Below are 288,358 nucleotides of genomic sequence, written 5' to 3'. Positions count from 1 at the left end.
TCTTGAGAGACCCTTGGACTGCAAGGAGATCCAACCAGTCCATCCTAAAGGAAATCAGTCCTGAATATTCATTGGAAGGACTGATGCTGAAGCTCCAATGCTTTGGCCACCTGATGCGAAGAACTGAGTCATTGGAAAAGACCCTGGTGTCGAGCAAGATTGAAGGCAGCACCAGTAGGGGGCAACAGAGGATGAGTAGGTTGGATGGAATCATCGACTCAATGGACATGAGTTTGAGCAAGTTCCTGGAATTGGTGATGGACAAGGAAGCCTGGCTTGCTGCAGTCCATGCAGTCGCAGATTCAGACATGACTGAGTGACTGAACTGAACTGAACTGATAACTTTAATGCACTTAATAATTTAATCGTCTGATATTACTTTACTAACACTAGACCCAAGACAATGAGATTGAGCTTTTGTGAATATAAGAAAATATATTCAAAATAAAAATGATTTGTATGAAGTGGTTCTTCTCACACCGTGTTTGCATGCTGCTAAGGAAGTTTAATCCATTGAAATTCATGAATACATCCCCAATAACAATACTGTGGCATGTTCCAGCATCACAGAAAAGGTCCCTTTTTCAATAAATTAATACGATAGACATCATTGTTTAAATATTTAAAATGTAAATAAAGAAGGGATTATTCATAAATAGAGAGAGGTGGAACAAGAAAAGGATGACTTGACTTAATATTCTTTTCTGGTTGCTTAATACTTCTACTCTATACTTGTGAGAAGAACAGAGGATTCCTGTGAATGGGGGAAGACTACTAACAGAACACAATCAACTTTAGAGATTCAATGAAAACGTTGAATATTTATGTTTAATAAATGTTAAATGTCATATAAGTTGTATATTATTTAAAATTATTATAATCATGAAATATATCATAAGTAAAACTATGCATAAATATCTTTTTGAAAGTTGAATTAGTATATCTTCAAAGGGATAACAGTAACATACAGCATATTACAAGATATGCTTCATGCTGAGGTAGAATTATTTTAGGTATTTTAAATTTAAAGTACCAGAAATTTAAAATATTCACTGGGCCTAGCAAACACCTCTTTCAACAACACAAGAGAAGACTCTACACATGGACATCACCAGATGGTCAACACCGAAATCAGATTGATTATATTCTTTGCAGCCAAAGATGGAGAAGCTCTATACAGTCAGCAAAAACAAGACCAGGAGCTGACTGTGGCTCAGATCATGAACTCCTTATTGCCAAATTCAGACTGAAATTGAAGAAAGTAGGGAAAACCACTAGACCATTCAGGTATGACCTAAATCAAATCCCTTATGATTATACAGTGAAAGTGAAAAATAGATTTAAAGGCCTAGATCTGATAGATAGAGTGCCTGATGAACTATGGAATGAGGTTCGTGACATTGTATATGAGACAGGGATCAAGACCATCCCCGTGGAAAAGAAATGCAAAAAAGCAAAATGGCTGTCTGGGGAGACCTTACAAATAGCTGTGAAAAGAAGAGAAGCAAAAAGCAAAGGAGAAAAGGAAAGATATAAGATTCTGAATGCAGAGTTCCAAAGAATAGCAAGAAGAGATAAGAAAGCCTTCTTCAGCAATCAATGCAAAGAAATAGAGGAAAACAACAGAATGGGAAAGACTAGAGATCTCTTTAAGAAAATAAGAGATACCAAGAGAACATTTCATGCAAAGATGAGCTCGATAAAGGAAAGAAATGGTATGGACCTAACAGAAGCAGAAGATATTAAGAAGAGATGGCAAGAATACACAGAAGAACTGAACAAAAAAGATATTCATGACCCAGATAATCACGATGGTGTGATCACTCACCTAGAGCCAGACATCCTGGAACGTGAAGTCAAGTGGGCCTTAGAAAGCATCACTACGAACAAAGCTAGTGGAGGTGATAGAATTCCAGTTGAGCTACTTCAAATCCTGAAAGATGATGCTATGAAAGAGCTGCACTCAAAATTCCAACAAATTTGGAAAACTCAGCAGTGGCCACAGGACTGGAAAAGGTCAGTTTTCATTCCAATCCCAAAGAAAGGCAATGACAAAGAATGCTCAAACTACCGCACAATTGCACTCATCTCACACGCTAGTAAAGTAATGCTCAAAATTGTCCAAGCCAGGTTTCAGCAATATGTGAACCGTGAACTTCCTGATGTTCAAGATGGTTTTAGAAAAGGCAAAGGAACCAGAGATCAAATTGCCAACATCTGCTGGATCATGGAAAAAGCAAGAGAGTTCCAGAAAAACATCTATTTCTGCTTTCTTGACTATGCCAAAGCCTTTGACTGTGTGGATCACAATAAACTGTGGAAAATTCTGAAAGAGATGGGAATACCAGACCACCGGATCTGCTTCTTGAGAAATTTGTATGCAGGTCAGGAAGCAACAGTTAGAACTGGACATGGAACAACAGACTGGTGCCAAATAGGAAAAGGAGTACATCAAGGTTGTATATTGTCACCCTGCTTCTTTAACTTATATGCAGAGTACATCATGAGAACCGCTGGACTGGAAGAAACACAAGCTGGAATCAAGATGCCGGGAGAAATATCAATAACCTCAGATATGCAGATGACACCACCCTTATGGCAGAAAGTGAAGAGGAACTAAAAAGCCTCTTGATGAACTTGAAAGAGGAGAGTGAAAAAGTTGGCTTAAAACTCAACATTCAGAAAACCAAGATCATGGCATCCAGTCCCATCACTTCATGGGAAATAGATGGGGAAACAGTGGAAACAGTGTCAGACTGTATTTTTGGGGGGCTCCAAAATCACTGCAGATGGTGACTGAAGTCATGAAATTAAAAAACACTTACTTCTTGGAAGGAAAGTTATGACCAACCTAGATAGCATATTCAAAAGCAGAGACATTACTTTGCCAACAAAGGTTCGTCTAGTCAAGGCTATGGTTTTTCCTGTGGTCATGTATGGATGTGAGAGTTGGACGGTGAAGAAGGCTGAGTACCGAAGAATTGATGCTTTTGAACTGTGGCGTTGGAGAAGACTCTTGAGAGTGCCTTGGACTGCACGATGATCCAACCAGTCCATGCTGAAGGAGATTGTCCCTGGGATTTCTTTGGAAGGAAGGATGCTAAAGCTGAAACTCCAGTGCTTTGGCCACCTCATGCGAAGAGTTGACTCATTGGAAAAGACTCTGATGCTGAGAGGGATTGGGGGCAGGAGCAGAAGGGGACGACAGAGGATGAGATGGCTGGATGGCATCACTGACTCGATGGACGTGAGTCTGAGTGAACTCTGGGAGTTGGTGATGGACAGGGAGGCCTGGTGTGCTGAGATTCACGGGGTTGCAGAGTCCAACACAACTAAGTGATGAACTGAACTGAACTGAAGTTATAATTAAAATAGTTTGTGGCAGTAGAATTTTTAAGAAGATTTGTTGTTTTTGTTCCATGCTAACCACAGTGTAACTACTGTGTGACAATTTTTCATTTTAAATACAAATATATTGAGTTAAGTTGAAATATTTTAAGGATACTTTTCTTTGAAATTATTAATTCTGCTTTTTATTTATCTAGTATGGAATTGCATAAATTAAGGAAAAAGAAACCTAATAGTATTGTCTAGGGATTCAAATTTCTTAACACATATACTCTAAATAAACATAATTAATTGATGATTAATAGTAGTGTAAATGTAAACAGCATTAATATAAATATTGCAATTTACTTCCAGTTATAGCTTAATAAGTTTCCACCAGAATCTTTATGCAAAATTTAGTTAGTTTTTAATGTACATTACATTATTTTTAAATTTGAAGTATATGCTAAGAATTAGTGTTATGTTTTACTATTTTTTTCATTTGCCCATTTCAAATGATATTTATTTGCCTATTAAATAATCAGGTCATTCTCCTATACCTATACCTTTTATTCTGATTAATTCATAAAGCTATCACCACTTGCTTATTTATATTGAAAAAATCTTACTGATATATATCTTTCTTAATATTATTTATTTATTCTCTATTTTAATCAACCATCCTTGACATTGATATCCACAAGGTTGACCTCTATGCTATTGCATTATCATGCCCTCTGGATTTAATATTTAATTATGCTCAGCTATTGGGAGATGAGGTTCCCAAGTGGCTCAGTGGTAAAGAACCCTCCTGCCAATGCAGGAGACATGGGTTCAATCTCTGGGTTGGGAAGATCCCTTGGAGAAGGAAATGGCAATATACTCCAGTATTCTTGCCTGAGAAATCACATAGCCAGAGGAGCCTGGCAGGCTACAGTCCATGAGGTTGCAAAAGAGTTGGACACAATTTAGGACTAAACAACAATAGGAGATAGGAAAAGAGAAATCAGAGAATGAAGTACCCTGGTTCCTCTCCTACCTGGGCCACCATTTGACAGCAGCTGCTCCCTATATCTAATGCTACAGTGATTGTTTTAGTTGTCTGCTAACCATTGTGGACAACTTCATTCTAACCTCTGTATTTCAGGCCTTAGGATGATAAGGACTTCCTTCATTTCTTCCTTTGTCCTTATTAGTCCTAATCCTATGTTTTCTTAACCTTCCCATATCTTATACAGAATGTTTTCATTAAACTGTCTTCATCTACCCCCTTCTGAATATGCCATCTGTTTCCTGCTTGGATGCTGACACTTTCAACTTATCTACTGATGGGAAACAGTTTCAAGTTATACAGTAATACTGTACCATCTAAAGTCGTCCTAGGTCAGTAAGAAATTAAGAAGTAAATATTACTTTGAAAATAATGATTAATGTCTGAAATACATTAAATATCATTAAAAGGTAAAAAAAAAAAACACCACATTTTGAACATACCAATAAAATCACATATAGGTAATCAAACATAGTCATTTCAAAATTAAAATAACCAAGAAATGCATATGTGTATGTCTTAGAACCACAGCTGAGTGAATAACACATTTGTTAGAAAGAAAAAGAAATTATGACCCTCAGGTATTTATTTATTTCCTTATCTCTGTTTCCATTCTCAAGTCAACTGTAAAATGGTTCCATTACACCTGTCATCTATAGATTTCCTACTGATGGTAAACAGTGATCATACAACTAAGAAATCCAAGCCTTTCTTCCATCTCTATCTTTTCTTTTCTGTTTCTATAGCTCAGTATTTCCATTTCCACTTTCTTGCTTTCTTTTAATAACAATGCAATCTATCTTCCACATTTGGACACTGATTTTTAGTCTATATTATTGGATCATATTCCTTTAGTGTTCTGCAGGTTTTCTTTTGTAAAACTTTTTTGCTGCTACAGGGGGACTCTTTTTTCTGCTTCACTGTCTCTTTCTTTTTCATACTGTCCCTGGATAATCTATTTTAGTGAATATCTCAAACTGAACTATGTTTTTTTCCAGTGATCTTTGGTGTGGTCGCCAGTTTATACAAAGTTAGTTTCCTCTGGCTCTTATATATAACAAAGCACCAAAAGCTGGGTGACTTAAAATAACAAATTTATTATCTCACAGTTCTGGAAGTTAGGAGCCCAAAATCAAGGTTTAAGAAGGGGACATTCTCTCTGATGGTTCTAGGGCAGAAGCTTTCTTACCTCTCTTAGCTCTTGGTGTTTGCCAGCAATCCTTGGGATTCCTGACTTGCAGATGCATTGCTCCAGTCACACGGCCATCTCCTTTCTGTGTCTTCATGTGGTCTTCCCTCTTTGCATGTCTATCTCTATGTTCAAATTTCCCCTCTTAATAATGCCAGTCTTACTGGATTAAGGCCTACCTTAATGATCTCATTTTAACTTTATTACAACTGTAAAGACAGTATTTTTAAATAAGGTCACATTTTGAGGTAAGAATTCAGTGTGTCTTTTGGGGAGACATAATTCAATCTGTAATGCAAAACTAAAACACAAACATAACATGTTTTCCAGAAGATTTGGGGAGTTGAAAGGCTGGGTTGACAGAGGGGTAGTATTTCAACTGTTTTAAGTAGTTTTGTCATATACATATACACTCAAAATAAGCTGAAACCCACTTAGTCAGGTAGGACAGTTTGTTTCTCATCCCCCATAAACATATGAAATAATGTATACAATGAAAAAGCATGGCTTCATATCCTATGTTTTCTTTTTTGAAATGAATTTTTCCTATAATGCCCATCATTTCATGATCCAACTGCCTAACTTATATTTTAGAAGTATAAAGTTTATCTGGGCTTTGGAGATTATTTCTATTTCCAAATTTGGAGATTAATTTTATTTCCAATCTCAGACATGACTAATAATAAAATGTAATTTAGAGTAAATAACTTTCAGGCTTTTACAGGATATCAAAAATCTATTTTTGATGATTTTTCAGTTTTTTTTAACATCAAATATTTGAGCATATGCTTCAAAATGTGCTTTCACTCCTGCAGATTATATACTTTAATTTTTACCACAGTGGGGACTCATCACAGGCATTCTAATTCTATCTCAGAATTTACTACTTGATGTTTTCTTTAGTTTTACTGAGTTTTAAAAGACTACTATATAATTATAGAACAACTACTACTTTAAAATAATTAGAAAAATGGAGTGGTTTTAGAGAAAAGTTTCTTCACTGTAAGTTACATAGTAACTTAAGTAGCCACACAAATATGCATAGCTTTCCCAGGAAATAGGTGATTCATTATCATACCTCAGGGTCTATCCTGGCACTCTGGTGCTTTAAGAGTTCATTTGGTGGTTTTCTAAATTCTCTTCTTAACAAGAAGATTAAAAGGCAGACACCAGAACTTCCATCTGTTATTTAGACATTTTTAACCCAATTTGGATATTTGAATGTTGAGAAACAAATATTAATACAGCTCCTGACAAATCTGTTTTTAAAAATATTTTAATCTTTATTTCTTAAAGGATTAAGATAATTATATGAAGGACTGCAATGGTTAAAAAAGTTGTAGATGACATTTCCTTTCCTGAAAGTTTTAAAACATGGATTTCTGAGATGATTTAAATATGTATTGTTAATGGGAAAAGAGGGGAAAGTAGATGACTTCTCAAGTCAATTTCCAGAAAAATAATTTCCTGTTATATGAGAGTGCTACATTTTGGTTATCTAACTAGTAAGCACATTTTCAAAAATATATTTACTTGTGAAAATGAAAGTAAAATAAGCCTCTACTCTAAAATCTAACTTTAAATTAAAATTCCATTAAAATGCTTACGATTGTATATTATTTTCTAAGTGTATTCAGTAATAGTATATGAGTATGGCACATGGCAGTGGGGGTGGGGCGTGGGGGTAGTGTGTAAGCATACTGAGCAATTTCAGACACATGGCGAGCAGGGAAACAAACCATGCGTTTAAAATATTCAGAACTTTCTGCAGTGTTCGTTCATCTGAGCAGCCACAGCTCTTGAACTCTAATGATGAAGCAGGTGACCAACTACTAGGAATACTAATCTTTAATCAACCCATATTTGAAACATGAAATTCTCACCCCAGGAAGGTGATTAGTTAATTTAATGGGAATAGGATTGTCAAGTAGGAAATATGTGTAGAAGAATAACTTAGAATATTGCTATCTGTTATGGCTCTTGCAACTTGAAGAGTAAAATGTCTCTTTATTTGGAACTTATATAATTATTTTTCAACAAAATAATTCCAAATGGATTGATTAGGAAATGTCTCTTTTGGTAATCTTTATAGAAGCAGAATGATTGTGACCCAATTGTCTTCATATTTTTCAGAATTTTAACCTTGATTTAGGACATTTGAAAAATATTACCTTACAATTAATGAAATGCAACAAAGCTGAGAAGACTTCCATTAAGTATATGATCTAATAAAGAATATATAATAACTAATATAATAACCCAACTATCAGTAAAAGACTGTCACTTTTTTTACAACCAATAGAAGACTGTCCTTAGGAAAAGTGCTGTAACAAGACTTATTCAAAATTTCTTTTAATGCTAAACATAAATCAACAGTTAAATTTGTAATATAACACTTTGAAAGTTAAATCACTCACTTACTGTCTCCATAGATTTTATGGTCTGGGAAATCTTTGATGTCTGATTTGATCCCACTTAAATATAAGATTTCTACATATTTTGTGCCTGTTGTATTTCACGAGAATTATGTTAATTGTCAGCATGGAAGAAATGGTATTAATACTTCACAGGCAAGTTTACAAAATATCCAAGCTGTGCGCCACTATTCCTGCTGCTGCTGCTGCTGACTAAGTCGGTTCAGTCGTGTCCAACTCTGTGTGACCCCAGAGACGGCAGCCCACCAGGCTCCCCTGTCCCTGGGATTCTCCAGGCAAGAACACTGGAGTGGGTTGCCATTTCCTTCTCCAATACATGAAAGTGAAAAGTGAAAGTGAAATCACTCAGTCGTGTCTGACTCTTAGCGACCCCATGGACTGCAGCCTACCAGGCTCATCTTTCCCTGGGATTTACCAGGCAAGAGTACTGGAGTGGGTTGCCATTTCACTATTCCTGAGACCAGGTCATTTTCTCTTCCAGAATTACAAGTATTATACAATGTTAAAAATTGGGGGACTTAACATTTAAATCTGGAGAAATTTTTATTCTATTATGAAATCTATGCAATTAATCCTATTCAGTTAAACTACAGAACTGTTTAAACAAAGTACATTATTCATATTCTTACAATTCTTTAATTTCTTTTTTTCATTTAATTACTTGAGTGTTGTTTTTCTTTGTTGTAGAAAATGATTCACTCATTAGAGTTCATAACTCTTATTTTTTACTATTTTACTTTGCTAATTAACAAAAAATTTAAACTTTAATTTCCTTTAATTTCATTCTCATTTCTTAAAATAACTTGATAGACTATTTATATAGCTGTAGAATATGTGACAGATTATATGTAGAGGATAGACTTGTTTTAAAATATTAAAGTGACATTACAGGTGTTTCTGTGAATCATTCCAACCTATTGCCATTAATTATACTTCATGAACATCAAACACTGACATTTCAATTCCCATTTTAATTTTTTTATTTATTTTTATTTTTTAACTTTACAATTTTGTATTGGTTTTGCCATATACCAAAATGAACACGCCACAGGTATACATGTGCTCCACATCCTGAACCCTCCTCCCTCCTCCATCCCCATACCATCCCTCTGGGTCGTCCCAGTGCACTAGCCCCAAGCATCCAGTATCATGCATCGAACCTGGACTGGCGACTCGTCTCATATATGATATTATACATGTTTCAATGCCATTCTCCCAAATCATCCCACCCTCTCCCTCTCCCTCAGAGTCCAAAAGACTGTTCTATACATCAGTGTCTCTTTTGCTGTCTCGTATACAAGGTTATTGTTACCATCTTTCTAAATTCCATATATATGCGTTAGTATACTGTATTGGTGTTTTTCTTTCTGGCTTACTTCACTTTGTATAATAGGCTCCAGTTTCATCCACCTCATTAGAACTAATTCAAATGTATTCTTTTTAATGACTGAGTAATACTCCATTGTGTATATGTACCACTGCTTTCTTATCCATTCATCTGCTGATGGACATCTAGGTTGCTTCCATGTCCTGGCTATTATAAACAGTGCTGTGATGAACATTGGGGTACAGGTGTCTCTCTCAATTCTGCTTTCCTCAGTGTGTATGCCCAGCAGTGGGATTGCTGGGTCATAAGGCAGTTCTATTTCCAGTTTTTTAAGGAATCTCCACACTGTTCTCCATAGTGGCTGTACTAGTTTGCATTCCCACCAACACTGTAAGAGGGTTCCCTTTTCTCCACACCCTCTCCAGCATTTATGCTTGTAGACTTTTGGATCGCAGCCATTCTGACTGGTGTGAAGTGGTACCTCACAGTGGTTTTGATTTGCATTTCTCTGATAATGAGTGATGTTGAGCATCTTTTCATGTGTTTGTTAGCCATCTGTATGTCTTCTGTGGAGAAATGTCTATTTAGTTCTTTGGCCCATTTTTTGATTGGGTCATTTATTTTTCTGGAGTTGAGCTGTAGGAGTTGCTTGTATATTTTTGAGATTAGTTGTTTGTCAGTTGCTTCATTTGCTATTATTTTCTCCCATTTTGAAGGCTGTCTTTCCACCTTGCTTATAGTTTCCTTTGTTGTGCAGAAGCTTTTAAATTTAATTATGTCCCATTTGTTTATTTTTGCTTTTATCTCCAATATTCTGGGAGGTGGGTCATAGAGGATCCTGCTGTGATGTATGTCAGAGAGTGTTTTGCCTATGTTCTCTAGGAGTTTTATAGTTTCTGGTCTTACATTGAAATCTTTAATCCATTTTGAGTTTATTTTTGTGTATGGTGTTAGAAAGTGTTCTAGTTTCATTCTTTTACAAGTGGTTGACCAGTTTTCCCAGCACCACTTGTTAAAGAGATTGTCTTTAATCCATTGTATATTCTTGCCTCCTTTGTCAAAGATAAGGTGTCCATATGTGCGTGGATTTATCTCTGGGCTTTCTATTTTGTTCCACTGATCTATATTTCTGTCTTTGTGCCAGTACCATACTGTCTTGATGACTGTGGCTTTGTAGTAGAGCCTGAAGGCAGGCAGGTTGACTCCTCCAATTCCATTTTTCTTTCTCAAGATTGCTTTGGCTATTCAATGTTTTTTGTATTTCCATACTTTTGAAATTATTTGTTCTAGCTCTGTGAAGACTACCATTGGTAGCTTGATAGGGATTGCATTGAGTCTATAAATTGCTTTGGGTAGTATACTCATTTTCACTATATTGATTCTTCCAATCCATGAACATGGTATATTTCTCCATCTATTAGTGTCCTCTTCGATTTCTTTCACCAGTGTTTTATAGTTTTCTATATATATGTCTTTAGTTTCTTTAGGTAGATATGTTCCTAAGTATTTTATTCTTTCCGTTGCAATGGTGAATGGAATTGTTTCCTTAATTTCTCTTTCTGTTTTCTCATTATTAATGTATAGGAATGCAAGGGATTTCTGTGTGTTGATTTTATATCCTGCAACTTTACTATGTTCATTGATTAGCTCTAATAATTTTCTGGTGGAGTCTTTAGGGTTTTCTATATAGAGGATCATGTCATGTGCAAACAGTGAGAGTTTTACTTCTTCTTTTCCAATCTGGATTCCTTTTATTTCTTTTTCTGCTCTGATTGCTGTGGCCAAAACTTCCAAAACTATGTTGAATAGTAATGGTGAAAGTGGGCACCCTTGTCTTGTTCCTGACTTTAGAGGAAATGCTTTCAATTTTTCACCATTGAGGATAATGTTTGCTGTGGGTTTGTCATATATAGCTTTTATTATGTTGAGGTATGTTCCTTCTATTCCTGCTTTCTGGAGAATTTTTATCTTAAGTGGAGGTTGAATTCTGTCAAAGGCTTTCTCTGCATCTATTGAGATAATCATATGGTTTTTATTTTTCAATTTGTTAATGTGGTGTATTACATCGATTGATTTGCGGATATTGAAGAATCCTGGCATCCCTGGGATAAAGCCCACTTGGTCATGGTGTATGATCTTTTTAATGTGTTGTTGGATTCTGATTGCTAGAATTTTGTTAAGGATTTTTGCATCTCTCTTCATCAGTGATATTGGCCTGTAGTTTTCTTTTTTTGTGGCATCTTTGTCAGGTTTTGGTATTAGGGTGATGGTGGCCTCATAGAATGAGTTTGGAAGTTTACCTTCCTCTGCAATTTTCTGGAAGAGTTTGAGTAGGATAGGTGTTAGCTCTTCTCTAAATTTTTGGTAGAATTCAGCTGTGAGGCCGTCTGGACCTGGACTTTTGTTTGCTGGAAGATTTCTGATTACAGTTTCAATTTCTGTGCTTGTGATGGGTCTGTTAAGATTTTCTATTTCTTCCTGGTCGAGTTTTGGAAAGTTGTACGTTTCTAAGAATTTGTCCATTTCTTCTACATTGTCCATTTTATTGGCATATAATTGCTGATAGTAGTCTCTTATGATTCTTTGTATTTCTGTGTTGTCTGTTGTGATCTCTCCATTTTCATTTCTAATTTTATTGATTTGATTTTTCTCCCTTTGTTTCTTGATGAGTCTGGCTAATGGTTTGTCAATTTTATTTACCCTTTCAAAGAACCATCTTTTGGCTTTGTTGATTTTTGCTATGGTCTCTTTTATTTCTTTTGCATTTATTTCTGCCCTAATTTTTAAGATTTCTTTTCTTCTACTAACCCTGGGGTTCTTCATTTCTTCCTTTTCTAGTTGCTTTAGGTGTAGAGTTAGGTTATTTATTTGACTTTTTTCCTCTTTCTTGAGGTATGCTTGTATTGCTATGAACTTTCCCCTTACTACTGCTTTTACAGTGTCCCACAGGTTTTGCGTTGTTGTGTTTTCATTTTCATTCATTTCTATGCAAATTTTGATTTCTTTTTTGATTTCTTCTGTGATTTGTTGGTTATTCAGCAGCGTGTTGTTCAGCCTCCATATGTTGGAATTTTTAATAGTTTTTCTTCTGTAATTGAGATCTAATCTTACTGCATTGTGGTCAGAAAAGATGCTTGTAATGATTTCAATTTTTCTGAAATTACCAAGGCTAGATTTATGGCCCAGGATGTGATCTACCCTGGAGAAGCTTCCGTGTGCACTTGAGAAAAAGGTGAAATTCATTGTTTTGGGATGAAATGTCCTATAGATATCAATTAGGTCTAACTGGTCTATTGTATTGTTTAAAGTTTGTGTTTCCTTGTTAATTTTCTGTTTAGTTGACCTACCCATAGGTTTGAGTGGGGTATTAAAGTCTCCCACTATTATTGTGTTATTGTTAATTTCCCCTTTCATACTTGTTAGCATTTGTCTTACATATTGCGGCGCTCCTATGTTGGGTGCATATATATTTATAATTGTTATATATTCTTGGAGTCATCCTTTGATCATTATGTAGTGACCGTCTTTGTCTCTTTTCACAGCCTTTGTTTTAAAGCCTATTTTATCTGATATGAATATTGCTACTCCTGCTTTCTTTAGGTCTCTATTTGCATGGAAAATCTTTTTCCAGCCCTTCACTTTCAGTCTGTATGTGTCCCCAGTTTTGAGGTGGGTCTCTTGTAGACAACATATGTAGGGGTCTTGTTTTTGTATCCATTCAGCCAATCTTTATCTTTTGGTTGGGGCATTCAACCCATTTACGTTTAAAGTAATTATTGATAAGTATGATCCCGTTGCCATTTACTTTATTGTTTTGGGTTCGAATTTATACACTGTTTTTGTGTTTCCTGTCTAGAGAATATCCTTTAGTATTTGTTAGAGAGCTGGTTTGGTGGTGCTGAATTCTCTCAGCTTTTTCTTGTCTGTAAAGCTTTTGATTTCTCCATCATATTTGAATGAGATCCTTGCTGGGTACAATAATTTGGGCTGTAGGTTATTTTCTTTCATCACTTTAAGAATGTCTTGCCATTCCCTCCTGGCTTGAAGAGTTTCTATTGAAAGATCAGCTATTATCCTTATGGGAATTCCCTTGTGTGTTATTTGTTGTTTTTCGCTTGCTGCTTTTAATATTTGTTCTTTGTGTTTGATCTTTGTTAATTTGATTAATATGTGTCTTGGGGTGTTTCGCCTTGGGTTCATCCTGTTTGGGACTCTCTGGGTTTCTTGGACTTGAGTGATTATTTCCTTCCCCATTTTAGGGAAGTTTTCAACTTTTATCTCCTCAAGTATTTTCTCATGGTCTTTCTTTTTGTCTTCTTCTTCTGGGACTCGTATGATTCAAATGTTGTAGTATTTAATATTGTCCTGGAGGTCTCTGAGATTGTCCTCATTTCTTTTAATTCGTTTTTCTTTTTTCCTCTCTGATTCATTTATTTCTACCATTCTATCTTCTAATTCACTAATCCTATCTTCTGTCTCTGTTATTCTACTATTTGTTGCCTCCAGAGTGTTTTTTATCTCATTTGAGAGTCCCAGAGATGGGGCAGCCTGCTGGGCTGCTGTCTATGGGGTCGCACAGAGTCGGACATGACTGAAGTGACTCAGCAGCAACATTGCATTATTCATTATATATTGACTCTTTTTTATTTCTTCTTTGTCCTTATTAAACCTTTCTTGCGTCTTCTCAATGCTTGTCTCCAGGCTATTTATTTGTGATTCCATTTTGATTTCAAGATTTTGGATCAATTTCACTATTATTATTCGGAATTCTTTATCAGGTAGATTCCCTATCTCTTCCTCTTTTGTTTGGTTTGGTGGGCATTTATCCTATTCATTTACCTGCTGCATATTCCTCTGTCTCTTCATCTTGTTTATATTGCTGAGTTTGGGGTGTCCTTTCTGTATTCTGGCAGTTTGTGGAGTTCTCTTTATTGTGGAGTTTCCTCATTGTATGTGGGTTTGTACAGGTGGCTTGTCAAGGTTTCTTGGTTATGGAAGCTTGTGTCGGTGTTCTGGTGGGTGGAGCTGGATTTCTTCTCTCTGCAGTGCAATGAAGTGTCCAGTAATAAGTTATGAGATGTCTATGGTTTTGTAGTAACTTTGGGCAGGCTGTATATTGGAGCTCAGGGCTGTGTTCCTGTGTTGCTGGAGAATTTGCTTGGTATGTCTTGCCCTGGAACTTGTTGGCGCTTGTGTGGTGCCTGGTTTCAGTGTATGTATTAAGTGTTTGATGAGGTCCTGTCAATTAATGTTCCCTGGAGTCAGGGTTTGGACTTAAGCCTCCTGCTTCCAGTTATCAGTCTTATTTTTACAGTAGTCTCAAAACTTCTCCTTCTATACAGCACCACTGATAAAACATCTAGGTTAAAGATGAAAAGTTTCTCCACTGTGAGGGTCACCCAGAGAGGTTCACACCATTACATGGAGAAGAGAAGAGGAAAGAGGGAGTTAGAAGTGACCCAAATGAGATGAGGTGGAATCAGTAGAGAAGAGAGCAGGCTAGCCAGTAATCACTTCCTTATGTGCACTCCACAACTGGACCACTCAGAGATGTTCACGGAGTTATACAGAGAAAAGAAGAGGGAGGAAGGAGACAGAGGTGGCCAGGAGGATAAAAGGGGGAATGAAAAGGAGAGAGACAGCTCCAGCCAGTAATCATTTCCCTAAGTGTTCTCCAACGTCTGGAACACACAGAAATTCACAGAGTTGTGTAGAGTAGAGAGGGGTTAGGGAGGAGACACAGGCGACCTGGTGGAGAAAAAGCAGAGTCCAAAGGGGGAGAGAGCAGTCAAGCCAGTAATCTTGCTCCCAAGTAAAAAATGGGTACTGAAGATTGGGTTCTTCAAGGTACAAAATTGGTAACAAATACCTAAAAGCAAAAATTAAAAATCTAGAGTAAAGTTTGGAATTTCAAAAATACTATGTTAAAGAAAAGAGGAAGGAAAAGAAAGAGAGAAAAAGAAAAAAAAAGTCACAAAAATTATAAAGAAAATATAAGTACAAAATTGATAACAAATACCAAAAAGCTAAAATTAAAAATCTAGAGTAGAGTTTGGAATTTCAAAAATACAATGTTAAAGAGAAGAATTAAAAAAAAAAAAGAGAGAGAAAAAAAAAACAAGGTCACAAAAATTATAAAAAAGATATATATGAAGTTTGCTTTAAAAAAAAATAGGGTCTTTTTTTTTTTTTTTTTTGCAAAGTAATAGTAGGTTATAAAAGTGAAAATTAAAGGAGTAATAGAGGACTTAAAATTTTTTTTAATTAAAAAAAAAAAGAAAGAAAGATCATAAAAATAGTAAAAATATATCTAGGACTTTCTCTGGTGTTGTTGTGGGTATTATGGGGTCAGTTTATTTTCGGCTACTTCCTTAGTCCGGCTTATATTTCTCAAGATCTATAGGCCCCTTCCTATGTAGTTGGTACTAATAACAGAGTTTTAATTTATTGCCTGTCGCTTCCAAGGCAGTTCCCTCTGTTATAGCTTCTTCTGTTTGCTGGTCTCTTCAGTGTCTGATTTCCGCCCTGATACCAAGCGGGCAGTGGTGAACACTTTTTTTTTTTTTAGGCTCACTTGTTCAGTCGCGCTGTGAGGAGGGATGGACACTGCAAACAAATAACACTGGTGTGTGCTCGCAGTGCCTCAGCCACACTGGGTCTGCCCCTGCTCATGGCGCGTGTAGCCTCCCTGCCCACACTGCTCAGGCTCTAGGTTGCTCTGCGGGAACCATCCAAGGCCGGCCCTGGGATGCTTGCACCTCCCAGGTCTAAGCTGCTCAGGTTCAGGCACTCAGGTAGTCCTCAGAGGTGCAGACTCAGTTGGGCCTGCGTTTTGTGCCCTTCCCAGGTACAAGCAGCTCAGGTGATGAGGTGTTTGGCGAGCGTGGTTGCTGCGACTTATCGCCTCCCCACCACTTGGTTTTCTGGGTGTACAACTGGCGCACCTTCTCAGGCGGATGTTGACCGTCCAGAACCCCAAGAAGTCTTAGTTAGCAAAGAAGCCTGCTTACAGTTTTGTAGATAATGTCTCTCTGGGGCTGCGATTGCCCCCTTCCAGGTCTGGCTGCCTGTCACCAGAGGGGGATGGTCTGCAGCTGGCTATCTCTGTTCAGTCCTTTGTTCCGTGCGTGGGCCTGGCGGTGTCTTAGGTTAGGGCTGGCTTTTTTCATGGTAGTTATCCTACAGTCTGGCTTGCTAGCCCAAATTAGTTTGCTCAGATAGCGCTCGGGGCATTCAGGCCAGAGCCTTACTCTCAGCGATGCAGCCCATGCCTCCCTGCCCAGCCCCCGCTTGCTAGTGGCCGGTGCAGGTATCTGTGCTGCTTCTCCGCTGGGGGAGTTACGTTGGGCTCGTAATCTGTGGGTTTTAATTGTTTATTTACTTTTGCTCCCTGTTATGTTGCTCTCTGTGCTTCCAAGGCTCAGCACAGACTTGGCAGTGAGAGTGTTTCCTGGTGTTTGGAAACTTCTCTCTTTTTAAGACTCCCTTCCCGGGACAGAGCTCTGTCCCTCCCTCTTTTGTCTCTTTTTTTGTCTTTTATAGTTTTTCCTACCTCCTTTCAAAGACAATGGATTGCTTTTCTGGGTGCCTGATGTCCTCTGCCAGCATTCAGAAGTTGTTTTGTGGAATTTACTCAGTGTTTAAATGTTCTTTTGATGAATTTGTGGGGGAGAAAGTGGTCTCTCTGTCCTATTCCTCCTCCATCTTAGCTTCTCCCCCCTTCAATTCCCATTTTAAAGGAGATTGATTGTTTATGAAAATTTTCAGGGGCTTTTGGACTTGTAAGAAAAAAAAATAATAACTAGGCTCCAAATACCAATTTTTAAATTAAAGTCAACAATTTACACTGCTGAGAAACAAATAGGAAGTCATTGGGAAAGGAAGAATAATAGCAAATTTGAATTTAGAAATGAGTCATGTTCCTATAACTATGTGTTCAAGAGGTAAATAACATATTTTGTTTTATAAATCACCTTTGAGTAATCAAAGTATGTAGCTTTATAAGAGTAAAATAGAAATTATGTTCCTGACATCCAGTGTGCTAATATTTAAAAAAAAAACCTGAGTTGCTTTTGTACTGTTTATATGATTAAAAAGTAAAACCAATTTACTTTCTTATAGGGATGACATGTAAAATATGAGTGAATTTAATCATGGTATGGTTTAACTTTTTTTGTGATTATTATAAATATCATATATAATTACGTATACTTTACCAAGCAAAGTCCGTGGAGTTGCAAAGTGTTAACCATGACTGAGCATGTGTGCAGAACACATACTGACTTTGATATTCATTTCTAGTATTGAGCAGACTTCTGAGAGATTTCATTTATGTTTACTTGAGTGGTTGTGTGTGTACGTGTGCCTGCGTCAGAGAAAGGTTGAGAGTATGTGAATATGTGTGTACTGTAGACGGCTGAATAACATAATCAAACTGAAAGGAAATAGGAGTTTTTTGAATGGGTAGGTGATTAATTAAAAAAAAAAATTATAAGAAGTAACCAAGAAACGAAGTTCCTATTCGCTATGGAATGTCCAGGTATTCTTTAGCTCCAAACTGAAGTTAAAGAAATCTATGTATCTTCTTTCAACATCATAAGAAAAGAAAAATAGGCTATATGCACCAAACTTCCAAAAACTTGGGAATCAATAAAGATCACTCTTTCTGAAGGTTCTGTAATTTTCAAATTTGTACTAAGAAAAAAATAAAAAACTCAGAAACAGAGAGATTATGGGGTCAATAAATATTAAAAATCTCAACTTGATCAAGTTGCCACCCCAGAAAAGGAAGTGTCATCAGCTGGCTTCTGTTACTTACCATAGATTCCTAGGATCAGAACTAATAAAGAAAAAACATGAGAGAGATTTGAAGCAACAGAATATGGTTACATCCTTGTTGTTGTTGCTGTTGTTCAGTCACTCATTCATGTCTGACTCTTTGCAACCCCACGGACTGCTGCATGCCATTATGTTCCTATATGAAGGAATTGATCACAAAGAAGGCCTGACAGCTCTGGTCCTGACAAGACCAAGAAATGGATTAAGGGATAGTTTGATGACCATGTTCATTTGCATCACCTGTTTTGACCCTAGAAGATTACTATCAAATTATTAAAAAAAAAAAAAAAAAGGAGCCAATAGAAAACTGAGGCATAATATCTGGGCACTGCTTGAGAACAGCCAACATGAGACACTGATAGTAATAAAAACAGGTAGGCTGTGCAGCCTGTGTAAATTATTTTCTAGAGAAGATCCTAAAGGAGTAACATTTCCAACTGTGATTCTTTCAAGATTTCAGTCCCCAACTGTTTTTCCCACCCATCTTATTAATTTAAAACTGACTCCAAGGAACCTGGTCTCACAGCCCCTACATCCTATTACATGACCATCACAATGAAAAATTCTTCATATCTTGCAAGAAAATGAATAATAAACAATTCATGAAACAAACTTCTGTGCACTAACTTTTCTCACTCTGTCTTATGAAATTTTCAGGGTTCTTATCTTTATCCTATCATATCACCTACTCATCTATGTCTATAATTGTTTGATCAAGCTTTTTCCATTTTCATGGTTGAGGTATTTAGAGTTTCACTAAGAATCTGGAATTCATCTGAGGTTGGGGATACATGGTGATTCAGGCCAGAACATGAAATCAGAGACTCTCCCTAAATTTTATTCCAAAAACACATATTGTAGTATAATATATGGCCTTGACTTTCCCTCACTCTACACTGAGACACAATCAGTTTATTTGTAAGTCCACAAAGAAAACATTATAGGATTTCTAGGAATAGAACAATATGAAATAAAGATAAGCTAAAACTGGACTTGATAAACGAGCATCAATCATGCTCATGGGGAGAGGGGAATGTTTGATGTTTCTGAGGTTTTCAACAGGGACCTGGATTAGTCTGCATTTAGTCAAGATTACCAGGGGATAGGAATGCAAAAGTATGGAGTAAAGAGATACTGGAATAACAGGTAAGTTTTGCCTTAGAGTACAAAATGAAGCAGGGCAAAGGTTACAAGAGTTTGCCAAGAGAACACATGGGTTATAGCAAACACCCTCTTCCAACAACACAAGAGACAACTCTACACATGGACATCACCAGATGGTCAATACCAAAATTAGATTGATGATATATTTTTGCAGCTGAAATAGAGATCTATTCAGTCAGAAAATCAAGTCTGGGAGCTGATTGTGGTTCATATCATGAGCTCCTTATTGTAAAATTCAGATTAAAATTGAAGAAAGTAGGGGAAAACATCGGACCATTCAGGTTTAACCTAAATCAAACCCCTTATGATTATACATACAGTTGAAGCAACATATAGATTCAAGGAATTTGATTGGATAGAGTACCTAAAGAACTATGGACAGAGATTTGTGACATTGTACATACAGAAGGCAGGGGTCAAGACCATCCTCAAGAAAAAGAAATGCAAAAAAGAAAGATGGTTGTCTAAGGAGGCCATGCAAATAACTGAAAAAAGAAGAGAAGCTAAAGGCAAAGAAGAAAAGGAAAGATATACCCATTTGAAGGCAGAACTCCAAAGAAAAGGAAGGAGATATAAGAAAGCCTTCCTCAGGGATCAATGAAAAGAAATAGAGGAAAACAGTAGAATAGGAAAGACTAGAGATTTCTTCAAGAAAATTAGAGATACCAAGGGAACATTCCCTGCAAAGATGAGCACAATAAAGGACAGAAACTGTATGAATCTAACAGAAGCAGAAGAGGTGGCAAGAACTATATATGGAAGAACTATACAAAAAAGATCTTCATGACCCAGATAACCACAATGGTGTGATCACTAACTTAGAGCCAGACATCCTGGAGTGCAAAGTCAAGTGGGCCTTAGGAAGCATCACTGTGAACACATGGACATCACCAGATGGTCAACACTGAAATCAGACTGATTATATTCTTTGCAGCCAAAGATGGAGAAGCTCTATACAGTCAGCAAAAACAAGACCAGGAGTTGGCTGTGGCTCAGATCATGAACTCCTTATTGCCAAATTCAGACTGAAATTGAAGAAAGTAGGGAAAACCACTAGATCATTCAGGTATGACCTAAATCAAATCCATTATGATTATACAGTGGAACTGAGAAATAGATTTAAAGGACTAGACTAGATCTGATAGACAGAGTGCCTGATGAACTATGGACAGAGGTTCATGACATTGTACAGGAGACAGGAATCAAGACCACCCCAAGAAAAAGAAACACCAAAAAGCAAAATGGCTGTCTGAGGAGGCCTTACAAATAGCTGTGAAAAGAAGAGAAGCAAAAAGCAAAGGAGAAAAGGAAAGATATAAGCATCTGAATGCAGAGTTCCAAAGAATAGCAAGAAGAGATAAGAAAGCCTTCCTCAGTGATCAATGCAAAGAAACAGAGGAAAACAACAGAATGGGAAAGACTAGAAATCTCTTCAAGAAAACTAGAGATACCAAGGGAAATTTTCATACAAAGATGGACTCAATAAAGGACAGAAATGATAGGGACAAAACAGAAGCAGAAGATATTAAGAGGTGGCAAGAATACACAGAAGAACTGTACAAAAAAGATCTTCATGACCAAAATAATCATGATGGTGTGATCACTCACACTTAACCAGAGCCAGACATCCTGGAATGCGAAGTTAAGTGGGTCTTAGAAAGCCTCAATATGTACAAAGCTAGTGGAGCTGATGGAATTCCAGCTGAGCTATTCCAAATCCTGAAAGATGATGCTGTGAAAGTGCTGCACTCAATATGCCAGCAAATTTGGAAAACGCAGCAGTGGCCACAGGACTGGAAAAGGTCAGTTTTCATTCCAATCTGAAAGAAAGGCAATGCCAAAGAATGTTCAAACTACCACACAATTGCACTCATCTCACACTCTAGTAAAGTAATGCTCACAATTCTCCAAGCCAGGCTTCAGCAATATGTGAATGGTAAATGTCCAGATGTTCAAACTGGTTTTAGAAAAGGCAGAGGAACCAGAGACCAAATTGCCAACATCTGCTGGATCATGGAAAAAGCAAGAGAATTTCAGAAAAACATCTACTTCTGCTTTATTGACTATGCCAAAGCCTTTGACTGTGTGGATCACAACAAACTGTGGAAAATTCTGAAAGAGATGGGAATACCAGACCACCTGACCTGCCTCTTGAGAAACCTGTATGCAGGTCAGGAAGCAACACTTAGAGCTGGACATGGAAGAACAGACTGGTTCCAAATAGGAAAAGGAGTTCGTCAAGGCTGTATATTGTCACCCTGCTTATTTAATTTATATGCAGAGTACATCATGAGAAATTCTGGGCTGGATGAAGCAAAAGCTGGAATCAAGATTTCTGGGAGAAATATCAATAAGCTCAGATTTGCAGATGACCCCACCCTTATGGCAGAAAACGAAGAAGAACTAAAGATTCTCCTGATGAAATAGAAAAAAGAGAGTGAAAAAGTTGGCTTAAAACTCAACATTTAAAAAACTAAGATCACAACATCCAGTCTAATCATTACATGGCAAATAGATGCAGAAACAATGGAAACAGTTACAGATTTTATTGCGGGGGTTGGGGGGGATTCAAAATCACTGCAAATGGTGACTGCAGCCACTAAATTAAAAAACACTTGCTTCTTGGAGGAAAAGTTATGACTAACCTAGACAGCATATTAAAAAGCAGAGACATGACTTTGCCAACAAAGCTCTGTCTAATCAAAGCTCTGGTTTTCCCAGTGGTTATGTATGGATGTGATAGTTGGACCATAAAGAAAGCTGAGCACTGAAGAATTGATGCTTTTCAGTTGTGGTGTTAAAGAAGACTCTTTAGAGTCCCTAGGACTGCAAGGAGATCCAACCTGTTCATCCTAAAGCAAATCAGTCCTGAATATTCATTGGAAGGACTGATGCTGAAGCTGAAGCTCCAATACTTTGCCTACCTGGTGCTAAGAACTGACTCATCAGAAAAGACCCTAATGCTGGGGAAAATTGAAGGCAAAAAGAGAAGAGGACAGCAGAGGATGAGATCATTGGATGACATCACTAACTCAAAAAACGTGAGTTTGAGTATGCTCCTGGAGTTGATGATTGACAGGGAAGCCTGGCATGTTGCAGTCCATGGGGTCGCAAACACGACTGAGTGACTGAACTGAACTGAATCGAGATTATGAATCAGTCTTGTTTTCCACCTCCCTTCATAATGACCCCAGAGTGATCTTGTCTGATGTTGGTGTCCTGTGAGATTATTTTTGAGAACACCATGTGTGACCGTGAATGCCAGGCTGGCTCCCTGCACTATCAAATCCTAGATGTTAGTGTTTAGAAGAGCTCATTTGTCAGGAGCTGCTATTCTCTTCCTCAGTATATACTTTCTTAGCATCAGATACACTGCAATATAGCAGCAATATCTATTTTTCATAACCAAATTAGAAAGTGTAATGACTTTTTGACAAATAAACCTTTAAAAATAATTAACAGGATAGTCAGTCAACTAAAAAGCAATCTGTGTGCAAAAGTGATCCAAACATGTACCCTTATATGTGTTAAAATGTACATAACTGTTTCACTTAATAGTTTCAATTAAATAAGGCAAGATAGACCTTGCCAGGTAGAGATAGTGGTAAAGAACCCACCTGCCAATGTAGGAGACATAAGAGATGCCAGTTTGATCCCTGGGTCAGGAAGATCCCCTGGAGAAAGGCGTGGCAACCCACTCCAATCTTCTTGCCTAAAGAATCCATGGACATAGGAGACTGGCGGGCTACTGTCCAGCAGGTCACAAAGAGTTGCACAGGACAGAAGTGGAAGCAATTTAGCAGAGCACAGGGGAAAGATAATCTACTTTGAATTCTTTTCAGTCAAACCTCCACACAATCTGACACTCCTAGTGTTGCTTCTTACAATGATCCCTCTTCCTTGCATTACTGTAGTTTTCATTATGTTCTCCATCTCTGGGTAAACAGTAGTCACTATACTTTCCAAATGAATATCTCTGATCATATTATATTCATCTCTGTAATTATACAAGATATTTTTCAAGACTTACAAATGGATTGTAAATTGACCCTCCCTCCCAGTATCTGAAATCAAAACTACCCTTCCTCTTAAATTCCTAAACCTTCACGTCTGTATGGACATAAAACCATTTGGAAATATGCTTCTACTTTCTAATCTCTACATTCTGCTATTTTTACTCTCTCCCTTGTCTATTCTCATGTTTTTTCTTCCCATCAATATATTACCTACAATTTCAAGTAAATCACAAGTTTCACATTTTATAGTTTTGAAGCAGTCTCATATCTTGCTTTTATTTATTTATTTCTTTTTTTTCTAATTTTATTTTATTTTTAAACTTTACATAATTGTATTAGTTTTGCCAAATATCAAAATGAATCCGCCACAGGTATACATGTGTTCCCCATCCCGAACCCTCCTCCCTCCTCCCTCCCCACACCATCCCTCTAATTTATTTCTTTATTTAAGGATAATTGCTCTACAGAACTGTGTTGGTTTCTGCCAATCATCAACATGAATCATCCATAGTCACATCTTGCTTTTAAACTGATAGAGCAGTTAGTGTCCCTAGTGGGACATTATGTTATGTGTGATGCACAGATCATCTATGTGCCTCTTATTTCTCAGTTAAATCACACATTTATTTTAGATAGGAACTGCTCACCATTCAAACATTCAAATCAAGTCTCTGGTAAAGTCTAGATACAAGTCTGCATTTTCATAGATTCTCAAAAAACCACCTTGAATGGAAATATAAACTCTATTGTTTTAATATGGAAAATGCTAAAGACTACATATTTCCATTTTGACACATAATTATGTCTTTTTGAACTTAAGATAGCTTATTTAATCCTCTCATGAGTATATTGCTACATATTAACGTGTCACATAAGAAGCAAAGAAGTTTGAAAGTTGCTGTCAGCAAAAGCTTGTTCAAGTTTTGATTATTATCTCATAGTTACTGATAAACATGCTAAATAACTAACTATTTGGTGGGAAAGACTGCATGCTAATTTCCCTTAACATGCTCTAAGAAAGCTTTCAATTTCAGAAGACAAAAGAGTAAATAAATTTTACAAATAAACTAAAAATACTGCCTAGAAATGAGACATTAATTTAACATTTTTGGATTAACATAGCATTCATGTTCATTTTTTAAAGTGACAGGATATTATATTTCTTTGTGTGTGTGTGTGTGTGTGAGTGTGTGTGTGTATGTGAGTGTGTGTGTGTGTGTATGGGAAATATGATGATCATGGATGTGTTCTGGGGTCATAAATAAACAAACCTTAATAACACAGGAGGTACAGGATGTTAGATATAAGGGAGACTGGAACAGCATGTATTGTCATAAACAGTCTAGAGGAAAGGTTTGAAATAGAAACCTGACTATTAGGAAATAGGAGCAATGCCCTGGAAAACAAGACCAGAGCCTTGTCCTGTACTAGTTAAAGGGAAATTTCAACATGAAAAGAGAACACAGAGAGTACAAGCCCAAAAGAGGGCATTGAATATCCACACACTTGAATCCTGTGAACTGTCAACAGACAGCATGTTCAAGAAAGTGAATTGCTTCTAAAGTAACTATGATGTTTGGGGAAAATGTGGTTAGATATAGTAACCTTATCCCTGAACTTAGCTATGGGTACAAAGAATCTTTTTTTTTTTTTCTAAATCATAACTCCATTGGGAAATGCCAATAATTCAATCACACTTTTCCTCTCTGAGCAAAATCTCATTATTGTTACAGAAGTCCAGTCCTCCTTCTGTTTCCATTCATTTCCCCTGAGCCCAAAGATTTTAAACTCTTTCACATTTTATGTTTTGTTTTCTTTTTAACCAATTCTGTATTTGCAACAGTTGATTTCTTCAACTGATGTCACATATTTCTTCTCTAGAAAATACTGCTGTGGGTTTATATAGATTGTGGTAAGGATTCACCATAAATAGACAAAGCATAACAAAATATCTTTTTTTTTTTTTTTGCTAATGTATAACACACCCTTTGTTCCAAAGCATTCTGAAAGATATCTCATGTGCCATGTTGGAAATGATGTGTGAAACATTATATTGTGCCATCCTCAAGTTCCCTGATCCAGAGATAGAAAAAACCAGTGACCCAGGAAGGGTTTCTGTTTCTATACTTGTTCCTACAGTTGATTTACCTCATACGGTTGGCTTGTGACACCCTAAGTTTAGTACATACAAATGTATACTTGTCAGTTTGCCTCTTTCTCTCCCACATGCAAATATATGGAAGTAACTTACTGGCCAGTTCTATGTACTGTTCATCATTTGATACCTAGTTTTCACATTTCTACTATGATAATTCTTTTTTTGGGCATATTTTTTACCTTGTTATAATATATAGTTTACATATCATCTTATTTAGTTCTTTACCAACTCTTTAGAAGATGTGCTTTACTATATAAGAAATTACTTATCTAAGTACATTATATAGTAATAAAACACACATAGTCAGCACACAACACTATATATATATATAAAATTATCCTTCAATCTAGCAAAGCTCTCATTATCTAATCTATAGAGAAACACATGAACTCTCCAGCAGATTAACACATATGGAAAGATAATGTGCATCTCAGGATTCCCTTATGAGATCCACTCCTCCTCACGATTTTGCTGAAGAATTCATTCCCAAATTGCTAGCACAATGCTATCTCTTTAACTGCTTACTCATTTAGATCATTATGGGCCTATATTGCCTATGTTGCCACGGTCAACCCAAGGATAGTTCTTTACTGCTATTGTCAGCATTTCAGTCTCAACTGAGATTATTCAGTTCAATCTCATATTTAACCCTCAACCTTTACTAAAAATGAGCTTCACAAGTAGCATCTAAAATGCTTTGCAGACACTTTGAAACAACCAGTCATTTACATACCATCACCCAAGTACAATCCAAAATTACAGCTATCAAGATGCAGTAGCTTAAAAACTTGGGGTGATGTTCCTTCTGAACCAGTTAGCTGAGTTTTCTAATGAAACAAAACAGTATTAAGACTCCAGAATATATACAATAAGGTATTTGATTAAAAAATCACGATTAAAATGAGTGAAGGAGAAGTCATTTGAAAACTGAATGTTAACTTCTTGATTCACATTATCATGACATTATGTGAAATAGCACAATAGTGATTTTATTTTTATACAAATCAATAGTTATATTCTATCTCTTTAAACATCAATATTTTATGCAAAATTTAATGTTTTGGATGTCTACCACAAAAGACATTGTTATTTCATAATGGATACTGAAGAAGCACTTTATCACATTAAACAATTTACTAATTGTTCCAAAGATAAAAGTAATGACTTTATGAGCTGAAAATATTATGCACTGTTACTAATGGGTTCATTTTTAAGACAATGATATTATTACTATAAACATTATAATCCATGTTAGAGATGGTTGATTAAAAGATTAAAAGTATGATCTGAATTATTCTCATTCTGCTTATGTTTAATCATTGAGTTAAAAGTAATAAGAAATTCATGTTGGTTTCAATAAACAAAAATAGGTCCCCAAACTTTATGTCTGTGTGCATGCTAAAGTCGCTTCAGTCATGGCTGATGCTTTGGGACTCTATGGACTGTAGCCCTCCATGTTCCTCTGTCCATGGTATCCTTCAGGCAAGAAGACTAGAATGGATTGCCATGTCCACCTCCAGGAGATCTTCCAAACCTACGGATCAAATCCTCATCTCTTATGTCTCCTGAATTGGCAGGCAGATTCTTTGCCATTAGCATCACTTAGGAAGCCCCCACATTTTATAGAGGACACTACACAGGTTCTAGGAGAAGGCAATGGCACCCCACTCCAGTACTCTTGCCTGGAAAATCCCATGGATGGAGGAGCCTGGTGGGCTGCAGTCCACGGGGTCGCTAAGAGTCGGACATGACTGAACGACTTCACTTTCACTTTTCACTTGCATGCATTGGAGAAGGAAATGGCAACCTACTCCATTGTTCTTGCCTGGAGAATCCCAGGGACGGGGGAGCCTGGTGGGCTACCATCTATGGGGTCGCGCAGAGTCGGACACGACTGAAGTGACTTAGCAGCACACAGGTTCTAATAGTATTCTCTATGAAAATATATTATTTCGATATTCCCTTATTCATCTACTAAAATATTAAATGTTTTACAAATATGTTTTTTCACTGATTCATTTCAGCCAACACTTAAAGAACACAAACCTAATCTTCCTTAGAACACTGATAGGAATCTGTCAGAAGACAGCTGGAGAAATAACTTGGTCCTCAGGGAACCATGTTAAAAAAAATAAATTTAATACAAGAATAGTTACCACATATTAGTCAAAGTTCACATATCTCTCATTCCTACTATATGTAACTTACATGTAATATATTATAATAAGTATGTAAATATGTAGTGCTGTAGTGTTCATGTACAAATTCCATAGTATTATTTCATTAGAAACACGGTGGTATTACTTGTTCTTTTAAGACATGCACGTATTTACAAAAAAAAATGAGTAAGATTAGACTATTTGTTAACTGCACAAATGCATTACTTTTCTTAGAGATTTTTAAAATCAATTAAAAAAACATATTAAATGACATTGGTAAATTTTTCCTAATTAAACCTATGTATATTCAAATTTTAATCACTTACTCCTAGGGGTTGGGACCAAATAGTTTCAAAACGATGTTCTAAGACAGCCCTTGGTAGTAGTTCTTAAACCGGATACTTCAACTGTTTTAAATTCACAGAAAAATTATAAACAGAGTACCTACAGAGTGTTCCAATATACTATATACATCATGTAATTTCCTGCTATTAACATCTTACATAGTACAGTACATTTGCTGCAGTGAAGAGAATAATCTTGATACATTATTATTACTGACTAAGCACTATACTGTCTTTCTAATCCAATGTCTTTTTATGTTAGAGAATTCCATTCAGGATATGACACTACATTTCACTGTCATGTCTCAGACTCCTCTGCTCTGTCACACTTTCTCAGACTTCTCTAGTTTTCATTGACTTTCAGTTTTTTGTTTGTTTGTTTGTTTTTATTTATTTATTTATTTGGAGGCTAATTACTTTACAATATTGTAAAGGTTTTGTCATACACTGACATGAATCCACCATGGGTGTACATGTGTTCCTCATTCTGAACCCCCTCCCACCTCCGTCCCCATCCCATCCCTCTGGGTCATCCCAGTGCACCAGCCCCAAGCACCATGTAGCATGCATCGAACCTCGACTGGCGATCCATTTCACATATGATACTATACATGTTTCAATGCCATTCTCCCAAACCATCCCACCCTCACCCTCTCCCACAGGGTCCAAAAGACTGTTCTATACATCTGTGCCTCTTTTGCTGTCTTGCATACAGGATTATCATTACCATCTTTCTAAAAATTCCATATATATGCATTTGTACGCTGTAGTGGTGTTTTTCTTTCTGGCTTACTTCACTCTGTATAATAATAGGCTCCAGTTTCATTCACCTCATTAGAACTGATTCAAACGTATCCTTTTTAATGACTGAGTAATATTCCATTGTGTATATGTACCACTGCTTTCTTATCCATTCATCTGCTGATGGGCATCTAGGTTGCTTCCATGTCCTGGCTATAATAAACAGTGCTGAGATGAACATTGGGGTACACGTGTCTCTTTCAATTCTGGTTTCCTCAGTGTGTATGCCCAGCAGTGGGATTATTGGGCACTATGGCAGCTCTATTTCCAGTTTCTTAAGGAATCTCCACACTATCCTCCATAGTGGCTGTACTAGTTTGCATTCCCACCAACAGTGTAAGAGGGTTCCCTTTTCTCCACAACCTCTTCAGCATTTATTGCTTGTAAACTTTTGGAAAGCAGCCATTCTGACTTGCGTGAAATGGTACCTTATTGTGGTTTTGATTTGCATTTCTCTGATAATGAGTGATGTTGAGCATTTTTTCATGTGTTTGTTAGTCATCTGTATGTCTTCTTTGGAGAAATGTCTATTTAGTTCTTTGGCCCATTTTTTGATTGGGTTGTTTATTTTTCTGGAGTTGAGCTGTAGGAGTTGCTTGTATATTTTTGAGATTAATTCTTTGTCCATTGCTTCGTTTGCTATTATTTTCTCCCATTCTGTAGGCTGTCTTTTCATTTTGCTTATAGTTTCCTATGTTGTGAAAAAGCTTTTAATTTTAATTAGGCCCCATTTATTTATTTTGCTTTTATTTCCAATATTCTGGGAGGTGGGTCATAGAGGATCCTGCTGTGATGTATGTCAGAGAGTGTTTTGCCTATGTTCTCCTCTAGGAGTTTTATAGTTTCTGGTCTTACATTTAGATCTTTAATCCATTTTGAGTTTATTTTTGTGTATGGTGTTAGAAAGTGTTCTAGTTTCATTTTTCTATTAGTTGTTGACCAGTTTTTCCAGCACCACTTGTTAAAGAGATTGTCTTTTCTCCATTGTATATTCTTGCCTCCTTTGTCAAAGATAAGCTGTCCATAGGTGAATGGATTTATCTCTGGGCTTTCTATTTTGTTCCATTGATCTATATTACTGTCTTTGTGCCAGTACAATACTGTCTTGATGACTGTGGCTTTGTAGTAGAGCCTGAAGTCTGGCAGGTTAATTCCTCAAGTTCCATTTTTCTTTCTCAAGATTGCTTTGGATATTCAAGGTTTTTTGTATTTCCATACAAATTGTGAAATTATTTGTTCTAGCTCTGTGAAAAATACAGTTGGTAGCTTGATAAGGATTGCATTGAATCTATAGATTGTTTAGGGTTCAGTTCAGTTCAGTTCAGTCGCTCAGTCATGTCCAACTCTTTGCAACCCCATGAATCGCAGCATACCAGGCCTCCCTGTCCATCACCAGTTCCCAGAGTTCACTCAGACTCACATCCATCGAGTCAGTGATGCCATCCAGCCATCTCATCCTCTGTCGTCCCCTTCTCCCCCTGCCCCCAAATCCCTCCCAGCATCAGAGACTTTTCCAGTGAGTCAACTCTTTACATGAGGTGGCCAAAGTACTGGAGTTTCAGCTTTAGCATCATTCCTTCCAAAGAAATCCTAGGGCTGATCTCCTTCAGAATGGACTGGTTGGATCTCCTTGCAGTCCAAGGGACTCTCAAGAGTCTTCTCCAACACCACAGTTCAAAAGCATCAATTCTTCGGTGCTCAGCCTTCTTCACAATCCAACTCTCACATCCATACATGACCACAGGAAAAAACATAGCCTTGAACAGATGGACCTTTGTTGGCAAAGTAATGTCTCTGCTTTTCAATATGCTATCTAAGTTGGTCATAACTTTCCTTCCAAGGAGTAAGCATCTTTTAATTTCATGGCTGTGGTCACCATCTTCAGTGATTTTGGAGCCCCCCAAAATAAAGTCTGACACTGTTTCCCCATCTATTTCCTATGAAGTGATGGGACCAGATGCCATGATCTTTGTTTTCTGAATGTTGAGCTTTAAGCCAACTTTTTCACTCTCCACTTTCACTTTCATCAAGAGGCTTCTTAGTTCCTCTTCACTTTCTGCCATAAAGGTGATGTCGTCTGCATACTGAGGTTATTGATATTTGTCCCAGCAATATTGATTCCAGCTTGTCTCCTTCCAGTCCAGCATTTCTCATGATGTACTCTGCATATAAGTTAAATAAGCAGGGTGACAATATACAGCCTTGACATACTCCTTTTCCTATTTGGAACCAGTCTGTTGTTCCATGTCCAGTTCTAACTGAACTAACCTGCATACAGATTTCTCAAGAGGCAGGTCAGGTGGTCTGGTATTCCCATCTCTTTCAGAATTTTCCACAGTTTATTGTGATCCACACAGTCAAAGGCTTTGGCATAGTCAATAGATTGTTTAGGGTAGTATACTCATTTTCACTATACTGATTCTTCTGATCCATGAACACAGTATATTTCTCTATCTATTTGTGTCCTCTTTGATTTCTTTTACCAGTGTTTTATAGTTTTCTATACATAGGTTTTTTGTTTCTTTAGGTAGATATATTGCTAAGTATTTTATTCTTTTCATTGCAATGGTGAATGGATTGTTTTCCTTAATTTCTCTGTTTTCTCATTGTTAGTATATAGGAGTGGAAGGGATTTCTGTGTGTTGATTTTATATCCTGCAACTTTACTATATTCATTGATTAGTTCTAATAATTTTCTGGTGGAGTCTTCAGGGTTTTCTATGTAGAGGATCATGTCACGACAAACAGTGAGAGTTTTACTTCTTTTCCAATCTGGATTCCTTTTATTTCTTTTTATGCTGATTGCTGTGGCCAAAACTATGTTGAACAATAGTGGTGAGAGTGGGCACCCTCATCTTATTCCTGACTTTAGGTGAAATGTTTTCAATTTTTCACCATTGAGGATAATGTTTGCTGTGGGTTTGTCATATATAGCTTTTATTATGTTGAGGTATGTTCCTTCTATTCCTGATTTCTGGAGCGTTGTTTTCTTTTTTATCATAAATGGATGTTGAATTTTGTCAAAGGCTTTCTCTGCATCTATTGAGATAATCACATGTTTTTTATTTTTCAATTTGTTAATGTGGTGTATTACACTGATTGATTTGTAGATATTGAAGAATCCTTGCATCCCTGGGATAAAGCCCACTTGGTCATGATGTATGATCTTTTTAATATGTGGTTGGATTCTGATTGCTAGAATTTTGTTAAGGATTTTTGCATCTCTCTTCATCAGTGATATTGGCCTGTAGTTTGTTTGTTTTTTTGTGGCATCTTTGTCAGGTTTTGGTATTAGGGTGATGGTGGCCTCATAGAATGAGTTTGGAAGTTTACCTTCCTCTGCAATTTTCTGGAAGAGTTTGAGTAGAATAGGTGTTAGCTCTTCTCTAAATTTTTGGTAGAATTCAGCTGTGAAGCTCTCTGGTCCTGGGCTTTTGTTTGCTGGAAGTTTTCTGATTACAGTTTCAATTTCCGTGCTTGTGATGGGTCTGTTAGGATTTTCCATTTCTTCATGGTTCACTTTTGGAAAGTTGTACTTTTCTAAGAATTTGTCCATTTTATTGGCATATAGTTGCTGATAATAATATCTTATAATCCTTTGTATTTCTGTGTTGTCTGTTGTGATCCCTCCAATTTTATTTCTAAATTGTTGATTGATTTTTCTCCCTTTGTTTCTTGATGAGTCTGGCTAATGGTTTGTCAATTTTATTTAACTTCTCAAAGAACCAGCTTTTGGCTGTGCTGATTTTTGCTATGGTCTTTTGTTTCTTTTGCACTTATTTCTGCCCTAATTTTTAAGATTTCTTTCCTTCTACTAACCCTGGGGTTCTTCATTTCTTCCCTTTCTAGTTGCTTTAGGTGTAGAGTTAGGTTATTTATTTGACTTTTTCTTGTTTCTTGAGGTAAGCCTGTATTGCTATAAACTTTCCCCTTAGGACTGCTTTTACAGTGTCCCACAGGTTTTGGGTTGTTGTGTTTTCATTTTCATTTTTTTCTATGCATATTTTGATTTCTTTTTTGATTTCTTCTGTGATTTGTTGGTTATTCAGCAGGGTGCTTTTCACAGTTTTAAAACATACTGGTAAGTTATTTTATAAAATGTTCCTCAGTTGGGATTGGTCTTGTCTCATAATCATGATTATAATGGGCTTATTTATTTAGGGAAGGATGTTCACAGGGGTAAATTGTCATTATCATTGTATCAGTTTTGTATAATTACTACAAAGATAAAGCACATATTTTACTTGTTTTACTCTGTTTCTATTTTCTGTATATTTCTTAGTTGTATAGAGTGATTCATTGATAATAATCTGTTAATGTTAATTTATGATTTTTTAAATTGCTTTATGAATTTATACAATTTAAAGCAATAACAAACTAATCATATTACCTAACAGATGATTGTAGTTGAAAAACTCCACAAAACTAAGAAATATAAGAAAACAAGAAATTCAGTAAAAAAAAGTAAAATATATAAAATTGATACAATGAAATTAAAAGATGCTTGCTCCTTGGAAGAAAAACTATGACAAATCTAGACAGCATATTAAAAAGCAGAGACAGTACTTTGCCAACAAAGGTCCATCTAGTCAAAGCTATGCTTTTTCCAGTAGTCATGTATGGATGTGAGAGTTGGACCATAAAGAACTCTGAGCATCGAGGAACTGATGTTTTGAACTATGGTGTTGGAGAAGACTCTTGAGAGTCCCTTGGACTGCAAGGAGATTGAACCAGTCCATCCTAAAGGAAATCAGTCCTGAATATTCATTGGAAGGACTAATGCTGAAGCTGAAGCTCCAATAGTTTGGCAAAGAACTGACTCACTGGAAAAGACCCTGACGTTGGGAAGATTGAAGGTAGGAGGAAAGGGGGATGACAGAGAATGAGATGGTTGAATGGCATTACTGACTCGATGGACATGAGCTTGAGCAAGCTCCTAGAGTTGGTGATGGACAGGAAAGCCTGGCTTGCTGCAGTCCATGAGGTCGCAGAATCGGACACGACTGAGCAACTGAACTGAACTGATACATTTGTACAGAATTAGAATATGAATTTAACTCTAAATACAACTTCAATGATACACATTATTGTCTTTTTATGCATTAATACTAATAATTAGTTATAGCTGTGGATTTAACTTTCTCAATCCACCAATTCTAATGTCAACATCTTCTAGAAACACCTTCACAGACACACTCAGAAATAATGTTTAACATCTGAAAAACCTATGATCTAGTTAAGCTGACACATAAAATTAGTCATCACATGTATTTATTTTCTACCTTATATCTTTAATGTCTATGTTCAACAGTGATTCCTGTTTTATGTGGGAACTCAGGTCCATCTTAGGTAGTTTCAAGTTCTTATCTCTTATTTCCTGCAAGGTTATGTCATTCTATAAGTATTGATAAAGTCCAAGGTTTTACTATTTGTTTAGCACCTTTCTTTCATATTTCTCTTGTTTCAGGATCTTTTTTTAAAAAACAGATATAAATTTAGTGTGTTATTATAATCTATTAACTCATTGTTTTTTGAAGTGAGAATTTTTTTCTATTTATATACACCAATATCATGGTTTATAGCTCAAAGATCATTAACTATTGCTATTGTTTAGCCACTAAGTACTGTCCAATTTATTGCAACCCCATGGACTGCAGCACAGCAGGCTCCTCTGTCCATCGAGTTTCCTAGGCAACGATACTGGGTGGGTTGCCATTCCCTTCTCCATCAGGATTTTCCTGATGCAGGGATCAAACCTGTGTCTCCTATAGTGGCAGGCAGATTCTTTAACACTGAGCCATCAGGGGAGCTTGATCATTATTAGCTATAGATCCAATTTATTTTAAAATAAATAACTTTATACATATTTGTATGACATATACATACAATGGCATTATATATTTTATTATTTATCACCATCTTTACCTGCTTATGTAGTATCTATTTGTATTTCCACCAAATATTTCTAGGCCAATCATTCTCAAACTGGAGAAATATTTTTTTTTTCAACGGGATTATTTGGAAAAGTCTGCATACATTTTTTGATTCTCAAGACTGAGGGGATGATATGGAGATCTAGCAGGTAGAGAACAGTGTGTTAGTTGCTCAGTCATGTCTGACTCTTTGAGACCCCATGGATGGTAGCCCCCCAGGTCCATGGGACTCTTCAGGCAAGAATACTGGAGTAGGTTGCCATTCCCTTCTCCAGGGGATCTTCCTGACCCATGAATTGAACCCAGGTCTCAAGCATTGTAAGCAGATTCTTTACCATCTGAGCCACCAGGGAAACCCAGATAGAGAACAGAGATGTGGCTAAATATTCTATAATGTGAAGAACATCTCCCATAAAATAATTATGTGGAGCAAATGCCAGAAGCCCTGTTCTAGGTACATGGAAATATGGGTCTTCTATCTCCTCTTCCTTTGGCAAATGATATATGAGAGCAAATGCCATGTGTCACAATTTGGTAAAGTGTTGACAGTTCATAATGTAACATGCTGCTATTTTCTTCCCATAAAGTCCAATGACCAGAGAGGGGTGCCCCTTTAGCTTGCATATTTAAGTGACAAAGATATGGAACAGAAATTTGGTTGTATTAGAAAGACATGCACTTGAAATAGACAAATACTGTGAGAAAGATGTTGTTATTTTAAAATATTGAGGTTTATATTTTTTCCTATAGTGTAATCTAGGTGGGGTTTTCCTGGCAGCTCAGCTAGTAAGAATCTTCCTAGATGCAAGAGACATGAGTTCAGTCCCAGAGTTGGGAAGCCTGGAGAAGGAATGGCAACCTGCTCCAGTATTCTAACCTGGAAAATGGACAGAGAAGCCTGGCAGGCCACAGTCCATGGGGTCGCAAAGAGTCAGACATGACTGAGTGAATGAACACACACACACACACACACACACACACACGCAATCTAGGCATTACCTCATATGATCATCTAAACTTTAATTAAAATTACATTAACAATTATTGTATCAGTTGTGCTAGCCATATTTAAAAATTGTATGCACTTAATATCAACCATATTGTGTCCAGATAGATAATTTCAATCATTACAGAGAGTTTCTTTTTTGAAAAACATTTATAGCCTATTCTCACAGATATGTCCCTCCTCTTTTCCCATTTCTGAAACTGTGCAAAACTCAAGTTCATATTAAAAATGTATATTAGTGCAGTCTCTGTGTTTAAAATGTGGTCATTTTATAAATTGATATGCATTTTGTTTTTCTCAATCAAAAGGATCTCATGATTTTAAAAAGAATTTCATTTTGATGCATTATAATGTTCATGATAAATGGTAGATTGATTATCAGTCCCTTTACCCATTTACTATGTTTTTAGGTTTGGCACTGTGTATTTTAGGTGTTTTAGGGGGAATTTGGCCACCACAGATATCAATGAAGCAAACATCCTTTTATATAAAGTTTAATATTTTGATTATTTCATTTGTACAGGAGACAGTGCCTGGAGTACTTTTTGGGCAAGAGCTATTTTTTTTTAATAAAATTTTTAGACTATCTTTCTTTTCCCAAAATGGTTACAGCAACTAATATTTCTACCAGTATCACAAAATAATTTTATTCACTGAATGTTATACTGCTCAAATCAGTCTAGATGGTATATAATATTTCATTTTTTTCTTTGCTTTTCTCTCTGTGTTTTCTAATGAATTTTGCCATTTTTGTCTTTTGGCATTTTAATATACTTGAGAATTCAACAGTCTGTATCTTCTTTCTGTTCTTACTTGCATATTTCTAAATGTTTGTAGGAACCTTCTATAGAGTAGTTCTTAATTCGTATCTGCATTTCTCTTATCTCCTTAAGTGCATGTCATCTAATCACCAATTATGATACATTTTTGCACATAAAGACTATATTTTTATATTATAAAATATATTTGTAAAGTAATTAGCCTCTAATTAAAATAAATAAATTTAAATTAAAAAATAAAAATATTTGTCTTTTATTTTATAATTCACAAAATTAATGTCTTCATTATTATATGTTTTTTGTTGTCAAATTCAATTATCTCACTTATACTTATCTTTAGGTTTGAGTGAATTATTTTTCAGTATATAATTAATTTAAATATTTTAAATTAAATTTAACATATGTTTTATTTTTAAGACTTTTATATTTCAAAATCTAGTAAGTTAAGTTTAGGGTTATCCACATAATAATTGTAGAATATTATGTGACCAGAATTCTTAAAATGTAACTAATGATTATACAAACTGTGTTTTGCTTGAGGTTATAACTTCAGATTTCTACTGTAGAATTTTTGTGTCTCCTTTCCAGTGACCATTATGCCTTGTCTTCCAAGTATACCTGAGTATACTTCTCCTGTCTTCAATGCCAACAAGCTCAGGACATGAGATGCTACTAGTGAAGATGATAGAATTGATCAGACCCATGACCTAAGCTTTGACATTCTTTTTCAATTTCATTTTGACAGATGCTAAAAATGTATTTAATGCACAATTGAACTTTTCATTACATAAATACTTAAATAAGCACATGATCAAAAGAAAGAAGTTTAAAAAATCACTACTCCTATTATTACTCCAGTGTGTGTGTTTGGATATTTTTAGTGTGACAGGCTCCAAAATCACTACAGATGGTGACTGCAGCCATGAAATTAAAAGACGCTTACTCCTTGGAAGGAAAGTTATGACCAACCTGGATAGCATATTCAAAAGCAGAGACATTACTTTGCCAACAAAGGTTCGTCTAGTCAAGGCTATGGTTTTTCCTGTGGTCATGTATGGATGTGAGAGTTGGACTGTGAAGAAGGCTGAGCACCGAAGAATTCATGCTTTTGAACTTTGGTGTTGGAGAAGACTCTTGAGAGTCCCTTGGACTGCAAGGAGATCCAACCAGTCCATTCTGAAGGAGATCAGCCCTGGGATTTCTTTGGAAGGAATGATGCTAAAGCTGAAACTCCAGTGCTTTGGCCACCTCATGCAAAGACTTGACTCATTGGAAAAGACTCTGATGCTGGGAGGGATTCGGGGCAAGAGGAGAAGGGGAAGACAGAGGATGAGATGGCAGAATGGCATTACTGACTCAATGGACGTGAGTCTGAGTGAGTCCTGGAGTTGGTGATGGACAGGGAGGCCTGGTATGCTGCGATTCATGGGGTCACAAAGAGTCGGACATGACTGAGCGACTGATCTGATCTGATCTGATCATTTTTATTCTTTAATGGTACATTTTAAAAACTTTTAATATATAATCTAATATTCCCATATAAAATAAATTTTAGTGTTTACCTAATATTCTACCTCATTTTTGCCAAAAAAATGTATCCAGTAACTTTTATTATTTACCTGTTTCCTGAGAAATCTGTATGCATGATAAGAAGCAACAGTTAGAACTGGACATGATACTCGTTCAAAAATCGGGAAAAAAGTATGTCAAAACAGTATATCGTCACCCTTTTTACTTAATTTATATGCAGAGTACATTATGGAAATCCCAGACTGGATGATTCAAAGGCTGGAATTAAGTTTTCTGGAAGAAATATCCACAGCCTCAGATATGCAGATGATACGACTTTAACAGCAGAAAGTGAAGAGGAACTAAAGAGCCTCTTGATGATGGTTAAAGAGGAGAGTGAAAAAGCTGGCTTAAAACTCAACATTCAGAAAACTAAGGTCATGGAATCCTGTCCCATCACTTCAAGGCAAACAGGGAAAAAGTGGAAACAGTGACAGATTTTATTTTCTTGGGTTTCCAAATCACTGTGGATGGTGACTGCAGCCATGAAATCAAAAACGCTTGCTCCTTGCAAGAAAAGCTATGACAAACCTAAACAGCATATTAAAAAGTAGAGAACATCACTTTACTGACAAAGGTTTGTATAGTCAAAGCTATGATTTTTCCAGTAGACGTGTATGGATGGGAGAGTTGGGCCTTGAAGAAGGCTGAGCACCAAAGAATTGATGCTTTCATCCTGTGGTGCTGGTGAAGACTATTGAGAGTCTCTTGGACAGTAAGGAGATCAAACCAGTCAATCATAAAGGAAATCAACAGAGAATATTCATTGGAAGAACTGATGCTGAAGCTGGTGCTCCAATACTTTGGCCACCTGATGTGATGATCTGACTAATTGGAAAAGACTCTAATGCTGGGAAAGATTGAGGGCAGAAGGAGAAAGGGACGACAGAGGATGAGATGGTTGGATGGTATCACTGACTGAATGGACATGAGTTTGAGTAAACTACAGTGAAGGACAGGGGAGCCTGGCATGCTGCAGTCCGTGGGGTTACAAGGAGTCAGACATGACTTAGTGACTGAACAACAACATGATATTTTATTCTTTTTGATAAAGATATAAATTATCCATCCATATACTTATTACCTTGAGATTAATCACTAGATTCTGATTCCACAATTATTTTTGTGACTTTAGACATGCATTGTTAAATTCCTTCTATAAATAACTGTGTTATATTGGCAACCTATGGTGGAAATAATTAAATGTTTTTGTCTACTTTATTTGGAACACCAGATTGGATATGTTAATAATAGTTCTTAAAAAGCAAATGTTATTGAAAGATTGTGAAAAGTAAATTCAGTTCAGTTCAGTTCAGTCACTCAGTCGTGTCTTCTAATCTTTTCCATTTCTTTCTCCCAAGAAATAAGAAATTTCTTAATATTTCTATACCTAATCTAGTACCTATTGCATTGCCTACCACAGACTATATGCTCAGTACATTTGGAATAAACTGATGTTTATGATTTTGGCCTCAAAATTTGAACTAAAAAGTAGTTCTACCTTTCTTTGAATACTGAGACTGTATTGCTTATTTGGAAATCCAATTTTTCCCCTAAAACTCACTTATGGACCTTTAACATTTTTTACAGAGGTTCACAGTTGTATATGGGAAATAGAAAATGAGATAGGCTCCTCATATCACACAGAAACAACTTTTTATAATTTTTTGATCTGTCTGATGATTACTGCAGGCTTCAAGACTAGTTCACTGACTTTTTTCAAAGCAGCCACCTGAGTGTGCTTCTGGTATGAGACATTTTGAAGAAATACCTCTATTAACCACTACTGCTAAAGCTTGTTCTCATCAGTCTCTGGCTTGAGACATAGTGCAATTGTCTGCTCATTTAGTCAAGCCATTATGGCTCTCAATCATAAAGGAGGTCACTCTTTCCTAAGCCACACATGGTGAAGATTGTCTCATATCAAAAAGTGCTTGGTCTCCAATCTTATCTACCAATGCATCCAATTTACAGAAGAGCACACATACCACAGAGATTCGTTCTATTCGCCCAACATGTGGTCAACAACTCTGTGAGTTATGCCAGGCCATTCTGTGACCAAATAATCATTCTTCAGTGTTCAGCTAACCGTGGTGATTTGTCCAGAGGACCCAATTCAGTCTCATTTCTATGGCGAATTATTTCTCAGGGACTGCACTGGCCCTTTCCTTGAAATCATTATGGTCAGGGTGACCCAATTCATCCAAAGAGTTTCCTTTTTCAACAAAATTTAATTACCAAGAGGCAGAATTGTGAAACCCTTGCCCTCCTAGACAAATTTGCATTACTATAGTCCTAAAACAGCCAATTCTTTGGTGGGGAGTATCATGACAGCATACACTTACAGAGTTCACAGCCATCAGAATGGCTGGGTATACAGTTCCTTGTGAAAATGGAACGACATTCTTGCTTTGCAACAGGGGGTATTCACATAGTTACATCCAGGGCAAAGAGATACTTATCCAAGATGAATTGATGTTTCCATGTTTAGATAGAAAACAATAATGTATTGCAAAAAAAAAGAAAAAAAAAACTTTTTTTGTTTAACCAATAAATAAATAAAAATCAGTTAAAAAATAAAACATATATATGGAGATTTTATATATATATATATAAATGTTTATATATATATATATATATATGTTTATGAGCATGCCTGCCTGAGGGTGCATGTGTTGTTCACTCATGTCTGACTCTTCATGACCCCATGGACTGTAGCCTGTCAGGCTCCTCTGTCCATGAAATGTTCCAGGCAAGAATCCTGGAGTGGGTTGCCATTTCCTACTCTGAAAGATCTTCCCTACACAGGGATCAAACCTGGGTATCTTGAGTCTCCTGCATTGGCAGGACGATTCTTTACCACTGTGCCACCTGGAAAGCCCATATATTTTTATTATATATATATTATATATATATATTATATATATAATATATATTGTGTATATAATCTTATTGTGTACTTGAAAAAGGAGTTTATTTGGTTGGTTGGAAGACAAAAGTATCACACTGAGTATTTCAGAAAATCATAATGGCTGATTTTTAAGACCATTTCTAGCTGTAGGTGACTAACCTTACTTAATGGAAAATTTTGTGGGTCTGTGCCCACAGTTCCTTTATGCCTGTTTTTTGTCCTTCACAGTACACAGAAGTATTTCACAGCGACTCTATAAACAGGCAGCTCATCTGTTAATGTCAGTGGAAAGTTTATTAATGTATAAGTTATATAGCCTACATCCACACATATGTCATAACATGTGACAAGCCACCGTTTGTTATACAACCTTCCATGCTCAGACATGTGTCGATTCATAGAGCAGAGGACGAATATATCAAAAATGAATTTTGTGAAAGGTTATTTTCTGATATAAGTAAATTGTTAAATTACTTAAATAAATATGTAAAGTAAGAGTGTTTACAAATTTCTTTGCCTCTCACGGTAAGCATTGGAATAATAGCTTAGTTATCATAAGTAAGGGTTTCACACTATGTTAAATTGAATATTTTTCATGATTACATTTAAATCAAAAAACATAGAAAGATAAACTAGATTTATAACTTTGGAAGCCAAGTGACACTGTAAACAAGGTCAGAAAAATAATATATTTCCATACTTGTAGAAGAAGAATTTTTGTTCTTTAGCTACCATGTCAGGATAGTAAATTGAAACTAGTACACTGCTTGCATAAAAGTTTAAGGACACACTTTTGATATATTATTTTTTACTCAGGTGGATATAAGAACGCAGTAAATTTTGTGCATAAATTTTGTGGTACCTGAGGAATATTAGTCTTTTACTCCCCCTGAAAAATAGCAGCATTCTATTCTATTACCTGTTTTTAATGAAATAAATACCTGTTTTTAATGGAACAAATCAATAAAAGAAGCAAAATAAAATTATGTGTTAAAAGTGTTAAATCTGAAGAAATTCTTAAAATATTTAATTTTGCTTTTCCTAAAAAATGCTCTTTAACAAGTCTAAATTAGTGTAGGTATGTAACAAATGCTACTGTTGTTGTTCAGTTGCTAAATTGGAGGTCTGACAAATGCTATTAAGACTTTATTATTTGGTTTCCTTCTTTCCTGTTTTGTTTTTGTTTTTGTTCAAGTCTTCCAACTTCCACGAAGACTATGAAGTACTTTAAAGTATATTGAATAAATGTAATTGAATATATGTCATGCGTAAAACACGGAGAGTAAAATTAAGTAACAAGTAAAAGAACATAACAATAAGTCTTTTCTAAGGAAAATCTATATTTTCTTATGATGAATTGCTATTAATTATTCATTTTGAATAGGTAGCTACAGTACTAGTCATAATAAGATTTACATTTAAAATTTTAGATTTAATATGTTTTCTAGACATATGTAGAAATCTCTTTTTTTAAATTTTCAAACAGGAAGCATGATTTAACATACATATCTGCTTTTTATTTTTCTTTGGAAAATATTATTTTGATGATAAGTGTTGTTTTCTTCTAAGTTAACACCTATACATTCACTCACTTGAGACTCCTCTAACAAGAAATAAATATGTTCTTCAGAATAACAGAGATTACTGGAATTTGATTCAATTAGTTATGGTAATACAGAATGGGGAAATATTCTACAATTTAATAGTAGCTCATACTGATATTTACATAGGAATATTTTCCTTAATATTTAATGGATCAAGTAATTAATTTTCTATTTGCATGGTATTTTTTATTTTATAAATCACAACTATCTCAAAAATCAAAGATGTTAAACAGTACTTTAAATGTTCCCTAGATATTATATATTTAAATTACTCACACATGCTAGTCTACATTTTATATTTCCTTTTATAGTACCTAGAAAAGTTAAACTTTTATGTGTTAATTTCATCATTTTTCTCACTCTCTTACCTAAAAGTTCATTCTTCTCACCTTGCCTAAGTCATGAAGGGAAAGAACTATTTATTGCTTACTTTCAGTCGCACCAAACATTATCACAAGTCTATAATTTTCTATGTCCTTCTAGACCTGAGTTCATTAATTACTGCATAAATGTATGAATTACTGCAAGACCAATGTAGACATATTTGTGAACAGTGTGTGGATTTTATACTTGTTAAGTTTTTTATATTTATATACGTGGACAAATTTCCAATTCATATATTCAGGTGGAAGGCAGATAGGTATGATTACTCCTAATCAGAAGTCTTAGGAGGTTCTCACTTAAAGCTGTTGAGATCATTTACTTTATACCATATCTATCCCTCACAGCTAGATCTGCAATATTCTGAACCAGTGAAGTATACGGTATCTATTTCTTGGCATGCATTTCTACTAAGGGTTTTCTTTTTCTAACTCTCAACAAATCTTGTTGTAGCTAGTAAATATTCTACAATATAACATCTGATTTCCACTTCTCCTATTTTCACCCTCAATCCATTAATTGTCTCATCGTTCAGTTAAAGTAACTGCTGCTCTTTGGAGAGGAGTGGGTAGTTGATCTTCATACAGAGTAAACCAACAAGACCATAATATGTAACTGCTTTTTGGAAGGCAATAATATTTTCAAAAATTTTGAACTTATATAAAACTGAACAAAGAGATCAACCTAAGGAGGATTCCCATATATAATATTGGAAAAATTGTGATATACAATTTTATATAAACATATGCACACAGACACATGAACTCACAGAGTCACCTAAAATGAGTTAGTGAATGTGGAGTTTGTGCAAATAAATAAAAATAAAATTGAACACTAAGCGTACCCAAATGAAGTACACAATACTTTTTACTAAGTGCACACAAATGCCTTTTGTGAAGTATACTACTATATTATCCAAATTATTTGTCATAAATATTAAATATAAATCAGTCTAAGTTATATATCTCCTATACTCAAGATTTGGTTGACTTCTAGTTTACTAGTACTTTGTTACAAATTTTAAATGATAAAGGACACTATTTAAGAAGAAATAGTGATTATATTTGGAAATTATTTTGTATAAGAGAATATAAACATGGAAGGATAGAGCAGTCTATTAAATTAGCTTTTTAAAACTTTGTAAAAACTACAATGCACAATGTTGACTTTTAAAATTAATTTTTTAATGATTTGGGCATCATGAATCTTGATACATATGTCTATAAAATTTGGAGATATATACCTCTTTATTTGAGTAGGTAGAAAGAGATATATATAGTAAATTTCATGCAGTCCAGATACTTCAAGAAACAGTAACATTCATATTAAAATAGGAAGAAAATAGCAGTAGTCAGACACCAAAGGCAGACATAAGGAAGTTTGAAGCCTGTTAGCCACCCTTAGGAGACTTTTGTGTGGATTTCATCCCCATTTTTCAGGTGATGAATCTTCTGGATTCCTATAATAGTTATAATGTAGTCATGAGTTCATCTTCATATAAGACAAGAGTTTAATTGACATGGGAAGAGGTCTGTGTAGTAGATCCACCACTGGAAAGCGTGGGAGAAGGGAGATATCAGAGCCTATACCTCTGTGTCATTCATAGAGGTGGAGTTCCTCGGTGCTTTTGAATTTTTATAGACATGGGCATTCAAATGACAATGAAGTGAATGCAGTTGCCTTTGGGCTTATTCAAATACAGATTGAATACAACCGCAATGACTGGAAAACAACAGCTGATAGAATCTGATTTTGTGCTGTATAGTTGAGGCTTTCTATAATCATAGAGCTGGGCTTCCAACTAATAACGAGGTGCAATTTGGAGGAAACATTATTATTTGCTCCCATTTATTTCATAATATATTTTGAAACAAATATATTCAGAATTTGATCTTTACCACCCCACTGACTCTATCTCGGAAGAATTTCTCAGTAAGTTCTTAATTATGAGCACACTGAGCTCATGAGATCCTTTTGCTTTATTCATTTCTCACTAATATTTCTATTATGAACTTTCCTTTTACTTATCATTGCCTCTGCCTTGGTTTTTGTAAAGCTACTCTCACTGGGCCTTCACACTTAATACATAAATGTTTTGGTCTTCTCACTCTATATGACAACTTATTCACAAATTCTTTATCCATTCTTTATTGGAAGTATTCTTTTCTGCACTCTAATAAAATGAATCCAACAGGAGTGACTCATAGATATCAGCAGTTTTTATATCCCATGTTTTACTCTCGCGGCAACCACAGAGCTCATTTTCATGCTCAATAGTCCTCATTAGAAGGAATATTATCTTCATCATCATCAGACAAAGAAGCCCCAAACTGGGATTCATCTGGGAAGAATAGACACTTCTCATTCTTATTTCACGTACATCAATATACTTACTTGTTTCCACACATTTACTTTTGTAATGTTTTTCAAAACTCAGTTCTGACTTCTATTTACTTCCTCTCACATGGATTTCTACAGTAGATATCTAATTGTCCCCTGGACTAAAAAATAAATTCTTTACTACATTACACCCCAAACACACCTCTAACACATCATTAAATAATTTTAAATACAGTGAATAGATAAATTCACTGATTTTCATACATAAACATTTTATCTACCTTTGTAAACACTGTAATGCATAATACACCAAAACTGTTCAGTCTGATTACTAAATTTAAATACACTGAATTCTTGAATGCTACAGTTGGTATCTAGACCCAGATATATTTATTTATACATGTGGCAGCCATGAAGAAGTGCCTCTCAATCTCTGTCTGCAGAGAGTATGGTTGACTGATGGCTCCCGCTGCTACATTCTGTAATTCATCACTGTTCACACTGAGGCCACACTTCCCACAAATTTCAGCCCATGACTCATCATGGCAGGATATTAAGTTAGCCCTGTTCTTAGGAGACATAGGACTCAACTGAGGAGTGATGTTGGCTCAGGAATGAACTTGCTGAACCCTTTTGGACCTGATTTGCCTTCTAAAATACTTTTACTCAACTTTCTTCCTTCTCTCTTGCCTTTTTCTGCAGTCAGATCAACAGGACAGACTAGTAGCTCTCCCAGTCTTTTTGGGATACATTTGTTTTTCCTTATTAGGCATTGTCCTTAATAAATTACACAAAAGCCTTCTTTAGTTTAGGTATCTGCTTCAGAGGCTCAACACTAAAACAGAAGTGTTCCAATAATACAGGTTGAAGATGGGGAATCTGGGACTGGCTTCACACCATGCATCAGAGGTTGGGTACGGTAGATAAGTGAGGTGCTGAGTGCCTGATAGAAGATGGTGACTCAGCTGCTAAATATTTCACTGATTGCTACCTTGGGAAATGTCCAGTGCTGGGGAATGCTGCAGCAGAGATGATGATTCAGGCACTCAGAAGTATAGGGCACAGTAAAAGATGAGAGGACAGTGCCTATGAAGAAAACAGAACTGGTTGGTTACTGCTAAGCTGTATGGATGCCATCAGAGGGATGTTAACAAACTGAAGACAAGAAGTTAATAGCTAAGAATAAGAGGCAGAAGGTCATTAAAAAGTCCCTTATCTCTAGGAGTGGAAGAACAGACTGAAGGTGAGAAGCAAGCTGTAGATCTGCTTATTTAAGTTGGAGATCTCCAAAATCATTTAGATGCTTAGTGCTCGCAGGCCTATTATATGAAAAATCCATATGTGGCAGGGGTATGCATACTGACATATCTGTGTATGTTGATTCTCTGGGCATCCAGAGTTTGTCTACCCTTCCTAATAAGAGCTAGCTAGCACTCTGTTCTGCAGGAAGTGGCTGCAGAAGGGAAGGTGCTGCCCCACAAGGCAAGAGGTTTCGTCCTCAGGAGTTACCCCATATCTTTTCCTGACTGCAAGGATAATGATAGCAATAAATCCCAGAAAAACCTGCCTTGGAATGCACTGAACCTAACATAGGTAAGACACCATACACCAAGAGTTGCAAGAAATAGTCATCATGTTCAGACCAGAGCCAGGAAGGTATTTTTAGGATTGATTCTTAGGGTTTTTGATCAAGGGGGCCAAAACATTCAGTGTAAGCAAGCAACTTTTTATTGATTTGGGGACTCTTTAGTAGGACATGGAGAAGAAAATGGCAACCTACTCCAGTATTCTTGCCTGGAGAATCCTGTGGATGGAGGAGCCTGGTGGGCTGCCATCTATGGGGTCACACAGAGTCAGACATGACTGAATGACTTAGCAGCAGCAGCAGCAATAGGACATAGTTATCCTGGACTTTCCTGGTGGCTCAGTGGTAAAGAATCTGCCTGGAATGCAGGAGAGCCTGCTTCGCTCCCTGAGTCAGGAAGATCCCCTGGAGGAGGACATGGTAACCCACTCCAGTACCCTTGCCTAGCTAATTCCATGGATAGAGCAACCTGGTAGGCTAGAGTCCATAGGGTCAGAAAGAGTCGGACACAACTAAAGTGACTAAGCAGCAGCAGCAGTTATTATCCTAGGAGAGACCTCAAAGTATTAGAAAAAAATGTTGCTATTGAGGCAGCCCTTAGAAACCTGGGAAAGGTAAATGACAAGCACTAAGTTCAGGGGGGATGTTTGCTTTGCCTTAGGAGATGGTATTGAAGAAGGAGGTTAAGAGAAGCAGGCATACTGGAATGGATATATTATATAAGGTCAAATATCCTTCAGATTTATATTCCATTAGAGAGTCCAGAACACTCACCATACATCAAGAATATGGGGTGAGAGGGCACCCAAAGTACTATGGAGTTCTCCTGTGCAGAACAGGACTGACATAGAAGGGGCAGCTGCAGAGTTGGATGCTAGGGCTCAATAGTAATAGAGGTCAGAAGTCAGCACTTAACCACCAGGAGGCTGCAATTACTGTTATGACTGGTAAGGTCAAAAGTAAAGATAAAGGATTTAACTGACAACATTTGTGAAGATGGTTAAAGTATGCCGCCCTGCTTGGGGCAAAATAGAGTGGTAGCCACCATGGATGATAAGTGATTTGTCACCAAGTGGCCTGCTGGTCTCCTTGAGCAATAGTGCATGCAGCATCCACAGATCAACACAGATTTCTGTTCTGACAGGTCGAACATTCACAGGCACAGTAGCTAGACTGGCCTTGGCATATGGCAGGTCTTACTGTTGGGCCAATATTTAGCTTGTCTTGGCCATCACCACTGTTTAGCATGTGTGTCAATAGTGTTGTTTTACTGTACTGATACACAGATGGGTTTTTAAAAATGCATGACTTTATATTGATATTTCAAATTCATATTTAGTACTATACAATGTTTACAAAATTTCTTTGATTTTTAAGCTTGAATTTCTTTGTTCTCTTGTACCAAAAATCTAATAAGTAAGCATAATTAATTTTTTGCTATATTTATCTATTGCTACACAAATTTTCATATACACAATTTAAAAGTAATAATGAGTATTACTTTGAACGGTAAGAAAGCAAAAAAAAATTTAAGATTTATTTGCAGTTTACTTAATTATAAAATATATTTGGCTAAGGATAAACTGTAGAATACAGTGTTCTGAAAACATTGGAAATGATTCCTTCTTCAGAGTGGATAAGTAAACAACTTGCTATATATAGTTAGATTTATATGTTTTGATTTTCTTTCAGTTTTTAGAAATTGTCTTTTTACTTATTGATTTGGTCCTGAATGAATTCATAAACTATAGTGACTACGATTCCATACCTGAAATTTCTCACATCTATTGACTTTTAATAAACTATTTGATCAAATTATAAGCATATATTATAAGACAATATATAGGTTATATGTATATCTCAAAACAATGGGAATTTATAATTATACAACCAACACCCAGGCTAAAAGCAAAAAAATACAATATTAGGAGTATCCCCAGAAATCCCTAGTGTACCTCCCTAATACCCCTGCATCCTTCCCAAACTTTATTATGATCACTACTTCTAACACCATAGAACCATAATTTTTTGCATATTTCTGATATTCAAACAGTAAATTTGAACACATAGTAAGACTCATCATGTTTCTGTTGCAAATATTTATGTTTTTAACTTACTTTGCTGATAGTGTTGTATTTTTTTTAATATTTCATTTTTTCTGTATATTTGTTTGTTAATGGATTATATCTAGTTTTTTGATGTTCATGTCTTTCAAATGCCTTTTGCTGCAAATATGTATGCATATATTCAAATTTAGAAGATAAATCTTAATATATTACTAAGTAATTCATACCAATTTACAGGTTCCCCAGCAAGATAGGAGGATTCTTATTTCTTCACTTTCTTGCCAACATTTTAGATTGGCAGTCTATTTTCAACTTTAGTATTTCTGCTTTATTTATGTTGTTACTATCTCATTGATGTTTTACTTTATATTCTCCTAGTGACTAAAGTAATGGAGATATTTCATATGTTCACTAGCAACTTGTACATTCCTCTTTTTGAAGTGTCTGTCTAATAAGTGTCTTGAAGTGTCTTTTTTCTAATAAGTTTTCTGTCTTTTCTGATTAATTTACAGATATTCTTTATACCATCTGGATTAGACATGTATGGCCTATTTGTGTTACAAATATATTCTGTACCCTATGATTCTGACAGTACACAACAGAAGTCCAGAAACAGATTTCCATAGACATGGTCCTGTGATTTATGACAAAGAACTATGAAAAAGAGTTGGATTTTCAATAAATAGTGCTTGATCCTTTGAATTGTGTAATGAAAAAAAGAGAGAAACTTAATGCTTATATCACTTCACAAACAAAAGTTAAATCCGGGTGTAAAAGTTAAAAAAAAAATTACATTTCCAAAAGATAACACAAGTGAATATCTGTATAACTTCGGACTAAGAATTGGTTATATAAGTGAGATGAAAAAAACACTATCATAAAGGGAAAGATCAATATATGTGACTATATTAAAATAAAAATGCCATTCACTATTTAAATGAAAGAAAGTGAAAATGAAGTTGCTCAGTTGTGTCCAAGTCTTTGCGATCCCATGGACTGTAGCCTGCCAGGCTCCTTCATCCATGAGATTTTCCAGGCAAGAATATTGGAGTGGGTTGCCATTTCCTTCTCCAGGGGATCTTCCCAACCCTGGGATCAAACCCGGGTCTCCAGCATTGCAGGCAGACTCTTTACCGTGTGAGCCACCAGGGAATCCTATTTAAATGAGTAAGAAACCAAATATTCACAAGGTTCAAATTTCAGTAGACATTTTATCCTCCTGTAATTATATTTCCTTTTCCCCCCCCCCCAACAAATGTATTTCTTGTTCAACATTTTTTTCAATCATTGTTCATGGTTTTTCTTTCTTCTCTTTTATTATATAAAATAAACATCTTATCACCTTTTGATATTTCTGTATTTTTTACATTCTTGTAGGGACTATGATCTCTTCATATATTTGCATTTGGAAAACCTTTAAAATGGTTCACTAACCCTTGATCACTATAAATTTTTTCAAAACTATATCTTAAGCAAGAAGTTAGTTTTCTCTGTCTATAACACAGAACAAATTCTATAAGAAAAGCATTGATTCCTTGTAAGTTACCAAGACCCTTAGTTTCCTAGGGGCTTCCCTGGTGGCTCAGATGGTAAAGCGTCTGCCTACAATGCAGGAGACCCGGGTTTGATCCCTGGGTGGGGAAAATCCCCTGGAGAAGGAAATGGCAACCCATTCCAGTACTCTTGCCTGGAAAATTCCATGGACAGAGGAGCCTTGTAGGCTACAGTCCATGGGGGTCACAAAGAGTCAGACGCAACTGAGCAACTTCATTTTAGTTTCCTCAGTTGTAAATTTTTAACCTGAATTCTTATATCTTACTTTTCCTCAGTCCCTAAGTTGTGTCCAATTCTTTACAACCCCAGGAAATGTAGTATGCCAGGCTCTTCTGTCCTCCATTCTCTCCAAGAATTTGCTCAAATTTATGTTCACTGAGTAGGTGATGCTATCTAATCATCTCATCCTCTGCCGCCCCTTTCTCCTTTCACCTTCAGTCTTTGCCAACATCAGGGCTTTGCCAATGAGTTGGCTGTTCGCATCAGGTGGCCAGAATACTGGAGATTCAGCATTAGTCCTTCCCATGAATATTCAGGGTTGTTTTCCTTTAGGATTGATTGGTTTGATCTCCTTGCAGTCCAAAGGACTCTTAAGAGTCTTCTCCAGCACCACAGTTGGAAAACATCAATTCTTTGGTGCTCAGTCTTCTTTATGGCCCAACTCTCATATCCATACATGGCTACTGGAGAAACCATAGCTTTGACCACATGGACCATTGTTGGCAAAGTGATACACTATTTAAGTTTGTCATAGCTTGCCTTCCAAGGAGCAAATGTCTTTAAATTTCATGACTGTAGTCATCTTCTGCAGTAATTTTGGAGCCCAAGAAAATAAAATCTGTTACTGCTTCCACTTTTCCCCCATCTATTTGCCATGAAATGATGGAACAGATACCAGATTTTCATTTTTTAAATGTTGAGTTTCAATTTTTCACTCTCTTCTTTCACTCTCAAGAGGCTCTTTAGTTCCTCTTCACTTTCTGCCATTAGAGTGGTGTCATCTGCATATCCTAGGTTGTTGATATTCCTCCTGGTAATATTGATTGCAGCTTGTGATTTATATTGCCCAATATTTCACATGATATCCTCTGCATAGAAGTTAAATAAGCAGGGTGACAATATACCACTTGATGTACTCCTTTCCCAATTTGGAACCAGTCCCTTGTTCCATGTCTGGTTCTAATTGTTGCTTCTTGACCCAAATATAGGTTCCTCAGGAGACAGGTAAGGTGGTCTGGTACTCCTATTTCTTTAATTTTCCACAGTTTGTTGTGATCCACAGAGTTAAAGGCTTTAGCACAATCAAAGCAGAAGTAGATGTTTTTCTGGAACTCCCTTGACTTCTCCATGATCCAACGAATGTTGGAGCTTCTACTTTAGAAAAGTGCATTTGAACTTTATACTCTTGGAGCATATGGATTAGGGTTTTCTTTCCATTTAGGAGGAGAAGGCAATGGCACCCCACTCCAGTACTCTTGCCTGGAAAATCCCATGGATGGAGGACCCTGGTAGGCTGCAGTCCATGGGGTCACTAAGAGTCGGACACGACTGAGAGATTTCACTTTAACTTTTCACTTTCATGCATTGGAGAAGGAAATGGCAACCCACACCAGTGTTCTTGCCTGGAGAATCCCAGAGACGGGGGAGCCTGGTGGGCTGTCGTCTATGGGGTCGCACAGAGTTGGACACGACTGAAGCGACTTAGCAGGAGCAGTAGCAGTTCCGTTTAGGAGAATCACCTCATCAAAGCAAAGTCTCACTACAGACAGTATATCAGTGTGCTAGGGCTGTCATGACATAAAACATATTGGGTATTCTAAACAATAGAAATTTATTTTCTTGGGGTTCTGGAGCTAGAGGTCAGTGTTTAAGGCACTGACAAGGATGGTTTATTCTGAGCCCTGTCTCCTTGACTTTCAGTCAATCACTTCATGCTCACATGATATTCTGTCTTATGTGTCCAAACTTCCTCTTCTTAGACAGACATCCATCATATTGGATTAGGGCCCATCCTAATGACCTCATTTTAACTTAATTGCTTTTTAAAGACTCTGTCTTCAAATATGGTCACTTTCTGAGGCATTAGATGATAATTCTTTAACATAATTTTTGTGTGTGTGTGTGAGGGGGCAAATGTCAGTCCAAGACAGATGGGATATTTCATTAATTTGAACATTCTTTTTACTGACACAGTCCTTCCAGGATCTCATATGTATTATGCATACAGGAATCAGATTCCTGTCATTGCCTTACACACCCAATAACTCATTGCCATTTGTGACATACATTACAATACTATCCTTAGTTCTAAGGGTATATATCTCTTCCTGAAATGCCTCACCTTGTGAGATAACTACTCTGGATTTAAGACTCTTTTTCATTTATGTCATTTGATTTTCACTTTATCTTGAGAAGGTTTCATACATTATGCAACAATTTGTATTTTCACTGTATAAGATGCATATCTGCTCATTTTAACATGTTGGTAGCTACAAAAGTGAGTACATAACTTGGAAACCATTTGGAAATATATGTCAACATGGTTGCTAACATATTAACTGAAAAAAGCTATTCCAAAATAATGTATTTAAGATTTATCTATATATCATATACCTACATATCTACTCAGATAAAGAGGGAGATTTTTAAAGGAATGATATAAAGATATTTTTATACTCTAAGGATTAATTATGGTTAAATTGGAGAGGCTACTGGATATAAAATTAAGGCAACATAAAATTTCTTCTGTGTGAATGACTCCATTGATCTTATTTTAACTCTTCATAGTAAACACCTGCAGCCTGAGTATACTTACACTGGACTTTTGTTTCTAAAATAAATTTGAATTATTATGTCAGAATTTGCAACATGTTACAAAAATGTTCATGAACCCAGTAATTCTGTGTCTAACAATATATCATGAGGTGCCAAAAGGAAAACTGTATAAACAAATTCACTCCAGCTGCAAAATGTGTGAAAAATCCAAGTATGTGACCAATAGATTACCTGTGAATAGTTTATATATAGTTGTATAAATGCTATATAATTGTTAAAACAGTGATTATTTGGAAATTTTAATAGTGTGGATATAAGATTATGTAAAAAAAATGAGGCCATTATAATATATATGTGTAAATGTTTATGTACATATATACATATATATCTTTGCACACACATATACCAACTAAAATTGTCCTTGCCATCTACCTCTACAAGGATTGGGTAACTAGCCACTGCAGTCACTGACCTTCAATATATCCTGAAAACAGTTTAGGGTAGAGATCAGGAATGAGGTACTTTGTGCTCTGGGAAAAACTGACAAAACAGAACTTTGGATAATTAGATATTTTCATGAGGAGGTTTTATGAGTTCAAATTCTTGCATCTTCTCATATCTACAATCACTAAAAATCAGTAATGGAGACATCTGCTCCTCATGCCTAGCAACAATCTTCTTGTGACCAGCAGCAAGATTCTGCCAAATGCGTGCTGGAGTGCATGTATCCCCCTTTGCCCAAATCACATAGAAACTGACCTCCCCTCAACCTTTTCCAAGCAGTTTCTCAGAGATGTCTGGGAGGCTGTCTCCGGGGCTATAGTCCTCATGTTGTCCCAAATAAAACTTAACTCACAGCTCTCACATTGTGCATTCTTTTCTGTTAACACATGATGGTAATGTATGAAAGTGCACAAGATAATATATCAAAATGTAGAGGACAACACACCAAAATCTTACAAATTATTTTTGGCAGTATAATTGTGTATACATCTTTTATGAACTCTAAATTTTCTAAAGGTGTTCGATAATAACTTGCAGTAGAAAAGCTGATATGCTTCAATTTGACATGACTGTTTATTCCTTTAAAATAAAATAGACAATCCATGTGTATTTTAAACTAAATGGAAGTTTGCCTTATCTGTTCAACAGGTATATTACAAATAGGTACATAGTTTTGGCAGCATGTCATAAAAATCTATTGAATTTCTGTTTTAAGCAAAGTTAAGTGAAGAGCTGACTCATTGGAAAAGACCCAGATGCTGGGAAAGATTGAAAGCAGGAGGAGAAGGGGATGATAGAGGACAAGATGACTGGATGGCATCACTGACTAAATGGACATGAATTTGAGCAAGCTATGGGAGATAGTGAAGGACAGGAAATCCTGGCTTGCTGCAGTCCTTGGGACGGCAAAGAGTCGGATACAACTGAGTGGCTGAAGAACAAGAACCATTTGGGCTTCCTGGTAGCTCAGATGGTAGACTCCACCTGCAATGTTAGGAGACCCGGCTTTGATCCCTAGGTCTGGAAGATCCCCTAGAGAAGGAAATGTCAACCCACTCCAGTATCCTTGCCAGGAGAATCCCATCAACAGAGGAATCACAAAGTGACTCCATGGGGTCACAAAGAGTCGTTCATGACTGAGTGATTAACACTAATAACAATTTATTTAAATAAGCCTAACTATACTATAGATATAGAACTAATCAGGCAAGGCAGAGGTATATGAAACATTTGACCTCTCTAATAAAATGGTCACAAATACCAGGGGAATTTGTCTTTATTGACAAAAACAATTTACATTTGTTATTTAAAATTATAAACTGCTGATTAGGACATCAGAATTACCACTGATGGAACCAATGTTTTATGCATTCTATTTTAAAACCATTGGTCAAAATAAATCTGAGCAGAATGTACAGTGGGGCATGGTGGAGGGTAAAAAAGCAGAGAAAAATGTTATAACTTGCTGCTTGAGACTTTTTTTCCCCTGAATTTTGTAGCCTCTTTGCTTCCGCTGTTTCATTCAGCAGAGAAGCCACTTTCCAAATATATTTAATAGTATTCTAAAATAACTCCTTTCTAGGAACCCAAAATGACCTTGACAGCAAGAGGTAACCAAACACATTCAGTTAGCTGAGATTCAATTTTAGATCTTCATGGAACATTATGACACAGTATTGAAGAAGAAAAAAAAAAAATATTTGCACAGTGCTAATATTCACTCAGCAAGCAAGACTACTTCCATACTGGTTTTAAAAATATTGAAATAATTCCACCCTTTTGTTAAGTAGGTACGCCTCCAGTTACCAAACCCATACATTCCGCCTGTGCCATCGTTACATTGATGATCTTGGATCCTCCATACCACCCCACAGTTCAAAAATTACATTATTAATGCTGGATAGAGAAAGGTCCTACTGGCCTACATTCCAGCACATTGCTGAATGTCTATCCTCATTTATCGATGACTATGTTGTGCTGGTGGTTGAATGGTTTGGATTCCATCCCTTTCTATATGTAGTTACATAAAAATTTAAAATGTTACTTATTACTTCATACTTCAAGGTTACTTAATACTGTTTATTTTCATTTATTTTAAAGTTTTTCAGTGTCTGTATCTGCTACAAGAGATTTTCACATTTGATTCCTATTCCCCCTATGAGTTCCCTTTCTGTAATGAACATATGTACAATCATAGTCCCATTTAACTGTCTATGATAAACATCTAGCAATTTCTGTGCTGCCATAACTTACTTGAAGCAAAAGGGTTCAGCATGGAGGATAGCAATTGACCCCTGGAGGGTAAAAACACATTCTGCTATTAACTGATTATGAACCACGGTAGCTGGATATTTGGATGTGACAGTTGGACCATAGAGAAGGCTGAGTGACGAATTCTTGATGCTTTTGAATTGTGGTGCTGGAGAAGACTTTAGAGTCCCTTGGACAGGAAGGAGATCAAACCAGTCAATCCTAAAGGAAATCAACCCTGAATATTCACTAGAAGGACTGATGCTGAAGCTGAAGCTCCAATACTTTCGCCACCTGATACAAAGAGTCGGCTTGTTGGAAAAGACCCTAATGCTGGGAAAGATGGAAGGAAACAACAAAAAAAGTAGCTGAAGGGTAAGCCCAGCTTCACAGAATTTCAGCACTAGGAACACTTTGACTTTCCTCCTGTAATATGGTACTTCTCCAGCCCACTTGTCTTCCTGGACAGCTTTTAGGCTCAGTCTTGTGAACCAGAAATCTGATTGTTCCTGAGGACTCTCCACCTTGATCTTTACTCACCAATATACAGCCTACTGAGGAGGGCATGGAAACCCACTCCACTTTTCTTGCCCGGAGAAGCCCCATGGACAGACGAGCCTGGTGGGCTATAGTCCATGGGGTCACAAAGAGTTGGATAAGACCGAGCAACTGAGCACATCACAGCGCAGCACATAGAGCCTACTTTTTATCTGATACTACCGGCACTGCTTTCCATTTCCTTGGACAATTATTTGTGTTGAATTATGCCCCATCTTAAAAAAATTAAGGTAGAAAATATGATTTTGATGGTCTTGAGATGAAAATTATTGATGGCATTTATGAACTGTGATTAATCTCTCCAGTTACATAGGGAAGTTTAAATATCCAAATAAAAGAAAAAGAGAAAAAGTAATTTTTGACAATGTGAATTTAGGCTTTCACAATATCTGAGAAATATTAATTATGGGAGAGGTGAAAAGAACATAGGTTTACATGCTTGCTATATGTGTTCTGAAAGGATGATTTAATTCATGAAATGGTGGATAACACGTGTTCATGTTAGATTGTTAAATGTGCTATAATTGCATAATATACCAGTGAAAACTATATTTAATATATCCTCATTGTACATTTCAGGGTTCTTCTGATGTGTAAAAATCCATCTCTGATTTTTAGATGAATGCTGGAAGGAAGATTGATTTGCTTACACATGCGTATGCCATAGCATATCTTTTTCCAAAGTCATGAGGTAGACTGCAGCTTAATGACCAGCAAAGAACACCCTGCTCTGCTTTTATTCAAACTGTTAAGATAGAACCTAATTTAAAAATATGCTATTATATAAAATATTGATTTGATACACGTAGCTCATGAAAGGAAACATTGAAAGCATAATTATCAGTAAGTATGCAAGAATTATGTGGAGAATGCAGAAATCCAAGGAAATTACATGATGTCATTACTGGAAATAATCCCATTTGAATCAAATATATTCCAATCTTTGCAGTATTTTGTTTTTAGTTTCTCTTGATAACATAACATTATGTTGGGTGACAGTGACAGATGAATATTCATATACCCTGGGCATTGGATAATATACGGTTAGGTAGAGAAAAAGACACTTTCAGTAATGTGCCTTGGTGTGATGTGATTAAAGCCCAGTATCATGGTATAATATGAGGAGCCCTTTACAGAAACACAGATTCAATCCAGGGTCAAGAAGATCCCTTGGAAAAGCAAATGGCAACCCACTCCTGTATTCTTGCCTGGAAAATTCCATGGACAGAAGAGCCTGGTGGAGTACAGGCCATGGGGTCACAAAGAATCAGAGATGACTTAGCCACTAAGCAACAAGAAGAAACATAGAAGAAACAAAATAAAAAAGCCTTCACTCCCCCTGAATATGTATAAATAGCTAAGAATTAATTGTAAAATGCTAGTGTAGAAGTTTGATACCACTTGGAGGAGACATTTTTGGAAAAGTAATGATGAATCAGAGTCATGAAACGAAATCCGCACGAGTCACTTTCTCTTCATTTCACCCACCTGATTCTCTGTGTCACCTGTGCAATCTGACCGAAAAGTGCATTTGAAATTCAAAGGGTGAATGAATATTTATTTCCGTATTTCAGGTACAATCAGTGTGGACATGAGGCCTGTCCTGAGTGTATATATTTGGATAAAGAAATATGCTTGCCTTAAGGCAAGTCTTACATAGGTCGCTGAGAGAAGGGAAAAGGGAATGGTGTCACATATAAAAGCCTTCAAATATTTAATGGCTTTAAAAATGCTTTCCACTAAGACTTTGGTCAAGTTTAAATATCTTGAATTTAGAAATCCAGATCTGACTCCTTCTTGAAGTCTGAGGATTAAAGAGGTTTAGCAGTAGGAGTATAGGGACAGTGGTTTAATGACAAATATTGTACAACAATTTCTGATTAGTTGATTGGTATCTGATGATTACAATTAGAAACAAAAGTTGTGACCAGATGATTAAGCATCATAACTTCTAGAACATGTAGTCGAATTTCAGCCTATTGGTAATAGAAAGTGACTGAAAGACTTTGAGAGAGGTTAAGTGATAAAAGCGGGTGATTTATAAAAATTAATCTAAGGAAAACTTGTTTGTTGAATTGGAGTGGGAAGATATTGAGGATGAAAAGGATATTCATCTTGAACTCTTAGGATTTTTTTAGCTCTTTTCTTTTTTTGAACTTAATGTATATATACATGCTGCTGCTGCTGCTAAGTTCCTTCAGTCGTGTCCAACTCTGTCCGACCCCATAGACAGCAGCCCACTAGACTCCTCTGTCCCTGAGGTTCTCCAGGCAAGAACACTGGAGTGGGCTGCCATTTCCTTCTCCAATGCATGAAAGTGAAAAGTCAAAGTGAAGTCACTCAGTCGTGTCCGACTCTTAGAGACCCCATGGTCTGCAGCCTACCAGGCTCCTCCATCCATGGGATTTTCCAGGCAAGAGTACTGGAGTGGGTTGCCACTGCCTTCTCCGGTATATATATATTTTTCCTTGTACCTGTGTCCCTTATCCAGAATTTTGTCTAATTTGTCTCATTATGTTATCTTGCCTTTCTATATAACTAAATAACTAACCTGTTTAATATTTATTTATCATCTTTAATCTTAATTATTCCCTGTCCTATTTAACAATGTCACAAATGTCTAAACAGTATATAAAATACCCCTTAATCTTTTGACTTATTCTCATATCATAAACATGTTTCCCTATTCTTTATCAAGCAAGCTGTCAATTTATATAGCAGACAGTAAATTAAAAGCTAAATAAAACTGACAAAGTAGTGGAAGAGTAGCCACTAGTAAGTTACTATAAGACTAAACCAGTCCAGGGGCTTCCCTGGTGGCCCAGCAATAAAGAATTCACTTGCCACTGCAGGAGATATGGGTTGGATCCCTGATCCAGGAAGAGTTCACGTTCTGCAGAATAGGTACGCCCATGAGTTCTTGTGTCCGACTGTGTGTGATCCTATGGACTTCAGCCTGCCAGGCTTCTCTGTCCATTGAATTCTCCAGGCAAGAATACTGGAATGGGTTGCCATGCCCTTCTCCAGGGAATCTTCTCGAGCCAGGGATTGAACCCGCATCTCTTATGTCTCCTGCATTGACAGGCAGGTTCTCTACCACTAGCGCAATCTGGGAAGACTCAGCTAAGCACTGTGCACCACAACTACTGACACTGTGCTCTAGAGCCAAGGAACCACAACTATTGAGTCTATGCGTTCTAGAGCCAGTGCTTGGCTGGCTCCAAAGAAACCACTGCAAAGAGAAGCCATCGTTTACCACGACTAGAGAAAAGCCTGAACAGCAATGAAGACCAGCACACCCAATAAATAAATAAAACTATTAAAAAATTTAAAATGACTAACTCAGTCCAGACTGAACTCTTAACAGTTCTTAGAGAAAACATTAAACATATTTGAATTTGTCATTCAAAAATATTCTGTAAATATGGCAACTTACTTAATAATAGACCTCAATTTATTTAATTTGTAAAAATTGTTGAGATTATTATAAAATAAGTAGAATATTCAACCAAGCCAAAAGAGAAGGCTATAAATTATACAGGGCCCACCAGCCAGATGTGGCTTGGTATTTTGTAGTATATCTTCATCTATGACTATATCTATGTCAAAATATGTTGATGTTGTCTAAAATGAGAAATATATGTATATACAATCAAAAAGCCAAATTCTACAAGCTTTTAAAATCCTTGAAATTAGTATGTAATAGATAATATCTGCAACACAAATTTCACATGTAATAAATATATGTCTGCAACATAAATTTTAGTTCCTGAAATTTTTATCCATATGAATCCCAGAAAACTTACTTATCTTTTAATATTAGGTGTTTACACTGTATTCAGAAATTCATTCCCAATGAGGTCCTCTTTAAAAATTGACTCCTCCCGGACTCAATGAGAAGATAGCTGAGATATATCCTAAGCTTCTTAAATAGGCTGCAGGACTTAGGTGCGAAGGCATGCAGTGTTTGACATGAAAATCAGGATCGGTGCATCAACACTCTCTTAATTATGGATGATGTCTTGATGTGACAAGCACCACAGCACATGACTGGAGATGCAGCAGCTTGTTCAGTCTCTTACCAGGAAGCAGAGAGTCCATGCAATGATGTCTGGAGCCTGCAGACATGTGCCAGTGTGTACCTTGAAAAGGATGAATATCCAGTGTCAAGGTGCTTTCAATTACGTGGTGCTTCATTTTTGTTAGCTGTTAAATGTTCACATGAAATTAAAACAGTCTGGTCTGAGTGCATGCTTTTCCCATGTCCTGGAAAATTTTTAATTAGAGTTCCACTAATAACCTTAGGAAAAAGTGACTTTTTTTGTTTGTTTGTTTTACTTTTTTGTTTAAGTATAGTTGACTTTCAATGTTGTGTTAGTTTCAAGTGAAGTGTTTTATATATATATATATATGAAAAATAAATATGTATATATTTATTTTTCTAATTCTTTTTCCATACAGGTTATTACAAAATACTGAGTACAGTTCCCTATGCCATACAGTAGGTCTTTGTTTATCTATTTTATATATAAAGTGACAGTTTTCTTAAACACCTGAGAAAGAGTGTTTTAGAAGTATGCTTATGCTTATCACTTCAGTTGTGTCCAAATCTATGCAGCCCTATGGACTGTAACCTGCCAGGCTCCTTCGTCCAGTGGGATTATCCAGGCAAGAATACTGGAGTGAGTTGCCATGCCCTTCTCTGGAAATCTTCTTGACTCAGGGATCAAACCTGTGACTCATATCTCCTGCATTGGCCGTTGGGTTCTTTACCATTAGCGCCACCTACCTATCCATTGATGGAGCTTCCCAGGTGCTCTTTGGTAAAGAACCCACCTGCCAATGCAGGAGACGGGCTCAACCTCTAGTGGGGAAGAGCCCCTGGAGAAGGAAATGGCACCCCACTCCAGTGTTCTTGCCTGGGACATCCCATGGACAGAGGAGCCTGGCAGGCTACCATTCATGGGGTTGCAAAAGGGTCAGCCACGATTTATTGACTAAATAACAATACTATATTCCTATATAATTATAAACTATAATAAATATGACATAGCCTTGTAGCAGAATCTTTACTCATATATTCAGTTGTTTGTTATTGCTAGATCCCTAGAAATAGATTTACTAAGTCAAAGAAAATGTGATATGTAAATATAGTTCCCCGAGTTGCCTATTGTCCATTTTATTTTGATGTTATTTTGCTTGGTATTTCCCTCCTCTTTTCCCCTGATGCTTATTCATCCTTTATCTCTCAAGTTGAAAGCTGCTTTAGCTAAAAGACCTTCCCTGAACATTTGATGAAGAGTATAGAAGAGTATATGGAGTTTGTTATGTTTATTATAGCAAACTTTTTTTTTTTTCACAATACTCCTCACATTGTGTAAATATACATTTATGTACTCTTAATTTGATTGATTAATTTCTCTAAATGTAACTATTTAGACAGTGGAAAGTCAGTTATCTTTAATTTTGCTGCTCAACAGCTAATCAGTGTAGGAAATATTTTAGGTCCTCAACAAGTATCTGTTGAATAACTTCATGGCTGACTTTAAGCAAGGAGGAGACCTGCCAAGAGATAACATTATTATAACCTCTGTACTGGAGTTCAGGAATAGGACACCAGATCCTTGGAGAGCTGTGTCTTAAAAAGAAAATGGGAGAACTTTACCTTAGGGACTCTAGGGGACTTTTAAATACAGCAAGTGCTTATTAATCTTCTTACATGAACTTTCTATTCCATTTGATAGTGCTGACTTTTCATTTCTTAAAAATCTTTCCTTCCTTGGCCTCCCTAATTCACTGTTTTATAATTTTTCCCTAAATTTTTCATCTTGGATGAACTTTTTCTTATTTAATATAACTATAAATGATTGCTAGATAGAAAAAAAGTGCCATTATTTAAGCTCACAGATTATATATATTTCAGCATAATCAAACACTGATGCAAAGGAAATAAAAAGGCACAATTAAAAGTCAATTGACCCAAAAAAAAAAAAAAAGTCAATTGAATAAAAGTCAGAACAAGTTTGTGCTAAAATAAATGTTTAAAATACTTAAATCTTAAAAAGGAATTTCTATTTAAAAAAAAGTGATGGTTTAAATATATGGAGTTGCCAGCAATATATGTAACATTAAAATAGCCTGAGCAGTGCAAGGATTTTTTTTTTTAGACTATTAATTTAAATTTTCCTTTAACTTTTCCTAGAGTGAAAAGTCTTTGAAATCTAAGAAATTGAAATCTAAGAAACTGAATCAATGTACTTATTTTAAGTTAATGACTTAAAGTCCAGTATACTAATAGTGGCTGCTGGAATGGTAGTATTGGGAAGAAGTTTGGGGCCATTTCTGACTTGAGCAGAAAGGAATGTTGCCTGAGAGTTTCCCTTGCCAGCTATTCACCTTGAAGGTAATTTATAACACCCTTTACCCAGCAGCACCCAATCAATTACAGGTGGGAGTTGGCTTATAAATACTCAACTCTCTCAGTCCTCAGGGAATCACTGAGTTGTGTATTCTACTGTAGCAGATTAAGATAAAGTCACACAAAATTGTATTTGTGATAACAGAACACAACTTTATAAAGTGCATTCTCTTGATGTCTCTTTTCCCTACTGCTCACATCAGATGTCTTACACCAACAAAATAACTGAATTTCATGGAGATCCTTACTTCAAGGTCTGCTTCTGAACTAACCTAAAAATAAAGATAAAATTTCCAGGAAAATTGGGATGGGAACATCCTAGCATGTGTTTATAATGTTTCTGTCATCCTCATTCCCCTTCTAAGAAAAAAGACCTGGAAATGAGTAACAATATTAGTTAATAACAATTCAGTAGTCCTAAGCTCTCTTTTCCAGTAGAACTATTTATTAGAATATATTATATGTTGAAATATTGAGTAATTTATAATTGATTACATTCTATATAAGGGAATGTTTTTTAAACAAAGAGCTTAGATTCCTTCTGTGCCCCCTATCTTTTGTTATTAGTTTCAGAGAATAAAATGTGCCCTTCGTGAAGTGTTCTTCAGTGACCCTAAAAAAGATAAGATACTAGGTAGCCAGACCATGTAACAGTTACTGAAAGTAGTGTTACTTATCATATTATGCACAGAAGCATTTAATTATAACTGTTGTCATAACCTAATTGAATTTTAACCTTACACATACATGTGGATGGACCTATACTTAAATATATGTTTTAGAATTTTTTTCAGAATCTCTGGAGTCACATTTGACAAACATAAAGAAAATGCATTATTTCTGATGGCTTACATTATGAGTAATACGTAAGAATTTAAACATACATATTTAAAATAAATTTGAATTTATTAATTAAAGATGAATTGATTGAATGTGTTAAATATTATCCATCTTCTAAAACTTTCATAAATATTCATACAGTGTATATTTTCAATTGGATTGAGCTAATAGAAAAGTAACAAATTAATAATGAAATTCTGAGGTCAGATTTTACACTGTCTATTTTATAATTTATGTTTAAAATATTTTAAAGTAAAAGGAACCTACAAAGATGATCTAATTGAGAATGCACTTATTCTAATTTTCAAAAGAGAATGAACTGATTGGAGTCACCTTTCTCATGACTGAAGAGCCCCTAACACCTAGGAGAGGAAACTTTATATTTTACACAGCAGAAATATTCCTCCTGGTGATCAGGACTATGGATTTCTATTTTTAGGTCCTGCCAAATAGAAGACCTTATGTGTTTTTAAATAAATATAAGAGGCACTTATTGTTAAAAACAGTAATTGAGGATTAGGTCCTTAATTACAATATGAGGATCCACAGTCCCAGAGTCAGAATATGGTACTTAATGTAAAATAAAAACTGCACCAGCCATGTGTTAAAAACAGCAAAGAAAACTTAATCAAGACTATTGCAATAGGGGGTCAACATTAGTTTTAAACATTTGTGAGCTAATGGAAAGGTACTGGAGGACAAGGTAGGGTATGTGAAAAGTGAAAGTGAAAGTCCCTCAGTTGTGTCCAACTCTTTGCAACCCCATGGACTAGTCCATGGGATTCTCCAGACCAGAATACTGGAGTGGATAGCCTTTCCCTTCTCTGGGGGATCTTCCCAACCCAGGCATCAAACACAGGTGTCTTGCATTGCAGGCAGATTCTTTATCATCTGAACCACCAGGGAAGTCCAAGAATACTGGAGTAAGTAGCCTATCCCTTCTCCAGAGGATCTTCCCGAACCAGGAATTGAACCAGGGTTTCTTACATTGCAGGCAGATTCTTCACCAGCTGAGGTACGAGGTGCGTATGATTAGGTTATCCTATTTGTGAAATGTAGCTTATCAAAATTTGGCTCCTACCATTCTTAGAGACCAGGAGGAGGAGTCATTGTCTTTCTTCTTGATGGTTAGAGACCAGGAGGAGGAGTCATTGTCTTTCTTCTTGATGGTATTTCAAAGGGATGATGTGCAGGGACAGAAGAAAGACATTTCTGGGTTGTAGGAGATCTACATCTTAAAAGGACAAAGACAAAATGTACAAAGACACGTTTTCTAAAGTTAACACTCTCAGGAAGGGGAGAGCAGGGGCAATGAATAAGACTTTGGAAGCCTGTGCAAAGTATAGTCCAGCTCAGGAAAACTATAAGTCATCTTGGTCATTCATTGTCTGATAGAATTACACATGATATCATTTTTCATTTTTGTGATTACACATATACATATTCTGTTGTTATCACAGAGATGATGATGTTGATTGAAATACTACTAAAGATATTATTATATCTATATTTGTGTTTGGGGTACCAATTATAAAATAAATTCATATTTATGTCAAAACAAACAAAAAATATAAAAATTCTTCTCTGCCCCTTGGCCACCCGTCCACTCCCACTGTGCATTGTGTATCTGCATTGTGCATCAACAAAAGCTCCCCCATCAGCAGGAATATTCACTCAACAATAAGCAGCAACATTCTCCTAGCACCAACAAGACAGCTCCTTAAAAGATAACATTTCTTTTCGAGCTTGTAAAAGGTCACATGATCCACCTGACGGCTGAATTATGTAAACTGTCAATAACACATCAATTAACGTATATCCCTCTCTCTCAAAAAAAAAGTATATATAAACTGAGTCTTGACATCTAACATATATAAACGGTTCTCAGAGTTTTCTTTTTTTTTTCATTTATGTTTAATTGAAGTATAATTGCTTTTCAATATTGTGTTGGTTTCTGCCAAACATCAGCCTCAGAGATGCTCTTCCTGGATCCTAATCTTCAAACTTGACTTGAATGAAATTTTCCAATTCTTTCTTAGATTGATTAATTATTTTATGAACAAATTAATCACCAAAACTAACCACACTAGATGCTTGTTTCAGTTTTTCACAAGTTAGGTACTCAAATGTATTTTCAGTAACAAGTGTTGTCAAATTTGCAAATTACTAGACTATTTCATCAGTTTAAAAATAAGAGGCTACTACCTATAAACTTCTTTAGAGTTCCAGATCTTCCCCTTTCCCATCCCACACTTAAATCTTGACTTATTACTATTTGTGCTTTAATAGCTATCCATGGCCAAGGAGTCCTCCATTGCCAAATTTTTATATTAAGCTATTTGACCAATGAATCCAGCTACCAAAGCTGTGTCCTTTTCAAGGCCACCATAAACAAAATTCTAACACAGAACACTTAAACACTGCAATATAGGCTGCTGCTAGAACCAATTATATACTCAGACAAAAAGCTGACAACATAATTAGCATGAAGAAAAAAACATTGCATTAATGTATACTTTCATTTTACCTAGTGTTATTAATGGTTCTATTAAAAGAAAAGAAAGGTTATAATATTTGTTATCAGGGTAACTCTCTCTAAATATATAAAGAAAGGCAATGATTAGTCATTTTTATTCATTTAATATTCAGCATGTTCACTTGCCAAAGCACAAAGGCCAGAAAAGGAATTAACCTTTGCTCTTGGTTTGATAAGAATTAAACTAAAATAAGAACCACCTAGCATTAATATTGTTAAATTGAAGCTGCTGAGAAGACAGATGAAGGCTTTAAAATAACCCCAGATGGTTACTGGTATATCCTGCTCAAAACAGAGATGCCAGCCTGTTTAGTTCAAAGATCATTAGTTCCCTTATTTGACAATTTGGGATTTTACATCTCATAATGTGAGAAATGCACTGTGTTATCTAACAGAGTGTACGACCCTGGGCTAATTAAAAGGCACACATGAGCAGGGCAGGGTGAAGCAAGGCTGCTTCATTACAAGTGGTGGTGGTTCCCTGGAGGCAGAAACATCAAAAGATTCCTGGAAGTGGTCCAAGGCATCAGTCAAAGGCAATGTGCTTCCCAGACAGCAAGGCCGCTGAGTGGGATTGCAGCACTCACTGGGAACTGTTTAATCTGAACGTGGCTTTTAGTTTATTTGTCAGATTGTTGAAATACAAGACCTCAGAGGGAATTGAACATGCCGACAGGAACTGAATGTGACCTTTGCAGCTGACAGACCAGACTTGCTGGGGGAGGGGGTGTTTTTTTTTATATCTGTGTGTATTGTCACCTTTTAAATTGTAGAGTGGCAGAGGAACAGGAGAGTATGGAGGCTTCCCTAATGCTGTTATTCTATTTCAAGGCCTCCTCACTTCCTGGACTTGTACTGTATTTCTGCCCTTATGTTATATTCTAACTAGAAGCCAACATTGAAGGAGAAGCAAGGTCACGAGTTGGACAAGACTGGGGCTATGAAGAATCACATAGGCAGTCTGAAACTCTTGTAATTCAAATTCTAGGAATTTCTAGAACAGAAGTAATTTACATATGCACAAATATTGATACTTGAGGATTATGGGGAAAGGGGAGCATTGTAAACTAACAAATTTATCAGTAGGAGAAAGCATGTTACATATATAACATCTATATAAAATAGTAATTATTAATTTATATACCATATATCGGAGAAGGCGATGGCACCCCACTCCAGTACTCTTGCCTGGAAAACCCCATGGATGGAGGAGCCTGGTAGGCTGCAGTCCATGGGGTCACAAAGAATAGCACACGACTGAGCGACTTCCCTTTCACTTTTCACTTTTCACTTTCATGCATTGGAGAAGGAAATGGCAACCCACTCCAGTGTTCTTGCCTGGAGAATCCCAGGGACAGGGGAGCCTGGTGGGCTGCCATCTATGGGGTCACACAGAGTCGGACACGACTGAAGCAACTTAGCAGCAGCAGCAGCATACCATATATAATTAATATATTGTATAGTATGTATTTATAATGATGTATAAATAATATAGATTATAATTGCTAAATATATTTATAGTAGGGACATTTATAAATTTGTTTTCTTTTAATAATTAACAGACTCGCTGGAAAAGCCCCTGGTGCTGGGAAAGTTTGAAGGCAAAAGGAAAAGGGGGCAGCAGAGGATGAGATGGTTAGATAGCATCACCAACTCAGTGGACATGAACACAAACAAACTCTGGAAGATGGTGAAGAACAGGGAAGCCTGGCACGCTGCAGTCCATGGGGTCACAAAGTCAGACATGACTTAGTGACTGAATGCATTACAAGTGAAAAGTGTTATTCACTCAGTCGTGTCTGGCTGGCTCTTTTCGACCCTTGGATTATAGCCTGCGAGGCTCTTCTGTCCATGGAATTCTCCAGACTACTGGAGCAAGTTGCGATTCCCATCTCCAGGGGATCTTCCCAACCCAGGGATCAAAGCCAAGTCTACTGAATTGCAGGCAGATTCTTTACTGTCTGAACCACCGGTGATATATACTACATTTTGTAATATAAATTACAAATAAGCATGCATACACACAAAGAAATATGCTACAACACAAATTGATATACTGAAAAAGGAGGAAAAGTGATATTGAGAAGGCTTGTATATTCATGCATGTAGCTACATTATAATCTTCTATAGAGATACATATGCATGGAAATGTAGTGATAAAGGCAGAAAGGTAGATATTTTATCTATAATTTAAATTTTCAAAGATTTAGATTATATTTGGAAGAAGGTACAAAAGGAAAAACCAAAACTATGAGAATTGAATTATAAAGAAAGCTGAGCACCGAAGAACTGATGCTTTTGAACTGTGGTGTTGGAGAAGATTCTTGAGAGTCCCTTGGACAGCAAGGAGATCAAACCAGTCAATCCTAAAGGAAATCAGTCTCAAATATTTGGAAGGACTGATGCTGAAGGTGAAACTCCAATACTTTGGCCACCTGATGTAAAGAACTGACTCACTGGAAAAAGACCCTGATGCTGGGAATGATTGAAGGTGGGAGCAGAAAGGGATGACAGAGGATGAGATGACTGGATGGCATCACTGACTCAATGGACCTGAGTCTGAGCAGGCTCCAGGAGTTGGTGATGGACAAGGAAGACTGACATGCTGCAATTTATGGGTTCACAAAGAGTAGGACATGACTGAGTGACTGAACTGAAGGTTTGCCTCCTCTGGAGAGCAAATACTTAAAGGTTCTCATCTTTTCCTAAATTTCCCAGTGAAATCTATATCTCCTCTCTCATTCATTCATTTCATTTTATTCTTTTTTTCAATTGAGTGATCTCCAGAATTGTCTTTGAATTACAGATTTTTATGAAGTATAGTTAGTCTCAGCTGACCTAAAGTCATTAAAACATTCTATTTAAATGCTTTTTTAAAGAAAAATAATTAGATGATACAATTAAAAGTTGGTATATTTCTAATAAAAAGATGCATATTTAATTTTTCTTATACATGTACACAAATATTCCATTCTTTTAATATTGGCCAGACTTTGAGCATCAGAGACCATACTCATTGGAGTTCCATTGTACATTCAAATTACTTTTTAGCAACCAATATTATTTTTTCAAAATAAGGAGAGAATTTTGGTACATTCAAAAGCTAATTTGGTCTCATATTCCTTCACAAGTTTCATAACTGTTTCCCTCAGTCACATCTTATATTTTTTAACACCATTTTGACAGTCATTATAAAGTAGCCTGGTGGGGTCGCAAAGAGTCAGACACGACTAAAGTGACTAAGCATAGCACAGCACATACTGACTTCTGGACTTCCCAGGTGGCATTAGTGGTAAAGAACTCACCTCCCAGTTCAGGAGACATAAGAGATGAGGGTTCGATCGCTAGGTCAGTGAGAGTCCCTGGACGAGGGCATGGCAGCCCACTCCAGTATTCTTGCCTGAAGAATCCCATGGACAAAGGAATCTGGCAGGTTACAGTCCATAGGGTTGCACAGCGTCGGACATGACTAAAATGACTTAGCACACACATGCTGATTTTTATTACTTTCAAAGAAGGCAATTTTCTTAGTAGAAACTCTTCTTATGAAACTGGAGCCTATTATACAGAGTGAAGTAAGCCAGAAAGAAAAACACAAATACAGTATACTAACGCATATATATGGAATATAGAAAGATGGTAACAATAACCCTGTATACAAGACAGCAAAAGGGACGGACTCTGTGGGAGAGGGAGAGGGTGGGATGATTTGGGAGAATGGCATTGAAACATGTACAATATCATATATAAAACGAGTCGCCAGTTCAGGTTCGATGCATGATACTGGATGCTTGGGGGTGGTGCACTGGGACGACCCAGAGGGAATGGTACGGGGAAGGAGGAAGGTTCAGGATGGGGAACACATGTATACCTGTGGCGGATTCATGTTGATATATGGCAAAACCAATACAATATTGAAAAGTTAAAAAATAAAATAAAATAATAAAAAAAAGAAAAAATAATTTTAGATGTTAACTTATTTAATTAAATCATACAATTAGAAATAGATGTGAACAGATTTGGGAACAAAACTAACTTCTTCTTGTTAAACATGTAAGTCACCATGGGAAGAACTATGTGGCTCAATAGAAACAGGAGCTTAGTGACTTAAGAGCATTTTGGACATTGGCCAGGATATGTTACAGAACAGTGGTTCTCAAATGAGGTTAATTTTCCTTCTCAAAGGACATTTGCCAAAGTTGGGAGACATTTTTGGTTGTCACAATTGTACAGAAAAAAGGATGCTATTGACATCTGTTGGATAGAGGCCAGGAATCTTGCTAAACATACTACAGTGCACACAAGATAGCCCCAAACAAAGAACTGTTTGTCGTCTGAGATATGCTGTTATAGCGGGGACAGACAACTGCTAAATGTGTGGGTCATGTAAGAAAAAAAGATGTGGTAGGTGTTATCAGTTAACATACTAGTATTTGTTTGCTTCCAGAAAGAAGTGGAGAAGTCATATTTCATACTGCATAGAAAACTAACTAGGTAGTATATAGAAAATGCTGAATAAATGCTTGCTCAGTGATACAGATACAGATTAGAAAATAATTTGTAACAAGACAAAGAGGAGGCATAGATAAACATCATGAGAATAAAAATGAAACATATGAAAACTTTAAGAAGGTAGAAAAAAGGCCTAAGTCTAGAATATGTTTCAAAAACACATCATGTAATCATTTGTGAACAAAAAGACTTTTCTATTACAAACTCTTTAAAACAATCTGAAAATACAAATTTCTATATAGTTTCTTTCAATAACAAGAAAGATTTTGAACATGTCATTTTAGTTTACAAGTGTGGGGGCAGATGCAAAATATAATTACTTGTGATTAACCAGAATTGCTGCTAAATTTAACCTTGCTTACACAGAACGCAAACTATGTAAGAAGGTTGATTTTTTAAAAGAGATTAATTATATTGAATATAATTTTATACTTATAGACATGAATAAAAATATGACATTTATTGAAAAAATTATACATTTTACATTTCTATATTTGGTAGACCTTTCTTTTACTGGGTTTAGAAGTAATTTTTTAAATTAAGCTCACTTATGATTTTAATACTCATGTTGAATTATAGATATATTTTTCATAATGCAAATAAAATGTTAGAAGCTTAACATTTGTACCCAGTTTGTTAACATTTGTACCTAATTTGGAAAAGTGACATATTAGCAAAATGTATACATTAAGTAATCTATTCACTGTTTGCAAAGCAATGGATATGGCAACTAAGAGAATCACTATATTGAAAGAGGGATTAAACAGTCATAGCAGAAGTGTAGATCATATTTGCTTTCATAATATTGGTAGCAAGATGATGTCTATGTGATACTTACTGATAGAGTTTAATTTCCTTCAGTTAAATTATACTCTGTTCTGAAGGAGAGTGATTTGGAGAAATTCTTACGCAAACATATAAGCTACACCAGCATGATGGGGAGTGCTAGTCAGAGATAAAAATAAATATTAGGAGAAATTTGAATGATTACATTTTGACACCTAATATTGGCTTTATGCCTGACTTTTTACATGTAACACATGCACTAGCAGAGGCTGGCATTCATGTTGGAAAGGGCAAAACAAAGTAAGACTCAAGAGCTTTCTGATCACCTCAACATTTAATATCAAGATGCTCTTATTTTTATTCTTATCTATAAACAACATTTTAGAGCATTGTTTAATGTTCAGTTTCATAATAAAAATTTTTTTTTCCTTTGATAGTTTTCACATTTCCCACCACCAGTCCCATCTTCACCCTGGAACCATGGACTGAGTCCTGGAAATTGCTTATTTGCATATGTTTTAGGGTCTTTATAGGTAGGTCACTGATCTAGTAAAGCATCAAAGCATCACAGCCTGATGTCAATGGGCTTGAAATGAAGACATAAAATTACCAATTTCTGAAAAGTATTCATACCCTTAAATGTCATTTAGTTGTAATATTTATACAGTTGTAAATGTCACATTTATTTTTAAATTTCCATTTTCTAGTATTTCTTTTTATTTATTTATTTTTCCTTTCAGAGAGTGGAATTGAGAGTTTTATGCTGAAGGAAGCAAGTCAGACAATGAACTGATGCATAAAAGTTTGAGAAGGCAAGAAAAAAAAAATGTCCTAGCATATGTAACAGAATGATTTGAAAAGTAAAAAAAAAAAGAAAAGATAAATGAAAAGCTATTGTACATAGGTAAATAAAGTTAGAGTAACCACCAGAGTCACACAAATCAAAAAGACCGTAAGCCATAACTACCAAATCAACTAAAAAGTAAGTCTTGTTAAAGTAATATTGCATAAAGGATGCTGTGAAAGGGAATGTACAGAAAAATAAAGAATGGCTAAAGAAAATCTTAGCTGATTTCAGTAAGCTATTACTTTTTTTCTGGGGGTTTCCAAAGGGTATGTTCCATATGTTCTGAATTATTTTGAATCACATACTAAAAATAGAGTCCACTGGTGAACTGTCTTGACTATAGGATATTTCTACTTACTCTTGAGAAAGGCCTAAGGCAAACTCCTAAGCAGTCTGAAAGGCCTTTTTCTTTCCTTTCTCTCTAAGGTAAAACCCAGTTTTTAATGTTGTCCCCTCTATCTATGAAGAATAGTGTGACATGGTAAGAACACCCACATGTTGCAGAAGAGATCATTGAAAATAGAAGTCCAAAGAAAGGTGAAATTGAGCAGGAGAAAAATCTAATCCATGTAAGAAAGGGAAAAATCTTCAGCATATATTATATTTTCTGAGGTGATGTAGAGAAGGCAATGGCAATCCACTTGCCTGGAAAATCCCATGGACGGAGGAGCCTGGTAGGCTGCAGTCCATGGGGTCGCTAAGAGTCGGACACGACTGAGCGACTTCACTTTCACTTTTCATTTTCATGCATTGGAGAAGGAAATGGCAACCCACTCCAGTGTTCTTGCCTGGAGAATCCCAGGGACAGGGGCGCCTGGTGGGCTGCTGTCTATGGGGTCGCACAGAGTCGGACACGACTGAAGTGACTTAGCCCCAGCAGCAGAGAAGGAAAGGGCTCCGCTGATGGCTCAGATGGTAAAGAATCTTCCTGCAATGTGGGAGACCTGGGTTCAATTCTTGGTTTGGGAAGATTCCCTGGAGAAGGGAATGGCTACCCATTCCAGTATTCTTGCCTGGAGAATTCCATGGACTTTACAATCCATAAGGACTCAAAGATTTGGACATGACTTAACAATACATTGTGTGTGTGTGTGCGTTTGTGTGTAAAGAGAAGAAAAACGGCCCTCAGGTAGGATAGATCATAGCACCTCTGAATAACTAAATATAACATAGCAAGAACATAGAGAATGAGGAAATGAGGCAGAGTATTCAGATGAATACCAAGAAGACAATATCTGACCTCCATCAATTGTTACAATTCTTAATAAAACCATTAAAAAAAAAGATGATATCTGAAAGTGCCTTTTAAGCTCTATTGAAGATTCCAGATGCAAAAATGGCAAAAAAAAAAAAAGAAAAATAATTAAATGATTAAGTGGAATAGTGACTTGACCATAAAATAAAGTTTTAAAATGTCTTTCTAGCCTGAAGTTCACAATAGCTTAGAACAAAGTGATGGTGATATAAGTTTGTTTGTTGGTTGGTTTTGCTTTTTGTGTGTGCGTGCTCAGACACGTCTGACTCTGTGACTCTATGGACTGTGTTGGCCAGGCTCCTCTATCCATGGAATTTTCCAGGCAAGAATACTGGAGTGGGTTGCCATCTCATAAGTTAACCTTAAAAATGAATTCCAATATATATTGCTGCTGCTGCTGCTGCTGCTAAGTCCCTTCAGTTGTATCCGACTCTGTGCGACCCCATGGAAGGCAGTCTACCAGGCTCCCCCATCCCTGGGATTCTCCAGGCAAGAACACTGGAGTGGGTTGCCATTTCCTTCTCCAATGTATGTAAGTGAAAAGTGAAAGTGAAGTCGCTCAGTCGTGTCCGACTCTTTTCGACCCGTAAACTGCAGCCTACCAGGCTCCTCTGCCCATGGGATTTTCCAGGCAAGAGTACTGGAGTGGGGTGCCATTGCCAATATACTTTAGGTGTAGCCACATACTGTATATTCTGGGGAGGCGGAGGTTGTGAAGGGGAATAAGGAGTTAGTGTTAAATAAAGAGAGAGTTTCACTTTAGGAAGGTGAAAAATTTGGAATATGGATGACAAGAGTTGTACAACAATGTACAATGTGTGTATATGTAGTGCCATTGAAGTGTACAGTTAAGTATGATTAACATAGTATGTTTTATGTGATGTTTAACAAAAAATTATAAAAAAATATAAATTTGGAGTTTGAAGTTTATTATCTTTTGGTAAAACATTTCATTTATTACCACTGAGACTTCCTTCATTTAAAATACACCATTATATATTTGTTGTTATTCACATTCTCCAAGCCAGGCTTCAGCAATATGTGAACCATGAACTTCCTGATGTTCAAGCTGGTTTTAGAAAAGGCAGAGGAACCAGAGATCAAATTGCCAACATCTGCTGGATCATGGTAAAAGCAAGAGAGTTCCAGAAAAAACATCTATTTCTGCTTTATTGACTATGCCAAAGCCTTTGACTGTGCAGATCACAATAAGCTGTGGAAAATTCTGAAAGAGATGGGAATACCAGACCACCTGACTTGCCTCTTGAGAAATTTGTATGTAGGTCAGGCAGCAACAGTTAGAACTGGACATGGAACAACATACTGGTTCCAAATAGGAAAAGGAGTATGTCAAGGTATCATGAGAAATGCCTATTATACAGACTGAAGTAAGCCAGAAAGAAAAACACCAATACAGTATTATAATGCATATATATGGAATTTAGAAAGATGGTAACAAGCTAGAATCAAGATTGCCGGGAGAAATATCAATAACCTCAGATATGCAGATGACACCACCCTTATGGCAGGAAGTGAAGAGGAACTCAAAAGCCTCTTGATTAAAGTGAAAGTGGAGAGTGAAAAAGTTGGCTTAAAGCTCAACATTCAGAAAACGAAGATCATGGCATCCGGTTCCATCACTTCATGGGAAATAGATGGGGAAACAGTGCAAACAGTGTCAGACTTTATTTTTTTGGTTCCAAAATCAGTGCAGATGGTGACTGCAGCCATGAAATTAAAAGACGCTTACTCCTTGGAAGGTAAGTTATCCCTAACCTAGATAGCATATTGAAAAAGCAGAGACACTACTTTGCCAACAAAGATTCGTCTAGTCAAGGCTATGGTTTATCCTCTGGTCATGTATGGATGTGAGAGTTGGACTGTGAAGAAGGTTGAGCACCGAAGAATTGATGCTTTTGAACTGTGGTGTTGGAGAAGACTCCTGAGAGTCCCTTGGACTGCAAGGAGATCCAACCAGTCCATTCTGAAGGTGATCAACCCTCGGATTTCTTTGGAAGGAATGATGCTAAAGCTGAAACTCCAGTACTTTGGCCACCTCATGCGAAGAGTTGACCTATTGGAAAAGACCCTGATGCTGGGAGGGATTGCGGGCAGGAGGAGAAGGGGATGACAGAGGATGAGATGGCTAGATGGCATCACTGACTCAATAGGCATGAGCCTGGGTGAACTCCGGGAGTTGGTGATGGACAGGGAGGCCTGGTGTGCTGTGATTCATGGGGTCGCAAAGAGTCAGACACGACTGAGTGACTGAACTGAACTGAACATATGTTAACTTATGTCATTAACATAAATAGTAGACTTGAAATTGATATATAAGTAGTCCTAGCTTTTCTTCCTTGAATTCTAATAAAGTTTCTTTGCTTTCTCACTATTGCCCAGTTCTAAAGAGTAGCAGTTAAGGGAGCATCTACTAGACTATTGTAGAGGACTGTCACATCAGGGAATAGAAAGAGGTTCTAAAGGAGAAACTGTATGGGGAGAGAAACTGCATAGGTCTATTTCACAGGCAGGTTATAGAGGGGACAGAGTGGGACAGGTAGGAGAGAAAAGCAGTTTTATGTGTTTTTAGTCAGTATAATTGTGTAGTAATTAGAGGATGTAAAGAAAGAAACTTAGACAGCATATTAAAAAGCAGAGACATCACTTTACAAAGGTCCATATAGTCAAAGCTATAGTTTTTCTGTGTAGTCATGTATGGATGTGAGAGTTGGACCATAAAGAAGGCTGAGCACTGAAGAAAATTGTGGTGCTGGAGAAGATTCTTGAGAGTCCGTTGGACAGCAAGAAGATCAAGCCAGACAATCCTAAAGGAAATCAACCTTGAATACTCATTGAAAGGACTGACACTGAAGCTGTTGCTCCAATATTTTGCCCACCTAATGTGAAGAATGGTTCAGATGGTAAAGTGTCTGCTACAATGTGGGAGACCTGGGTTTGATCCCTGGGTCAGGAAGACCCCCTGGAGAAGGAAATGGCAACCCACTCCAGTATTCTTGCCTGGAGAATCCCATGGACAGAGGAGTCTGGTGGGCAACAGTCCATGGGGGTCACAAAGAGTTGGACATGACTGAGTGACTTCATTTGTGATGTGAAGAGACGACTCATTGGAAAAGACCCTGGTACTAGGAAAGATTGAGGGAAGGAGGAGAAGGGGGTGACAGAGGATGAGATGGTTGGATGGCATCACAGACTCAATGGACATGAATTTGAGCAAACTCCATGAAACAGTGATGGCGAGGGAAAATTTGTTTACTGAAATTCATGGGGTCACAAAGAGTCGGACATGACTTAGCAACTAAAAAACTGTAAGGAAAGAGTAAATTAGCCAAGATGGCATGGTCAGGCCCTCTCACCCCCCCCGGCCTCTCACTCTTGCCCCATGTTTTGTAAATAGTGATTATGTAAAAGTTGAGATCACTTATAGCATGGCACATGTGTGTCATGAGGTACTCGCTTGGTTGCAGGCTACTACGTGTGGTACACCTGTATGAGCCTCACCATGAAAGCCCTGGCTGCTTCTGCATTGGGGATACATTGGAGCAACATCATGGTTATGCTATATGACATTATGTTATGGCTCTGTTATGGCTACTGATACTGCTGCTGCATCAGCCAGGAGAGAGGCTGTGTTATGGCTGCCATGACAGCCAGGAGAGAATAAATGTGCCTGCAGTTCCTAGAGTATCCTTTCAGGCTCTTAGCTCATGCCTTGCCTACTCTGGGTACAGCAAACAGTACAGACAGAATGAACAGTGAGACAATTTGGGCTGTGAACAGGATAAGCAATACAACAATAAGCCCAAAGAAGAAAAACTATTTTAAGAGAGTAGCACTGACATATATGCACTACTGTGTGCAAAATAGCTAGTGGGAAGTTGCTGTGAAAAACAGGGAGCTCAGCCTGGTTCTCTGTGATGACCTAGAGGCGTGAGCTGGGGCAGTGGGAGGGAGGTTCAAGAGGGAGAGGATATTTGTATACTTATGGCTGATTCACATTTTTGTGTGGCAGAAATAAACACAACATTGTAAACTAGTTATCCTCCAATTAAAAATATAACAAATAAAAATGTACAAAGAACTAAAAAAAAATTTTACTAGGCTATAAGCTAGATCACATATGTTTTTCATTAATTCTATGAATGCCTTAATCTTTACAGTCACACTTTGTTTAGATATAACTCAGTGCCTGTGCTCTCTGAAGCTTCATAAGGAAAGCATTAAACAAGCAGATCTCTAATCTTGGTCAAAGGAGACTCTAGTCTCAGTTCACTGTCATCATAGGACTGTTGAGGGGTCTAATCTACAAATGCACGAACTGCTAAATACTGTTACCCAGAAAAATGAATACATTTTACTTACCATTGTAGATTGTACCATAAGTCAACTCTGTTGATGCTGATGTAGACAATTTTCAAAACTACTACAATTTTAACAGTGTAAATGATTAAATAAAATGTAAATTATAATTATAAGCATGTTCTTGTTTCTTTCATAGCATTATGAGACAGACATCTGATACTTATTTAATCTGAAAAGTTACTGGAGAGTAGTATTGATATCTGTCAGTTCTGGGAAATTATGTTAGTTCCAAGAAATTATGCAATTAATTACATCATCATAACATAAATTGTTCTGTGAAGTTCCATTATGTATGCATCATGTCAGTGTACAGATTGATACTGGGTTTATTTTTATTCCTAAATATCAGATATACTGTCATATAATTTAAGAAAATACTTCAGTCTTCTGATCTTATTCATAAATATTTCATCCTACCTTAATAATGATTTTAAAGAGTTACATCAAATATCAGTCACTTTCTGACATAATAGGTTTGAATTTATCATTATGAAAACTAATATATATGAACATAAACATATGAAAATATATATGCTATATCTTTGAATGCATGGGTGTAATGCTGTAGGTATATATATAACGTATATTCATATGCATACATATATGTAGAAAAATTAGTTTTCTTTTTAATTCACTGAATCATCTCAATGTTTCCTAAGAGTCAAAATCTGCACTAACCATTGTTATGGGTCAAAATCTTGCTAAAGGAAATATTTTAATTCATTAAGAGCTACTATATATATTATTTATGGTTTGAAGCTATTACTCATCACTTGAACATTTATTGTTTCTTTGTTGTTCAAAAATAAATCACAGCTATTTTTTGTTTGCTTTTCTGTATGTTTTTCTAAGACATAATGGCAATGATATTGACATTTAAAAAGATGCATGTTTAACATAGATAAAAGGTTATATATCACAGTTTCCCAGATGACATTTCTGTGACACAGTGTCATCTTCTGATTGATTGACCGGTAGATTGTTTAATACAGGGATAGCTGAAAATATTTTTATCAAGAGACATCCTTCACTTTATTGAAACTCAGAAATATAAATTTCCAGCAGTGCTGTTGGTGTCTTTTAGTTCTCATTTCCACTAGCAAATTAGCCGCCACATTCTATGTAGGACATGGAAAAGTGTGAGTATAAAAAGGAGAAATGTAACATTTATCCAAAACATGCTAAAAGACACATAATGTGTAGTTGTTTAATTATCTATGTTACCAGAAAATCACTGATAATAAAAATATCAGTAAAGTTGTAATAATTGAAGTACAGATGAAAGTTTTAAAAGGTTAAGTGAACTTGACAAGAGTTAGATGGACTTTACACAAATAAATAAAGAGCTTGGGAGAGTTTACAACTAGTTCAAAGCAGGCAATTAAATGATTTTTGATGTATAGGCATTCAAAACATTTTCACTTGTACACACACCTAAGTCTCCCATAAAAGCAAGTAACAGGAAGTGTGAGCTATGAGAATTTGAGCTCTTATGTCACAAAGATTGACTCAGCATAATACTTTACATTATGGAGAAAAAGCAAAATATAATTATTTAGGAAAGTATCTCATGCAGTGATAGAATGAAGTTAATCAGATTGCCAATCAACATAATAACTACAGTATTATCTTTCAGCCTCAAAAGTCACAATTAAATTGGCATCCAATTTAAATAAGGTGAGAAGTGAGACAATGCTTCCAGGAGGGAATTAATTTGTTTTTAAGGGAAGAAAGGGTGTGAAAAATTTGTGAGTTCCTTCTACAGCTGAAGAGGAATATTTTTGACAGTGTTGAGATTGCTAAAACTTTAGTCCTTATAAAACTTTTCAGCTGTTTCCTGCAATCAAAAATGCCCTGGCCCTAACAAATTCTTAAAGTATGTTTCCTAATAATGACTTTTAATAATATCATTACTGACTCCTATAATTTAAAATTGTTGTTGTTGTTGATGATGCTTAGTCACTGAGTCATGTTTGATACTTTTGAGGCACCATGGACTATAGCCCCCTAGCTTCCACTGTCCATGGGATTTCCCAGGCAAGAATATTGGAGTCCGTTAACCATTTCCTTCCCCAGGGGATCTACTCCACCCAGGGATCAAATCCGTGTCTCCTATATTGGCAGGTGGATTGTTTTACTGCTGAGCCACCGGGGGAGCTCCATAACTTAAAATTACTAAACAAAACTTTTCACATTGCTTTAGAAAATGGTAATATTTTACTTTGCACATATCAACTTTGAATTAATAAATCAGTTGGCATTTTGGATAGTGTTTATTATCTGTGAGGTATCATAAAGATCAGTAGGGTTTTAAATAGTGACAAGCCATAGCCATAGGTCTCCAGGAGCTAAACATCCAATGAACAATTAATGTTTTGGCATCGTGCCACTATGTAATGGGCTTCCCAGGTAGCTCAGACTGTAAAGAATATGCCTGCTATGTGGGAGACCCAGGTTCACTTCCCGGGTCAGGAAGATCCCCTAGAGGAGGAAATGGAAACCCACTCCAGTATTCTTGCCTGGAGAATTCCATGGACAGAGGAACCTGGTGGGCTACAGTCCATGGGGTTACAAAGAGTCAGATATGACTGAGTGACTAACACACACACACACACACATACACAATGTAATAATTATATGTGACTTCTGAGTCAGAAACTTCTGTACATTTCCCTCTCTTCTTTGACATCTACAATGTCTTCATTTACAGATAATCTCACTGATGACAGAATAATATTCTATATTCAACAGTTTCTTATTTGTCCAGTGCTTTGCAATAAACACTTCATGTAATGTTTAGTACAAAATATATCATTCTCATATTTCAGTTAGGTGAATATTAATGTATTATCTGTGTCAACCTTGTTTTCTTTTTTCTGTTTTGCACATTTTCTCATAGCTTGTTTGACAGACACCCACTATGTGTGTACTAAGTTCTCAGTTGTAGAGCAAAATTTGGTGAGATAGATATGTTAACACTAATCTGACAAAAAAATAAAGATTTGGCCCATTAAAAATTTGGAATACATCTTTTAATGGACTCATCTTTCTAACTGCTCTGACATTCTAAAGGCAAAATATCTTGTAAGAGTTTCTAGTAACTACATTGCATCTTACCCATCATTAGTATTTTCCCCTCACCATTATGGAAACATCTATGTCTGTCAGTTGTAAATTGTTTCAATATTATGGACTTGGATATTCAGTAATGACTATCAAATCTTGAGTTGCCAACTACTCACTTCATTTTTATCTCCTACCTATAAGCTCCACTCTGTTTTTCTTACATGACTTAAACATTGTGCGAAAAATAAAAATTGGTCAGATAATAGTGAGAAGGATTAGGAAGCACCATGTATTTGGTATTCAAAGTTTTTAAAAGTTGTTTTCACCATCCTTTTTTCTTTTTCATTTAAAACCTAATGATAGACTTGTTTGTTCAGAGGTAACATATTCCTCTTTCATAATCTTTGGTGTACTGGTTACAGAAGTATTTTGTTTAAAATGTGATTGAAAGTTTTTTTTTCCTCTGCAAAGAATGAATAAAAATGAAAAATGCCTCTTGGAGTAAATGTTAACTACCTCAGCACAGCTTTTGTATTATTACATCAAATATATGATTTTGTTTTGGAGTTCAAAGATGTAGCAATTTTCTGAATAGATGTTCTCAAAATGAATTATTATTTGTTTCTCTGTGTTGCTGTATTATTATAATGGATATAAAGATATAAAACAGAGTTAATACTGAAGCAAGAAGACAAGAAATAGAAGTGTTAAATGAATTATGATATTAGAGTGCAATGCAAGGATAGATAATTTAAAAGGCTGGAATATTTTAATAACTGTAGGAAATACATTTAGATAAATTTTAGTAACAAATGCGGTTATACAAATAATAGAGAGTAGCACAGAAAAAGAACTAAAAAATGAAAAAAATGAGTATTGTGCTTGTGCTCTGTCGCTAAGTCTTGTCCGACTCTTTAGACCCCATGAACTATAGTCTGCCATGCTCCTCTGTCCATGGGATTTTCCAGGGAAGACTACTGGAATGGTTTGCTATTTCTTTCTCCACGTGATCTTCCCGGACCCAGGGATTGAACCTGGGTCTCCTGCATTGCAGGTGGATTCTTTACCACTGAGCCACCAAGGAAGCTCTAAAAAAAAAAATGGTCATATTTTACATTAATAAAAATGATCATATTTGTATAAGTATGGGTATACTTTCTGTATCAATAAAAAGATTAAGAACTACTAAAAGTAACCAAAATGGAAACATAATATATCTACAATCATGTAAGATTCATTGAAAACTATAGGAAGATTAGTCTTTCAAACATAAAATTTATATAATTAAAAGCTTTCTACTTGCTATTTATCTAATTATTATATTCAAATATCATCAAAATGTTTTTTTTTGAATTTATGTGGCTTTTATTATCTTTAAAAAAGACACTATTTACATACGAACTGAGTAATGTCTTATGGATTTTTTTTTTTTTTTTACTTTACAATATTGTATTGGTTTTGCCATACATCAACATGAATCCACCATGGGTGTACACATGTTCCCAATCCTGAACCCTGTTTTAAAGTGTAGTGTTGGTGCTTGAGACATAGGAATAAAAGTAGACTATGATTTATTTTTAAATTTGGTATATGAAATTAAAATAAACTATTCAAAATGTTCCTCTTTTTGCTCACCACTAAAATATAATAATGCTAATATGACAGGAAGTTCATGCACCTATTCATAGATCATGCAATTATTTTTTATTATACATGAGCCACAGTTAAAATTTAAAGTTAGTTAACTGTTTATGTGTGAGTGGGATATTTCTTTTCATACTGTTCATGGGGTTCTCAAGGCAAGAATACTGAAGTGGTTTGCCATTTCCTTCTCCAAATCAATATCCAGTTCAAACCATTCAATATCACAGTAATCCAAGTCTATGCCCTGACCAGTAATGCTGAAGAATCTGAAGTTGAATGGTTCTATGAAGACAAACAAGACCTTCTACAACTAACACCCCCAAAAGATGTCCTTTTCATTGTAGGGGACTGAAATGCAAAAGTAGGGAGTCAAGAAATACCTGGAATAACAGGCAAATTTGGCCTTGGAGTAAGAATGAAGCAGGGGAAAGGCTAACAGAGTTTTGCCAAGAGAATGCACTGGTCATAGCAAACACCCTCTTCCAAACATGCAAGAGAAGACTCTACACGTGGACATCACCAGATGGCCAACTTTGAAATCAGATTGATTATATTCTTTGCAACCAAAGATGGAGAAGCTCTATACAGTCAGCAAAAACAAGACCGGGAGCTGACTGTGGCTCAGATCATGAACTCCTTATTGCCAAATTCAGACTGAAATTGAAGAAAGTAGGGAAAACCATAAGACCATTCAGGTATAACCTAAATCAAATCCGTTATGATTATATACTGGAAGTGGGAAATAGATTCAAGGGATTAGATCTGATAGAGTGCCTGAAGAACTATGGATCGAGGTTTGTGATATTGTACAGGAGGCAGGGATCAAGATCATCCCTGAGAAAAAGAAATGCAAAAAGGCAAAATGGTTGTCTGAGGAGGGCTTACAAATAGCTGTGAATAGAAGAGAAGCAAAAGGCAAAGGATAAAAGGAAAAATATACCCATTGAAATGCAGAGTTCCAAAGAATAGCAAGGAGATTTTAAAAAGCCTTCCTGTAGTAATCAGTACAAAGAAATAGCAGAAAACAATAGAATGGGAAAGACTAGAGATCTCTTCAAGAAAATTATGAATACCAAGGGAATATTTCATACAAAGATGGGCACAATAAAGGACAGACATGGTATGGACATAACAGAAGCAGAAGATATTAAGAAGAGGTGGCAAAAATACACAGAAGAACTGTACAAAAAAAGATCTTCATGACCCAGATAATCACGATGGTGTGATTACTCACCTAGAGTCAGTCATCCTATAATATGAAGTCAAGTGGGCCTTAGGAAGCATTGGTATGAACAAAATTAGTGGAGGTGATGGAATTCCAGTTGAGCTATTTCAAATTCTAAAAGATGATGTTGTGAAAGTGCTGCACTCAACATGTCAACAAGTTTGGAAAACTCAGCAGTGGCCACAGGACTGGAAGAGGTCAGTTTTCATCCCAATCCAAAAGAAAGGCAATGCCAAAGAATGCTACAACTACCGCACAATTGCACTCGTCTCACACACTACTATGGAGAAGGAAATGGCAACCCACTCCAGTGTTCTTGCCTGGAGAATCCCAGGAATGGGAGAGCCTGGTGGGCTGATGTCTATGGGGTCGCAGAGAGTCAAACACGACTGAAGAGACTTAGCAGCAGCAGCAACACACGCTAGTAAAGTAATGCTCAAAATTCTCTAAGCCAGGCTTCAACAGTATGTGAACCATGAACTTCCAGATGTTCAATCTGGATTTAGAAAAGGCAGAGGAACAAGAGATCAAATTGCCAACGTCTGCTGGATCATTAAAAAACCAAGAGAGTTCCAGAAATACATCTACTTATGCTTTATTGACTATGCCAAAGCTTTGATTGTCTGGACCACAACAAAGTGTGGAAAATTCTTGAAGAGATGGGAATACCAGACCACCTGACCTGCCTCTTGAGAAATCTGTATGCAGGTCAGGAGGCAACAGTCAGAGCTAGACATGGAACGATAGCCTGATTCCAAATCGGGAAAGGAGTAGGCCAAGGTATATTGTCACCCTGCTTGTTTTACTTATATGCAGAGTACATCAAGAGAAATGACAGGCTGCATGAAGCACAAGCTGGGATCAAGATTGCCAGGAGAAATATCAATAACCTTAGATATGCAGATAACACCACCCTTATGGCAGATAGTGAAGAAGAACTAAAGAGCCTCTTGTTGAAAGTGAAAGAGGAGAGTGAAAAAGTTGGCTTAAAGCTCAACATTCCGAAAACTAAGATCATGGCATCTGGTCCCTCACTTCATGGCAAATAGATGGGGAAACAGTGGTAGACTTTATTTTCTTGGGCTCCAAAATCACTGCAGATGGTGACTGCAGGCATGAAATTAAAAGACACTTGCTCCTTTAAAGAAAAGTTACGACCAACCTAGACAGCATATTCAAAAGCAGAGACATTACTTTGCCAACAAAGGTCCATCTCATCAAGGCTATGATTTTTCCAGTAGCCATGTATGTGAGAGTTGGAACATAAAGAAAGTTGAGCACTTTACGTGTTTTGAACTGTGGTACTGGAGAAGACTCTTGAGAATCCCTTGGATAGCAAGGAGATCCAACCAGTCCAACCTAAAGGAAATTAGTCCTGAATATTTATTGGAAGGAATGATGCTGAAGCTGAAACTCTAATACTTTGGCCACCTGATGCAAAGAGCTGACTCATTTGAAAAGACCCTGATGCTGGGAAAGACTGGAGGTGGGAGGAGAATGGGTAGAAAGAGGATGAGATTGTTTCATGGCATCCCTGGCTCAATGGACATGATTTTGAGTAAACTCCAGGAGTTGGCGATAGACTGGGAGGCCTGCCGTGTTGCAGTCCATGGGGTCGCAAAAAGTCAGACACAACTGAGCAACTGAACTGAAAGCACTGGGATATTCCTGTAATTATCATACATTTCTTATGGAATTACGAAATGATTTAATAAATATTCCTGCCGTTCCTCTCTATCTTCTTATCTTTTGTTAAGATTCTACTATTTGCTTAGTTGTTAGATATTTTTATTACATATACAATTATTGTGGATTCCATAATTCTGAATTTAAAAATAATCAACTAACCATGACTTTACAAATAATAGATTGATATTTTCTCTGTTTTCCATGATCTATCACTTCAGTTGTGTCTGACTCTTTGTGACCTCATGGACTGTAGCCTGCCAGGCTCCTCTGTCCATGGAAACCTCCAGGCAAGAATACTGGAGTGGGCTGCCATTTCTTTTTCCAGGGGATTTTCCCAACCCAGGAAAGGAAGCTATGTCTCTTGCACCTCCTGCTTGGTAGGTTCTTTACTACTAGTGCCACCTGAAAAATCTTATACATATAATCTGTCTTATTCCTATTAAGATAAATTGTATTTATGAGCCATGTGCATTGATGTCATTATTCCTATTTCCTTAATGTATCTATTTTCCCAATCCTGTAATTTTTCACTGTATGAATAGACCACAATATATTTATCAAGTTAGTATGTAAAATATATTTTTAAAAAATATTTGCTTCCCACTTGAGTTTTTTTTAAGTTAACAATAGTGCTGTTATTGACATATTGATATTGTGTACCTACCCTGGTGTGTATGTGTGTATCCTGTGGTGTGTGTGTGTGTGTATCCCCTAGTGTGTATGTACCACCTGGTGTGAACATGCAAATTTGGAAAACTCGGCAATGGCCACAGGATTTGAAAATGTCAGTTTTCCTTTCAATCCCAAAGAAGGACAATGCTAAAGAATGTTCAAACTATTGTACCACTGCACTCATTTCACATGCTAGAAAGGTTAGGCACAAAGTCTTTCAAGTTAGGCTTCAGCAGTATGTGAGAAAAGAACTATAGGTTGTACAAGCTGGATTTAGAAAAGGCAGAGGGACCAGAGATTAATGGTCAACATTCCCTGGATCATAGAGAAAGCAAGGGGATTCCAGAAAAACATATACTTCTGCTTTATTGACTACACTAAAGCCTTTGACTGTGCAGATAACAAAAAACTGTGGAAAATTCTTAAAGAGATGGGAGTACCAGACCACCTTACTTGCTTCCTGAGAAACCTGTATACAGGTTAAGAAACAACAGTTAGAACCGTACATGGAACAATGAACGGGCTCAAAATTGGGAAAGGAGTACTACAGGCTGTATACTGTCATCTTGCTTATTTAACTTATATGCAGAATACATCATGCAAAATGCCAGACTGGATGAATCACAAGCTGGAATCAAGAAAGCTGGGAGAAATGTAAACAACCTCAGATATATAGATGATACCACTCTAATGGCAGAAATTGAAGTTCAGGTAAAGAGCGTTTTCATGAGAGTGAAAGAGGAGAGTGAAAAAGTGGGCTTAAAACTCAACATTCAGAAAACTAAAATCATGGCATCTAGTCCCATCATTTCATGGCAAATAGGCAAGGAAAAAGTGGAAACAGAGCCAGATTTTGTTTTCCTGGGCTACAACATCACTGTGGATGTTGACTGCAGCCTAGAAATTAAACGCAACTTGCTCCTTGGAAGGAAAGCTATGAAAAGCCTACACAGAGTATTAAAAAACAGAGACATCACTTTGCTGACAAAGGTCCATCTAGTCAAAGCTATGGTTTTCCAGTAGTCACGTAGGAATGTGAGAGACCATAAAGAAGTCTGAGCATTGAAGAATTGATGTTTTCAAATTGTGACACTGGAGAAGACTCTAGAGAGTCCCTTGGATGGTTAAAAGATTAAACCAGTCAATCCTAAGGGATATCAACCCTAAATATTCATTAGAAGGATTGATACTGAAGCTGCAATATTTTAGACACCTGATGCAAAGAGCTGACTCACTGGTAAAGGCTCTGATACTGGAAAAGACTGGAAGTAAAAGAAGCGGGTGGCAGAAGATTAGATTGTTAGATAGTACCACCAATTCAATGTATATGAATTTGAGCAAACTCTGGGAGATAGTGCAAGATAGGGGAGCCTGGTGTGCTGCAGTCTATGGGGTTGTAAAGAGTCAGACACAACTTGGTGATGAACAACAACAACATTCCCTGAGGGGTGTGTGTTTGTATAAATATGTGTGCATATTATACTTTATTTAGTAAAAAAAAAAAATTATGTTAAATGGTGAGGCATGACCTTCAACACATTAAAACTCCTGATGGAAGTTTTAATACATTTGAAAGCGACAGTTTCATAGATTCTATTATTCATGCTGTGAAGATTTGGGATAGATTGTGGAAATCCTTTTTCCCTGCTATGTTGCTTAGGATAGCATGGGATATGCTCATTCTGTTTCTGAATAACATCTTCAAATTGCCATCAAAAATAATTCACAAGTCTCAATACTATTACCAGTGCATTAAATTTTCCATTGCTTCAATAATTAGAATTTAAAATGACATATCACATTGATTTATGGAAATGTTCTTTGCAATTGTGCATCAGCGCATTGTCCAGGTGAGCCTCTTCCATAAAATATCTGATCATAGACTGGGTCCAAATTTGCTCAGATTTCAGTAGCCTCAGTTACCTGTTTTGTTTTTTTTTTTTTTTTTTGATCTTGAATGACCAGATCCTTTCAAATTCTGAATATTTTGTTAGTTGTATCTATTACTTCTAATTTTATCTGTTCACAGTGTATTTTACTATTCAAACATTTAATTTATTCAAAAGTGTTATTGTTTTCCTTCTTTGAATTTTTGTGTTTTAAGAAATCCTTCCTAATTAAAACTATTTTAAAATATTTTTTAACACATCACAAAATGTTTTCTTATATTTTGTAACCAAAAAGGCTGTAAGGTTTTATTATGCATAATGTGAACTTTGACCTATGTTTTTTTCTATCTGGTTATTCAATTGTCTCACAATTATTGATTTTTATTCAGCTGAAGTATTAGTTGCATAATTCATTACATTTTCATATGTGTTTAGTTGCTCAGTCATGTCAGACACTTTGCAACCCCATTGACTGTAGCCTGTCAGGCTCCTCTGTCCATGGAGTTCTCCAGGGAAGAATATTGGAGTAGGTTGCTATGCCCTCCTCCAGGGGATCTTTCCAACCCAGGGATTGAACCCAGGTCTCCCACACTGAAGGCGGATTCTTTACCACCTGAGCCACCAGGGAAGCCTATATTTCCTTATACATGGGGGCAATTTCAAATTGCCTTTTATTCCTACTCCAATTCTCTCTGCCTAATTAATGTTATTTTTTAACAAGTCTTTATGTCTATTTCAGTTCAGTTCAGTTCAGTCGCTCAGTCCTGTCAGACTTTTGCGACCCCATGAATTGCAGCATGCCAGGCCTCCCTGTCCATCACCATCTCCCGGAGTTCACTCAAACCCACGTCCATCGACTGAGTCGGTGATGCCATCCATCCATCTCATCCTCCGTTGTCCCTTTTTCCTCCTGCCCCCAATCCCTCCCAACATCAGAGTCTTTTCCAATGAGTCAACTCTTCGCATGAGGTGGCCAAAGTACTGGAGTTTCAGCTTCAGCATCATTCCTTCCAAAGAATACCCAGGGCTGATCTCCTTTAGAATGGACTGGTTGGATCTCCTTGCAGTCCAGGGGACTCTCAAGTCTTCTCCAACACCACCATTCAAAAGCATCAATTCTTCAGAGCTCAGCTTTCTTCACAGTCCAACTCTCATATCCATACATGACCACTGGAAAAACCATAGCCTTGACTAGACGGACCTTTGTTGGCAAAGTAATGTCTCTGCTTTTCAATATGTTGTCTGCTGCTGCTGCTGCTAAGTCGCTTCAGTTGTGACCGACTCTTAACGACCCCATGGACTTCAGCCCACCAGGCTCCTCAGTCCCTGGGATTTTCCAGGCAAGAACACTGGAATAGGTTGCCATTTCCTTCTCTGATGCATAAAAGTGAAAAGTGAAAGTGAAGTCATTCAGTCGTGTCCGACTCTTAGTGACCCCATGGACTGCAGCCTTCCAGGCTCCTCCGTCCATGGGATTCTCCAGGCAAGAGTACCGGAGTGGGGTGCCATCGCCTTCTCCGAATATGTTATCTAGGTTGGTCATAAATTTTCTTCCAAGGAGTAAGCATCTTTTAAAATCATGGCTGCAGTCATCATCTGCAGTGATTTTGGAGCCCCCCAAAAATAAAGTCTGCCACTGTTTCCACTGTTTCCCCATCTATTTCCCATGAAGTGATGGGACCAGATGCCATGATCTTCATTTTCTGAATGTTGAGCTTTAAGCCAACTTTTTCACTCTCCTCTTTCACTCTCCTCAAGAGGCTTTTTAGAATTCTACCCACCTAAGTCCCAGGACTACAAATTTGTTCAGTTATTTATAACATCTTAGTGATGGAAATCAAACTCACCAATTCTTCTTACCTCTTTAGCAAATATCTAGTTTAGTCCTTCTTTGTCATTTAAAGAAGACTTAGTAGAAATAAAATTAATATGAACAGAGGTAGTAAATATCGTTGCTGTTCTTGTTTTTCAGTCGCCAAGTTGTGTCTGACTCTTCATGACTTCATGGACTGCAGCATGCCAGGCTTCCCTATTCTTCACTATCTCCTGGCGTTTGCCCAAGTTCATGTCCATTGAAACGGTGATATAATCATATTCAAATAGAAATCTACAGGTTTCTTAATACTACAGATGGTGACTGCAGCCATGAAATTAAAAGACGCTTACTCCTTGGAAGGAAAGTTATCACAAACCTAGATAGCATATTCAAAAACAGAGACATTACTTTGCCAACAAAGGTTCATCTAGTCAAGGCTGTGGTTTTTCCTGTGGTCATGTATGGATGTGAGAGTTGGACTGTGAAGAAGGCTGAGTGCCGAAGAATTGATGCTTTTGAACTGTGGTGTTGGAGAAGACTCTTGAGAGTCCCTTGGACTGCAAGGAGATCCAACCAGTCCATTCTGAAGGAGATCAGCCCTGGGATTTCTTTGGAAGGAATGATGCTGAAGCTGAAACTCCAGTACTTTGGCCACCTCATGCGAAGAGTTGACTCATTGGAAAAGACTCTGATGCTGGGAGGGATTGAGGGCAGGAGGAGAAGGGGATGACAGAGAATGAGATGGCTGGATGGCATCACTGACTCGATGGACATGAGTCTGAGTGAACTCCGGGAGTTGGTGATGGACAGGGAGGCCTGGCGTGCTGCGATTCATGGGGTCGCAGAGTCGGACACGACTGAGCGACTGATCTGATCTGATCTGATCTGATTATAAACAACTTATTATGTCATGATATATCATTTTAAAATAATGTTTTTAGTGTAAAATAATATTAAATCATATGGTAATACAAGTAAATGTCTATTTTGGATATTTAAATTGTTAACTTATTATTTTAACTATTACTAAAGTTTTCATAGCAGAGCCATTATTATCTATTTAGCATATATTTATAAAAAATAAAATTGATGATTCAAAGAATTTGAATATTTTTCAATGTTTCTACTACACTGTAAGTTGGTGTTTAGGGCTTCCCTCATAGTTCAGTTGGTAAAGAATCCGCTTGCAATGCAGGAGACCCCAGTTTGATTTCTGGGTCAGGAAGATCCCCTGGAGAAAGTATAGGCTACCCACTCCAGTATTCTTGGGTTTCCCTTATAGGTCAACTGGTAAAGAATCTGCCTGCAATGCAGGAGACTGGGTTCAATCCCTGGATTGGGAAGATCCCCTGTAGAAGATGTTTTAAATTTACATCATCGGATGCGGAGGGAAAAAAAACATATAAAAAGAGGAGCCAAAGGGACAGGGGGGTTGTTCTCTCTCCCGCGCATGTTCCTTCTCTCTCTCTCCCCTGACACTCCCCACCCCACGTGCTCGTTCTCTCTCTCTCTTCTCTTTGCATCTTTTGGTTTGGCATGCCCTCACACCTTTAGGATATATTTTCCTTTATTTTCTCAATAAAATTGTTCTGCCCGAGAACTATAACATGGACTGTCCAAGATCTGTGAAGTGTGGAGGGCTTTAAGGTCCTTTGCTTCAAATCTTTGTGGTGATGAAACAGAACCGAGGAAATTACACTCCCTTAACATTATCAAAGCCTAACTGACCTGGGGGGAAATGGGGAAGGGAAATACTCACACACCATAGCCATCTTGTTCTGCCTAAAGGGAGAGAGGAAACAAAACTGAGGACCTCTTGTGAAGTTCACACTGCAGAGGCATCAGTTCAGTTCAGTTCAGTCACTCAGTCATGTCCAACTCTTTGCGACCCCATGGACTGCAGCACCCCAGGCCTCCCTTGTCCATCATCAACTCCTGGAGTTTACACAAACTCATGTCCATTGAGTCAGCAGAGAAATAGGCTCATTAGAAGACTGGGAAGTAATCATAGTACCATTTAAAGAGCCTTCTAAGGGCTTCCCCCATAGCTCAGTTGATAAAGAATCTGCCTGCAATGCAAGAGACCCCAGTTTGATTCCTGGGTCAGGACGATCTGCTAGAAAAGGGATAGGCTACCCACTCCAGTATTTGTGGGCTTCCCTCGTGACTCAGCTGGTAAAGAATTCACCTGAAATTCTGCCTGGGAGACCTGCCTGGGTTCCATACCTGAGTTGGGAGGATCCCCTGGAGAAGGGAAAGGCTACCCATCCCAGTATTCTGGCCCGGAGAATCCCCATGGATAGAGGAGCCTGGTGGGCTACAGCCCATTGGGGTCACAAAGAGTCGGACATGACTGGGCAACTTTCAGTCCCCCACAGCTGTATTACTAAAGGCCTTTTTATTGCAGTTCTTTTTACCCAGTATATCATGTTCTACTCTCAAGAGACAATTTTATTGTCTTTTGACAATAAAAAGGCAAACCAAAAGAAAAAAAAAATACAATGTAAGGAGAGAGCATATCAGAAGCAGACATGTCAGGGATGTTAGAATTATAAAAACAATTATGATTAATTTGGACATAAAACAGATGCACATGTAAGTAGACAGATGAGAATCCTAAAGAGGAAAAATTAAAAAAAAATGATAAAGATTAAAAAAAAACACACACATACACTATAATAGAAATGAAGAATGACTTGATGAACTTATTGGTAGATAGGATACTGCTGAGCAAAGAATCTCTTGAGAGATGTTGACTGAAAAAAATAATAACGTACAACCTAAAAGTTGAATTTAAAAGAAAATGTTTTATTTGGATGAATTTCTAAGGACTTCAAGCCTGGGAGACCGCATGTCAGATTGAAGAGTTAAAATTTTACATAACCTCCTTCTCCTTCTGCCTCTGTAACTCAGCTTGTACCTTCTAAAGTATAGATTGCATAGGTCACATAGTCTCAGAAAGTGGGGACTTGCAATACTAGGAATTGGAGTTTATCTCACTCCCCCTTGTCCTGCTCTTTGCAATTGCTTGGCCCCTGCAAACTTGCTTAATCATGCCTGTCTGTGTAAGGGTCAGGCATCCCCCTCCCCATCTTGACTGCTGTTCCGCATGCACACGAAACCCCTTAGTTTAAACCAGCCTATTAACAGCTAGTGTTGCCCACTATAGTCTGTCAATAAAAACTCTGTAATCCCTTTGTTTGGGGCTCAGAGCTTGGAGTGTTAATTCCTCTGGGTCCACCAGCGTAATAAATCTGAGTTCTCCTACTCTCCAAGTGTGGTGCTTGATTTCTCGATTACTGGTTTCTGCATCAAGACAGCACTGAGAACATGATTCCAAAGAGGCAAGTGTGTGAGGGGACTAAGGTATGTGGGAGTTTTTGCAACGAAAGACCAGGTGGTTGGAACATCTAAAGATTATTATTACTAAAAGAAAACCAGGTATCTCAAGTTAGGAAATGTAATGCTTTTTTTTTTTTTTTTTTTTGTCAGTGCTGTAGGACTCACAGAACCATTGCTTCCTGACCAGCACTCCTTGCAGTAGAAGCACATTGGTTTAACCACTGGATCAGCAGGGAATTCCCTAGTGCTTTTCTATGTATGGGAAGATCCAAGAATCTGTGATCACTGAGATCATTCCTCTGATATGCACCTGCACTATCTGGGGCAGGTATCCTGTGCTTTCTCAGTCTGAGTTTTCTCAGTGTGCTTCACTTGGGGTGACTGCAAAGCTGATTGCCAGGTGAGCCTGGCAATGGACAGCCTAGTTGTCTCCATCCTGAGTCGCCTGGGGGTTCACCATTCTGGTGACAATAATATATTAACAATGGTTTGATGGCTGCAGCATCCTTTGCTTACTGATATGGCAGTCAGTATTTTAATTCTCAGAGAGATTTTTTTTTTCCCCGAAAGTTGCTCAGCCCTGTCTGACTCTTTGTGACCCCATGGACTATACAGTCCATGGAATGAATTCTCCAGCCAGAATGGGTAGCCTTTCCCTTCTCCAGGGGATCTTCCCAAACCAGGGATCAAACAAGGGTCTCCTGCATTGAAGGCAGATTCTTTACCAACTGAGCTATCAGGGAGGCCCTTTCAGAGAGTATATCAAAATAATCCTGTAAAACTGAAAATCAAAGAGAATAAAGATTATCCTAGCCTTTGAATTATAGAATATCCAGAGGAGTTGGACAATGTGGTAGTGGGACCAACTCCCCAAAGCAATATTAAATTCTGTATTTCCAGTAACACCACACTCATTCATCATTCAATGGCTATCTTCATTCATGTGTTTTACATTTTAGGAGCTATAGTTATATTCTGCATAAACTAGATTGAATTTATTATTATTTTACATTTTTAGTTCTTTATTTTTATTTATTATTTATTTTTTCATCTTTGTTTTAAATTCATTTTTTATTGGAGAAAAGTTGCTTTACAATGTTGTCTTGGTTTTTGCCGTACAACAATGTGAATCATCCATAATTATACACATATCCCTTCCCTCTAGGCTCCCTCCCCTCCCCCATTCTACCCCTCTAGGTCATCACACAGTGCCAGGAGGTCAACATAGAGCACCAAGCTCAGACTGAATTTATTTAATTCTAAATCGTCCCTCATCTTATATTCCTTATTGCTTTTAATAGTTTCATAATCTTTCAAGACATCTAGGCTCTAAGTCCAACTTATCATTGTATATCTCATTCTGATCCAATCAATCATTTTCTAGCAATGTTGATTCTAGCTCTATAATATGTTTTTATTATATTTTTTCCTTTCTATTCCCAATACAAATTTTTTTTGGAGGACTTTTCTTATCTCAGAATCAATACTAACAGAGAAGATTTTTCTTTCTTTAATCTTTCCTCAAGAAAGTGCTATCAGTTTTCTTAGGAAAAAATATATTCAAAGGCACAGCAAAGTTAAAGACACAAATTTTCCACAACTTTAACCAGACAGTCAAGGTCACCAAAGACCTGATGCAACCTTTGTTTGCCTTAATCCATATATTTTTGGCAAATATATCGTGTTGATTTCCTGCACATTATGTTTCCACACAATTTGCTCCAATCCCATTTCTTTCCTTCCAACCTAAATTATTTCATATTACCTTTTTTTCCCCAAATGAAAAATTCATTTCAGTCCCTAGCAAATAAAACAGATAAAAGCCTCTGTAAATGGACTTTTTCAGATTAAAAACACCTTAATATTTACCCTATCACCATCATCATCACTTTCACCAATAAAATGAAATTACTTCTTCCTCTGAACTCATAAAATTAATTAGAATCTTTCTTGCAGTATTTGACTTTTCAAGCTAATAATAGAAATACCTGCTTACTTGTCTGGTTGTTCCATAATAGGAATAATATCTAACATATTTTACCTCCAGAAATACCTTGTACAAGGCCTTTCGAGATGAACTCAACTAATAATGGCAGAACAGAATCCTTTAGCTATGGAACAATAGATTTTGTTATAAGTACAATGAACTTCAGAAAGTAATAAAATAATTTGCATTTAATTTCTACTATATTTTTCCAAGGTCAGTCTCCCAGTACTTCTATCCTCCACTTTATTAGTATATTTATAAGTGGCCATAAACTCTAAAAAATTTTACTTCTCTAATCAATCCCATGTTCCTCTAAGTAATGACAGCCATAACTTTTCTGAAATGAAATATCCTACTAAAAAAACCTTCAAAACTTATCTCTTCCCAAATAAGACGAAAATTGTAAGCACAGCGCTATACACACTGCTTGGATGCCCTCTTATAGAATAAGAACACACTTCTACCAATAAATTTTCTTTGTAGCATTGAACTTTTATAAGCAGGCAAGATTCATGGGAGATTGAAAAATTATTTGTGTTGAGACTCTGAAGTTTTTAACAGGTCCAAGCTGACGCCTTAGTAGAGAAGAGGGCTCAGAATAGCGTGTCTGAGGAGCCTGAGGCATAAGACAATTACTATTTAAGTGTTTCTTTTTCTTAAGGGCAGGACAGTCCTTAAGAAGAAGGACTTAAGTGCATAGAGAATGTGATAATTTAAATATTATTTTTCTTTATTTAATTAATAATTAATCATTTAATATCATTTTAATATTTAAATTAGTATGTATTTAACACTACAGTCTAATAAAAATATTTAAATTTTGCTGTATTCCTCATATGACATGTTTTCCCAGGACATTCAGTTATGAATATCTCATTTAGAATTTCTGAAATTTGGCACTGTTTCAGAACTGCACATATTACTTTTTTCTGTATTGTGATGGTAATGTTAAGTGTCAACTTGACTGTACTAAGGGATGCCCAGATAGCTGGCAAAGAATTATTTCTGGATGTGTCTGTGAGGGTGATTCTGGAAGATATTAGGATGTGATTCAGTAGAGTAGTAATCTGCCCTCACCAATCCATGCAAACCTCATCCAGTCTCTTGGGAGTCCAAATGGTACAAAAAGATGAAAAGAAGGAAATTATCTTTCTTCTTAAGCCAGAACGTCTATCTTTTCCTGACTTTAGACCTTGGAGTCCTGGCTCTTGGGCCTTTGGACTCTGGGACTGAAACTAGCAGCCTTTTGGTTCTCAGGCCTCCAGGTTGGACTGGGAGTTACACCAGTGGCTCCCCATGTCCTTGGACATTTGTACTTAAAATTGAATTATACCACCAACTTCCCTGTGTCTCCAGCTGGCAGATGGCAGATGGTGGGACTTCTCACCCTCCGTAATGGCATGAACCAATGCCTATAATAAATCTCCTCCTATATATCTATATAAATCCTATTGATCCTGTTTCATTGGAAAACCATGATTACTATATACATTAGTTTAGAACTTTACATTTATAGTAAATTTTCAGCTTATTGATTTTGGACTTTAAACTTTATTATGTTTAAAATCTTTTTGAATTTTGTTTTTATCTTTCTTCTTCCACCTGTATTATCAATAAATATAGAGAATGTAAATTTTATATTTTAATAAACTATTTTGGTTAAAATATAATGTAGAATAGAACAAAAAAAGACACTTTGGCAAAAAGGTTAAAAAAATCAAGCAAATAACCAAAATAACTATAGCAGAATCAGTTGCTCTCTCTGCCCATATCTTTTGGATAATAACTATTATCACTTTTAGATATTTATCAGCACATTTATCTTAAATTGTTACTTGTTGATACTTAACATTAACCATCACAATCCAGTGTCCTATCCATTTCTGTGATTTCAGTTATATATATATATTAAATTGATTTATTCTTTCTCATACATTTTAATGCTATTTTCCCTCTGTATTTTTCATTATTTTTCTCTCTTTGCCCTAGTCTAGAAATCCATGCTTATTTGGCATCTAGTTCACAAACTCTCTTTTATGCTGTGGTTGCTGTTTCAGTTTCAGGATTTACATTTAGTCTTTTTTAATTTTTATTGTTCTGTGGTATAATTTCACATTCATCATCTACATTTAGGAACATATCATTTCCATTTATTTTTAAATCTATGTGTGATAACTCTTTTATGTTATTTATCTTGAATTTTGTCTCTAGCATTCAGTTTTATCTATTTATTTATTATCTTGCTTTTCTTTATCATATGCCTCTAATTTTTGTTTTAATCCTGAGTTTTATGGTATGATTTAGGGTACTCCAGAGAAAATAACCAATGGGGTTGGTCTATCTACAAGTCTATCATCTATCTGTTAAAAAAAAAGAAAAAAGGCACATGCAATTGTAGGTTATAAGAACCGGCAAGTCCAAAATCTTTAAAGAGTAGGCCTGCAGGCTGGAAATTCAGGAAAGAGTTGATGTTTCAGTCTTAATGAAGAATTTTCTATTCCAGAAAACTTCAGTAATTGCTCTTAATACATTTAAGTGATTTTATGAATTCCACCCAAATTCTTGAGGGAGATATGCTTCTTTTAAAGTCAACTAACTGTAAATGTTCATAATGATGCTTTCTAAGGCCCACTTAACTTCACATTCCAGGATGTCTGGCTCTAGGTGAGTGATCACACCATCGTGATTATCTGGGTCGTGAAGATCTTTTTTTGTACAGTTCTTCTGTGTATTCTTGCCACTTCTTCTTACTATCTTCTGCTTCTGTTAGGTCCATACCATTTCTGTCCTTTATCGAGCCCATCTTTGCATGAAATGTTCCTTTGGTATCTCTGATTTTCTTGAAGAGATCTCTAGTCTTTCCCATTCTGTTGTTTTCCTCTATTTCTTTGCATTGATCACTGAGGAAGGCTTTCTTATCTCTTCTTGCTATTCTTTGGAACTCTGCATTCAGATGCTTATATCTTCCCTTTTCTCTTTTGCTTTTCACTTCTCTTGTTTTCACAGCTGTTTGTAAGCCCTCTCCAGACAGCCATTTTGCTTTTTTGCATTTCTTTTCCATGGGGATGATCTTGATCCCTGTCTCCTGTACAATGTCACGAACTTCATTCCATAGTTCATCAGGCACTCTATCTATCAGATCTAGGCCCTTAAATCTATTTCTCACTTCCACTGTATAATCATAAGGGATTTGATTTAGGTCATACCTGAATGGTCTAGTGGAGGTGATGGAATTCCAGTTGAACTATTTCAAATCCTGAAAGATGATGCTGTGAAAGTGTTGCACTCAACATGCCAGCAAATTTGGAAAACTCAGCAGTGGCCACAGGACTGGAAAAGGTCAGTTTTCATTCCAATACCAAAAAAAAGCAATGCCAAAGAATTCTCAAACTACTGCACAATTGCACTCATCTCACACGCTAGTAAAGTAATGCTCAAAATTCTCCAACCCAGGCTTCAGCAATATGTGAACCGTGAACTTCCTGATGTTCAGCTGGTTTTAGAAAAGGCAGAGGAACCAGAGATCAAATTGCCAACATCTGCTGGATCATGGAAAAAGCAAGAGAGTTCCAGAAAAACATCTATTTCTGCTTTATTGACTATGCCAAAGCCTTTGACTGTGTGGATCACAATCAACTGTGGAAAATTCTGAAAGAGATGGGAATACCGGATCACCTGACCTGCCTCTTGAGAAATTTGTATGCAGGTCAGGAAGCAACAGTTAGAACTGGACATGGAAAAACAGATTGGTTCCAAATAGGAAAAGGAGTACGTCAAGGTTGTATATTGTCACCCTGCTTATTTAACTTATATGCAGAGTACATCATGAAAAATGCTGGGCTAGAAGAAACACAAGGTGAAATCAAGATTGCCGGGAGAAATATCAATAACCTCAGATATGTAGATGACACCACCCTTATGGCAGAAAGTGAAGAGGAACTGAAAAGCCTCTTGAAGAAAGTGAAAATAGAGAGTGAAAAAGTTGGCTTAAAGCTCAACATTCAGAAAATGAAGATCATGGCATCCGGTCCCATCACTTCATGGGAAATAGATGGGGAACCAGTGGAAACAGTGGCTGACTTTATTTTTCTGGGCTCCAAAATCACTGCAGATGGTGACTGCAGCCATGAAATTAAAAGATGCTTACTCTTTGGAAGGAAAGTTATAACCAACCTAGATAGCATATTGAAAAGCAGAGACATTACTTTGCCAACAAAGGTCCATCTAGTCAAGGCTATGGTTTTTCCTGTGGTAATGTATGGATGTGAGAGTTGGACTGTGAAGAAGGCTGAGTGCCGAAGAATTGATGCTTTTGAACTGTGGTGTTAGAGAAGACTCTTGAGAGTCCCTTGGACTGCAAGGAGATCCAACCAGTCCATTCTAAAGGAGATCAGCCCTGGGGTTTCTTTGGAAGAAATGATGCTAAAGCTGAAATTCCAGTACTTTGGCCACCTCATGTGAAGAGTTGATTCATTGGAAAAGACTCTGATGCTGGGAGGGATTGGGGGCAGGAGGAGAAGGGGACGACAGAGGATGGGATGGCTGGATGGCATCACTGACTCGATGGACGTGAGTCTGAGTGAACTCTGGGAGTTGGTGATGGACAGAGAGGCCTGGCGTGCTGCGATTCATGGTGTCGTAGAGTTAGACACGACTGAGCGACTGAACTGACTGAACTGAACTGTAAATGTTAATCTTATCTAAAAGATAACTTCACAGCAATGTCTATACTTGTGTTTGACCAAACAATTATAATGTTTTCATTGATGCTTATCAAGTTGGGTTTATTCCAGGAATGAAAGGATTCTTCCATATATACAGATCAATCAATGTGATACAACATATTAACAAATTGAAAGATGAAAACGATATGATCATCTCAATAGATGCAGAAAATCCTTTGACGAAAATCAGTACCCACTTATGATTTAAAATCTTCAAAAATGGGCATATAAGGAACTCACCTCTACATATTAAAGGCCATATATAATAAGCCTACAGCAAACATTTGGAGAAGGCAATGGCACCCTACTCCAGTACTCTTGCCTGGAAAATCCCATGGATGGAGGAGCCTGGAAGACTGCAGTCCAGGGGGTCACTGAGGGTCAGACATGACTGAAGTGCTTTACTCACTTCACTTTTATAATTCATAGTAAGTTAACCCTATAATCTTATAGGCAGTGAGATTAAAAGATCACAATATATTGACTAGTGGGAGGGTGATTATCTTTGAATGATTCTCTAGTATTAATATAATCATACTTGAGAATCCCATGGACAGAGGAGCCTGGTGGGCTGTAGTCCATAGGTTTGCACAGAGTCAGACACAACTGAAGTGACTTAGCAAGCATGCATGCACTTATATAAGAATAGCAGATATTATACTGTTTTTATAATTTGGTTTCTTCTCCTTGGCAACTAATGAACTCAAATTTTTATTCCCTTAGTACTGTGAAAATGGGAAAATAATAAGAAAAATCCTTCTGGCTTACTTCACTCTGTATAATAGGCTCCAGTTTCATCCACCTCATTAGAACTGATTCAAATGTATTCTTTTTAATGGCTGAGTAATACCCCATTGTGTATATGTACCACTGCTTTCTTATCCATTCATCTGCTGATGGACATCTAGGTTGCTTCCATGTCTTGGCTATTATAAACAGTGCTGCGATGAACATTGGGGTACACGTGTCTCTTTCCCTTCTGGTTTCCTCAGTGTGTATGCCCAGCAGTGGGGTTGCTGGATTATAAGGCAGTTCTATTTCCAGTTTTTTAAGGAATCTCCACACTGTTCTCCATAGTGGCTGTACTAGTTTGCATTCCCACCAACAGTGTAAGAGGGTTCCCTTTTCTCCACACCCTCTCCAGCATTTATTATTGGTAGACTTTTGGATCGCAGCCATTCTGACTGGTGTGAAATGGTATCTCATAGTGGTTTTGATTTGCATTTCTCTGATAATGAGTGATGTTGAGCATCTTTTCATGTGTTTGTTAGCCATCTGTATGTCTTTTTTGGAGAAATGTCTATTTAGTTCTTTGGCCCAGTATTCTAACGCATATATATGGAATTTAGAAAGATGGTAACAATAACCCGGTGTACGAGACAGCAAAAGAGACACTGATGTATAGAACAGTCTTATGGACTCTGTGGGAGAGGGAGAGGGTGGGAAGATTTGGGAGAATGGCAATGAAACATGTAAAATATCATGTAGGAAACGAGTTGCCAGTCCAGGTTCGATGCATGATGCTGGATGCTTGGGGCTGGTGCACTGGGAAGGCCCAGAGGGATGGTATGGGGAGGGAGGAGGGAGGAGGGTTCGGGATGGGGAACACATGTATACCTGTGGCGGATTCATTTTGATATTTGGCAAAACTAATACAATTATGTAAAGTTTAAAAATAAAATAAAATTGGAAGAATAAAAAAAAAAGTAGCATAGGGTTAGAAGAAGTGGTAAATATTCACATTATATTTAGAAAATGAAAAAAAATTTAAAAATTAAAAAAAAAAATCTTCCTTCAGATTTTTTTTTGGTATCAATATTTGACATCTTAACCTTCAACAACATAATAATTTTCCAAACCCTCAAAGAGAAAACTGACTATCCTGCTCATGTTTCTGTACCTTTCTTTACCCTGGGATTGTTTACCTCATAATACTTTGTTTATCTTAGTGGCCTCAAATACTAAAATTGTGTCTTCCCATCCCAGTGAAGACTGATGAAATTCCTTCCAACGTCTCTGCCTCTGGGCGTAGTTACCTAGATTTTCAGCTTCTCACTCCATATAAGGGATAGTTAATCTCCGAATAGTTAATCCCTAAGTAGAAAACTGGAACAAGTGAATACTGATTCATTTTTCTTTGGTTTCTTTCTTTTCAGAGCTTGTTTCATCAAATCCATATGGCCATATCAGCTTTCCAATAGAGTTATTATTCAATAAACTTCCCATCCTTTTTCTTCTTCTCCTCCTCCTCTTCTTTCTTCTTCTTTTATTTGGCTTTTCTGTATGTTCTGGATAGGACTTTTTATCTATTAAATTTACTCCATCATAGCTGGGATTAGAAATCTTTATTAAACTCTTTGTCACCCAGTTAAAACCAGAGACTATTTCAAGAAGAAGCAAATGGTCAGTAGCTTCAATGGAACCTGAAATGTTAACCAGGTGACCAAAATTAAACAATGTGTCACAGCAGTCATTGTCTTTAGCTAAAGGTTATAATGCCAAGTGTGGAGTGTTTTGAGATGAAGGCAATGTCAGAATGTGTTGCTGACTGTTACTCTAATAATGTATGGAATACATCATGCATTTTAGCTACAGAATGAAAGACAGCATATACTGAGAATGAAGGCGAGTATTGTGGGAATAAGAACACAAGTAACTTCTCTTTCTGTTCTTTATGTATTCCCCCCTAGGACTTCATGAGTAACTAAATCTGATAAATGAATCTGGAAGAAAAAGTAAGCATAAGCTAACAAATATATAGTAAATGTCAACTAACTACATTGATTGTAAGACAACAATGTACATGTATGTACCTCAGTTTTGGATAAGTTAAAATGTGAAGTGATGTGGGTATTGAGTCAATAAAATTAATTACACATGAGACTTCCCTCATTGTGAGCTCCATCAGGATTCAAAACCTTATTTAATCCTCCATTCCACTTACTCTTTGGTCTTCTTTTCCAATTGTTTCAGAACAAAGAAAGAGAAGTGGTGCTACTTATTTCCTTTCCTTCATATCTCAATAGCTATATTAAGAATTACATCCTTTCAACAAAACAGAGATGTGAGCCAATAAAAGATCAGATTTGTAAGTTCCTTCTGTCCTGGAGCAAGTGAAGAAATGAAAAAATAATAATAAAGAGTAACAGGATTCATATCCCCTTTAGAAGAATTGTTGATCTAAAGTGCTACATTCGTTTTGAAGATAATAAATTGGGCTGGTGAAATTGACTTGATTAGGAGTTACAGAAGGGAAGCAGTAAGCAGTATATTGTTTAGGATTTTATAAAGCACAAAGAGTATCTGAAATTATAAAACATGGCATTCTAAAATATTAGCATATGTGGCATATAAATTAAAAATCATTGCCCTTTTCTAACTCAGGTTTTGAAATTTACCAAAAGCAGTAGTTTATAAATCACAGAATGAATTCAAGAAACCTAACTTGTTTTGGGCATATTTTATAAGACCCTATTTTATCCTGTTACCCAAGAAACCACTGGCATCTATCATGCTATTCTGGACCTGTTTTCCTCTTTAAAGAATTCACATTTAGCCTTCTGTACCCTGAAACCTCATTATTACTACCTCAGGGACACGTTGCTTAGATTCTATGAATGCTCCCTATAAATTTTCCCTATAAGGACAATATTGTCTAAATAACAACAAATGCCAAAAGCACTTTGTAGCTTATGTTCAGTGTTTGGCCAGGTTCCTCAGGCTGTTGATACCACTCTACTGTAATCTATTCAACCAGAATGATCTTTTTGAATTTACAAGTCATCAAGGGACATGAATCATACTAAACTCTGGCTCATGCCTCATTTCTAAATGAGGTAGTCCTTGATCCTTATATGGCTCTGAACCAGTCTGCACTTACAAGCAAGGCGTTTTTACCCTTACTTTTCTCTCGGAAAATATTGACTTCATTGAACACCTGCCAAGCCTTCTTCCCTCTCACATCCATCATCTTCTTGGAATCTCTATCCACAGAGCATATAGAAAGATGTCTTGAATTATAAAAATGGCACAAAATTGAAAGGAAATAATAATGCAAGTTTTCTGCTTCATATTTAATAATTTTGATGCCTTACATAAAGACTTGCATATAGTAACTGTTTACTAAGCTTTAATAAATGAATAATTAAACAGTTTATTTCCAATAAAATATAGATGACCATAAAATGTTTTGCCTATTAATCATAACAAACAGGTGAAAATCCATAAATTAGTAGATGATGAACATGAGAGATGACAACATATGATATAATATGAAGTCTTCCCAATTTTTTCTTTAAAATGCGTATGTTAAAATGTATATTTTAAACTCTGTATTCCTGAGTCTGAATGCTTTATATTTCTGTACATTTAAACATAAGTTACTATTTGAAATGTAAAAGGGCTCTGATTTGGGGAAATTTATAAAATAAATTTGAAAACTTATTTTCAGTCTCGATGGTTTTATCATTGAGCATTGTACATGATTTATGTTTGAGATACATTTCATACTTATAAAGAGATATTCACAGTAGCAACGAATTATCTTAATTTTAAGTAATTAAGTTGAAGTGGGTTACCTGCAAATTTGTAGAAAAAATACTCTAAATATGGCTTTTAAGAATAGTGTTGCTTTCACTTCCCTCTGTGTTAAAGTATATGTCTCAGGTTTATCATAGCCATCCTCACACAGAGACTAGAAGTAGCAGGCCACCCATTTAATTTCAGCTTTTAACTAATGTGAACGAATAGACTACCCTGAAACATGTGCTCAATAAAAACATCTAAATAAACAGTGAAAAGGGGATCAGATGATTTACTGTACATGATTTGGTAGAGGAAGACTTTGGTCAATCAGAATTTCAGCTAGAGTTGTTTCAGGGCCTCTGATGAAAATTAAAAAAATAGGAGAAATAAATTGTCAAGGTAACTGATATAAATACTATCTAATGATCCAGAACAAAAAAATTAGCAATTCAGGAGAGACTCTAATGTGCATAGGCTGAAAGATCATTAACTCTGAAACAGGATTTTTCTTTTCATATGGCATGGAGATCATTACCATCTCACATTCTGAGGTGAGGCTGTCCAGTGAAGAATACACTTATCCTGAGTGCTTGAGCACTGAAGGGCTTCATTACTCCATTAGAGGGCATGCTTTATTCTGCTATTTGAATTAATCAAGAAAATGTACTGCTAGTTTATAACTTGCATAGCACTATTTATACCAAGTAAGAGCCTTTCCTTTTTCTAAAAGCAATATTTGTTTGTTTATGGCTTCTTTATTCATGGGATTTCACTTCCATTACCTCCTTGAATGTTTGTTTCTAAATCTATTGCCCAAACACTTAGCCTGCTTCTAATCCTTCGCATCACTAATAACTCAGCCTTTCTAAGTCAGTGGTTCACTAAATTGCATTTATTTTTCTTTCTGAATTAAAAAAATACAGTATATTACACATTCTCATCATTTATTGCTTGTTCATCCTTGCTTCAAATGTATATTAGCATAATTACATTTTTGAAAATCTTAACTTTTCTTTTCAAAGACAAAGACACAAGTCTGTGAAACTACATAGTACTTGGAAACTTTAAATAAAATGAATTAAGTGTCATAGACACAATCGTCATATTTAGTGTAAAGGGGAAAATTAACTATTACTGTAAACTATAAAAACTATTAAAAAACTATAGATTTTTATAAACTATAAAAAATTAACTATAACTATTCCAAAACTGCTTTGCTATTAAATTTGCAACTAGGTTTAAATCTGGTCTATGTTATAAGTCATTCTGTTTAGTGGTGCTCAGGAAGAACAATGATGTATGTCTAATTTTTATAAATAGTATATTTTCTAAAAAAAACTACATGAATTTAAATTTTTACATCCACTAGCAGTATATAATAAAAATATTTAATTTACACCCTCGTTTATTACTAAATGTTCTTAATAATTCAGCTTTTGTAAACTGATACATACATATAACAATATATTAAATTTAATATGTTTAATCTTAGTGTCATTCACAATATTTCTGGTCAGTTTGTCTTTATTTTCTGTTATTATTTGCTTATATCCCATTCTCATACATTTTTATAAGTTTGTAGAAACTCTGTTTAGGAACACAGATCTCTTATTATAAGAGATATTTTCTCTCAATCTTTCATTTGTACATCCTCTATGGGGTCTTCAAATATACATAGACAAACACAGACAAATTCATAGAGTAAAATCAGTCAATTTTTGTCTTCACATTTGGATCTTTGTACTAATTAAAAATTATTTTTAAAAATAAGCCACTGTAAATACACTCCACTTTCACATGCTTAATGGTTTTGTTAGGTAGTTAGAATAGGAAAAAGAAGTCCAGAATGGTGGTGGCTAAAAGACAAGGAAGGGAAAAACCCATGAAAATAGAACAAAGGAAGGTCCGAGGACCAGAGTGAGAACCTCAGGTAAAACAAATTAGCACTCCTGGCTAGCCTGATTTACAAAGGGCAGGCCCAGGGGGAGGAGAAAAAACATAAAAAGAGGAGCCAACATTGGGCCAGAGGTCTCTTTTCTCTTTGTGTCTTTTGGATTGGCATGCCCTCATGCCTCCAAGATGTATTTTCCTTTACTTTCTAAATAAAACTGAGCTGTAACAGGGAGTTGTAACACTGGTCCGTCTGTCGCTTCACATTTTTGTTGTGATGAGACAGAATGGAGGAAATTACAAACTCCCCTGACAGTTTTTTGAAGGTTTTTCTTTCTCTCTTTTTTTGAGTGTAGCTTTTTAATCCATCTGAAACGCATTTATGTTGGTTTGAGGTCAGAAAAAAGCTTCATCTTTCAGTATAGATAAAAAACTGTTTCAGAACTGTTTAATTACATGAAATGGAAAATTCTTCATTAATCATATGTCCATACACGCATATATCTATCTCTACATTGTAAATTCTGGTTTATCTATATCTTTGCTTCTTTTTAAATTTGTTTTACTGAGATTTTTAAAGTAATCTTATCCAGTGCTAAGGAAGTGTGGGGTTAAGTTCAATAATTTATTGATTTCTCTCTTTTAATTCCTTTCTTTCTTTAACTTGAAACATATTTATTGATGTGTTTACTGTAGGTCAGACATACCCAACAGGAAAAAAGGTAACACTAGAGAGAAAGGAAAGAGCAGTAATATAAACAGATAAACACAACTGAAAATTGTGGTAAGTACTATCAAATAATTTCCCTATCCATGAAGATTTTGTTGTAGAAAGATAGTTACTAACTTCTTTAGTAAAGTCACTCAGTCATGTCCAACTCTTTGTTACCCCATGGACTATAGCCCGTCAGGCTCCTCTGTCCATGGGATTTTCTAGGCAAGAATACTGGAGTGGGTTGTCATTTCCTTCTCCAGGGGATCTTCCCAACCCAGGGATCTAACACAGCTCTTCCGCATTGCAGGCAGATACTGTAAACTCTGAGCCACCAGGGAACCGAGTGACTAACTTCTTTAGTGGCATTAAATGCTTAACTTACTAATTGTAATTAAATTTATTTAAAAAATCTTTAAAAACACATATGATAAATCTTTTTTTTATGTTTACAATAATAGTTGTCTTGATAAGTAACTTCACACTTCCTTATTCTAATTTCACTACTTCAATTAATCATTTTGTGAACCATTTTTAAGTGCTTCAGTTCAGTTCAATCACTCAGTTGTGTCCGATTCCTTGTGACCCTATGAGTCGCAGCACACCAGGCCTCCCTGTCCATCACCAACTCCCGGAGTTCACTCAGACTCACATCCATCAAGTCAGTGATGCCATCCGGCCATCTTATCCTCTGTCATCCCCTTCTCCTCCTGCCCCCAATCCTCCCAGCATCAGGGTCTTTTCCAATGAGTCAACTCTTCACATGAGGTGGCCAAAGTACTGGAGTTTCAGCTTTAGCATCATTTCTTCCAAAGAAATCCCAGGGCTGATCTCCTTCAGAATGGACTGGTTAGATCTCCTTGCAGACCAAGGGACTCTCAAGAGTCTTCTCCAACACCACAGTTCAAAAGCATCAATTCTTCGGCACTCAGCTTTATTCACAGTCCAACTCTCACATTCATACATGACCACTGGAAAAACCATAGCCTTTGACTAGACGAACCTTTGTTGGCAAAGTAATGTCTCTGCTTTTGAATATGCTATCTAGGTTGGTCATAACTTTCCTTCCAAGGAGTAAGCATCTTTTAATTTCATGGCTTCAGTCACCATCTGCAGTGATTTTGGAGCCCCCAAAAATAAAGTCTGACACTGTTTCCACTGTTTCCCCATCTATTTCCCATGAAGTGATATAACCAGATGCCATGATCTTCGTTTTCTGAATGTTGAGTTTAAGCCAACTTTTTCACTCTCCTCTTTCACTTTCATCAAGCTAGACATGCTGGAACGTGAAGTCAATTGGGCCTTAGAAAGCATCACTAGGAACAAAGCTAGTGGAGGTAATGGAATTCCAGTTGAGCTATTTCAAATCCTGAAAGATGATGCTGTGAAAGTGCTGTGCTCAGTATGCCAGCAAATTTGGAAAACTCAGCAGTGGTCACAGGACTGGAAAAGCTCAGTTTTCATTTTGATCCCAAGGAAAGGCAATACAAAAGAATGCTCAAACTACCACACAATTGCACTCATCTCACATGCTAGTAAAGTAATGCTCAAAATTCTTCAAGCCAGGCTTCAGTAGTACTTGAATTGTGAACTTCCAGATGTTCAAGCTGGTTTGAGAAAAGGCAAAGGAACCAGAGATCAAATTGCCAAACTCCACTGGGTCATTGAAAAAGAAAGGGAGTTCCAGAAAAACATCTACTTCTCCTTTATTGACCATGCCAAAGGCCTTGACTGTGTAGATCACAATAAACTGTGGAAAATTCTGAAAGAGATGGGAATACCAGACCACCTGACCTGCCTCTTGAGAAACCTATATGCAGGTCAGGAAGCAACAGTTAGAACTGGACATGGAACAACGGACTGGTTCCAAATAGGAAAAGGAGTACGTCAAGGCTGTATATTGTCACCCTGCTTATTTAGCTTCTATGCAGAGTACATCATGAGAAACGCTGGGCTGGAAGAAGCACAAGCTGGAATCAAGATTTCTGGGAGAAATATCAATAACCTCAGATATGCAGATGACACCACCCTTATGGCAGAAAGTGAAGAGGAACTAAAAAGCCTCTTGATGAAAGTGAAAGAGGAAGTGGTCTTAAGGAATATTAAAATTGAACAAAAAATAATAGGGAAGAAACTGTGACTTGTGGGAAAGACAGAATCAATGCAGAGAGAAGTGATGCTCTGAGCACTGTAGAAAGTAAAACCTACCTTGAATCTAGAACTCTTCAGGGGCAGGATTATAGCTTTCCAGAGTAAACTCTGTGCAGATACCCATTTTCAACTTTCCAAAAACAGATGAAGGTTCTCTTCCCTATGAAATAACCAAGCTTACTACTTTTTGCTGAGGGTTTAAATCAACCCCACTATTTTGGCTGTCCTCCTTTAGTAACTCAGACATGAATCCTCACAACTGTTTTTTTTTGTTTGTTTTTATTTTTAAATTTATGCTGATAACTTTTCCCTCACTGTTAAAAATGTAGGAATATAATTGTTTAATGGAAAAATGTTATTGCAGAAGAAAATTTCTTGCAACAGCATGGAGTCAGTTGCTTTAAAATAGTGTAATATATTTATATTAATTCATTAATTAATATATGTATTTAATTCAAAAATAAACTTAAAAACCTGTGAGCTCATATTTAAATTTTAAAAGGTCTTGGACCTAAATAGAAAATAGTTTAAGAGGACAGATGTAAAAATTTCATTATTTTCATTTTGGCAAAGCATATAATGTTTTTTTTCTTTTTGGTACTGAGTTTACATTGATACTCCTGATTGTCATTTACATTTCCAAGTGCTTTAATCTTTTACAAATAAAAATTAATTTTATCTATATCAAAGTATATTTAGATCTTTCAACCTACACTGGAATTATACTTCATTTACTTTCATAACTCTCCAAATTTTCATTGAACAAGGCAAAATTTCTCTTAAACACACACCAAAAATAATCAATAATGCTGATAGGTTTTTTTAGTGATATATTACCTTGCTTTCCTGGAATAAACCTTGTTTGTCCGGATTCAATTTAAGTACTAGTGCATGGTTTGATTTTCTAATATTTTATTTACATTTTGGCATTTCTTCAAAATAAGATTTATCTATAGTGCTCTTTGTGCTGAGTTATGATAGCTCTGTAAGATGTTTGGATAAAACTTTTTATATTGTCTATGTTATGGAACATTTTAAATACAACTGAAATTGTTCTATAATCAATTTTGCTAATTTATGCTTCACTATAAAAACATCCATTTATCTAGCTTTTCAAATGCATTTGTCCAAAGTTGCATACCATGTTATTTTACATGATTTTATTATCTTTTATATCTGTGGCTATATGTTATCATTTTTATCCTTTTAATAATAGGCAAACATTGGTATCAAACATTAAAAACAAACATATATTAATATTTCATAAATATCAATTTCTGAGGTCATATTTTCATTGGTATATCAGTTTTATACATTTAAATATATTGAATATTTTAATATCCAAAAAGGGAAAAAAATCTAAATAAAAATGTAAAGTCCAAGTAAATACCACTTATCTAATACAAACAACAAATAGTGTATAAACAAAGCAAAGAAACCTAATTCTAGACTTAGATAATTGTGACCTTGAGTAATTTATTTAGTTTTCTATGTGGCTTACATAATGCTTGTCATTACAATTTGGATCTCAGTAATATCACTTGTAATATGAAAGTGTTCCCTGTGGAGGTGTGTGTGTGTGTGTGTGTGTGTGTGTGTGTGTGTCTGCATGCACATGTGCTAAATTACAAACTATTCAAAACAAATAATAACATAAAATGAGCAATTAGTTTTTTTATTTATGACAGCCACTGGTTTTGTCAAATTTATACCAAAATCCTTCAGAGGTGTGACACATTTTCCCCCCTTAATAAGAAGTTTTATACCCAAGTATCCAAATCTCATTAACTCTGTCAATATGATCATGGGTACATCCTCAGTGGGAGAACATTCCTACAATTTTCCCATTTGATTAACACCATATATTTTCTTATTTGATTAAATACTTTAAATTGAATGAAGGGCTCCAAGGAGCCCTTTTTTTGGAAAGAAAAAATATTTAACCCTGTTATGAGTGACAGATACCATTCTTTGTTAAGCTTTGAATTTAATTTCTCCAATAAAATTCTCTTTGAATGACACTGTACTTACGTAGTGTCCAAACCTTGCAAATTATAGATTAATGAAAATGATGTAATCTTATTCTTCAAATTCCTCAAATATAGGTAAAAATCAAATACAAATTTAAAATAAATGGATACAATTAAGAAATCTTACCTGTTTGTAATAGTCTAGGCATATTGTCTTCTATAGGACTAATGATACAGAGCTATTGATAATACCTCAATCACTGTTTATTACTGTGTAAAACAATCATTATTTGTTTCTGTCCAAATCAATCCTGATCTAGGTTTATAATAAATTAAAATAGGTCCAAGGCATGGTATTACAGTCAGCAGTCTGTGCATTTATTTAGAATTAGAAGGAATTAGCTTTGAATTCAGCTTTGTCAGTTTAGTCAGTCAGTCATTTCTGACTCTTTGAGACCCCATAGACTGTAGCCTGCCAGGCTGCTTTGTCTATTCCAGGCAAGGATACTGGAGCGGGTTGTTATTCCCTTCTCCAGGACAATTTCTAAGATTATGAGAAATACATTTCTTATCTACAACTATGACATAGGGTACAAGGCTCACAACACAGTCTCTGTCCTTACAGAGAATCTGCCTTGATATGTAATCTACAATGGTCCCTTAGTTATTTCATCTACAAATAAAAATACTTCCAAAAAACAGGAGCATTCAAAAGCTTTTTGGAAATAATTTATATACATAATAAACATGTGATGCCTAATAGGTATCCTTATGTTTTATGCTATTTATTATTATATTGAAAAGAATGAGCATGGTAAGAATGCTTATTGTTCAGTTTGAAATGATATAACACACTTTTTAAATATTTTTCTTTAACATATTAAAAAATAAAAGATTTTATTTTTTTGGCTGCATGGCATGTGGGATCTTAGTTCCCGGATAAGGAATGGAACCTGTGACTCCTGCAGTGGAAGCAGGGAATCTTAACCACGGGACCAAAAGGCAAGTCCCTAAAAGTAGAGTTTAATAGAATAATACCTATTCCTATTGATAGAAACAAACAAAAAAAAAACTCTGACTCTAAAAACTCTAAATTTTTAAGTTATCTTGAAAATAAACTTAAAAATTTAATCAGAGATTATTTCAGCTATTGTTTTTGTTCAGTTGCTTAAGTTGTGCCTGACTTTTTGTGACACCATGGATTGCAAAATGCCAGGCTTCCCTGTCCTTCATTATCTCCTGGAGTTTGCTCAAACTCATGTCCATTGAGTAGGTGATGCCATCCAACCATCTTCATCCTCTGTCATCCCATTCTCCTTGTGTCAAGAATAGGCATAACTGTGAGAAACTAAAAGTTTTAATCAACTATATAAAGATTTTGTTAGTTAAATAAATCATTATGTGGTTACTAAAAGTCATCATACTTCATAGACTTTTTATAAATGTTTTATTCAAAGAGAAACAATGTTTTATTGTATTCCATAAGCATAAATTCCCTGTCCATTACTCAAATGCAAGATTACCACACAATTTCCCCCCAGAAATACAGTTATGGATAAATATGTCCCTACCCTATGCTCATAAATCTTATTTTATTCATGCTAACCTTTATTTAAATATTAGATTTTAATATCATGATTAAGCATTTTTTATTTTAAAATAATAAATGTGATATTTTTTCAAATATATATACTCCTTTATCGATCAAACTTGGAGAAATTTATTTTCCTTTTCTTTTAAATTTTTCTACTTACGTGCACTTCTGTATCCAGTGGCATTAACATTTTATTTGTTCTGCTGCAATTTTCACTAAAATTAGCAGTCTACTAACTGTTAAAACAAGCTAAAAATTTAATCTGAAAGTGTAGTTGAATGTTCATTATTTGCAATTTAATAAAATTAACAATATATAAAGAGGGATAGTAATTATTTGCATGTTTTAGTATACATGGTTGTGTGTGTATAGTATTTGCTTGAGTTTCTGGGTATGAGTGTGTGTGTGTGCATGCACGCACATCTGTGTGTCTATGTGTGTGTGTGTGTGTGTGTGTGTAAGAGTGGAGAGGGAAGAAGGGATACTAAACACAATTTCATAATTGCTGAAATTAAGTTTCCTTTTAGACATTCAAGTGAATATATACCTTTGAAAGTAGTTTAGGTGGAAGTTATTTTTTGGGCACAATCTTATGTATTAATATATGGTAGCTGAAACAAACAAAGTGCTTGGAATACATCAGGGAAATTCTAAACAGTGAGTAAAATAATGTCTGGGGAACCTAGAAACTTTAGAGTCAGGCAAGAAACAGAAACATGCAAAGCATACTAGAAAGCAACAATTTAAAAACAAAATCAGAAGATAATATATAGTTTCTTAGAAAGAAATGGAAAAAAAAAGCTTAAAGAGTAAGTGGCATCTTAGTTAAATGTTCTTCACAAATTTTGGGTCTACATTTTGATGACTGAAAAGGAAAGTCTTTTCTTTTCAATCATCTTTCTTAGCTACTTCTTGAGGAAACTGAAGAGAATGGTCTGCTTGGGAATTCTGCTTCATGAATATAGACGTTTGGACCTCAGAAGTAAAACATTTAAGTTATTATTGCTTTATTCCAGGTGGCTCAGTCTATTGAAAATACAATTATTTCAAAATATTGTGAATTTATTAGCAATCAATTGAAATTGGCACTTTGGGTTTTTTTTTTTTTTTTTGCTTTTCTTTTTTTTATTTAAATTTATTTATTTTAATTGGAGGCTAATTACTTTACAATATTGTATTGGTTTTGCCATACATCAACATGAATCCACCACGGGTGTACACGTGTTTCCCATCTTGAACCCCCCTCCTACCTCCCTCCCTGTACCATCCTTCTGGGTCATCCCAGTACACCAGCCCCAAGCATCCTGTATCCTGCATCGAACTTGGACTGGCGATTAGTTTTATATGATATTATACATGTTTCAATGCCATTCTCCCAAATCATCCCACCCTCTCCCTCTCCCATTGACACTTTGTACACAATCATAATCCTGCCTGAGACATTGAGTGCTACAGATTTAATTATGATTATTTGAGATGTACCAGGTTCTGTAGGACAAAGCAAACCTTAGAAAGAACAAAGTAGGAGACATCAGACATCCTGGTTTCAAACTATATTGTAAAGCTATAGTAATCAAAATAGTATGATACTTGCATAAAAACAGTAATGTAGATCAATGGAACAGAATGGAAAATCCACAAATAAATTCCTGCTTATATAACCATCTAATATTTTACAAGAGAGTCAAGAACACTCAATGGTTAAAGTTTCTTTAACAAATGATATGATTAAGGGTGGATAATCAGATGCAAAAATAAAATAAAATAAAATTTGACTCCTATATTACTCCATTCACAAAAATTAACTCAACATAGATTAGAGAGTTAAACATAAGTCCTGTGACTATACTCCTGGGGTGGTGGTCAGGGGACACAGGGTAGAAGTTCCTTGACATTTTTATTTCCTGGCAATAATTTTTTGTGTATAACACCAAAAGCACAAATAAGAGAAGCAACAGTAAATAAGAGAGACTGCATCAAGCTTAAAAGCCTCCGAACAACAAAAGACAATCATCAAAATGAAAAGGCAACCAAGGGAATGGAAGAAAATATTCACAAATTATGTATCAGGAAAGGGATTGATATAAAAGTAGAACTCATACAACTAAATAGAAAAAAATATGATTAAAAAATGGACAGAGGAATTGAATAGACATTGTCTCTAAAGAAGACATCCAAATAATCAACAGGTATAGGAGAAGATGCTTAACATTACTAATTACCAGGGAAATGCAAATTAAAACTACAATGATATATCACTTCACACTTGACAGATGGTTATCATCAAAGAAAGAAGAAATAAGCGTTGGTAAGATGTGGAGAAAAGGGAATACTTGTGCACCATTGGTGAGAACATAAATTGTTTCAGCAAGTATAAAAAATAGTGTGAAAATTTCCTCAAAAAATAAAAGTTCCTCAAAACAAACAAAAAAAATAGAACTACCATATGATCCCAGCAATCACACTTCTGGTTGTATATCCAATGGAAATTGAATCAGGTTTTCTAAGAGATATCCACAGTCCCAACTTTACTGTTGTATTTTTCACAATATACAAGATATGGACAAAACCCAAGTGGTGTCTGTCAAGGATGAATGGATAATGAAGATACTATATATATATATATATATATATGTATTAGCTATGGTTTTTCCTGTGGTCATGTATGGATGTGAGAGTTGGACTGTGAAGAAGGCTGAGTGCCGAAGAATTGATGCTTTTGAACTGTGGTGTTGGAGAAGACTCTTGAGAGTCCCTTGGACTGCAAGGAGATCCATCCAGTCCATTCTAAAGGAGATCAGCCCTGGGATTTCTTTGGAAGGAATGATGCTAAAGCTGAAACTCCAGTACTTTGGCCACCTCATGCAAAGAGCTGACTCATTGGAAAAGACTCTGATGCTGGGAGGGATTGGGGGCAGGAGGACAAGGGGACGACAGAGGATGAGATGGCTGGATGGCATCACTGACTCGATGGACGTGAGTCTGAGTGAACTCCGGGAGTTGGTGATGGACAGGGAGGCCTGGCGTGCTGCGATTCATGGGGTCGCAAAGAGTAGGACACGACTGAGAGACTGATCTGATCTTGCTATTACTGTTCAGTCACTAAGTTGTATCTGATTTTTTGTGACCCCATGGACATGGCATGCCAGGCTTCCACGTCCTTCACAATCTCCTAGAGTTTGCTCATATTCATTTCCACTGAATCAGTGATGATATCTAACTATCTTATCCTCTGGCACCATGCTTTCCTTTAGCCTTCAACCTTTCCCAGCATTAAGGTCTTTTCCATTGAGTTGGCTCAAAGTATTGAAGTTTCAACTTCAGCATCAGACCTTCCAATGAATACTCAGGGGTGATTTCCTTTAGGATTGACTGGTTTGATCTCCTTGGAGTCCAAAGGACTCTCAAGAGTATTCTCCAGCACCACAGTTCAAAAGCATTAATTCTTTAGTGCTCAGCCTTCTTTAGGGTCAAATTCACATTTATTCATGACCACTGAAAAAACCGTATCTCTGACTATATGGACCTTCATTGGCAAAGTGATGTCTCTGCTTTTTTTAGTATGCTGTTTAGGTTTGTCATAGCTTTCCTTCCAAGGAGAATCTTTGAATTTCATGGCTGCAGTCACCATCTGCAGTAATTTTGGACCCCAAGAATCTAAAATCTGTCACTGTTTCCATGTTTTCCCCTTCTACTTACCATGAAGTGATGGAATCGGATGTCAAGATCTTAGTTTTATGAATGTTGAGTTTCGAGTCAGTTTTTTCATGCTCCTCTTTCACCCTCATCAAGAGGTTCTTAAGTTCTTCATTTTCTTCCATTTGAATAATATAATTTACATATCTGAGGTTATTGATGTTTTGCCCCAAAATCTTGACTCCAACCTGTGATTCCCCAGCCCAGCATTTTGCATGATGTATGCTGCTTATAAGTTAAGCAGGGTAACAATATTCGGCCTTGTTGAACTCCTTTCCCAGTTTGGAACCAGTTGGTTTTTCCATGTCCAGTTCTAACTGTTGCTTCTTGATCAGCATACAGGTTTCTCAGGAGACAGGTAAGGTGGTCTGCTATTCCCATCTCTTCAAGAATTTTTCCTACTTCGTTATGATTCATACAGTCAAAGGCTTTGGCATACTCAATAAAGCGGAAGTAGATATTTTTCTGGAGTTCCCTGCTTTCTCTTTGATCCAGTGCTGCTGCTGCAGCTAAGTTACTTAAGTCATGTCCGACTCTGTGTGACCCCATGATCCAGTAAATGTTGGCAATTTGATCTCTGTTTCCTCTGTTTTTCTAAACCCAGATTCAACATCTGGAAGTTCTTGGTTATACACGTGTGTGTGTGTGTGTGTGTGTGTGTGTGTGTGTGTGTATACATATGGGCTTCCCTGGTGGCTCAGATGGTAATGAATTCACCTGCATCAGGAGACCTGGGTTCAATCCCTGGGTGGGGAAGATCCCCCGAGGAGGGCATGGAAATTCACTTCAGTATTCTTGCCTGGAGAATCCCATGGACAGAGGAGCCTGGCATACTGCAGTCCATGGGTTCACAAGGAATCAGAATGACTGAGCGACTAAGCACACACACACATACACACACTTATATATACATGTATATGTATACACACACATATATATACCATATATATATACATATATGTGTATATATATATATATATGATTTCCCTTGTGGCTCAGCTGGTAAAGAATCCGCCTGCAATGTGGGAGACCCGGGTTCAATCCCTGGGTTGGGAAGATCCCCTGGAGAAGGGAAAGGCTACCCACTCCAGTATTCTGGCCTGGAGAATTCCATGGACTATATATTCCATGGGGTCGCAAAGAGTTGGACACTACTGAGTGACTTTCATCATCATCATCATCATCATATATATATAGAGAGAGAGAGAAAGAGAGAGAGAGAGAAAGAGAGAGAGGGAGGGAGAGAGACAGGGACAGAGACAGAGAAACAGAGATGACAGAGGGAAACAATGCCATTTGCTACAACATGAATAGATATCTTGGGTGTTAAATGAAATAATTCAGACAAAGAAAGACAAATATTTTATAATACCCCTTATAAGTGTAATCAAAAGAGCTGAACAGATAACAGGATAATTGTTACCAGAAGTTGAAGGTTAGAAAAATATGCAAGGTTGAAATTTGTAACTAATATATAAATAATTTCTGGATATCTAATGCAGAGTATACTGATTATAGTTGATAATACTGTATTAAAATATTCAAATGTGAAAGACTAGATCTTAATTATTCCCACCACAAAAAATGATAATTATGTGCTTAGAAAGAAGTGTTAACTAATATTGTGTTGGTAACTGAAACACATGAATGTATCAAATAAATATGTTGTGTACCTAAACTTATAAAATGTTATATGCTGATTATATCTCAATAATTTCAAAATTTGGATCAATCACTTTGAAAGTACTTTGCTCATAGCCCTTGCAGTAAGTAGCTTCTGAAATCATTATCGATGTACTCATCCTTTTGATTCTGTTGTATAATTTCTTTAACCTGAATACGACTTACATGCTTGCCGACTAACTCGCTACAGTTGTGTCTGACTCTTTGCAACCCTATGGACTGTAGGCCTCTAGGCTCCTCTGTCCATGGGATTCTCCATGCAAGAATACTGGAGTGGGTTTCCACACCCTACTCCAGGGTATCTTCCCCACCCAGGGATCGAACCTGTGTCTCCTCCATCTACTGCATTGGCAGGTAGGTTCTTTACCATTAGCAGCACCTGGAAAGCCCTGAACCTGAGTATGAACTGACTTAGTCCCTTGCTTCTAACATGTAGACTAGCAAGTTGATAGGATGTCACTTCAGAGATTGGATTGTGGAGGTCAGGATCTCTTCCATGCTCTACTTGATGAAGTCAGCTGATTGAGACTGGATTCCCATCAATAGCCAATGAGGAATCTGAGCTCTTAGTTCAACATGTGATATATTAGACCCTGCTAGCAACTGTGTGGATGAGTGTGACAGAAAATCCATTCTCAGTTGTACCTTGAGATGGCTGTGGCTTTGTCAGATACCTAAGGTAGCTGAGGATCCAACTCAGCCTTGTCTGGATTCCTCACCCACAGAAACTGTGAAAAAATTTGTTATTTATTCCTCCAAGTAGCTATGTTTAGAGAAATGAATAACACAGTGATTGATAACTAGTACAGCCATTAAATATGAATAATCTTGTCATACACTCAACAAATTCATTTTAGATATGTGCTGTAAAACTATTATGCCTCACGTGGACTGGGAAATTAAATAAATGGGCTATTCATAAAATGAACTTTAAAGAAAGTATAAACATAGATCAACCTGGAACCCAAAATTATGAGTAAAAACCAAGTTACAAAATTTACATGTATAGAAGATTTTTAAATTGTATATTACAACAGCAAAATATATATAATTATATGAATTATAGTAAAGATATAATATTAATCCATGGTTCAGATTTCGAGATCAGGATATTGCAAAATGCTATTAACTTTTATTATATTCTGGTAGAATATGCATAGCTATTTCTTATATTATACCTCTACTTTTCTTGCTTTAAATACTTCATAATTTTTGAAATAATATTTAATAAAGTGAAATTAAAGCATTATAAATGTGACACATTAAGATGAAATTGATAAAAGTGTTACTAATATTAAATATAATGGAGATAAAAGTATTTGAATTTGGTTCAGAAAATCTAAAAAAAGACCAAATTAGATATAGATCTTGTTTATTGTAGTACTCCAATGACAATAGGATCAACAACTATAATATATCAAATAATTTCCAAGATATTAAGCAAACAAGTCACTTATATAGAATAATGTAAACAAATCATTTATACATCTAATGCACACAGTATATCTTTAAACTATGCCTTAGAGACATCTAGTAAATAGTATGAAGTAGCATAAATCTATCATATTTTGTTATTGTTGGGAAAAAAACTTTAAAATTACATGTAATCCACTAAAAATGGAAAATATACTATTTAACTATGTAAATCTGACATCTAGAAATATTAATAGTATTATGGTAATTAGAGAGTAACATAATTATTCAAATTTTAGTCACTTGATATGCAGTATATTATAACAAAATGGACAGTCTTGGAGATTTTTTTATTGTCAATTTGTTGTGTGACATAAACTTTCCAGATTAAATATATTTTAACTAATATGTTTACTTTGACCTAGAAATTATTGACTGAGAATGTACATAGTACCAAAATATTCATTTGCTTTGTGTACATTTTGTCACTGTTACAAAAGCAATTAGGACAATTAAAATAATGTCTATTATTTTTATTACTTGTTTAATAAGTGGAACCATAAAATTAACTTCAAGTTATTATTTGTGGCTATTTTCAAATAAGACATAATTTGTCCACAACCAAGGGGAATAAAGCTAATTCCTAAACCCTTCATAACTTACTAGCTGATTCCTGAACATTTACTTTCATACATTTATATAAACACCTTTAATTATTAAAATGGAATTAACTCTGTGGAAAATAAAATGTAAACATTAGTGAATCATTTATTATTTTATTGAAAGTCACTCAGTTGTGTCTGAATCTTTGTAACTCATAGTCCATGGAATTCTCCAGGCGAGAATATTGGAGTGGGTAGCATTTCTCTTCTCCAGGGGATCTTCCCAACCCAGGGGTTGAACCCAGGTCTTCTGAATTGTAGGGGGATTCTTTACTAGCTGAGCCACGAGGGAAGCCCAGGAATACTGGAGTGGGTAGCCTATCCCTTCTCCAGCAGATCTTCCTAAACCAGGAATTGAGCCAGGGTCTCCTGCATTGCTGGTGGGCTCTTTACCAACTGAGCTGTCAGGGAAGTCTGAATTGTTTATACTTGAATATTTAAATACATTTTTTGATAACATATATAGAAAGAAAATGTTATTGAAAATCAAAAGCAGGTGCAAATGAGAAAAGACAGACTTTGGGAGACTCACTTGACATTATGTACAGACTTTGCTTAAATTTCATTAATGCCTCAATTTTTACCACTTTTATCCGTGCATTTTTCTGTGTAAGTTCTCAGTGCTCTTCCACTGTGGGTAATTTTAATTCTCTGCCCCTGGGCTTGGTTTGTGACTTGTTGGGATCAATACGACTTGACACTAGTAGTGTTTTGAAAAGCATTAGCAAGATTAGACTCACTAGCTCTTGAGCTACTGATGTCCTCATGATAAGAACATATGTCTGGTCGTCTGGAGAAAAGTATGAATGACAGCTGAAGCAGAGAAGCATCAGCTGAGATGCCCTAAGACAGTTCAGCTGAGAATACACCTCTGAGTAAATTTCAGATCCAGCCAACCACTGATAACTGAGCAAGTCCAAAATAAACTAGGCCCAAACTAGATTATCCCAGCCATGGGAAACTCAATTTATAATACAGGACTTTGATTTTTTTTTAACACAATGATAATTAAATTATGTGGGCCAATTATTTTATAGAGCATTTTATGAAATAGAATCCATATAATGCATATAATCCATATTGTGTAGCTACATAAATTCATAATAAATACTATTAAAAATTCATCTTAATGTTTTCTTCCTTCAGATAATAACATTTTGTCCGTTAAAGAACATTGTAATATATACAGCTATATGTTCATGGAAAAGGCCCTCCCAAGTTACATTATGACAGACATCAAAAATATATCATAAAAATATTAGGAAATTGAATCATTAATTTTGTAGACCTGAAGCTAACATATTGGGTTGGTGCAAAAGTAATTGCAGTTTTGCATTGTTGAAATTTGCTGTTTAATACTGGAATACGTTCTTAAATAGATGTGGTTATGTTATACATCGTTTTAATGCACACTTCTTGCTTTTTTTTTTTTTTTTGCTAATGACATTGCTTGCTGTGTATTTTATATTTATTTTAGACTATGGAAATAATGTCAGACAAAAAAAGTAAATTCAAGCCATTATTTTTATTCGAGTTCAAAGTGGATTGTAATGTAGTAGAGACAACTTCCAACATCAACAACACATTTGGCCCAGGAACTGCTAATGGATATAGTGCAGTGGTGATTCAAGAAATTTTGCAAAGAGGCAAGAGCCTTGAAAATGAGGAGGATATTGGTTGGCCATCAGAATTTGACCTCGAATAGCCAAAGCGATCTTGAGAAAGAAGAATGGAACTGGAGGAATCAACCTACCTGACTTCAGGCTCTACTACAAAGCCACAGTTATCAAGACAGTATGGTACTGGCACAAAGACAGAAATATAGATCAATGGAACAAAATAGAAAGCCCAGAGATAAATCCACGCACATATGGACACCTTATCTTTGACAAAGGAGGCAAGAATATACAGTGGATTAAAGACAATCTCTTTAACAAGTGGTGCTGGGAAATCTGGTCAACCACTTGTAAAAGAATGAAACTAGAACACTTTCTAACACCATATACAAAAATAAACTCAAAATGGATTAAAGATCTCAACGTAAGACCAGAAACTATAAAACTCCTAGAGGAGAACATAGGCAAAACACTCTCTGACATACATCACAGCAGGATCCTCTATGACCCACCTCCCAGAATATTGGAAATAAAAGCAAAAATAAACAAATGGGACCTAATTAAACTTAAAAGCTTCTGCACATCAAAGGAAACTATTAGCAAGGTGAAAAGACAGCCTTCAGAATGGGAGAAAATAATAGCAAATGAAGCAACTGACAAACAACTAATCTCAAAAATATACCAGCAACTCCTACAGCTCAACTCCAGAAAAATAAATGACCCAATCAAAAAATGGGCCAAAGATCTAAATAGACATTTCTCCAAAGAAGACATACAGATGGCTAACAAACACATGAAAAGATGCTCAACATCACTCATTATCAGAGAAATGCAAATCAAAACCACTATGAGGTACCATTTCACACCAGTCAGAATGGCTGCGATCCAAAAGTCTACAAATAATAAATGCTGGAGAGGGTGTGGAGAAAAGGGAACCCTCTTACACTGTTGGTGGGAATGCAAACTAGTACAGCCACTATGGAGAACAGTGTGGAGATTCCTTAAAAAACTGGAAATAGAACTGCCTTATGATCCAGCAATCCCACTGCTGGGCATACACACTGAGGAAACCAGAAGAGAAAGAGACACGTGTACCCCAATGTTCATTGCAGCACTGTTTATAATAGCCAGGACATGGAAGCAACCTAGATGTCCATCAGCAGATGAATGGATAAGAAAGCAGTGGTACATATACACAATGGAGTATTACTCAGCCATTAAAAAGAATACATTTGAATCAGTTCTAATGAGGTGGATGAAACTGGAGCCTATTATACAGAGTGAAGTAAGCCAGAAGGAAAAACATAAATACAGTATACTAACACATATATATGGAATTTAGAAAGATGGTAACGATAACCCTGTATACGAGACAGCAAGAGACACTGATGTATAGAACAGTCTTATGGACTCTGTGGGAGAGGAAGAGGGTGGGAAGATTTGGGAGAATGGCATTGAAACATGTGAAATGTCATGTGTGAAACGAGATGCCAGTCCAGGTTCAGTGCACGATGCTGGATGCTTGCGGCTGGTGCGCTGGGACGGCCCAGGGGAATGGTATGGGGAGGGGGGAGGGAGGAGGGTTCAGGATGGGGAGCACGTGTATACCTGAAATTAAAAAAAAAATTAAAAAATTAAAAAAAATTAAAAAAACAATTAAATTAAATTAAAAAAAAAAAAAAAGAATTTGACAATGACCAATTGAGAGAATTGTCAAAGCTGATCCTCTTGTAAGAATTTGCTGAAGAACTCAACTTGGACTATTCTATAGTCATTCAGTATTTGAAGCAAATTGTAAAGGTGAAAAAGCTGCACAAATGGGTCCTTCATGAACTCTGTGTGTGTGTGTTAGTCACTCAGCCATGTCCAACTCTTTGTGACCCTGGACTGCAGCCTGCCAGGCTCCTCTGTCCATGGGATTCTCCAGACAAGAATATTGGAGTGGGTTGCCATTTCTTCCTCCAGGGGAATCTTTCCAACCCAAGGATCGAATTGCAGCACATCAGGCCTCCCTGTCCATCACCAACTCCCGGAGTTCACCCAAACCCATGTCCATTGAGTTGGTGATGCCATCCAGCCATCTCATCCTCTGTTGTCCCCTTCTCCTCCTGCCCTCAATCCCTCCCAGCATCAGAGTCTTTTCCAATGAGTCAACTCTTCGCATGAGGTGGCCAAAGTACTGGAGTTTCAGCTTTAGCATCATTCCTTCCAAAGAAACCCCAGGACTGATCTCTTTTAGAATGGACTGGTTGGATCTCCTTGCAGTCCATAGGACTCTCAAGCATCTTCTCCAACACCACAGTCCAAAAGCATCAATTCTTCATTGCTCAGCTTTCTTCACAGTCCAACTCTCACATCCATACATGATTACTGGAAAAGCCATAGCCTTGACTAGCCGGACCTTTGTTGGCAAAGTAATGTCTCTGCTTTTGAATATGCCATCTAGGTTGGTCATAACTTAACTTGGAAGGAGTAAGCATCTTTTAATTTCATGGCTGCAGTCACCATCTGCAGTGATTTTGGAGCCCCAAAAATAAAATCTGACACTTTCCCCACTGTTTCAACACCTATTTCCCATGAAGTGATGGGACCAGATGTCATGGCCTTAGTTTTCTGAATGCTGAGGGCCATGAGCCAACCACAAATCAAAAAAATTGTTGTTTTGAAGTTTCATCTCCTCTTTTTCTATGCAACAACAATGAACCATTTCTCAACCCAATTGTGATGTGCAATGAAATGTGGATATTATATGACAACTGGTGATGACTAGGTTGGTGGTTGTACTGAGAAGAAACTCCCAATCACTTCCCAAAGCCAAACTTGCACCAAAAAGGTCATGGTCACTATTTGGCGGTCTCATCTACTACAGCTTTCTGAATCCCAATGAAACCATTACATCTGAGAAGTATGTTCAGCAAATTGATGAGATGCACTGAAACCTGCAGCACCTGTGGCCAGCACAGCTTCCTAGAAAGGGCCCAATTCTCCACAGAAACTCCTGACTGCACAGCACATAACCAGTTCTTCAAAAGTTGAACAAATTGGGCTAAAATGTTTTCCCTCATCTGCTATATACACCTGACCTCTTGCCAACTAACTACCACTTCTTCGAGCATCTCGACAATTTTTTTCAGGGAAAACGCTTCCACAACCCACAGCAGGTGGAAATGCTTTCCAAGAGTTCATTGAATTACAAGGTATGGAATTTTTATACTTCAGGAATAAATAAAATTAGTTCTCAATGGCAAAATTGTGCTGACTTCAATGGTTCATATTTTGATTAATAAAGATGTGTTTGAGCCTAGTTATGAAGATTTAAAATTCACAGTCCAAAACCACAAGTACATTTGCACCAATATAATATGTCAATTATACCTCAATAAAAAATAAAGAAACAAATTAGAAACTAAACACAAATATTAAGCATAGATTATTATAACCAGAGAACATGAAAAATGCAGGGGAGGAGATTAAAAATTAATTTCACTCTTTTATTCATTGATTCTGCATGTATGAGTGCTAAGTTGCTTCAGTTGTGTCCAACTCTGTGCAACCCTATGGACTGTAGCCCACCAGCATCCTCTGTCCATGGGATTCTCCAGGCAAGAATGCTGGAGTGGGTTGCCAGGCCCTCCTCCAGGGGATCTTCCTGACCCAGGGATCAAACCCATGTTTCCTCCATCTCCTGCATTCCAGGCAATATAGGTTGCTGCTGCTGCTGCTAAGTCACTTCAGTTGTGTCCGACTCTGTGCGACCCCAGAGATGGCAGCCCACCAGGCTCCCCCATCCCTGGGATTCTCCAGGTAAGAACACTGGAGTGGGTTGACATTTCCTTCTCCAATGCATGAAAGTGAAAAGTGAAAGTGAAGTCACTCAGTCGTGTCCAACTCTTAGCAACCCCATGGACTGCAGCCCACCAGGCTCCTCCTTCCATGGGACTCTCCAGGCAAGAGCACTTGAGTGGGGTGCCATTGTAAATCATAAAGTCTCACAAGATAAATTACCATTTCCTAATCATCTTTTTGTTGTTGTTGTTCATGTGGAAATTTGCTTTTACCTGAATATTTTAAGGTACATTTTTAAAAAGAATGTTTCTAAAATTTACCATTAAAAGACAAAGTAAACATTATACTTCTATTATATACTATTGGTGTCCTCAAGAATTTTTCAGTATTTTATCTTTTATGAATTCAGATGATAATTCCACTTGGTAATCTAAGATTTTATCTTAGGCAAAAACTTAAATGCCATTCTTCTCTGGTCAGCCTGTCTAAAATGTTAAGATCCTGTTTTACAGTTATTGCTATATGTAGGCATAAAACCACCACTTATTAAGCTCACAGATTCCCATGAGGGTGGGGGATTTGAATGGAGCAAGCTTAGATTGGTTTATCCACAGCTTGAAGTTTGTGGAATGAAACCATCTACAAGTATCTTTAATCACACACACACACACACACACAACCCTTTCAGTTAGCCCTCAGATCAGATTTTCAGTCAGAGGACCTGCAGGTCATTACCCACTTGCTCTGAACTTGCTCACAACATAGGGATAGTGATATAATCAGACTTCTTATAAAGAAGGCACAGAGTTAAAAAAGCTAGTGTCCTGATGGTCAAACGAAAATCCTTATTGTGGCTCTGATTGCAAAACCACATAATCTCATTTTTAAGGTATTATTTTGGTTAAACTAGTCTCAGACTCACCAGGATTCATGAGGATGTGGCCTACACATGCACCACCTTTCGAAGGCAAGGTGATAATATCATATTGTAAAACGGCATGTAGAATAAGTGAGATAGTTGTAGTTATAATTGGAAAACATCACTTGCCACAACTATATATTCTTCTGGCTAAAATGTCACATTGTCTCTTGCCACAAACATTCCATATATCCTACCTACTTATTTATTATATATCCTTCTATTAGAATCAATGCATGGAAGAACATTTGAAACAAGTAATCATTTAACAAATATTTGTTGGGTGAATAAATAACCAAATAGTTTAAAATTATTTTTAAAAGAGGAAAAAATGAAAAATAAACTTAATATGAATAAAATATGCACATACTGGCATAGATTAAATTCAAATAGTATGTTTTTAAAGCTACACATATTCCTATATGTTCAGCTTTACTTCTACATGTTAATGTTTGATGATTATAAAATTCTCTGGCCTCTTTTATTTCTAACATTTTTATATTGTGTCTTTTTCTAAGTCAGGTTAGCATATATTGTGTGCTTTATGTTCACTTCTATAAATCAATGAAATTATGAGTTTAAATTGAGATAAATTCATCTATTCATTTGCTATGAGAAGCTACATTGTTTCAAGGAATATTTAGATATTAATATATATGTTTTATAGACAGATTAGATGCATAAGTGAGTATAATAAACATGCAAATTTCATGTAAGATTGAGGGAAAGAATTGCAATGAGGTTAATAAAACTGATAATCATGTCCCTAAATATGCATCCTGGAATTAAGATGTTGACAAGAATTTATTAAATTTAGGAATGAAAACCTAGAGAAAGAGGAAAAGTGATGGGTATAAGAAATTAAAATGGTCATTGTTTTCCAGTTAGTGGTGACCATTCAGATAAGGGAAGCAGAACTACCATCTTTTTGAAAAATGTAAGGAAAAGAGAAGTCACTAGAACAGAGATTTTAGTTTAGGATGATTACAGAGTAAAAGCAGTGGATGTGGATGGTTGAAGTAGAATGAAAATACTGATTTATAAAGTAAAGTAGGTACAAAATGAAGAATATGACTATGTTAGTATTTAAGATCCTTTTTCATATGTTTCAAAAGTATAATATATTTTATAGATTAATTCACTCATCATATGCATGAATGTTGATATGGTGCTCTCACAAATATAATGTGAAAATTTTCCCCATGAATCATTTTCTTCAACTTTTACTGGGTGCTTAAGGCAATTCTAGGATGAAGAGACAGTAATTATATTTTCCTAGTCTATTTTCTCTATTCTGCCTTAAACAGCAATAAAGTATGAATTGTGCCCTTATTCTCAATTAGCCATGCTGCCCAGCTTTCACTGGATCAGAAACAAATGGAGAAGTAGTATTATTATAAACTCTCTCTTTCTCTCTTTGTGTGTCTCCTTCTTTCTCTGCCTTTCTCTCTTTGTATCTCTTCATTTTTCTCATATTTATATGTAATTAAATGGGGCTTCCCCAGTGGCTCAATGGTAAAGAATCCACCAGCAAGATAGAAGCCACAGGAGACTCTGGTTCAATCCCTGGGTCAGGTAGATCCCCTGAAGGAGGGCACAGCAACCCACTCCAATATTCTTGTCTAGAGAATCCCATGGACAGAGGAGCCACAGGAGCCAGAGGAGCAGGGCTACAGTACATAGGGTTGCAAAGAGTTGGAGTAGCTTAGCACACACACAGGCAGGAATGTAATTAAATAAATAAACACGTTTTAAGAGACCTCTTAAATTGCAATTCTTCACACATGTTTTTCTTGGCACCTATACAAAATTAAAATTAAAAGACATTTGCTCCTTGGAAGAAATCTATGACAGACCTAAACAGCACATTAAAAAGCAGAGACATTACTTTGCCAACAAAGGTCCATCTAGTCAAAGCTATGGTTTTTCCAGTACTCATGTATGGTTGTGAGAGTTGGATCATAAAGAAGGCTGAATGCCAAATAATTGATGCTTATGAATTGTTGTATGGAGAGGACTGTTGAGAGTCTCTTGGATGGCAAGGAGATCAAAGCAGTCAATCTTAAAGGAAGTCACATGTAAATATTCATTGGAAGGACTGATGTTGAAACTGAAGCTCCCATACTTTGGCCACCCGATGCCAAGAACTGACTCATTAGAAAAGACCCTGATGCTGGGAAAGATTGAAGACAGGAGGAGAAGAGATAACAGAGAAGGAAATTGTTGGATGGCATCACTGACTCAATGACATGAGTTTGAGCAAGCACTAGGAGGTGGTGAAGGACAGGGAAGCCTGGAGTACTCCAGTCCATGGGGTTGCAAAGAGTTGGACACGACTGAGTGACTAAACAATGATAAATGCAAAATCAGACTCATAGTTTATACTTCTCATAGCATCTTCTACTTCTCTTTTTTGAACTTGTGCTTTAGTCACTAGGTCGTGTAGGATTCTTGTGACACAATGCGCTCTAGCCAACCAGGCTCCTCTGTCCATAGGGTTTTCCAGGCAAGAATGCTGGAGCAGCTTGCCATTTCTTTATCCAGGGAATCTTCCACCTCAGGGGTAGAACCCACCTCTCCTGCATAGGCAGGCAGTCTCCTGCATTGCAACCAGATTCTTTACTGCTGAGCCACCAATATAATTTAAATTAAGGAAACATTTTGGAGATTGTTTATGTTGCTCCTTGAGGTTAGAACAGGTTAATTTTATTACCGCTATGCTTCTAACTTCATAGCAGTCTCTAGCAAAGTAGACAGAGAAGGTAATGGCACCCCACTCCAGTACTCTTGCCTGGAAAATCCCATGGGTGGAGGAGCCTGGTGGGCTGCAGTCCATGGGGTCGCACAGAGTCAGACACGACTGAAGTGACTTAGCAGCAGCAGCAGCAGCACAGTAGAACTCAAGAAATACATTTTGAATGAATAAAGTTACTTACATTCCTTGAGTTTCATACTCTTTAGTTTTAAACTGGAGTTATAATATTGACATAATATGCAAAACATCAAATGTTTCAAATCTTTTTTATTCTATTCACTTTTATAGGTGGTGTTAATTTTTATTTTCTCAGAACTGATTTTTCTTCCTTAGTGCTAACTACAAAAATCCCATTGCTTCACTTAGGTTTGAAGCTGCATGTTCCCTTGGCTATTTTCAAATAAATTTCAGGAAGATGAAAATGTTCATTTTTCCTTGCACTTGAAAAAGAGCAAATAATCATCTGCATTGTAGACCTGCTGGCATAACTTTGGCATATACGTTTTACCTTCTACTTTGATTAATAAAACATTGATTAGTTATTTAATATTGAAAGTGAAAGTGCTCAGTAATGTCCGACTCTTTGTGACCCTATGGACTATACAGAACATGGAATTCTTCAGGCCAGAATACTGGAGTGGGTAGCCTTTCCCTTCTCCAGGGGATCTTCCCAACCTAGGGATTGAACCCAGGTCTCCCATATTACAGGCTGATTCTTACCAGCTGAGCCACAAGGGAAGCCAAAAATTTAATATTTGTGACCCTTTAATGATATCTAATTTCCCATATTACCCATGAATGTTTATAACCTTCACTTACTGCCTTCGTCCTTTCCCTCTTCTCCCACATGCAGTCACTTGGAGCATAAGCAATGACATAAACAACTATACTAGCTTACCTACTAGACATGTTTGATTTCCTCTTTCAAAAAGGTTCAAATTTTGATCACTGATTTAAACTGATACTACCTTCTAGCTTTGGTGTGAGGATTGAATATAAATCAGTAGACAACGAGCAGGGTAACAAGCCATGAATTAAATGCTCAATTAAATATGGTGATGCTTCATAATGAAAAGTACTTCATTAGATGGACAGGTCATTAACATTTGGGGCAATTGTTAAGTCTGATTTTGCTTGTTCGTATATGGATATCAAAACACACAGTGTCACAGTGAAATGACAAACCTAATATGATTTTTTCCATGAATAATTTCCCTCCAGGTTAGAGAGAAAATTAATGTTGAATTTTCAAATAATTACTTTAATTAAAAACAGAAAGGGAAAACAATAAAAGGAAGTTTTCATATATAAAAGAAAAACTAACTAATCATTGGATAAATTTTCGGAGTAAACAATCTCCCCAAATACAAATTGGACCTCATATTCCCAGTTTGTTTCCAGTGCAAAGTCAAAGTGTCATATTATATTAGGTGAATAATAAGACTGCACAGCTCATTAAAGCATAAATTCATTTCTTTGCTTCTCTTGTGATATAATGTGTTTGCATTTTGCCCTGAGGACAGATACTAACATGAACATTTATCTGTAATTAAAGATTCACAGACCATTAACAGTATAGCAATTTCCATGCAGTTAAGGATGTTTTAAAAATTATTTCCTATTCCATGTAAAAGTTAGCTTCTCTTTTTTCAGTTTAGATTTTTTCCATTAGAGGAACCTATTCCTAGATTGGCTTTCTCCAAAGTTAATGTAGAAGTGTTCAGTAATCCACTACTTTCTTTTTCTTCTCAATTATCACATAAATTTTTTTTGTGATTCTGTCTTCTGTGAGGACTGCCTCAACTGATTAGAGAAATAAGTTTTAACTCTAACTTTGTCTTCAAAATAATCTGTATTTTGAAGGTGATCTGCTGTAGCAAAAGAAGGTGAAGATAAGGAAGCTTAATCCACAGATCCAAGGTTGAATAGCTAATTATCAAAAGGGGAATGGGGGAACACTATTGACATAAAACTAAATATCTACAAAATATTTTCCAAGTAATACAATATTGCAGCATTCCTGGGCAATGCCTTACTAGTGGAATTAAAATGCCAGCAAATGGAAACCAAAAATTAAGGGTTTATGTCAAATATCTGGGTAAAATCTGTTCTACATTCAGTTATTTAATAAAGATATAGAACAGATTATTATTCTGGGCAAATTTTATCTATTCTGCAGTCGTTCCTTTAAGAAACAGGCATTGGATATTTGCGTTAGATTGAAAGCATGAAAAATAGTACAGTGGAAAGGAGGACAGATTATGAAGATACATTTCATGGATTAAAATTCTTTTTTTGTCATTTTCTGTCTGATATTGAATAAGTGGTTAGCTAAGCTCTCTATTCCATGATTTGTTCTTAAACATGGGGTGCACAACAACTGCCAGGACTCATCGCTATCTAGGTTTTGTTTGTTCATAAATACAGAGTCCAAACATATCTCCATCTCATGTACATTTACGTCAGTTCAAGTGAATCTGCTCCAGTCAGTGAGTCAAGAGCAGAAGTGACTAAAACTATTCCAGCTTGGCCCATAAAACTTATTTGTGCAGAATTTTATCCTTTTCCCCTACCAATATGTAAAATATAAAGAACTCTGATGAGGTTCATGACCTCAGCCACAGAATGGAAATGGCAATGCTCCTGAATCACTGCTTGGGGAAGATGCTTTCCTACTCTACATACAATCTACTGTGATATAAGACAGAAGTATATTTTCATCATGTAAATCTATGAATATTTGAGATTTTAGATTTTTGACCCTTGCTCTGAGGTTGGGGCTCTATGACTGAACTAGACCCAATGGAATGTAGGCAGAATTGATGGAAGACAATTCTGTGATTTAAGACACCACCATGCCTAACTTTTAATGTATTCTATGTGTAAACCTCTAAATTACTCTTTCCTTGTCAAGGAGTTGTGAAGGCACATGATGAAGATGGTGTTATAAAAAATACAAGTTCAGAGTCGTGGGGCTTTCCTGGTGGCTCGGTGGTGAAGAATCTGCCTGCCAGTGCAGGAGGCATGCACTAGATCCCTGATATAGGAAGATCCCACATGCCACGAAGCAACTAAGTCTGTGCTTCACAGCTCTCAAGCCCTGCTCCACAGCCTGGAAGTTGCAACCTCAGAGCCCACATGCAGCAACTGCTGAAGCCGGCATCCCCTAGAGCCCATGTTCCCCTAGAGCCCATGTTCCACAAGAGAAGCCACAACGATGAGATTGCATTGCAGCTAGAGAGCAGCCCCAACTGGCCACAACTATAGAAAAGCCAGTGCAGCAATGAGGACCCAGCACAGCCAAAAATAAATAAAAAATAAACAGAAGTTCAAAGTCCTGAGTTACCATAGGACTCTGGTAAATCAGTCTTCACACTGGTTAGCACTGAGGTTTAGGGGTCCACTTCTATGCAGCAAAAGCTGTCCATCCCTGACAATGAAGATGAGGAGGAAGTTTGTCATAGATGAAAACATATGAAGCAGTTTCTGTGTTCTTGGAAAATTCACAACCTACTTAGGGAAATAAAAAACTGTATATTGTGTTGGACAAAAATTTTGTTTGGGTTTTCCTGTAACATTTTATGGAAAAATCTGAATGAACGTTTTGGTCAACTAATACACATTAGCTATTCGAAAGGTACAAGATATATGTGACAGCTACAGTATTATTTTTAGGAGTAATGAAATTTTGCAATATTTCACATAAGTTAAGGAGGGTGACATGTTTTTTATTTTTTGATGATGCTTCAGAGCAAGTATTTAAACTATGCAAGTACTGCTGCTGCTGCTGCTGCTGCTAAGTCGCTTCAGTCGTGTCCAACTCTGTGCGACCCCATAGATGGCAGCCCACCAGGCTCCTCCATCTCCGGGATTCTCCAGGCAAAAATACTGGAGTGGGTTGTCATTTCCTTCTCCAATGCATGCATGCATACTAAATTGCTGCAGTCGTGTCCAACTCTGTGTGACCCCATAGACAGCAGCACATACTTTATTTCAGTTATTTTAAAGTGAATTGTTTCCCATCAAAAAAATACTTACTGCCTATCAAAATATACAGTTCACATAAAAATCAAGTTCCCTAATAGAAAATAGAAAATTTCATTTCTTAAAAAGGTAAATTCTTTGAATTTTATTTTGTCAGCTTTTTATCAAGTAGCCTTTGAAATTCTAAATCAGCTGAGCTCCTGTTAACTCCATTAAGATTCTGTACCTTGATGGCTGCTGCTGCTGCTGAGTAGCTTCAGTAGTGTCCGACTCTGTGCGACCCCACAGACGGCAGCCCACCAGGCTCCCCCATCCCTGGGATTCTCCAGGCAAGAACACTGAAGCAGGTTGCCATTTCCTTCTCCAATGCATGAAAGTGAAAAGTGAAAGTGAAGTCGCTCAGTCGTGTCTGACCCTCATCGATCCCAGGGACTGCAGCCTACGAGGCTCCTCTGTCCATGGGATTTTCCAGGCAAGAGTACTGTGGAGTGGGTTGCCATTGCCTTCTCTGACCCTGATGACTATGATCCTTCAAATTTCCTCCTGGCCTTTTCATAATTTACAATAGATGATTGGGTTTTAATAACTTTTTTTTATTAGGTGTGCTCTACAAATTTGTTCTTTGAACAGGCAGCCTAGAGATGAATTTCTAGAATCTATAAAGTAAATAAAGTTAAAAACAATATTTTAACACAGAGAAAAATATTTCTTTCATCATATGCGATATCCTTAACAGTCATTTAAACAATAATTTCAGGTTTTCTTCTCCTATAGAATATTATAGGTAGGAATTACAGATTTCTCTCACCCTGGTTGGAAATGCTATTCTTCCAATTGATTTTTATCAATGGGAAAATAGTTTTGGAAACGTGAATAATTCTTATTTCAAGTCAGCATTGAAGAATGCATGACTATTGAAAGATAACATAAATATACTGTAGTTCTATCATACTCTGATGTCATATGTCAATCTTTGGACATTTTTGTTATTACACTTCATACAACATTTAACAGGTAATCAGCAATATAAGATTTTCTCTGAAAAAGTAATTTTCTAATAAAGAAAATAAGACTCTGAGATACAAATATCTTTATCTAATTAAACATTTCTCATAAGAGGTAGATTCACAGTTAAAAGAACCTATCTTGATTCTTTGTTTTTTAACCGTTGCTGCTGCTGCTGCTGCTAAGTCGCTTCAGTCGTGTCCGACTCTAGTGACCCCATGGACTTCAGCCCACCAGGCTCCTCCGTCCATGGGATTTTCTAGGCAAAATTACTGGAGTGGGAAAAAAAATTACTGGAGTGGGGTGCCATTGCCTTCTCCGGCCATTTGACCTATTAGAGGTTAATATCCATAATATATAAAAAGTCCATGGGCTTCCCTGGTGACTCAGTGGTAAAGAATCTTCTGCCAATGCAGCAGACACGAGTTTAATACCTGAGTTGGTAAGATCCCCTGGAGAAAGAAATGGCAACCCACTCCAGTATTCTTGCCTGGGAAATCCCAAGGACAGAGGAACCTGGTGGGCTATAATCCATGGGGTCATAAAAGAGAAAGTCAGACATGACTTAGCAACTAAACCACAACAAGAAACAGCTCATACAATTCAACATTGAAAAACAACATGATTAAAAACAAATTGAGACATTCAAACTTAGCTAGACATGCGATGAGAGGCCTCATGGATTTCATGCTCTCATATTTTTTAATTAAAATTTTTTTATAGTAGAGCATACTTGATTTACAATATTGTGCCAGTATCAGGTGTAAAGGAAAGTGATTTAGTTGTACATATACATAAATCTATTGTTTTTCAGATCCTTTTCCCACATAGGTTATTATATAGTATTGAGCACAATTCCTTGTTCTATATAGTAGGCCCTTGATGGTTATCTATTTTATATATAGCAGTGTCTATATGTTAAATGTAGTTCAGTGATAAAGAATCCACCTGCCAGTGCAGGAGATGCCAGAAACACTGAATAAATCCCTGGGTCGGGAAGGTCCAAACCTCCTAATTTATACCCCCCACCTTTTCCTTTGGTAACCATAAATCTGTTTTCAAAGTCTGGATTCTGCTTCTGTTTTGTAAATAAGTTCATTTGTATCACTTTTGAAATTTCCTACATAAGTGATATTATACTTGCCTTCCTCTGTCTTACTTAGTGTGATGATTTCTAAGTTTATCCATGTTGCTGTTAATGACATTATTTAATTATTTTATGACTGAGTAATATTCCATTTTATACATGTATCATGTCTTCTTATCCATTAATCAGCTGTATGCTCAATTAGGTTGCTTTCATGTCTCGGCTTTTGTAAATAGTGCTATAATGAACATTGGTGGTGTGTGTATCTTTTCAAAGGATGCTTTTCTCTGGATATATGCCTCAGAGTGAAATTGCAAGATTATATGATATTAATGATATGAATGAATTTTTATATTTTATATTTATATTTTATATGAATTCATATGATATGAATTTTTAGCTTTGTAAGGAATCTTCATACTGCTCTCAGAAATTGGCTGTACCAATTTACATGCCCAGCAACAAAACAGAAGTGTTCCTTTTTCTCTACATCCTATAAAGCATTTACTGTTTGCAGACTTTTGATGTTGGCCATTCTGACTGGTGTGAGATGGCACCTTTATTGTAGTTTTGATTTGCATTTCTCTAACAGCTAGCATTGTTGAGCATATTTTCATGTGCTTTTTGGCCATTTGTATGTTTTCTTTGGAGAATTGTCTGTTTAGATATTCTGCCCATTTTTATGGTTTTTATTTTTACTTTATTTTTTTAATGTTGAGCTCTGTGAGCTGTTTATATATTTTGGAGATTAATCCCCTGTCTGTTTTACAGTTTGAAAATATTTTCTCCCATTCTATGTTGTCATCTTGTCATTTTATGATTTGCTTTGAGGGTCAAAGATTTTAAGTTTAATTAGGTCCTATTTATTTACTTATTTTATTTCTATTGCTCTAGGTGGTACTCCAAAAAGATATTGTTGCAATTTATATTAAAAAAAGTGTTCTATGTTTTCCTCAAAAAATTTTATGGTATATGGTTTTATATTTAAGTCTTTAACTTTATTTAAGTTTATTTTTGTGTATGGTGTTAGAGAATGTTCTAATTTCCTTCTCTTACATGTGGCTGTCCAATTTTCCCAGCATCATTTATTGAAGAGACTTTTTCCATTGTATATTCTTGCCTCCTTTGTCATAGATTAATTGACTATAGTTATGTGGGTTTATATCTGAGAGTTCTATTCTGTTCCTTTGATGTTATAAGTCTGTCTTTGTTCTAGCACCATATTGTTTTGAGGACTCTAACTTTATAGTATACTTCAAAGTTAGGGAGCCTTATTTTTCCAGCTCCATTTTTCTTTGCCAAGATTGTTTTGGTTATTCAGAGACTTCTGTGTTTCCACACAAATCTAAAAATTCTATTTGTTCCAGATCTGCAAAAATGTTATTGATTATTTGATAGGAATTTCATTGAATCTGTAGGTTATCTTGGGTAATACAGTCATTTTGACAATATTGATATTTTCAATTCAAGAATATGGTGTACATTTTGATCTGTTTCTGTCACCTTGAATTTCTTTTATCAGCATCTTGCAGGTTGTGGAGCACAAGTCTTTTGCCTCCTCAGGTAGGATTATTCCTAGTATTTTATTATTTTCAATGAAATGGTATATGGGAGAGTTTCCTTAATTTATCTTTCTGATCTTTTATTGTCAATGTATAGGATTTCTGTGTATTAATTTTGCATTCTGCAACTTTATCAAAATCACTGATGAACTCTAGTAGTTTTCTGGCAGCATCTTTACTATGTATAGCAACCTGTCATCTGGAAACAATGACAGTTTTCTTTTTTTTTATTTCCCAATTTGAATTCTTTTTATTTATTTTTCTTCTCTGCTTGCTGTAGCTAGAACTTCCAAAACTATGTTGAATAAAAGTGGTGACAGTGGACAATCTTGTCTCCTTCTTGATCTTAGAAGTAATTTCAGCTTTTTTCCACTAAGTCTGTTAGATGTGGGTTTTCACATATGACCTTTATTATCTTGAGGTGTGTTCCCTCTATTCCCACTTTCAGGAGAAGTTTTATCCTAAATGGATGTAGAATTTTGTCAAAAGCATTTTTGGAATCTATTGAGATTAGTATATGGTTTTTATTCTTCAGTATATTAATGTGGTATTGATTTGTATATATTAGAGAAACCTTGCATCCTTGGCATAAATCTGACTTGATCATTATGTGTGTGTATGATGTGTATGATGCTTTTAATATGTTGTGTATTCAGTTTGCTGTTATTTTGTTGAGGATTTTTGTATCTATGTTCATCAGTGATATTGGCCTGTAATTTTCTTTTCTGTGGTATCTTTGTCTGGCTTTGGTATGAGGGTGATGGTGGCCTTGTATAAGGAGTTTGGAAAGCTCCTTCTTATGCAAATATTTTGAAGAGTTTCAGAAGAATAGTTTTTAAATTTTATCTAATTATTTGATAGGATTCTCTTGTGAAGCAGTCTGGTCCTGGATTTTGTTTGTTGGGAGTTGTTAAATCAGTTTCAATTTCAGTGTTTGTGGTTGGTCTGTTCATATTTTCTATTTCTCCTGGCTCAATTTTGGGACATTGTACCTTTCTAAGAATTTGTCCATTTCTTTTTTTAAGATGAGCATGGCTAAACGTTTACCACTTTTTTTTTTTCTTTTCAAAAAAAAATACAGCTTTTAGTTTCATTGAAGTTTTCTACAGTTTCCTTTGTTTTGATTTCTTCTTTCTGCTCTGATCTTTTATGATTTGTTTCCTATAGATAACTTTGAATGTTGTTTGCTCTTATTCTGGTTGCTTTAGGTGTTTGGGTTTTTTATTATTTCCTGAGGTAAGATTCGGAGAAGGCAATGGCAACCCACTCCAGTACTCTTGCCTGGAGAATCCCATGAAGGGAGGACCCTGGTAGGCTGCAGTCCATGGGGTCGCTAGGAGTCAGACATGACTGAGCGGCTTCACTTTCACTTTTCACTTTCATGCATTGGAGAAGGAAATGGCAACCCCCTCCAATATTCTTGTCTGGAGAATCCCAGGGACAGAGGAGCCTGTTGGGCTGCTGTCTATGGGGGTCGCACAGACACTACTGACATGACTTAGCAGGAGTAGCAGCAGCAGAGGTAAGATTCAGCTCAGTTCAGTTCAGTCACTCAGTCATGTCCAACTCTATGTGACCCCATGAATCGTAGCACGCCAGGCCTCCCTGTCCATCACCAACTCCCAGAGTTCACTCAGACTCACGTCCATCAAGTCAGTGATGCCATCCAGCCATCTCATCCTCTGTCGTCCCCTTCTTCTCCTGCCCCCAATCCCTCCCAGCATCAGAGTCTTTTCCAATGAGTCAACTCTTCACATGAGGTGGCCAAAGTATTGGAGTTTCAGCTTTAGCATCATTCCTTCTGAAGATCCCAGGGATATTGCTGTAAAATTCCCTCTTATTACTGCTTTTACTGCATCCCATTGGTTTTGGGAGATTTTTTTTTTTATTGGTCTCTAGGAATTTTTAAAAATTTCCTCTTGGATTTCTTCAATGTTCTATTGGGTGTTTAGTAGAACCTTATTTATCCTCAAATATTTGTGTTTTCCACTTTTTCTTTTTTCCTTTTAGTTGATTTCTAATATCATAATGTTGTGGTTGGAAAAGATGCTTGTTATGATCTCAGTTTTCTCAAATTTACCAAGGCTTGATTTGTGTCCCAGAATGTGATCTATCCTGGAGAATGTTCCTTGTGCAGTCTAAAATTTTGTGTATTCTGCACCTTTACAGATGGAATGCTCTATCAATAATAATTAAGTCCATCTGAATTAATTAGTAATTTAAGGGCTGTGTATATTGGTTTTCTGTCTGGATTATCTGTACATCAACGTAAGTGGGGGTGTTGTGGTTGTTGTGTCCAGCTATTTGCGACCCATGGACTGCAGCATGCCAGGCTTCACTGTCCATCACCATTGAACTCATGTCCATTGAGTCAGTGATGCCACCCAGTCATCTCATTCTCTGTCATACCTTTCTCCTTCTCCCTTCAATCTTTCCTAGAATCACAGTCTTTTCTAATGAATTGGCTCTTTGCATCAGGTGGCCAAAGTACTGGAGTTTCAGCTTCAGTAGCAGCCCCTCCAACCAATATTCAGGATTGATTTCCTTTAGGATTGACTGGTTTGATCTTGTAGTTCAAGGAACTCTCAAGAATCTTCCCCAACACTACAGCTCTAAGGCATTTAGCCTTCTTTATTGTCCAACTTTCACATCCATATATGACTACTGGAAAAACCATGGCTTTTACTAGATGGACTTTGTAGGCAAAGTAACATTTCTGCTTTTAAATATGCTCTCCAGGTTGGTCATAACCTTCCTTCCATGGTGCAAGAGTCTTTAATTTAGTGGCTGCAGTCACCATCTGCAGTGATTTTGGAGCCCAAGAAAATAAAGTCTGTCACTGTTTTCATTGTTTCCCCAACTATTTGCCATGAAATGATGGGACCTGATGCCATGATCTTCACTTTTGAATGTGGAGGTTTAAGCCGCCTTTTTCACTCTCCTCTTTCACTTTCATCAAGAGGCTCTTTAGTTCTTTTTCACTTTCTTTTCTAAGGGTGGTGTCATCTTCAGACCTGAGGTTATTGATATTTCTTCTGACAATCTTAATTCAAGCTTGTACTTCATCCATCCCAGCATTTCACATGATGTACACTGCATATAAGTTAAACAAACAGGGTGACAATGTACAGCCTTGACATAATCTTTTCCCAATTTGGAACCAGTCCATTGTTCCATGTCAGGTTCTAACTGTTGCTTCTTGACCTGCATTCAAGTATCTTAAGAGGCAGGTTAGGTGATCTGGTATTTCCATCTCTTTAATAATTTTCCACAGTTTGTTGTGATCCACAGAGTCAAAGGCTTTAGTGTAGTCAATGAAGCAGAAGTGGGGTGTTAAAGTTCCATAATAATACTGTGTTACTGTTTATTTCTTCTTTTATAACTGTTAACAGTTGCCTTACATATGGTAGTGCTCCTATGCTGGTTGATATCTTCTTCTTGGATTATCCCTTCATCATTATGTAGTGTCCTTTTTTTGTCTCTTGTAATGTTCTTTACAGTCTGTTTTGTCTGCTGTGCATAATGCTACTCTATGGTTTCTTTCGGAGAAGGCAATGGCACCCCACTCCAGTACTCTTGCCTGGAAAATCCCACGGATGGAGGAGCCTGGTGGGCTGCAGTCCATGGGGTCACTAAGAGCCGGACAAGACTCAGCGACTTCACTTTCACTTTTCACTTTCCTGCATTGGAGAAGGCAATGGCAACCCACTCCAGTTTTCTTGCCTGGAGAATCCCAGGGACGGGGGAGCCTCATGGGCTGCCGTCTATGGGGTCGCACAGAGTCGGACGCGACTGAAGCGACTTAGCAGCAGTAGCAGCAGCATGGTTTCTTTTGATTTCCATTTGCATGAAATATCTTTTTCCATTCCCTCACTTTCAGTCAGTATGTATCCCTAGATCTGGTGTGGGTCTATTGTAGACAAATATATATAAGTCCTATTTTTGTATCCATTCAGCCAGTATATGTCTTTTGGTTGGAACATTTAATCCATTTACATTTAAGGTAATTATTGATTTGTATGTTCTTGTAGCCATGTTGTTAATTGTTTTGTATTTGTTTTTGTGTGTCTTTTTTCTTGCCTTCTTATTTTATTCTCTTTTGATTTGATGACTATCATTAGTGTTGTGTTTGGATTTGCTTTTTCTTTTTTTTTGTTTATACCTATTGCAGATTTTTGGTTTTCAGTTACCATGAGATTTTAACATAGCAATCTACATACAAGTTTGTTTTAAGCTGCTGGTCTCTCAATTTAAAATTCATTTGGAATATTCTACATTTGTACTCTCCTCTTCTCACAATTGCTGGTTTAGATGTCATATTTGTGCATGAATGATTTCCTACCTTTACTGTATGTTTGCCTTTACTAGTGAGGATTCTCCTTCAAAATTTTCTTGTTTCTAGTTTTGGGCTTTCCTGGAGAAGTTCCTTTAGCATTAGTTGTAAATCTGATTTGGTGGAACTGAATTCTCTTAGCTTTGGCTTGTCTGTAAAGCTTTTGACTTTTCCTCTGATTCTGACAGAAGTCTTTCTGGGTAGACTATTTTTGGTTGTAGGTTTTTTTTGTTTTCATCACTTTAAATATATCATGCCAATCTTTTGTGGCCTGCAAATTTTCTGCTGAGAAGTCAGTTAATAAATGTATGGTAATTTCCTAGTATATTATTTGTTGCTTGCCTTTTGTTGATTTATTTACTCTTTGTTTTTATTTATTTATTTTTGTTTTGTTTTCAATTTGATCAGTACTGTCTCTCAGTATATTCCTTCTTGTGTTTATCCTGTTCAGGATTCTCTGCACTTTTTGGATTTGGGTGACTGTTTCCTTTTCCATATTAGGGGGAATTTCAACTATTATATTATCTCTTCAAATATTGTCTGAGACCCTTTCTATCTCTCTTCTCCTTCTGAGATCCCTATAATGCAAATGTTGCTGTATTCAGTGTTATCCCAGATTATTCTTACATTATCCTCATTTTTTTTAATTCTTTTTTAAAAATTTAGTTCCATTGCAGTGATATCCACCATTATGTCTTACAGCTCAGTTATCCATTCTTTCATCTTATTTTTCTATTAATTCCTTCCAGTATATTATTCATTCAATTATTATATTATTGAATTGTTTTTGTTGTTGTTCATCTTCTAAAAATGTCTTGTATCTTCTTGGTCTATGCCTTCATCCTTTCTCCAAGATCTTGGGTCACCTTTATTATCATTACTCTGAATTCTCTTTCAGGTAGATTGCCTATCTCCACTTCACTTAGTTGTTCTTCTGGGGTTTTCTTGTATTTTTTCATCTGGAATATATTCTTTTGTTGTATCACTTTGTGTAACTTTCTGTGTTTATGGTATCACAGGATGCAGGACTGTAGTACCTCTTGCTTCTGGTGTATGCCGCCTGGTAGGTGAAACTGGTCTAAGAGGTTTGGGAAGGCTTCCTGGTGCAAGGGACTGTTGTCTGGCCACTGGCGGGTGGAGTTGGGCCTTGTCCCTCTGATGGGCAGGGCCATGTCAAGGAGTGTGTTTAGAAGCTCCTGTGGACTCATGAAGAGTTTAAGCAGCTTTTCTGCTGCTGGGTGAGGCACCCAGCATGGAGCCTACAGGTTGTTGGATGGGGCAGATCTCAGTGTCAAAATAGTGACTTCTAGAATGGTTCACTCCAATGAGTATACCCAAGTACCCCTCTGCCACCAGTTTCCTTGTCTCCACAGTGAGCCACAGCCACACCCTGCCTCCTGAGGAGACCGTACAAGAAGAGCAGGTTGGCCTGGCACAAGCTCCTGTGAAGTATTTGCTTTTTCCCAGTATCCCAGTGCACACAGGACAATGTGTGCCCTCCAAGAGTTGAGTTTCTGTTTCTCCCAATCCTGTGGTGTTCCTGTGATCAAGTCCCACTAACTCTCACAGCTAAATGCTCTAAAGGCTCCTCATCCTGATGCCAGACACTCACACAAGAGGGCTTGACGTGGGTCTCAGAATTCCCACTGGTTTGGGAGAACTGTGGTATAATTATTTTCCAGTTTGTGGGTCACCTACATAGCAGGTATGAAACTTTATCATATTACAAATGAACTCCTCCTACTATCTCATTGTATCTTCTTTGTCTTTGTAAATAGAATATCTTTTTTTCTAGATTCAAGTCTTTTTTTGTTGATAGTCCTTCAACAGGAGTTGTGATTTTGGTGTTTTTGTGACAGGAAATGAGCTGAGTTCCTTCTACTCTGCCATTTTCTCCTCATACCCTCTCATGTTCAAGAAGGAATTTGGTCTTGAATGAGGCACTTAGAATGAAATTTATCATTTCCTTAATGGAAAGAAATTATGTTAAATAGTAAACAATCAAAATTTAAAAACCTGAAATACAGGTGCTAAAAATGTACTTTTCAAATTATATAAATGTAAAAATATTAAATATATTCTGGTTAGCTTCAGAAAACAAAATGGTAATAACACACAATTGGAGGTAAAATGTAATTAGGACACAGGCAGCTTTTTTCATGTAGTTATGTATCAACTTTCTATAATTCTTGTTTAATACACTAACAGTGAAAGCAGTAAAATAAATAAATAAATAAAAGTACCTCTTTGATTACTGAATTATTGAAACTGTATGGTGGACATGTCCTTTACTGTCAGCTTAAAATGTTAATTTCCACTCATCTATAATTTAAAAATTTGTTTTAATTAACATGGACATTTTTTAATGTTAGTGCTAGAGTAATTTAATTTAGATTGTAATGCTTATTTTAAATTTTCTAGTGATTTTATTTATTTACTCATCAATTTTTTAAACATATTTGCTACTTATGAATTACTCATCTATTTGTTTAGGAAGGGAGTGTAGAATAAAAGGTAGCACTGAATAGTGAGTCATATTTAGCATTAGAAGCTAATAGAGAAAACTATTCTTTAATAAGTTTCTAAAAGATAAATCTCAAAACAACCAGAAAGCAGAGCAATTTGAAGTAAGGGAACTATGGAGACTTTAAGTCAGAATGAGAAACATCACAGAAAGTCATTTTTAGTTGCTTCTTTTTCTTTCTTTTACTTTTTATTTTTTCAATTTGACTGAGACAGAAGACTACGGCAGAAAGTGAAGAGGAACTAAAAAGCCTCTTGATGAAAGTGAAAGTAGAGAGTGAAAAAGTTGGCTTAAAGCTCAACATTCAGAAAACGAAGATCATGGCATCTGGTCCCATCACTTCATGGGAAATAGATGGGGAAACAGTGGAAACACTGTCAAACTTTATTTTGGGGGGCCTCCAAAATCACTGCAGATGGTGACTGCAGCCATGAAATTAAAAGACTCTTACTCCTTGGAAGGAAAGTTATGACCAACCTAGATAGCATATTCAAAAGCAGAGACATTACTTTGCCAACAAAGGTTCATCTAGTCAAGGCTATGGTTTTTCCAGTAGTCATGTATGGATGTGAGAGTTGGACTGTGAAGAAGGCTGAGTGCCGAAGAACTGATGCTTTTGAACTGTGCTGTTGGAGAAGACTCTTGAGAGTCCCTTGGACTGCAAGGAGATCCAACCAGTCCATTCTGAAGGAGATCAGCCCTGGGATTTCTTTGGAAGGAATGATGCTAATGCTGAAACTCCAGTACTTTGGCCACCTCATGAGAAGAGTTGACTCACTGGAAAAGACTCTGATGCTGGGAAGGATTGGGGGCAGGAGGAAAAGGGGACGACAGAGGATGAGATGGCTGGATGGCATCACGGACTCAATGGATGTGAGTTTGAGTGAACTCCGGGAGTTGGTGATGGACAGGGAGGCCTGGCATGCTGCGATTCATGAGGTCACAAAGAGTTGGACATGACTGAGCGACTGAACTGAACTGAACTGAAGACTAAGTTCAGGCAAATATATATGGAAAGTTTATAGCTCCAAAGGGCAGAGATAGCACTTTCTAAAGGTTTAATAGAAAATGGCTTATTTCAAGTACTTGAACAAATATTAATGTTCAATCACACACATTTACTCATTACTGTAGAGTTGCTTTCAGTTTCTTTAGATTACTCCACTTGTAAGTAATTTATGGATTTTATCTATTTTGAAAATAATTTAAAGAACTGGTTCATGTTATATTTGAAGTCATGTCAGTTCTTGTAGATTTCATAGAATCAAATTTAGACTCAGATGATGCCTTGACACATCTGACACATACATTAAGTCCCTCAACAACTATCACTTCTCTCAATTCACATGTCACTCAATTGATATTTATTTATCTGAAATATATGACTGGCTTTTCAAAAATCCCAAATCTCAAACATAGATAAAATGAGCATGAAACACAGACCAAAAAAAAAAAAGAAAAATCACCTTCAGTGTATTTCATATTTTCCTGTTGTTTGACTGACTAAAAGAATTTTACCATGAGAGGATACATTGAAGAACTTGCAGTTTTCTGGTTTTTTCTTTTCCATCTGTCTGTTTATTTCTTTTAGGTGATAATGAGAATGAAGAACAGGGAGATCTGAGGCAATGAATTTAAAGTATTTGCAATCTGTGGATCATTTCACTAGAGTCCTGGGGATGCTTCAGTCTTTTTCTACAGTAAATGTCTTTTAAATATTGATTTATATATATTTATTTTTTCTCCTAAATATATGCTCATTAATTTAAATTCCTTGAAAGTAAGTAGTGCTACCTCAGTTTTTCTAATATGTTACATAAGCTGAATTCACAGTAGTCATTTGTTAAATACTGTGTTTTTACTGCAGGTGTAAGAATGTGTAACTAATGAATGATGTCTAGAATGCAAAGTTAATTTTTGAATGATTTTTAAATGTGTGTCATCTACATATGACATAACCAAATGACAAAGTGCTTATATCTTCTTTGCTAATCTAATTAGGGAAATAATGGTACTAGCAATATAGTGACGTTGAAAGAGCAGTATATATAAACCATGCATAAGTCTTTGTAAGACCATTGCATAAGTTACTGCATCCACTCTTTTGTATTAGGAATAGGATTATTTATCTCCTATCTTGAGCACCTGTTCAGTCACAGATAATTGAATTTACTCATTTTAAATGAGTACTTCTTTTCCTACATCTTGGTGAACGGGATAATGGAGAAACGTAGTAGTTTTATTCTTCTTTTGTCTCTTTTATAGGCTATTCTTAGACCACAAATGGCATATTTAATGAACCATTGAAAGAGACATGAGGCTTTTGACTGACCTCAGTTGAAATCCACACCCGAATAAGAGTTCTCTTGTTGAAAGAGAACTGTAGGGATATATTTTATAGTAAGTTCATAGATCAATTTGTAATTGTTCACATCAAAGATCACTCTCTTTGAATATGACATGTTAGAAGCAATAACTTTTGTGTCAAAAAAGTTTGTCTTATAAACACACTCATACCTATTTTTTTCATATAACTCAAATTAATTCCATAGTAAAATCTACACTTTTACTGAAATCAGTAATGTCAGGAAGATCAGTTGCATCTGTTGTTTAGTCACTAAGCTGTGTCCACTGTTTTACAACCCCATGGGCTATAGCCCACTGGGTTTATCTGCTCATGGAATTTCCCAGGCAAGAATACTGGAGTGGGTAGCTATTTGTTTCTCCAGGGAATCTTCTCAACCCAAGGACTGAACCTGCATCTCCTGCACTGGCAGGTGAATTCTTTACCACCGAGCCACCATGGAAACCCAGGAAGATCAGTAAAGAAAGAGAAATTTTTAACACTAACTTTCACAAGGCTGTCTTTTCAACTCTATTTCAAACATATATTTCATTTAGAATCAATCATACAAGTTATACTCTAAGACTTTTTTAAAAAGTCAATTGAATAATATTCCAGAAGCTACAAAAATAGAGTAAACATTTTGAACAAAATCATGTCTTATACAATTTCCTATTATATTTTTCCATCAAACTCATAGGATTAAACAAGTAATCAAATTACATAAATACTGTACAATAATGAGAACCTTGTTTCACATTTTTCTTCTATATAATACTGAATGATATAATATCAAAATTTTATAACAAAATTATATAACTATAAGATTCCTAGACATGAATTCAAAACTCTTAATATCTTATTTGTGTACAAAATTCATTTATTGTCCACTTTCTTACTATCCATTTTAATCAAGGTTTTCACACAGTGCATGCCTAGGTGTCCAAGCAATTAGTTGCAGTTTGAGTACTGAATTGAAGAATATCCATTAATGGAGTAAAACTAGGAATCAAAGCTTCCATCTTACATATACAAAAAAGCAAATATATCACAAATGTTTTCTACAACTGAATTTAACCAACATTTAAAAATGGGTTATCTCCTCTTCCTAGAAATTTTCCCCAATGATATAAGCACTTAATATCAATTTAATACTGGATATTTCCAAAGAAAATCTGCACTGGGAAGAGGTAAACAGGCAAGTAAAATTTCATTCAAGACTATGACAAAAATTAGTGAGTGCTGGGGGAAGCTAATAAAGAAGTACTAGAGAACACAAGGGTTCATAGCAGGGGGTTGGTCAAGGTGATTAAGCCTTTTGTATTTGTTGATCTTAGTCTCTTAGCCTCTCATAAAGATTGGAAGATAGGAATTCTATCTTTCTTGATGATTGCCCTGCAAAAGGATAGCTTTCAAATCCTTGAGAAACAACCTCCTGAGTTATAAAATTGTCAGTAAACTTTCAAAAGACAAAATAGATGGACATCTGACAAAGGAATTGCTTAATATATATAAATAAAAGAGATCTACAATGTATGAACAAAAGGCTAAGGGCCATTAATCCAATGGAAAAGTGTGATTAACCCATCAGTTTCATGAATTGAATTAGTACTCAGCATCAGCACCCTTTGACTGAAGCAAGAGATGGTCTCCATGAAGAAGGACTATGCACCCACATAGTAAGTGGATTCAGTGGTAGTTATTTTGCTCTTCCCCAAAGATGTGTAGTCATTTACATAAGTAACCATGCAGCAGTGAAAGGGAAATAACTCATATTTGCAGAAGTATTAGTCAGTGCCCATGTTAGCATTAATGCCCAAAGGTCAAAAGCATTGGTTAAATTAGAATAGTAAATAGTGATTAGATATAAAAGTTGAGTGCTGACCTGCTCGATTTCATAGTAAATTCACTGATTCTACTATCCAAACTACTGATCACTTCCCCATTACTAAATATACAGTTTAATTTAGCATATTTAGAAGTTGAATCTTTAATTTGTAGAATAAAATCATTATGGTGATCCCCAGTCAAGATAGTCAATCAAAAACAATAGGCCAGATTAGTGCCTCTCTCAAAAACTTAAGTAATATAGAGATGATATCCTCCATTATTACATTGTATACTAATATAAAATGTTTAGAAAAAACTAGATAAATCATGACAGAGGATAATAGGTTAGCAGAAATATAACTAAGTTTGAATCACAATTGCAACACTTTTACTAGTTGCAGTACATTTGACATAAAGTAGCATAGCCTTGGTAAGTTAGTTTTTGGTCTGGCAAATGTTTTATCGATATTTCTTTTGATGCCCTTCACTAAAGAAGATATACAGTTTTAATTCACATGATATGACTATCAGTATACATTCATAGCCTTACCACAAATATCTTTAATTCTACACTCTGATACTATACAGTCCAAAGAAAGCATCTGAAGAATGCCATAATGATTCACTATAGTAGTGATATTGATTAAATTATATTCAGTTATCAATAAGTAGCAAGTGTTCTGGATTCTTTACTGAGATATAAAATTTGTAAAGAAACTGTTACATTGTTGAAGATTTTAGGTATGCAGTGGCTTGGGACAGACCAGGACACTTTCTCCAAAAAAAGACAAGTATTTACACCTCCCCTACTCTACCACCAGGAAAGAACAACCTTTGCTAAACCTCTTTTCACATTTTAGATGTAGCATTTTCTCCACGGATCAGTGAGGGTACAGTTCTAATCCATTTTTGAGTAAAGGGTGAGGTTCTTGCTTCTGAATTGGTCCCAGAGCAATAATGAATGCTGAAATGAGTACAATATGGGAGAAAAGCAATCTTGCTGGATTTTTTCATGTGAATCAGTAGACCACTTGGGTATTAGAGGTATCTAGGAGTAGAAGATAATGTATTTTATTGTCTCCAGAATAAGGATGGATACTCACCGTGCCATATGTACTTAAAAGTGATAGTCCATTTGAAAATACAGTTCCTGACATACTACTACGCCCTGGAAGAGCTAGAGTGATAGGTCTTAGGACATCAAGTGAATGTGGAACCTGATCTTCCCTTCATAAGTTAGTTTTGACGAATGATCATAAAGTTAGTTGAGAACAGCAGCCATAAAATCTATGTTAGAAGTGATATATCTATGACTGGATTTGAGAAGTAGTAGAGGACACAAGCTAGCTACTTGAACACATTGCCCAGAACTCCATTTTATCACCTCTTCTATACTTATGTCATTCTATCCTCACAGAAATTTCAATATTGAGGTATTTTAATTGAACAGCTAGTTAAAGAGGGGAAAATGGAGCTTGGGTCACAGATGTTTCACCAAATATGTTGGTTTGAGTTGAAATGTCTGGTGGGTACACTATGCCTTCGTTTGGGGTGATGATGATAAAAGACATGGATGAAGATAAATTCTCCCAAGAGACAAACTTTCAAGCAATATACTAGTCATTTAATTTTATGTGCAGAAAGAAATGTTCTTGGGTTAAAGAAATACCTGGACTCATCAACAGCAATAAATGACTTTGTTTATTTTTTAAGGGACTTGAATATATTTGGGAAATCTATCACAAGGAGTTATCTGGTAGAGAAATATGGATGAATTTAAGAGAGTAGGCATAAATGGTGAAGACTTCATATGTTAATTCCCACCAGCAAACCTACTTCAGGAAAAACATTAATGAGCAAACAGAAAGACCAATTTAGCTAGAAGCTGTCAGTCAACGCTTGTCCTTAAACATTTCAGTTCTTTTGCTATAGTGGCAGAAAAAAGAGCAAAGCAAGAGCCCAAGAGCACAACTTTCACTCAGTACAGCTTATCTAACATGCTACTAACTCTTAAAATCTGCTTGAAGGAGAAATAGGAAGCTCCCACTATAGTACTAATCATGGAAGAAACCACATATGCCACTTAGTGGCAAGTTGTTTACACTTTGGCCATTCCATTTTCACAACAGGCAATGTTATATCCTGATATGGAGTGATACATTTTCTGAATAGGGTTTTGCCATTCATGCCTCAGCCAATAATGCTATCTCTGAGGGTTCAAATCATATTGACCCACAAACATTGAATTCTTCATTTAATTTTCTCATGACAAGGAATCCTCCGTATGGCAAGCTATACTATGGATGTGAGAGTTGGACTGTGAAGAAGGCTGAGCACTGAAGAATTGATGCTTTTAAACTGTGGTGTTGGAGAAGACCCTTGAGAGTCCCTTGGACTGCAAGGAGATCCAACCAGTCCATTCTGAAGGAGACCAGCCCTGGGATTTCTTTGGAAGGAATGATGCTAAAGCTGAAACTCCAGTACTTTGGCCACCTCATGAGAAGAGTTGACTCATTGGAAAAGACTCTGACGCTGGGAGGGATTGAGGGCAGGAGGAGAAGGGGACAACAGAGGATGAGATGGCTGGATGGCATCACTGACTCAATGGACATGAGTCTGAGTGAACTCCAGGAGTTGGTGATGGGCAGGGAGGCCTGGCATGCTGCGATTCATGGGGTCGCACAGAGTCGGACATGACTGAGCGACTGATCAGATCTGATCTGATACGTAGAAGAGGGAGAATGCCTACAGCATTTGTTACATAGTTCACCATCCAGAAGTCATAGCCTTATGAAGCAGTAGAAGAGCCACATCCTGAAAAGGTAAAATACCAAGGTGCAGTATGCAAGGAGTAGAAACAGGAGTGACTCTATTCACAATTACTCCCGGTTGTCCGCTTGGTGAGTACATGCTTTTTGTTTCTGCAACTTTAGACTTTGAAGGACTAGGGATCTTGGTTCCTAGATTAGACATACAGTAGGAATCTCACTAATCTTAAAACTATGGCCACTTCTTAGATGCTTTGAGTAATTCAGGCAGGCAAGGGAAAAATATGTTTGTGATTTAGTTGATTTTATGGGCATTTTTGAATACTCATGTTTCTAGTTCAACTATAAATGTGCAAGTACAACAATAACTGTCTCATAAAGGAATTGTAAATAGGAAGATCATGAGCTTCAAGGATCAAGCCCCATATCACTCCAGACAAATGAACACACACACACACACAGACATAAATGGTTTTTATGTCTATACATAAATGTGTATACAAAAAATCTGATTTAATAACTTTTACTAATAACTATATATTTTACTAGCCAAGTTAAATGTTTTCATTCTATTTCTCTACTTCTGGGGTATATTTTCTTAATTGCTGTTGTTTGTTTGACACATTATCTTTTTGGTAGGGGCATTTTCTTTCAGTTTTTTTCTATATTTGGATAGAGAACAAATCTATATATCATAGGTTTTATATCTACATTTCAAATTTAAGAGAATATTTCAAGCCAAAATGAGTTTTTGAACAAAACCCATCATTGAAAATCTGAGAATAATGAAATCTCAATACACTGACCTATCCATTATTATTTGCATGAAAATTTTAAATTAGATTATGCATAAGTGAGGGAGCTGGAGGAGGGCATAGCAACCCACTCCAGTATTCTTGCCTGGAGAATTCCACGGACAGAGGAGCCTGGTGGGCTACAGTCCATGGAGTCGAAAAGAGTCAGACACGGCTTAGTGACTAACACTTTCACTTCCTCATTTTCATTTTCATAAGTAAGCACAATCACTGATACTGACACAATCATGTAAGGACACAATTAATGTGTGTCTCTGCATTTCTCCCTCAAATCTATAATTTAAAAAAAAAGAAAAAGAAACACCATTTCTATTAGTTTTCTTCCTCAGTGCCGTCTCCGAAGAACTGTGTCCCATGTCAGAAGCAGCCAAAGAGCAGGAAGAAAGGAAAAGAGACAAAGAAAGCAAAATACAATAATAAGCAACATGACCTCTATTTGTGTTCCTCAAACCTCCCCTACTCAAGCTCTTCTTCATTGAAATATCTAATATCAAACTAAAAATCACTTTCTCCAGGTAAAAACTCATTCTTACTAGTCATTTAACAGTTAATTCAAATTCAAATGAGCTCTAGACATTCTTTTGTCTATTAATATCTGTAGTCACTGTAGGGAATGGTTTTATGGTATGGTACTTAACTCCCTTCGTGGAGAGTAGGACAGTCAGAAAAATAATTATACTGTTTATAAATTTCTATCCCTGAAAGAGAGGCTATGCATGTATTTTAATAGAGAAGTAGATATTGTTAAGTCCAGAGTATTTTCATTATTTTGAGTGTTCCTGGTATATGCTGGTATCAGTTAACACAGTCCTGGATTGAAAACACAGACAATAATATTTTTAAAAGATAAGATGTTAATTTCACCTTTTCTAGATTGATGAAATATCAGTTTGGTTTATGTATCATCCTTTAGTGAACATGCATCTTATCATGAAAGTCTTATAAACAAACATGGTTCTGACAACAGCATCTAGTTGAAACCCCCAAATCTGGGAAGCACACTCATTAGTAACTATACTTATGGAAGCAGCAAGCTGTTTCCCCTATAATACCTCTATAGAGGTTTCCTCTAACTATGCTGAGGCAAAACTTTTGAATAAAAAGTATTTTAAGAATAGTGCACATATAAGTCCTACATTCAGAGGTATGTTCCACCACGTCACACTATTATACATAATCCACAGTCCACCTTCCCTGATTATCACTTCAATCAAAATTAATTCAAATATCATTCAAATTTCAATTCTGAGTTAAAGTTTATAAAGTTTATGGATGTAGCTTTTGATAATTGTTTCTCTTTCAGTAAGATACACTTGCTACTTTCAAGTCTTGTTGTAAACCATTATGGAAACTTGCTTCTTCAGTCATTTTCTTTTACTTTTCAATAATGTAAATTTTAACATGTGGAATAACAAAAATCACCTGATAATATTTTGTACTTTTCTAAAAATTGTCACCAATTCTACACCCAACCCTGTTTAAAACCACTAAAACTGTCTGTGTCTATATTTATATATCTATGTGGAGTTTTATATACTGGTAGCTCAGCTGGTAAAGAATCTGCCTGCAATGTGGGAGACCCCTGTTTGATTCCTGGATTGGGAAGATTCCCTACAGAAGCAATAGGCTACCCACCTTCACCAGGGATAGGATTACTTGGTGGCTCAGATGGTAAAGAACCCACCAACAATGCCAGAGACTTGGGTTTGACCCCTGCGTTGGGAAGATCCCCTGGGGGAGGGCATGGCAACCCAACATGGACAGAGGAGCCTGACAGGCTGCAGTCCATCGGGTTGTAAAGAGTTGGACACAACTGTGTGACTAAGCATCAGCACACAGCACGTGTAATGCACACAAATATGTATGTGTATATACAGGTACATATACATGTGCATATACATATATAGTAGTATCAGAATAATTGTTCACCCTAAAATCCCCATGCCCTAATTTTTAGAACCTGTGAATATGTTGCCTTGCTTGGCAAAAGTGACTTTGCAGATGTGATTAAAATTAAGGAATGTAGAATGAGAAAGTTATTCTGTATTTTACTGATGGGTCCAATATAATAGTCTTTATAAACAGAAGAACTAAGCAGAACAAAACCATCAAGGAGATATAACACAAAAAAGAGGCAGAAGTGAGATTGCAAAATGAAAAAGCCTGGAAGTGTAGTCATTGGTTCTGAGAGAGAGAGACCCACATGCAAGGTCCTGACGGAGGTCTCTGGAAGGTGAAGATGGTTTCCAGCTGACAGTCAGCTAGGAAATGGGAGCCTCAGCCCTACAACTAAATGGGATCACATTCTGCCAACAACCTAAATGAGCTTGGAAGCAGACTATTCCCTAGAGTCTACTCTAAGAAAAGTGGCCCTGTCAGCACCTCCAGTTTGGTCTTGTGAGACACAAGAACTGAGAAACCACCTAGGTCATTGTGTGCCTATAATAAGTCAATAATAAATCTTAGACTTATTATTGTCACTGTTCACATTATGTGGACAAAATTGTTCTGCTGGAGCACTTCATTCTTTTATTCCTTCTGAATCATGAGTATTTCTGTACTTTGCTTACTTTTAATCGGTCCTTAGTTATATTTCTACATCTAAACGTTATAGTTCAAAAATATGTGTGCATTAGCAAATTTACTATATGTTTACATTACTGACTTTTTTCCAGCCAAGGAAAATTGATTTTTTTTTCAAAATTAGAAAGAACATGGGAAGCATATGCAAGAGACTAAGATTGCTGTTTCATAATAAATGTTTTTTTTCAATTGGAATTTGTGAATTACTTTTTTTCAAGTTTTTTTTTTTTTTAATGTATAGAAAAGTGAAATCAGGTCCAAAGATATAAAGCAATGATAAACTTGAAGTCACACAACTCAAAAAATTGTCAATGTGGAATTCAATTTATCACAATCTGACTTCAAAAGGTCTTCTCTTTCTTTTTTTTATGTTTATATTTTATTTTTTATTTAAATTTATTTATTTTAATTAGAGGCTAATTACTTTACAATATTGTATTGGTTTTGGGAGGGGGGTTCAGGATTGGGAACACGTGTACACCCATGGCGGATCCATGTTGATGTATGGCAAAACCAATACAATATTGTAAAGTAAGTTCTTCTCTTTCAACCACTCCATAATGCCTCACTCTGGAACAGAAACTGTCTTCCACTTTATTGTTATCATTGCATAATATCATGGAACCTAGCATAATGCTGTCCATTGAACAAGTCTTGAGTAAACATGCATTTCACTGACTTGACCAGAAAAAAAGAGACAGATGTCTTTTGTTTAAGGACAAAATAGACTAAACCAACAGGCGTGACCTTCTAACATTCTGTATAGATATATCTACCCTGAGAAACTTCCCTTAGGGTTTTTAAGGAAAGGTTTATAATTTATATCTTTCTTCTACTTATTTGAATAATAACTATACTTACTGTTGTGAAGTACAGGAGGATAATGATTGAGAGCACACTTTTGAATCAGATTATCTTGAGTCTTGGCTCTGCTATTTAACTAACTAAACCTCATTCGTATTTGTCTACTATTTGTTCTTCTAATTCAGGCTTCCCAGGTGGCTCAGTGGTAAAGAATCTGCCTGTCAATGCAGGAGATGCAGGTTCAATCCCTAGGTGGGGAAGATCCCATCAAAGAGGAAATGACAACCCACTCCACTATTCTTGTGGGATAATCCCATGGATAGAGGAGTCTGGTGGGCTAAAGTCCATGCGGTCACAAAGAGGTGGACATGACTGAGCAATTACACACATTCTTCTAATTCATGGGCTTCCCAGCCCATGGGGGCTAAATCCATGAGTTGAGACATGTTTGTATATCTGTAAAGTGTTTTAAATGAAAACAGAATAATATGTGAGAGAGATTATATATATCCCTCAAAGTCAAACTATTTACTAACTGGCTGTCCACAGGGGAGGAAATGGATCATTCCCCACTCCAACTCTCCTGTGCCTTATGATTTTGTTAATCTGCTCTGATATCTGGAATATTTCTCCATATTTTCACACAGCTGGCTCCAATTTTCATTCAGATTTTACCTTAAAACTCAACTCTTTAGATAATCTTCCCCATTCATTTCCTTTCAGATCATTTTATACCTATTTATTTTTATTTATTTATTTATTTTTTATGATAGCCTTTATCATATTGAGAGAGTCAATTCCTAGGCAGGTCGATAAGAAGTCCAGGGGTCCCCAAGGGGAGAGGGGTTTGGAATTCTCAAGGAGGAGAAAAGGACACACTATTATTTTTTTCTCTCTCTACATTCCTTAGTCTTAGTTACATAAAACGATTTTATCTTTAAGCCTGGAACTGATGATTACACAATAAACAACTCAGTTTAAACTCTGTACTAAGGATTACATAACAACAATGTATCCTGCTTGAGGACAGTTTCTCCTTCCTGAAAACCTCTGGCTAATCCTGTTATCTTAAAATGTAAATTATGGGAGGGGATCCAGTAAGATCTTTACAACCTCCAGACATTCTTTTGATTCATTGTAATAACTAAGTAAAAAGTATATAATTCCCTCACTGCAGATGGTGATTGCAGCCATGAAGTTAAAAGGCACTTACTCCTTGGAAGGGCTTCCCTGGTGGCTCAGAGGTTAAAGCATCTGCCTGCAATCCGGGAGACCTGGGTTCCATCCCTGGGTCGGGAAGACCCCCTGAAAAAGGAAATGGCAACCCAGTCCAGTGTTCTTGCCTGGAGAATCCCATGGACGGAGGAGCCTGGTGGGCTACAGTCCATGGGGTCGCAAAGAGTTGAACACGACTGACCGACTTAACTTTAACTTTACTCCTTGGAAGGAAAGTTATGACCAACCTAGACAGCATATTAAAAAGGAGAGTCATTACTTTGTCAACAAAGGTCTGTGTACTCAAGGCTAGGGTTTTTCCAGTAGTCATGTCTGGATGTGAGAGTTGGACTATAAAGAAAGCTGAGTGCAGAAAAATTGATGCTTTTGATCTGTGGCGTTGGAGACGACTCTTGAGAGTCCCTTGAACTGCAAGGAGATCAAATCAGTTCATCCTAAAGGAGATCAGTCCTGGGTTTTCACTGGAAGGACTGATGTTTGCCGGGGTCCAGCCCCGGCTGATCCAGGGTATTCGAAGGAGAGACGGCCTAGGCGACTATTTATATGCTAATTAGAGATATAAAGAGTAATAGAATGAGGATAGCTCAGTAGGAAAATTCAGTGGAGAAAAGAGGCTGAGTAGCTTGGTTTACGCGGAAAATCAATATAACCCATGACACCAGGTTAGCTCTGACCACGGAGGCCGCAGGCGCCCTCTCGAATAGCGGAAGGTGCCCCACCTTAGACACCTTCTCGAGTGGGTATTAGAAGCCCAGGCAAATAAATGGTCGCAGAGGATATCTGCGCTCCAGATGGAGACTTCAGCCAGAATGTGAAAAGAATGACATGGGGAGACCAAGCGTTGGTGAGCAAGGCCCGTAGCTTTATTTTCAACAGGGGCTTATATACCCTAAGTTACACATAGAGGATAATAGGGGATGCAAAGTCAGCAGTTTTTGATCCTTATCAAAAAACAGGGTTTCTTTCCTGCAAATTTATCGTATACAAATGGTTTAGGTGATTTACATCATGTTCTGGCCAGAAGGCCTATTAACATTTTATGACTCTTAACAAGGACTTATCAACCATAAGACTTATTTTCTCTGAGTAATTATTTTAAGGTTTGGCGCCATCTTCCGAAGATAAAATTGTATTCCTATAGGGCGGATGTGTAATGGGTTTACAACAAAGGAAAGAATTTATTACCTTAAGGGTCTAAAGTTACTAACACCAAGGCCACTACTTATTTTTTCTACATACCAACTATATTAATTAATACACATTCAAGGATACAATTCAGGTGATGTGAAAACTTGGCAACAAGCATTGGCTCATCAGTGAAATCTTTTACTAGTTTTATTCTGACAGTTTCTAACTCTCTGAGAGGCTCTAAGCTATTTGAATATCTTAAGCTAAGGCTGGGAGACTGTAAACAATTGTATGCATAGCTGTAGGAGTCCGGGTAAACTTGTCAGACGAGTTAGAGAGCCATCTGAGGGGTTTGGATTTAAACACTCCTAATTGCCCAGGAACTTTATTAATTGGAGCTGTAAGTTAACTCTTTGACAGAGAGAGTGAGATGGTGGTGGGGGACAGCCCCCAGTAAAGTCAGAGGTGAGAGCACAAAGCAATAAAGTAGGCAGACTCTGGTTTTTTTGGGGTAGATGCTCGAGAATATCCAGGGGGACTCCTGAGGCTCGATCCCGCCTTTGCATATGCCGAGCCTCCTTCCTCATGACCTTTGTCACGAGTGGAATGCCTCACCGGCTCCCGGCAGATGTTGAAGCTGAAACTTCAGTATTTTGGCCACCTGATGCAAAGAACTGACTCATTTGAAAAGACCTTGATGTTGGGAAAGACTGAAGGCAGGAGGAGAAGGGGACAACAAAAGATGAGATGATTAGATGGCATCACTGACTCAATGGACATGAGTTTGGGTATACTCTGGGAGTTGGTGATGGACAGGGAGGCCTGGCATGCTGCGGTTCACGGGGTCACAAAGAGTCAGACACGACTGAGCGACTGAATGAACTGAACACTAGCAGGGTGGCACTCTCTGTCCCCCTTCTGATGTCTACGTCAGAAGCTGTGTCTATCTCTTTGATACTTTAATAAAACTTTATTACACAAAAGCTCTGAGCAATCAAGCCTCGTCTCTGGCCCGTATTGAATTATTCTCCTCTGGAGGCCAAGAATCCTGGCATCTTTCATGGTTCAGCAACAACCTTTCAATACCATTATCAGTTTATAATAGCATTGATCATTTACCATTTTATGATTGTATTTAAACACACCACATACATACTTTGATTATTGGTTTTTTCCTCACTTATGTAATCAAAGAGAGCAAACACTTCTGCCTTTCCATCAATGTATCATCATGATCTATCATGTGATCATATTTCACAAATTTACTGAAAAAAATAAATATATGTATAAACATTATCTTACCCTTTGTAAGTTCTTATATAATGTACTTATCTCTGAGTATCCTTATAGAATGAAGGTAGTGATAACCGATTTGGAGAATAAAATTAGGAGTTACAGCCCTGTTTGAATGATAACATTGCTATTACCTCAGAAAAGGCAATTGCTATACTCTGGTCTCATGAAGTTGACACACTATTTTTTTTTTTTTTTTTCTTCAAGGTTCGCTTTTCTTCAGCAATTTTTAGAAAAATTACTTTCACTCAAATATGTTCATTTCCAAAATTTCTACTTCCATTAAATAAGAATAATTGACAGAGAACTCTGTAGAAAAGTGAAGCACTGAATTGTGATAATTACCCATGAAATTGCCTCAATCCTCTGTTTTCTTTGGTTAAGAAGGAAGAGCCTATACTTTAAAATTTAAGTAGTTGGTTTAAGTACAACAAAAGAAACTTGCTATATTTTGCTTGAGATAAAATGTCTTCAGTATAGCTGTGTTTCATTTCAATATGATTTGGAAATTCAGTACTATTTATAACACTTTCTTGTAAGAAAACAGCAGTATTTTGCAGATGGACACTCCAGTTTAAAAAGGTATGAATTTTATGAGTTATCATTATAAAAATTATGAGAACTAGCTAAACTTTCTTAATGTATTGTTTATTAAAACATGAAAGTGTTATTGCTATCCTAAAATACTAAGAAATGATGATCGAATTCTCTAAAAATGTGTTCATTTCTTCCCTCACCCATCCCAATCTCTCTCTCTCTTTCTTTTCTCCCTAAACACACACAAACACACAACATTTGCATGTATACATACAAAAATTACATAATTATATATGTTTTGTGTACATATGTGCTTCTATAAGTTTCTGTTCTTTTGAGGGATCTTTCCTTTGGTAAGATAAGGTACAATTGTAAAACAATATTTTTACTTATTTAATGAAAAATAATGTGTGTTAACTGTTTTAACACTTCATAGAACGTCTTGCATGCAGTAAGTTTATAAATACTTGTTGAATTGAATTCACTTTGTTCTTTGCATTAGTCTTCTTGGGCTACCATATCAAGAGACCACAGACTGGGTGGCTTTTTCTCAGAGCAGGATTTTGTTCTCATGAGGCCTGCAAATGGCCACCTTCTCACCATGTCTCTCCCTTTCTCTTATAAGTCAACAGATTAGGGTTCCAATCTTAGGAGCTCACTTATCCTTAATTAACTTCTAAAGACTATATTTCGATAAAAATGTACACCAGGAGTTTAGAACTTCACCTAAAGGGAGATCACAATTTAGTCCACAACAGTCTTTTGAATAATTTTCTATTTCATTATTCCAGTTTAGTTTTAAAAATAAAATTCATGGGATTTAATTAACATATTTAATTGCCTGCATTGAAAAATAGTCTTATTTAGACCATAACTAAATGCCCACTTTTAATCTGAAAATATTTATATAAAAATTTTATATCTTCATATTTAAAGTTATGAATATTAATACTTCTCATAGTTTTTTCATGATTGACATGTGGTTATTCCAAGAATAGCTTGCTCTAAATATCAAAGGTTAGAAATTTGCTCTGGAAAACAATTTTGTAGCATTTTTTAAAACATTTTAGAGTTAAAAGCTCAAAAACCTTTCCCCTCTGAGTTCACAAACTTTTTATGTAAAGTGATACGTTTTTTCCTCTTCTTGTATGGGAAGTTTCAATCACTCTTATAATTATTTTTTCAACAATTGGTTGCAAAAATGCCAGCTCTGCATAGGACTTCAGTTCATTTGCTTAGTCCTGTCCGACTCTGTGACTCCATAGACTGCAGCAAGCGGGGCTTCTCTATCCATCACCAACTCCTGGAACTTGTTCAAACTCATGTCCATTGAGTCAGTGATGACATCCAATCATCTTATCCTCTGTTGTTTCCTTCACCTCCTGGCTTCACCCTTTCCCAGAATCAGGATCTTTTCCAATGAGTCAGTTCTTTGCATCAGGTAGCCAAAGTATTAGTAATTCAGCTTCAGCATCAGTCTATCCAATGAATATTCAGGATTGATTTCTTTTATAATTGATTGGTTTGATCTCCTTGCAGTCCGAGGGACTCTCAAGAGTCGTCTCCAACACCACAGTTCAAAATTATCAAATCCTCAGTATTCAGCTTTCTTTATGTTTCAACTCTCACATCCATATATGACTACTGAAAAAAAACATAGCTTTGACTAGACAGACCTTTATTGGCAAAGTAATGTCTCTGCTTGTTAATACGCTGTCTTGGTTGGTTATAACGTTTCTTCCAAGGAGCAAGTGTCTTTTAATTTCATAGCTGCAGTCACCATCTGCAGTGATTTTGGAGCCTAAAAAAAACAAACTGACACTGTTCCCACTGTTTCCTCATCTATTTGCCAGATGGCACCCCACTCCAGTACTCTTGCCTGGAAAATCCCATGGACGGAGAAGCCTGGTAGGCTGCAGTCCATGGGGTCGCTAAGAGTCGGGCACAGCTGAGCGACTTCACTTTCACTTTTCCCTTTCATGCATTGGAGAAGGAAATGGGAACCCACTCCAGTACTCTTGCCTGGAGAATCCCAGGGAGAGAGAAGCCTAGTGGGCTGCCGTCTGTGGGGTCGCACAGAGTCGGACACGACTGAAGCGACTTAACAGTAGCAGATGGGACCAAATGCCATGATCTCAGTTTTCTGAAAGTTGAGTTTTAAGCCGACATTTTCACTCTCCTGTTTCACATTCATCAAGAAGTTCTTTAGTTCTTCTTCACTTTCTGCCATAAGGTGGTGTTATCTGCATATGTGAAGTTATTGATATTTCTCCTGGGAACCTTGATTCCAGCTTGTGCTTCATCCAGCCCAGCATTTTGAATGATGTACTCTGCATATAATTTAAATAAGCAGGGTGACAATATACAGCCTTGACGTACCCTTTTTTCCTATTTGGAACCAGTCTGTTCCATGTCCAGTTCTAACTGTTGGTTCTTGGCCTGCATACAGATTTCTAAGAAGGCAGATAAGGTGGTCTGGTATTCCCATCTTTTTAAGAGTTTTCCACAGTGTATTATGATCCACACAGTCAAAGGCTTTGGCATTGTCAATAAAGCAGAAGTAGATGATTTTCTGCAAGTCTCTTGCTTTTTCAATGATCCAACAGATGTTGGCAATTTGGTCTCTGTTTCCTCTGCCTTTTCTAAATCCAGCCTGAACATCTGTAAGTTCATGTTTCACGTACTGCTGAAGCCTGGCTTGGAGAATTTTGAGCGTTAATTTGCTAGCAAGTGAGATGAGTGCCATTGTGCAGTAGTTTGAGCACTCTTTGGCATTGCCTTTCTTTGAGATTGGAATGAAAACTGAACTTTTCTGGTCCTGTGGTCACTGCTGAGCTTTCCAAATTTGTTGCCATAATGAGTGTAGAACTTTCACAGCATCATCATTTAAGATTTGAAATAGCTCAACTGGAATTCCATCACCTCCACTGGCTTTGTTTGTAGCAATGCTTCATAAGGCCCAGTTGACTTCGCATTCCAGGATGTCCAGCTGTAGGTGAATGATCACACCGTTGTGGGTTTCTGGGTCATGAAGATCTTTTTTGTATAGTTCTCTGTATTCTTGCCACCTCTTCTTAATATCTTCTGCTTCTGTTAGGTCCATGCCATTTCCGTCCTTTTTGAGCCCATCTTTGCATGAAATGTTTCCTTGGCATCTGTAATTTTCTTGAAAAGGTCACTAGTCTTTCCCATTCTATTATTTTCCTCTATTTCTTTGCCTTGATCACTGAGGAAGGCTTTCTTATCTCTCCTTGATATTCTTTGGAAATCTGCATTCAAATGGGTCTCTTTCCTTTTCTTCTTTGCCTTTCACTTCTCTTCTTTTCATAGCTATTTGTAAAGCTTCCTTAGACAAACATTTTGCCTTTTTGCATTTCTTTGTTTTGGGGGGTGGTCTTGGTCCCTGCCTTCTGTACAATGACACGAATCATTGTCCGTTATTCTTCAGGCACTCTGTCTATCAGATCTAATCCCTTGAATCTATTTTTCACTTCCACTGTATAATCATAAGGGCTTTGATTTAGGTCATACCTGAATGGTCTAGTCGTTTTGCCTACTTTGTTCAATTTAAGCCTGAATTTTGCAATAAGGAGTTCATGATCTGAGCCACAGTTCGTTCCTGGTCTTGTTTTTGCTGACTCCATCTTTGAAGTCATCTTTTTCTCCATCTTTGGCTGCAAAGAATATAATCAATCTGATTTTGGTATTGAACATCTGGTGATGTCCATGTGTAGCATCTTCTCTTGTGTTGTTGGAAGAGGGTGTTTGCTATGACCAGTGCATTCTCTTGGCAAAACTCCATTAACGTTTGCCCTGCTTCATTTTGTACTCTGAGGCCAAATTTGCCTATTACTCCAGATATATCTTGACTTCCTACTTTTGCAGTCCAGTCTGCTATGAAGTGATCTCTAGTCTTTCCCATTCTGTTGATTTCCTCTATTTCTTTGCATTGATCACTTAGGAAGATTTTCTTATCTCTCCTACTATTCTTTGGAATACTGCATTCAGATGGATACATCTTTCCTTTTCTCCTTTGCCTTTAGTTTCTTTTCTTTTCTCACCTATTTGTAATGCCTCCTCAGACAACCAGTTTGACTTTTTGCATAGCATGAATTTGTGTTAAATAATTTAATATTAGGTATACTCTGTAATAAGTTATATAGGTAAATCAATTTTATCTTCCTTATTATATCATAATGAAACTTCACTTGATTTTTTAAACAAAAAATATTTGAAAATGCTTTCACTATTTAAACTCATTCATCATAAACCACTAAATTTTTTCTCTTTTGTAAGCACTTCAATTCTTTATTATGTGGCAAATTTCTAGATTCCCCTCCATCCTCACTATTCCTTGTACATAACTTCTAGTCTTAGTAAAAAATATGGTAATCAAAACTAAATACACGTTGGTGCACTCTGGCCAGAGGAAATACAAATATCTCCTTAAATAAAGGTCATATTATGGTATTTACAACAAATGAAACTTAGGCTAAGAAATGGTGCAGAACTTACTCAAAGTAAATGATATATTTTAAAACTTTATTCGGACTTACCTGTCTCCAAAATCACAGCTATGTGTTCTTCCTGAAATTTAGAGAACAAATAAGAAAATTTTTGATACTTAGATATATGTATCACCTAAAACCATATATATATATATGTATATATATATATATATATATATACATATATATATTTCCTTTGTGAAAGAGTCTACCAAATATATTAAGAGATACAGCATGTATAAAGAATAACATTAAGTAATTAAATGTGTTGTCTGTTAGAAGGAGTGATATTTTGAAATGGATTTTAAACTGATTGCAACTGATTCCAGTCAAGCTGTCCTGCAACCCATTTTTCCTTTATATGCCAAATAGAAATGTAATTGCTACTAGCTTCAAAATTTTTGTCCTTGGAAGTAAGCATGAATCCAGAAGATTGGGTTAAATATTTTTTAACTGAAATGAAATAAAATCAAAACAAAGTTTCTTGATGCCAATGTTAGCAGACTGCAGAGACTTCTGACATGAGTCTGTAAATAATCTTTGGAATAACATCACCAGTATAGACAGTACATATATCTCTGAAGAGCCTCCTAAGTATCCTGCTTTATATTAATTACCCATTAATTACCTATTAATTACCCTTCACTCGTTGATTTTTATACTTTAATATTTGTTTAATAGAGGCCTCGCTTGTCATTCTCTTGATTTCCACCATCTTAACCTCATTTGAGTAAAAGACAATTGAAAGTGTTTTCATATAAACAGCCTTGGCTACTTGAGTTGGGATTCCTTTTTTAATAAACATGATGCATGAGAATACATCTCTTCCTGGGAACACATAGATGCAGACAGGCACACTTGCCATAATTTCCAGAGCATGACTTTGAGTAGGATTCACAGGGTCTAACCTTTTCCCAGTACAACTTCTACCTCTGCAGGAACCTGAACCATTACAGATGTCAGTGAACTTAAGCATCCTGTGAATGTATTGTCAAATTTGTTTAGTTTATTAAAATGTTTTGATACATAATCATTGACATTATCCTTTAAACGTGACAGTGGGTAGAAGGATTAGTGTTTTGAGGCATATGATAATCCTTCTCAATCCCTGCTTCGTAATCTATAAAATCAAGAAAACAGACACATTACATTGTGTCCCCATCATGGGATGACTTAGTAATCATCAGCTATTTAATTTACTATATTGATATTGGTAAGAGAAGTACATGATAGAACACTATTAAGTTTAATAAAGATTTCTAATATTTAGCATTCAACAGCTGACATATCCTTTATTCTTTAGTCAAAGGAAGTACAGAGTACTGATAATTAGCTCATTTTGTGGATTGATATATTAGGTTCTAAATTTCCTACTTTTATTAATTAGCCTATTTTTAAAATTTGGTATGATCTAATATGCTTGGTCAATGGATATCGGCATATTTGATTCCCAAGGAAACACTGTGATTCAAGGATTCTCATACATGTTTTACAAATGTGGCTCCAAGGGGCTTTGTATTTCTCAGAAGCAAATCATAAAGACACTGCACAAAAGGAGCTCTTGATATAGCTAATGAAAGAAGGTACACACAACTTCAATATCAATCAAATTAAAAAATAATCTATAATTTTGAGAAAGACACAATACCTAGCCATATTTGTTATCTAAATACTATGATTTTTTTTTTATATATATACTGAGTTTTTTTCATGTACTGACATAAAAACTTATATGTGATTTGTGCACAGTGTCTTTTGGTTAAAACTTTTCCTGAACAATGAAGGTTATATTTAAAGAAAAAGTAAATATGCACTCAGTTTAAACTGCAAGATGGGAAAAGAGACCATCTGGCTTATTTCCGTGCCTTTACTGTGCAAATATGACTATAGTGGCTTACACACTATTGTTGACACCACTTTTAAAACTACTCTTACTGATCATTTCTTACAGTATCTCCATAAGGGAGACATATGAGAGGTGGCATAGAGGTTTATAATAATGTTTCAAAATAATTAGTGGTAACTTTTTGAAGACCTTTAAAACAGCAGCTGAACTTAGGTTAGATTATCCTCCCTAATCTTGTCAGTTTGTGTTTAAAAAAATAAAACACAACAATCTAAGTACATTCTGATATCCTTAAGGAGAAATGCGTTACAAGCTTTTAAGTGAAATGTTCTCTTAACCATGTACATTTATAAAAATATGTTCAAAATTTAAGGCTACATTAAAATTTTCATGACTTTTTTTGAGTGTTTTAAACACAGTAGTTAATCTTGAAATGAACTTCATTGCCATGAAGCAGTAATATACAGAATTTTAACTCTACTGGCAAAGGATTGGATTTATTTTAGGAAGAAGTACGATATTCATACATATATGTAGCCAAAAGTGTGAAAAATACAATCTGCTTTATACTATCTTCTGTTATTAGATACACATATTCAAATTAAATGATCTCTGTAAAGCATGTTAAAAAAAAAAAAAAAAGCTGCAAACCTTAAAATATTGCCTGTGAAGCAAATTTCATGAGAGGGCAATGTGTGAGCTTTCTTGGATTTTTGTCATAATACAAAAATAAAATAAAATCTTTTTCAAAAGTACTCTGGTTTCTTACAGCATAATAGTGCATACATGTAAAAATGGACAGAAAATGAATTGTGGTTTAAAACAATTTACAAGAAAATAATACTGTTAGAAATATATTCTTTCAATATTTTCTGGACTATTTCTGTCATTGTACATCTATTGATTTTATTCTTTTAATGTTGTTCAGTTATATGAACATCTCATAACATTAGAGATATTTTATGGGAAATAATAATATGAACCAGAACATTAGTTGAGTTCAGTTCAGTCACACAGTCGTGTCTGAATCTTTGAGACCCTATGGACTGCACATGCCAGGCCTCCTTGTCTATCACCAACTCCTGGAGTTTACCCCAAATTCATGTCCACTGAGTCAGTGACGCCATCCACCAATCTCACCCTCTGTTGTTCCCTTCTGCTCGCGCCTTCCACCTGTCCCAGCATCAGGGTCTTTTTAATTGTGTCAGTTCTTCACATCAGGTGGCCAAACTATTGGAGACTTGGCTTCAGAATCAATCCTTCCAGTGAATACTCTGGACTGATTTCCTATAGGATGAACTGGTTGGATCTCCTTGCAGTCCAAGGGACTCTCAAGAGTCTTCACACCACAGTTCAAAAGCATCAATTCTTCGGCACTCAGCTTTTTTTATAGTTTAACTCTCACATCCATACATGACTATTGGAAAAACCATAGCTTTGACTAGATGGACCTTTGTCGGCAAAGTAATGTCTCTGCTTTTTAATATGCTGTCTAGGTTGATCATAACTTTTCTTCCAAAGAGCAAGCATCTTTTAATTTCATGGCTGCAGTCACCAACTGCAGTGATTTTGGGGCCCCCCAAAACAAAGTCTGTCACTGATTCCACTCTTGCCCCATTTATTTGCCATGAAGTGGTGGGACCAGATGCCATGATCTTAGTTTTCTGAATGTTGGGTTTTAAGTCAGCTTTATCACTCTCCTCTTTCACTGTGATCAAGAGGCTCTTTAGTTCTTCACTTTCTGCCATAAGAGTGGTGTCATTTGCATATCTGAGGTTATTGATATTTCTCCCAGCAATCTTGAATCCAGTTTGTGCTTCTTCCAGCCCAGCATTTTGAATGATGTACTCTGCATATAATTTAAATAAGCAGGGTAACAATATACAGCCTTGACGTACTCCTTTTCCTATATGGAAACAGTCTGTTGTTCCATGTCCAGTTCTAACTTTTGCTTCCTGATCTGCATACAGATTTCTCAAGAGCTGTGCCAGGTAAGGTGTAATAGTACTCTCATCTCTTTAGGAATTTTGCACAGTTTTTTGTGATCCACATGATCAAAGGCTTTGGCATATTCAATAAAGCAGAAATAGATGTGTTTCTGGAACTCTCATGTTTTTCTGATGATCCAACAGATGTTGTCAATTTTATCTCTGGTTCCTCTGCCTTTTCTAAAACTAGCTTGAACATCTGGAAGTTCATGGTTTACATACTGCTGAAGCCTGGCTTGGAAAATTTTGAGCATTAATTTGTTAGCGTTTGAGATAAGTGCCATTGTGCGGTAGTTTGAGCATTCTTTGGCATGCCTTTCTTTGGAATTGGAATGAAAACTGACCTTTTCCAGTCCTGTGGCTTCTGCTGAGTTTTCCAAATTTGTTGGCATATTCAGTGCAGCACTTTCACAGCATCATCTGTTAGGATTTGACGTAGCTCAACTGTAATTCCATCACCTTCACTAGCTTTATTTATAGTGATGTTTCCTAAGGCCCACTTGACTTTGCATTCCAGGATCTCTGGCTCTAAGTCAGTGATCACACCATCGTGATTACCTGGGTCATGAAGATCTTTTTTATATAGTTCTTCTGTGTATTCTTGCCACCACTTCTTAATATCTTCTGCGTCTGTTAGGTGCATATCATTTCTGTCCTTTATTGTGCCCATCCTTGGATGAAAATTTCCCTTGGTATCTCTAATTTTCTTGAAGAGATCACTAATCTTTCCCATTCTATTTTTTCCCTCTATTTCTTTGCATTGATCGCAGAGGAAGGCTTTCTTATCTCTCCTTGCTATTCTTCAGAACTCTGCATTCAAATGGGTATATATTTACTTTTCTCCTTTGCCTTTCACTTCTCTTCTTCTCATAGCTATTTGTAAGGCCTCCTTAGGCAACCATTTTGCCTTTTTGCATTTGTTTGTTTTTGGGGGATGGTCTTGATCACTGCCTCCTATACAATGTCACGCATTTCCATCCATAGTTCTTCAGGCACTCTGTCTTTCAGATCTAATCCCTTGAATCAATTTGTCACTTCCACTGTATAACTGTAAGAGATTTGATTTAGGTCATACCTGAATGGTCTAGTGGGTTTTCCCTACTTTTTCAATTTAAGTCTGAATTTTCCAATAAGGAGTTCATGATCTGAGCCACAGTCAGCCCCCGGTCTTGTTTTTGCTGACTGTATAGAGCTTCTCCATCCAACAGAAAATAAAATTTATAAAACCTCTTTACTCTAGATGCACATTTGGTGTGCATATATTTTTGTGTTTGATCAGCAGCCCATACACACCAATGTATTTTTGAGAAATTTTCCCCACTTAGTACTGTCATCTTGGCTTACAAATGAACAGGACTCAGACCTGACTCCTTTACTTCTTCTGTCCACAAAAATTTTTCCAAAGTGAGCATGGAGCATGAATCAAACCAGAGTCCCCTCATAGATTATGTGTGATTGACATGGGGAAATAAAAAATACTTTTCCCCTAGGTTCCATGTACACAACATGACTATACTCAGTTGCTATCTTTGCCTTTTATAATTGTTACTTGGTTTTTATAATTTAGATAATTATTGTCATAGTATCTATTATTTTAGATGATTTCATTTTCTTAATGAAATATAATAATGCTGGCATCATTTGAATAGTTAAATTGCAATTTGATTTACAGTAAAGTAAATACATCATGAATACATATTTATTTTTCATTGATTTTGATGAAAAAATAGATACTTTAAGAAAAATACTGCAAGCTTATAATAAGGTATAATATTGTGATAAATTCCTATTTAGTTGAAGAATCAATTTTCAGCAATTGCTTATTTGGTCACAAATCAATTTTTTTGGAAAATTGTTTAGAACTGAAAATAAAGTACTAAAAATAGAAATATACTATGATACCAGAAATTTAAAACAACTGAACATATGTCTCATTCTGGTTAAAAGTTTTTCAACAGTTTTAATATATTATGAGTTCAAAAGGAAAATTTGGAATGTTTATGTATGTTTACTGCCTTCACTGTGTTAATATCATGGGTGTATATTTATGTTGAAAAACATCAAAATGTATACATCAAATATGTGCATTTTTATTGATTAAATATATTCAATAAAGCTGTAAAATACATTATGGAAATAACTTTAAAAAACACCTTTATAGATTTTTAAAATACATATATATATATATATATATGAAATATATTCATGTCACCAGCTATATAAATTAATGTGCTCTTTATGAGTAGTTCATCCTTATTTTGATATGAACATTTTTTCATTTTTGTACATATGTTCATTAAACATTTGCTTTCTTCTCCTTTCTCTTCTCCTTTTCATCTAACATGAGATGTGCTAATTGTTTTATTTAGTTATATTGACTTTCTCAGGTCTTAGTTGTGGCATGTGTGTGGGGTCCTCATTGTTGTACGTGAGATCTTTCACTGTGGCCCAGTAACTCTCTAGTTGTGGTACACAGGCTCTGGAACAAACAGACTCAGTAAATGTTGCACATTGACTCTCTGGTGGTGGCACAGGGCTTAGTTGCTACTAAACATGTGGAATCTTAGTTCCCCAGCCAGGTCTCAAAACAAAGTCCCCTGCATTGCAAGGCAGATTCTTAACCACTGGACAACCAAGGAAGCTCTGAGATGTATTAATTGTAATTAGCTTTATATCTCATTATTTAAACTGCATTGTATTAAAAGAGAGGGTAAATCAGCTAGGGACACAATGAACATCACTGAAAGCTAAAGAGAAGACTAGCAGACTTTTCTAGAGAAAGAGTCACTATGTTTCCAGTTCATTGGGATAGTTGGATGATGTTAGGTGAAGCATGATTATCTTCTCTATTTGGAAATGAAGTATGTTTTAAGGAGATGTGTATAAGTGTCAAGTTGGCACTCACATGCTTTCAATGTGTCAACCTGGTTATGTTGGGCTACATTTCTGAGACAATTCCCTTTCTAGCCTGTTTCTCATTAGGATGGGCCACAAGAGAGATTCTTGTTTTTGGTTTGGAGAACAAAGTTGAAGTAGAACTTTTAAGCATTCACATCCTGATGAAGATATAACAACTCATATCACTGGCAAGAGACAGGGTCTGAACCCACAAGTATTTGCTTTCCTCTGGTTCTTCCTTGAAACTTTCTACATATATGCTAAGTGAACATATTTAGTTCTGTTAGGAAGGGCCTATCTACCACAGGATACGTATAGCATCAAGATCAGAGGCTACAAAACTGATATAGTTTTGTGCTGTGGATTTCAGTTGGTTCTTGTTCTCGCTTATCTTACATCAATTTTCCCTTCCCCACTGTTCCTTAGATCTTGACTCGAAAACCAATACAAATAAAAGAAACTTCTAGAGGCTGCTTAACCAGAATGCTTAGCTAACTCTAGCAATTACAAGATCAAATCCTTGTAATAAACACAAATCTAGCAAGCAAACTAGCTAGCTAGCCAGTTAGATAGATATAACTCTAATTGATAGCAGAAGATTGAGTCATATCTTAATTGATGAAGTGAAGCATATAGTAAAGACCATCAACAGAAAAAAAGCACAAGAATAAAGATGTTTCAATTCATTATACTTTATATAATTAGTTACTTATATGAAACACATTTTATTCAACAAGAAATTGAGCTTTAGAAAGCATTATAAACTTATTGTCAATAGTCAAGCTAATCTTGGTGAATCCATTTCAGCTAACAATAAAATTATCATTAATCATCATCATAATTTAAAAAAACTCTTTTTGCCATCTTTTACTAGAGAGGTGTTACAATTTTCTGATGCAAAAGCACATAAGTCATACATGTATTTTTCTTATTTACTTTGTATAAAACCTGCATATACCAGAGTTAAAAATTTGAAGGTAAATTTAAAAAGTATGATTAGTCTGCAAATTCATTTCTTAAGTAGTTTTTTTTACAATGTCATTCCATCTGCCTCAACTTTTTTTTTTGTTATAGTAAAAATGCATCATTTTATTGTTAACACACAAGGTTGGGGGTTTATTTGTTTTTTAGGAAAAAAGAGCATATGAACAATTCTGTATAAAGTTCTTTATACATTTAATTTTTTAGAAGTTTATTCAAAATGATAAATTTGGAATAAAATTAAATATAACTAATACATTAGTTGTAGGTTATTCTTGTCAAGAAAACATGATATTAATGGTATTGTGTTGGTACATATTGTTTAGCAATAGAAATAAGTAAAAGAACTATGACTTTTGTATATATTTATATAAAAAAACTATAAAAATGAATGTGTGGAACTTATGCTAAAGTTTTATTTTACTCCTAGATGCAATAAATGTTTCATACAAATTATATTGTGATATTATAATTTATACAATGAAAATAAGAAACAAAAACTCTCACGACTTTGGAAATACTAGACAAATCATAGAAATTAATTAAAAATTAGATTAATACAGCCCAGAAACAGACCCATATAATTATAACCAACCAAATTTTTGACAAAGAAGTAAAGACAAGAGAGAAGAAAGAACATTTTTACTAAATGGTGCTAGACTGAACATCTACATACAAAAAACAGGAAAAGGAAACAACTCACTTCCAAAAAAAAAAAAGATAGACACAGACATTACAACCTTCACAATAATTAATTCAAAATGAATTGATACAAAGTGCAAAACTATAACTTTATAGAAGATGACTTAGGATAAAACCTAGACAATCTTGTGTTTATTGCTAACTTTTTAGACACACCAAAGGCATAGCCATGAAAACCAAATTTGATAACCTTGACTTTACTGAAGTAAAAAGAAAGTTCTATTGTTCAAAAGACAGTGTCAAGAGAATGAGAAGAAAACCAACAGGCTTGGAGAAAAATATTTGCAAAAGATGTATCTGATAAGGATGGTTATCTAAAATATATAAAGAACTCTTAAAATTTAACAGTCATAAGTGAACCAACTAGTTCAAAATGAGCAAAAGACCTGACAAATCACCAGAGAAGATATGCAGATGGAAATAAGTATATCAGATGTCCCATATCATATATAATTAGAGGACTGTCAATTAAAACAATCAGGGATCATAACACTCTTTAGAATGTACAAAATCCAAAACTGACAACACCAGATTCTGACTAGGATGTGGAGCAACAGGAATATTTATTCATTGCTAGTGTGAATACAAAATGATACGGACACTATGAAAGACAATCTGGAAGTTCCTTGCAAAATTCAGCTTACTTTTATGATATGACCCAGCAATCACACACCCTACTAATTACCCAAATGAACTGAAAATTTATATCCACACAAAAATCTGTACAAGAATGTTTGTAACAGCTTTGTTCATAATTGCCAAAACTTGAAAGCAAGCAAGATGTCCTTTAGTGGGTGAATAAGTAAATAAACTGTGGTATATTGTTTGGCTTTAAAAAGAAACAAGTTATCAAGTCATGAGAGGACACAGGAGAAGCTTAAATGTATAGTACTGACTGAAAGAAGGCAATCTGAAAAGGCTGCATACTAAACGATTCCAACTATTATATATGACATTCTGGGAAATGAAAAACTCCAGGGAATAAAACCAACAAACAGAAACAAAACAAAAACCCCAGTAGTTCCAGGGAAGGGAAGGAGAGATGAATAGGCATAGTACAGAGGATTTTTAGGGCAAACTAGTCTGATCAATCGGAGAAGGCAATGGCAACCCACTCCAGTACCCTTGCCTGGAAAAATCCCATGGACGGAGGAGCCTGGTAGGTCCATGGGGTCACTAAGATTCGGGCACGACTGAGTGACTTCACTTTCACTTTTTACTTTCATGCATTGGAGAAGGAAATGGGAACCCACTCCAGTGTTCTTGCCTGGAGAATCCCAGGGAGAGAGGAGCCCAGTGGGCTGCCATCTATTAGGTCTCACAGAGTCGGAGACGACTGAAGCAACTTGACAGCAGCAGCAGCAGCAGCAACAGCAGCAGTCTGATTGATACTATAATGACATATACATCTCATTATACATTTTTCAAAATTAATAGATTCTAAAATACATTACATTAAATCAATGTATGAGTGACAATCCTATAGTGTAATCATCAGTTTATGTCCATCAGTGGTAATAAATTTACGACTGTGGTGTGGTATGTCATTGTTTGAAGGGGTTATGCATGTGTGAGGAGAGAGATTATATGGAAAAATTCTGTACCATGTGCTCTATTTTATTATAGTACACATAGTCATCATATACATATGGCCATCAATGAAGAACACTTATTTCTGGAAAAAAAATATATATCGGATGTCATGATCTTAGTTTTCTTAAACTCAACTTTCATAAAACTAAGATCACGGCATTCAATCCCATAATTTCATGGCAAAAGGTGGGGGGGAAATGCAAACAATGACAGACTTTATTTTCTCGGGCTCCAAAATCACTGCAGATTGTGAATGAAGCCATGAAATTAAAAGATGCTTGCTCCTTGGAAGAAAAGCTATGACAAACCTAGACAGCATATTGAAAAGCAGAGAGATCACTTTGCCAACAAAGGTCCATATTATCAAACTATGGTCTTTCTAGTATTCATGTAAGGATGTGAGAATTGAACCATAAAGAAGGCTGAATGATGAAGAATTGATGCTTTCAAACTGTGGTGTTGAAAAAGACTCTTGAGAGTCCCTTGGACAGTAAGGAGATCAAGCCAGTCAAGGAAATCAGTCCTGAGTATTCATTGTAAGGACTGATGCTGAAGTTGAAGCTTCAGTACCTTGGTCACCTGATGTGAAGGGCTGACTCATTGGAAAAGACCCTGATGCTGGAAAAGATTGAGGGTAGGAGAAGGAGTTGAAAGAGGATGAGATGATTGGGTGGCATCACTGACTCGACGGACATGAAGTCTGAGCAAGCTCCAGGAGAGAGTGAAGAACAGGGAAGCCTGGTGTGCTTCTGTGCATGAGGTTGCAAGGAGTCTGACACAACTAAGCAACTGAACAACAACATACGTGTGTGTATGTTTGTGTCTTGGAACAAAAAAAAATGGCATATAATAAAATATTTAACATGAATACTATTTGGTTTCCTTTCTAAATCACTTTCCTCTACTTTTAATAAAACATGTATATTAAGAATGACTGGCATTGAAACATGTATAATATCATATATGAAATGAGTCGCCAGTCCAGGTTCAATGCACGATACTGGATGCTTGGGGCTGGTGCACTGGGACGACCCAGAGGAATGGTACAGGGAGGGAGGAGGGAGGAGGGTTCAGGATGGGGAACACGTGTATACCTGTGGTGGATTCATGTTGATATATGGCAAAACCAATACAATATTGTAAAGTTAAAAAATAAAATAAAAATAAAAGAATGACTGAGGAAAATAAAAAAGGGCATTACTTTTTAGGTTTATGCAACTCAAAATTAAGCAGATAGTGTTACAAGAGAAATAAAAGATAAACAAAAGCTGTATTAGAAAGGAGTATTTTTGTCTGCAATAACAGAAACTGTGACTAACATTAGCTTACATCCTAAGAGAATTTCGTTGTTCAGTTGCTCAGTCACATCTGATTTTTGCAACCCCATGGACTGTAGCACACGCGACCTCCCTATCCCTCACCATCTCCTGAAGTTTGCCTAAGTTCATGTCCATGGCACCAGTGATGCCATCCAGCCATCTCAGTATCTGACACACTCTTCTCATTCTGCCCTCAATCTTTCACAGCATCAGGGACTTTTCCAATAAGTCAGCTGTTCACATTAGGTGACCAAAATACTGGAGTTTCAGCTTCAGCATCAGTCCTTCCAATTAGTATTCAGGGTTGATTTCCTTTAAGGTTGACTAGTTTGATCTCCTTGTTGTCCAAGGGACTCTCAGGAGTCTTCTCCAGCACAACAGTTCAAAGGCATCAATTCTTTGCTGCTCTGCCTTCTTTACAGTCTAGCTCTCACAACCTTACATGACCACTAAGATAAGAAAAATTTACTATATCTTTAAAGAACAGTCAAGAGTTTGGGATTTTGTTATTTCCTGAGTAGTTAGTAATCTAAGTGTTTGTCATTGCTGTTCTTGGATGTAGGCCTTCATTTCTTCTTCTCTGGTATCCTTGGGAAAGTAACCTTTTTTCTAAGCCTTTCACTCTGTGATTGTAAGATAGTTATCATAGAACCAGTGTTTATATCCTGGCTAAAGAGCACCCCAAAATTGGAAAGGAAAGGAGTAGGAGAAAAAAACAATTCATTGTTAGACCAGTCATTAGCACAAAGAATAAAAAAAATCATAATTGGAATGGAAAAATTGAAAATTATTCCATGTTTGCTTGCACATATATTTCATCAATTTATGCTGCATGCATGCTAAGTCACCTCAGTCATGTTTGACTCTTTGCATCCCTGTGGACCATAGCCCTCTAGGCTCCTCTGTTCATGGGATTCTCCAGGCAAAAATATTGGAGTGGGTTGCCATGCCCTCCTCCAGGGTCAATTCATGTTATTTGTTGTTAATAAGGAAGGACTGCAATGGTTATTAGGTTTCAACCAGCCACATCTTCTCCAACATATTATAGAAATCTAGGCAAGAGTAGGCTTAAAGCATATGATTTTAGATAACACATTTTGTATAACACTCAACTGACATAATATCAAAGTGGAGGTTCTATGTAATATGTGTATATCTAACTTTTACAAACATATTCATGGGAAATATGAAACAAGGATTTTCATTGCATATATAACTGCATTATCAATAATGTGTGTGCGTGTGTGTGTGTGTGCGTATGTGTGTGCGCTAGGATGTATCCAATTCTTTGTGACCCCCATGGAATGTAGGGCACTGGGACCCTCTGTCCATAGAGTTTTCCAGGCAAGATACTGGAGTGGACTGCCATTTTCTACTTCAAGGGATCTTCCCTTCCTGACCCAGGGATTGAACCAATGTCTCTTGTGTCTTCTGCATTGGCAAACAGATTCTTTACCACTGCACCACCTGGTAAGCATTATCAATAGAGACAGGTATTAAAAACATTAAATGCAAGTGACAGGAATGAGTTCCATGAATGTAAAGGTATTAAACTCATCAGAATCATATTTTGTGAATCTCCTTTCTCTAAATGTCAAAGTATAATGAACTTTTCTATAATAATCTGGTTTTAGGACTTGAACTGGATTAAGGGAACACAGCATCAGAGTCTTTTCCAATGAGTCAACCCTTCTCATGAGGTGGCCAAAGTATTGGAGTTTCAGCTTCAGCATCAGTCCTTCCAATAAACACCCAGGACTGATCTCCTTTAGGATGGACTGGTTGGATCACCTTGAAGGCCAAGGTACTCTCAAGAGTCTTCTCTAACACCATAGTTCAAAAGCATCAATTCTTCAGTGCTCATCTTTCTTCACAGTCCAACTCTCACATCCATACATGACCACTGGAAAAACCATAGCCTTGACTAGACGGACCTTTGTTGGCAAAGTAATGTCTCTGCTTTTGAATATGCTATCTAAGTTGTTCATAACTTTCCTTCCAAGGAGTAAGTGTCTTTTAATTTCATGGCTACAAGATATATTAGATTGTTAAAAGAGTTTTTTTTTTTAAATATATTTTCTTATTTTCAACTTCAGTCATATTTCCATTGATTGACTAAAGTTTTATATAAAATATTCATCCTTTCAACAACCAGTTTCTGACTAATTCAGTAAGTATATCTTTATAATTTATACTGCCCTGAATACCCTATCATTTATCTCTATAAATGAGGCCAGACAGAGGCTCATCTAGTCAAAGCTATGGTTTTTCCAGTAGTCATGTATGGATGTGAAAGTTGGGCCATAAAGAAGGTTGAGCACTGAAGAACTGATACTTTCAAACTGTGGTGCTGGAAAGGATTCTTGAGAGTCCCTTGGAGAACAAGGAGATCAAACCAGCCAATCCTAAAGGAAATCAACCCTGAATATTCATTGGAGGGACTGATGTTGAAGCTGAAGCTCCAGTACTTTAGCCACCTGATGTGAAGAGCCGACTCATTAGAAAAGACCCTGATGCTGGGAAACATTGAAAACAGGAGGAGAAGTGGACTACAAAGGACGAGATGGTTGGATGGCATCACTGACTCAATGAACATGAGTTTGAGCAAGCTGAAGGAGAAGGTGAAAGAGGGAAGCCTGGCGTGCTGAGTCCATTAGGTCCCAAAGAGTCAGACACAACTGAGTGACTGAACAACAACAAAATTTGTGCAAGTCAGACACAGAAAAGTAGGACATTCTTTAATGTTGAAATGAAAAATACTAAGGTATTTATAATGTCAATCAGTTCAGTTCAGTTCAGTCGCCCAGTCGTGTCTGACTCTTTGCGACCCCATGAATCGCAGCATGCCAGGCCTCCCGGTCCATCACCGACTCCCAGAGTTCACTCAGACTCACGTCCATCGAGTCAATGATGCCACCCAGCCATCTCATCTTCTGTCGTCCCCTTCTCCTCCTGGCCCCAATCCCTCCCAGCATCAGAGTCGATAGAGATCTCTAAATTTTATTCTCAATTTAAATATCCAGGAGACTCCATGTAATCCTATTTCTTTTATAGCAATTTTCTAGCTAACCTTTTAAACTGTCCTCCAGGAAATTTTACAGTCTTGGTTCAAATAAATCTGCTTTTGAGGAAGGATCATGTTGAATCACTATGAGTTTATGGATGGTTCTCTGAATGGCCAGTTGTGTTCCTAAGAAAAGCACGTGTATTTTTAACTTTATCTTAATTTTGATGTCATATTTTCTGGTATGAGTGGCTGGGCTCATGCTGATGCTTTGGTGATTTGTGTGTGCGTGTGTGTGCGTGTGTGTGTTTACTTTTTTGCTATCTTCATTTAAGCCTTTCAGTGGAAATTATCAATACAAAATTAAATTTAACCAGTTTTTTGAAAAAAGGATAATATTAATTAAACATATGCTAGAGATTTTTAAACATTCCAATAAATGACACTAAAGTCCAACTTTTGCCAAATGCTCTATAACTCCATATACCTATTTGTGTCTGAGAGTGAAAATACTGGTAATTGAAAAATGTCAATAATGTGTAAATCAATAATGTGTAAAGGCTCAAATGTTCTCCCTCCATTGTTTTGTTTCCTTTACTGCTTTAACTGAATTGTGTTGTGAGTGAAATTATCTCCAACTTACTGCATGATTTTATGGTTTAGAGTTAAGAAGAAAATCAGAGCTTTATCCCAGCAAATGGTAAAACAGAGTTATGTAAGTCTGGCTTACTAATACAACTGTGGTTCAGTACAATATCTTCCTTTTTCTTCAATAGAAATTATTCTTACTTGGAAATCAAATATTGATGGATTTTTCCTTAAAAATCAACAGAGTTGTCTTTTAACTGCTTTTCCCCCACAATGAAAATAATATGTCTTGCTACTGCTCATTCTCCTTTTTGTAATACATGTACTTTTAAAAGTATTTTAATATAATAACCTGTGAAATATGAGTAATTGACATTTATTTGATACTTTATTACTATTCTTTAAATATATAGCAGAGACAAGAAGCTAACCAAAAGAATAGTTTTTTTTTTTTTAATTTTTTATTTAAATCAGAGTCTGGAACTTAGAGTATGTTACTATACCAAATTAGTGAGACTTATTGCTCAATATTTAAAAAAAAAAGACCGGTAAATTTAATTTCTATTTTCTTTTTGGATATATCTTATGTTCTTCATATTTCTTTTGATATTTGATCAAATATTTCAAATATATTTAAACATTCTTTAACAGAACATTAACCATCTTTATTAACATGGATTTCCTTGTTATTTATTTTCAATTTATCTGTAATATAAATTCAGCTGAATTAAAATATAGGCTCATGTTCAGGTTCAAGTAAAATAAATTTTACTGAATTAAATTAAAATTCAGATTCAGGTGAATTAAAATATAGGCTCATGTTCCTCTATCTAATTACCTCTGGTAGAAAGCTGCTTTTAAACAATGCTTTAAAATTTTACATTAAAAAAATTGTTCTTATGAAAGAAGTACACTATTATGTTCATTATATATATATAAATAAAAAATAAAAACAATCTAAATTATTAAGAATTGTAAGATAATTAAACATGATTTAACAAATTTTAAGTGCATAAAATGATGACAAGTATTCCCTATAAAATCTGTAAAAAATAATCAAGTTAAAAATTAAACTCATAAGCTATAGTTGGATTAATGTTAATGAAAAAAATAAGTATTAAAAAAACCAAAGCTACCTGAACCTGAAAGAATTCCAAAGCAATATTAGCAATGATTGCCTTTAGGTGGATGCTGCAATTTTCCTTATAATTTTAAAGTTTTGTATGAAGAATATACATTTTTCATAAAGACCAAAATAAATCATAAAATCAATATATGTGTATGAAAAACTGAATTTCTCACCATTATTATTATATAACTCTTTCCGATATAAATAACATTTTAAAGCTAGGGAGAGCTTATTTCATTAGCAAAATTTTTAAGGATCTCATAGTCTTTCTATAAAAATTTTTCTTTTAATGTTTAACTTCTGTGTATAGCCTCACAATTTCTAAACATTCCCAAATGGATTTTATTTACTCAGTTACGACATCATGATTTGTGTAAAAGTTATTTGAATAATTTTGTATGCTGCTGCTGCTGCTGCTAAGTCGCATCAGTCATGTCCGACAAATGTGCGACCCCATAGACAGCAGCCCACCAGGCTCAGCCATCCCTGGGATTCTCCAGGCAAGAACACTGGAGTGGGTTGCCATTTCCTTCTTCGATGCATGAAAGTGAAAAGTGGAAGTGAAGCCGCTCAGTCGTGTCCGACTCTTAGCGACCCCATGCACTGCAGCCTACCAGGCTCCCCCGTCCGTGGGATTTTCCAGGCAAGAGTACTGGAGTGTGGTGCCATTGCCTTCTCTGATAATTTTGTATATTTTTTCCATAAATGTGAAATCTAGAATTCAAGGAATGATGAAATATTTTAGCTGTGCAAAGAAGATATTGTAGGATTAAAAATGAGGGAATTCTGAGCATTTGATGTTGTGTCACAAAGATCATTTGTGACAGAATAGTGCTCAGGTTATTATTACTAGAACCTATGAAAATGGGTACCTTATATAGCATAAAGGACACTGAAAATGTTCCTTAATTAATGGAAGAAGGCAACATAAATAAATTTTTCCTGTGGGCCACCAGATTAAACAGCCCTCCCAACCACTTGATTTTAGCCCAGTAAGATTCACTTTGGACTTCTGACTTACAGAATTTTGATACACTTAATTTGTGTTGCTTTAAGCCATTATGTGTATGGCAATTTGTTATAGTAGCAAGGAAAACCTAACACATCATCTCACATTACAGCCAAATCAGTTAATAGGGTTGCAATTTTAAAATGATTCTCCACTTTAAAAGCATTAATTGTCAGGACTAGAACCTAGAATGTTGTGTGTGTGTGTGTTATGTGAGCATGATGTTTAATTTCTCTATTCCACATTACTATATTATCAGTCGTGTCTGATTCTTTGCAACCCCATGGACTATACGATCCATGGAATTCTCCAGACCAGAATACTGGAGTGGGTAGCTTCTCCCTTCCCCAGGGGAATCTTCCCAGTCCAGGGATTGAATCCAGGTCCTGCACTGCAGGTGGATTCTTTACCAACTGAGCCACAAGGGAAGCCCATTATATATAATAGCCTATGTCATTTGATTACCATTATTTTAGTTCACAAAAAAAGCCAATACTTAATTGATAGAATCCAAAAGGAAATGCTCAAAAGCATCACCAGTGGAAGGAAAAAAAAAAGAAATTGACAGTTTTTAACACATTTTCATTTCAGTATGATTTTAAACCTCACAGCATATGGTAATTGGTTTGTCTTAAAGTTATTTTTTTAAAATATGCACTTTTCTAAAAAGTATAGCTTCTTGAGCTGTCTGTTGTTTTAAATAAATTCACACTTTTCAAGCATATTTGTTTCCACCTACTGCATCTGATTATGGGGCCCCCCCACCCCCGCCACCGTCTACATTTGCATAGTCTGTGTGGGCTTATCTGTGGACAGGAACATGTTGTTTTCAATTGGTGACGGTCCCAGAGAAGAGCCGTTCTTATGTCCTTCTTTTCTATATCAAACTTGAGTGGTTCTCACCAGAGAGGCCTAGCTTCTACATTATAATATACTTTTGGTGTGACCTTGACTATAAATGACATAATCCAAAGTTTTAACTTCTACATAGGCTAAAATTCAGCTTTCTATATTAATAATAAAAGAAAAACTTCATGAATCTGCCACACAGCAAAACCAATACAATATTGTAAAGTTAAAAAATAAAATAAAATAATACCAAAAAAAACCTTCTAGAAAGCTTTTTCATTTTTTATGAAGAGAATGCATAACATATAAAAACAAGAAGTTTTAATGAAAATTCTTACTGAATAAAGGTTAATTAAATAAAAGCTAATTTATATAAAGCTTGCTAGGAATGGTATTTTGAAAGACACATTTGAAAACATAACTAAACAGAAGGCTACCAAAGAAGCCATGAAAGAATTGGGAAGAATTACTTTTTACTTTTGAGGGAGTATTGGCAGCATCTATTATAAGCATATTTTGAAAAATACAGGGTTGTTTTCAAAATGTTATGGGGATAATTGGGTAGCTGGGATAATTTGCTGAATAAATGTTGGTATTCTGTGTTTCCTTGTTTTAAAAAAATGAAAGTCATGAAATGAAAGTCATCATAATGAAAAGTTTGGATAAATCAGAGAAGTTTTTAAAAAGCTGCCAAAGTACAAGATAAAGTCATAACTACTGATGAAAGATGACCCAGGACTGGGTAAATATTGAGGTCAAGATATATGCAGGAATGATGCTAAAGCTGAAACTCCAGTACTTTGGCCACCTCATGTGAAGAGTTGACTCATTGGAAAAGACCCTGATGCTGGGAGGGATTGTGGGCAGGAGGAGAAGGGATCGACAGAGGATGAGATGGCTAGATGGCATCACTGACTCGATGGACATGAGTCTGAGTGAACTCCGGGAGATAATGATGGACAGGGAGGCCTGGAGTGCTGTGATTCATGGGGTCTCAAAGAGTCGGACACGACTGAGTGACTAAACTTGAACTGAACTGAACTGAGTGTTGTCATTACAATTTACATATTTCCCAACATTACCTTTACAGTGCAGCTTAATAATAAGTTAATTGATGCTTTCTATTTCTAAAAATTATAAGGTCTTGACCTTTTAAAATGCATTTATTCGAGAAAATAAAAACAAAGGATTGTCAGAGATGAAAAGTTAAAGTCAGCCAAATCCAGTCATCCAAATGTTTAGGGTTGTAATGATGTGTACCTTATTACAGATATTTTTATTTCATGTGCTTTAGCTGCTGTTGATAAATCTTTTCATTCTTTTTATCTTTTTCTTTTTGAAGTAGGAACTTTAGTAATCTTCCTGGGGTGTGCTCTATGAGAACTTAAATTCTGCTTCCACCCCTTTGTATTACCTGGAGCTCTTTAGGTAGTATGGCTTCCCAAGTGGCACTAGTGGTAAAGAATGCACCTGCCACTGTAGGATACTTAAGAGATTTGTGTTCGATCCCTGGGTCAGGAAGATCCTCTGGAAAGGAAATGGCAATCCACTCCAGTATTATTGCCTGGAAAATTCCATGTACAGAGGAGCCTCCGGGCTCCTGCAGTCCATGGGGTCACAAAGAGTCAGACACAACAGAAATAACTTAGCATGCATGCACACTTTAGGTAATATATAACAGAAAACCCACTGAAGAAGACTTAACATTTAGAACATTAATTATCTCAAATTATAAGAAGCATATGAAAAAGATACTTCTAGGAGAGCTTAATTCAGTAAGTCAGTGATATCAGCATGAACTTAGCACTGTTCCTTCTTCCTGCCATGCCATCCACAGTTCCATGAAGCTGAGTTTAGTGTTGTGCATTCTTTATATATTAAAAAATAAATAAATAACTGTAGAAGCTTCAAGGACCAAGTTCTTACATAAGAACTGAAACAGGAATTGAGACTATGTTAATAAAATGTCTCTAGAACATCCCAGACTTGTGTCCAGAATATCTCTTGTTCACACTACAATCATTTCAAAAGGGGAGGATGGCTTTGATACTGTTGCTATCAGTGATTCAATACCCATCACTTAGAGTTAAGAGATTGACTTTCCAATGTCCCTGAAAGAATAGGATCATTAAAAGCCATTTATAGATTTAATACAATCTCTGTCAAAATTCCAACAGCCTTTTTCACAGAAAGAGAAGAAATTATTGTAATATTTGTATAAAATCACAAATAACATCTAATAGGCAAAGCAGTTCTGAGAAAGAATACTGGGGAGTCACCACAGTTCCTGATTTAAAACTATGTTACAAAGCTACATTACAAAATGGTCAAAACAGAATAGTACTGGCATTAAAACAGATGTTTGGAGAAGGCAATGGCAACCCACTCCAGTACTCTTGCCTGGAAAATACCACGGACGGAGGAGCCTGGTAGGCTGCAGTCCATGGGGTCGCTAAGAGTTGGATACGACTGAGCAACTTCACTTTCAGTTTTCACTTTCATGGATTGGAGAAGGAAATGGCAACCCACTCCAGTGCTCTTGCCTAGAGAATCCCAGGGATGGGGGAGCCTGGTGGGCTGCCTTCTATGGGTCGCACAGAGTCGGACACGACTGAAGCGACTTAGCAGAGCAGCATAGACCAATGGAACATAAAAGAGAGCCCAGAACTGAGCCTATGCACATATGGTCAAGAATGCCAAGACTATGCAATGGGGATAGGAAAGTTTCCTCAACAAATGGTGCTGGGAAAATTAAATATCCATATGCAAAAAACATGAATCCTTATCTTACACTTACACAAAGATTAACAAAAGATAGATTAAAGACATAAGTATAAGACCCCAAAAAGTAAAACTCTTAGAAGAAAAGATTAGCTATAATCTCCCTGATATCGATTTTACAAGGATATTTTTGAGTATGACATCAAAACACAGGTGACAAAAGAAAAACTAAAAAGTGGGAGCACATGAGACAAAAAATTTGCTGCACAGAAAAAACAAAAATCAACAAACTGAAAAGGGAACCTATGGAAAAGGAGAAAATAAAAGTAAATCGTCTATCTGATATGGTGTTAAAATACCCCAAATATACAAAGGATGATTCCAACTCAATAGCAAACAAAAATCATTAAAAATGGGCAAAGGACTTGCATAGCCATTTCTCAAACAAAAAAAACACAAATGGCTAGCCAAGTATACGATGGCCGACATCTCTAATTATCAAGGAATTGTGATTCAAAACCATAATGAGGCATCACCTAATCTCTGTTAGGATGGCCATTATAAAAAAGACAAGGGTAACAAGTATTGATGAGGGTGTAGACAACAGGGAACCCTGTTACACAAATGATGGGAATGTACATTGGTACAGTCATTATGTAGAGTTTCCCAGGTGGCTCAGTGGTAAAGAACTCTCCTGCCAATTCAGGAGACATGGGTTTGGTCCCTGAGTTGGGAATATCCCCTAGACAAGAAAATGACAACCCACTCCAGTATTCTTGCCTGGGAAATCCCGGTGGGCTAAAGTCCATGGGGTCACAAGAGTCTGACAGAACTTAGCAACTAAACACACACAGTCATTATGAAAAATACTACAGAAGTTCTGCAAAAAACTAAAAATTGAAATATCCCATGATACAGCAATCCCATTTCTAGGTAAAGAAATGAAATCAGGATCTCAAAGAGATATTTGCACTCCCTTGTTCGTTGCAGGGTTATTCACAATAGCCAAGAAATAGAAACAATCTTAGTGTTCATCTACAGGTAAATGGTAAAGAGTGGCATATATACAATGGAATATTATTCATCTATGAGAAAGAAGGAAACCTTGCCTTTTTGGCAACACAGGTAGACCTTGAGGGCATTTATGCTAAGTGAAATAAGTCAGATACAGAAAGACAAGTAGTGTATGTTCTCATTTATATGTAGAATCTAAAAAAGCTGAACTCATACAAGTATAGAGTAAAATGGTGGTTTTTAGGAGGTGAGGGTGGGTGGGGAAAATGGGAAAGCTACTGGTTAGAGGGTACAGACTTCCAGTTATAAGATAAATACATTTTGGGGCTCTAACATATAGCATAATGACTATAGTTAACGATATTGTGCTGTATATTTTAAAGTTGGAAATAAAGTAGAATTTAAATGTCCTCTCCACATATACCCACAAAATGATAAATATGCAAAGTGATGGAACTGCTATTTAAGCTTATTGTGGTAATGATTCCACAGTATATACATGTATAAAGCTATCATGCCATACACCTTAACTTTACACAAGGTTATATGTCAATTACAGGTCAATAAACTTGGAAAAAATAGATAATGGAGTTTGTAAAAGCAACTGTAAGCATATGCCAGATTATTAAACACTATTTCAGCTGAACATGTCTCTTACACTTAGATTGTGTTATTTCCTTGTCCTATGTTGTGTATTGTTTCTACAGGAGAATGCTACTGATCTAATTGTAACTCTCATCTCATTGCAGGTTATTTAGCTTTCTTGTAATAGCTTTAGAAGATTTTCTTTAGCTGTGATATTTTGCCGTGTGCCGCATCTTTGGGTGTGACATTTTTTCCTGCTACAGATTTCATCAGTTGGATTTTAAATCTATAGACTCATTTCTTTCTTCTTTTTAGGATGATAACTGCAGCTTCCCCCTCCCCCCGCCCCCCACAGAAGCCTTCTCACCTTTGTATACTGCTGCTGCTGCCAAGTCGCTTCAGTTGTGTCCGACTCTGTGCGACCCCATAGAAGGCAGCCCACCAGGCTCCCCGTCCCTGGGATTCTCCAGGCAAGAACACTGGAGTGGGTTGCCATTTCCTTCTCCAATGCATGAGAGTGAAAAGTGAAAGTGAAGTCGCTCAGTCGTGTCCGGCTCTTAGCGACCCCAGCCTAACAGGCTCCCCCGTCCATGGGATTTGCCATGCAAGAGTACTGGAGTGGGTTGTCATTGCCTTCTCTGCCTTTGTATACTACTGTTTTATAAAGACTGCTGTTGCTGCTGCTGCTAAGTCGCTTCAGTCGTGTTCGACTCTGTGCGACCCCGTAGACGGTAGCCCACCAGGCTCCTCCATCCCTGTGATTCTCCAGGCAAGAATACTGGACGGGCTGCCATTTCCTTATAAAGACTAGCACTTTATTATTAATTATTGATGTTTCTGAATATTTTTCCACGTATTACATCTTTTTATTAATGCCTAAGAAATTCTGAGATATTAGAGCTATTTTTTGATTTAAACTGTTTTTCTCAGTAATGCCCAATCTATGCTTTTGACTAAAGAATCGTAGGTATGTTTTCATTTTCAATATGTCAAAGTTATATGTCTTCATTTATACCTGTGCTATATGTCCCATGAATATTTTCCTCTTGCAAATTTCCATATGGATTTCAAATGTGCTTATTTTTATGTCTTTTCTAATCTCTATATAGATATGGGTTCTTATTTGAACATTGATTCTTCTATTTCTGGAATCCATTTAGTGCTTGTAATTGTGCTCTACTTTCTGTGTGTTAGTCCCTCAGTTGTGTCTGATTCTTTGTGAACCCAATGGACTAGCTCACCAGGCTCCTCTGTCCATGGAATTTTCTCCACAAGAATGTTGGAGCAGGTAGCCATTCCTTTCTCCAGGGGATCTTTCTGACCCAGGGAGTGAGCCTGGGTCTCCCACATTGGAAGCAGATTCTTTACCATCTGAGCCACTGAAGCCCAACCCACAACTTTCTGTGTACCTCTTATTAAAATGATGGTGGTGTTCCCTTCTGCTAGACTAAAGTTTAGACAGTCTTATTCCTGACTCCAGGTTCCTTATCTCCCTTTTTTAAAACACATTTATCTTTGAAACTTTGTAATTCTAAATTGTTTCTTGGCCCTTCTGAAATATAAAGATTTTTTTTTTTCAAAACCTATTGCAAATATAAAGAAGGAAGGGAGAAAAGCAATATAGGAGTAAGAGAAAAAAAAGTTATTATGGAATTATATGAAATCATGTGTGTGAAAATTTTGAAAACTGTAAAGCACAATGTAATTGAAAGAAACTCCCATTCAATAAAAAAGAAAATAAAGAAAAAAAATGTTGCTGGTTTTAAAACCCAGGATTATTTTCTCAAGGACCTGAGGACCATTCATTTGAAATGCAATCATCAAGAAAGTCCGTGCTTCTCTTTCCCAGGATGTACAAGAGTGTAGGAGTCTTACTTCATTGCTGTACCTTGCTTGAAGTTGTAAACTTACCTCTTTTCATGAGGATATGAGAAAATTTACTTTCTCTTTGAATAAGGTGAATTAGCAAGCACAGATATACTATGAACTTCTCATCTTAGCTTTTAAAACCCTTCCAAAGCTCAGACTGAGTTTAGCCTCTTCCTTTTTATGATCATTTTGAATAGAATCTTCCTTGCCTGTTTAAATTTTATAGTGGAATATTTTTTTAATCTTGCATTTCTGTATGAATTCTTATCATTCATGATTACATCTTTTCCTTTGCCTGTTTTTCTTGAGAGTAGTTTTGTGGTCAGTTCCTAACGTCTACAATCCCATATATGTTTTTCACCAGTTTCTCTCACTCTTCTCATACGGTTCAGTGTATGGATTTTGTTTTTAAAAATTGCCGAATTCAGGATTTATATTCATGGACATCACGGCTTTGAATTATCATCCTGTGAGGACAACTCTGCTCCTCCCCCAGCCTTAATAATCTTGCTTTTGGGCCCACTGGATGGTTTATATCCGGACTTGTCACCATGAGTGCTCTATACATTATCAGTTACTGATTGTCATTATGAATTCTGGTTAATGGAGGTATGCTTTTAAATTTTACTTTAGTTTCTCTCTCAGGCTAGAAGAACTAGTTTGAGTATGTGCTCCATCCAAAATTTTGCCAAGAATAGCTAACTTTAGTAGATGCTTATTGGATATCATTCACTCTCCTCTTCTTATTCATAGAGTTCTAATTTTGTTTAGGAGAGCAATCTGTCCAGTTACAAATATTCACCAAATATTCACTTGTCTACATTTCCATGCAATCTTCTTCATGGAATAGAATTCTAATCAACACACCTGTGATGATAGTCTTTGTGTAATACAACTTTTCATAAATGAAAAGATAAAACAGAAAGATATGTCTTCCTTGACTTGTTAGCCTTTTCTTTTTCCTGCTTGAAATTTAGTTCTAACCACTGGTTATGGGTCAACCAACTTGCAACCAAGAAGACAAAAATCACATTATATAGATAGCTGAAGAGTTAGAGAAGAAGAGTTAGAGAAAAAGATTATGGGTCATCAATAACTTTCTCAAGCACAAATTACCTGTAGCCCCAGGGAGAGGCAAACTTCTTGAGGTTGATTTACAACATATTTTATGACCATGCATGATTTTCCCAGAGGCAAATCCATGAAATCTGAAATAAAGTGGACCATGAAGATACTCCTAGAGAAATGAACTCCTAGAGAAATGAACTATTTCTCTAGGAAACATGACTGACTAACCAAGTAATGTCCTCCACTAACAGGAGTATGTAATCTTTCTAATTCCTCACCAGAAGAATTTGATATGTGTCATGGACCAGTGATTGCTGTTGGTTTCATATTCTCCCTTTATTAGTTTTTATCTTCATCTCTCTCTATCATCACAGTTATAAACTCTTTCTACTTTACAGTAGGCCCATTTTGTTAGAAATAAGCAACATATTTTCAAAGATTTTATTTGTGATATTCATGAGAATCCACATCAGGATCAATGGAGAAGGAAAAGCGTAGTAGTAGTCTAAAGAATTTGGCCCACAAGTTCAATGCAGTTATTTAACACAAATTGTAACTTCTTTCTTGGTGAGTGTCTAAGTATCTTTCTGTTAAGAAGAGTATGTGAATATACATTAATTAGATAAAGAACTAAAGTGTTATACATGCTTTCATTTGCCCAATGGGAAGTCTTGTTATTTTTTTTCCCTGATAAAATTAGTCTAATTAAGTTGGAGGCAGTAAAGTATCTAGCTAAAACTACTCACATTTCTTATTCACTTATACTCAGTAGTGTTCATATGGCAAAATTCTAAAAAAGAAAAACCAAATATAAACGAGTGGGACTTCTTCAAACTAAAAGGATGGGGAACACATGTATACCTGTGGCGGATTCATTTTGATATTTGGCAAAACTAATACAATTATGTAAAGTTTAAAAATAAAATAAAATTAAAAAAAACTTATCTATAGCAATGAAAATAATCAATGAAATGAAAAGACAATCTACTGAATCAGAGAAGACATTTGCAAACCATAACTCTATAATGGGATAAGCTCCAAAATACACCACAGAACTCACATATCTCAATCTCAAAAACTCAATTAAAAAATGGACAGAAAATCTGCATAGACGTATTTTCCAAAGAAGACATCATTAGTTATCAAAGAAATGGTTATCGAAACCATAGTGAGATATCACCTCACCTGTGATAGAATGTCTATTGTCAAAAAGACAAGAAATAACAAGTCTCAGCAAGGATATGGAACAAAGGGAACACTTGTACACTGCTTGTGAGAATGCAAACTGGTTTGGCTACTATAGAAAACATTATGGAGGTTTCTCAAAAATTTAAAGTAAAACTATCATATGAGTCAGCAGTTTTACTTCTGAATATTTACCAAAAAAAAGAAAAAGAAAACCAGAACTCAAAAAGATATATGTACTCCAATGTTTACTGCAGTATTATTTACAATAATCAACATATAGAAACAACTTAAGTGTCCATCAGTGGATGAATGCATAAAGACATTTCAGTGGGGTTTCCCTCATAGCTCAGTTGGTAAAGTATCTGCCTGCAGTGAAGGAGACCCGGGTTCAATTCCTAGGTTGGGAAGGTCCCCTAGAGAAGGAAATGGCAACCCACTCCAGTATTCTTGCCTGGAAAAACCCATGGACAGAGGAGCCTGGCAGTCTACCATCCGTGGGGTCACAAGAGTCGGACACAACTTAGTGACTAAACCACCACCACCATTATTCAGCTCTAAAGGAGAATGAAATTTTTCATTTGTGATAACATGGGTGGACTTCAAAGGCATTATGCTAAGTGAAGTTGGAGAAGGATAAATATCATACAGTTTCTCTTATATGTAGAGTAGAATCTATAAATTTTGCCAATGAAATGTCTCTATATCTATTAGATTTCAATCAGAGAAACAGATGATGAATATTAAGCAACAAGAAATTTTCTATATAAACTAGATCATACACAGTGTGGGAAAAACTAGGGAATTAAATGTTCAAACATAATCATAAAAATGTCCTTAGGCAGCTCCAGTGAAGGGAAACAAATTGAAACTTGAAGAAAGCAGGGCATATCCAGCTGTTTTAATGGTTGGGCGGGGGGGGGGCTGATGTTGATGCCTATGGAAGTTTGGTGGTCTGTAAATTTAAAACAGATTTCCTGGTGGTAGGCTTGAGAGTCACAGTTGAACTGCAAGGATGGCACTTAATCAGAAGTGATGGAAATTGAAATATGTTGAAGGAGAAAATGCCTGGACGAACAGAGACCTAACTTACCACTGTGTCTTTCCCTCATTCCCTCTAATGATGAGCTTTGAGAGTGATAGTTACTGCCTCATTGTTGCCTACCTAATTCTCATGCAGATTTTTCTTCTGGATAATCCTAAATTGGAAACATAGCAAAATAAATTTGGGTTACAGAATACTAAAGTAACACATTATAAAACCACTACAGTTCCCCTTGAAAAAGTGACAAAGCCTTGAGAGAAAACAAAAAGTTTCTTTTCCTCATTCAATCAGTTCAGACCCTCATTCATGTCTGACACTTTGCAACACCATGGATTGCAGCATGTCCAGGCTTCCCTGTCCAGCTCCTTGAGCCTGCTCAACTCATGTCCATTGTGTCAGTGGCAGCATCTAAACATCTCATCTTCTGTTGTTCCCTTCTCCTCCTGCCTTCAGCCTTTCTCAGCATCAGGGTCTTTTCCAATGAATTAGTTCTTTCCATCAGGTGGCCATAGTACTAGAGCTTCAAATTCAGCATCAGTCCCTCCAATTCAGGACTGATTTCCTTTAGGATGAACTGGTTGGATCTCCTTGCAGTCCAAGGGATTCTCAAGAGTCATCTCCAACACCACAGTTCAAAAGCATCTGTTCCTTGGCACTCAGCTTTCTTTATGGCCCAACTCTCACATCTGTACATGACTACTTGAAAAACCATAGATTTTACCAGATGAAAATTTGTTGGTAAAGTAATGCCTGCTTTTTAATATGCTGTCTAGTTTTGTCATAGCTTTTCTTCCAAGGAACAAGCATCTTTTAGCTTCATGGCTGCAGTCACCATCTGTAGTGATATTGGAGCCCCCCAAAATAAAGTCTCTCACTGTTTCCAGTGTTTCTGGATCTATTTGCCATGAAGGAATGGGACTGGATGCTATGATCATTTTTTTAAATATAAATTTATTTATTTTAATTGGAGGCCAATTACAATATTGTATTGGTTTTGTCATACATCAACATGAATCCGCCACAGGTACACACGTGTTCCCCATCCTGAACCCCGCCTCCACCTCCCTCCCCATACCATCCCTCTGGGTCATCCCAGTGCACCAGCCCCGAGCATCCTGTATCCTGCATCAAACCTAGACTGGCAATTCGTTTCACATATGATATTATACATGTTTCAATGCCATTCTCCCAAATCATCCCACCCTTGCCCTCTCCCACAGAGTACAAAAGACTGTTCTATACATCTGTGTCTCTTTTGCTGTGTTGCATACAGGGTTATCATTACCATCTTTCTAAATTCCATATATATGTGTTAGTATACTGTATTGGTATTTTTCTTTCTGGCTTACTTCACTCTGTATAATAAGCTCCAGTTTCATCCACCTCATTAGAACTGATTCAAATGTAGTCTTTTTAATGGCTGGGTAATACTCCATTGTGTTGAGTTTTAAGCCAGCTTTTTCACTCTCGTCTTTCACCTTCATCAAGAGGTTCTTTAGTTCCTCTTCACTTTCTGCCATAAGGGTGATACCATCTGCATATCTCAGGTTACTGATATTTCTCTCAGCCATCTTGATTCCAGCTTGTGTTTCATCCAGCCCAGCATTTTGCATGACAGGCTCTGCATAGAATTTAAATAAGCAAGATGACAATATAAAGCCTTGACATACTCCTTTCCAGTTTGGAACCAGTCTATTTTCTCATGTCTGGTCCTAACTGTTGCTTCTTGACCTGCATACAGATTTCTCAGGAGGGAGGTAAGGCAGTCAGGTACTCCCATCTCTCTAAGAATTTAACTTTGTTGTGATCCACAGTCAAAGGCTTTGGCATAGTCAATAAAGCAGAAGTATACGCTTTTCTGAAACTCTACTGCTTTTTCTATGATCCAACAGATGCTGGCAATTTGATCTCTTGTTCATCTGTCTTTTCTACATCCAGCTTGAACATCTGGAAGTTCTTGGTTCATGTACTGTTGAAGCCTCACTTGGAGAATTTTTAGCATTACCTTGCTTGCGTGTGAGATGAGTATAACTGTGCAGTAGTTTGAAAATTCTTTTGCATTGACTTTCTTTGGGATTGGAATGAAAACTGACCTTTTCCAGTCCTGTGGCCACTGCTGAGTTTTCCACATTTCTTGGCATATTGAGTGCACCACTTTAAACTCATCATCATTTTAGGATTTTTCTCATTCAGTTCAGTTCAGTCACTCAGTCATGTCTGACTCTTTGTACTGCAGCATGTCAGGCTTCCCTGTCCATCACCAACTCCCAGAGCTTGCTCAAACTCATGTCCATTGAGTCGGTGATGCCATTCAACCATCTCATCCTCTGTTGTCCCCTTCTCTACCTGCCTTCAATCTTCCCCAGCATCAGGGTCTTTTTCAGTGAGTCAGCTCTTCACATCAGGTGGCCAAAGTAGTGGAGTTGCAGCCTCAGCATCAGTTCTTCCTCATTATTTATCAGTCCTTTTCCTCATTATTTACCCTTAATTCTTCCAATCCTATCCTTCATGTCTGAAAATAAAACATAACTTCTCCAATGGTAGGATGATACCTGACATCCTTGAAATGAGAGTCACATGCCATGACAGGAAGGAAGAAAAAAGCTGTGTGTGACCCTGATGATCTTACTAAAAGGTTATAAATTATAACTGATTTAATTTATAATTAAATTATAAATTATAATTGCACACCTATATAATTGCACACTGATTATAAATGCACACCTATAACAACTGCTAATTTAAAACAGTAGTTGTCAAATTGTCTATCATTTGCATTCTTAACTGATACATCTAGGGAATCAAGAATTATTTACTTGACTATGAATTCAAGATCTGAATCAACATGTATCTGAGCATCAATAAACTTGTTTCAATTTTTCATGAAATATGATTGACCCTTTGATATGCAGTTTCATATTTTCAGTTTCAGAGTTAATTCTTTTATTATCATTCAATTCTCTTTTGGATTTGTTGGATGCAATTTTTGGATTGTCTACTTCAAAGACAGGCTATTATTTTTATGACTTCCATGTCTATTATTTTTTTATTTCTTTAGTCTCTTTTTTTTTTTCCCTTCTAAATTCATTGTGATTTTCTCAAGTTTTCCTTATATGTCAAGTTTCAGTTGTCTATTTAATGATATTTTTACTATATTTATTAATGCCCAAAAACATCATTTGGCTATTCATTTTCACCCCTGTCTTTTCAGTATCTGGTTTTAACTATTTGTAGTATTCTGATATCTAATTATTAAAGTTTTCTTTATAAAGGTTAAAGCCATGATCTATTTCGGTTGTTCTTATAAATGAAACATTGATAGGACATTTCAATCTGTCACACAGTTGTTTCTTTGCCCATCTCAGTATGCTATGTTTATTATCCTTTTTAAATTTCAGATTGATTATCACATAATTTTATTTCATTTCACTTCACATTAATGTAGGCCATTTTATCTACACATCCTATTTGATACTGCTTTAATGACCTTTTTTGATGATTTCTGCTACTTGGGTGACCCTGTATAGATAGATTCCCTTTAAGTTAAAATATGGGGGAGTTGAGGGTGAGGGGTAGAATTAACTAATATATTGTTTAGTCTGAATTATAATAATCATACTCTGTGTACCTGCCTATATTATTAAATTTAATAGACACAACTGTGAGGATATTACCTATATCAATTGCAGAAATGGTGTCAGAGTTTCTTGAATGTGTTACAGATGACTCAAAACTTGTCATGCAAGAGAATCAGCAGTGATCATTACCATCTTCCCTTTAAACTATTTATCTGAAACAGCTATTTCCTCTACTCTTCCTATAGAGGAGGGGTGATAAAGAATATCCATCCACTTACCTTTGTTCTAAACTCAGAATTATTTCAAAATTATCAGTATTTTGCCAAATAAACAATGGGGCTTCTGATAGTAAAATTGGCAGCCATGTCGCACTGAAGGTGCATGGTTTCTTCCCTGGTCCTATTTAACCATTTTTTTTGAAATGTGTAGCCTTATACTGTTTCTCTTTTCTCAGTCACTCGTTTTTAGGGAAAAGAAAAATCGTTATGCCTATATTGGACTTCCTAGGTGGTGCTAGTGGTAAAGAACCCACTTACTTGCAGATGCAGCAGCCTCAAGAGCCACAGGTTTGAACCCGGGGTCAGGAAGATCCCTTGGAGTAGGAAATGGCAACCCATTCCAGTATTCTTTCCTGGAAAATTCCATGGACAGAGGAGCCTGGCAGGCTACAGTCCATAGAGTCACAAAGAGTTGGACATGACAAGTGGTAGCACAGCATAGCACACATGCAGATATTAAATCTTCCTGCCTCGCTTTATTAGATAATACAGCAGTGAGAATATCTAATCTAAAAACCTTTGCCCATCTTTGAACTAAGAATACTTTGGTTTTATAAATGAGTAATTTTATTTAAAAATTTTCCAGTTAAACTTTCAATTATTTCTGATAAATAATGCAACAGCTATATCAATTTCATCATCAAGATATTGTAGTGATAATTTCAAATTCTATATTGTCAACATTGGTAAGAAAAATTTTCACAAAATTAGTGATTAAATGGTTTTAATTGCTTTCCAATTATTCCAAAATATATCAAACTTAGAAAAAAAAAACTATTTCCATAAACTAAAAGTTCTTCATTTTCTTTTATTAATAAATAAAATGTTGGATATCTTTGTGATCATGCCTTAGTAGATTTTAGGTCCAAAGATACTGTTCCCTCTCAACAGCTTAGAAATAATATGTTCTACTATATAAATTCATAAAATATTGCTGAAGGAAATTAAATAATATCTAAAACATAGATAGAAAGCCTCAGTTTTTTTTAAGATATAAATATTCTTGAGATTGATTCATTTCTGCAGTCAAAGCATCTGCCAACAATATCCCAGAATTTGTTTTTTTTAATTTGTATATGCATTGCCAAGCTGCTTCTAAAATATATGTGAAAATACAAAATATATAAAAGACCCAAAGTTAGGTGGTATGGTACTGGCATAGTTAGACATATCGATGATATATAGATATTTCTATCAAATTTATTAATACTAAAAAATCTCTAATATCCCAGGTATCCATCAACTGAAACAATAAGTTGCTGAATATATATTCAATTGGATAATTATTAAAATAGACTGTTTATACAATCAAAAATATTGAATGACATATATATATATATATTACTATGAGTTATATATCTAATTTATGTGAAGTTTAAAAATGAACAAAATTAATCCATGGTTATAGAACTAATCCATGGTGATAAATCATGGTGATAGATATGAGTGAGTGAACACATAGAATGTAATTCACTAATGGTGAAAAACTAGCTATGATAAAACCAAGGCATCATTTAAAAAACAAAGACATCATTTTTCTGACAAAGGTCTGTATAGTCAAAGCTATGTTTTTTTCCAGTAATCATGTATGGACATGAGAGTTGGACCATAAAGAAGGCTGAGCACTGAAAAAATGATGCTTTTGAATTGTAGAGCTGTAAGGGACTCTCAAAAGTCCCTTGGATAACAAGGAGATCAAACTAGTCAATCCTAAAGAAAATAAACCCTGAGTATTCATTGGAAGGATTGATGCTGAACTGAAGCTCCAATACTTTGGCTACCTTATGAAAAGAGCTGACTCATTGGAAAAGACTCTGACACTGGGAAAGATTGAGGGCAGGAGGAGAAGGGGGTGATAGAGGAAGAGATGGTTGGATGGCACCACTGACTCAACGGGCATAAGTTTGAGCAAACTCCAGGAGATAGTGAAAGACAGGGAAACCTGGCATGCTGCAGTCCATTGCGTCTCAAAGTGTAGGACATGACTAAGAAACTGAACAATATGGTGAAAAAAATGTAAAACGAAACATACTAAAGTATGATTCTTTAATATGTAAGAAGGACAGAAAGCAGAAAACATATGGCAATATGTGACACAGCAATTACATCGCCCATTGCTATTGGCACATCTCTTTGAGTTAAGTGTCATATTTTAGGAAATCCACTGAACTAGTGAGACTGAGACAATTCTTACACTTATAAACAGCAAATTTTGATAAAATGGGATGCAAATTCCTGAATAATGCAACGGCTCTATCATTTTGTATTATTAATGCTTACTTTATACATTGCTACAATGAATTGAGTGATTGTCATCTACCAGGCACTCCTAGAAGAACTTCCTATACTATCACTGGGATACTGGGGAAAGAAGAATCAGCCACTACAACATGTGCCCTTCATCAGCTGACTTTGAAATGACTCTTAGATATTAGTGTCAGCAAAGAAATATAAACTTTGCTAAGTTTCCTGTCTTTTAAAAATTATATGCTCACTGTATACATATATATTTTAAATACAGCCTCTAAATATGTTTAATTCATACTTAGATCCTATACTCAATGCTGGGTTAAACACTTTCTAAATAACTTCCCAGACCACCATTGGTGAAGACTGACAAAAACCATGATGATTTCAAGTTTTCTCTCTCCTACTCAGGGGTTCATTTTTCACCTTTGTTGCTCTCAGGAAGGGGATGTCCTCTCACTTTCTCTTTTTTCTCTATTAAGTTGTCAAGTTTTATGTTTGGGGAAAAAAGCATAAACAGAGCATTTCTATTTTATATAAATTGTAGACTTGAAACACGATGCTTAATTTCTGGCCCAACCAGGTTTAAGACAAGGTTAAAAGCTTTTGAGTACTGGACTATAGACATTTATTACCTCTGCAAAAATATTCCCTACCTCCATCTCCAGGTAGTATCTGCTCTTTATTTATTACAGAATAATAGGATTCCTCTGACAGAAAAGATATATAAGAAAAGTACATTAGTAAAATTTGAACTCTATGAGCCATAGAAGTTTCGTGTACTTCTACAGCATCATTCCTTTATTCTAACTCATATTTTCATTTCCACAGATATTCAAAAGTTTAGCTAAGTTAATGTGTTATGTCTTGGCCTTGGAAGAAAACCAAGACTATTAGCTCTCAAGATATCAATAAATATATATATATATTTTTTGTTTAGTGTTCTTGGAAGAGAGGAAGAAAACTCCTCAGATACTAATTGGTGAAATAAAAATCCTGATATTATTAAGAGAAAGAGATTCTATTTGAAATAGACATGATAAGTTGTAACACTATATATTTTTTTTTCAAGGTACTTTAAGAAATATTTTTCAAATACAAAAGTGATCAAATAGTAAATAATAGATTGATTAAATAACATATCTTTTTTGTTTAATCATTAATAAGATATAATACTATATATAATCTTGGGAACCGGATTTTTTTTCCATATGAATACTAATAGAGGTTGGTATATATTTCCTATTACCACTATGCACTATAAAGTACTGAAGGACATATTCCAAAATGTCTGTACATTGACTATAATCTATTTTGAGGGGATATTATTACATAAGTAGGAACTTACTATTTATTTACTGCAACCCGAAGGTATCTGCAAGTTCCTTTGCAGGTGTTCAGTAGGCAGTCTTACTTCAACTTATTAGTCAGTGATGCATAAAAAAATTCAGTTTTATCATATTTAGTCTAAATATTTTATTCAGCTTGACAAGTTCACTTATGACTCATGGCTATCATATGAATATGTTCACACTTAAGTTCAAATTATTTCAACTTGTAAGCAATGAACAAATACAGTGGGAAGAGTTTAGGTGGAAAACTCAAAATTGCATAGCAAAGTAAAATATTTGGTGTGTTTTTTTCCTAAAGGAGCAAAACAACAGGGGTGAACTCACTTTGAAATCCTGCTTTGTGCTGACAGTTGAACTATACCTATATTTCATACACTATAGCACTCCCAAGTTACTGAAAATAAATTGATTTTCTAGAAATCTGCGACACACAGGTTTTCAATATGGATCTTGAACAGTCTGTCCCTAAAGTAGTTATTTCCATTTACACCTCTGACCTGCCAGTATCTTTGGTGCTACTGTAGTTTTTCATGTGCTTCAAAAGCTACAGATCTGTTTCCATCCCTCTTAATCTAATATAAACTGCACATGCTTCTATCAATAAAGGCCTTCATTTTTATCCTTCTTCGATTTCATGACACCAATGGTTCTATATTTCACAGCAAAGGGAGCAGAATGAAATTACATATCGTTCAGATTTCAGCAATATCTGGTTTATGTGATTCAGGACCTACATACAAAGGAGAGGTCATTCTCAATATTTTAGAAGATGGCTCTTTTTGGTGATTTTATGTGATAAACCTGAAAATGTGCTTGATTGAAGATGGTAAAAATATGTTTATCTTGGTGAAAATAGAAACAGTTTAAAACAATCAAGGCCTAAAATGGCAACTCTCATATAAACATAGACAATTAATAAATAAGTTGGTCAAAACCATGGGATAATATATTGAAATCTGTACATAAGAGAGCAATTGAGAAAGCAAAGTTGGATAGTTATTCTTATCTAGTAGCAACACCACCAGCAAAGTAAAAGCAAAATGCAAAAAGGCAACAGACCAAAAAGTTAACTCCCTGCCCCTCCCCCCAAAAAAAGAAAGAAAGAAAACTGGCAATTATAAAATATGTCATGTTACTTAAGAACAATGGCTACATTGTGCCTAGAGATGAAAGCATACATAAACAAGTATATTTGACTAAACTGTTTGTTTTAAATGAATTTAAATATTTCCTCAGAGCTTAAAATATATGAAAAATCAAAAGAAAGAAAATAGATTTAAAGAGATAAAAGTTAAAAAACAAACATAAAATGGAAGTGTTGCTAAAGGAAAAAAAAATCAAAGAGTGATTTAAATCTTAAATGCAACAGAAAAGAGATTAGTTGGGAGATAAATTTGTACTAAAGATGGAATGATCTAACTATAGTCTTATTTTAAGGTATTCAAGGATGCCAGATAGTTAAGACAGAAGAGAATCAGGGCTCAAGGTCCAAAGGTACTACATAATTGATCTGAGTCAATGGAGAAATATAAGTAATTTCAATCCTTGCATTGGAAATGGTGGAAATAGTTCAGATGTTTCAGTCTATTGATCTGAGGCATTGTGCTATATTAACAATCTTCAATACACCTGCCAGAACCTAGACAGAATAGCGTCTCAGCCACACAGGCAAAGATCCAGTCCTGGTGTGAAAGCAGAACTTTAAATATGGATTTTAACTAGAAGAGCATTTGCATATGCTATAATCCATGGGGCCAATCAGGAGTATATTCCATGGGTATAAGTGGGTAATTGACTGCCTTGTGTTCTTTAAATAGATGGAAGCTGATTTGAAAGGACAGAGACAGAAACACTACTGGGGACCTATTGCAGAATCTGAATAAATGCAAGAGCTTATGCCAGAAAGCAGGAATTAAGCCTCTTGACAACCAGGGATGTGTGAACAGATAACCAGGAATGAATCCAGATGCAAAAGCCAAAACAAGATCAACAAGGAACAGCTGTCACTATAGCAAATTCAGGTAGGAGAAAAGGAACCAGAAAACATAATGAAGCAGAATAAGGAATTCTGGAGGTAGCATTATGGGGGACCCAAATAAAATACTCAAGAGAACTTTATATACGTCTATGTTTATGCCCTTTCGTTCAGCATGTTTATATTAATAACCTACTTATGGAGCAAGCCAATGTGTCACTCTACATATAGATTTTGGGTAAAGGCAACCTGATATAGAGCTTACATGCATGAGAACTTTTTAGACACTTGGTAGGGTTTATCTTGTAGCTTAATCAGGTTTCACATGTAAAAGAGACTGGGAAATCAGACAAGCTACAGGAGAAATATACAACAAAATTATTTTGAAATTTGTGTCAGATTAGTGTTTTCCTACCTCAGACAGCATATTCAAAAGCAGAGGTATCACTTTGCCAACAAAGGTTCATATAGTCAAAACTATAGTCCTGCACAGATGTGAGAGTTGGACCATAAAGAAGGTTGAGCACTGAAGAATTAATGCTTTCAAACTGTGGTGCTAGAGATGACTTCTGAGAATGCCTTGGACTGCAAGGAAATCAAATCAATCTATCCTAGAGGAAATCAGTCCTGAATATTCATTGGAAGGACTGATGCTGAAGCTGAAGCTCCAATACTTTGGCTATCTGATGTGAAGAGCTGACTCATTGGAAAAAGGCCCTGATGCTGGGAAAGACTGAGGGCAGGAGAAGGGAGTGGCAGAGGATACTGTGGTTAGATAGAGTCACCAATTCAATGAACACGGATTTGAACAAACTCTGGGAGATAGTGGAGGACAAGAGGATTTGGTTGTGTCATAGTCCATGGGGTCTAAAAGAGTCAGACACAACTTAGTGACTGAACAATAACACACTTGAAAGAAACACAATGCTCTTGTTTGCAAATGCTGTTGTAACAGTGGTGTATATACTTGTGTTGTGAGTTAGATATTTGCATAAGTTAAGAAAAATATACATGATCAAATCTTTTGGAAAACAGATATTCCTCTCCTAATAGAAATGATAAAACTCTCATTTGTGTTATAAATCATCAAAGCAACTGAATCCTCTTTCATTCCTCTATCAAATTATCTTCTCCATATTGGCAGCCAGCTAAAATCCTTTCATCTATAGAATATACAGCATAATTCCGAATGTAATCACATTTGCATTTTAATAAGATATGAGCTTGATCACCGGGTCGGAAAGATCCCCTGGAAAAGGAAGGGGCAACCCACTTCAGTCTTCTTGCCTGGACAATCCCGTGGACATAGGAATCTGGCAGGCTTCAGTACATAGGATCTCAAAGAGTTGGGCAGGACTGAAGGGACCTAGTATGCACTCCAGTATTCTTAGCTAGGAAATCCCATGGACAGAAGAGCCTGGTGTTCAGACACAACTTAGCAACTAAATAACATCTTCTGTTTTACGTAATAGCTAGATAGCAGTAAAGAACACTGCTACCTAGTTCGCTGCTTAATTTTTACTGATTTCAAAGTAGCCCAGAAAAGAAGTTCATTTAGTGAGTTAAATGGACCTTACATAATTTTAGTAAAGTAAAATAATTTAAAAGACAACTAACATTTTAAAGTTATAACAGTTGATCAGAAAAGAAAATTTTTATTACCATAATAACTTTTTCCTGAAGTTTGGCTTACTTTGATTTAAATGATACTATTTGCTGCTGCTGCTGCTGCTGCTGCTAAGTCGCTTTAGTTGTGTCCGACTCTGTGCGACCCCCTAGACGGCAGCCTACCAGTCTCCCTCGTCCCTGGGATTCTCCAGGCAAGAACACTGGAGTGGGTTGCCATTTCCTTCTCCACTGCATGAAAGTGAAAAGCAAAAATGAAGTCGCTCAGTCGTATACGACCCCATGGACTGCAGCTTACCAGGCTCCTCCGCCCATGGGATTTTCCAGGCAAGAGTACTGGAGTGGGGTGCCATTTTCAAAACTTTCTTCATTGAAAGTTCAAAAGGTTTTGATGTCCAGGTATTCCCCTAATGTATTATCACACATGTTTGAACATTGTAACTTTGTGCTTTTTCTGTAGAGTAGAAACATTATAGCTTGCTTTTACATTATAAAAACTCTGAATGTATCTAAAGATAGCTTGATAATGGAGGTGGTCAATAGTGAGATATCTCTAAATGAAAGGAGTGACTAGGGGCCAGGTGGCAAAATCACCTTGTAAATTTAACTCTTTGTAGAATTTTTTCAATACTAATTGCTAGTTCATATTCACCAGGAACATTAACTTTAACCTTATATGAATGATTATTTTGTAAAACAGGTGCTAATCTATTTTCATACTTAAAAGGAGAAAGACTGCTGTTTTATGATGGTGAAAAGACATTTGAGATATACAAATGTCATGTCCTGCTAAGTAACTCAGTCATGCTCAACTCTTTACGACCCCATGGGCGACCTGCTCAATTCTTTGCAACCTCCCAGGCTCCTCTATCCATGGAATTTTCTAGGCAAGAATACTGGAGTGAGTTGCCATTTGCTACTCCAAGGGATCTTCCCAACCCAGGGATCTAACCTATGTCTCTTGCATCTCCTGCATTGTCAGCTGGATTCTTTACCACTGTGCCCCATGGGAAGCCCAAGATTCAAGGTAATTTGGCTTACGTGAGAATTTAAATGGATGGAAATAAAGAATTGAGTAAGAACATGGTACACAAAAAACAAAATCTCATTTCTGTTAATATCTTTTCACAAGATATTTATAAACAAAATATAAATCAATTCATATAAGGTTGTTAAAGAATCTAGATTACCACTATATTTTATTAACTAGAAAAATTAAATATAGAGGCCATGTTCCTAAATGAATTCTAGTTTAAGTTTTATGACATAAAATCTACAAAGTATTTAAATATTTGTGAGACACAACATAAAGTTTTCTGAAGCTAATTTTAAGTAATGAAAATGAAAGTGAAACTCAACACTTTCTAAAATGAGGAGGCTGATATACTGAATATCATATCAATATGATTTTGGCTCAGTTCAGTTCAGTTCAGTCACTCAGTCATGTCTGACTATTTGTGACCCCATGACCTGCAGCACGCCAGGCCTCCCTGTCCATCACCAACTCCCAGAGTCCACACAAACCCATGTCCATTGAGTCAGTGATGCCATCCAACCATCTCATCCTCTGTCTTCCTCTTCTCCTGCCCTCAGTCTTTCCCAGCATCAGGGTCTTTTCCAAAGAGTCAGCTCTTCGCATCAGGTGGCCAAAGTATTGGAGTTTCAGCCTCAACATCAGTCCTTCCGATGAATACCCAAGACTGATCTCCTTTAGGATGGACTGGTTGGATTTCCTCTCAGTCCAGGGGACTCTCAAGAGTCTTCTCCAACACCACAGTTCAAAAGCATCAATTCTTCAGCGTTCAGCTTTCTTCACAGTTCAACTCTCATATCCATGCATGACCACTGGAAAAACCATAGCCTTGACTAGACGGACCTTTGTTGGCAAAGTAGTGTCTCTGCTTTTTAATATGCTATCTAGGTTGGTCACAACTTTCCTTCCAAGGAGTAAGCGTCTTTTAATTATATGGTTGCAGTCGCCATCTTTGGTGATTTTGGAGCCCCCACAAATAAAGTCTGTAACTGTTTCCCCATCTATTTTACATGAAGTGATGGGACCAGATGCTATGATCTTAGTTTTCTGAATGTTCAGCTTTAAGCCAACTTTTTCACTCTCCTCTTTCACTTCCATCAAGAGTCTCTTTAGTTCTTCACTCTCTGCCATGAGGGTGGTGTAATGTGCATATCTGAAGTTATTGATATTTCTCCTGGCAATCTTGATTTCAGCTTATGCTTCATCCAGCTGAGGATTTCTCCTGATGCACTCTGTATATAAGTTAAATAAACAGGGTAACAATATACAGGCTTGGCGTACTCCTATCCTTATTTAAATCAGTCTGTTGTTCCATGTCCAGTTCTAACTATTGCTTCCTGACCTGCATCCAGGTTTCTCAAGAGGCAGGTCAGGTGGTATGGTATTCCCATCTCTTTCAGAAATTTCCACTGTTTGTTGTGGATTTGCATTTCTTGTTGATTAACACAATCAAAGGCTTTGGCATAGTCAATAAAGCAGAAATAGATGTTTTTTTTCTGGAACTCTCTTGCCTTTTCAGTGATCCAACAGATGTTGGCAATATGATCTCTGGTTCCTCTACCTTTTCTAAAACCAGCTTGAAGTCAAGAAGTTCACGGTTCATGTACTGTTGAAGACTGGCTTGGAGAATTTTGAGCATTATTTAACTAGCGTGTGAAATGAGTGCAATTGTGTGGTAGTTGGAGTTTCTTTGGCATTTCCTTTCTTTGGGACTAGAATGAAAACTGACCTTTCCAGTCCTGTGGCCACTGCTGAGTATTCCAAATTTGCTGGCATATTGAGTGCAGCACTTTCACAGCATCATCTTTCAGGATTTGAAATAGCTCAACTGGAATTCCATCACCTCCACTAGCTTTGTTCATACTGAAGTTTTCTAAGGCCCACTTGACTTCACTAGACTTCAGGATGTCTAGCTCTAGGAGAGTGATCACACCATTGTGATTATCTGGATCGTGAAGAACTTTTTTGTACAGTTCTTCTGTGATTTCTTGCCACCTCTTCTTAATATCTTCTGCTTCTGTTAGGTACATACCATTTCTATCCTTTATTGAGCCCATCTTTCCATGAAATGTTCCCTTGGTATCTCTAATTTTCTTGAAGAAATCTCTAGTCTTTCCCATTCTGTTGTTTTCCTCTATTTCTTTACATTGATCGCTGAGGAAGACTTTCTTATCTCTCCTTGCTATTCTTTGGAACTCTGCATTCAGATGCTTATATCTTTCCCTTTTTCCTTTGCTTTGTGCTTCTCTTCTTTTCACAGCTATTTGTAAGACCTCTTCAGACAGTCATTTTGCTTTTTTGCATTTCTTTTCCATGGGAATAGTCTTGATCCCTGTCTCCTGTACAATGTCATGAACATCATTCCATAGTTCATCAGGTACTCTGTCTATCAGATCTATTTCCTCAAATCTATTTCTCACTCCCACTATATAATCATAAGGGATTTGATTTAGGTCATACCTGAATGGTCTAGTGGTTTTCCCTACTTTCTTCAATTTCAGTCTGAATTTGGCAATAAGGAGTTCATGATCTGAGCCAGAGTAAGCTCCCAGTCTTGTTTTTGCTGCCTGTATAGAGCTTCTCCATCTTTGGCTGCAAAGAATATAATCAATCTGATTTTGGTGTTGACCATCTGGTGATGTCCATGTGTAGAGTCTTCTTTTGTGTTGTTGGAAGAGGCTGTTTGCTACGACCAGTGTGTTCTTTTAGCAAAACTCTATGAGCCTTTGCCCTGCTCCATTCTGTTCTCCAAGGCCAAATTCACCTGTTACTCCAGTTGTTTCTTGACTTCCTACTTTTGCATTCCAGTTCCCTATAATGAAAAGGATATCTTTTTTGGGTGTTAGTTCGAGAAGGTCTTGTAGGTCTTCATAGAGCCATTAAACTTCAGCTTCTTCAACATTAATGGTAAGGGCATAGACTTGGATTACCATGATATTGAATGGCTTGCCTTGGAAATGAACAGAGATTATTCTGTTGTTTCTGAGATTGTACCCAAGCACTGCATTTTGGACTCTTTTGTTGTCTATGATGGCTACTCCATTTCGTCTGAGGGATTCTTGTCCACAGTAGTAGATATAATGGTCATCTGAGTTCAGTTCACCCATTTTAGTCCGTTTTAGTTCACTGATTCCTAAAATGTCCATGTTCACTCTTGCCATCATCTGTTTGACCACTTCCAATTTTCCTTGATACATGGACGTAACATTCCAGCTTCCTATGCAATATTGCTCTTTACTGTATCAGACCTTGCTTCCATCCCCAGACACATCCACAACTGGGTATTGTTTTTGCTTTGGCTCAGTCTCTTCATTCTTTCTGGAGTTATTTCTCCACTGATCTCCAGTAGCATGTTGGGCACATACCAACCTGGGGAGTTCATCTTTTAGTGGCCTATCTTTTTGCCTTTTCATACTGTTTATGGGGTTCTCAAGTCACGAATACTGAAGTGGTTTGCCATTCCATTCTCCAGTGGACCACATTTTGTCAGAACTCCACCATGATCTGTTTGTCTTGGGTGGCCCTACACAAGATGTCTCATAGTTTCATTGAGTTAGACAAGGCTGTGGTCCATGTGATTAGATTGGTTAGTTTTCTGTGATTGTTGTTTCTGTCTGTCTGTCCTCTGATGCCCTCTCTCAGTGCCTATTGTCTTACTGGGGTTTTGCTGACCTTGGATGTGGGGTATACCATCATGGCCCCTGCTCCTGACCTTGGATGTGGGATATATCTTCTTGACTGCTCACCCCTCCAGCACTGCACAGCCCCCACTTGCTTTTCCAGTACCACACAGCCTATAAATAGTATCAAAAATGTTTTCATGTTACAAAGCAAATGGATAGATAACTCTCCCATAATAGATAAAAAGATGGGTTTATTCTATTAGATAATGTAATGAAGAGTGTGAATTTCAGCTTTATTTTTACTTTTTATTTTTTTAATTTATTTACTTTAATTAGAGGCTAGTTACTTTACAATATTGTATTGGTTTTGACATACATCAACATGAATCTGCCATGGGTGTACACGTGTTCCCAATCCTGAACCCCCCTCCCCATACCATCCCTCTGGGTCATCCCAGTGCACCAGCCCCAAGCATCCTGTATCCTGCATCAAACCTGGACTGACGATTCATTTCTTATATGATATTATACATGTTTCAATGCCAATCTCCCAAATCATCCCCCGCCTCCCTCTCCCACAGAGTCCAAAAGACTGTTCTATACATCTGTGTCTCTTTTGCCTTCTCGCATACAGGGTTATCGTTACCATATTTCTAAATTCCATATATATGCATTAGTATACTGTATTGGTGTTTTTCTTTCTGGCTTACTTCACTCTGTATAATCGGCTCCAGTTTCAACCACCTCATTAGAACTGATTCAAATGTATTCTTTTTAATGGCTGAGTAATACTCCATCATGTATATGTACCACAATGAGGTACCATTTCACGCCAGTCAGAATGGCTGTGATCCAAAAGTCTATAAGCATTAAATGCTGGAGAGGATGTGGAGAAAAGGGAACCCTTTTACTCTGTTGGTGGGAATGCAAACTAGTACAGCCACTATGGAGAACAGTGTGGAGATTCCTTAAAAAACTGGAAATAGAACTGCCATACGACCCAGAAATCCCACTGCTAGGCGTACACACTGAGGAAACCAGAATTGAAAGAATTTCAGCTTTATTTTAAAATATGGAAATAATCTCAATAGATTTCATGTAGCTTTTTGATGTTCTAAATTAGTCTCAAAGTCTTGATAAAGTTTTATTACATATTTCAAATACCAAAGTGTCCAACTGTATTCCCTAATCCAATGTGCTTTGAGTAGGTATCAGAAAGGGGTTTATAGAACCTCATGAATAACTATAATATTTTCAAAAAGACAATTTAAGCTATTATTTAAGTTAGTTGAATATCATATGAGTGATAGCAGGTGACACAATGTACGATTAGCCTTCTCAAGAGCCATTTATATAGTGCATTTATTTTTAATCTCATATGCTTTTATAGACAAATAATTGTCATAAAATCATAGCTTTCAAATGACCTTATCTTGCTTAGGTATCATTAAAATGTATTACCACTTACTCACCTCAAACAGAAAAGCATAGCCATATTGTTGTGCACATTTATTTTTACTCATCTTGGTTTACATTCAAAAGAAATATAATGTTGTTTCTTTTGTATATAGAAAGGAACTCATACCTCAGAATAATTTTGAAAAATTACTACTCTAAGTGTTAAAGCTGGTGAAGATTGTAAATGGTTTTACACTCTTCCTGCATCAGTTATTTTATGTAATGTCTTTTCAGGATCCAAAGTCATACAGGAAAATTATTCACATCCATACTGGCCTATGCACTCCATCAGTAGTGAGTTCTTTCTTGGCAAAGGAAAGAAAGTGTGTCTTATAACTTAAATACTCTGAAAATCTGTTCTACAATAGGAAAAAAAGAAAAACCTTGCAGAACATTTGAAAGGGAATTGTAGGCAAAAATATTCTTTCTAAGCATATGTTTATATTGTCAACTTTCTTAGTCAACTGCTGTCTTAGTCAGTTTGGGCCACTGTAACAAAAACCATAGATTAGGTAGTTTAAATAACAAATATTAATTTTTCATTTTTTGAGGCTGGTAATTCCAAGTTCAAGATGCTGGCAGATTTGGTTCCTGGTGAGAGGCCTAGTTCTAGATTACAGATGCTACATATATTTTCTGTGTCCTTACATTATGTAAGGACATGTGGTCTCTTCCACACCTTATTAGGACACTATTTCCACCATGGTGCTTCTTTCTTCATGATCCCATTTAAGCCTAATTACTTTCCAACTATCCTACTTCCAAATTCCATTGCATTGGAAACTAGGGCTTTAGCATAAGGATTTGGGAGGGAGGCAATTCTATCACAGTAAATGAAAAAAAATTTTTTGCATGCATGTCAACACAAAGGACCCTGAATAGTCAAAATAATCTTGAGAAAGCAGAATGAAGCTGGAAAAATCAGGCTCCCTGTCTTCAAACTACATTGCAAAACTACATTCATTAAAAAGTATGGTACTGGGGAAAAAAAAAAAAAAAGTATGGTACTGGCACAAAAAGAGACATAGATCAATGGATTAGGATAGAAGTCCTAGCAATACACCCATACACTTGTGATAAATTACTCTACAATGAAGGAGGCAAGAATACACAAGGGAGAAAAGATAGACTTTTCAATAAGAGATGCTGGGGAAACTGTACAGCTACAGTAAAAAAATGAAATTAAAATATTTCCCAACACTATATATAAATATAAACTCAACATGGATTGAAAATCTAAATGTAATACAGAATATCATAAAACTCCTAGAGGAAATCATAAGCAGAACACTTTTTAACATAAATTTCAGCAGTACTTTTTTTTTTTATTTATCTCCTAGAATAATGGAAATAAAAACAAAACCAAATGGGAATTAATTATACTTAAAAACTTTTGCACAAAACAGAAAGACAGCCTATAGAGGAAAATATTTGCAAACCATACTACCAAAGGTGTTTGACTTCCAAAATATACAAACATCTCATACAGTTTAATATATGAAAAAAAAATCTAATCAAAAATGAGCAGACAACCTAAATAGACATTTATCCAAAAAAGAGATACAGATGATCAAGCAAGCACATGAAAACATGCTCAATATCACGAATTAGTAAAGAAATGCAAATCAAACTGCAATGAGGGTATCCCTCACACCAATCAGAATGGGCATCATTTAAAAGTTTGCAAATAATAAAAAAGATGGTGTGGAAAAAAGTCAACTCTCCTATACTATTGCTGGGAATGTAAATTGGTGCCGCAACTGTGGAAAACAGTATGGATTTGTCTTACAAAACTAAAACGTTGAGTTATCACATGATCCTGCAATCTCATTCCTGGGCATATATCCAGAGGAAATTCTAATTCAAAAAATGCATGCACCCCAAAGTTCATAGCAGCACTATTTATATTAGCCAAGACCCAGAAGCAACTTAAATGTCCACTGAAGAGGAATGAATAAAGAGGAAATAATGCTTAGTCATAGAAAAGATGAAATGATGCCAAGGGCAGCAACATGGATAAACCTAGAGATTATCATACTCAGTCAAGTTAGACACAGAAAGACAAATATCATGTGATATCACTTGTGCAATCTTTAAAAAAATGAACTTATTTACAAACAGAAATAGACTTACAGAAAATAAACATGATTATCAAAGCAGGGGATGAGGGGAGAGATAAATTATGGGTTTGGGATAAATTATGGATAAATAGAAAGGACCTACTGTATAAACAAGGAACTATACTCAATGTCTTGTAGTAACATAATGGAAAATAATCTGAAAAAGAATATATACAAAGAGACACACAAACAGCTGAACCATTCTACTGTACACCTGAAACTAACCCAACATTGCAAAATTAAATATACTTCAAAAAATGGTCATAAAAATAAAAGTTACTGATCACTCTCAAGAAATATGTGAAGCAACACAGCAGAAATACCAAATAAATGTAACAAGAAAGAGATGCTATTTATATTATCTCTGCTTGCATTCTTTGAGGGCATAGAAACTCATTTCAGGTCAGATTTAACTTCATTTTTGCTTTGTCTGTTTTCAGATCAAAGCAGCAAGGATATCTTTAGATTTGTTCTTGATTTACATCAAACTATCCTGTGTCAATATGCATGAATTTTCCACTTATCATGATTCTGAATTAACTACTCATTTTTGCTAACTACTAAAACAATATACCTCCTAGGTTAATACCTATATTCTTTAGTGTGACTGGTTATAATCATATATACACACAGAGTCATGTGTGTTTATTATAACAGGTTAATTTATTAGGAAATTGAGTCACAAATATTTTAAATGGATTGCCCAATTTCATATTCAAATGAGAAATGCAGACTGCAAGCTTAAGTGTTCTTATCTCAAACTCATTATAAACATTATGTTTCCTTCAAAGCTGAAAATTCATGATTTAAGCATATTGATTTCAGAATACCTCTTCCTGGTATTTTAAATTTAATCCCTGAGTGTTAAAATTAAAAAAAAAAATTGACATAGAAACAGTTGCATCACAGACATTAGACTTTAAAAGGTTAACAAGATATATTCACAAATATTTTCCCCTGACCTAGCATTAGACATCAACAAATGGAAAAGCAAACAAACAAAAAAACAAGATCATAACATGACAATTTTGTTCAGAGAACTTCTTACTAAAAGAGGAGTTAGCAAAACTATACATGAAATTAATTCACTCAGCAAACATCTATTGAAATAATATAACCCCTGGCAATTTAAGACATTTTGAATGAGGAAAACTTAAGATCTGCTGTGATTGCAGATTAGTTGACACATCATGAAAGTAGAAATAGTGCCTATTATGTTATGCTACTGGAGTGAAGAAATATTTTAGAAAAGAATCATCTGAACTGTGAGTTTTCAAAAGCTGAACACCCTAGGGATATTGAAAAATAAACTCAGTGCAATGATTACTTAGTATACAAAACATGACTGCTGACTTTTGCCCTAATAGGGAATGCTTCTACAGAATTTTAATGAAGGCCATAAGGACTTCATGTAACAATACTCTTAATTAACAATGGGAAAATCTCAAAGAATTAAATGTGAAAAAAAAAAGAATTAAATGTGATTTTTCATAAAAAAATATATGTTCCTTTTATTCTAACTTTTAAAATAAGCAATATTAAGTCAAATATAAACATTATTTTTTAAATGATTGGAGCAGTATGCTAATCTATATATTTATTTCAAATAAATTTAGAACCAAGTAAGAGAGTAAAATAGTAAAAAGTACTTCAAAATGAACATAAAATCTTGTTTGGGGTTGAAAACTCTGAGGGCAAATTCAAATCATATAAATGTAGTGTGATGCGAACTAAAAAAATGTTTGATCATTATTAGTAATATACCAGGAAACCATATTAAATATTTCAGTACTGTACTCATTTTTAATAATATATGTGTATTTAACATGATAGCTAATTATATTATATATACCCACGTTGTTGATCAAGAAGCTTTTATTATTTTAACATTAATATATTTTGACAAAATGTCTTGTAAGTATCCTGAAAATCACTTCATATTTTAGTAAAACTTTTATTTTCAATTTTTGGTTTATCCAAAACATATAAATACAGAAACTTCATCATAAAATGTAAATTAAGTTATAGGGAAGCCTGTGGCTCAGAGGGTAAAAGCATTTGCCTATAATGCAGGAGACCTGAGTTCAATCCCTGGGTCAGGAAGATTCCCTGGAGAAGGAAATGGCAACCCACTGCAGTACTCTTGCCTGGAAAATCCCATGAATGCAAGAGTCTGGTAGGACCCCTAATGTTCATGGGGTCTCAAAGAGTCAGACACGACTAAGCGACTTCACTGACACTGACATATATCTAGTACTTGGGCTTCCTGGTGGCTCAAATGGTATAAAGGATCTGCCTGCAGTGTGAGAGACCCAGGTTTGATCCCTGGGTCAGGAAGATACCCTGGAGAAGAGAATGGCAACCCACTCCAATATTATTGGCTGGAGAATTCCATGGACAGAGCAATTGGGTGGGCTACAATCCAAGGGGTCACAAAGAGTCAAAAACAACTCAGCAACTAACACAAACACACACAGATATATTTTTTATTTAAAATATGTGGGTCTTTAACACTTATCTATTATATAACAAACAGACACATATTAATTATTTATTGTCACAGTTGTATTCATCAATAATATGAAATAGCCCTACATTAACAGTGTATCTTTTCAACATAAGTACCCCTTTCTCTCTTTATACATTTCTTTATTCCAGGTGTTAACAATCCCCCAACCATATTTCTTCATTTGCAGTGCCTGCTGTAGTAACTTACAATTGCAAACATCCGGGCTCCTGCCCTGAAGCTTCCTCTAGTTGCAGCAGCCTGCTTGGCCACCCAAAGTTAGACTGGAAGCACCAGGAAAAATACTTTCCCAGAGACCAGCCTTCAAAAATTACTTATTATAGTAGTTGTATAAATACACAATATTTGTCCCTTGAGGCAGGGGGTAGGGTAGCTCTGAAATGAACATTCTAAAGTAACTTCCAGCATATAGCGAGTCCCCTACAACTGAACAAGATTAGTTCTGAGAGAACATTCATATGTCCAATTTGTTTGTAAGTCCAACAAAGTTAGCCTAGGTACCGAGCTAACACAATATAAAATATATACTATATAATATATATAGTACTATATATATACTATATAATATGTACTATATATGCCATATAGTATATAATATTCACTGATAATAATTAATTAACAAATGATATACCATTATTTTTTTAAAAAAGAAATTACTTTTACTAGACTGTGATTCACCAGATTTTTTTTACCATATGATTTAACATTTTACAAATGAAAAATCATATAGCTGATAAATTTGGTATAATTTTTTACACTATCAAGGCCTGAAAATTAAGCATAGTCCTATTACTAAAATATGCTGAGTATTGTATAGCTTAAAATTTAAAGCATATAGTATTATGGAAGATTATTTCCATCTATACTGAGAGCTACTCAATATTTCAGTTTCCAAATATAATTGAAAAATCGAATAATTTTAAACCAAAAGTGTTGATTCAAGAATGATAAATTATTATACAAAATTTATGTTATACACTATTTCTGAATTCTAACACTGGTTAGTAATTGCCTGTCCCAAGTAACAAAAAAACAAACAAGAAAGGACAAATCAATGATTCCCTATCTTAAATAAATCTTAGGTCCCTCCAACATGTTGTCCAAATGATTTATAGAATTTTAAGCTCTACATCTGGATGCTGTCTTAAAGGTCTGCTAAGCTAAATCTCTCACTCTGTACTCACTCACTCATGAAAAGTGGTATCATGCAGAAGAGATCTTACTTTCTAGCTTTGTTTTATTAACTGATTTATCTCAGTAAAAACAGCTAGTAAGTGCCAACTCAAAGTCATACCTTTATGTTCTAAATCTGAGTTTATTGTTGTTTTCAGTTACTGGGTCGTATCTACAACATATTAAGTCGTAGCATGGTTGTTTACTTTGGAAGCAGTTGTCTCACTCACACACACACACACACACACACACACACCCACACACACACACACACAGAGTAACATAGTAAAAGAAATCTCTATTCCATAAAGCTTGTATAGAAAAATGTTTACATAGATGATATGCCTTGCCTGGCAAAAGGATAGAAAAAAGTACATTGAATGTCTTCTATGAGCTCTATGCAGCAGTACCAGTTAGGTCAAACTCATAAATAAAGCAGTATTATGGGAATAAATAAAAAGCTTCACTATCAGATTAATGTTTCTTTACCAGACCTGCCTCTTGAGAAACCTATATGCAGGTCAGGAAGCACCAGTTAGAACTGGACATGGAACAACAGACTGGTTCCAAACAGGAAAAGGAGTATGTCAAGGCTGTATATTGTCACCCTGCTTATTTAACTTATATGCAGAGTACATCATGAGAAATGCTGGGCTGGAAGAAGCACAAGCTGGAATCAAGATTGCTGGGAGAAACATCAATAACCTCAGATATGCAGATGACACCATCCTTATGGCAGAAAGTGAAGAGAAACTAAAAAGCCTTTTGATGAAAGTGGAAGAGGAGAGTAAAAAGTTGGATTAAAGCTCAACATTCAGAAAACGAAGATCATGGCATCTGGTCCCATCACTTCATGGGAAATAGATGGGGAAACAGTGGAAACAGAGTCAGACTTTATTTTTCTGGGCTCCAAAATCACTGCAGATGGTGATTGCAGCCATGAAATTAAAAGACGCTTACTCCTTGGAAGGAAAGTTATGGCCAACTTAGACAGCATATTAAAAAGCAGAGCCATTACTTTGCCAACAAAGGTCCGTCTAGTCAAGGCTATGATTTTTCCAGTGGTTATGTATGGATGTGAGAGTTGGACTGTGAAGAAAGCTGAGCGCGCAAGAATTGATGCTTTTGAACTGTGGTGTTGGAGAAGACTCTTGAGAGTCCCTTGGACTGCAAGGAGATCCAACCAGTCCATTCCGAAAGAGATCAGTCCTGGGTGTTCTTTGGAAGGAATGATGCTAAAGCTGAAACTCCAGTACTTTGGCCACCTCATGCGAAGAGTTGACTCATTGGAAAAGACTCTGATGCTGGGAGGGATTGGGGGCAAGAAGATAAGGGGACGACAGAGGATGAGATGGCTGGATGGCATCACTGACTCGATGGATGTGGGTTTGGATGAACTCCGGGAGTTGGTGATGGACAGGGAGGCCTGGCATGCTACAATTAATGGGGTCACAAAGAGTCAGACACAACTGAGCTACTGAACTGAACTGAACTGAATTATTGCATTCTAGTTTTAATAAGATTGATGGCTATATTTACCATGTCTACAGTGAAATAACATTCTGTGAATCAAAAATTTACCAACACTGAGTTAACCAGAATAAAAATATTTAAAAGCAGAAAAGAAAATCATAGAACATATTAAGAGATCAATGCTTACAAATAAAGGGCCCCTTCTAAGGAATCAGAACAAGATCTCTCAGTAGAATCAGTTTACTGGCTCAGTTGTGTCTGACTCTTTGCGACCCCATGGATGAAGCATGCCAGGCTTCCCTGCCCATCACCAACTCCCAGGGCTTGCTCAAACTCATATCTATCGAATAAATGATGCCATCCAACTGTCTCATCCCCTGTTGTCCCCTTCTCCTCCTGTCTTCAATCAGGGGCTCTAGTGCTTTTCATTGCTGTCAGCCACCAACCTCCTTCATGTTCCCTTTCATTCACTAAGACTCTGGGTGTGGTTCAGTGACCTGAAGTGCCTAGACTAGAGCACTTTCTTGCATGCAGTAGTCACACAATTATTTAACAGAATCAATGAATATAGATCATAATCTCTGGTTGTTAGCTAGTATAAGGAAGGAAACATATCAGTAACAATCTCAGTAACCATAACCTCTTTGGAGAGCATTGTGGAATACACAATTTGATCAGAGACAATGGAATCAAATCCTGCTTTTGATATTTGACTGCTGAGAGTTTTAAAGCTTCATCTCTCTAGCTCCCCCTTTGTCTCACATCTGGACAAGCTGATAAGAATATCTGGAGGCTCCCTTCTTTGACACAAGCAGTAGTTTCAAACCATTCATGCTGCTTGCATAGCGTGGGAATCCTTAGCACAGCCCTACACCCCACTCCAGTACTCTTGCCTGGAAAATCCCATGGATGGAGGAGCCTGGAAGGCTGCAGTCCATGGGGTCGCTGAGAGTCGGACACGACTGAAGTGACTTAGCAGCACATGCTAAACACTATAGAAACCTCAAACCAGTCTCCCATCCTTACACACTTAAGCCATATTAAAACCAGCTTAGGAGAGCTGCCCTTATCAGGAGCTGCCGGAAGCCAGCTTGAGGAACTCCACCCATGGCAAAGGTCATGAGGAAGGAGGCTCGACATACGCAAAGGTGGGATCGAGCCTCAGGAGTCCCCCTGGAAATTCTTGAGCATCTACCCCCAAAACCAGAGTCTGCCTACTTTACTGCTTTATGCTTTCACCTACACCTCTGAGTTTATGGGGAGCTGTCCCCCACCACCTCTTTCAGAGAAGGAGTTAACTTAGAGCTCCAGTTAATAATAATTCCTGGGCGTGACAGGAGTGTTTCAACCTACAAACTCCTCTGAAGGTTCTCTAGCCTGCCTGACAGGTTTGTCTGGCCACATGTGATTGTTCACAGCCTCCCAACCGTGAGAGGCATGAGATGCTTTAAACCTTCTAAAAACAGATTCTTTCGAGAAGTTAGGACATTATTAATGTTGTGTAGTGGGCTTATTAGAAATTGTATTGGTGAAGGGTTTTTCATTTGTTGAGCCAATGTTTACTGCTAAGTCTCCACATCCCCTGCCCTTATACACATTAATGAATATATAGAAGAAATAAGTATTAACCTTTGATATTAATCACGTTAGACTTTAGGCTAAGCAGATTCTTTCCTTAATTAAAACCCACTGCACCCTCACCCTATAGGAATGTAACTTTATCTGGTGCCTTCGGAAGGTGGTGTCTGTTTTAAGAATAATCACTCCTGGAGAAATAAGTGTTCTGGTTGACTGACCGCTGTCACAAGGAGAGGGTCATAAATTGTTAGCAGGCGCCCTGGCCAGAAGATGATGTAACACCCCTAAGACCTTTGTATACATTTGTATGAAGCACCTGATTTTGATAAAAGTCAGGACTGCTGACCCCATGTGACTTTTGTATTACATCTCTGTGTATAAAAGCGGACCCTGGAAAATAAAGAATGGGATCAGTTCCTGGAAAGACTGGTCTCCCCATGTCATTTTTTCTCTCACTTTCTGGCTGAATTCCCATCTGGAGCTGGAGGCTCGTCAAGCATACTAATTATGCCTGGGCTTCTCAGATCTGACCAGGGAGGCCTTAGTGTCTCTTCTCCTTCAGGAGAACACCTGTGGCCTACGTAGGTGACGCAAATTCCTTGTCTGGAATTTTATTGGCTTTCCAGGTAAACCAAGTTATTCAGCCTCTTTTCTCTGCTAAATTTTCTCACTGAGCGATCCTTATTTAACCACTCTTTATATCTTTAGTTCTATCATATCCTGATCGCTGAAGCCGTGTCCCCTTCGAATTCCCTGGATCTACCGGGGCTGGACCCCAGCAAGGAGCCTCATTATATTAGTAATAAAAGTTTTCATACCTTCTTTTTTAAAATTAATTTATTTTTAATTGGAGGATAATTGCTTTTCAATATTCTGTTGCTTTCTGCCATATATCAACATGACTTGGCCGTAGGTATGTGTGAAATGTCATCAGTCTCAAAACCTGAAACAAATTTTGAATGGGGTTCCATCCTTCCTTATTGCATGACCATAGCAGAGTATGGACAAGAAGATACATCTATAGCCTGCTGTTTCTTAGTGTGTATGTTGAATTCACCCTAGTGCTTGCCCTTTCATTAGGATTGTCTGCTCAATTATGCTTCAAATCCCTGTTAATTCAAGTATTATTTTAAAAAATTCCTTTGCTCACTTACATTAGTCACAGTATACACAGTATACTTTTACCTATATCTGTACCTCAGTTGATTTATGCACAATTAGTTCTTTGCTTTATTTTGTGGTGTTTATATTTTAAAAAGCTTATTATTGTGTAATTAGAAGGTGAACATACACACATTTTAAATTTATTATTGTGTAACTATGATGCTTAATATTATTTGTCAATTTAATGGGGCCACAAGAGTGCACAGATATTTGGCAATGTATTATTCTGAATGTGTCTGTGAAGGTGTTTTACATGAGACTAAGTAAAGTAGGTTGCCCTCCCTTAGGCAGATGGGATCCATCCATCTGCTGAAGGCCTGATCAAAACAAACAAACAAACAAAAGAAGAAGCTTGATCCTTCTGCAAGTAAGAAAGAATTCCTTCTGCTTTTATCTGAAACTGAATCTCTCCTGGCCTTTGAATTCCAACTAAAACATTGTTTTTTTCTTCTGGATTTCAAGCTTGCCATGACTGGAAGTCGTACCATTAGCTCTTTCCTAGATCTTTAGCTTGCTAACTGCAGATCTTAAAACTTGTCAGCCTCTCTATTGTGAGTACACATACACTCAGATATACACACAAATACGGTGTTTCTTTGGTGAACCCTGAATAATTCAATAATTTTCAAATTTACTGTTGATATTGAACTTTTTTTTCCTGTATTACTCTTTATTTGGAAAAATTAACAGAATTAAACATTGATGAAAAAAGTGTAACTGTAGAGTTGGCGGATGAGATAAAGTTATTTAAATGTCAAAATTAAGACAGCTGAAATCTAGAGACTAGTGTTTGGAAGCCATTGACTGCAGGGTTCCATATCTGATTTTTTGTAAACATTTCTATGATGCTCAAATTTGAAGGAGATTTCAAATAGGTATGCATAGTATTGAGAGCCTATTCCCTCAAAACGTCCACTGAATACTACTGTACTAACAGCATGTAGCTACTTCAGAGGAATGAAGTCACTAGGGTTAGGTGTCCTCCAAGTGTAATATTCCAAGGATTGCTTATATAAAACTTAATATATTTCCCTATTGGTTTGTTATTTTATTTACTTATAAGGAAAATCATGTGATGTTCCATACTATTACAGGCCAATTCTTCCCTGGTGGCTCAGAGGTTAAAGCGTCTGCCTCCAATGTGGGATACCTGGGTTCGATCCCTGGGTCGGGAAGATCCCCTGGAGAAGGAAATGGTAACCCACTCCAGTATTCTTGCCTGGAGAATCCCATGGACAGAGAAGCCTGGTAGGCTACAGTCCATGGGGTCGCAAAGAGTCGGACACGACTGAGCAACTTCACTTCACTCACTAAGCTTTAATATAAAATACTGATATATTAGAAGTTCTCATTAAAATGTATATATTTTAACTAAAATTTTAATTTGTCCCATTCCTTGTGTTCCGCCAAGTCACCTGTTATCACTATGTTACCACAGTCACCCAGATGTTAATAACTGACCTCAGTTTTAGGAATTACTTTTAAATTTGTTCAGTACTGTTCCTATAATGAAAGCACCACAAAAAAAAAAAAAATAGCTTTCCAAGTTTTGCACTTCACTTGGCATATATTATCCACCAACAAACTTCAACTATTTGTATACTTTAGGAATGGGCCATATTCTCCACAGGAATATGGTGCTAGATTCTTGGAATTATCAAAGTAATTACTGCATTATTACCAATATTCATGAACTCTCTCATGAATCAAAATATACTTCTTATATTAAATCACTTGTAACATAAGCTTCTGTTTAGTTTTAAGACCATGAGAAAAGAAAAGATAAATGCTTTTATTTTGCATTAGCAAGAAGTAACATTTTAAAAAATGCATAGAGTAGATGCATATAATTTACCCCTATGTAAAGATACGGACTGGGAATACAGTCACAAGATAAAATGAATCTATGTACTTTGGTCAAAGCTTTATTTTATCTTGCATGCATGAGTGTGTATTTAGTCACTTTAGTCGCATCCCACTGTTTGTGACTCTATGGACTGTAGCCCACGAGGCTCCTCTCCATGGGATTCTCCAGATTGAGAGAAAGTTGAAAATGAAGTCATGAAATAATGCATTCTTATCAATTAAAAACATTCAATTCAGAAATGTTTAGTATGGAAAATATGCATTCATAAATATATATTGAAATTTAATAAGAATAATGCATATAAATACTACTTTAGTATATTAGGGAATAGATGCTTTCTACCATTAGATAAACACTGGAATAAAAATTGACAGAAATAATTTTAAATGGTTTAATCTTAACATTTTACATCACTCTACATAGCTAATTTATCACAACATGGCAGCAATTTCTGAATCATATGTAGTGACCTGAAAAGCTAATGAATCTGGCAAGGTATTTTCTTTCTCCTTTCTCCTTGAATGAGTTATAAATACTTAGAGATTCTGATTTTTTTTTTTTTTTCCCTGAGGGGGTGGCGGTTTATATGCCACAATGTAGTGATGTGGTCTTATATCCTAGGTATCACTTTTTTTCCCCCAAGAATATAAAATGATTTTACTTTACTGCTTTTCACGTTATTTTAATATTTCCTATAAATGGTGATAAATGGAGTCACATCATGAGACATTAAAATAAAACATCGAAATAGACTCATTCAGATATGACAGGCAGCTTTTATATGATTGCTCAAAGTGTATTAATTATTACTTTGGTAACAGAGTGGTGTAGTATTAAATTAATGACATGTTCTATTCCCTTTCACTTACTGCATGTACCTCTAAAATGTTCAAAGTCTAAACTTTATAAGCTACTCTGATTGCATCTCTTATTGAACATTATGACATATGAAATAATGGAGATGGACTCTGACAATGGAAACAAGGAGCCTGTCTTATACCTTTACTCCGTAGGAATGGTCACATTCACTGTATGCTACTTTCTTTCAGGAGCTAAAACAATGATTTATTTCCTGGAACTCTAGTAAAGTTACTAACCTTACTTATTTAACTTATTTTATTTAACTTATATGCAAAGTACATCATGAGAAACGCTGGGCTGGAGGAAGCAAAAACAATGATTTATTTCCTGGAACTCTAGTAAAGTTACTAACCATACTTATTTAATTTATATACAGAGTACATCATGAGAAACGCTGGGCTAGAGGAAGCACAAGCTGGAATCAAGATTGCCAGGAGAAATAGCAATAACCTCAGAAATGCAGATGACACCACCCTTATGGTAGAAAGTGAAGAAGAACTAAAAAGGCTTTTAATGAAAGTGAAAGAGGAGAGTAAAAATGTTGACTTAAAGCTCAACATTCAGAAAACTAAGATCATGGCATCTCATCCCATCACTTCATGGCAAATAGATGGGGAAACAGTGGAAACAGTGGCTGACTTTATTTCTCTGGGCTCCAAAATCACTGCAGATGGTGATTACAGCTATGAAATTAAAAGACACTAACTCCTTGGAAGGAAAGTTATGACCAGCCTAGACAGCATATTAAAAATCAGAGACTTCACTTTGTCAACAAAGGTCTGTCTAGTCAAGGCTATGGTTTTTCCAGTGGTCATATATGGATGTGAGAGTTGGACTGTGAAGAAAGCTGAGCGTGGAAGAATTGATGTTTTTGAACTGTGGTGTTGGAGAAGACTCTTGAGAGTCCCTTGGACTGCAAGGAGATCCAACCAGTCCATCCTAAAGGAGATCAGCCCTGGGTGTTCACTGGAAGGACTGATGTTGAAGCTGAAACTCCAATAGTTTGGCCACACGATAGAAAGGGCTGACTCATTGGAAAAGACCCTGATGATGGGAAAGATTGAGGGCAGGAGGAGAAGGGTACAACAGAAGATGAGACAGGTGGATGGCATCACCGACTCAATGGACATGGGTTTGGATGGACTCCGGGAGTTGGTGATGGACAAGGAGGCCTGGCGTGCTGTGGTTCCTGGGGTCATAAAGAGTCAGACACAACTGAACCAAACTGAACTGAACTAGTAAAGTACTTTGCTGTTACAAGCACAGGAACTATGTTTGATGTATAAAATTGTAAGTGGAATTTCCATCTAAACAATTAGTTGAATAAATAATTTAGAGAATATCATAAAATTGTTTGCTTTGTTTCTTACAAATTAGAAATAATAAAAATGACAACATTTTCACCTAGACGTTATGCATACCAAATGTAATTCTTTGGAAATTTTCCTTCACAGGAACCATTCTCAGTGTCATGGGAAGCTAGACATGGTTGAACTACTATTGTAACTGTTATTGATACATTATCAGTAGGAGTGGAAAAGTATACAGTTGCTAGCTGGAAGAATAAACTAGGTGTAGAAACAGTTGTATTATCCTATATATTACTTTTTCAAATATGCATTTTGAAGTTTTATAATGGCTGACATCTACAAATAATGTAAAGTTTTATTGAAACACAAAATAAGGATATCCTAAACAATCATATTTTATTTCAAAATATTGTCACAAATTTCTAACCATTTAAACAAAGAGGTTTACAATGTTCATTTGACCCACCACAGTATTTGATCATACTTTTATCATTAACATTACTCAGGAGGGTCATTAAACTCATTAACTGCACTTGAGATTTTCAAAGAAGCCAATGGTTTACTAAAAATTAAAACCATTTAGAACTTACTTTTGAAAACAAATGAATTCAGAATAGTCAGTACACTAATTTAAAGAGAGATTTATGAAAAAGATAGAATTGAGCTTTAAAAATATTTTATATTTTTCCCACAGTGAATATTGTTCAGATTTATTTCCATACTATTGTGATAAAATAATCTATAAGAATCAAGTATTATTGTGGATTTCAAAATGTTTAAAGATAGAGTTAGTGCTAGTAAATTTTCTAACTTTTTACTTGAAAAAAGTTTTGAAACATCCACTAGGCTATTAGAATCCAGATTTATATATGTATTATTATTTGTGGATCTTTAGAGACCTTCTTATATTATTCTGTACCTCATAAATCTTTAGCCAATTGAGTCCCTTCACCAAAAAGCTATATATATTAATCTTCTCACAGAAATTAGACCTGATAAAATTACCTATTTTGTGTCTTTCTTATTTTTCTCATGAATGTGCTGTCCCTTAAAAATAATTTCTCTTTCTAAAATAATGAAAAAAATTTCTTCAAAGAAAGCAAATATATAAAAATTATATTTAATTATCATTCATTAATGAATATTACTTTTTCTAAGTATTTTCAAAAACATTATTTCCAAAGAGTGTTTCGATTAGATTTTATAACTATCTTGCTAGTTCCTAAATCTGTGATAAAATATACGTACTTCCTATACTCTGAGTCTTCAGACCTAGTTATACATCATAAGTTAAATAAAGTTAAAGATAATGGGGTAGATTTCTCAAATCCTTTTATGATGAAAATGTGACAAAAATAGAGCTGTTAAGTCTTCAAGAATATTTGACGTTGTCTCTCCTGGCTTTACAATAAAATCCCTGCTATCAGTTGAAACTTTTAAGTTTATATATTCCTCTTTATAAAATGAAAAAAAAATGTTGTATCTCATCAAAATTTAGCTCTTAGATGCTGGAACAGTCTAAATTCTTTCCAGAATATTAAATCACAGATATGGAATTTCTAACAGATACTGAATTACTAACAGTTACATATCAAAGAGAATCTGTAGCTGTACCATACTATTCTAGAAGTATCAGTCTTAATCTTGGTATTCATGTGTGGAGAAATAAAAGAGAATAACTGATGGTTATTAGGCATGGTTCTCTGTTTCTCTGGTGCATAAAGTAGATAAAGCTAGAGATCTGCCAATCTATCACAATGCCTACGCACTCTACCACCTTAGAAAGTAAGCTTAATTACTTCCATTAGTAAAAATCTATATAAATTGAAGTGAAGAGACTCACTCAAAGTGGAAAGTTACACTAAATTCAGAAGACAATAACATTTTATACCTGATAGAGTAAAAGTACACACACATGTGTGCGCGCACACACACACACACACACAACGACAGAGGTAATTTATTTCTTATACCACAGACTTTTATTATGATGCTGGCATAGTAAAAATAGAATAAAAATTTCTTAAACTATGTAATAATCAAGCATTAGAGTGGAATAAAGAAATTTTCAGTCACAGAATTTTTATTATGTGGAACATTTCCATGTATATTTTAAGTTCAGAGACTTCTCTCAGCAAAAGTCAAAATTAAACTCCACTTGAAGCAATTACTTGAAGTAATTCCAAAAATAATTCATCAGTGTTGAAAGACGAAAACCAAATAAACTTCTGATTTGGTTTTCTGAACTAAACTTCTGAAATAGCTGTGAAATAAAATGCAACAAGTTTAGTTTTAAATTTTAAAATTATATAGTTTTCAGAAAATCAGAAAAATAGTGATATGATATATAGGAGTGACAGAGTAAATAATAAATAAAAGAGGAAACAGGAAATTTCATACACTCTTGTTGGGAATGTAAACTAGTGTAGCCACTATGGAAAGCAGTATGGAGTTTCCCCTGTATATGAGACACCAAAAGAGACACAGATGTATAGAACAGTCTTTTGGACTCTGTGGGAGAGGGAGAGGGTGGGATGATTTGGGAGAATGGCACTGAAACATGTATAATATCATATGTGAAATGAATCACCAGTCTAGGCTCAATGCATGATACAGGATGCTCGGGGCTGGTGCACTGGGATGACCCAGAGGGATGAGATGGGGAGGGAGGTGGGAGGGGGTTCAGGATGGGGAACACGTGAACACCCGTGGCATATTTGTGTTGATGTATGGCAAAACCAATACAATATTGTAAAGTAATTAGCCTCCAATTAAAATAAATAAATTTATATTTTAAAAAAAGTTAACATGTGATCCAGCAATCCCACTCTGGGCATATATCTAAAAATGATGAAAACTCTAATTCAAAAATATACATGGACTCCAATGTCCACAGCAGCACTATTTACAATAGACAAGACATGGAAGCAACTTAAGAGTCCATCAACAGATAAATAGATAAAGATGTGATATATACATATATCTAGGGGTTATCATAGGGCTTCCCTAGTGGCTCAGAGTTAAAGAACCCACCTGCTGACGAAGGAGACACGGGTTAGATTCCTGGAAGGGGAAGATCCCTTGGAGAAACATATGGCAACCCAATCCAATATTCTTTCCTGGGTAATCCTGTGGACAGAGGAGCCTGGTGATCTATAGTCCATAGGTTCACAAAAGAGCTGTACATGACTCAGCAACTAAACAACAACAAGGAGTTATCTTACTAAATGAAGTAAAGTCAGACAGAGAAAGACAAGTATATGGTATTACTTATATGTGGAATATAAAACATACTGCAAAGGAACTTATTTACAAAACAGAAAGACTCACAGACACAGAAAACAAACTAATTTATGGTTACCAAAGGGGAAAGTAGGGGAAGGAAAAATTAAGAGTATGAGCTTAACAGATACACACTATTAATCATAAAATAAAGAATAAAGATTTACTGTATAGCACAGGGAATAATATACAGTATCTTATAACAACCTATAATGGAAAATAATCTAAAAAGAATATATATGTATATTCTTTTATGTATAAACTGAATTATTTTGCTATACACCTGATATTGGGGCTTCCAAGGTGGCACCAGTGGTAAAGAGCCTGTCTGCCAAAGCAGGAGACATAAGACACTTGAGTTTGACTCCTGGATCAGGAAGATCCCCTAGAGGAGGGCACAGCAAGACACTCCAGTATTCTTACCTGGAAAATCCCATGGACAGAGGAGCCTGGCAGGCTATAGTCCACAGGGTCACAAAGAGTTGGACATGACTGAAGCGACAGCAGGCATGCATGCACACCTGAAACTAACACAATATTATGAAATATAACCCAAAAAAAGGACTATTACTAGATATTCTGTGAGCATTTTAAGTTTGAGCTGAATGACTATCCAGGCTGAATTTTGTTGCAGTTCAAGCAATTTTGTTGCTGTTGTTGTCTCCCAGCCCATGTCTGACTCTTTGCCACCCCATGGACTGCAGCATGCCAGGCCTCCCTGTCCTTCACTATCTCCCAGAGTTTGTCAAAGTTCATAATTATTGTACTGATGATGCCATCCAGTCATATTATCCTCTGATGCTCTCCTCTCCTTCTGCCCTCAGTTGTTGTCTGTTCGCATTAGATGACCAGATACTGGTCACCAGATACTGGAGCTTCAGCTTCAGCATCAGTCCTTCCTGTGAATATTCAGGGTTGATCTCCCTTAAGATTGAGTGGTATAATCTCCTTTCTGTTCAAGTGTCTTTCAGGAATTTTCTCCAGCACCACAGTTCAAAGGCATCAATTATTTGGCATTCTGCCTTCCTTATGGTTCAGCTCTCACAAATGTACGTGACCACTGGGAAGACCATAGCCTTGAATATACCAACTTTTGTTGGCAGAGTAATGTCTCTGCTTTTCGACACACTGACAAGGTTTTTCATTTCTTTCCTGCTAAACAATCCCTCTCTGATTCCATGGCTGCCATCACAGAGATTTTGGAGCCCAAGAACAGGAAACTTGTCACTACTTCCACCATTTCCCCTTCTATTTGCCATGCAGTAATGGGGCCAGATGCAATGATCTTATTATTATTATATTATTAATAATATTTACTCTTAAGTTGGCTCTTTCACTTTCCTCCCTCACCCTCATGAAGAGGCTCTTTAGTTCCTCTTCACTTTCTGCCACTAGAGTGGTATCATCCGCATTTCTGAGGTTGTTGATGTTTCTTCCACCTATCTTGATTCCGGCTTTTCAAATCCAGCCTGGCATTTCTTATGATGTGCTCAGCATATAGGTTAAACAAACAGGGTGACAACAGACAATCCTGTATACCCTTTTCTCAGATCTTGAACCAATCAGTTTTTCCATACAGGGTTCTAACTGTTGCTTCTTGACCTGCATACAGATTTCTCAGGAGACAGGTAAGATGGTCTGGTACTCTCATCTCTCTGAGAGCTGTCCACAGTTTGTCATGATCCACACAGTCAAAGCCTTTAGCAGAGAGGACAAAAGAGATAGATATCTTTCTGAAACGCCCTTGTTTCCCTATAATCCAACGAATGTTGATGATTTGACCTCTAGATCCTCTTATATTTCTAAGCCCAGCCTGGACATCTGGAACTTCTTGGTTCACATAATGCTGAAGTCTAGAATGCAAGATTTTAAGCATAAACTTACTAGCATGGGAGATGAGTGCAACTGTCTGATGGTTAGCACATTCTTTGCTACTACCCTTCTTGGGATTGAGATGAGGACTGACCTTTTCCAGTCCTGTGGCCACTGCTGGGTCTTTCAGATCTAATGACATAATGAATGCAAAACCTTGTTGGCATCATCCTTTAGGGGTTTGAATTGTTCTGCAGAAATTGCTTCACATACACTATTTTTATTAACAGCCATGCTTCTTAACACCCGCTTGACTTCGCACTCGAGAATGTCTGGTTCTAAGTGGCTAACTACACCATCATAGTAATTTGGTTCATTCAGTTCAGTTCAGTTCAGTCGCTCATTCGTGTCTGACTATTTGCCACCCCACAGACTGGAGCACACTAGGGCTCACTGTTTATCACCAACTCCTGGAGTTTACTCAAACTCATGTCCATTGAGTCAGTGATGCCATCCAACTATTTCATCCACTGTTGTTCCCTTCTCCTCCCGCCTTCAGTCTTGCCCAGCAACAGGGTCTTTTCAAATGAGTTTGTTTTTCCAAACAGGTGTCCAAAGTATTGGAGTTACAGCTTCACCATCAGTCTTTCCAATGAATATTCAGGACTGATTTGGGCTGCTTGGATCTCCACAGTTCAAGGGACTCTTAAGAGTCTTCTCCAACACTACAGTTCAATTTGGTTCATTAAGATCTTCTTTATATAGTTCTTGCATATACTCTTTCCAACTCTTCCTGATCACTTCAGCTTTTACTAGGTCTCTAACATTTTTATCCTTAATTATGCCCATCTCTGAGGGGACATTCTAGGAATCAGTAAACTAAAATGGAATGGAATAGGCGAATTTAACTCAGATGACCATTATATCTACTACTGTGGGCAGGAATCCCTTAGAAGGAATGGAGTAGGCATCATGGTCAACAAAAGAGTCCAAAATGCAGTACTTGGATGCAATCTCAAAAACTACAGAATGATCTCTGTTCATTTCCAAGGCAAAACATTCAATTACACGGTAATCCAAGCCTATGCCCTACCAGTAACACTGAAGAGGCTGAAGTTGAATGGTTCTATGAAGACATACAAGACCTTTTAGAACTAATACCCAAAAAAGATGTCCTTTTCATTATAGGGGACTGGAATGCAAATGTAGGAAGTCAAGAAACACCTGGAGTAACAGGCAAATGTGGCTTTGGGGTACAGAATGAAGCAGGGCAAAGGCTAATAGAGTTTTGCCAAGAGAACGCACTGGTCATAGCAAACACCCACTTCCAACAACACAAGAGAACATTCCACACATGGACATCACCAGATGGTCAACACCAAAACCAGATTGATTATATTCTTTGCAGCCAAAGATGGAGAAGCTCTATACAGTCAGCAAAAACAAGACCAGGAGCTGACTGTGGCTCAGATCATGAACTCCTTATTGCCAAATTCAGACTAAAATTGAAGAAAGTAGGGAAAACCACTAGACCATTCAGATATGACCTAAATCAAATCCCTTATGATTATACAGTGGAAGTTAGAAATAGATTTAAGGAAATAGATCTGATAGACAGAGTGCCTGATGAACTATGAACATAGTTCATGACATTAAACAGGAGACAGGAGACAGGTATCAAGACCATCACCAAGGAAAAGAAATGCAAAAAAGCAAAATGGCTGTCTGAGCAGGCCTTACAAATAGCTGTGAAAAGAAGAGAAGAGAAAAGCAAAGGAGAAAAGGAAAGATATAAGCATCTGAATGAAGAAGAATAGCAAGGAGAGACAAGAAAGCCTTCCTCAGTGATCAATGTAAAGAAATAGAGGAAAACAAGAGAATAGGAAAGACTAGAGATCTCTTCAAGAAAATTGGAGATACCAAGGGAACATTTCATGCAAAGATGGGCTCGATAAAGGACAGAAATGGTATGGACCTAACAGAAGCAAAAGATATTATGAAGAGGTGGGAAGAATACATGGAAGAACTGTATAAAAAAGAGCTTCATGACCCAAATAATCACAATGGTGTGATCACTCACACTCACCTAAAGCCAGACATCCTGGAATGTGAAGTCAAGTGGGCGTTAGAAAGCATCACTATGAACAAAGCCAGTGGAGGTGATGGAATTCCAGTGGAGCTATTTCAAATCCTAAAAGATGATGTTGTCAAAGTGCTGCACTCAATATGCCAGCAAATTTGGAAAACACAGCAGTGGCCACAGGACTAGAAATGGTCAGTTTTCACTCTAATCCTTAAGAAAGGCAATGCCAAACAATGGTCAAACTACTGCACAATTGCACTCATCTCACAGCCTAGTAAAGTAATGCTCAAATTCTCCAAGCCAGGCTTCAGCAATAACATGAACCGTGAACTTGCAGATGTTCAATCTGGTTTTAGAGTAGGCAGAGGAACCAGAGATCAAATTGCCAACATCCGCTGGATCATCAAAAAAGCAAGAGAGTTCCAGAAAAACATCTATTTCTGCTTTATTGACTATGCCAAAGCCTTTGACTGTGTGGATCACAATAAACTGTGGGAAATTCTGAAAGAGATGGGAATACCAGACCACCTGACCTGCCTCTTGAGAAACCTATATGCAGGTCAGGAAGCAACAGTCAGAACTAGACATGGAAAAACAGACTGGTTGCAAATAGGAAAAGGAGTATGTCAAGGCTGTATATTGTCACCCTGCTTATTTAACTTATATGCAGAGTACATCATGGGAATGCTGGGGTGGAAGAAGCACAAGCTGGAATCAAGATTGCTGGGAGAAATGTCAATAACCTCAGATATGCAGATGACACCACCCTTATGGCAGAAAGTGAAGAGGAACTCAAAAGCCTCTTGATGAAAGTGAAAGTGGAGAGTGAAAAGTTGGCTTAAAGTTCAACATTCAGAAAATTAAGGTCATGGCATCTGGTCCCATCACTTCATGGCAAGTAGATGGGGAAACAGAGTCAGATTTTATTTTGGGGGCTCCAAAATCACTGCAGATGGTGATTGTAGCCATGAAATTAAAAGATGCTTACTCCTTGGAAGGAAAGTTATGACCAACCTAGATAGCATATTCAAAAGCAGAGACATTACTTTGCCAACAAAGGTCCGTCTAGTCAAGGCTATGGTTTTTTCCAGTGGTCATGTGTGGATGTGAGAGTTGGACTGTGAAGCAAGCTGAGCACCAAAGAATTGATGCTTTTGAACTGTGGTGTTGGAGAAGACTTTTGAGCGTCCCTTGGACTGCAAGGAGATCCAACCAGTCCACCCTAAAGGAGATCAGCCCTGGATGTTCACTGTAGGACTGATGCTAAAGCTGAAATTCCAATACTTTGGCCACCTCATGTGAAGAGTTGACTCATTGGAAAAGACCCTGATGCTGGGAGGGACTGGGGGCAGGAGGAGAAGGGGATGGCAGATGATGAGATGGCTGGATTGGCATCACTGACTCGATGGACATGAGTTTGAGTGAACTCCAGGAGTTGGTGATGGACAGGGAGGCCTGACGTGCTGTGATTCATGGGGTCTCAAAGAGTTGGACGAGACTGAGTGACTGAACTGAACTGAACTGAACTGAGGAGAATGCTCCCTCGATGTTTCCAGTATTCCTGAAGAGATCTCTAGTATTTCCCCTTTTTTTGTTTTCTTCTATAATTCAGTTCAGTTCAGTTCAGTCATTCAGTCGTGTCTGACTCTTTGCGACCCCATGAATCGCAGCACACCAGGCCACCCTGTGCACCAACTCCCCGAGTTCCCTCAAACTTCCGTCCATCAAGTCGGTGATGCCATCCAGCCATCTCATCCTCTGTCGTCCCCTTCTCCTGCCCACAATCCCTCCCAGCATCAGAGTCTTTTCCAATGAGTCACCTCTTCGCATGCGGTGGCCAAAGTACTGGAGTTTCAGCTTTAGCATCATTCCTTCTAAAGAACACCCAGGGCTGATCACCTTTAGAATGGACTGGTTGGATCTCCTTGCAGTCCAAGGGACTCTCAAGGGTTTTCTCCAACACCACAGTTCAAAAGCATCAATTCTTCAGCTCTCAGCTTTCTTCACAGTCCAACTCTCACATCCATACATGACTTCTACAAAAAATTTAGCCTTGACTAGACGGACCTTTGTTGACAAAGTAATGTTTCAGCTTTTTATATGTTGTCTAGGTTCGTCATAACTTTCCTTCCAAGGAGTAAGTGTCTTTTAATTTCATGTCTGCAATCACCATCTTCAGTGATTTTGGAGCCCTAAAAAGTAAAGTCTAACACTGTTTCCACTGTTTCCCTATCTATTTCTTCTATTATTAAGCACTGTTTATTGAAGAAGCTATTTTTTGAACTCTGTATTTAATTGATGTACCTTTCTCTCTCTCCCTGGCTTTTCATTTCTCTTCATTCTTCCTCTACTTGTAAAGCCTTCTCTAATAACCACTTTGCCTTCTTGATTTTCTTTTTCTTTGGAATGGTTTTGTTCACTGCCTCCTGTGAAATATTATGGACCTCTTTCTATAGTTCTTCAGGCACACTGCTAATTAGATCTAATTCCTTGAATCTATTAATTACCTCTACTGTTAATTCATATGGAATTTTATTTAAGTCATACCTGGCTGGCCTAGTGTTTTTCCCAGTTTTCTTTCATTTAAGCCTAAATTTTGCTAAGAGAAGTTGATGATCTAAGCCTTAGTCAGCTCCAGGTCTTGTTTTTGCTGACTGTATACAGCTTCTCCGTTTTGGCTACAAAGAATTCAATCAATTTGTTTTTAGCAATTGACCATTTGGTGACATCCACGTGTAAAGTCATCTCTTGTGTTGTTGAAAAATGGTATTTTTTATGACTAGTGTATTCTCTTAGCAGAATTCAGACAAAATTTGCCCTGCTTCATTTTGTTCTCCAATACCAAACTTTCCTGTTATTCCAGGTATATCTTGACTTCTTACTTTTGAATTCCAATCCCTGATGATGAATAGAATATCTTTTTTAGGTGTTTGTTCTAGGAGATATTCTAGGTCTTCATACAACTGATCAAGTTCAGCTTCTTTGGCATTGGTGCTAGGGGCATAGACTTTGATTAATTACTCTGGTGCTGAATGGCTTGCCTTGGAAATGAACTGAGATCATTCTGTTATTTTTGCAGTTGCACCCAAGTATAGTATTTCACATTATTTTGTTGATTTTAAGGACTACTCCTTTTCCCTATTGCCACAATAGTAGATGCAATCATCATCTGAATTAAATTCATCCATTCCTATTCCATACCCCTAAAGGAGGGCACAGAAAGCCACTACAGTATTCTTGCCTGGAGAATCCCATGGACAGAGGAGCCTGGCAGGCTACTGTCCACAGAGTCACAAAGAGTTGGACATGACTGAAGTGACAGGATGCACACATGCACACCTGAAACTAATACAATATTGTGAATTAAGTATAACTAAAAAAAAAAAAAAAGACTGTTATTAGATATTCTGTGAGTTTTTAAAGCTTGAGCTGAATGACTATTCAGGCTGAATAGATTTAATAAATCTTAGCAATGAAGCTCAAAAAAGTCAATATTTATTTTATTAGCATGCTGTTCAGTATACATTTAGTGTCATTTTATAACATGAAAAATTATATTATCTAATATGTACATACTAGTCAATCTAATCACACCAGGACCACAGCCTTGTCTAACTCAATGAAATCAAGCCATGCCCTGTGGGGCCACCCAAGATGGGCGGGTCATGGTGGAGAGGTCTGACAGAATGTGGTCCACTGGAGAAGTGAATGGCAAACCACCTCAGTATTCTTGCCTTGAGAACCCCATGAACAGTATGAAAAGGCAAAATGATAGGATACTGAAAGAGGAACTCCCCAAGTCAGTAGGTGCCCAATATGCTACTGGAGATCAGTGGAGAAATAACTCCAGAAAGAATGAAGGGATGGAGCCAAAGCAAAAACAATACCCAGCTGTGGATGTGACTGATGATAGAAGCAAGGTCCGATGCTGTAAAGAGCAATGCCGGGGTCCAGCCCCGGCTAATCCAGGGAGTTCGAAGCGGGGACGGTATTGGTGAGGATCAGGATATAATAGCTTCAATTAGATATTAATTAGAGATATAAAGAGTAATAGAATGAAGATAGCTCAGCAGGAAAATTCAGTGGAGAAAGGAGGCTGAGTAGCTTGGTTTACGCAGGAAACCAATAAAACTTCAAGACGAGAAGTTTGCACCACTTACCTAGGCCGCAGGCGTCCTTCCATTCTCCCGAAGGAGAGGAGACACTGAGGCCTCCCCGGTTGGATCTTAAAAGCCCAGGCAAAGTTAGTAAGCTTGGCAGGCTCTGTGCTCCAGATGGAGACTCAGCCAGAGTTTGAGAGAGAGAGAGACATGGGGAGACCAGTATTTCGAGGAACTGATCCCATTCTTTATTTTCCAGGGTCTGTTTTTATACACTGAGATGTTATACAAAAGTCACATGGGGACAGCAGTCCTGACTTTTATTAAAATCAGGTGCTTCATACAGATGTATACAGAGGTCATGGGGTGTTACATCATCTTCTGGCCAGGGGGCCTGCTGACAATTTATGACCCTCTCCTTGTGACAGCAGTCAGTCAACCAGAACACTTATTTCTCCAGGGGTGATTATTTTTGAAACAGATGCCACCTTCTGAAGGTACCAGATAAAGTTACATTCCTATAGGGTGAGGGTGCAATGGGTTTTAATTAAGGAAAGAATTTACTTAGCCTAAGGTCCAACATGATTAATATCAAAGGTTAATACTTATTTCTTCTATATATTCATTAATGTGTATAAGGGTAGGGGATGTAGAGACTTAGTAGCAAATATTGGCTCAACAAATGAAAAACCCTTCACCAATACAATTTCTAATCAGCCCACTATACTTATATTAATAGTTTTCTAACTTCTCTAAAGAACCTGTTTTTAGAAGGTTTAAAGCATCTCATGCCTCTCACGGTTGGGAGGCTGTGAGCAATCACATGTGGCCAGACAAGCCTGTCAGGCAGGCTAGAGAATCTTCAGAGGAGTTTGTAAGCTTGGAACACTCCTGTCACGCCCAGGAATTATTATTAACTGGGGCTCTAAGTTAACTCCTTCTCTGAAAGAGGTGGTGGGGGACAGCCCCCGTAAAGTCAGAGGTGTAGATGAGAGCACAAAGTAGTAAAGTAGGCAGGCTCTGGTTATGGGGGTAGATGCTCGAGGATTTCCAGGGGGACTCCTGAGGCTCAATCCCACCTTTGTGTATGTCGAGCCTCCTTCCTCATGACCTTTGCCATGGGCGGAGTGCCTCACACTGGCCTCCAACAGAGCAATCTTGCATAGGAACCTGGAATGTCAGGTCCATGAATCAAGGCAAATTAGAAGTGGTCAAATAGGAGATGGCAAGAGTGAACGTCAACATTCTAGGAATCAGCAAACTAAAATGAACTGGAATGGGTGAATTTAACTCAGATGACCATTATATCTACTACTGTGGGCAGGAATCCCTCAGAAGAAATGGAGTAGGCATCATGGTCAGCAAAAGAGTCCAAAATGCAGTACTTGAATGCAATCTCAAAAATGACAGAATGATCTCTGTTCGTTTCCAAGGCAAACGATTCAATATCACAGTAATCCAAGTCTATGCCCCAACCAGTAATGCTGAAGAAGCTGAGGTTGAATGGTTCTATGAAGACCTACAAGACCTTTTAGAACTAATACCCAAAAAAGATGTCCTTTTCATTATAGGGGACTGAAATGCAAAAGTAGGAAGTCAAAGAACACCTGGAATAACAGGAAAATTTGGCCTTGGAATACAGAATGAAGCAGGGCAAAGGCTAATAGAGTTTTGCAAAGAGAACACACTGGTCATAGGAAATACCCACTTCCAACAACACAAGAGAAGACTCTACACATGGACATCACCAGATGGTCAACACCAAAATCAGACTGATTATATTCTTTGCAGCCAAAGATTGAGAAGCTCTATACAGGCAGCAAAAACAAGACTGGGAGCTGACTGTGGCTCAAATCATGAGCTCCTTATTGCCAAAATCAGACTTAAATTGAAGAAAGTAGGGAAAACCAATAGACCATTCAGGTATGACCTAAGTCAAATCCCTTATGATTATACAGTGGAAATGAGAAATAGATTTAAGGAAATAGATCTGATAGACAAAGTGCCTGATGAACTATGGATGGAGGTTCATGACATTGTACAGGAGACAGGGATCAAGACCATCCCCATGGAAAAGAAATGCAAAAAAGCAAAATGCCTGTCTTAAGAGGCATTACAAATAGCTGTGCAAAGAAGAGAAGCACAAAGCAAAGGAGAAAGGGAAAGATATAAGCATTTGAATGCAGAATTCCAAAGAATAGCAAGGAGAGACAAGAAAGCCTTCCTCAGCAATCAATGCAAAGAAATAGAGGAAAACAACAGAATGGGAAAGACTAGAGATCTTTTCAAGAAAATTGGAGATATCAAGGGAACATTTCATGCAAAGATGGGCTCGATAAAGGACAGAAACGGTATGGACCTAACAGAAGCAGAAGATATTAAGAAGAGGTGGTAAGAATACACAGAAGAACTGTACAAAAAATATCTTCACGACAAAGATAATCATGATGGTGTGATCACTCACCTAGAGCCAGACATCCTGGAATGTGAAGTCAAGTGGGCCTTAGAAAGCATCAGTATGGGGAGGGAGGAGGGTTCAGGATGGGGAGCACATGTATACCTGTGGCAGATTCATTTTGATATATGGCAAAACCAATACAATATTGTAAAGTTAAATAAAAGAAAAGAAAAGAAAGCATCACTATGAACAAAGCTAGTGGAGGTGATGGAATTCCAATTGAGCTATTTGAAATCCTGAAAGATGATGTTGTCAATGTGCTGCACTCAATATGCCAGCACATTTGGAAAACTCAGCAGTGGTCAAAGGACTAGAAATGGTCAGTTTTCATTCCAATCCTAAAGAAAGGCAATGCCAAAGAATGCTCAAACTACCGCACAATTGCACTCATCTCACACCCTAGTAAAGTAATGCTTAAAATTCTCCAAGCCAGGCTTCAGCAATACGTGAACCTTGAACTTCCAGATGTTCAAGCTGGTTTTAGAAAAGGCAGAGGAACCAGAGATCAAATTGCCAACATCCGCTGGATCATCAAAAAAGCAAGAGAGTTCCAGAAAAACATCTATTTCTGCTTTATTGACTATGCCAAAGCCTTTGACTGTGTGGATTACAATAAACTGTGGAGAATTCTGAAAGTGGTGGAAATAGCATACCACCCAAACTGCCTCTTGAGAAACCTATATGCAGGTTAGGAGGCAACAGTTAGAACTGGACATGGAACAACAGACTGGTTCCAAATAGGAAAAGGAGTATGTCAAGGCTGTATACTGTCACCCTGCTTATTTAACTTCTATGCAGGGTACATCATGAGAAACACTGGGCTGGAAGAAGCACAAGCTGGAATCCAGATTGCCAGGAGAAATTTCAATAACCTCAGATATGGAGATGGTGCCACTCTTATGGCAGAAAGTGAAGAGGAACTAAAAGCCTCTTGATGAAAGCGAAAGAGAGTGAAAAGTTAACTTAAAGCCCAACATTCAGAAAATGAAGATCATGTCATCTGGTCCCATCACTTCATGGCAAATAGATGGGGAAACAGTGGAAACAGTGTAAGACGTTATTTTTTTGGGCTCCAAAATTCACTGCAGATGGTGACTGCAGCCATGAAATTAAAAGACTCTTACTCCTTGGAAGGAAAGTTATGACCAACCTAGATAGAATATTAAAAAGCAGAGACATTACTTTGCCAATAAAGGTTTGTCTAGCCAAGGCTATGGTTTTTCCAGTAGTCATGTATGGATGTGAGAGTTGGACTGTGAAGAAAGCTGAGCACTGAAAAACTAATGCTTTCGAACTGTGGTGTTGAAGAAGACTATTGAGAGTCCCTTGGACTGCAAGGAGATCCAACCAGTCCATTCTAAAGGAGATCAGCCCTGGCTGTTCTTTGGAAGGAATGATGCTAAAGCTGAAACTCCAGTACTTTGGCCACCTCATGCGAAGAGCTGACTCACTGGAAAAGACTCTGATGCTGGGAGGGATTTGGGGCAGTTGAAAAGGGGAGACAGAGGATGAGATCACTGGATGGCATCACCAACTCAATGGAGGTGAGTTTGAGTAAACTCTGGGAGTTGGTGATGGACATGGAGGCCTGGCGTGCTGCGATTCATGCAGTCACAAAGAGTCAGATATGACTGAGCGACTGAACTGAACTGAACTGAATATGTACATACCTAATGATTAACATAGCTATTATACAGGAAGCAGTCTTATAAAGGAGCTTCCCTGCTGATGGTAAAGAATCTTCTCACAATGTGGGAGACTTAGATTCGATCCTTGTGTCAGGAACTCCCTTGGAGAAAGAAATGCAACCCACACCAGATTTCTTGCATGGAAAATCCATGGACAGAGATGCCTGGCAGGTTACAATCTATGCAGTTTCAAAGAGTCAGACATGACTGAGCAACTAACACTTTCACTTTCAGTCTTCTAATATAAAAGGGATTTCTTTAATAATACCCTATAGAATAGGTAATAGAATTATTTACTTATATTTCTAAGTATTGTTTAAATCATAAGACATTCTTTTTAAAAAGTTACCTTAAGAACTATGAATTTGAGATTAAGAGCTTTACTGAAGACCTCTTTTACAAGGCTGTCATTTGTCACTCTTACAAGCAATTCGTTGTGAAATAAAGTGCACATAGAGAAAATCACAAAACACTGCAGTGCTATTCACAATAGTCAAGACATGGGAATAATTTAAATTCCCATTGTTGGGTGAATGGCTAAGGAAAATATGGTATACATACACACATGGAATATTATGCAGCTTTAAAAAAGAAGTAAATCCTGCCATCTGTGACAATATGGATAAACTTGGAGGACGTGATGTTAAGTGAAATGTCAGATATAAAAGATAAATTCTACATTGTATCACTTATATGAAGAATCTAAAGTAGTCAAGAGCACAATGGTAAATCCCAGGACTTGTGGGTAGGGCAAAAAGGGGTGATATTAGTATAAAGGTACAAAGTTTCAGTTATGCAAAATGAGTAAGTCCTAGAAAGCTACTATATATTGTAGTGCCTATAGTTAACAACACTATTTCAGATACTAATAATTTTGCTGACAGGGTAGACTATGTTAATTGTTCTTAGAGCAAACAGTAGTAACAATGATGATAATCATACCAATAAGTAAAGATAGGAGCAAACATTTGCACTTGATGGATTTGTTTATGAAATAGATTGTGGGGATGACTTCATGGATATAAAACTTATCTCCATATTCATCAAGTAACACAAATTAGAATGTACAGCTTTTTAATGTCAATAATCCTTCAATAAAATTGTTTAAAAAAAGAGAATCACAAAACAAAGTTGTGAATTTCAATGTATCCACTTTTAGAAATAAAAGATTGCCAGCATAACAGTTAGCAACAACAGCTTAAAGAAATGGGAACAATATGCATTTCTGCAAGGTAGATGAAGAGCATTGAGAATATTAATTTTTGATGCTAATATTTGGAGAAGAAAGGAAAGTATGTGAAGTTCCTGGTTTATATATCATGTATGTTAGTACGTTTGAGCTGCAATCACAAAATACCACAGACTAGGTAGCTTATAAATAGCAGAAGTTTATTTCCCATGTTCTGGTGGCTAGTAGTCTGAGATCATGGTGTAAGCATGGTAAAAAAAAAAAAAAAAAAAAAGCTTCTTTCTGGGTTACAGGCTTCTCTATATTTCATATGGTGGAATGCACTAGGGATGTCTCTGGTGCTTCTTTTATTTTGTAATTCAGTCACTAAGTCATGTCAACTCTTTGCAACCCCATGAACTACAGCATGCTAGGCTTTCCTGCCCTTCACTGTCTCTTAGAGTTTGCTAATACTCATGCCCAATGACTCATGTCCATCCAACCATCTCATCCTCTGTCACCCTCTTGTCCTTTTGCCTTCAATCTTCCCCAGCATCAGGGTCTTTTCCAATGAGTTGGCTCTTCCCATCAGGTGGTCAAAGTACTGGAGCTCCAGCTTCAACATCAGTTTTTCCAATAAATAGTCAAGTGTTATTTCCTTAAGGATTGACTGGTTTGATCTCCTTACTGTCTAAGGAACTCTCAAGAGCCTTCTCCAGCACTGCACTTGGACAGCATCAATTTTTTGGCACTCAGCCTTCTTTATGGTCTAGCTCTCACATCTATACATGACTGCTGTCAAAAAGCTTTGACTAAATGGACCTTTGTTGGCAAATTGATGTCTCTGCTTTTTAATACTCTGTGTAGGTTTGTTTTCTTCCCAGAAGCAAGAGTCTTTTAATTTCATGGCTGCAGTCACTGTCTGCAGTGATTTTAGAGTCCAAGAAAATAAAATTTGTCACTGTTTCAATTTTTCCCCCATCTATTTGCCATGAGTGATGGGACTGGATGCAATGATCTTCGTTTTTTGAATGCTGAGTTTTAAACCAGCTTTTTCACTCTCCTCTTTCACCTTCATCAAGAGTTTCTTTAGTTCCTCTTCATTTTCTGCCAATAGCATCATATCATCTGCATATCTGAGATTGTTGATATTTCTTCTGGCAATTTTGATTTCAGCTTGGGATTCATCCAGCCCAGCATTTTGCATGATATACTCAGATATAAGTTAAATAAGCAGGGTGACAATATACAGATTTGATGTACTCCTTTCCCGATTTGGAACCAGTCTGTTCCATGTCCAGTTCTAACTGTTGCTTCTTGACCTGTATACAGATTTCTGAGGAGGCAGGTCATGTGGCCTGATATTACCATCTCTTTCAGAATTTCCCACAGTTTGTTGTGATCCACACAGTCAAAGGCTTTGGTGTAGTCAATAAAGAAAAGGTAGATTGTTTTCTGGAACTCTCTTGCCTTTTTTATGATCCAACGGATGTTGGCAATTTAACCTCTGGTTCCTCTGCCTTTTCTAAATCCAGTTTTAACATTTGGATGTTCACGGTTCATGTACTGTCGAAGCCTGGCTTGAAGAATCCCATAGAAGAAATAGAGTAGTCCTTAAAATCAATAAAGTAATTAGCCTCCAATTAAAATAAACAAATTTAAATTAAAAAAAAAAAGAATCTGAAATACAGTACTTGGGTGCAACCATAAAAATGAACTAAGTTCATTTCCAATTCAAGCCATTCAACATCACAGTAATCCAAATCTATGTCCCTACCACCAGTGCCGAAGAAGCTGAAGTTGATCAGTTGTATGAAGACCTAGAAGACCTCACAATCACAGAAAATTAGCCAAAATAATCACATGGATCACAGTCTTGTTTAGGGCCACCCAAGTCGGATGTTCAAGGTGGACAATGCTGACAACACGTTGTCCACTGGAGGAGGGAATGGCAAACCACTCCATTTTTCTTGCCTTGAGAACCCCATGAACAGTATGAATTTCTATATACAACTTAGAATCATTAATTTTTACCTTTCAAAAGTTCCCCAGTGATCACTTTGGAAAGGACTGGAATCTTTAAATATATATACCTATTAATTTCTATACATCCTCTTCAATTTACCTCAATAACTTTTTGTTGTTTTCTCTGAGAAAGTGTTATACATCACATGTTTAATATTAAGTAGTTAACTAGTCCATATTATTAATATTGCTTTTCTAAAAGTTTGACTTTTTATAGATAAATTTGATGTATTACAGTTTTGCTAGATGTTATTTTGGGAAAATTGGGACATAAATACCTGGATCTTACTTTATTATTTCTTACAATGTGGAAGAGTTTAAAGTTTTTCTATTTTTCAGGACAGAAACAAACTTTTTAAAAATTCAGCCCTTTTCATACAAACTCAAGAAAAACTATAAAAAATATTAAAACTATGAAAAAATACGAGAAATTTTAAGACTTCTCACTAAAAATGTGGTTAAAATTCAAAATACAGTCTTGAATATAGTTGTATGCAAACAATGTCAGAACACTAAGTATGAAAATATTGGGAAATAATTTTCACAGAATAAATTAATATTGCTAAATTTTTATATTAAAAGGTAATGACAACAGATAAATTATAAGGTTAATGTACAGTGAATAAGAGGAAAACATACTCCAAGTAAAAGGAAAGAAGACAAACAAATAGAATATAAGGATAAAGTAAAAATCAAAATTAGCTTTGTAAAAGAATAATAAAACTGATGTATAGAACAGTCTTTTGGACTCTGTGAGAGAGGGAGAGGGTGGGATGATTTGGGAGAATGGCATTGAAATATGTATAATACATATTTATAATGTAGTATACATATATTATACATATAATACATGTATTATACATATATTATACATATAATACATATATGAAATGAGTCACCAGTCCAGGTTCAATGCATGATACTGGATGCTTGGGGCTGGTGCACTGGGACGAGCCAGAGGGATGGTATGGGGAGGGAGGAGGGAGGAGGGTTCAGGATGGGGAACACATGTATACCTGTGGCAGATTCATTTTGATATATGGCAAAACCAATACAATATTGTAAAATTAAATAAAATAAACTTTAAAAAAAGAATAAAAAACAAAGTAATTTATGATAATATTAATAGATACAAAGTAAAAAACACAAGTAATGATACAGAAAACTTAAGCAGAACATGAGAATAGATAAAGTTGTTGTTTGTAAAAGAAATATAATTCCATGACTAATTTTATTCCATTAAATTTGTAAACTTGCTCATTTAACTGTAAATCAAAAAGAATTCAATATGCTGTCTCTTGACATATTTATGTATTTTAACAGATGCATAGCCAGTAAACAGACAGACAGTATTCAGATAGGTAGGTTCGTAGGTATAGATAGTTAGGTAGTTGATGTTAGACCTTAACAGTCTGGAGATTTTTTTGTTGTTGTTAGTTCAGGATCATAATTAGTGTTGTTCAGATGCCTCAGTTCAGTTCAGTTTAGTTTAGTCGCTCAGTCATGTCTGACTCTTTATGACCTATGCACTGCAGCATGCCAGGCCTCCCTGTCCATCGCCAACTCCTGGAGTTTACTCAAACTCATGTCCATTGAGTCAGTGATGCCAACCATCTCATCCTCTGTTGTCCGCCTCTCCTCCCACCGTCAGTCTTTCCCAGCATCATGGTCTTTTCAAATGAGTTAGTTCTTCTCATCAGGTGGCCAAAGTATTGAAGTTTCAGCTTCAGCATCAGTCCTTCCAATGAATATTCAGGACTGATTTCCTTTAGGATGGACTGGTTGGAATTCCTTGCAGTCCAAGCGACTCTCAAGAGTATTCTAGAACATCACAGTTCAGATACGTATGTTAATTTTTTTTTGTTGTTGTTTTTTCAGTTTTAACTTCAGTCAGTTGCTGTTAGAACAGTGTTAACATCTCAATTATTATTATTGAACTACTTATTTCTCCATTTGCTTCATTTGCTTTGTTTTTTTTAAATGCTGTGTTTTTCAGTGTACCCACAATAGTGCTTATTATTTCTTTCTAATGCATTGAGCTTTGCTCATTATGAGATGTCTTATTTTATTTATTTTTTAAATCTCAGGTAGTGAAGTGGTAAAGAATCTTCCTGCCAATGCAGGAGACACAGGAGAAGTGGGTTCGATCCCTGGGTTGAGAAGATCCCCTGTGGAAGGGAATGACTACTCATTCAGTATTCTTGCTTGAAAATTTCCATGGACAGAGAAACCTGGTGGGCTGGACTGAGCATACTTTTAAGCACACACATGGTAACACACTTCTCTGGAAGTCAGCTCTCACTTATAGTAATATATCCACTCTCTCTTTCTTAAGTTTTCAGTATGCATTACTTATCTTCTTTCTGTTCATTCATGTTCAAACTATCTTTGTTTATATGTAAAGTCAGCTTTTAGTAGATCTTGTATAATATTGATCTGGCACAAAAATTTGCAAACGTAAGTTAAAGATTCTTACTTAGATTGGACTTATTTATAAGATTTTTGAACTTAATATAAGATTCAATAAGATGTTATAGAAAAACCTGAATTTTTCAGATTTTTCTATAACATCTTATTGAATAGTTAAATCTTATAAATATGTCCAATCTAAGTAAGAATCTTTAACTTACGTTTGCAAACTTTAGTCAAAGTAAAAATCGTCATTGATGTCATTGCAATTATATATATAGTTGTAATGTTTGTTCTTTATTCCTCTTTGATCCTTTATATTACTTTTTTAGTTCCAAAGTAATGAAAATATTGGTGCTAAAAGTTACAACGAAATTAAACTAAATGGTATGACTTTAGCATTAAAAAATAGGTTTTTACTTTTTTAGTTTTATTGGGGTTGATGTTATAACATTTATAACATTTCAGACAAAAAGTACCCTTATCACTATATATCTATTTTGCTTATGTATATGTACATAAGCTCCCTGATAAGTCATTAGATTTTTTAAACAACTATTAATATATATGTTAAATTTTGTGAAAAGGTTTTTATTTACCTTTTATTCATGAAAGATATGGTCACTAATACAGGGCTCACTACTGATATTTAACTTTCCTTTATTGCTTTAATATTCTGTATTCTAGATTCATCAGTTCTAATGAGAAGTCAGTGTTTTCTGAATTGTTCTCATGCCTGATGCTATCTATGTGTTTCTTCTCTCATGTACTTTCAAAATTTTATCTGTATAATTCTTACCAACTTAGACTATGACAATAATTGTGTGTGTGTGTGTCTGTATTTACTCAGGATTCTCTGAGCTTATGAACCCATAAATTTGAGTTTTCCACAAATTGTGGAAGGAAGCATTATTTCTTGAGTTTTTTCCCATTCCTTTTGCAACTTTAAGTTCAAACATTTTACACTACACCATGTAATATTCCCTGACTTTATTCAACTTTGTTTTTCACAACTTTTTTTTTTTAAGTCACTCCTTCAAATGGATAAATTCTTTTGTCTATAGCTTACTAACGCTTCTCTAACTTCTATTCTGTAGTTAAATTTAAACTGTATTTCCTTTTCAATTTCAAATATTATTTGTTCCACTTTGTTTATTTTTTATAATTATAGTTTTCTGTAAATATTTCCTGTATATTTATTTGTTATGAACAAAATTTACTTTTTGATCATATTCATAATGATAATTTTAATATCTTGTCCACAGAGTCTTAAGTCTGGATCAATCCAATTATATTTTCTCTTGACAATGGGTTGTTTTCCTTTCTTATTCTGTTGGGCAATTTTTATTATATCTAACATATTGTGAGTGCTTTATTGAAGACATTCTACACTCTCTGTTTTTCCAAAGATTAATAATTATGTAAAGATAGCTACATTTCTGAAATTAAATTGTTTCCTTTGTAGTGTATAGTATTGGAATATAAATATTTTGGTTTAAATCTGACCTCTTAAAGTATATCCTGGAGTCAGTTGGAGATTTAGGCATAAAAAGCTTTTGTTAACTAAATGTTTGCATTCTGGTATTTTCCCTCATATTCTTTCAGCAGTGGTTGTGTTGTGGGCAAGTGGAATTTTAAGTTATTTTAAGAACACGCTTACCTATATAATTAAAATAAGTAACAACTTGGTCAAACAAAACACACTTGTTACACTAAACTTTCCTTTAAATTTTACCATAATAATATGTTGCTCTACAACTGACAAGCAATCTAAGACTTTGCTGACCTGAAATAAATAGACCACAAGATATTTCTCTAGCAGAGATGGGCTTATTCAAGATCAGCAGAGAATTGCAATTCAAGGTCTGCAACAATGGCAAGGGAGTTTCAAGCCTCCACAGGGCAAGAGAAGGTGAACAATTTTATGTTACAGAGAGGAAAAGAGATTTGGGGGAAATATAATAAACAAAGAGTCCATGGCTCTTCATGGGCTAGGTCTTTGGCTGGAAAGAAGTGGTGTCTTCTTTCTTCTCACTGGGCTCTACTAAGGCAGGCATAAGAGCTTTCCCTTCTAGGCTCACAAATGTATTTAATTGAGGTATCTTTTATTTATTTATTTTTTTATATACTGATAATATACGCAGTGATGAAATTAAAAGACACTTGCTCCTTGAAAGGAAAGCAAGGACAAGCCCAGACAAAGTATTAAAAAGCAGAGACTCACTTTGCCAACAAAGGTCCATATTGTCAAAGCTATGGTTTTTCCAATAGTCATGTACATATACGAGAGATGGACCATAAAGAAGACTGAGAGCTAAAGAACTGATGTTTTAAAATTGTTTTGCTGGAGAGAGTCCTTTGGACTACAAGGAGATCCAGCCAGTCTATTTTAAAGGAAAGCAATCCTGAACGTTCATTGAAAAGACTGATGCTGAAGCTCCAATACTTGGGTCACCTGATGCAAAGATGAAACTCATTGCAAAAGACTCTGATGCTCAGAAAGCTTGAAGGCAAAAGAAGAAGTGGGTGAGATGAATGAGAAGAGGATGAGATGGTTAGATAGCATTACCAACTCAGTGGACATGAATTTGACCAAACACCAGGAGATATTGAAGGACAGAGGAACTTGTGGTGCTGCTGTCCATGGGGTCACAAAGAGCTGGACACTACTCAGTAAACAAACAACAACAACAACCAAAAAAAAAAAAATACAATAAAAAAGTATATGTGGTTCTACTGACCAAAAGAGCAATGGTATAAATTGCCTGAGTAAGAATATGAAATAATTCATTTAAGGAAAACAAACACTTCCTCATTGTTCTGATTTGGTTGATTTGGGGTAACTGAAGAATGGAGCTCCATCATTCAAATGTCACCAATCAGGACTTGCTATTATTAAAGACAAAAATGTTTACTCAAATCTTCAAAATCAGGCACTCTGTAGTTTGTCTCAAAAGCCAAATGTTCTTAAGTCCAGCTCTTTCACCATTTTTCTCTTGATATATTTCTGCTCTTTTCAGAACTGTAAGGAGGGTTTATGTGGCTTTCCTCACTTCCCTTGACCCTGTGTTCTTTCATTCCATGAACACGGCCATACATCACTAAAAAGGGATGTCTGACTTTATTCGAGGAAGACCTTAAGTAGACTTTGGGTCTAAAGCATTGAATAAAGTATAAACAATTTACAATCTGTAGGTTGAACATTATTACTTTATTCAGAGTAGGTTTTTCTTGTTTGTTTTTCTTTCTTTCTTAGTTTTTTTTTAAAGCCACAGTTAATGATCAGTTCTGTTTTTGGAACCACTTGGCAATTATTACATCAAAATATTAGTTAATCGATCTATTTTCCTTTTTTGACAAATGAGGATATTGAGGCTCAGAGAATGAGAGACTGAAGGTCTCTCATTATATATATTCATATATATTTCCTGAGAAAACATATATAAACATACATATACATTTCCTGAGAAAACACATTCTCTTAAAAGTAGAAACTGAAAACTTAAACCAGCTTTCTCACTCATTTCAGTACAGCCAGTTTCAGGGAACTTATTTTGCAGTTTATATATCATTGTGATAACATCATTTAAAAAATTATAAAAGAATTTGAACTGTCAGTCCATTTGTAAAGGTTAGCTCTTAAATTCAAACAAACATGGCTGTCTTCTTAAATTAAGATAACTAAACAAACAAAAAAATACATATGCACCAACTTCTGCAGAGAAATCTATGGCTAATACTTTCAATCATTCTCCATATATTTAGAAGGATTGAACTTGTCAGACTCTTACAAATTATATTCATGATAATAACAAATCCATTTTTCGGTTATCTATTTTTCATCTAAATATTGTTATCACTTTTACTTCTCTCAATTGCAGAATTTTATGCTTTCTATTTAAATAATCTCAATAGAGTTTGTTTTATAGTTATTTATTTATTTTCTATAAATAACTTCCAATTTTATAAAGGCATTTATTAAGGGATATCTGTTGAGAAACACTTACATACTATTCTATTTCTGAAATTGTTTTTAATCTTACATTTCCAGCTATTTATAAAATAAAATAATGAAGCATTACAAAAAATTAAGAAATTCCTTTAAAACAAACAAAAAAATGTAATTTGCCCTAATTTGAAAATTCATGTTTATATAAGACATATGACAGTTTTTGTTGTTAAATAATAAAATGTTGTGTTTGGTCAAAACCATTAACTCAATATTTTTTTTTTTTCTAGAAAAAAATGTTTCATTTTTTTGAAACCTTAAGAAATACAATAATGAAAAGAAGTTTTCATGCAATTCTTGTGGTAAATGACAGATTTAAACTTAAATTATATTTTAAATGAACAATTCAGTTGCTCAGTCATACCTGACTCTTTGTGACCCCATGGACTGCAGCATGCCAGGCTTCCCTGTTTATTACCAGCTCCTAGAGCTTGCTCAAATTCATGTCCATCAAGTCAGTGATGACATCCAACCATCTCATCCACTGTTGTCCCTTTCTCCACCTGTCTTCAACCTTTCCCAGCATCAGGGTCTTTTCCAATGAGTCAGTTCTTCACATCAGGTGGCCAAAGTATTGGAGCTTCAGTTTTGGCATCAGACTTTTCCAGAGAATATTCAGGACTGATTTCCTTTTGGATGGATTGGTTTGATCTCCTTGCAGTCCAAGGGACTCTCAAGAGTCTTCTCCAACACCACAGTTCAAAAGCATCAGTTCTTCAGCATTAAGCTTTCTTTATGGCCCAAGTTTCACACCCATACATGACTACTGGAAAAACTAAAGCTTTGACTATATGGACCTTTTTTGGCAAAGTGATGTCTCTGCTTTTGAATATGCTGTCTAGGTTGGTCATAGTGTTTCTTCCAAGGAGCAAACATCTTTTAATTTCATGGCTGCAGTCACCATCTGCAGTGATTTGGGAGCCCAAAGAATAAAGACACTCACTTTTTCCAATGTTTCCCCATCTATTTGCCATGAATTGATGGGACTGGATGCCATGGTCTTCATTTTTTGAATGCTGAGTTCTAAGCCAGCATTTTCACTCTTCTCTTTCACTTTCATCAAGAGGATCTTTAGTTCCTTTTCCCTTTCTGCCGTAAGGATGGTGTCATCTGCATATCTGAGGATAATGATATTTCTCCTGGCAGTATTGATTCAAGCTTTTTCTTCATTCAACCTGGCATTTTGCATGATGTACTCTGCATATAAGTTAAATAAGCAAGGTGATAATATACAGCCTTGACATACTCCATTCCCAATTTGGAACCAGTCTGTTGTTCCATGTTGTTCTAACTGTTGCTTCTTGACCTGCAACAGGTTTCTCAGGAGGCAGGTAATGCAGTCTGGTATTGCCATCTCTTTAAGAAATTCTCACAATTGGCTGTTATCCATACAGTTAAAGGCTTTGGTGTAGTCAATGAAGCAGAAGTATATGTTTCTCTGGAATTCTCTTGCTTTTTCTATGATCCAACGGATTTTGACAATTTGATCTCTTGTTCCTCTGCCTTTTCTAAATCCAGCTTGAACATTTTGAAGTTCTTAGTTCATGTACTCTTAAAGTCTAGCTTGGAGAATTTTCAACATTATTTTGCTAGCCTGTGAGATGGGTGCAATTGTGCAGTAGCTTGAACATTCTTTGGCACTGTCTTTCTTTGGTACTGGAATGAAAATGGACCTTTTCCAATCCTGTGGCCAATGCTGAGTTTTTCAAATTTGCTGGCATATTGAGTGCAGCACTTTCACAGCATCGTCTTTTAGGATTTGAAATAGTTCAGCTGGAATTCCATCACTTCCACTAGGTTTCTTCATAGGGATATTTCCTAAGGCCCACTTAACTTCACACTCCAGGATGTCTGGCTCTAGGTAAGTGATCACACCATCATGGTTATTTGGGCCATGAAGATCTTTTTTGTGTAGTTCTTTTGTGTATTCTTGGCACCTCTTCTTAATAGCTTCTGTTTCTCTTACATCCATACTGTTTCTGTCTTTTATTGTGCTCACCTTTGCATGAAATGTTCCTTTGGTATCTCTAATTTTCTTGAAGACATTTCTAGTCCTTCCTATTCTATTGTTTTCCTCTATTTATTTGCACTGATCACTTAGAAAGGCTTTCTTATCTCTCCTTGCTATTCTTTGGAACTCTGCATTCAGATGGATATATCTTTCCTTTTTTTCTTTGCCTTTCTCTTCTCTTCTTTTCTCAGCTATTTGTAAGGCCTTAAATGATAGATTTTCATTATTAACATTAAGAAAAATAAAAATTACTGAATAGAGGAAGTAAAATTTATAATAGAATTCTTGCTACTTGAATATACATACTTAGATCTTTTTTAAGTAAAGGTTGAAAAATTCATCAAGTTTTCAAATTTGATACTCTAACAGTATCAAAAAAGGAATACTTCCTTGAAATTTACATATTAATTTTAAGATAGAAATACTTTTATATCTCTATTGATTATTGACAAGAGATTTCCACTGATGCATATAAGCTATTATAGGTTCTTGAATTTAACCTAGTAATTAAGAACAATAGAGTGGAATATTGCAAAATAGAAATGACTGTATACTGTTCAAATTAAGGTAAGGGCTTCTTTGTGTATGTGTGAAACTTTTTTTAAGTGTATGGAATATATAAATCATAGGAAGGTAGAGAGACACCATAAATATGTGTCGTTGTCCTTGGGATATATTATGATATTATATGTCCATGTATAACAGCATACCTCTGAGATATTGAAGGTAGCCTGTCTAGCTAGAGTGAGTCACAAGAGTTATTTGATATCATGTGTACATATATATGTGTATATATATACACATATATATTAACGTTTTAACATATACTGTAGTATTACATATGATTATTTCTATTTTATGTATCTATCAGATTTAATATTAATGTATGCTTATTGAAACACAGTCATAGCCATATAACATAGCCAATGTGATAAGTAAATTATACACATATGTGTGTGTGTTAGTCACTGAGTCATGTCCAACTCTTTGTGACCCCATGGACAGTAGCTTGCCAAGCCCCTCTGTTCATGAAATTCCCCAGGCAAGAATACTGGAGTGGGTTACCATTCCCTTCTCCAGGGGATTTTCCTGACCCAGGGATCAAATCCAGGTTCTTTACCATCTCAGTTTTCATTGAACACCAGTTGAATGACACTGTAGATTAAATATATATATATTATGTATATTGTGTTTCAGAGCTTGTAGCAAAGCTACCTGGTCAAAATAGACAGCATTCTTTAAATTTTTAAAAGTTAAATGGAATAGTGAGTGCTCTCAGAAAGAAAAAATATTTCCCTTATTTCCCGGTTTTCTGCCAAAACTGTTCTCCCAGGTACATTCCAGAGGTCCTCTCTGCTCCCTCACTCTGTACACACAAGGGAAGAAGATGTGATCAGTGACTTGAAAATGTGGGATTCATTCACCTTGCACATTGTTTAGACTTTGGTCTTAGGCCTTAACTGCTCAGGCTCTCCCTAAGGGAGGGGGATCTATCTGAAACAGTTCCATGATAGACTGAAATGTGCAGGAGTAGTTTTCTTAATTCTGGGGTAAAGACCACAACTTGTCTTTAGCAGTAATAATAGTGATTCTCAATCATCAATAGGGATCTCATTTTATGTCTCCACTCAGAGCCCCAGTGACGAAGAGGGAACTTTTTTTATTGGGTGCTGCTTAAAACCAAACATACAGTGGAATTTCTAGTGCTATTGAATATGAAGAGTTTCCAGTCTTAAGTCATGTGTGCTGCTGCTACTAAGTTGCTTCATCAGTGTCCGACTCTATGCAACCCCATAGATGGCAGCCCACAAGGCTCCCCGTCCCTGGGATTCTCCAGGCAAGAATACTGGAGTGGGGTGTCACTGCCTTCTCCGAAATCATGTATGTGCCAGTTTAAAAAAGACAGCACCAATTTGCTCTTCTGTATTCTATCCTGTATTTAAGCCTAAGGAAAGGCCTCTGGAATTGCAGCCGTGTGATCTACTTTTGTCCACAAACTCAAGATCATTTCCCTGACTGTGGAATGGTATTTTGATGCTTGTAACTTGTGTATTATTTCAGATCTAGGTTGTTACACATTAAACTTTTAATAGTGAAAACACAAACATTTTTTTTCAAGTTTAAATATATTTTAATATCTTTGAATTTTAAATTTCAAATGGACATTATTTTGATATTTTAGAGATCTTATGAATTTTAATGTTCTTTTTTACTTTTGTTGAAAAACCTCTTGTGTATTATCTTTGTCATAGTGGTTAAACACAATTTAGGATGGGAAATAAAATAAGGTGTGACTTTTCAGCCTACGTATAGAATGTCCTTGAAATTGATTCCCAAATGCACTCTTCTGACCCACATATAATCTTTCCAGGCAAACTTTCTGAACTGACATTGAACACCATGTTCAAAGTAATACCAGTTTGGATTGAAGGAATGGTACCTGAAGTTGAGGGTAGGAGTGCCACGAAAAATTGCTCAAAAACTTCTGGTTGACCACAACTGGTCAAGTAAAGCTTCAGTCACTCAGTCGTGTCTGACTCTTTGTGACCCCATGAATCGCAGCATGCCAGGCCTCCCTGTCCATCACCAATTCCCGGAATTCACTCAAACTCATGTCCATCGAGTTGGTGATGCCATCCAGCCATCTCATCCTCTGTCGTCCCCTTCTCCTCATGCCCTCAATGCCTCCCAGCATCAGAGTCTTTTCCAATGAATCAACTCTTTGCATGAGGTGGCCAAAGTACTGGAGTTTCAGCTTTAGCATCAGTCTTTCCAATGAACACCCAGGACTGATCTCTTTTAGGATGGACTGGTTGGATCTCCTTGCAGTCCAAGGGACTCTCAAGAGTCTTCTCCAACACCATAGTTCAAAAGCATCAATTCTTCAGCGCTCAGCTTTCTTCACAGTCCAACTCTCACATCCATACATGACCACTGGAAAAACCATAGCCTTGACTAGACGAAACTTTGTTGGCAAAGTAATGTCTGTGCTTAGGAACATGAGAACAAACAATCTAACAAAATGTTAGAGAGGAACACTATTCCCACTGATAGCTTACATTCAAGCTTTAATAAACTTTCTAAGCTAGGGGATTCTGATATTTTCATCTCCTCTCAGGACAGATTTTATGGTTTGGGGTTTTTACTAACCTTATCTTTTGGACTTATCTATCTAACTCACCCCTGGATACCTCTTGAGCTCCCTTGATCTAGTCTGTTTTCATTCCAATAACTATTCCAATACAATTTCAAATAAAGTTTTCCAGAACCAAACTGTTCATTGTCAGTCCATTAGAAAATAACACACAATCATCACATAAATAGGCAAAAAACAAAGTGCGTAACAATGAAAATCAATGTTAAAATAAAATCCAAGATGTAGAAAATCCAGAATTAAATGTGGCATTATTTAATTTTGTTTTTGTGCTATGATACAGTTCTTGTTGTATAACTTTGTATCCAAAAGTTTTACTTTTTATTTTGATTTACTTTTTTCATGTAAAATCATTACATTAGTAGTTATTCTAAGTCATATGTAGGAAATAGCCATGATCAGCCCTTGCTTGGTCTCTGCTTTCAGAGAGTTTATATTTTACTGGGAAGGAAAAGCAAAAACTTAAAAAAAAAAAAAAAAGGCTAAACCAAAAACAATCACAAATATGTACACTTACATAAATATATGATAAAATAATTTTCATTTACTCAAATGTCCAGTAAATTCTTTCTTTGATAGGAGACCTAAATTACTTCTTTGAAAAGCAATTATGCAGCTCTCCCTCAGAAGATATATTAATAATCAGGTGGAGCAGAAGGATTTCCAAAGTCTCTGTGGCTAAAAGAAGCATCTCACATTCAGGAATCAGAAAATAGGGCCATGATGCCAAAGGACATGGGAGGGGCAAGGTGTGGTATAAAATTTAATCAGAGAGGTAAAATACCAGACAGGTTTATGATACAAAACCAGAAGCTGTCTCTGACTAAATTAGGCAGAAAGTGTATGTAATGGAAAGACAGGAATTTCAGAGATGGGACAGGGAGGAATGCAGGAGGAATGCAGCCTCTAGCACACCATGGTCCTGCTATATGGCCAGTCTGAGGAAAAAGACAGTATTTATTCATTGCCTCTAGACCTACATCTCCCTTACCTAACATTGCATCTCCTTCCATCATGCTTTCAAAGTTCAAAGAAACAATCCTGAAAGCTAAAACTGATCCTATCACATCATAGTTGCTAGGAAGAAAAAGAAAGGAAATGTATGTTTCTTCCCATAGTTTTTAACAGAGAGGAGTGGGCACCAACATTACAGCAATAAATGCACAACCCAGCTGTTGCCCTCAATAAAACAATATGCCTGATACTTGGATAGCCAAAATATAAAATTGCCTTTTGTTGATTGCTCATCATCCATATAATGTGTCTCATTTTATTAACTGAAAAAAAGAATACTTCTATTTAACCAATTTAATGGTCCTTCCACTCCTGGCATTCAGGTTTCAGTGATCTCTGACACACACGTCCAGGCTATCCCTACTGCTGGAATGGGTGAAATTCAGATGACCATTACATCTACTACCATGGGCAATAATCCTTTAGAAGAAATGCAGTAGCCCTCATAGTCAACAAAAGAGTCCAAAATGCAGTAGTTGGGTGCAGTCTCAAAAAATGACAGAATGAACTCTGTTTGTTTCCAATGCAAAGTATTCAGTATCACAGTAATCCAAGTCTATGCTCCAACCACTAATGCCAAAGAAGCTGAACAGTCTAAGAAGACAAACAAGACCTTCTAAACTAATGCTAAAAAAAAGTGCTCTTTTCATCATGCTAAGTCACTTCAGTCATGTCCGACTCTGTGTGACCCCATAGATGGCAGCCCACGAGGCTGCCGCATCCCTGGGATTCTCCAGGCAAGAACACTGGAGTGGGTTGCCATTTTCTTCTCCAATGCATGAAAGTGAAAAGTGAAAGTGAAGTCACTCAGTCATGTCCGACTTGGCGGCCCCATGGACTGCAGCCTACCAGGCTTCTCCGTCCATGGGATTTTCCAGGCAAGAGTACTGGAGTGGGGTGCCATTGCCTTCTCCGTCTTTTCATCATAGGGGACTGGAATACAAAAGGAGGAAGTCAAGAGATACCTGCTGTAACAGGCAAGTTTGGCCTTGGAGTACAAAATGAAGCAGAGCAAAGGCTACAAGAGTTTTGCCAAGAGGATGCACTAGTCATAGCAAACACTCTCCTCCAACACAAGACACGACTCTACACATGAACATTACCAGATGTTCAATACCGAAATCAGATTAATTGTATTCTTTGCAGCCGAAGATGGAGAAGTGCTATACAGTCAGCAAAAACAAGACTAGGATTTGACTGTGGTTCAGATCATGAAAAACCATAACCTTGACTAGACGGACCTTTGTTGTCAAAGTAATGTCTCTGCTTTTGAATATGCTATCTAGGTTGGTTTTGAACTGTGATGTTGGAGAAGACTCTTGAGAGTCCCTTGGACTGCAAGGGGATCCAACCAGTCCATTCTGAAGGAGATCAGCCCTGGGATTTCTTTGGAAGGAATGATGCTAAAGCTGAAACTCCAGTACTTTGGCTACCTCATGTGAAGAGTTGACTCATTGGAAAAGACTCTGATGCTGAAAGGGATTAGGGGCATGAGGAGAAGGGGACGACAGAGGATGAGATGGCTAGATGGCATCACTGACTCAATGGACGTGAGTCTCAGTGAACTCCAGGAGTTGGTGATGGACAGGGAGGCCTGGTGTGCTGTGATTCATGGGGTCGCAAAGAGTCGGACACGACTGAGAGGCTGAACTGAACTGAACAGATCATGAATTCCTTATTGCAAAATTCAGATTTAATTGGAGAAAGTAGGGAAAATCACAAGGCCATTGAGGTGTGACCTAAATCAAATTCTTTATGATTATACAGTGGAAGGGATTAGATCTGATAGAGTGCCTGAAGAACTATGGTCGGAGGTTCATAACATTGTACAGGAGGCAGTGATCATGACTATCCTCGAGAAAAAGAAATGCAAAAAGGCAAAATGATTATCTGAGGAAGCCTTACAAATAGCTAAGAAAAGAAGAGAATTGAAAGGCAAAGAAGAAGAGGAAAGATACATCTATATGAATGCAGAGTTCCAAAGAATAGCAAGGAGAGACAGCATAGCCTTCCTAAGTGATCAATGCAAAGAAATAAAGGGAAACAATAGACTGGGAAAGACTAGAGATCTTTTCAAAAAAATTAGAGATACCAAGGAATACTTCATGCAAAATATTTCATGTGCACAATAAAGGACAGCAATGGAATAGACCTAAAAGAAGCAGAAGATATTAAGAAGAGGTGGCAAGAATACACAGAAGAACTATACAGAAAAGATCTTCATGACCTCAGTAACCATGATGATGTGATCACTCCCCTAGAGCCAGACATCCTGGAGTGTGAAGTCAGTTGGGCATTAGCAAATATCACAAAAAACAAGGGCTTTTCTTGTGGCTCAGTTGGTAAAGAATCTGCCTGGAATGTGGGAGACCTGGGTTTGATCCCTAGGTTGGTAAGATCCCCTGAAGAAGGGAAAGGCTACCCACTAGTATTCTGACCTGGAGAATTTCATGGACTCTATAGCCCATGGGGTCACAAAGAATTGGACATGACTGCGTGACTTTCACTTCACTTCACAACAAACAAAGCTAGCCAAACTGAAGGAATTGCAGATGAGCTATATCAAATCCTAAAAGATGATGCTGTTAAAGTGCTGCACTCAATATACCAGCAAATTTGGAACACTCAGCAATGGCAACAGGGCTGGAAAAGGTCAGTTTTTATTCCAATCCCAAAGAAATGTAATGCCAAAGAATGTGCAAACTATCACACATTTCCTCTCATCTCACAGGCTAGCAAAGAAATGCTGAAAATTCTCCAAGCTAGGCTGTAACAGTACAGGAACTGAGAACTTCCAAATGTTCCAGCTGGATTTAGAAAAGGCAGAGGAACCAGAGATCAAATTGAAAGCATCCGTTGGATTGTAGAAAAAGCAAGATAATTCAAGAAAAACATATATTTCTGATTTATTGACTACACTAAAGCCTTTGACTGTGTAGATCACTACAAACTGTGGGAAATTCTTAAAGAGATGGGAATACCAGACCACCTTACCTGCCCCCTGCAAAATCTGTATGCTGGTTAAGAAGCAACAGTTAGAACTGGAGTTGGAACTATGGACTGGTTCCAAATTGGGAAAGGAGTACGTCGAAGCTGTATATTGTCACCCAGCTTATTTAACATTTATGCAGAATATGTTATGTGAAATGCCAGATTGAATGAAGCACAAACTATAATCAAGATTACTGGGAGAAACATCAATACTCTCAAGATAAGCAGATGATACAACCTTTATGGCAGAAAACGAAGAAGAACTAAAGAGCCTCTTGATGAAAATGAAAGAGGAGAGTGAAAAAACTGCTTAAAACTAAACATTCAAACAATGAAGATCATGGCATCCGGTCCCATCACTTCATGGCAAATAGATGGGGATATAATAGAAACAGGGAGAGACTTTATTTTCTTGGGCTTCAAAATCACTGCAGATGGTGGTTGCAACCATGAAATTAAAAGATAGTTGCTCCTTGGAAGAAAAGGTATGACAAATGTAGACAGCACACTCAAAAGCAGAGACATTACTTTGATGAAAAGTTTCTTCTAGTCAAAGCTATGGTTTTTCCAGTAGTCAAGTATGCATGTGAACTTTGGGCCATAAAGAAAGCTGAGCGCTGTAGAGATGAAGATGGAGAAGGAGTAGGTGGATTGGAGTAATTCTCTCTCCACGCATATATCAGGCATACCCCTTCAGACAGAGAAGGGCATGCAGAACACCAGCTTAGAGCAGAGAGTAGTACTTGACCAGAGGAAAAAAATATATAGAACCATGCAAAACTTAGTAGGAGTAAGAACCTAGGGGAAAAACAGAAGTGTTAGGGGAAAAACAGGAGTGTTAGTAGGACTGGACCTGTCCTTCGAGGGTGGGGGAACTGAAGTAGGGGCCGGATCTCCACATCAAAGCAATTGTCTGAGTCAGAGGAAAAACATTTAAGGCTGATAGTGAAATAACTGATCTTCTGGCAGCCTAAATGGAATTAGAATCAGGCAGTCCTCACCACAGCCATACATACCCTTGTGAGAGATGAAGGTCCCCTGGAAGATGCACCAGCTAGGAGCTGGAATTTAGGGATTGTGAAGCAATCCCAGGGTGAGGGCTGCTGTTGTCTGTGGAGAGACAAACCAAGGGGATGTGAGGGAGGAAACTGTGGTGGGAAATGCCTGTGGAGGAAAGCTGGGAGCAATGGAAGCAAGGTGATACTGCTGAGTCACGCATAGGGGGTCAAGCCATCACCATAGCCTCTCTCCACATGCCAGCATAGGCAGCTGGATAATAGACAGGTCCATCAAACACCTGATGCACTGAACTACAGAGCAGGACCCCACCCAAGGTGCCCCTTTAAGTGCCTGATGTTCCCATCTAGAGAGTAGGACCCCAGCCAGGGGAGTCCTTCTATGTGCCTGACATGCTGAACAACAGAGAAGGACGCCAGGCAATGGAGCCCTCTAAGTGCCTGAATGGGCAGAGCTACAGAGGAAGACTGGCCAAAGAAGCCCTCTTATCATCAGCTACAAGAGGCTTGAAAAAAGATTCTGATAGTGCCATAAATCCTGTGGGGGAGGCAGTCTGTGTTCTTGCACACTTGGTGCTACCAGGGTCCCGGCAAGCCAGGTAGCTGTGCCACCTTCATGCTCAACTCACAAGAGCTGCCACAAGCCAAAAAACTCTTGTTTCTATGCATGCAGGGTTGCTTTGGTAGTGTCTGACTCTTTGTGACCATGTAGACTGTGGGCTTCCAGGCTTCTCTGTCAGGGAGGAGGGTCCTCTGGCAAGAATACTGGAATGTGTTGGCCAATACTGGTTGCCATACCCTTCTGCTACTGCTGCTAAGTCACTTCAGTCGTGTCTGACTCTGTGTGACCCCATAGATGGCAGCCCACCAGGCTCCCCCGTCCCTGGGATTCTCCAGGCAGGAACACTGGAGTGTGTTGCCATTTCCTTTTCCAATGTATGAAAGTAAAAGGTGAAAGTGAAGTCGCTCAGTCGTGTCCGACTCTTGGTGACCCCATGGGTCACCCCACTGCAGCCTACCAGGCTCCTCCGCCCATGGGATTTTCCATACAAGAGTACTGGAGTGGGGTGCCATTGCCTTCTCCACCATACCCTTCTAGAGCACTATATTTCCTGCTGCCCTAACTGCCTACTCAGGTACCTGGTGCTGCCAGAACCCCTGCAGACCAAGCAGCTGCACCACTTCCACACCTGACCCTCACAGAGCCAAACCCAAGTCTTCCAGTGAACCTCCTGGAGCAAACCCCAGTGAACGACACACATGCAGAGTTGGAAATAAGACCACAATTGAAGCCCAGAGGCAGTGTGGCTAAGGAAGAAGACCCAAAACCTGATCAGCTGTACAAGCTGCAGATTACATAATCAACTAGCCAGACTCTGTCTATTTAATATATAAAAGGTCATTGAGAGCTCCCACAAAAGAAAATCCACTAGTTCTGATAGCTGTGGACATTAGAGGCAAGGACATACAGGAGTAGGACCAGATTAGAATCTGAGCTGTCTCCACAGCAGGTCCAAACTAGCACAGTGGGAGGGTATCCTAGGGAGATGAGGTGGACTGTGACTCCCAGACAGGGAAAGAACTCTGACAGCAGTTACTCAAAAGAAAACATTCATTATTCTTATGTTTTGACTTCTTGTTCTGTAGATTCTTTTGGATTTTTGTTGTTGTTGTTCCTTTCCCCTCTCCCTCCTTTGTAGTTGTCAATTTTACTGGCACTTTGAAATCTAAATGGAGAAGGAAATGGCAACCCACTCCAGTACTCTTGCCTGGAGAATCCTGTGGATGGAGGACCCTGGTGGGCTGCTGTCTATGGAGTCGCACAGTCGGACACGACTGAAGTGACTTAGCATGCATGCATGCATGAAATCTAATTAAGCTTTTGAGTTTTTTAATTTCCCCCCCCTCAGTCACATTTTTTACTGTTGCTATAAACCTCTACCTCTACATTGGGTTTTTGCAATTCTGTGGAGTTTACTTTTTTTTTTATTTTCCCTTTAATTTTAATTTTTAAAACCTATTATTATTTTTCTACATTTATTCCTTTGTTTGCTTTTCATACTGTTCTTTTCCCCTTGCAGTTAATCTTTAATGTATATAAATCTTTTTTATCTACCTCTATTTAACTTCACCTATCTATTCTTTCTTTCTTTTTTTCTTTTCCCATCAATATATTTGTTAGTTTTACTTTCATTGCTTTATTCTCTAGTTAGCATCTTGTTTTAGTTTTGATTTCCAGTTTGTGTTTTAGTTAGTTGTGTTCTGATAGATATAATTTCTCATTTCCTTTGTTCGCTGGGTCAATTTATTGTACATTATTTTTGTTGGACTGTTTTGATTTTGCTTATAGGTATATATGTATATGTGTATATTCAGACAAACTTTTATTGTTGTTATAAACCTCTACCTGTTTGTTGTGCTTTTGCACTTCTGTGGAGCTTTCCTTTTTTTTCTTTTTTCTTCCATTTTTTTCCTTTTCTCTTTTTTATAATTTTAATTTTTTTAAACCAACTATATTTTTTTACACTTATTCCTTTGTTTACCTTTCCTACTGTTCTTTCCCCCTTGCATTTAGTTTTTAATGTATGTAAATCTTCTTCAGCTACCTTCATTTAACTTTGAATATCTACTCTTTCTTTCTTTTCTTTCCTCTCAACATTTTGTTAGTTTTATTTTCATTGCTTTATTCCCCAACTGGCACCTTGCTCTAGTTTTGTTTTCCAGTTTGTGCTTTAGTTACTTTTGTTCTTAACTGGTAAATATAATTTTTGATTTCCTTTGCTCACCAGGTCAATCTACTGTACTTTACTTTTGCTGGACTGTTTTGACTGCTCATGGGTGTATATGTATATAGGTATATTCTATTATTTTAATTATTTTTTGCCTGATTTTGTAACTGTCATTTGTCTGGGGTTCATCTTTGGCTTCTAATTTTTGGATATTTGTTTTAATTTCACTTAATGCCATAACAAACCACTTGTAGAATCTTCGTTCCTGACCAGAGATCAAATCATGAGCCTTTGGAGTGGGAGTACTGACTCTAAGACCCTAGACTACCAGAGAACTAACCCTAGGGAGTATCAAATACTGAGAACTCACACAAAGGAAACCACTTGAGTACAAGACCCAGCATCAGCCCACCACCAGTAGCACCCTGTGCAGAATGCCTCATCTAAACAAAAAACAAAACAAAAATACAAAGTGAATCATCAGCAGACAGGATTACCACTTCACTCAGCTTTGCCCTATAGAGGAAAAACAAACAAACAACTCAGCACAAATATCACCCTATAAGAAGCTGACACAAACCACAGGACCAGTCAAAGGAGGTCAAAAACCAAAAGGAAGAAAGAATTCAACCTTGAAGCCCTGGAAAGGAGACCTCAAACAAAATAAGTTAAAAAATAATAATAATAATAATGAAAACACAGAAAAACACGATAAAAAGAAGTAACAAACTAGAAACACAGAAGTCCAAATGAATGAGGAAATAGGCAAACTGCCTGAAAAATAATTCAGAATAATGATAATAAAGATGATTGACAAGCCTTTAGCCAGACTCATCAAGAACAAAAAAGAGAAGAATCAAATCAACAAAATTAGAAATGAAAAAGGAGAGGTTACAATAGACAATGCAGAAATAAAAAGGATTATGGGACTATTATGAACAACTATATGACAATAAAATGGATAACCTGAAAGAAATGGACAGATTCTTAGAAAAGTTCAATCTTTCAAAACTGAACCAGAAAGAAATAGAAATTATGAACATCCCAATTACAAGCACTGAAATTGAAGCTGTGATAAAAAATCTGCTCCCATCCCTGAAAAAAAAAAAAAAAAAGCCCAGGATCAAATGGCTTCACAGGAGAATTCTATCAAACATTTAGAGAAGAGCTAGTGCCTATCCTTCTAAAACTCTTTCAAAAAATTGCAGAGGAAGGAACATTTCCAAACTCATTCTATGAGGCCAGCATCACCCTGATATCAAAAAGAGACAAAGACAGCACAGAAAAAGAAAACTACAGGCCAATATCACTAATGAACATAGATGCAAAAATCCTCAATAAAATTTTAGCAAACAGAATTCAGCAAAACATCAAAAATCCCATACACCATAATCAAGTTGGGTTTATTCCAGGAATGCAAGGATTCTTCAATATACATAAATTAATCAATGTGATATACCCTATTAACAAATGTCAAGATAAACATCATATGATAATCTAAATAAATGCAGAACAATCCTGTGACAAAATTCAGCACCCATTTATAATTAAAATTCTTAAAAAAATGAGCATAGAAAGAACCTACCCCAACATAGTAAGGCCATATATGATAAGCCTAGAGCAAACATTATTCTCAATGGTGAAAAAACTGAATGCATCTCCATGTTTCTGTACATTTCAAGATGGAAAGCAGAATAAATAAACTGTTTTATTCCCTTAAGTTTAAATGAATTGACTTCCCGTTTGGCTTAGCTGGTAAACAATCTGCCTGCAATGTGGGAGACCTGGGTTTGATCGCTGGGTTGGGAAGATCCCTGGAGAAAGGAAAGGCTACCCACTCTGGTATTCTGGCCTGGAGAATCCCATGGACTGTGTAGTCCATGGGGTTGCAAAGAGTCAGATATGACTGAGTGACTTTCACTTTTAAATAGTTGAAATACTTTGTCCTTTTGTTGTAAATCTCTTTTAAGATATGGGGATAAAGATGTTTCTTTCCATGCAAATCATGTTTTTGTTCTCAAATGGTTTGATAGGTCAAATAAAAGTAGCTCCCAGCCAACAACCTAAGGTAGGGGACAAGACAAGGGTGTCCACTTGCACCACTGTTATTCAATATAGTTCTGGAAGTCCTAGCTATAGCAATCAGAGAAGAAAAAGAAATAAAATGAATCCAGGTCGGAAAAGAAGAAGTAAAGCTCTCACTGTTTGCAGACAACATGATACTGTACATAGAAAACCCTAAAGATAGTATCAGAAAATTATGAGAGCTTATCAGTGAATTCAGCAAAGTTGCAGGATACAACAGAAATCACTTGCATTTCTATATACTAACAATGAAAAATCAGAGAAATTAAGGAATCAATCTTATTCACCATGGCAACAAAAATAATTAAATATCTAGGAATAAACTAACCTAAGGAGACAAAGTAACTGTACACAGAAAATTATAAAACACTGATGAAAGAAATCAAAGATGACATAAACAGATGGAGAGATATTCCATGTTCCTGGTTAAGAAGAATCAATATTGTGAAAATGACTATACTACCTAATGCAATCTACAGATTCAAAGTGATCTCAATCAAATTACCAATGGCATTTTTCATAGAACTAGAACAAAAAAGTTCACAACTCATATGGAAACACAAATGACCCCAAATAGCAAACCAGTCTTGAGAAAGAAGAATGGAGCTAGAGGAATCAACCTTCCTGACTTGAGATTATACTACAAAGCTGCATTCATCAATACAGTATGGTACTGGCACAAAAACAGAAATATAGACCAATGGAACAAGATAGAAAGCCCACAAACAAATTCATGTACATATGAGTACCTTCTTTTTGACAAAGGAGGCAAGAATATACAATGAGGCAAAGACAGCCTCTTCAATAAATGGTGCTGGGAAAACTGGACAGCTACACATAGAAGAATGAAATTAGAACACTTCCTAATACCATAAAAAAAGATAAACTCAAAATCGATTAAAGACCTAAATGTAAGATAAGAAACTATAAAACTCTTAGAGAAAAACATAGGCAGAAAACTTGATGACACAAATCAAAGCAAGATCCTCTATGACCCACCTCCTAGAATAACAGAAATAAAAACAAAAGTAAACAAATAGGACCTGATTAAACATAAAAGCTTTTGCACAGCAAAGGAAACTATAAGCAAGGTGAAAAGACAACCCTCAGAATTGGAGAAAATAATAGCAAATGGAACAACTGACAAAGGATTAATTTCCAAAATATACAATCAGCTCATACAACTCAATGCCAGAAAAACAATAACCCAATAAAAAAGTGGGAAAAAAGATCTAAACAGACATTTATCCAGTGAAGACATACAGATGGCTAATGAATGCATGAAAAGATGCTCAACATCACTTATTATTTGAGAAATGCAAATCAAAACTACAATGAGATATCATCTCACACTGGTCAGAACGGCCATCATCAAAAAGTCTACAACAATAAATTCTGGAGAGGATGTGGAGAAAAGGGAACACTCTTGCACTGTTGGTGGGAATGTAAATTGATACAGCCACTATGGAAGACGGTATGGAAATTCCTTACAAACTAGGAATAAAACCACCATATGACCCAGTAATCCCACTCCTAGGCATATACACTGAGGAAACCAAAATTGAAAAAGACATGTGCTCATCACAACACTATTTACAATAGCTAGAACATGGAAACAACCTAGATATCTATCAACAGAGGAACGGATGAAGAAATTGGGGTACATATACAGAGTGGAATATTACTCAGCCATAAAAAAGAAGACATTTGAGTCAGTTCTGATTAGGTGGATGAACCTAGAACCTATTATACAGAGTGAAGTGAGTCAGAAAGAGAAAGATAAATATATTCTAAAGCATATATATGGAATGTAGAAGAATGGTATTAATGACCTTATTTACAGGGCAGTAGTGGAGTAACAGACCTAGAGAATAGTCTTATGGACATGGGGAAAGGGGAGGAGAGAGTGAGATGTATTGAAAGAGTAATATGGAAACTTACATCACCATATGTAATAAAGATAGCCAAAGGGAATTTGCTGTGTGGCTCAGGAAACTCCAAGGGCTCTGTATCAATCTAGAGTGCTGGGATTTTGGATGGAGGTTTAAAAGAGAGGGGTATATGTATATACCTATGCCTGATTCATGTTGAGGTTGGACAGAAAACAGAAAAAAATTCTATAAAGGAATTATTCTTCAATAAAGGGTAAATAAATTCAAAAAATAAATTAATAATAAAAAAAGAAAGCTGAGTGCTGAAGAATTGAGGTTTTGGACTGTGGTGTTGGAGAAGACTCTTGAGAGTCCCTTGGATTGAAAGGAGATCCAACCAGTCAATCCTAAAGGAAATCAGTCCTAGGTGTTCATTGGAAGGACTGATGCTAAAGCTGAAACTCCAATACTTTGGCCACCTGATGTGAAGAATTGACTCATTGGAAAATACCCTGTTGCTAGAAAAGAATGAAGGTGGGAGGAGAAGGGGACAACAAAGGATGAGATGGCTTAATGCCATCACCAACTCAATGGACATGAGTTTGAGTAAACTCCAGGAGTTGGTGATGGACAGGGAGGCCTGGTGTGCTGCAGTCCATGGGGCTGCAAAGAGTAGGACACGACTGAGTGACTGAACTGAACTGATCCCTACTGCTATTTTATACCCTGTTATTTCTTTTTAATTTTCAATTTTAAGACTAGATTTTAGATATACACAAGGATAATTAAGTATAGTATTTATTCAGATTTTATAGCATCAACTTTTCACTGAAGGTCTTAAAACACAAATTTCCTGATTCACTTTTTACCTGGTGTCCTTTCACACAAGGGGCTCTTACTAGTGACAATTTGACAAATTACTAAATTTTGTCAAATATGTTCCATTATAGCTGTATAAAATATTATAACTCTAGGAAGCCCATAAATCTCACTATTTTGTATAACAGGAACTAATGTAGTATTGTAAGTCAATTATACTTCAAAAACAAACAAACAAACAAGCTCATAGAAAAAGCAATCATATTTATGGTTAACAGATGTAGTGGTGGGAGAAAAGTTAAATAAAGGCAGTCTAAAGGTCCATGCTTCCAATTATACAATAAATATTAGGGATGTAATGTAAAATATAATAAATATAATTACTGCTGTGTTATATAAGAAATTTGTTAGGAGAGTAAATCCTAAATGTTCTCACCATAAGGAAATTTTTTCTTCTTTATTTTTGTTGAGATGATGGATGTACACTAAAATTACTGTGATAATCATTTCATGATAATTTTGTGATAATTCAAAATATGTTTTACACCTTAAACTGGTATAGTGCTGTATGTCAACTGTATCTCATGGAGGTTCATGACATTGTACAGGAAACAGGGATCAAGATCATCCCCATGGAAAAGAAATGCAAAAAAGCAAAATGGCTGTCTGAGGAGGCCTTATAAATCACTGTGAAAAGAAGAGAAGTGAAAAGCAAAGGAGAAAAGGAAAGATATAAACATCTGAATGCAGAGTTCCAAAGAAGAGCAAGAAGAGATAAGAAAGCCTTCCTCAGCGAACAATGCAAAGAAATAGAGGAAAACAACAGAATGGGAAAGACTAGAGATCTCTTCAAGAAAATTAGAGATACCTAGGGAACATTTCATGCAAAGATGGGCTCAATAAAGGACAGAAATGGTATGGACCTAACAGAAGCATAAGATATTAAGAAGAGATGGCAAGAATACACAGAAGAACTGTACAAAAAAGATCTTCATGACCCAGATAATCACGATGGTGTGATCACTCACCTAGAGCCAGACATCTTGGAATGTGAAGTCAATTGGTCCTTAGAAAGCATCACTATGAACAAAGCTAGTGGAGATGATGGAATTCCAGTTGAGCTATTTCAAATCCTGAAAGATGATGTTGTTAAAGTGCTGCACTCAATATGCCAGCAAATTTGGAAAACTCAGCAGTGGCCGCAAGACTAGAAATGGTCAGTTTTCATTCCAATCTCAAAGAAAGGCATGCAAACAATGCTCAAACTACCACACAATTGCACTCATCTCACATGCTAGTAAAGTAATGCTCAAAATGCTCCAAGCCAGACTTCAGCAGTACGTGAACTGTGAACTTCCAGATGTTCAAGCTAGTTTTAGAAAAGGCAGAGGAACCAGAGATTAAATTGCCAACATCCACTGGATCATGGAAAAAGCAAGAGAGTTCCAGAAAAACATCTATTTCTGCTTTATTGACTATGCCAAAGCCTTTGACTGTGTGGATCACAATAAACTGTGGAAAATTATGAAAGAGATAAGAATACAAGACCACCTGACCTGCCTCTTGAGAAACCTATATGCAGGTCAGGAAGCAACAATTAGAACTGGACATGGAACAACAGACGGGTTCCAAATAGGAAAAGGAGTACGTCAAGGCTGTATATTGTCACCTTGCTAATTTAACTTATATGCAGAGTACATCATGAGAAACGCTGGGCTGGAAGAAGCACAAGCTGGAATCAAGATTGCTGGGAGAAATATCAATAACCTCAGATATGCAGATGACACCACCCTTATGGCAGAAAGTGAAGAGGAGCTATAAAACCTCTTGATGAAAGTGAAAGAGGAGAGTGAAAAAGTTGGCTTAAAGCTCAACATTGAGAAAATGAAGATCATGGCATCTGGTCTCATCACTTCATGGGAAATAGATGGAGAAACAGTGGAAGCAGTGTCAGACTTTATTTTTGGGGGGCTCCAAAATCACTGCAGATGGTGATTACAGCCATGAAATTAAAAGATGCTTACTCCTTGGAAGGAAAGTTATGACCAACTTAGACAGTATAGTAAAAAGCAGAGACATTACTTTGCCAAAAAAGGTCTGTCTAGTCAAGGCTATGGTTTTTCCAGTGGTCATGTATGAATGTGAGAGTTGGACTGTGAAGAAAGCTGAGCACCAAAGAATTGATGCTTTTGAATTGTGGTGTTGGAGAAGAATCTTGAGAGTCCCTTGGACTGCAAGGAGATCCAACCACTCCATTCTGAAGGAGATCGGCCCTGGGATTTCTTTGGAAGGAATGATGCTAAAGCTGAAACTCCAGTACTTTGGCCACCCATGCGAAAAGTTGACTCATTGGAAAAGACTCTGATGCTGGGAGGGATTGGGGGCAGGAGGAGAAGGGGACGACAGAGGATGAGATGACTGGATGGCATCCCTGACTCAATGGACGTGAGTCTGAGTGAACTCCGGGAAATGTACACGGAAGCCTGGCATGCTTCAATTCATGGGATTGCAAAGAGTTGGACACAACTGAGCAACTGAACTGAACTGGTGAAGCCTTGGGAAAAAAGATGTGTAGCTCCCTTTGGTACAGCTTATTATAAGTCATCATACCTCAATAAAACTATTTTTAAAAAAGAATGTTTATGCCCATTCATTTTATTGATTGATATTTGCCATCAGTGAAAAGCAGTGACCTGGTAGAAAAGTAGAACGTCCTATAGAAGACTAGTGCTTCCCAGGTGGTGCTAGTGGTAAAGAACTCACTTGTCAACACAGGCAACGCAAGAAACATGAGTTCGATTCTTAGGTCATGAAGATACCCTGGTGTAGGAAATGGCAGTCCACTCCAGTATTCTTGCCTGGGAGATTCCATGGATAGAGAATCCTGGGGATCTACAATCCATAGAGTCTAAAAGAGATTGAAGGTTAAACTATGCTAACAACTGGAAGACAAAATCCTACACATGTCATGACTAGTCTACATTACATGGTATATATTTTAAACCAGTGATTGATATATAATCCCTCTCCCCTAGAGATAGGAAGCATTGCCTTGAGAGGCATCAGGTAAATTGATGCTAAAGTCATACTGACTTTAATAATAATCAACACGTTTTGCCTTCCACTGGAAAAGATCAGAGAACCAACAGATGAAGCATCCATCAGGCAAATTAGGCTCAAATTAAGAGTTTAAGACAGGCTTCTAGTCACTTAGCTGAGAGATTGATTTCAGTTGGGGGGGAAATGTTTTCTACTATTTACTACTATTTAATGCGGGTCAATGAGAGCTATCTTTGTGGCCCAGTTTATTCAAAGAAATGTTTCTTAGTTCTCCTTTATAGTGTTGCTATTTATCAGTGGAAAATAATATCAACCAATTAGGGCAAGATCATTAAGGACTCATACTCTATAAGAATAGAAGTTTGTGTGGGAATGCAAGCTAGTACAGACACTATGGAGAACAGTGTGGAGATTCCTTAAAAAACTGGAAATAGAACTGCCATACAACCCAGCAATCCCACTGCTGGGCATATACACCAAGGAAACCAGAATTGAAAGAGACACGTGTACCCCAATGTTCATTGCAGCACTGTTTACATAGCCAGGACATGGAAGCAACCTAGATGTCCATCACAGATGAATGGATAAGAAAGCTGTGGTACATATACACAATGGAATATTACTCAGCTATTAAAAAGAATGCATTTGAATCAGTTCTAATGATGTAGATGAAACTGGAGCCTATTATACAGAGCAAAGTAAGTCAGAAAGAAAAACACCAATACAGTATATTAACTCATATATATGGAATTTAGAAAGATGGTAATGATGATCCTATATACAAGACAGCAAAGAGACACAGATGTAAAGAACAGACTTTTGGACTCTGTGGGAGAAGGCGAGGGTGGATGATTTGAGAGAATAGCACTGAAACACGTATATTATTATATGTGAAATAGATCACCAGTCCAGGTTCGATGCATGAGACAGGGTGCTTAGGGCTGGCGCACTGGGATGACCATGAGGGATGGGATAGGGAGGGAGGTGGGAGGGGGTTTCAGGATAGGGAACACATGTACAACCATGGATGATTCATGTGAATGTATGGCAAAAACCACCACAGTATTGTAAAGTAATTAGCCTCCAATTAAAATAAATAAACCTTTAAAAAAAGAATTAAAGAAAAAAAGAATAAAAGTTTGTTACCTGAGCAAGAACCCAGTATGGCTGAGTTTGTGGCAAACAGAATTAGGAGAGAACAGAATAGATGTTGGTAGAATGAACCTATATTGCAATTCAGGTTTTAAGCATCAGAGATAGATGCCATAACAGTTATTATTCATGTTTTATTTTTAATAAATGTTTCTTTTCTAAAATTCTCCTTTATCTCATATACTATACAGGAAAATATTTGAAAATATTTGGAGATGGCTGATATTTAATGTTTTAAGAATTAATATTATCTGGTGATGACATAGGAAACGATGGAACTCTTGATACCTTGTGTTGGAATCATTAAATCTCTACTCCAGTTTTCTTACATTAACAACTTGAAGGTAGTATCTTTGGATTATTTATATTGAAATTATATATAGTATGCCACAGATGTGTATATACAGATTAGATTTTTGCAGGTTTTTTTTTTTTTTTTTCCCATCAAGAGCAATATATACAGGTCATGAATGAATTAACATTACGGATCAAACCAGTTAAAATCAACAGTCATTTAAATGGTAGGCTTGGATTTGAATTATTGACTTATTTATTTATACAATAATTCTTCCTTTTGTATTTGTCTGAATAAATTTTTGCCCAACTATTTATGAAATTAATCTGTTAATTTAGTCACTTACTAAAGTAATGTAAAAGTTTACTACTTACTAAAGTAAGAAAAAGTTTACTTACTAAAGTAATCTGTGCATTGTACAAATTATGTTGTTAATACTTTCAGTTGACTTGGAATGCTATTTTGGCATTGTATAGAACTAATTGTAAATGAAACATAGAAGTTGTCTTTTATTTTGGAGTGGATTTATCATGCCAAAATTTATTTAAAAATATGTGAACCCATAATTAGCATACATGGAAAGTGTTAAATTTGCTAAACAGTTATGCATTTCAAAAATTTCTAATTGTTAATTTTTTGAAATTTTTTTTTTCCTTTCTGACACATTGAGAGCTATTGCTTTCCTTTCACTGCAATATTAGCATGCATTCATCCCTTAAAGACAGCACAGGTTGCTTAGCAAAGGAAGCTCTGTCCTGTCAGTCCTTTGTCATAGAGTAAGTGATCATGTCTATCTTCACATGTAAACAGTGGAAGGGCTAATCCTGCCTTGGTGTATCAAAGCATTTCAATTCTGTTCCTCAATGATAAGCGGCCTTGAACAAAGAAAGGTATCTAAACCTTTTTACACATTCTGCATAAATAAGAAACATCATTTAATTGCAACAAGCTTCAGAAAAGTGGGGTTCCTGGTTGAAGAGATTAAGGCATGTTTTTTTCATACTGGTTAGAGTCAGTCAGAATTTTACCAAATCTGATCTTCTATGTCAATCACCTCTGGTATATTCAAATTTCTCTTTACTGATACCTGTGGCAGGTTCATGTTGATGTATGGCAAAAACAATACAATATTGTAAAGTAATTAACCTCCAATTAAAATTTTAAAAATCAAATAAGCCTATGACATTGATACTATTGAAGAACACCTATGAAATATATTCAAGATTTAAGCAAAATCACAAATATTTTAAATGTGTTTTGGATATTTTTAAATATTTAAGAACTTCTTTAATTAATCAGCAGATGAATGTTAGGGAATATAATCCTCTCTCTATGTATATATATTATATATATACTTTTTTTTTTTTCCTATTGGAGATATTCATTGAAACTCAGGGCTTTTGTCTTGACTTAGACTGTTAACACATTCCTCTGAGAAAATAAAAATGAGTCTTAAAATATAGCCTTGTTGCATTTGGCACTTCAGAAAGATATTCAAAAACCCTCAGTTCAGTTCAGTTGTTCAGTCATGTCCGACTCTTTGCGACACCATGGATGCAGTATGCCAGGCCTCCTTGTCCATCACCAACTCCCAGAGGTTACTCAAACTCATGTCCATTGAGTCGGTGATGTCATCCAACCATCTCAACCTCTATCATCCCCTTCTCCTCCTGCCTTCAATCTCTCCCAGCATCAGTGTCTTTTCAAATGAGTCAGCTCTTCGCATTAGGTGGGCAAAGTACTGGAGTTTCACTTTAGCAATATTCACCTTCCAAAGAATATTCATTCAGGACTGATTTCCTTTACAATGGACTGGTTGAATCTGCTTGCAGTGAAAGGAACTCTCAAGAGTTTTCTCCAACATCATGGTTCAAAAACATCAATTCTCCGGTGCTCACCTTTCTTTATGATTTAACTCTCACATCCATACATGACTACTGGAAAAACCATAGCTTTGACTAGACAGAACTTTGTTGGCAAAGTAGTGTCTCTGCTTTTTAATATGTTGTCTAGGTTGGTGTAACTTTTCTTCCAAGGAGCAAGTGTCTTTTAATGTCATGGCTGCAAAAACCCTAGCTGTCAGGAATTGTGATCCAGGCCTGATTTGAGTCACTATGGTCAACAAATTCGCCTTAGAAGATCAGATGTGCTCCTCCCATTTTCCTTTGTTATCACTTTGTGTGATGAACAAATATTATCTTCAAAACTAGTATAAAGACAGCATTACAAGTACTTCCCTAAATTGGATTAACATATTCCAATACCAGTTGAGCTATTTCAAATCCTGAAAGATGATGCTGTGAAAGCGCTGCACTCTATATGCCAGCAAATTTGGAAAATTCAGCTGTGGCCACAGGACTGGAAAAGGTCAGTTTTCATTCCAATTCCAAAGAAAGGCAATTAGAAGGAATGTTCAAACTACCAAACAATTGCACTCATCTCACATGCTAGCAAATTAATGCTCAAAATTCTCCAAGCCGGGCTTCAGCAATACATGAACCGTGAACTTCCAGATGTTCGGTATTAGAAAAAGCAGAGGAACCAGAGATCAAATTGCCAACATCTGCTGGATCATAGAAAAAGCAAGATAATTCCAGAAAAAAACACCTATTTCTGCTTTATTGACTATGCCAAAGCCTTTGACTGTGTGGATCACAATAAACTGGAAAATTCTTCACGAGATGGGAATACCAGACCACCTGAGCTGCCTCTTGAGAAACCTGTATGCAGGTCAGGAAGCAACAGTTTGAACTGGACATGGAACAACAGACTAGTTCCAAATAGGAAAAGGAGTACATCAAGGCTGTGTATTGTCACTCTGCTTATTTAATTTATATGCAGAGTACATCATGAGAAACGCTGGGATGGAAAGGGCACAACCTGGAATCAAGATTGCTGGGAGAAATATCAATAACCTCAGATATGCAGATGACACCACCCTTATGGCAGAAAGTGAAGAGGAACTAAAGAGGCTCTTGATGAAAGTGAAAGAGGAGAGTGAAAAAGTTGGCTTAAAGCTCAACATTCAGAAAACTAAGATCATGGCATTTGGTCCCATCACTTCAAGGCAAATAGATGGAGAAACAGTGGAAACAGTGTCAGACTTTATTTTTTGGGAGCTCCAAATTCACTGCAGATGGTGATTTCAGTCATGAAATTAAAAGATGCTTACTCCTTGGAAGCAAAGTTATGGCCAACTTAGACAGCATAGTAAAAAGCAGAGACATTACTTTGCCAACAAAGATCTGCCTAGTCAAGGCTATGGTTTTTCCAGTGGTCATGTATGGATGTGAGAGTTGGACTGTGAAGAAGGCTGAGCGCCAAAGAATTGATGCTTTAGAACTGTGGTTTTGGAGAAGACTCTTGAAAGTCCCTTGGACTCCAAGGATATCCAACCAGTCCATTCTAAAGGAGATCAGTCCTGGGTGTTCATTGGAAGGACTGAAGTTGAAGCTGAAACTCCAATACTTTGACCATCTCATGAGAAGAGCTGACTCATTAGAAAAGACCCAGATGCTGGGAAAGATTAAGGGTAGGAGGAGAAGGGGACAACAGAGGATGAGATGGTTGGATGGCATCACCAACTAGATGGACATGGGTTTGGGTGAACTCTGGGAGTTGGTGATGGACAGGGAGGTCTGGCGTGCTGTGCTTCATGGGGTCACAAAGAGTTGAACACAACTGAGTGACTGAACTGACCTGAACTGACTTTGATTTTCACCAGCACCTCATTCTATTTTTATTTTTTATTTTTTTTGCTGTGATTTATTTTTTTAATTTTATTTTATTTTTAAACTTTACATAATTGTATTAGTTTTGCCAAATATCAAAATGAATCCGCCACCAGTATACATGTGTTCCCCATCCTGAACCGTCCTCCCTCCTCCCTCCCCATACCATCCCTCTGGGTTGTCCCAGTGCATTCTATTTTTAAAGACAAATTCTCTCAACAAATGTAAGGGATTGTCATATTGACAATGAATAGAGAAAGGCCTTCAGAAATATGGTGAGTGAGAAAATATAACAAGTACATTTTTAATCTTTACTCATTAAAAAAATTATCTAGAACCTGAAGAGAGAACTACTTTAAAAATGAATAAGCTACAACACTAAAATTATTTGTAAAGTATAAATGCAATACATGATGTAACAAAAAACAACATGAGTTAAACCGAACATTTGTTTTCCTAAAAATCATGGTAATGCTATCATATGGAGTGTTCATATTCCAATTTTAATCTCACACATATAATCTCTACATATACAGAAGTCTGACTTTTTATTAAGTTTTAGGAACTATTGTATAAAATTTTTGTCATATTTCCCAAAAAGTGAAGAAAAATGGAATTAATTTATACTGTTTTAATGAAAAATTCATGCTTTTACTCATGTCAACTTAATTGCAAAGATTTAGAATTTTTAGAAACATCATAAAACCAATGTACTATGAAGGTTCTTAACTGTTGGAGCTAACGGTGAAGTCAATTTCAATGCCCTGTTCATTGAAGATGCTGTGATTATATTAGAATCATTTATATAAGGATGTCCATTTATAGTTGTCTCAAAATTAAAAAATGAAAAACATAAGAACTCTTTCATGATGTTCTTAATGTTTCAAGGAAAAATGAATAAAATATGAAATGCATCTAGCATCAGTGTAAAAAGATTAAGATAGCATTATCACAATTTGTAAGAGAATTATACTAGAGGATTTATACTAGAGAGAATCTTGCTCCATACACGTTTTTCCCCATTGAATTTCATCCTATTTGTGAAAACTCGATTCAAACTACTTCACAACAATAATTTCCATTTTCAAATTCTTTCTCATCAACCTTTACATTTAATGCCATTATATCTGAATGAGATTTAATAAAATTGATATGATCATATCCAAGAAAATCTTCATTTTCATTTATGTTTTCAAATATTTCATTACCAAGTAATGTTTTCTTTCCTTCTTCTTTTTTTTTTTTTAATCCAAAAAGTAAAACTCAATTTGCAATAGTATTTAACTTGAAATGTACTGTGTGAGTAATGATTTTAGTAACCCCTCAAAGTCTCAATATATCATGTAGGAAGGGTTTTATGATGGCTAACACTTCATTATTTTCTACAGTTCACATAATTCCCCTATCCGGTTTATAAGAGCCCTGGTGTGCTCTTTCTTTAATCATAATCCTTCTCATCAAACAGAGCATCTTGCAGCTGCTTAGCTCCTTCTCATTTGTTGGGACAAGCATCATTACTGCTAAGAACTTTATAAGTCATTCTTCATTTTTAAAATAACAATGTAGGTTCAGGATTGCAAAAACTGTCATTCACTGGGTATTCTCTGATAAAGTAATGGATAAAAGGTGGTTTCTGTCACTTAGCCACTCTATCGGGAATTGTATTTAGTCTATCTGACCACTACAAAAACTACAAAGACTTCTAATATCTGAGAACAATTTTAGTCTGGTTCATTTAATCACTAAGGACCCTGCTTCACTTTAAAAATGAGAAAAATAATCCAGTGTTTTGAACAATTTCAAGTCCAGTTCTGATAAGCAAGCTCAGTGTTTTGCTGTATTTTTGTTACAGCTTCAAAATGTTTTCCACATTGCCTAAACACGTGGACTTTAAAATATAATTAGCAACATTACCTCATAGTCTGTTAATATGTTACTTCTAAATTTTTATTGGATATATTTCATATGATTGTTCTGTTCAAATCCAAAATTTTTCAGCAAAATAGCTCATAAAATAACTTCAGTATACTCTTTCATTTAAATTTTGATCTTCATTTCATTATTAACTTAGTGACTTCTGTACACAAGCTCAGAGATAAGCAAAAAAAAAAAAAAAGTATCACCTCCATATTTAAACGCTATACTCACCGGTTTTCACTCCCTCACAACATAGTCCCACATACAACAAGCCAAAAGGAAACTCATAAAATTTTACAGCATTCCCCCATAGCAACTCAGTGAGTGTAGTGCACAGCTTGTTTCCTTGTTTTTGTTTGCTTGTTTTTAGTAATAGTGTACCAAATAGGACCTCCCTCATAGCTCAGTAAAGAATCCATCTGCAATGTAGGAAACCCAGTTCAACACCTGGGTTGGGAAGATCTGCTGGAGAAGGGATAGGCTACCCACTTCTGTATTCCTGGGCTTCTCTTGTGGCTCACTGGTAAATAATCTACCTGCAATGTGAGAGACCTAGGTTTGATCCCTGGGTTGGGAAGATCCCCTGGAGAAGGGAAAGGCTGCCCACTCCAGTATTCTGGCCTGGAGAATTCCATGGACTGTGTAGTCCACGGGATCGCAAAGAGTCAGACACAACTGAGTGAATTTCACTACTACACTATATAGCACATAGGAACAAATTCAAAGGAACCATTTATAGTGGTTATATGGAAGCTCAATTCATTATCATTGCTACCATGTCCAAAATAGAGTGTTAAAATTTAAAAGAATAAGGATAAAAAGCACAGATAGTTGAATCTGACCAAAAAAAGGCAAAGAAGGTGAAAAAATATTTGCTGCTATTTGTCTATTGAAAAGCATACTGTACATTGTATGACAGATAACAGGATCTGGATACATTGTACTTGTGGCCTAATTGAATCCTAGAACACTATAAAAAAATGAGAGCAAAAGAAATATATTTTAAGGTAAAGAATAGCTGAGAGAATTTATGCTTACAACTTGCATATTTATCTCAACCATTTTGTACTTTAAAGTAGTGTATATCTTCTAGGCAATATAGTATCTAGTGTTGATTTCTTATCCAATTTCATAATTTTTATCATCTAATCAACCTGATTTTGTTTTTCAGTCACTCAATCATGTCTCAGCCCATGGAATGCAGGAAGCCAGGCTTCCTTGTCCTTCACTATCTCCGAGTTTGCTCAAAATCACATTCATTGAGTCGATGATGCCATTCAACCATCACATCTTCTCTTGCCCTCTTCTCCTCCTGCCCACAAGATTTCCCAGCATCAGGGTTTTTTCCAGTGAGTCAGCTCTTTGCATCAGGTGGACAAAGTATTAGAGCTTCACCTTCAGCATCAGTCTTTCCAATGAATATTCAGGGTTGATTTCCTTTAGGATTGACTGATTTGATCTCCTTGCTGTCCACAGGACTCTCAAGAGTATTATTCAGCACCACAGTTCAAAAGCATCAATTTTTCGGGGCTCAGCTTTTTTTATAGTCCAACTCTAACATCCATACATCACCACTGGAAAACCATAGCTTCAACTATATGGACCTTTGTCAGCAAAATGATGTCCCTGTGTTTTACTATGCTGTCTATATCTGTCATAGCTTTTCTTCCAAGGAGAATGTGTCTTTTAATTTCATGGATGCAGGAACTGTCCACAGTGATTTTGGAGCCCAAGAAAATAAAGACTGTCACTATTTCCATTGTTTCCCCATCTATTTGCCATGAAGTGATAGGACCAAATGCCATGATCTTCGTTTTTTGAGTGCTGAGTTTGAAGCCAGCTTTTTCACTCTCCTCTTTCACTTTCATCAGGAGGCACTTTAGCTCCTCTTCACTCTCTGCCATAAGGGTGGTGTCATCTGCATATCTGAGGTTATTGATATTTCTCCATGCAAACTTCATTCCAGATTGTCCTTCACCCCAGCCCAGCATTTTGCATGATGTACTCTGCAGAGAAGATAAATAAGGAAGGTGACAATATACAGCTTTGGTGTACTCCTTTCCTAATTTTGAACTAGTCCCTTGTTCCATTTCAGGTGCTAACTGTTGCTTCTTTACCTGCATACAGGCTTCTAAGGAGACAGGTAAGGTGGTCTGGCATTCCTATCTCTTTAAGAATTTTCCATAATTATGATCCACATTGTCAAATGTGAATTTGATGATTTTCCTGGGGGCTCAGATGTTAAAGAATCAGCCTGTAATGTGGGAGACCCGGATTCAATCCCTTGGTTGGGAAGATACCATCAAGAAAGAAATGGCAACCCACTCCAGTGTTCTTGCCTGGAAAATTCCATGGCCAAAGGAGCCTGGTGAGCTACATTCCATGGGATCGTAAGGATTCAGACAGGACTGAGCATTTAACACCCTCACATCATCAAAGTTTCAGTGTACTCAAGGAAGCAGCTGTTTTGTCTGGTATTCTTTTGCTTTTTCTATGATCCAATGAATGTTGGCAATTTTGTCTCTGGCTCCTCTGTCTTTTCTAAATCCAACATGTGCATTCTAGAATTTCTTGGTTCATGTACTGTTGAAGCCTAGCTTGAAGGTTTTTAAGCGCTACCTTGCTAGCCTGTGAAATGAGCATGATTATGTGGTAGTTTGAACATTCTTTGACACTGATTTTCTTTGGAATTGGAATGAAAACTGACCTTTCCCAGTCCTGTGGTCATTCCAAATTTGGTGGCATATTGAGTGCAACACTTTCAAATCATCATCTTTAAGCATTTTAAACCTCCACTAGCTTTGTTCACCATAATGCTTCCTAAGGCCCCCTTGACTTCACACTCCAGGATGTTTGACTCAAAGGGAGTGACCACACCATTGTGGTTATCTGAGTCATTAAGATCTTTTTTTTGTTCAGTTCTTCTGTGTATTCTTGTCACCTCTTCTTAACCTCTTCTGCTCCTGTTAGGTCCTTGCTATTTCTGTCCTTTATTGTGCCCACCTTTGCATGAAATGCTCCCTTAGTATCTCAATTTTCTTGAACCTCTGTCCGTGGGATTCTCCAGGCAAGGATACTGGGAGTGGGTTGCCATTTCCTTCTCCAGGGGATCTTCCTAACCCAGGAATGGAACCCAGGTCTCCTGCATTGCAGGCAGATTCTTTACTGACTGAGTTATGTGGGAACCCTGGGAGAGATCTCAGAGAGCTCTAGTCTTTCCCATTCTATTGTTTTCCTCTATTTCTTTGCATTGTTCACTTAAGAAGGCTTTTTTTTTTTTTTTTTTTTAATCTCTCCTTGCTGTTTTCTGGAACTCTGTATTCAGTTGGGTATATCTTGTCCTTACTCCTTTGCCTTTTGCTACTCATTTTATTCAGCTATTTTTCTCAGACAACCATTTTCCTTGTTTCATTTCTTTTTCTTGGGGATGGTTTTTGTCACAGCCTCCTGTACAATGTTGTGAATCTCTGTCTATAGTTCTTCAGGCATTCTATAAGATGTAATCCCTTGAATCTCCTTGTCACTTCCAATGTATAATCATAAGCGATTTGATTTAGGTCATATCTGAATGGCCGAGTAGTTTTCTCTACTTTCTTCAATTTAATTCAGAATTTTTCTATAAGGAGCTCATGATTTGAGCCACATCAGATCCAGGTCTTGTTTTTGCTGATTGTATAGAGTTCTTCATCTTTGGCTGCAAATAATAGAATCAATCTGATTTCAGTATTGACCATCTGGCGATGTCCATGTGTAGAGTCTTTTCTTGTGTTGTTGAAAAAGAGTATTTGCTATGACCAGTGCATTCTCTTGGCAAAACTCTATTAGCCTTTGTCCTGCTTCATTTTGTACTCCAAGGCCAAATTTGCCTGTTATTGCAGGTATCTCTTGACTTTGTACTTTTGCATTACAGTCCCCTATGATAAAAATGACATCATTTTTGGTGTTAGGTCTTCATAGAACTGTTCAGCTTCTTTGGCATTAGTGGTTGGGGCATAAACTTGTACTACTGTGACAAACAGTGCATATCTTAATAGCTCAACAAATTTCAGTCATTATTTGATAAAAGTATTATTTGAAACAAAAGGGATACACACAATAAATCTCACATTTATTCCATATGGATTTATAAATCCATATGGAATGGGTTTCCCTTGTGGCTCAGCTGGTAAAGAATCTGCCTGCAGAGTGGGAGACCTGGGTTTGATGCCTGGGTTGGAAAGATCCCCTGGAGAAGGAAAAGGCTACCCACTCCGGTATTCTGGCCTGGAAAATTCCATGGACTGTATGGTCCGTGGGGCTCACAAAGAGTTGGACATGACTGAGTGACTTTCACTTATTTATAAATATAAATGTATACTATTTGTGTTTTTATAAATACATGCTTAACATATGTATACAATGACATACATAAGTAGTTAAAAATGGCACTTTGTTTCTATATCATGTGATAAAGAATTTAGAAACTGAAAATACAGTCTATATTACCAGAATCTGTAAACTGAAGTGCATTCTAAATACTCATAGTTAATGTTTGCTTAACATAAAGTTATCTGTCAGGACAAACAGATTTGTGATGTAGTGTTTCACTTAAAATTCACTAGCTAATAGATAAAAGACTAAACTACTGCTCTGAGCACTGAAGAACTGAGATGAATCTACTATTTCATACTATCCACCCTTCCATAAAATGACCACAAATCCAATATTGAATGTGTCACTTCTTGAGAGATGTGCTTGAACATTCATCCATGAAACCTAGAAAGTAAATTTTGAAATCAGTCAATGAGCCACAGATGAAGAAGGGAGAAAATTATGGAATGATTTTTTTTTTTTTTCCATTTCTAGAACTGAGATATAGTTCCAGTACTATATTAATCATCAGTTCGAGTTTTTAAGAAGTCCTCAGTGGTATGATATTTCCAAAAGCATATTATATGTAACAGATCATTGTTTTCAACAACTACATGTGGTTGCTTTGTTGATATAGTGAAAATTGAGTGAATCCAGTCAAACTTTATGGAAAAAAAAACATAAATATTATTTTACTTTATCATGAGTTACATTAATTTTTTTGTGTGTTCCAATACTGATTAAATTAGATAGCTGTTTGTATTTGTTAGTATACTCAAAGTAAAAACTGGCCTCTCTTAGGTAATTCTCTTGTTAATTCCAGAAGTTCTTTTCTTTGCCACAAAAGATTGCTACAGAAACCTAAAAAGCTTATTTTTGTCCTTTCACTTGTGTAAGTATAGTTATACATTAAATATTTCTAATGGTGTCTTGCATTAAAATGGTTTTATCTCTTTTTAGTGCATGCTAAAGTCACTTCAGTCATGTCCAACTGTGCAACCCCATGGCCTGTAACCCACCAGGCTTCTCTGTCCACGGGATTCTCCAGGCAAGAATACTGGAATGGGTTGCTATTTCCTTCTCCACTCTATTAGTGGATCACTGTTATTTCCTTATCCACTCTTTATAGTGGATTACTGTTTTTTCACACAGATTTTAATTCAGAATGTCTATTGATATTTGTATTTTTTTCTTTATACATAGTACTTTGTCTTGAAAATTAATCATATATATCACATTGTAAATTATATATAAAAGAAATTGCTTAAATTTAATATTCTTTGAGAAATACATTGTCATATTAAATGGCTCTTAAATCAGTAATTTATATTACTTCCAGTACATTACATCCTAATACCACCTGGGAAGTAAAATTTTCTAGAGTGTTGGCTTTCATTTTATTCTTAATGTCTGATTGATGAAATTAAGCATGCAAACTTTTAAGAAGCTGAATTAAGAGATTCATGAATAGAATAAATATTCTTTAACTGTGTCCCTTCAGATTTGTTGCAAGATGAAGCATAAAATCTAAAATAAACATTTATAACTGTTGAATTTTGGGCTTAAAATATATCACATTGCAGAAATCCATATACATACTCATTATCTAAATTTAGAATCAGAAGAAATCTAAAAGTTCATTTAGTTACTCAAATCAAAGTATTTTATTTTACTTCTGAAGTAACTAACATATATGATGGTGACAATTCCTGCCTAAGTTGTCAGACAGATAGTAACTCAGTGTTCTGACTATAAACCAATGAATTTTCCCATAAATTATATATCTAGTAGTCTTCATACAAATATATTTTCTTTGTAACACAGGAAGAATGTGTTGATTTTCATAACAAAAGCTACTTGACAGAGTGTGAGCAATTATTGGTTTTATAAAATTTTGGTTGTAATAGATGAGTCAAATATATTAAGATGGAAAAAATAATTATTTTATTTTAGATTTTAAATGTATTTGAGTGAAAATGAATGGTTATTGATATGTATACATATGATAAGATAAATTACTAGAAAATTTTGTTCTAAATAAGAAAATGATCAGTTTCAGATTAATTTCTCTATCCTTAAAATTTAAGACAGTCATTGCATAGTATGACAATCAATAAGTATAGGAATTTATTAAATTGAAAATATGATGGATGCTGGAGTGAAAATCTGTCTAAAATTGGGCAACAGGGATATGTAAGGAGTGACAATTTTCTAATGTTGAGAGGTTTTCAAAAGAAGAAAAACACAGTAGAGGACTTGGTTAACTTCAATTGTTCCTTATTTAAAAACATATTCTAAGATAGGTATGTACATTTACTTTGTGAAAAATCTCTGTTAGAATTGTAGAGATCAAAGCCACAAAACAACTGGAAACATAAACTTATGTGAGTTAGTAAGTGACACAGTCTAATTTTCAGGAATGGAATGTAAATTGCAAATTGAAAAGCCACAGGCTTTAGTGAAAATACTCTAAAAAATTAGGACTAACTATTACTAATTAAAGTGTAAATGTCCTTTTTTGATAAACATTTAGATTGGCTTTCTCAATCTTTATTTCACTTTTTTTTTCTGTTTTCTATTTGGAGAAAATATATATACAACTCAAAACATTTTCCTGATTCCTGTGAACTATAATCATTGATGCCAACTAAGTTCCAATAGTTCACTGCATTTAAGTGTCAAGTTCAGAGATGAAGTGGTAAATGCTTAACAGTGTGGACAGACAAGGATTCTGCAACATGGTCACAAACATGTACTACAAATGTGTCCCTAAAGATACCTATGGCCATGTTACTTGATCACCAGGGAAGCAATGTGATCCAGATTCTGGGGAAATACTATCAATAGTCCATGAGATAATGTTAATCATTACAGCTATAGAAAACTACCGTGTTATAATAATTCAGGTGGTTGTGTTTTGGCCTGAGTCTATCACACACTGAGACCAAGGCATAAATGGTCCACACTTGTACTTATTTCATCAGATTTGCAATGCATATTCAGAATAATATTAAGCTATTAATTTGCAGAATATCTTTCTCCTTGACTGCTCATTCTATCAGCTCATTGTCATGAGAGTGTGGGCTTCCTTACAGGAAAGCCCTCATGATCCTTCTTAACAAAACAGCAAACTTGGTAGGAACAGCAAGGAATGAATTTTTATAATTTACTGCTGCATTAGAAAGTATTAACAAAAATTAGGTGCATAAACAACTATTTTATTATATTTCACCATTTAGAAAGGTAAGAATCAGACTAGGTTTTGCTAGGGTAACTCTTCTGTTCAATGTACTGTTGTTTGTGGTGTATTAGATATATTTATCATGTGGCTTGCCAGAATTGGAGGCAAGCCTAGATGGTCTCATTCACAAGGTTAAAGCCTTGATACATACATACAGCTATAAGTCTGGGCTCGTGTGGGCCTCCCTCCCACTTCTTGTAGTCTCAGAACCTCTCCATATGATCTCTCCAACAAGGTAATTACACATCTAAGAGGAGATTTAGGGCTCCTACAGACCACTATGGAACCTACTAGTCCTTTTATATATAAACTAGCTCCAGAACCGAAATATTGTAAATTTATCATATTGCACAAGTTAAAACATCCACACACCAGACATCTATGAGACAATTCACAAACATTGTAGGCATTTTATTTTCCACAAACACACACTCTAAAATAATCATAGTAATCAATGGCAAAACTTATACTTTGATTACCCTAGCTTATAAAAGACATCAATAAATAAAGACAGGTTATCTTCTTAATGGATATAATTTTATTCATGAGGAAAAATTCTTTTGACACTTTGCTTTGGGGCAGCAGTAGAGTGATAGAATGTAAAGAGGATTCTTTATAAAGATTTCTTTCACTTTTTTCCCCCTCTCATAGAAGAGAAGGAGAAAAAAATTAAAATTCTGTTCTATAACACTTATTTGCAGATATATCATGCAGGGCTGGATGAAACACAATCTGGAATCAAGAATGCTGGGAGAAATATCAACAACTTCAATATGCAAACTGTTGTTGTTCAGTTGTTCAGTCGTGTCAGACTCTTTGTGAACCCATGGACTGCAGTATGCCAAGGTCATCTGCCCTTCACTTATCTCCCCACATTTGTTCAAACGCATGTCCATTGAGTCGATGATGCCATCCAACCATCTCATCCTTGGTCGCCCCCTTCTCTTCCTGCCTTCAATCTTTCCCAGCATCAGGATCTTCTTCAATGAGTCAGCTTTCTCATCAGGTGGTCAAAGTATTGGAGCTTCAGCCTCAGCGTTAGTATTTCCTATGAATATTCAGGGTTGATTTTCTTTAGAAATGACTGGCTTGATCTCCTTGAGTGCAAGGGACTCTCAAGAGTCTCCTCCAACACTACAGTTTGAAAGTATCAATTCTTCAGCACTCAACTTTCTTTATGGTCCAACTCTCATATCTGTACACGACTACTGGAAAATCCATAGCTTCGACCATGTCCAGATTTGTTGGCAAAATGATATCTTTGCATTTTAATACACTGCCTAGGTTTGTCATAGTTTTTCTTCCAAGGAGCAAGCATCTTTTAATTATGTAGCTGCAGTATAAGCCAGACATTCTGGAATGTGAAGTCACGTGGGCCTTAGGAAGCATCACTACTAACAAACTAAGTGGAGGTGATGGAATTCCAGTTGAGCTATTCCAAATCCTAAAAGATGATGCTGTGAAAGTGCTGCACTCAATATGCCAGCAAATTTGGAAAATACAGCAGTGGCCACAAGACTGGAAAAGGTCAGTTTTCATTCCAATCCCAAAGAAAGGCAATACAAAAGAATGCTCAAACTGCTACACAATTGCACTCATCTCACATGCTAGTAAAGTAATGTTCAAAATTCTCCAAGCCAGGCTTCAGCAATACATGAATCATGAACTTCCAGATGTTCAAGGTGGTTTTAGAAAAGGCAGAGGAACCATAGATCAAATAGCCAACATCTGGTGGATCATTGAAAAAGCAAGAGAGTTCAAAAAAAAACATCTATTTCTGCTTTATTGACTATGCCAAAGCCTTTGATTGTGTGGATCACAATAAACTGTGGAAAATTCTGAAAGAGATGGGAATACCAGACCACTTGGCCTGCCTCTTGAGAAACCTATATGCAGGTCAGGAAGCAACAGTCAGAACTGGACATGGAACAACAGACAGGTTCCAAATAGAAAAAGGAGTACATCAAGGCTGTGTATTGTCACTCTGCTTATTTAACTTATATGCAGAGTACATCATGAGAAACACTGGGCTAGAGGAAGCACAAGCTGGAATCAAGATTGCCAGGAGAAATATCAATAACCTCAGATATGCAGATGACACCACCATAATGGCAGAAAGTGAAAAAGAACTAAAGAGCTTCTTGATAAAAGTGAAAGAGGAGAGTGAAAAAGTTGAGTTAAAGCTCAACGTTCAGAAAACTAAGATCATGGAATCCAGTCCCATCACTTCATGGCAAATAGATGGGGGAACAGTGGCTTACTTTATTTTTGGGGGCTCCAGAATCACTGCAGATGGTGATTGTAGCCATGAAATGAAAAGATGCTCACTCCTTGGAAGGAAAGTTATGACCAAGCTAGACAGCATAGTAAAAAGCAGAGATATTACTTTGTCAACAAAGGTCCGTCTAGTCAAGGCTATGGTTTTATCATCAGTCATGTATGGATGTGAGAGTTGGACTTATAAAGAAGGCTGAGAATCGAAGAATTGATGCTTTCGAACTGTGGTGTTGGAGAAGACTTTTGAGAATCCCTTGGACTGCAAGGAGATCCAACCAGTCCATCCTATTCCACAGATTGTTGTGATCCACACAAAGGCTTAAGCATAGCCAAAGCAGAAGTAGGTGTTTTTCTTAAATTCTCATGCTTTTTATATGATCCTAGGGATGTTGGCAATTTGATCTCTGGTTCCTCTGCCTCTTCTAAATCCAGCTTGTACATCTAGAATTTTTGGTTCACATACTTGAAAATCCTAGCTTACAGGATTTTCAGCTTTCCTGCTGTCATGTGAAATGAGTGCAATTGTGTGATAGTTTGAACATTCATTCACATTGTCCTTCATTGGGATGGCTTCCCTGGTGACTCAGACAGTAAAGAATACACCTGCAATGCAGGAGACCTTGGTTTGACCCCTGGATTGGGAAGATACCCTGGAGAAGGGAACGGTGACCCACTCTAGTATTCTTGCCTGGAGAATTCCACGGACAGTGGAGCCTGGAGGGCTACAGTCCATGGAGTCACAAAGAGTCAGACATGACTGAACGACTTTCACATTCACATTCTTTATGACTGGAAAGAAAATTAACCTTTTCCTGTCCTGTGACCACTGCTGAAACTTCCAAATTTGCTGGCGTTTTGAGTAACAAATCATTCATTTGTGTCCATGGTTCACTGGAGAAGAAAATGGCAAATTTCAGCATTTTTGCTTTGAGAACCCCAAGAACAGTATGCCAAGGCAAAACAATATGACACTGAAAGATGTACCCTCCAGGATTGGTAGTTGTCCACAATGCTACTATAGAAGAGCAGAGAAATAGCTAAGGAAGGAATGAAGTGACTGAGCCAAAGCAGAAAGTATAGCCAGTTATGAATGTTTCTGGTGGTGAAAGTAAATTTCAATGCTGTAAAGAACAATATTGCATAGGAACCTGGAATATTAGGTCCATGCTGCTGCTGCTACTGCTAAATCGCTTCAGTCATGTCCGACTCTGTGCGACCCCATAGACGGCAGCCTACCAGGCTTCCCCATCCCTGGGATTCTCTAGATTTATTAGGTTCATAAATCTAGGTAAATTGGAAATGATCAAGCCAGGGATAGCAAGAGTGAAGATTGACATCTTAGGAATCCATGAATTCAAATGGATGGGAATGGGTGAATTTAATTCAGAAATGTAGATGATATCACTCTAATGGCAGAGAGCAAAGAGGAACTAAGAGCCTCTTAATGAAGGTGAAAGAGGAGAGTGAAAAAGCTGTTTTAAAACTCAACGTTATAAAAACTAATATATAGCATTCAGTTGCATCACTTCATGGCAGACTGGGAAAAAATGGAAACAGTGGCTCATTTTATTTTCTTGGGCTTCAAAATCACTGCGGACACTGACTTCAGCCATGAAATTATTTTTATCTTTTAATTTTTTGATATGATGGATTGTATTAATTGATTTTCAAATGTTAAATTTGGCATAAATTCCACTTGGCATGTTGTATAATTCTTTTTACACATTGTTGAATTTTATCTGCTAATATTTTGATGAGGATATCTGCATCTATGTTTATGAGAATAATTGGTCTATAATTTTCTTTTCCTATAATATCTTGAACTGATCTTTGTGTTAGGATAAGGCAGACTTCACAGAATGTCAACAAGTATTTCTTCTGCTTCTATCTTTTAGAAATTTTAGATGGCTGGTATAATTTCTTCATTAAATGTCTGATAGAATTCCCTATTGATTTCATCTGGTCTTCACTGTTCAGTTTTACAAAGTCATTAATTGTTTTCAGGACAGAGTACTAACTTCCAATTCCTTACATGCTTGACCAGAATAAAAAAGGCAAAGACTTATATTCTAAATCATTAAAACTATGACAAATCATGCCTCATCCTGTCACTATATCTAATTCAATATTAGATATTTAGCAATTATTTTCTGTCAAATAAATTGATCGTCCAACTTTTGCAACCCCATGGATGGACTATAGCCTACCAGGATCCTCTGTCCATGGTATTTTCCAGTCAAGAGCAATGGAGTGGGTTGCCATTTCCTTCAGTAGGGGATCCTCCTGACCCAGGGATCAAACCTGGTTCTTCTGCATTGCAGGCAGACACTTGGCTTACTGTCTGAGTTACCAGGGAAGCCCAACTGTGTATAAACTTTCCTCTGAAAGTTTCTTTTTGATTAGATCCATACTCATTAGTAAAATAAAAATTGAAACATTGGCTTCTAAATTATGCTGTTAAAAAAAAACTGTATGTATAGTATCTTACCAATACCTACTTTAACATTATAATGAACAGACATAAAATTATGATACTACATAGGTATGTATACATATATATACACACATATATATATATATATATAATTGCATGTATGTATATATTTTTTTTCCTAATGCATGATTCCTATGACATAATTACAACGAATTATTCTGAAAACCCCTTGGATTGAATTTCTCTGATTTTAAAATCATTCTCTAGTTAACTATTTTAAGACCTTCAAGCTAATCTCTCATAATACTTTTGCATATAGCCTCTTTTGTTTCTGATTTAAAACATGAAATTTCATGGCATATAAACATTAGGTTAATTTTGACCTTTAAGAAATTCATTTTATTTGTTATGAATATTGCATAGACTATTAAACCTCAAAAGACATGAGTATTAAAAGAGTTCCTTACAGGGTTACTTGGAAAGAACTATTTTATGCAATTTGTACTCAACTGGGAAAACTTGAGAAGTCAAATTGCTCTCTCCAGAGATTTTTTTCTCTTTGACAGATAATAAATCC

Source organism: Bos javanicus, chromosome 20 (assembly GCF_032452875.1).
Source record: "Bos javanicus breed banteng chromosome 20, ARS-OSU_banteng_1.0, whole genome shotgun sequence".
NCBI classification, from domain to species: domain Eukaryota; kingdom Metazoa; phylum Chordata; class Mammalia; order Artiodactyla; family Bovidae; genus Bos; species Bos javanicus.
Note: the sequence above shows the minus strand (reverse complement) of the source record.